The sequence below is a fragment of the Spermophilus citellus genome, assembly GCF_964194105.1.
Source record: "Spermophilus citellus genome assembly, chromosome: 3".
NCBI lineage: Eukaryota > Metazoa > Chordata > Mammalia > Rodentia > Sciuridae > Spermophilus > Spermophilus citellus.
Genome location: NC_138184.1, coordinates 113,467,381 through 113,753,153, shown reverse-complemented (window position 1 = coordinate 113,753,153; position 285,773 = coordinate 113,467,381). Strand labels below are relative to the sequence as shown.

General features: G+C 54.6%; 1 protein-coding gene across 5 annotated transcripts; it reads right to left on the bottom strand.

The window, feature by feature from the left end:
• Positions 1-55,588: 55,588 nt before the first annotated feature.
• Positions 55,589-275,638, bottom strand: MYO18B (myosin XVIIIB). Of its 5 annotated transcripts, none has more exons than XM_081282762.1 (44): positions 275,482-275,638; positions 262,482-262,641; positions 260,249-260,409; positions 255,270-256,457; positions 254,711-254,777; positions 253,883-253,995; positions 252,834-253,010; positions 249,174-249,372; positions 246,995-247,137; positions 246,257-246,357; positions 243,553-243,616; positions 234,236-234,380; positions 214,027-214,200; positions 211,196-211,286; positions 209,041-209,233; positions 206,174-206,254; positions 203,978-204,122; positions 200,681-200,840; positions 197,192-197,375; positions 196,322-196,544; positions 192,963-193,072; positions 181,077-181,142; positions 176,135-176,263; positions 175,121-175,264; positions 173,949-174,038; positions 161,084-161,203; positions 160,248-160,356; positions 157,562-157,686; positions 154,694-154,848; positions 150,418-150,541; positions 149,441-149,641; positions 146,643-146,753; positions 144,584-144,688; positions 134,117-134,269; positions 120,849-120,962; positions 119,435-119,551; positions 116,689-116,772; positions 115,622-115,759; positions 113,079-113,264; positions 82,344-82,474; positions 75,654-75,689; positions 74,100-74,237; positions 57,619-58,863; positions 55,589-55,791 (listed from the first exon to the last, which is right to left on the bottom strand). In XM_081282762.1, exons 2-43 carry the CDS (start codon positions 262,516-262,518, stop codon positions 57,630-57,632), a joined length of 7,566 nt encoding a protein of 2,521 aa, XP_081138888.1. In that variant the 5' UTR covers positions 262,519-262,641; positions 275,482-275,638; the 3' UTR covers positions 55,589-55,791; positions 57,619-57,629. The 5 variants fall into 5 exon arrangements, with proteins under 5 accessions (XP_081138888.1, XP_081138890.1, XP_081138891.1 ...); XM_081282764.1 differs by having other exon boundaries at positions 157,562-157,683; XM_081282765.1 differs by having other exon boundaries at positions 203,984-204,122.
• Between the last annotated feature and the right edge of the window lie 10,135 nt (positions 275,639-285,773).

Here is a 285,773-nt window from a genome sequence, read left to right as displayed (position 1 = left end):
ACCATCACCACCACCATCATCACCATCACCATCATCACCATCATCACCATCACCATCATCACCACCACCATCACCACCATCATCACCATCACCACCATCACCATCATCACCACCATCATCACCATCACCACGATCACCACCACCATCATCACCACCACCACCACCATCACCATCATCACCATCATCACCCACCACCATCACCATTATCACCATCACCATCACCACCACCACCACCACCATCACCATCATCACCATCACCACCACCATCACCATCATCACCATCACCACCACCATCACCATCATCTCCACCATCACCACCACCATCACCATCATCACCCACCACCATCACCATCATCACCATCATCACCACCATCACCACCATCCCCACCATCACCATCACCACCATCACCACCACCATCACCACCATCACCATCATCACCACCATCATCACCATCTCCACCATCACCACCACCATCATCACCATCATCACCACCATCACCATCACCATCACTACCATCATCACCATCATCACCATCATCACCACCATCACCACCACCACCATCACCATCACCATCACCATCACCATCACCACCACCACCACCGTCATCACCATCACCATCACCACCATCACCATCATCATCACCATCACCATCATCACCATCATCACCACCACCACCATCATCACCACCATCACCATCACCACCACCATCCTCACCATCACCATCACCACCATCACCACCATCATCACCATCACCATCATCACCATCACCATCATCACCATCATCACCATCACCATCATCACCATCATCACCATCATCACCACCATCATCACCACCATCACCATCACCACCATCACCACCACCATCATCACCATCATCACCAACATCACCATCATCACCATCATCACCACCATCACCATCACCATCACCACCACCACCACCATCATCACCATCACCACCACCATCACCATCACCACCACCATCATCACCATCACCATCACCACCATCACCATCATCACCACCATCCCCACCATCACCACCATCATCACCATCATCACCACCATCCCCACCATCACCACCATCCCCACCATCACCACCATCCCCACCATCACCATCACCACCATCACCACCACCATCACCATCATCACCATCATCACCACCACCACCACCATCATCACCATCACCATCACCACCATCACCACCATCATCACCATCACCATCATCACCATCACCACCACCATCATCACCATCACCATCATCACCATCATCATCACCATCATCACCATCATCACCATCACCATCATCACCACCACCACCACCATCACCATCATCACCATCACCACCATCATCACCACCACCATCATCACCATCATCACCAACATCACCATCATCACCATCATCACCACCATCACCATCACCACCACCATCATCACCATCACCATCACCACCATCACCACCATCATCACCATCACCACATCATCACCATCATCACCATCACCATCATCACCATCATCACCACCACCACCACCATCACCATCATCACCATCATCACCACCACCATCATCACCATCACCATCACCATCACCACCATCACCATCATCATCACCACCACCATCACCATCATCACCATCACCATCACCATCACCATATAATCACACAGACCATGAAAACATGCCTGTCAACAGGCGTCACCCTGAGGCTGGAATGAACAAGAGACAGTCTCATGTTTTTAGCCACACAGGCGAAGAAACTGACTCAGAGACATGATGTCCCTGCACAAGGTCACAAGCCTGTCTGTGTGCCTATGTCCCCAGGCGTGAAGGGAGACACTGAGCATAAATCCACAGTTCACTCACCCCTGCATCCATCCAGGTTTGAAGCACTTGGAATGCTTGCTGAATCGCCCACAGACGGCCCTTTTCTAAATGAAGGAATGAAGAGTGAGGTGAATAAGTAATTCTGACCTTGAATCCAGTGCTTCTCACATGTGACTTAAGGATTCCTAGGTCCCCAAGATCCTTCCAGTGCGTCCTGGATGTCCTTCCTTCTCTAACTACATGTCTGTGTGAGGCCAGATTTTCTTCATAGGCTTCAGCCAACATGACACACTACAGACTCATGGCAGAGCAGGGAGACCCGGGAATTGGCTGGCCTTAAAGAGACTTGTGAAAATGTCAAGCAGTGTCCCTCAGAGTATTATTTTTTGGAGTATCAGGGATTGAACTCAGGGGCCTTCGGCCACTGAGCCCCATCCCAGCCCTATTTTGTATTTTATTTAGAGTCAGGGTCTCACTGAGTTGCTTAGCGCCTTGCTTTTGCTGAGGCTGGCTTTGAACTCGCGATCCTCCTGCCTCAGCCTCCCGAGCTGCTAGGATGACAGGCGTGGGCCACCACACCTGACCCTCAGAGCATAAATTAGATGGAGCAAAAATCTAGCACTCTTTCCCTCTGACATGTTACTCTGTTCATTGATAATGATTTTATTTTTCTTATTTTCAAATTAACCCATGTTTTTAAATCACATTCCCCTTTCCGTTTCTCACATGGTAAAGTTTACTGACAGAACCTCAGTCCCAGAGGCTCCTTGGGGTCCCCAATCATCTATGACAGCAAACGATGCTGAGCCTGGAGGGGGCAGTGGGACCCGCGCAGTGAGCCGGGGGCTTAAGAAAACACTGGATGCAGAACAAATCAGTGACTCTGCCCTGCTCCTGGGGCACCCCGAGGTCTGCCAAGATGGCTATCAGGACCCTCGCTGGCCCCAGCCCTGTACGTGACTCCTTTACAACAGGGGAAGATGGGTGGACTCAGAGAGGCCAAGGATGTTTGTGCTCAAAGTGCCTCATTGCTCAGACATCTTCAGCCAGATCTGCTCAAACAGTGCCGGTCAGACCGCGGCCGCAGAGAGACCAACCCAACCACAAAATCCGGGAGTCCCCGGGAGAGCCGCGCGTTGGAACCAGAGCCCCTCAAGTTCTGCCAGTGAGTTCCAGTTACAGGCTGCCCAGCGGGACGGGGTGACCGGTACCCTGGTTGCCAGCCCAGCATCACAAGATCTTGTGACTTTAGCTTCTCGGCCTCCCTCTCTGTTCCCCTGCGGCGTGGAGGGCTGGGAACCTACTGTCGTCTGTGGGTCCAGAGCCCAGGGCGGGACCCGGGCCGGCCCTTCTAACAGCTTCTCCCTGCCCCTGTAAAACTGAGCCCACCAAGAAGTGGGCCTGGCCCTCCTCTTCGAGGTGACCCAGCCCCTCCCTTGGGGTGGCTTGTTCCTTAATAAACGTGGATGCCTTTCCCCCAGGGCACACGTCTTGTTGAAACCCTCTGTTGTGAGAACCCAGGGGCCGGGACGCATGGCGGTACCCACATCCAGGGTTGAGAAGAAGGAGGGCTGGGCGGGGGGACCCCGCAGGCACGACGCCCACCCTCGGAGGAGCTCCTGGTGGGGAGCTGGGATCCCTCGGGGCTAAGTCTGCAGGGATGCTGGGCCGGCCTCACGGTGGGGATATTGATCCTGGCAGATAGGGCTTCCGTGACCCCGGCTGGTGGGTGCTGATGGGGAGGGAGGATGGACACCATAGGACCCCAGTCAGGGCCTGGTGCCGTCACTGAGCAGAGGATGTTGGTTAATACACCTCCAACAACCGTGAAGGTAGGAGACGAATCGGGCACTCAGAGAGGTCAAGCCAGCATCCAAGGTCACACAGCCACAAAGTGGCAGAGCTGGGATTTGAACCGAGTTCCGCTGAGGCAGAGTCTAGAGGGGCCTGACCTGGCACTGGGGGGGGGGGGGGAGCTGGGCCCCAGGCGGAGGCCAGATTCCAGAGGAGGTCCCATTTTCTCTCTCTTCACCTCGAGGCAAGTTGCTACTATTTATTTGTAGGAAACCCGAGGAACAAAGTGTGAAGTCATCCTTGTCTCACTTCTTACCTGACTTCTCTGCCCCTGGATGGCCGGGTGACTTCAGAGGTTTCTCCTCCATTGGAGCAGCACCCCCCCACCCCCATCAGCTTTAAAATGACCAGTGACCCAAAGACCTTTCAGTCCACTCCCTGAAAGAGGTCAGTGGTGTGGATAGGTTTCTGCTGGGGGAGGGTGGTGTTTTGATTTCTGTTGAGTGAAGGTCCATGTCACAGATCTGCTGTGGAGTGTGTGAGGAGGGGAGGGCGGGGGAAGAAGGAGGGGGGAACGGCCCCTGGCGTGGAGGGAGGGAGAGAGACGCACCCTGAGCATGGACGGGGAGGGGGAATCCAACACCTTCCACATCCAGGGCCTTTGTCTCCTGGTGTCCCCTGGGGAGGGGGGAGCTGCTGTAGGATGAGGGGTGTGTGTGTGTGTGTGTGCAGATGTGAGATGGAATGACAGGTAGAGGGAGAGGGGGGAGGGGGAAGGAGGGAGAGGGAGGGGAGGGGGAGGAGAGACGGAGGGAGGGGGAGGGGGAGCAAGGAAGACAGAGGGGCGGGCGAGGGTCGGCCACAGAGAGACAGACTCCCGGGACAGAGGAGACAGGGCAGGATGATTCAGTGAGTGCCCAAGCTCCAGTCCCAACTGAGGTGGAGGGTAAGTGGGGGCCTCTGCGTTCCCCTCCTGTCCCCGAGCCCTCTTCCCCTGCTCCTCCAGCCCCCCAGGACAGACAGCCCAGGAGCTGCCATCCTGAGTCGGGGCTCTGGGCTGGGACTCCTGCTTGAGTGTCCTGTGTGTCCCCAGGCTGGGCTCTGGACCGGGACTTTTGCAGCGTCCCCTCTGTCCCCTGCAGCAGGGCTGTGGGGCACAGACCAGAGGAAGGACCAGAAGGCTTGAGTGCAGACCTGGCTCTGCTGGGACTTGCTGTGTGACTGTGGGCCCACTTACCCAACCACTCTGTTCCTCAGCTTCCCACCTGTCAATGAGTGGGATCATACCTGTCCTTCCCGCCTCCCAGGGCAGGGGTGAGGTTGGAATGGGACTACAATTCTGAGCAGGATTTGAAGAGTTAAACAAACCACACAACAAATATGTCTGACATCCCTCTTCGTGAATGTGGGCATCAGGGCCGGCCTCAGCCAGACCCTGGGCGACTCTTCCCCACGCTCTTCTCCTACCCCCGGGGGACTCCGTCAGCCCAGAACAAGGACCTCCGTGCTCGCGGGCAGAAGGAGGAACATCCTCAGGAAATCTGTGCCTTCCTCTATTCCAGAGAACCCCTGACAGCAGCCGTGGAGTCAAGGGGGAGAAGCTGGAATGGGATACAGTGGTGATGGAGGGAAACAGGGCCAGCGTGTCAGCCAGCGAGTCGGGGGGCCAAGGGGATCGGCTTCCCCCTAGGGCAGCCTGGATGATATGACATGAGAGATATAGATATTTTGTACCTGGAGTTGAACCCAGGGGCCCTCAGCCCTGTCCCCAGCCCTATTCTGTGTTTTATTTAGAGACAGGGTCTCACTGAGCTGCTTGGGGCCTCACTTTTGCTGAGGCTGGCTTTGAACTCAGATCCTCCTGCCTCAGCCTCCTGAGCCCCTGGGAGGACAGGTGTGCACCACCACGCCCGGCCAGGACCACCTCCTTTGGAATAGGGGAATGGCTGCGGGCCCCTCTCTCCTTACAGGATGCTCCTCTTGGTGGTCAGACGGTGTGTGTGTACGTGTGTGTGTGTGTGTGTGTGTGCGTGTGTTGGAACCCAGGGCCTCACCCATGCTACAGTAGCGCTCTGCCCCTGAGCTGCAGCCACAGTCCGTAAGAAGGTCTCCTGGGGACCCTTGCCTCCCCGCTGGCCGCTGGCCCCAGAAGCTGGCCCTGGAAGCTCGTCGTGGAAGCAGACACGGCAGTGACTCCGGCCACTGTCCCTCCCCGCAGGCCCTGGGCACCCGCGGGCAGCCGCTCCGGGACGCTCAGTGAGTCCAGACGGAGGGTGGCAGTGCTTTCCTCTGGGCACCTCCTTGCTGCCTGCCTGGAATTTGCCAGAAACAGGAAGTAGTTCCCCCGGGAGCCGAGACTCTTCTAGATGGAATGGCCAAGCTGCGAACTCCAGGGATCCTGGGAGGCAGGCGGCCAGGCAAGGAGTCTTTGCCCAGGCCCCTCCCTTGGTGGCCTTCTGCGTGGCGTGGGACTAAGGACAGACGGGGAGGGGCGGCGCTCGCTGGCTCAGGATGAAGGGCTTGGAGGGGTCCAGGTCAGCCGCAGGAGCGTCCTCGGGGCGGGGGTCTTCCCGTCGTGGTGTCCAAGCAGGACACTGAGACCTCCCAGGAGGAGTGGCACTCTGCTGTGACCCCCTTGTGGCGTCTGCCCGCCCCCCCCCCCCCAGCGTGCTCTGTTCCCGGGGACAGTGGCTTCCCGGGCCTTCGCTCTGACCAGGCTGCAGTCCAGAACTGAGCTCTGCCGCTGGGAACTGAAACAATGACCGCCAGGGCCAGGCCGTCGTCGGGGAACGAGAGGTGGCCAGGTGGGGGGAGCAGTGTGCGGGGGTCGGGGACAAACCTATGTGACATCGTCCTGATTAAAAAGGTCTTTAAAATGAAACAGACGAAATACGTCTGTGGCTGCAGGTGGATCCCAGACCACGTGGGACCTTTGCTCTAGTTCAAGTTCACGTTCTGCAGAGGAAAGCGCCACTGACCCGTGACCACGGCGCGGACAAAGTGGCCGAAGCCACCGTGGTTTAAAAGTCCCACTTCTGTGCCCCAGGCAGGGCTTCCTCTGCTCCAGGGCTGATTGATTCATACTATGGTGTGGATGGTGGGCCAGGCCTTGGGGACACTCTGGGATGAAGGGACGGCAGGAGCCGTGTCCTGTGACCGTGTGTGGGGACAGCGGAGGCAGAGCTGTGGAGAGGAGGGGCCGGGCAGCTCCCTGGGCTCCAGCTGACCACGAACCCCAGGAGCCCCAGGGTGTGTGCAGACGGGGCGCGGGACCGTGGGCGGTGCCTGCCATCAGGTGTGGGGACCTCCGCTGCTCCATGTCACAAAATGGGGACAAGGACGATGAAACGGCGAGGGGTGTCAACTGGGGTCAGGAGAAAACCAGGCGACGTGGAGGCTCCAGGGCAGTGCACAGTGCACACAGTAAGTGCTCAGCAGTGCAGGACCCTCTTGGGAGGCGGCCTGGGGACAGTGGGCAGCACTGGGCGGTGGCCGCTGTCCCCGTGAAGCACAGGTGGAGCAGTTGCTGGGGGCACAGTGGGTCCGACAGAGCCAGGCTCAGGCCTGAGGGTGGTCCCAGCTCTAAAATGGGGACGGTGTGGGTCAGGCACGAGTGTCCCCAAGAGCTCAGGTGTGAGACATGCACCAATCTCTGTGACCAGTTTCCTTCTCTGTCAAATGAGGGTGATTTTGACGGTGCCGTCATGAAGGCAAAGTAGGCTCTGCCTGAGATTGTGGCTCCCCCAGAGCATTATGAATTGAGGGGTGTTTCCTAATCAGGGGCCGTACTAGTTCCTGTCTACCTAGAAAAGGGTGAGGCTCCGTCTGTCTGTCATCACTGGGTCCCCTCTGCTTGGGCCCTGTGTTTAGTGGCTTTAGATCGACAGGAACATAATCGTGAAGCTGGGGGAGGGCTACCTATAAGCGCCATCTCAAAAATATGAAGGGGATCTGCATGCAGACGGGTCGAACAAGTAAGGATGTATTGGGAAAGACAGTGGCATTTGTGAGTAATAAAAGTAGCAAGGACGGTAACAGTGTTACTACAGTCTTGACACTTTACACCAATTGACCCAGGCAACTCTCATGACAATCTGTGATCAACCCGGTTTTACAGATGAGACAACTGAATCAGAGAGCTCAAGCAACTTGTCCAAGGTCACACAGCAGGGAGGATCTGGGCTCCAGCCATCTGATTTAAAGGCCGGGCTGTGTTCTACTGTGTCTTTAAGGCAGGGCTGGGGACGTTGTGGCTACGGACCAAGAACAGCCAATAAACAAACCCAACCACCCACAAGGAGCACTCTTAAGGGATCTTGCAACTCCAGGAAGCCCCTCTGGTCCCAGGGAAGTGGGACTCAGACTCTGGGGCGGCTGCCTCCCTGTGGGGTCCTCGCTTTCCCCCCGGGGAGGGAGGATGGGGGGCTGTCCTCCCTGGCCACTTCCCGTCTGGGGTCCTGGGGGTCTGCTGCCCTCTGCAGAGCAGGACCCTGCAGTGGCCGGGGGTCCAGGGCCTGTGGCTGAACTCGGTTCTGGGAACCCTCCCTCTGGGTGGAGCGAGGGGGGGCTGACCTCCCGCCTGGACAGCTGACCCCAGGGGGAAGTCGTGCAAACCCCCGGTGCCACCCCGGTGGGCCCCAGGGTGCTGGCCCCCACCCCTGGGACACTCGGGGCCTTGGGACGACCCCGCGTCGTCGTGTTTGTGGAAACAGTGAAGAGGTTGTCTGGTGCCATGTCCTCTTAGTCCCCGTTGCTGTGCCAGGTGCCGTGTCTCCGCCGGGGTCCGCGGGGTCTGCGCCTGCCCATCAGCTGTCGGTGTGTGGCACACGCCCCCGCCTGCCAGCCACCTAGAGGTGTGGTCACCGTCCGTCATCGGTCTGTCCTGTCAGCCCGTCACTCACCCGTCCAGCTCTGACCTATCAGACTCTGTCGTCCCCAGAGCCACAGAAGCCCCCAGTGCCCTTCTCCCCGTCCACCCCTCGGTCACCCACCTGGACCGTCTGGTAGCACTTACAAGGACGGGAAGAGAACCTCGTGGGCATCGGGGAAAGTGGGGAGGAGGTGACCCCTGAGGCAGGAGGGGACAGGTGATGTGGCCTCCCACGCCCCAGGGCTTCCGCCACCTGCCCAACCTGGGTGGAGGGAGCAGGAAGGGAGCCCAGGGCTGGGGAGGAGGGGTCAGGGCAGGACGGTCAGCCGAGAAGGACACCGTGGTGCTGAGGGACTGACAATCAGGACCTGTCACTTGGGAATGGAAGGTCCCCACACCCTGAGATCCGTTCAGCCTCGCTCAGAACAGGTTCCGAAGAACCCGCGTCCCCCAGCACACCAGGGAGAGGCCGCCACAGCCCCCCGGCAACGGACACCTGGGGGTCTCCCTCTACTGGGAATGCGCGGCACCTGACGGCCCAGGAAAGTCTCTGACAAGTCCTGCCGCAGAACAGCAGGGAGTGGGCTCAACTCCACCCCCAACTTCTTTCTTTTTTGTGTGTTTTGTATCTTTCAGTTTGTTGGTTTGTTTGGTGCTGGGGATCGCGCCCAGGGCCCCTTAACCACTGAGCCACATCCCCAGCCCTTTATATATATATTTTTTTCAGACAGGATTTCACCAAGTTGCTCAGGGCCTCACTAAGTTGCTGAGCCTGACCTTGAACTTGAGATCCTCCTGCCTCAGCCTCCTGAGCCACTGGGGTGACAGGGTGCCCCTCTGCACCCAGTTCCACAAACTTCCTCAGTAACAGGTGCTTTTAAGGTCGGATCTGGCTGTTCCGTGATCCCACAGGAGGCTTTGTGCGAAAAGCAAAAGCGATTGTTTATTAACCCCTTCACGTGCATGTTAGTTCAATGCCACCAGCGCGTCCCCAGTGCCTGCTGGATTTTCCTGAGATTGAAAGACCCCCACGCAGTCCTTTGCTCCCCCCATCCCTCACTTCTTCTTGGACAGTCTTCACAATGCCCTCAGGGGCCACAACCCGACGTCCCAAAACACCTGGAAGTGCAGGTCTAGAGAGAGGAAATGGCGCCCAGGCCACCCAGGGGGAACGAGAGGAGGTCTGAGGAGCAGCAAGCCCGCCGGAGCCCGCAGCGTGAGGGCCACGTCCTCGGCGGCCACCTCCGGCTGAGCCGGCCCTGGCCCTCCCCCCACAGGACGGAACTCCCCTCCTCTGCATCTTCATCTGTTTTAATTTCTTTCAGTCACTGTGCGATCTGTGAGGCGTGACGTGGGGCTTGGGGTCCCAGGGTGGGCTGTGAGCCAGTCAGGGTGGTCAGCGTCTCCGTCACCTCTACCTGTGACACGTTCAGGACCCGCCCTCTGACTCCTGGAGATACACCATGGTCAACTCTGTTCACCCGACTGTGTGACCAGAGCTTCCTCCTCCCTGCTAACCATGGGCCAACCTCCCCCCATCCTCCACCCCAGCCTCTGTGACCACTGTCCGAATCTCAGCTTCTCTGAGACCACTGTTTTTAGATTCCACATACAGAGATCACGTGAAGTCTGACTTTTTGTGTTTGGGTGATCACACTTAGCATGATATTCTCCAGGTCTATCCATGTTGTCTCACGTGACAGCATTTCTTCCTTTTTTCTGGCTGTATAGTACTCCACTGTATATATGTACCTTTTCTTTCCCCCCACACTGGACACTTGGATTGTCATCTCCTATGGTGACCAGTTGCTACAATAGACATGGGCGTGCACTGACACGCTGATATCAGTCCCTCTGGGTGGTGGGAGGGCTGTATTGGGCAAGAGTTCTGACTTTTGGGGAGGCTGCCCGCTGTTTCCCACGATGGCTGTTCTACTTTACGTTTTCATCTTATGCTTCTGTCAAGGGTCCTAAACTAGAGCCCTCTGGAGGTCTGAGGGGCAATGCAGACGAGCCACAGACCAGACCCAGGACAGCAGGGAGCAGTGGGGACTGAAGCAAAGGGAAGAACGGAGTCCTTCCAGCAGGAGGCAGCCTCCGCTCATCTCCAGCTGATGTGGGTCCCGGGGCACGGCCAGACCTTCTGGCTCCGCACGGAGAACTACCAACGTAGAATCTCGATTCTTCCAGATGATTCTCGGCCACAGAGCAACTTTGATGAGGACCTGAAGGGGTGAACTGATCTCAGAGGGCACCCACAGAAATCACTCCAACAAGTTAACCCTGTGGGCCCCCACCTGTCCTCCCAGGGGCTCAGGAGGCTGAGGCAGGAGGATTGTGAGTTCAAATCCAGCCTCAGCCAAAGTGAGGCCCTAAGCAGCTCAGTGAGACCCTGTCTCTCAATAAAATGCAAAATAGGGCTGGGGTGGGGCTCAGGGGTCGAGGGCCCTGAGTTCAATCTCCGGCACCCCACTGCCCCCGAGTCAAAGAAACCCTCCAATGAACTAGCTCTCTTGGCAGCAGCCTTTGGTACCCGCAGGCTGGTCCCTTACTTACTGATTATTATTCCCCCACCCTGGATCGTAACCCCCTTGAAGGGGGGAGTGTGGTTCACCTGTCCCCCTGTGTCCTGGTGCCCACCCAGGGTTGGGCCGTCAGGACCGTGACAGATACAGACGGAGGGGTGGGTACCACCCCCCTCCTGCCCCAACTGGAAAATAAACATTTAGCCGCTTTTAATTAAAAGAAACAGAATGGAATGTGCATGAGCACCCTCTCTTCCACAGGGGGACGGCGTGTTACAGAGGAGAGTCCCCAGTGGTGTTGGCCACGGACGCTCCCACAAGACTCCAGACGTTTTCTGGGCTTGCGTCTCGGCTGGGGCAGTCCCGCTCCCGGCCCTGCATTGCGACCAGTCCTGGCTGCCGTTTAAAATAGGCCCCGGCCCGTTGGCCGCAGAGACCCACTGCCCTGGCGTCTACACCGTCTGCCGATCTCAGCACGCAGGCCCTGGGGACGTCCTCTCCCACGCGGAGAATGAAATCATGCTGATTGCACACAGCCTTTGGGGGAGAGCCGCGGGTAGCAGCCTGCAGGCAGAACCACGGGCTTTAAAATCAGACAGGTGTAAATTGGATTTACTGCTTTGGCACCATAACTCAAGGTGACCTTGAGCCAGGAACTGGACCTCCCTGAACCTCAGTTTCCTTTTCTGAAAAATGTGGCTTATCACACTCCTCGCCCCTTGTTGTTCCATGACCGCGGTTAAAAGTTACATCTGTGAAAAGCTCATGCAGGTGATGAATACTGATAAAGACAAGCCACCCTCAGCCCTGGGACGGGTTCCAGGACTCCTTTTCAAATGAAATCAAACCTGGAACTCTGACGTGGGACACAGAGGGGAGTGGAGGGGGCCATCCCAACCTGCCCCGCTCCTGGGCAGGATCTCTGGTGTCCAAGAGGCACAGTCCGGGGACCACAGGGCTGTTCCCGCGGGCTCTTTCCAAGATGTGAAGACATAGATCCAGGCGTGGGGTGGCACATCCCTGTCATCCCAGCGCTCAGGAGGCTGAGGCAGGAGGATCTCAGTTCCAAGCCAGCCTCAGCCAAAGTGAGGCCCTAAGCAGCTCAGGGAGACCCTGTGTCTAAATAAAATACAGAATAGGGCTGGTGTGGGGCTCAGGGGTCGAGGGCCCTTGAGTTCAGTCCCTGGTACCAAATGATAGTAATAATAATGATAGAAATGATCGTCATGGTCTTAGCAACTTGTGAGCCTGCGTAGAGATTCAGCTGCCATCAAGAACTTAATAGTCATTTACAGTCACAAAGGAGGCAGTGACGGCCCCTCTCACTGCCCACCCAGGGAGGAGGGGCAGGATGCAGAGGAAGAGGCGGAGGGCAAGGAGGGGGAGAAGGAGAAGCCGCTTCAGGAGATGTAGCCATCTGTCCCAGGTCACGTGGGAAACAGCGGTAGAGGTGGGACTGGCGGGGTCACCGACCTGCCCCCCGCTGTCTGACGGCCACCCTCCGATGGAGTTGGACCAACGTGATTTCTACACAGATGTCCTGGTTCACAACCGGGGGGTCCTCAACGTACACACCAAAGCTCTCGCCCTGGGCTCAGGGCGGACATGGCCAGCGGACCCCCGCGGCTCTGCCAGGACTTGGGGGAGCCCCTTCCTACCTGTACCGTGGCCACTGTCCGCCTCCTGCTGACTGCACTTCCTGCCCTCTGCCAGGGCCAGCAACCTCCTCGCACCTGAATCAGATGCTCAGGAGAGCCCTTGTCCCAGACTGGCCCCGTGGAGACTGACACCCTCCCAGAGCAGGGAGGAAGCCGAGGGCTGAGGGTGAGGGGAGAGAATCATCCACAGCCCCTCTGGGCCCTGGGTCGTCAAGGCACGTGGGGTCGTGGGGTTGGGGCAACGAGGGGGACGATCTAACCACGCTACAGCTCCCTCCCTGCACAGCAGACAGGACATGGAACCATCTTGCGCCCTTTCTCAAAATTCTTGAATCTTTCCCTTCTGACTGAGTCTGAGTTCAAAGTCTCATCAGGTACAAAGACCCCCTGTGACCTGGCCTCTCTGTCCCTTGCTCATTCCGCCCCAGCACGTAGTCTCTGTCTGATCCCTTGAGCCTCCCAGCCAGGGTCCTGCCACAGGGCCCTGGCACTTCCTGCTTCCCGGAAGGTTCTTTCCCTGGGCATTTGCACCAGTTCCCTCTCCCCTCCTTTGGCCTCTTGTCAAATTTCCCCGTATCAGCCAACTTTCCTCAATCATAGGAAGGGTCAGCCCCGTCTCCACACGCACACCTGGCCACAAGAAGCAGGTGGGTAGGCAACACACCAGCTCCCTGCTCCCTGGTGTGAAAATAGGGTGTGTCCTAGATCGACTCCCAGGCGTCCTCCAGAAGTCCCGCTCAGTCCTGGGCCCCTCGCTGGCCCTCCCCACCCCGGGCTCCATCTCCCACTCCTAATGATGCTCTCTGGGACCCCCTACCAGATAAAGGACCTCCCCTGAACCTTGCCCTGGGCCTCCTGTTAGGGGAGAGGGCCTCAGCCGCACTGTTGAGCTGAGGGCGCCAAGGAGCTGCGAGGCCTGCCTCTGTCCACGGGAAGGCGGCCCAGCGGGCACAGCGGGGTGCGCTCGGGGCAGGGGCCTGAGAATGGGCAAGTAGCCAAAGGATGACCGCCTCGTTGCCGAGAATCTTCTAGATGCTGGGAATAGAGCAGAGACCACCAGGGGCAAAGTCCTGCTGGTCAGAGTGAGTGAGTGGGTGGGTGGACGGGTGGGTGGGTGGACAGGTGGGTGCATGGATGGGTGGGTGCATGGGTGGTAGAAGGGATGAGTGGGCGGGTGGATGGGTGAGTGTGTGCGTGCACAGGTGGGGGATGGACGGGTGTGAAGATGGAGAGGTGGGTAGGCGTGTGGGTGAAGGTGAGGATGGAGGGGGTGGGGGTCAAGGTGGGGACAAATGGGACCAGCACAACCTGAGAACACACAGCGCTTTCACGCTCTGCGTCTATCCCAGAGTCTTACAGACTGTCCCCACGTCCTGTGCCTGCTTTTCCCACCCTGTGATCCCAACCTCTGAGCCACCCCCTGCCCAACAAGTCGACGTCATCTCTCACTTGAGGGCCCAGTGCCTCTCCTGCCGGCTGCCCTCCCAGCTCCACTCCATGCCCTCTATGTCCCCTGGCGTGCTCCTACGTGGCCACAGCAGGGGTGACGGCCTCCACCCGCAGGGCTTCAACGTCCCCTCGCCCGCTCTGTCATGGGATCTGGACTGGGCGGGAGTTCCTGGGCTGTCCATCTTGTTTCTTTCTCTTTTCCTTTTCGGTACCAGGGATTGAACCCGGGGGCTTACCCACTGAGCCCCATCCCAGCCCTTTTTACTCAGGACAGGTTCCTGCTGAGTGGCTGGGGGCTCTGTTAAGTTGCAGAGGCTTGGGGCTGGACACCCCTGCCCCTACCCCCCAGCTGCTGGGCCACAGGCGGGTCCTCTGCACCAGGCCACTGCGTCCTTCTTCATGGCACAGGAAGCCAGGTGGGGAGCGGCCAGCCTCTTCCATGGCCTGGTACCTCGTGGCAGTGTGACCTTGGCCAGCGACAGTCCCTCTAGCCCCTCTGTCAGGCAGGAAGGAGGACAGCCCCTCCCTCAGAATCATAAAAGAGCCCAGGGGACCGTGAGGGAAAGGACGTGGGTGTCTCTTTGAACCCCAGCTCCGCCCTCACTCACCGAGGGGCCTTGGGGACACACCTGCACACCTCCGACCCTCGGTGCGCACAGTTACAGAGTGGGGTGACAGTACGTTTGAGGATCAGAGAACCAGGCGAATAAAGTGCTCGGCCCCGAATCTGGTGCAGAGCAGGGGCCTGGCCCACTCCTCCCAGGGGGATGCACTTTGGAGCCCGGAGGCCACGCTGCCCACCGCCCCCGAGCATGCTGGGAGATCCCGGAACATCGGGCTGCTCCTGAGGCCCTGGTGACGCCGTCTCCCTGCAGGGGGTGCGTCCGTGGGGCTGGGCCCTCCTGCTCCTCCCCTGCCCATGTTTTTGTCAACGAGCACTTAAGCCACTTGGATTTTGAGCCAGGAAGCGGCCGGAGAACCCGGGGTGTCTCCACACTTATCCTGGGGCGATCACAAGAGGGCGGCCACCCCCTTATCCTCACCCACAGACGATGTGACACACGCAGCCCGGGGTGACAGGTGGGGAGGTTGCTCAATAGGTCACTTCCCTCCAGAGGGCAGGGTGCGGTGGTGAAGGCCAGCTCTCAGCGGGAGGAGGGGAGGAAGGGTTGTGGCTCCTTTTCAATAATTCATCCCCCTTAATCCTATAAAGATTTCATGGTGACAGACGCCTGCACACACAATGGTGGGGACCCCCCATGCTCTCCAAGCCCCACGCTGATGTGAACATCCGAGGACCCCCCACGAAACAAGACGTGATTAACGACCAATTTAAATGCTCCTAAAAGAAGCCAGTACCCTGAACCTGGATTTAGTCATTTCCGGGCTTTGCTGTTCATTTTTTCCTCATCATTTGCGATAGCAGGATGACAGTCGTGATGACGAGACAGGTAAATAATAGGAGATGACGTGTACCCGGGCTTCCCTGGGTAGCAAGCCTTCCAGCATCTTCTGCTATTATCCTATTCCTCACAATAGCCCTCTGAGTTAGGAAGACTTGGTGTCCCCAGCTGAGGCACAGGGAGCTCAGATAGTTCATTAGGGTCCCTCGGGAGGAGGGGATGCCCACCCACGAACCCACTTTTGGCTCTGGTACTCGCAATGTTTATGTCCTCCTGTCTCTAAAATATTTAATTTTGATTGTTTTTTAAGTTGATACAGATGTACTCATGTGCCGCGGATGGATATGGGATCTCCCTCTAGGGATCCGTAGTAAGCCTTTGAGATTCGTCCACGATAACGTGCGTGCCTCTAATTTAATCACTTTTCACAGCTGCAGACTATTCCCTTATGTCCATTCTGCTCTTGATGGGAGCAGGGGTCGGTTGATGATCTCTGTTGAGATTGGGATCTCACCAAGTTGAATGTGGTCCTCTTGATTTTATAGATGAAGCAACTAAGGCTCAGAGAAGGAAAGTTTTTCCCAGGTCATGGCAGGTAGAGAGAAAAGCGTGAAGCCATCTGACTTCTAAGGTCTGGTTCTGTTATTATCCCATGCGGAGACCTTAACCGATGGACTCAATTTTACACTTGAATCTGTGGTCAGGGTTTTTAGTCTTTCTCCTGGAAAACGAGCTTTAAGTCTTCTTTCTCTTCCTTCTGTGAAGCGGCATCCACCTGTCCGTAGCCACACAGGTGAACAAGCACCCATCAGGTTGGGGAGCCAGGTGTTGTGGATGGGGAGGTGAGGGTGGCAAACTGGACTGGAAATGGCTCTGTGCGCAGGGAGGGGACAGACGTTCCCACCCACAGTTAAGAGGCACCTTAGGTCTTCTGGGGGAGATGGCGTGATGGGACCTAGGAACCCCGGGAGAAGAGGATTCAGGGAGGTTTCCTGGGACAACCCAGAGGGGTCCGACGGCTGACGAGGGGTTGTCCTGTTAGACAGGGGGCCTTGCTGCTGGGGAGACAGCCCAGGCCAAGACGTGGGGCGGGAAATCACTGTGTGTTCAGAGAGCCGGGCAAGACGGGTGGCCGGACTGTCCCCCGAGGGAGAGAAGGAACCTGGGGAGGCCAAGGCCCAAGGCGCGTGGCTGTGGACTCAGGTGTCCATGCGCCTGGGGGAATGGCTTCACGGTTTCCAGGTGTGACGCAGGCGGTGGACACCACGGCTCAGAGCCCCTCTCCTCGTGCCGTCCAGAGGGCGGCCTCCGCGGAGCCACAGAGCCCCTTTGACAGAGCGGAAGTCTGGGAGCCCCATTCGGGGCAGCGCGAGCATCCACAAGGGACTCGGCCTGTGTCGGCCACCCACTGCCACCTCACCAGGACTAGCCAGGTGTGTCCAGCACCCAGTCCACTCACTGTGGGATCCGGGAAAAGGGCTCACGCTTTCCGTGCTGTGGGGTCTCTGTCTATAGGATGGGCACCGCCTTGTCTTCTAATAATTAGCTGATTAATTAATGGTACCAGGGGTTGAGACCACTGAGCCCCAGCCCAGCCCTAGTTTGTACTGCATTAGAGACAGGGCCTCACTGAGTTGCTCAGGGCCTCGCTGTGGCTGAGGCTGGCTGGGAACTCGGGATCCTCCTGCCTCAGCCTCCCCAGCTCCTGGGGTGACAGGCGGGGGCCACCGTGCCCGGCCTATGACAGGTGAATTCACACAAGTGAAGCAGCTGGAACTCTTCCATCCACTTAACCCTTAAAGATACTGAAAGTCCCACTTGGTTATCATCCCCGTCATTGTCACCGTCACCCTCATTGATGCCATCACATTTTCAGGGAACAAGACCACACCTGTAGGCCCACCCCACGGTAGGCATGGGAGACATCTCCATGGAGATGTCTGTGCACCATTCTCCTCCACGGACGGACCAGAGCTCTATGACCTTGACGGCGTGCCCAGTGTCACCAGAAGCAGGGACAGGCGAACAGTCACACTCCGTGTCTTCCACGAACCCTTAGGCTGACTCTCCAGCCAGGACACTGTCGGGGGACCTGCCCAGAACACGGAAGCCCTGTCCCGGTCAGCACCTCGGACAGCGACAGGCACCCTGGAAGCCACTCCCCTCCCAGGTCGGCCCCTCCCCACCGTCCGGCCCCTGGATTCCTTATGCTCTAGGATCCCCCAGAACGCGAGGCGCCTCCTGTTCATCCGCAGGGCTAGTTCCCCCCGGATCCTGTGGCCGGGCGCCCAGGATTGTGGGGACACCTTCCTACAAGACAGCGGGAAACCGGGGCTGCAGGGTGGAAGGTGACCGTCATCATTCAGAGAATGGCCAGTGTTGGGAGTGGTCTGGGGGGAGAGGAAGGGGAGAGGGTGGAGATTACAGACCAAGTTGGCAAACTCACAGGGTAGACTGTCTGGTTAGAACCCCCCAATTCCATTGTGGGGAGATTTGGGGGCCAAAACACGAGAACCAGGAATAATGAATCCTTTAGCATAAACTTAAATAAGCCCTTGTGTTCTGAATCCCTTGGGACAAAGTGGGAGGATCACAGTAAGGACTTCCAGTGAGTTAATGACACCCCCCCCCCCACCCCGCATCTTCTCCCATGGAACTAAGTGCATTCCCAGATGCACAGCAGGAACCGCGGCTCTGTCTGCTCAGCTCTTACCGTCTCCAGTCCCTGGGGCTGATTCTGAACACTGGGAGCCTGTTTGGGTGGTCCGGGTGGTTCTGTGGAGAAAGGACCCGTCCTGAGTGTGACATCGACTCTGTTGCTACCTAGGTGGGTCCTTCCTCCTCCAGGGCACCTGCACCTGTCTGTTAAGGGCAGGCGATGGATACTGCCTCGGGCAGCTTGGTGGACCGTGGGAATCCACGATGCCATCACAGAGGGAAGGAGACCCAGGGTTAAATCCCCAGGTCTAACTCTGGTCCCAGAAAATGGAATAATTAGCTGTCCCCGTGCCATCGGTGAAGTTTGCCTTTGCCCAGACAGAACAGGGTGTCCTCCTCATCAAACAGGCTGCAAGGGGAAGGACCTTTGGCAAGTCTCTCTCTTTCCATTTCTCTCTTTCTCTCTTTCTTTCTTCTTTTTTAAATTTTTGGTACTGGGGATTGAACCCAGGGGCGCTTTTTAATTTTATTTTGAGACGGCTTCCTCATATATTGCTTAGATCCTCATTAAATTGTGAGGCTGGCCTCAAACTTGTGATCCTCCTACCCCAGCCTCCCGAGCCTCTAGGATGAAGGTGTGCCCACGGTGCCTGGCTGGGAAAGTCTCTTGATCCCTGCCTTCCTCAGTTTCCCCATCTGTCAAGGGGCAATGACCACCCTCAGGGTCACTGGGGGCAGTAAGCGAGACCACGAGGGCAAGATATTCAGGGGAGCTCCTGGCGTCTGCTCAGCTCCACAGACCTCAGTGGACGTGTTGGCCTCTGTCCTCTGGCTCTGGTGTCCGGGCCACGAGGGGGTGTCCCCCGGGAGCCTCTTGCCCTTTCTGTGAGCCTTTTCCAAGTATGCCGCCGTCTGACTGTTCCATCCGCCCGAGGACAGACAGTGCTGGGGAGGGGTGTGCGGAGCTCAGCCTGGCTCCCGGGACCCACAGCGGGTGCTCCCAGCGCTCGGCCACCTTCCCCCGGGTAAAGAGGGGCAGAGTCGAGGTCCACGCCCCCTGCCTTCCCAAGCTCCACGCCTCGTCCCCCTGCGGAAGGAGGTCACCCTTTCAAACCCCTGCTCCAGGGAGGAGCGGAACAGCGCAGAGCTCAGTGGATCTGGGGTGGCCCAGCCGAGCTACTGTGCCTCAGATTCACAATTCAAAGCTGGAACGAGAGACGGGTACCCCACTTTTCACTCGGGGACACCTGAAGCCCCAGGGCTGTCCCAGATCCCGCCCTCATCCCCCGCGGGCCCTCTGCCTGGGATGACCCAGTCTTTGGAAGACGCGTCCCCGGTGGGTGCCTGTGGTCCCATAAGGAGACCTCTGCTGCTCCGCTAAAAAGGACTGGGATCTGTTTCCATTCAGGAAGTGGTGGGGTGCTCGCTGGGGAATTAAAAAGGGAAAAGTGGGTTTTCCTGCCCCTCCACATGCCACAGAATCTCACTGAACTGACCCGGGGTCTTTGTTGAGTGGCAAACGGCTTGACATTTCATTTAAGCCACGTAAGGAGGGGCCGTAGGGAAGGAAAGGTACTGCAGGACAGCTCCAAGTCGCTAGGCTTCCGCGGTGTGGGCACAGGGTCCCTTGGCACAGCCTCAGCAGAGAGCAAGGAGACCCCACGACATGGGAGAACCTTGGCTCCAAGGGGCCTGGCCCCAGATTGGCTGTGTGACTTTGGGGAAATACACGGCCCTCTCTGAGTTTTTTCTGCACTAATCTGAAAGCAAGTGGTAGACATTGCCCAGGGTGGGTTGAAGGCACATTCTCCGAGTCCGGTGTTGCTCTGGGTGCTGGAGGTGTAGCTCCCATGTGCCTAGAGCTGATGAGAGAGGACACAGGTAGAGTCAGGTCAGCACGGGGCTTTACCAAGAAGTAAGTGTTGGGGAAGCTACGGGTGCCCGGGGAGACGGGTGGCTGCATCTCTGTGTGCTCGTGCCGAGGAGTTAGAGAAATGATCCCGGTGGAGGGGTCTGTTAGCTTTCCACCACTATAACAACATACCCGAGATGTTAACTTATAAAGACAAAAGGTTCATTGGGGCTCACGGTCTCTGAGGCTCCAGACCATGGTCAATGGGCCCCATTGTTCTGGGTCTGTGCTGGGGCGGCTCATCCTAGGGGACCCCAGGGCAGAGCAAAACCACTCACCTCAGGCAGGAAGCAAAGGCAAAAGAGGAAGAGACTGGGGTCTTACAAACCCCCTCAAGGGCATGACCTTCCTGCCCTGAGGATGTCCTGGTGGACCCTACCTCTCCAATGTTCTGTGACCTCTCCAGAGTGGGCCCCTGGGGACCAAGACCCAGGTCTGTCTGGGCCTTTGGGGAGCAAATATTTGAAACAGCCAAGTCCACGCTGAAATGTCAGGAAGAGGAATCATAAACCCCATTTCTGGAGCACTTGGGTGGTGGTGGGTGGAGGCTGGTCTCATTTAACCCTTGGATCAGTTTTGAGGGAGGTCGGATTACCATCTCAGGGATGTGGAAAGTGAGGTTCAGAGAGGTCGTGTAACTTTCCCAAGGCTGAACAGCTGAGAGGTGGCAGAGCTGGGGCTGAGCCCGGACCCTCAGGCTTTGGAGCCTGTACACTCCCCCCCAGCCCCGCCCCCGGGCCTCTCGTGAGGGCAGCTGATCATGTGACCAGGACAGTGATGGGAAGATGGGGCCACAGCCCTGCCAGGGTCTGCAGGGGACCCACAGGGCAGGGAGTCTGCAGAACCAGCCGGACATCCACCAGCTCGAAAGCAGCGAGTGTGGCAAGGAGGGACAGGCAGGTGGGATCGGATTAGACCAAAGACAAAGGTCAACTCTGAGAAAGGAGACGGAGACTTTGTGCTGAGGCCGAGGCGCCACTGAGAGCGGATGTCAGGCTGGAAACCCTGTGGCTGCCCGCCTGGGAGGGCAGACGCCCTGCCTGGTGCTGGTGGCTGGGGCCCTGCCACAGGACAGTGGCAGAGCAGCATCACTACCCCCGCCGTCCCCGACTCTGTCAATCCCCTCTACATGAGCCACCCGGGAGACGGTTCCATGGCTGTGACATCTCGCCATGCCGCAGACCCATCCATGGGGTAGGCAGGGGTGCTGAGTCCAAAGGCTCTGATAAGTCCTGCAGGAAAGTCGCTTGATTGACATTCAAGGCTTGTGCTCCACTCTGGCTCTCCCCGTCTGCCCTGGCACCTCTGACCACCGGGATCACCTCTCACTCCACACTGGAACCCCCGGTCCACGGCTGCCTTTCTTGCTCCGCGGTCTCTGGTCTGCGTTGGTATTTCCGGGTGGTCCGGAATAATCTATGGGGAGGAGGAAGCTCAGGGTGACTTCCTGCCGTGCCCAACCTGCGGGTCACGGTGATTCCCACGGCCACTCCTTGATCCTGTCCTTTGCGGAGCCCTGAAGGATACAGACCTGAGCAGGTGCCTCCTCTGTCCTGCAGCCTCCGCGAGACCTGGAGCTGTGTCCCCAGCCCGGGAATGAGGCCCTCATGGGAACAGCAGGGGGTGGACATCTCTTCTCCGCTTCTGTCCCTGCTCTGGCCCCAGAGCCTGACCCGAACGATGGCCTCCGCAGAGCCCATGGCACTGCCCGCTGCTGCCTACCCATCAAAGACCCCAGCCAGAGCCAGGAGCCAGAGGAAGAGGGGGTGAGGGTTCAGACCCTGCCGCTGTCCAGGGAGGGTGGGGGGGCAGAGGGTCCTGGGGCGTCTCCTCCGTAGTTGTGACCTCTGAGAATCTTGTGGCCACGCCTGAACCTGCAGCCTCAGGGCCAGGGGCCGTGACAGCTCCCGGGTGGCCAGGCCAGCTGCTGCACCCGGCCTTGCTGGCTCTCTTCGCCCTGCGGGTGGTGACGTCTGCTTGGTCGTGAGCTGTCCCTGAATCAAGGTCCCTGATACTGCCCCGTGGAGCCAGCCACGTGCTCCCAGCTGGGACTGCTGAGGGCGGCCGAATCGGGAAGGGACTAGACCCTCGGAGAGGCCCAGGGTGGTTGTGAGGGCTTCACAGAGGAGGAGGCACTTGAGCTGGGTTTGCAGGCTGAGTAGGAGTTCCAGGGGGACGTCCACTGAGGAGGGGAGCCCTGGAGCCCACGCAGGGTGGTGCCCAGACACAGGGCTGGGAGGACCGAGAAGGGAAGGGGTGTCAGCTGCTTTCTAAATCATCATCCCATCTTGGAGATTCATGGAAGGGGGCTGCAGAGCTTCTGCCGGATTTCATAATAAACTACGAACAAGACCCGGATGCTAAGCGTGTGAACCAGTGTCCATGGGTCAGATCAGACACTAAAAAGGTTCCACTAACCCACAGAGATCTTTAAGAAGAAAACTCAAGCCAAAGCTTAAAAATTGAGGCACTTACATCAATGTTTATAGCGGCTCAATTCCATAAGCTATGGAACCAGCCTAGGTGCCCTTTAACAGATGAGTGGATCAAGAAAATGCGGTACATGTACCCAGTGGAATATTACTGAGCCATAAAGAAGAATGCAGTTATGGCATTTGCCAGTAAATGGATGGAGCTGGAGAGTCATGCTAAGGGAAATAAGCCAGTCCCAGAAAACCAAAGGCTGAATGTTCTCTCTGATATGTGGACGCTGACCCACAACAAGGGAGGTGGGGAGAAGCATGGGAGTCCATTGGATTAGACAAAGGGGAATGGAGGGAAGAGGGGGATGGGAGTGGGAAAGACAGTGGAGTGAACAGGACAGAATTTTCCTGTGCTCACATGTGAACACACGACCAGGGAAACCACATCATGCCCAACCCCAGAATGGGAAGTTAGACTCCATGTAGGTATGATAGAAAACACACCCTACTGTCATGTATATCTAAAAAGAACAAATAAAAAAATAAATCTGTTACAATTATAATTTTTATATGTTTAATAAATGACCACTGGAAAAAATTTTAAACCAGGCAATTTTAGGACAAAAATAAGTGACCTCAAATCTCCATAGTAGATTAAGTGTACCTTTTTATACTTAACATATTTATCATATATTTATCTAAATTATTAATAACATACCAAGCCAAACTTCAACATTTCATGATATTTCATAATAAGTATTTTTCCATATTCAAGTTTTTTTTCCCTAAATATTTTTTCTTGGTAAAATACGGTCACCCTTCAGTATGATGAGAGACGGGTTCTAGGACCTCATGTATACCCATGTCCTTGGATGTTCAAATTCCTTATATCAAGTGGTGCAGGGTTTGCATATAACCTACAGCATCTTCCTGTGTACTCTAAGTCATCTCTAGAACGTTTATAACAGCTAATACAATGTAAATTTTGGGGAGGGGTACTAGGGGTTGATCTCAGGGCCTCGACCGTTGAGCCACATCCCCAGCCCTGTTCTTTTTTTTATTTAGAGACAGGGCCTCACTGAGCTGCTTAGGCCCTCACTAAGTTGCTGAGGCTGGCCTTGAACTAAAGATCCTCCTTCCTTAGCCTCCAGAGCCGCTGGGATGACAGGTTTGTGTCACTGTGCCTGGGGACAATGTAAAATTTTTAATGTAAATTTTTGTGACACTGAATTGTTTAGGAAATAAGGACAAGAAAAAAGGTCTTACACCTTCAATCTAGATGGAATTTTTTTTTGAATATTTTCGATTCTCATTTGGTTGAATCCACAGACACAGACCCTGTGATAAAGAGGCCTTACTCTATTTTTCATATGTATATGTCTCTCTCATCTCCTGTTGGGAAGGAAATGACCATTATAAAATTTTCACTGTTAAAAACTAAATTTTTGTGAGTCAGGTGGTGCACCCCTATAATCCCTGCAACTCAGGAGGCTGAGGTAGGAGGACCGAGAGTTCAAAGCAGACCTTTGCAGATTAGTGAGGCTCTTAGCAACTGAGAGAGACCCTGTTTCTAAATAAAATATAAGAAGAGCCTGGGGATGTGACCCAATAGTTAAACACTCAGGTATTCAATCTCCAGTACCAAAAAAAAAAAAAAAAAAAAAAAAAAACCTCTAAATTTTCAAGGAAAAAAAAATTGAGGCCCTTTACTTCACAACTTTGCCTTCTCAAAAAAAGAATGAAAGAATGCCGTGACATTCGTATTTGGGTCTGGCAGCCATCAGCGGCCGGGAATCTTCCCTGTTCATGGCCGACTGTCTGCGTTAGCCAGAGTCCCCACCACTCCCTGTTGTCTTCCCCCAACCCTTTACCTCCTCTCCACCAGACTCTATAAATAATATCCGCTGAGCTCTATCAGCGTTTGGATTGGCGACCTTGGCAGGAGAGAGTCTGACCCCAGCTATAAATTCTCCTCATCCTTCCCCTCGGCCGGCTCCATCCACAGGGGCCTCTCCCCGGGCAGCCTGTGGGGGCTGCGGCCAGCCCTCTCCTCCTGTCTCTGAGCCCCTTGCGGGAGCCCTGTTTCCAGGGGTGACAGTGGGTTTGACCCTCCTCTTGGGAGCCGTGACGGTGGAGTTTTACAGGACTGTTTTGGAGCAAAGTCACTCTTTGATCTAAGATGTCAGCTGGGAGCCTCCAAACCTGCCCCTGTGCCGCGGAGGATGGGGACAGAGTGGGGGGTCCCGCCAGGTCCGTAGAGTGTAAGGGGGGGCTGGGGGGACCAACACTGGTGGCTCCCTGCCAGGTGCTGGCTCGAATCTTAAATGGTCGCCAATTCCTTTTGTGGATGAAGGGAGCGGTGTCCTGGGCAGGCAGAGGCCACATAGCCGACACCGTCAGCTCTGGACTTGGGGACTCCAGAGCCGCCGGGCACAGGTGCCTTACCGACTGCCACCCATAAAAAGAGGAGTCCAGCAGATACCACTGACTCACCCCAGAGGACAGCCCCAAGTCCTTGGCTCACGGAGGGAAGTGTCCCTGGGCCCAGAGGGTGATGGCGCTGGGGACAGTGTCTGCTCCCTGTGAGGGAGGCTGTCGCGGCATGAGGTGGCATCCAGACACCTGGGGCCTCCTTTGCCCACTGCTCTGTCCACTGGCTGGCTGGTGTCCTTGGCTCCCGTGGCTCTGTGGGCCAAGGACGTGGGGAACTGGACCTCCCCATGGGGGCAGGGAGGCCCAGGCAGGCCCAGGGGCAGGAGCCTGCGAGCTGCGGACCCTGCGTTAAAGCCGTGATTCCAACTCCGGACGCTCAGACGGAAAGCAGTGTCCCCAGATGTCACCTTATCACAGTCTCCACAGAGGAGCAACCTGATCAGTCGGGCACAGCCAGGAGGCTTCAGAGCCCAGTTCCCAACCCCACTAGGGGCGGCCTGGGAGACGGCCCTCTCCACAGGCCACATCCGCAGGTGTGCTGTGTCCACCTTCCCCGCTGACCCCCGGTTCCCGAACTTGAGAAGCACTCACTGAGTTTCGGGGGTGATGAGGGAGTAGCCATGCTGAAGCCCAGGACGCTCCAGTCTCCAGGAGCTGCCCACCCAGGAAGAGAGGAAAACACAGAACAGTCAGCCACACTGTCCCCCTGCACAGGGCACCGCTGGCCCCCCACCTGGCCCTCCCTGGCTCCCTGGTAAAGTCTGGGAGGGGCCGCCCTCCCCCGGGGCTGTTGAGTCTGAAGCTGGACTGGACCGCGTCCTTCAGATGCCTGGCGATTTCTCCCAGGAATTGTCCCCGACACTTAGTCCCCAGCAGAGCCTGCAGGAGGAGCGACGTGGGGCGTGGGCATGGGACCATGCTGTCCTGCCTGGTGGTGACGGGGAACCTGTGAGAAGCTCCATGTCCAAGCACAGCGTGGAGCGTAGCAGCAGACGGGCAGGGGAGGGTCTGGCTGGCATCTGGGCGGGGACTTCCCGTGGGGCAAGCGGGAAGGGTGCGTACCTGGGGAAGATCACCCTGGCTGCAGGGTTCTGGCCCGGCGAAGGGCACGATCTAGAAGGTTCTATTTTCAGACCAAGTTCATATGCCTCACAGTTGTGCCCAGGACTCGTGCCCCTGTTCCAGGGGGGAGAGCCACCCCGAGATGGAGCTGGATCTCCCCCCGGGGACTCCAGGTTCGCCACCAGGAGCGTTGGCCTCAGTGGCCGGTCAGCCAGAGTGTCCCCCGTGCTCCGGGACCTGGGTCTCCAACCCAGCTGACTCAGGAGCCAGGCAAGCAGCCCTCTGGAGCAAATTAGGCCCTGGGGGGAGGCAGGAGGGGGGACCGATAGTGGCCAACTGCTGGCCAAAGAGTGTTGTGATCAGACGTCAGGAGGTGGCCACCTTGAGTCCATGTAAAATTTCCTGATTTTGAAGGACCCAAGTTTGGGCCACCGTTTGGCCACTTCAGACTGCAGGTCAGGAGTCTCCAGGCCTTACATTAAGTCTCCTCCGGGTCCCCCAGCAAGAGTGGCCAGATCCATCAAATAAAATCAAAGATGCCCAGGTAAGATTTGAATTTCAGGTCAACAGTGAAAGATTTTTCTCCGGGAACATGTTTATTCTGAAAATGGTTTTCTTCTTTTTGAAATCTGAAATTCCAATCTAGCTGGGTGGGGGTGAAGGTCAGCAGCCCCGTCCCCAGCCGCCCCCTCTGTCCCCAGCCGACCCGCCCGCCTCGCCTCACCCCAGGGCGAGATTAACTGGCTGGTTTCCCCTCCAGGGTCCTGGGAGGCCCAGGCTCACTCTGTACCTTCATCCATCCCCAGAGACACCCCTGTCACCTATGTCCTACTGCCCTTGATGGATGGGACCACAGAGGCTCCCGGAGGCAGCCAGAAGAACCCCGAGCTGCGTTCCGGGCTCCCAGTGTCCAGAGCACAATGTCAGTGTCATTCCGAAGTGGCTGCGGGCAGGATGGGGCGGAACGTGGGTCTCGTCTGACCTGGGATCCTATGAGAAGACAGGAAGTCCCCTGCCCCTCACAAAGCCAGTGTCTCCAGTTTTCTGGGATGGGTGAGAGATTCCAGGACAGGCCCTTTGGGATCCGGCTTCCCCCGTTTGCAGATGAGAGGATATTGTGTCCTCATACCTGGATGCGTTGTTCAGGAGCATCCAAAGGTCAAGTGCAAGGTCGCCTTCCTCTGCCCACCAGAGGCACGTGACTGCATTTGCAAAGACTCTTTTGTGAGTGGCGGGCGACGGGGGTGTCCTGTTTCTCCCGTTTTGTTCTAAACGTCCTCCAGGGCTGCCTTGGAGTGTCCTGCTGATGAATGGCCCACTGTCAGGTAGAGACGTGGGGATGGGGGATTCCTGGGTCCTGGTTCCCATCCTATGCCGGGCCCTGAGTTTGGACACCCACTGGCCTGTCCTCCCCGTGCCTGGGGGAGACTCCCCTGGCCCCTGTGCTCAGGATAACGCAGACCTGACTCACCTGCCGGTCGGCCGTGGTCTACCCAGTGCTTTCTTCTCCCCAAACCCTTTCAGGTACCCCAACAGGGGCCCCAGACGCTGGCCTCTTTTGGCCGAGTGTAGGATGAGAAAAGGAAGAGTCTGGCCTCGCAGAGGCTGTTTGGAGTCCTGGCCATTCCTCTGGGATGCTGTGTGTCTCTAGACAAGTGGCTGCACCTGTCTGAGACTCGATGTATTCATTTGAGACCCAGGGAAAACCATCCAGGCTCCCCGAGTTTAGGATCACTTCGATTCTGTATGCGACGTCAGCCGAGGGTGGAAGGAGGGTACAGAGTGAGGCTATGGAGAATATCCATTCTAGACTTCCCCATAGACACTGTGTCCATCCACATGCTGTGCCTTGGTGTCGATCATACTGGCTAACCCTCGTCACTTTCCCTGGCCATGAGCATGCTGACCGTCTCCTGTCTTATGTTGGAGGAAACGTGGTCTCACCCGGATGTTTATTGAGCACGTATTATGCTCTGGGGCCTGCACTAGGAGCTGAGAACTCAGCACACAGACTCGCAGTCCTTCCCCGGCTGGAGGAGACGATACTGCAAACCCTTGAGCATCCAGGAAACACTGCGGGCACCACCCCAGGTCCTGCTCAGGTCTGGACGTCCGAGTCCCCTCTCCCCGCTCCAGCAAGTGCCCTTGTGCCGAAGGTCAGAGTCGGCTGCTCAGAAGGGTCAGAGTCGGCTGCTCAGAAGCAGACCCTGAGACAGGATCTGAGGACAGAGGGCGGCCCTGGCGGAGGAGTGAGCAGGCCAGGCAGGGACAGGAGAGAGCCCACCCGGAGGGTTCCTGGCGGTGCCAGGGTCCACTGAGACCTCGAGAGCCTTCTCCTGTCTGGAAACCGGGGACTGGTGCAGGACATGGCCTGTGACTTTCCTCACCTGGGGAACGAGAGCCGGGGTTTTTATCCCCAGGTGTCCCTGGTCACTGGTGGAGGGTGTCCAGGAAGGTGTCCACCCTGCATCACTCTGGTGTGCTGTTCATGTGGGTGGCCAGAGCTCCCCTGCCCTTGGGAGAAGCTCCCAGCCGTGGAGAGGGGTGTGGGCAGTAGTGGGTGGTCACCCGTGGGCATGCACAGGAAGGGTGGTGGGGGCTACAGCGGTGTCCACTGCAGCGACACAGGAACCGGCTCCCTGTGGGGAGCAGGGGCAGGTCCAGGGACGGCCCCCACATAGGCCCTGGGTAGGAGAAGCAACTTGTCCCCATCCCATTTATAATAAGCAATTTGTCCCCAATCCTGCTTATAATAAGCACGAGGCCAGGCTCAGACTCCGCCCGACTGGCTCCAGAAGATTCCGGAGCCCCGCTCTGCTGCAGCGGAGGAGGCCGCAGGCCGAGCCAGCGGCGGGTCGCCCACACGGCTTCCAGAGCAGGACTTAATGACTGTGCCCGGGCTTTCAGAGTCCCAGGTGGGGGCTTAGAACCAGGAAGGGAGAAGGCTGGCCGGCCTCGATTCCCTCTGGGGACACTCGGGGACACATCAAACCCAGCTGCCTTTCATCTTCCTTTGGCTTTTCCCGGTCTTGAGCTGCAGCCTGGTTTGGTTTTTCTTCCAGATGATGATTTACACAGAAGGGGGTGCTCGGCAGCCCAGGAAGTGCTGCCGTGTCTGGGCTCCCTGGCCTGCCTGTCCCCCTGTCTGAAGTGTCCCGGGGAGGGACATCACAGTAGGCAGGTGCACGCTCCCCTGCAGGGGGGGTTTCTTTGTGTGACAGAAAAGCAAAGAAAGACCACCTTCTTGTCTGCCTCTCTCCCCTGGACGCTGCCATCTCGCCTGAGGACCTACACTGGCCCAGGGGACGCTCTGGGACTGGTGGGGGAGACTCCTCCTGGGCTCCATCCCTCTGCGGGACCCCGACTCTTGGCTTCCTGCTGTTGAAGGCTGTATTCTGCCATCTCAGAAGATATCAGAGTGGAAGAGAAGGTTCCAGAAAACACGAATCCTCATGTGTTGGTGGCCCATGGTCACGAAGGTGCGGTGCAGAGGGAGGGGTCTGGGTAGCCCAGGCCTTGCTCCTCCTGGGGCCCAGCACAGTCCATCTCCTGGGGTTTATTTATTCATTTATTTATTTTGTGGGGAGCCGGAAATCCTGGGGCTGAACTCAGGGGCCCTCGACCCCTGAGCCCCATCCCCAGCTCTATTCTGTGTTTTATTTAGAGACAGGGTCTCACTGAGCTGCTTAGGGCCTCACTGTTGCTGAGGTTGGCCTTGAACTAGTGATCCTCCTGCCTCAGCCTCCAGAGCCACTGGGATGACAGGCTTGTGCCACTGTGCCTGGCAATTTCCTGGTTTTCCTAAAGCAGACAGACTTCTGAATTTTCATGACATTTTCTAAATTGTAATATGCTGAGCAGGACAAATAAATACCAAAAAGAAAGAAAGAAAGAAAGAAAGAAAGAAAGAAAGAAAGAAAGAAAGAAAGAAAGAAAGAAAGAAAGAAAGAAAGAAAGAGAAAGATAAAACACTGGATTCAGACCTTGGCCACTGATTTGTAACATCTGATCTGTTCGTATCCCATATTTTTATGGTTAGGGGACGACACCGAGGAGGAGGCAGGAATAGTAACTTGACCTGCTCAAGGTCAAGGCCGGAGCCAGAACTGAACTCCAAGCCCTTGAGTACGTCATGGGGACCCTCAGCCCTTGATCGTGAGCAGGTGCCTCCCACACAGTAGGTGCTCAAATGGTTGTCAACTCCATAATCGGTGACAATATTCATGTTGACCCCCTGCTGTGCCTCCTGTTATGTTAGGTGTTATCTATTTTAGAAATACCTATTGGGACTCTAGATTGCAAATGGCAGAAACTCAACTCAAAATAGTCTAAATAAACAAAAGCACTGTTGGTCATACGCAGGTGCGTGGGCTTTAGGGGCAGCTGTATCCAGTGTCCACACCGACAGCTGGCTCTTTTGGCTGTCCCACACCTGTCTAAGGTGGTGACTCCACTCTTACAGGGAGCAAGATGGCACAGTGGACCGCAGGCAGCGCCAGCTTTGTCCATCAACTTGAAATCCACAGTGGGCAAAGGAACTTCCTGTCCCAAGAGTGACCGTCTAGGGCTGACTCTCCTGGACCCACTAATGTCCACGTTCAGGCTCATGCCACTCCCTGGGGCCAGGTGCACCGAATGCTTCTGAATTTCCCCAAAGGACATGAGGGTGCTGGGCGGGGAAGGGAGACCGTGGGCAGTTAAGCCCCAGTTGCTCATTTAACAGCGGGGTGTTCACAGCTTGTGAGACAGCGGTTGCCCCGGGTCCATGTCGCTCCTGGGCTCCTCCTTCTCTTGAGCCCAGATATGGGAACAGCCTTATGGTGTCCTCAACTCAGAGAACCGTGGCTCTTCTGTGGCAGGGGTTGTCAGAAGTGGTGGCTTTGCTGTCTGAGCTGGGGCTGCTGCCAACGTAGAGGCCCAGGATGTCCCAATGTCTTTCGGTCCTGGGACAGTCCCCACCACAAAGAATTGCACAGTCCCCGATGTCAACCACAGGGGGCTAAGAAATTCTGTCCCAAGGGTTTATAACTAAAGACGCCTTGTGTGCATCCATTCAAAGCAAATTGATATGTGACAGTCACACCTCCCCCTGGGACAGGGGAGAGTAGACAGAAGGATCAGAGCCAGTCGGCCTCTGGAGGGGACGGTCTGTACGCTGGTGGCCACGGTGAGTTCCAGCTAGCAGGAAACAGCTGGCCCTTGGTAAGGTCAGCTCAAGCTCTGCAGAGCATGCTCTGTGGGGTTCCAAAGTGACCCACAGGCAGGGTACTGAGGGCCCCAGAAAGGGAGGCGTCCCGAGGGGCCAGGGCAGGGTCCAGTCTCGGGGCTGGGGTCCAGGGCCCTAGAGGAACTGTGAAGCTCGGGGCAGGAGGAGGGTCCATGGGGCTGATCTCAGAGGTGGAGACCCAGCCCAGAGTGTCTAAGAAGGGCTGGGGCCCAGGGGGAGGTCTGGGGCCCAGGGCCAAGCAGAGGCCCCGTGGAGGACTGGATTGTAGACCTAAAGCAGGCAATACCCAAAGTCAGCTGCAAGGCTGAGACATATCTGAGCTTAATGTGGTCCATCCTGCATGCAGGACAGACCCGCATGCAGAGGCGGGAGGGCTGCAAGAGGAGACCAAGTGATCTCAGGTGTCGGGGGAAAGAGGCTTGAGGTGCTCAGACCCAGGGGTGTTGGTCTTTAAGGATCCAGCCTCGACAGATTTCAAAAATGCATTTGATTAGATAGGTGCGGTGGCGCACGCAGGCAGTCCTGCAGTTTGGGAGGCTGAGGCAGGAGGATCACGAGTTCAAAGCCAGCCTCAGCGACAGCGAGGCCCTGAGCAACTCAGTGAGACCCTGTCTCTAAATAAAACACAGAATAGGGCTGGGGTGGGGCTCAGGGGTCGAGGCCCCCTGGGTTCAATCCCTGGTATCCCCCCCAACAAATGCATTAGATTTTAGAACATTTGAGAAATATACTCCAGGTGTCCAATGTATCGATGTGATGCATGGGTTTGTGCGCATATATTTGTTTATGATTTAAAGGCTCTTTGTGTTTATATCCTCAGTCCAAAAAGGACACAAAGTGGCTCCCAATCCAAGATGTCCCTGGCCCACAGTAGGTGGTCAAGAACTGCTTTGCTGATGGGCTGAAGTACACGGAAGGAGGAGAACGTTCCTTGCTGATGGTAAAGGTGAGATGCTTTCCCTAGGATCAGCAAAGGAAGTCATCTTCCTGTCGACTGACCATCTCAACGGTGTGTCCATTTATTCAGTCTCTGGGTTATTTTCCCAGGAAGTACCTACAACGTGCTCGGTGCTCTGCTCCTACTGAGAATACGGTGGTGAGCAAGACAAGTGTAATTTCTCCTGGAGTTTATGGTTGAGTTGAGAGAGAAAGAGACCAACAAAAAAATTATTTAACTGATGGCTGCTGTCCTTATCAGGATCTATTAGCACACCTGAATGAATGGGTTTACTAAGACTGATAGAATTTTCTCACGTCCAGTGTGGTTTTTTTTTTTTTTCTTTTACACACCTATACACATTTTTTTTTTTTTACTAGAGCAGTATCATGACACATAGTATTTGGGTTCATTTGACAAAATTACACATGTAAGGAATTTGATTTTATTCCCTGTGCCCACTCCTCACTGTCCCTTTCTTCTACTGCCTCCCCTTCTCTCCTCTCCTCTATTGGTCCTCCTTTCACTCATCTATTTACTGATGCTTGGCATTTTCTACACAATCCAGGTGGGATTCTTCTGGGTACATTTATATGCGTCTACAATCTGCTGCTGTTGAATTCACCCCGTATCTCTACCCTCTCCCTTCCCCTTCTCCCTCCCTCCCTCTGTCCCCGTCCTCCACGGCCCTGATCTTATATCTTTATGAATCTAGCCTCCCCCGCCACCTTTTCCCTCTCATGTTTCCCTTGATTCCACAGATGAGAGAAGACATCCGGCTCCTGATTTTCTGCCTTAATTTACTACATATGATGGTTTCCACTTCCATCCAAGTGCCACTATTTTATTCTTTTTTACGGCTGAGTCAAACTCCGTTGAGGACCACGGCCACATTTTCTTGATCCTTTCGTCTCTTGGTGGGTTGACGCCACGATTTGGCAGCTGTGAATGGGGCTGCTGAAGTATGGAAGGGGATCTCCTGGAGGGTGTGTCGATTTTAGTTCTTTCAGGTAAACGCCAAGGAGTGGGGGAGCGGATCACAGGATGATCCCACCCTGGTTTTCTGAGGGATCTCCCTGTGGCTTTCCCGAGTGGCTGCCCTAACTCAGGGTCCCACCAGCAATGTCCAGTGCCCCCCCCCCATCCTCTCCAGCATGTCTCATTGTCTGTGTTCCGGGCCGTTGGCATTCTGAGGGGTGTGAGATGAAATCGCAGCGTGGTTTTGTGATGCTAGAGAGGCTGAACCTATTTTCATAGATTTGTGGGCCATTTGTATTTTCTCTTTTGAGAAACTTCTCTTTAGTTCCTTTGCCCTTTATTGACTGGGATATTGGGGGGGGGGTGGGTTGAGTTACTCCTTTATCCTGAACAGAACCTCTGTCAGGGGGTGGCTGGCAGGGGCCTTCTCCTGTTCTGCAAGCTCTTTACTGTCCTGATCGTACCCTTTGATGTGCAGAAGCTCATTAATCCGAGAGCGTCCCATTTATTGATTCCTGGTTATATTTCCTGAGCTTCAGGATTCTTGTGAGGAACTTGGTGCCTGGGCCAATAGGATGGTGTGTCCACCCTATTTTTTTTTTTTTTTTTTTTGGTGGAGGGGAAGGACTGGGTTTGAACTCAGGGGCCCTCAACCACTGAGCCCCACCCCCAGCCCTATTTTGTGTTTTATTTAGAGACAGGGTCTCACTGAGCTGCTCAGGGCCTCACTGTGGCTGAGGCTGGCTTTGAACTCTCGATCCTCCTGCCTCAGCCTCCCGAGTCACTGGGATGCCAGGCGTGCACCACCGCGCCCAGCTGACCCTGTGTTTTCTTCCAGAAGCTGCAAGGGTTCTGGTCTGATTCCTAAGTCTTTGATCCTTTTTGATCTGGCTTTTGTGCACAGGGAAAGATGAGAATCTGATTTCTTTCTTCTACACATGGATGTCCAGTTTTCCCAGCTCTATTTATTTAAAGGCTGTCTTGTCTCCAACACTCAGTTCTGGCCCCGTTATCAGGTATCAGGTGGCTGTAAGCAGGTGTGTTTGCCCTGGTGTCTCCTGGTCCACCGCTCTGGTCCTCAGGTCTGTCTGGGTGTTTTGCTGTCTCTCTGTGGTATAATCTGAGATCGGGTGTTGGGATGTCTTCAGCATCACTTTTTTCCCTTCAGAATTGCTTTGGCTACTCTTCACCTCTTTTTCTTCCAAATGAACCCAAGGACGGGTTTTTCTAGGACTGTGAAGGATGGCATGGGTGTGCCGTGGGGATCGCATTGAGTCTGCAGACTGCCTTTGGTCCTGTGGCCGTTTTGCTTGTCCACTGTATTTTTGAGGGTCATCTCTGGAGTACCTGCCCTCCCTGCACTTCCTAATCCTCTTTGACTTGTTAAACAGCCGCCCCAAGCTTCCAAATCAAGAAAAAAAACATATTGAGAAAAAAGAGGAGTCTAAACTGCAACATTGTGCCCTTGGTCCCTTACGGCTTGGCCAGGCTGGAGCGCTTCAGGGTCCCCGGGTGGCAACGGGGAAGGCTAACAGTGCAAGGAACGCGGACATTCCAGCAAAATAGCACTAAGGTTGGGGGCCAGCGTCAGGCCTTGGGCTGGGGCCTGGGGGTGCTGGGCAGTGGGAAAGAGAGTTGGGCAGAGACGGGAACCAGCCAACCAGTCCCACCTGATGGACAAAGAGAACTGGCTCTCTTATTCTGTCCCCGACGGTCCCCTTCTGGCTGTGTGACCTTGGACACCTTGGGTCACTTTGTAGGGCTGCCTCGATGATCCCCTCTGCAAAATGGGCCTGGTCCTCTGCACCTGCTCAGGGGCTGGCCTGAGGCTGCACATCGCCGTCATCACCTGCGGGAGCCCCTTCCCAACGTCCACTAGCGCGGAGCCCGGGAGCTGGGATCGGCCCTGTTCTGCTCGGGCCCCGGGCCTCCTCGTCTCTGCACTTGTTCACACCTGCCTTCCTGGGGCCTCCGACCCTCCACAGGAGCAATTTCCAACCACAGCTGCGGCTCCCCTGGAAGGCTGGAGGGTCTCATGCAGGTCGGCAGGGGCTGCCTCCTCACCCGGCTATTCCAGGGCTGAAGCCGTGGCCTTTGGAGTTGGAATAGCACAAGGCAAAGGAGGCAGGAAGTTAGGGGAGACACAGAGTCGTGACCTAAGCCAGTGGGGGGCACGGGCCCAGGTGAGCTCACCCCGGGGGTCCTACCCAGGGGCTCTGAGAAAGACCAGGCTCTGGTGTCCTGGGACCATGGCCCAGACCTGGTGCATTGTGGGTGGAGGTGACACCCGGCTCTGGCCTTCCTCTGCTGTCTGCTCTGTACCCAACCCTCCCCCTCCCTGTAGCCTGCTCTCCTCTGGAGACCCGGGGTGGTGGCTTGACCTTGGGGATTGGGGTCCAATCATTGAGGGCCAGCAGGGGATCCTGGCCCAAGAGGCAGGGCACACACGTGGTGTCAGAGGAGCCTGAGATTTGTCCATCTATTACTCATGCGTTTTGCATCATGAGACAAAAAGGAAACTAAATAGCCAGGCGCGGTGGTGCACGCCTGTCATCCCAGTGACTCGGGAGGCTGAGGCAGGAGGATCGCGAGTTCAAAGCCAGCCTCAGCCATGGGCAAGGTGCTCAGCAACTCAGTGAGACCCTGTCTCTAAATGAAATACTTAAGAAAAAAAAGGCAGGGGTGGGGCTCAGTGGTTAAGCACCCCTGGGTTCAATCCTCAGGACAAAAAACGGAACTCAAATTATCTTTGGCAAAGGTGAAATTGAACAGAAGGTAGTGGGATTCATTAGCTCATATAATTAAGAAGTCGAAGGGATGGGACCAGCTTTTCAGACCTGACAGGATTCGGGGGCTCGGGACATATTGTCAGGGTCCTACCCTCTCCTTCTCTCAGTTCCGCTGTCTCACTTGGCCTTGGGATTCTGCTCCAATCAGGTGTCTCTCTGGATGCCATTGGACCTTCTGGCCAAATGTATCTTCTTTGTCTTTTTGGTACCAGGGATTGAACTTGGGGGCCGTTGACTCCTGAGCCCCATCCCAGCCCTATTCTGTGTTTTATTTAGAGACAGGGTCTCACTGAGATGCTTAGGGCCTCACCCTTGCTGAGGCTGGCTGTGAACTCAGATCCTCCTGCCTCAGCCTCCCAAGCTGCTGGGATGACAGGCGTGGGTCACCTCATCCAGCTAAAAGAGACTTTAAAAATGAATTTAACCTGGTATTTCCTAAAATGTTTTGACCACCTAATCTTTTCATTTTTCAGAATCAACTAGAAAATCTCAGGAAACCCCTTGGGCTAGGGCGGGCCAAGGTCCAAGTGCTGAGAACCCCGAAGACCCAGGATCTGGGGTGAGTGGGGCTGGAGGTCCTGTTCCAGAGGCTGGTGACAGGCAGAGGAGCCCTGGGCACATGACATCCAAGAAGGGGCAAGCCGCCTCAGGGGATGGGCGGAGTGGCCCACCCGGCCGAGAGCTGAGAACCATCCTGTGCCACCACCTTGGGGCCCACCTCACCACGTGCAGGGAGCCATATTGGAAGATGGAGATGGGTCTTCCTTGGTGAAGGTAGAGAAGCACATGGTCCCAGAAGGACTCCTTAGCTAAGGGAGCCCCCTCTCCCAGTGCACGGGAACCGGCCACTCGGGGTTCAAGTCAGCCCTAAGGGCCTGGGGTCAGGGTCAAGCCTGGCCCTGTTGGAATCCAACCAGGAAAACAGAGACAGCTGGAGGTTTTCACCTGGAGACTTGGGCACAGGGAGCTGGTGATACAGGTGACGAAGGGGCTGAGAAGGTGCCCGGACACGGGGCCATGTCACAGAGGGGTACAGCAGGAAGCTCCCACTCCTAGCAAGGTTACCAGAGTTCAGGGGCTGGGGTCCCCCCGCAGAAGCTGGCTGTCCCCAACAGGACCACAGAGATACTGACTGAAGCGTGGAGTTCAAGTGTGTGTGTGTGTGCATGCGTGTGTGTAACTGTTCTTTTCCCTCCTTATGCTCCTGTTGGTGGCCACTGTGCAAGATCTGGGGAGAAGCCGGTTGACCCAGGGACCTCCCATGCACCTGCTGTGGTCAGCCCCTTGTGGGACAGGGCAGGAGAGAGACCAAGCCCAGCACAGAACTCAGCTCCAAATGCAAGATTCAGTGATTCCCAGATGCCCCTTCTGATCGGGGCAGGAGAATTCTTTCCACGTTAAGAGGCCAGGTCGTCGGTATTTCAAGCTGTGGGGACTGTTGGGTCTCTGTCACAACTGCACAGCTCTGCAGCAGGGTGGCCTAATGCAGCCTGACCCCGTGCCAGCCAATGGCTTTGTTTAAGGAAATGACATGTAAACTAGGACGGGGTGGATGTGGCCCGCAGACTGCAGTTCCCAAGCTCTGCAGATACAGAGCACCCTGAGGACCCTGAGGACCCTGGGACATCTGAGACGGACCTCACCCTTGCACTTCACCCTCAGGAGGCAAAGACTGTCTGCTTCTCCCTGCAGGATAGACCTGTGCGGCACAGGTCACGGGCCAATAAAAGAAGCAAAAAATACTTTAATGCTTAAAATGGTTTCTCCCAGACTCTGACCTCCAGCACCCCCTGGGTCATCACAACAGCCTGCTCTATTGCCACCACACGTCTTTAAGATGTGCTGACATGCTGCAACCTCCACCCACACACCTCTCCCGCCTTCTCCAGGACAGCCTGTGATTTCCTCTTCCAAGAGCCCTGGGCACAGGAAGTGAGCCACAGGGGGCTGATTTGGAATTGTGCGCAGTGAGCCGCAGTCAGGGCGGACCCCTCATTGGTTGAACTGTGGAACTGTGGGAAGGATTCTGTCACACGTCCCCTGGGGGTTTGAGATGGAGCTGGGAAGACGGGGGCAGGGTTTTCAAGTTGGAATTGGTCCAAAGTGGTGCAGGCGATGGTTTACCTCAGGGAGATGCTGTCCCGGTCCCCAAACTCAGGACAGAGCCAACACCTGTCAGAGGTCCCCTTCCCTGTCCCAGGGGTTGGTTGGGAATTTTGTACAACCATGAAATGATTGTCTCCTGCTAGAACTTCTCAGGAGAATGCTCCTTCCTTGGAATTCAGATGGCGTCCAGTCTCCCACTGGGACATTTGCAGAGCCCTCTCTCCCCAGCCGGGGAGGGCTGGTCTGGACTCACTTTCACCGCCTCCTTCTCCCATGTCCACTTTTGGTTCTCTCCCCTATTTTCTTGGGCTCTCTTTGCAAATGTTCTTTCAGGAGACAAAGAGTGGCGAAGACATTAGGTGTATTCAAAGCCAGGTTTGAGCCGGACGTGGTGGCACATGCCTGTCATCCCAGTGGCTGGGGAGGCTGAGGCAGGAGGATCGCGAGTTCAAAGCCAGCCTCAGCAACTTGCGCTAGGCAATTCAGCGAGACCCTGTCTCTAAATAAAATACAAAAAAGGGCTGGGGACATGGCTTAGTGGTTGAGTGCCCCTGAGTTCAATCCCTGCCCCCCCCCCAAAAATGAAAGAAATAAAAAAAAATGTCAGCTTTGAGGAGGACAGAGATGTATCAAATTTCCATCTTGGGGGCCTCAGAGGCATGAACAGCTGTTCCAAAAGGAGAGGAGACTCAGGGAGAAAAGGCAGAAAATACACTTATGGAGACTTGGACTGTACAGGTCCTAAACATGTTGCTGTCTCAGTCTCCCTGCACCCTCTGGAGCCAAGGGGCAGCCCCCAGCCTCCAGCCTCCGCACCAGAAAACTCCAGACACGGAAGAGCAGTTATCAGGAAGTTGCTTCTAGTGTTGAAGCATCTCTGTTTGGATCCCAGTGAACACGGCCTTCAGGGTGGGCAGTGGGGCTTGAAATGGGGCTTTACGATGACATCAATTTGCTTGCATGGAAGAATCTGGACAGAATTTGCTGATGGTGTCCACCATTCCCAGGAGTCAGGGAAGGTCCTGGTCCGAGTCCACCTGAGAGAGGAAAACCATCCTAGAGGTTTTGTGAGGACAAATATTATATTATCCTTCTCTTCCAGTTCTAGAACCTTCCCCTCGACCATGGCCACGCATGTGAAGGAGGCAGAGGTGCAGTGAGGTACTGGGTCCAGAGGTGTTGGGTACACGCAGAGCCGCTACTTTCTCCTGCTCTGTCAGTGCCAGCTCTGTCCCCGGAGCCCAGTGTCTACCACTTGTGGCTCAGCTGTCAATCAATCTCAGCTTCCCTCTCACGGAGTTGCATTTCCCTCCTCCACCTCATGCGCTCCCATGGGACCCTCCGGCTGTTGTCCTCGCCTACTGACTGGCCCTCGAGCGACCACCTTCTCCCCCCACATCCAGCCCCCTCCCCGTGGTCCCCAAGCCTGCTCCCAGCCTGGTTTGTCTTGACCTGGTGGACATCAAGGTGTGACCTTTCCTACCTGTCCCAAAAGCACCAGCACTAGAAGCCGGTCCTCCCTAGAGCAGTTGGAGCATCCCTTCTCTGAAATGCTTGGGACCAGAAATAGTTCAGATTCCAGAGCTTTCTGGATTTGGGAACGTTTCTATAGACTTCATAGTTGATTGAACATCCCTAATCTGAAGATCTAAAATTTGAAAAGCTCCCAAATCTAAACCTTTTCAAGTGCCCTGCAGGGGCTCAAAAAGTTTCCAATTCTGGAATCCTTTGGATTTGGGATGCTCATGCTGTATTTCAAAAGAAGTTATTTTGGACTGAAAAAATACCTTTCTGAAAGTGTTTCAATTTTTGAAAGCTGATACTCATGTTCTACTTGCTTTGTATCACCTCGGGGACCTTCAACAGCACTGTGTATGGTGCCAGTAATTAACAGGTCTTTTTTTTTTTTTTTTCTTAATTCTCACTTGCAAAATCAAGTTCACTGGGAGTGCCTGACTGCAGCCGCGTCCAAACTCACAGGAAAGAGTTCCATGATTGATTAGTAATGTCTGCCCTGGAAGTAGGTTAGGAGAGCAAGGGCGGGCTTGCTTCTTACCTTCTTTTCCATCAACTACAACTTGCTGGAGCAGAGGGAGACGCAGAGAGCTCAGAACTCAGCACAGCTAAGATTTAAAATCAGCATTGCTGCTAATTAGCTGGGTTGACACTGAGCAAGTTTCTAGCCCTTTCTGGGCTTCTGTAGTCTTAACGATTAAGGGAAAATGCTTGAAGCCAAACCAAAAACATTTAACCTGGAGTCTCCAACCTTGCAAAAGAAACTGAGAAGACAGGAACGGGCCAGTCCCAAATGCATGTCCATTTTTTCAAAAACAAAGATGAATGAAAGCCTGCAGCATGGAGCGGTGCAGAGCAGCTGTGTGCCCAGATACACCTGCGTTTGGCGCTGGCTGGGCAAAGTTAGAAAGCTCTTCTCTTTCTCGGTGTCCTGAACTGAGAGACAAGGGCAACTCCATGTCCAGGAGGGATTAAGTGAGGTTAGGCTTACAAATCCTGTAGCGAGGCTCAGGAGGCACTCCGTAAATCACCCTTTTATTGATGCTATTATTATTTCGGGTGAGCCAGGCTGCTTATCTTTTCACGGCATCGTGTCAGCGGAGTGATCATTAGTTACACAGATCCATGGTTATCCTGTGGAAAACGCATCCTTTTTCAGATGATCAGAGCCATTTTGTTTCCCGGCTGCGTCCTTTAGAACAGGGGACCCAAGGGAAGGAGGAACATATCAAAGAGCCCTCTGATGTGGGAAAGGCTGTGGTCCCCAGGGAGGGACGTACTCTAAAGCCCTTCTTGTTTCAAATGTCGCCCCCCCCCCTCCCATGCCGGGAAAGCCCCTCCATGGGGCTGGGCACATGGCAGCCCTCCCGGCGGGAGGCGGGGCCCGTCTGAGATTTCCTGTAGGATTCTGTGCCTTGGCCTACAGTCCGTGTCCCCTGCCGGGCCAATTACTGACCTCCAATGTTGTCAGCCAAAGGTAAGCGTGTTCATTACGGGGCCGCGAGCACTCGGGCCCCGTGGTTTGCTATTGATGCTGTTTGAAAGGCCATACTTTCCTGGTCCCTTGTGTGTGAGGTCACCCAGAGCCCTCTCCCCCTCAGATGCCATCTCTCTGCCCTCTCGGGCCCCATCCATCACGCTCTCCTGCTCTGCAGGGGACGGGAGGCAGGGAAGGGGAATCTGAGCAGGGGACCATGTGGCTGGCCACAGAGATGCTGGGTCCCACGGGAGGGAGAGAAGGAACTCAAAGCCAAGCAGGAACTCGTGGATCCCGTGAGCATCCCGGCTGCTCAGCCTGGGCTGGGCCGTGTGGCCACACAGAGCGCGTCCTTTCTCAGGTGATCAGAGCAGCTCAGTTTTCTGGTCCGACGATTCCCAGGGCTCAGTCACTCCAATGAATAAACCTGAAACCAACCTTTAAACCAGCAGGTCACTTTGTTGTGACAAAGTAAGCAGCAGGGTACCTGGGTTCTTGCTTTTTGACCTTGAGCAGGTGATTCGTTGTCCCTTCCTGGCTTCCGGCATTTTCTTCCGCGGTTGAGATTGTGGGGTTGGCCGAGTTTCCATCCCACACCTGTGACCCTCTGATTCCATGAAGCGCAGCGGATTGGGAAGCTGGGGTCTGGGGTCTGTTCCTACCTTGGCCTTATGGACAGTGACCCCAGTCTTAGGGCTTAGAAGCTCAACCATCCAAATCAGGTTTTCTAAGATTCGGGTAGAGCCACAGAGTCCAGGACACAGAACCCCCACAACCTGGAATACCACTTTGACAATTTATTATTATTATCATCATCATTTTTATTATTATGTGATACTTTGGTGTGGGAAGCACACGGAGGCCCTTCTTTCCGTCAGGGCTCGGATTCACACTTCCACGTGCTTTTTCTAAGCAAGCAGAACGGCTCACCTCGGGCGACAGCCGTGCTGAGTCTTCTTGGCAGCCTGTTGGAGGGCAAAGGTCCCTGCCCAAGTGAGCGCCTGCTGTTTGTACCCCCCTGTTTATCCTCCTGGGGTGACTGTCCTGATTTTGTTTCTCTCTCTTAAAAAAAAAAAAAATCACCTGCTCTGAAGCGAAAGGTGCGGATTCCCGCAGGGAGCCTCCTTTCCTTGATGAGGTCAAAGCCATCCTCCCCCACCCTCCCCACCCTCAGGACAGAGGACGGAGCGGATCTAGGTGTGCGGCACACACGTGTGGAAATACCACACCCAGTGCCATCCGTTGTGCATTCGTGTGTTAATAATTATAATAATGAGGAAAAGGGGGGTGGCAAACAGCCCCCCTTGGCCAACACTGCCTCCAGAAGAGCATTTCCCCCAACCCAAAGGGACTGGTCTCCCTTCCCCCAAGACAGAGCTTCCCTGTTTTGCTGGAGCCGCCAGCGTCTGGGCTTACTGATGACCAGGACAGTGTCTCCTTAGCAACTGGCTCTCCTGGGGTCAGACGACAAGCCCCTCTTCCGTGCTCCAGTTTACAGAGGACCCAGCCTGGACGGAACTCGGCTCCCCCAGGGGACAGGACATCAGGAGGCCAGAAAGACAGCGAGGGGTCGTATGCCAGCTCCCCGCCAGGGGGGACGAGGGACCTCCTGCTCCACAGCCGCTGTGTGAGAGGCAGGCTCTGGGGCATGGTGGGCGGAGCATCCTGGGGTCCCCTCCTTGGGTGATCTTCTGTGTCCTTAGAGAGACAGACCTTGGGCTTCGTAGGAGGTTTGCCTCTGAGGAGGCACGGGGTGATAAATGAGACGGGCCTGGTCCCCGGAGGATCCAGGAGTCGCAGGTGCTGCCCAGAGATGTGAGCATCCACAAGCTGCTCCACTGCAGCTCTGAGAAGGGGGGCCAGTCTTCTGTGTTCAGCACTGACGCTCAGTGTGACCCCCTCCCGCAGTGAGGTTCATGATTATAATAATGAAGAAAAAGGGGGGTCACAAACTGCTCCCCTTTCCAACACCGTCTCCAGGATGACATGACAGTTCACAGTTGGAGCCGGGGACACGGGGAGCTAGTTACTGTCATCATCCCCCATCTTTTTTGTTGGAGGTGGGGTACCAGGGGTTGAACTCAGGGACCCTGACCACTGAGCCCCATCCCCAGCACTATTTCGCATTTTATTTGGAGACAGGGTCTCACTGAGTTGCTCAGGGCCTCCTTGTTGCTGAGGCTGGCTTAGAACTCACGATCCTCCTGCCTCAGCCTCCCGAGCCTCCGGGATGACAGGTGCGCCCCATCGTGCCTGGCATCCCATGTTTCACACAGGAGAACAAGGAGACTCTGAGACGAGGTCTCTGGATGGAGCTTCCACAGTGAGTGGCGTTGCCAGGCTGGGTCCCCACTCCAGGTGACGTTGGTGCCAAAACTCTGGACCCACTCTATTAAACTGTCTCGACAAACGGTTGCTTTCCCCCTGAATCCACGGGGAGCACACAGGCCAGGTCTCCCTGCAGTGCTCTCGGCCCACCTGGAGGAGCAGGTGGAGGGCGCAGATTCCCCCAGGTGGCCTGGGAACCCGTAGCACAGCCCCGCTCTACTGCAGACAGGATGCCTCAGCATCACCTCAGCACAGCTCCCTCTAATCCATGGAGGATCCGCCCTCTGCTGCTCCTCCAGCGTGTGTTCATCCAGATAAGTGCAATCACAGGGGTCCCCCGCCTGGGGCTCCGCTCCCTGCCTGGGTGGGTTTCCTGGTGGGAACCCGAGCCAGTGCGCAGGGCTCGGGGGTGGAGCGGTTGAGTTTCCCGAGTCCCCGGGAGGACCTGTGGCCTCCCTGCACGGGGCCAGGATTCTGGAAGAAGAAGGGGCCCGAGGTGCGGCTGTGGACATCTGGTTGAGGTCACATGGTTCATGGCTTTGATTCCAATGGACAGCCCCAGAAAATGGGCCATGAGACCCAAGTGTCTCCTGGCCCAAGGTCGGCCTGCTCCCGCTGATGCTGAGCAGTGAACCCCAAAAAGAGCAGACCCTCGGGATCTTCCCTTGGTCCTAACCCCTCATCCAGTCCCTTCCTAGGTCCTTTCTTATCACCTCTCTGCATGAGTTCACTCACTGTCATCTCTTGGCTAGAGCACTATTTTTCAGTAATGTCCCCTGGTGACCAACTTCCTCCCCACCAGATGCGTCATCCCCTTTGCAGAGACGGTTTCCTTACAAGGGAATTCTACTCAAAACCCCTCAAAGCCCCCTCCCTCCCTTCCTCCCTCCCTTCCTCCCCGCCCCCCTCTACCTTCCTTCCTTTCTTCCTCTCTCTCTCTCTCTCTTCCTGTCTCTTTCTTCTTATTTGGTACCGAGGATTGGACCCAGGGTGCTTACCCACTGAGCCCCATCCCCAGCCCTTTTTATTTTTTATTTAGAGACAGGGTCTCACTAAGTTGCTGAGGGCCTCACTAAATTGCTGAGGCTGGCCTCGAACTCAGGATCCTTCTGACTCAGCCTCCCAAGCCACTGGGATGACAGACCAGGGCCAGTGCACCTGCTTCCTATCTTTATAATAAAACTGAATCCTGTACTCTGATCCTTCATCAGTCCTTCATGAATGGCCTAACTCCTCAGTCTCCTCCTTTTGCACCTGGTGACTTCCTGGTCCCTGCTGCTGCACGAGCCATTTCCATGACCACAACTGCACTCCGACCCCAGAACCCTCAATGCAGTTCCTAAGAGCTACAGCCTCCTCTCCCTCAGGGGGCACACTCCAGCACTCCAGAAGAGTTTCAGGTCACCCTGAAATTTGGGCTCACTCCCAAGAGGCTCAAAAGCATATCATGCAAATTAGGAAGCCCTTGCACTAGCATATATTATGCTAATAAGATGCTAACCAGATCCAAGTGGATGCAGGAGCTTTTGAAAGAGACACTTGGGGGTGTTGATTCCAGCCCTGCTCTGGCCATGAAGCCTCCAACGAAGCACTGAGCTCACCTGAATTGTTTTCCTTGGTAAAGCAGGGAAAGTCATCTTACCTGCCGTCTTTTTTTTTTAATTAGGTAAAACACAGAATCCTGCATCTTTCACACAAATGTATGTAATAGGGAATAGTAAGGATAATATGACCCCATCGGTCCTGGGTACCACCAGACCCAGTTTTGGGGAAGGGTGACCTTCAGTGCAGCGCAGGCTGGGGGCATAAGGTGGTGGGAAAGCCGCCCACATCTTATCCTCCTCAAACACTTTCCTTAGGAGGTGACGTAAGGAACCAGGTGCCACCACTCAGCTGTCTGTCCCCCTGTCCCTGTTAACACTGCCGTAGAACATGTTGTCAATCACGAGTTGGTGACCTTCTCTTCTACTTGGTAACCAGCTTGGCAAACTGAGGTGACGTGTGCATGAAATAAATGATGGACGTCATCTCAAAGCAGCCTCCGCCAAGGTGCACGGAGTCTTCCCCCAATTCCGTCATGACCACTTAACACCCAGCGTCACCAGATGCCCGCGCACCGTTCTCATGGATTGGGCGCCATCTTTCTCATCATTCCGCCACCGACATTTGTAGCATAAGTGGCTGCAGAAGGGAATCCCCCCCAAAATGTCTCCAACCTGGCCCAGGGGGCTGTCTGAACCCTGAGCACCCTCCTAGCCCCCAGCAGCATGTCAAGGTCCCCAGGGAAGCGTCCTTGCCCCGTTATCCCTGGGCTCCTTGGATGCCGGAGTCTGCCTTGGTCCCTGCAGGGTGCAGTTGTGGTCCCACAGGTGGCTCTGCGAGTCCAGTCCAGCTGCGGGCCTCACATCCCGCTCTGTCCGCACTCACTAATCACACCCTGGCTCTGTAAGAGGAACTGTGATTTAATGATGGTCCGTCAATTTCCATGCAGCCGTCGCGGTGGCCTGGTGGGTGGTGTTCCCCTTGTTTATTTGTTTTATAATTTAATTTCCCACCAGAGATAAACAGGGCTATTTTTTGGAGGCCATTATAAGAATTGAGATTGATTCAAATATTGGCTCCAGCTCATTCTTTTTCCAGCACAGCCGTACTTAAAATTTAGCTCTTTAGTTTGGATTTGGACTTGGCAATGCAAAAGAAATCCTGCCATTATTTTGCACTTGCTGTATCCCAGGCACTGTAGCCAGGGTTTGATATGCATTTCCCCCACTGAATGTGGCAGGTACTGTGGTTACAGATGAGGAAACAGAGGTTCAGAGAGGTGAGGTGAATTGCCTGTGGTTGCTTCGAGGTGTGCTCAGGACATCAATTCAGACATCAGAGGGCCGGGCGCGGTGGCACACGCCTGTTATCCCAGCGGCTCTGGAGGCTGAGGCAGGAGGATCCTGAGTTCAAAGCCAGCCTCAGCCACAGCGAGGCCTTAAGCAACTCAGTGAGACCCTGTCTCTAAATAAACACCAAATAGGGCTGGGATGGGGCTCAGTGGTCGAGGGCCCCAAAGTTCAAACCCCGATGCCCCCCCCCCAAAAAAAAAGAAAAAAGAAAACTTGAGACATCAACAATCCCAGACCCCTGGTCATTCGTTTCTCATTCATTCATTTATTTAAGAAATGTGCTCTGCGTCTCCCTGGGCTGGGTGGCGGGGATTCCGCCCTGAGCAGGATGGCCAGGCTTCTGCGTTTACGGAACCTTGAGCGCTCTCTGGCCAAGAGCACATTAAGCTTGCAAAATAACCATCGCCTCTTATTTGCCAAGCACTTTAAAGTTTACAAAAATGCACGCTCGCCCATTACCTCATTGTGACTAGATTTACTGCTCTCCCCGATGCTTAAATAAATGGCCAATGAGACCCGGGACTCCGGAGCGGTCTGTTATTGAAAGTGCGTCCTCTTCCACTCAATCTTTCCCAAACCAGAGGCTGTGTCTACGACACTCGGAGCAATTGCCTCTGAATTAAATGCCTGTCCTTCCCGCCTGCCTTCACTCTTGGCTTTATGCTGCTTTTAAAATGTGTCTCGGGTCTCCAGGTTGGTGACCCCTCTTTTCCACAGTCATCCTGTCTCAGAGGACATGCACGTCTGCACGTGCTGGGGGCCAGGGGGAGGCCACTTGGAGTCCCATAGGGTGCAGTTTGACAGATGGGGAAGCCCCCTGAGCTGTCGATGATCCTTCTCCTGGGAAGTCTTCTCTGCATCTAACTCATCTATCCGTTGTGTGTGTGTGTGTGTGTGTGTGTGTGTGTAACAAGCCAATACACTAACAGTTGATTGTCAGTTACATGTTTACAACCTTGTAGAGCGTGACAGAGCGGAGCGTTGTTTGTTTTGGCTTTGAGCTCAGGGTAATAGGGAGCTACAGCAAGGTAGACCCCAGCTGTGAGGGAGTCTGGCAGTTTTGGGCTGGTTCCATTTCTGCTGGTGGAGAAAGACCCCATAAGTGGCTAACAGGAGCCGGGCTCTGTACGCTCACTGGCTCCCTGAGAGTCTCCCATGGGTCTTTATCTTTTAATGATTTTTCTCTTCATATTTTTTACTGGTGCATTATCATTGTACATCTTGGCGGGAACTGTTGTCACCTATCTGTGCATGTGCACAATGAAACAAGGTCATTTGGCCAGTATCACTCCCCTATTGCCCCCCGCCAGTAACTATGGTGACAAGGATAAAAATGGAAGCCCTACTTACATATCTCAGACGTGGTCTTAGGATCTCGGGGTCCCCACACACTATCTCACTGGTGTGGGGTCGGGAGCTCTTGGGTGGACCTGCGTTTTGCAGGACCTTCCTTGGGCAGCGGTGCCTTGAGCTGCCCCTTCATGCCAGGGAAGGGCCGCCAGTGGGGTGGGTTCTCCTGACCAGCGAGGCGGACGGGAAGCAGGTGGACCTCGCTCTAAGCACCACTGTTGACACAGGCCCCAAGCACAGGAGGCCAGTGGCCAAGGACCTACTTCAGACTCTAGAGGAGAAGGGTAGCAGACGGACGCCAGGCCGGCTCCCACGGGAAGAGCTGTCCAGGCTCCAGGAACAGCAAGGAGAGGAGATCGGCAGAGGGGGGAGTGGCGGCCAGCGTCGCGGGGTCAGGAATGACGGGCGATGTGGGGGGTCAGAGGCCAGGCCGGGGCTGGATGGAGCAGCTGTCCGTGACACAGAGGGGACGCAGAGCCAGAGCGTGTGGCCTCCCTAGACATTCAGCAGAGCAGAAAGGAATGGGTGACATCAGCTTCACTGGTAGGTTCCATGTAGCCCCACAGAGCCACACATCGTCACTGAAAGATGATCACGTCATCAATGGGGCATTGCAGTCTCCAGACGTCCACGTCTCCGTGACCTCATGACCTGCTACGCATCGTGTGCTCACAGGGTCTCCATCTGAGCCGCGCCTCAGCCCCCGTGGCTGGCGGCTGCTGGTGGGGGTGGTCCAGGGCTAGACGTGGAGGCAGGCACTGCCGGTCACACGGTGGTGTCTGCCTCCATGAAGCAGGACGCGCAGTGGTCATGCCCTTCGGTCTCTGTCCGTCTGTCTGTCTGTCCCTCACACGCTAACAATGCACCAAGTAAGTGAATGGACAGAAGCAATGCTGTGCTCTTTCTGAGGCTTGGCCTCCAGCCTTCTGTGGCCTCCACTTCCACCTCTTGGGCTTGTGCCTGCACTCTGCCGCCATGCTGGGAGGAAGTGCAAGCAGAACTACAGAGGACCCCATGGAGAAGATGGCAGATGCCCCGTCCATGGCCCCAGTCAGGTTCCTAGAACAGCCAGCAGCCAGCTCTAACCATGGGTCATGTGTGTGAGATCATTGTGGGCTTTCTTGCTGTCCCCAGCCCATTTTATTCAAAACGGAAAAACTATACAAGCAACCCAGAAAACACGTTTTGCAGTGGTTTGTCCCATAGCCATCATCTGCAAAAGCTGTGGTGAAGATTTTACTGTTACTTGGAGGAGAGGGGACACCATGCAAGAATTCTGAGCACAGCCTTGGCCGGCCTCATCCGCCTGTTTTAACAAGATCACTCTGAATTGTGGACAGAGAACAGACTGTCGGGCCCAGGTGTGCGAATGTGGACTCCGGGTGAGAGACGATGGCCACCTCCAGGCCAGAGATGCTGGTAGGTCCAGCAAGGTGGCCATGGTGGAAGCCCAGGGGGATGGGCCCAGCTGGGACACTTTAGTGGCAGACTCAGCGTCCCTCTGATGGAGTGGCCAAAGTTGGTTCTGATGCAAGGTGATAGATGGAGAGGGACTGAAGACTGGGTGGAAAGGGCGGGGAAGAGCCCCCCAACCCCAGGGCCTTTCTGTCTGTCACAGGGCCCAGTTCACAAAAACTCTGAGATTTAGTGGGAGCTAAAATTGGAAAGTGTCCCTTCTTTCTAGAGGCCATTGTGGATGGCATTTCCTCTGTTTCATTGAGCATGGATCAACCAGGCCAACCTCTGCCCTCATGGCACCACCATACGAGTGTGCAAACATGGGTAAATAGCAAGCATGTTCAGATGCCCTGACAGTATCTGCATGTTAGTGATCATAGGATATCTCAGCCCCCACCCCGTGCCAGCCAGACAGCTGCTAGGGTGTCATAATTGTGCTGATCATTGCAAATTGACACTCAATGAAGTCCAAGAATAGACGTTATTAAATAGTCATGGGTTGCCAGAGTCAGTTACATCTATAAAGAATTAGCACTATTTACGTATGTGTGCATACAGCTGGAGCCAAGCCTCCATCTTTCCCCCAGTGAGCAGAAAGCTGCCTGCCTATTGAGGATGGAGCCATTTCATTGTATCAGTTAGTTACTGCTGCGGTCATGCTGCGTAACAAACACTCACCAAAGCCCAGTGGTATACAATAGTAAATGTGCGGCTGCTGGGGTCACTGGTTGGTGTGCTTGGCTCTGCTCTGCTGGTCTGGCTGGGCTCCCTCTCCTATGCATGACAATCTTGGGGACACAGCCCTGATCTGCTGCTTCAGAGAGAACTTCATGTTCAGCTGTGAGGGCTGCATTGACAGCCTCCAGCTGTCCGAGCCTTTGGGCTCTCCCTGGGCTTTCGACCAAGACTACACACCTGAGCTCAGACCTCGGATCGTGACAGAACAGGGACAGGACCAGGGCCTGGCTGGGGGCGTCTTTGCTCCCGTGTTCCTGCTGGGGCTTGGTCGGCTTGTTCAGAGGTGGCCGTGAGCCGAGGCCCTCTGCCCAACCCTTCCTATGACAGGAGTCCCCTCTGCACTGGGGTCGGGGCCCCCTCACCCAACTCTGCCTCTCCCTTCTTTTCTCTTTCCCAGGGCACCCCTCAGTGAGCACCTCCTGCTCCTGATGCCACCCAGGCATCTGGTTCCCAAGGGACATGGCTGATACTCTGGGAGTGGGTGGCCGGCCACCAGCCAGCCTTGCACGTCCTCGGCTCTGATGATGGGCGTGAGGGCTGGGCTGGCTGAGCTGCCTGTCACTCTCCCAAGCCACCTGGTCAGCTCAGGCACGTCCTCGTAACAGGACAGAGGCACGGGAGCAGGTGGAAAGCCGCCAGACCTCCTGAGACCGGCTCCTTATCAGACGGGGGGGCGGGGGGGGGGGACGTGGGGAAGGAAGCGTCTGCTTTTATAGTGTGAATTCCAAGGTCAGAAGACAAAGCAAGGACATGGGGGCAATGACTTGCTGGGGCCATGACTGTGATTTTCCATTGTCACCGAGCAGACCATCCGCTGAGAGGCACGGTGGCTGCTGGGCCTTGTGTACTGGCTCTCCCCCGAGGTCCTCTCTGCTTGAACTTGCTCAGTCTCATCTTACTTGACCTCAACGGCTCTCTGAAGCCCTGAGCCCTGGGAAATTGTTGTGGTCCACAGTGGCTCCCTCTCCCATGTCCTCTGGATTCCTCTAGACCCAGGACCCAGAGCCTTCAACATGGTAGAGAGGGGGCGGGTCCCCCAGCAGATCTGCCTGGTTCAACCTGGGTGCTGGACAAAGATTCCCGGAGGACAGAGGGGAACCAAGCATTGAAATGTAATAGGAGGCCGGAATGAGGTGGAGCATGGTGCACGCCTGTCATCCAGCGGCTCAGGAGGCTGAGGCAGGAGGATCGTGAGTTCAAAGCCAGCCTCAGCCATGATGAGGCCCAAAGCAACTCGGTGAGACCCTGTCTCTAAATAAAGCACAGAACAGGGCTGGGGACGTGGCTCCGTGGTCAAGTGCCCTGAGTTCAATCCCTGGTACCAAACAAACAAACAGAAAACAAAATCCAAAATGAGAATTCTCCCAGGTGCGAATGGAGATCTGTCTATCTTGTTGGTACTTCTTTGACAAGTCCACAGACATTCATTCATTAAAGTAGACCTTAATTAAAACATTAATCTGTTTTTGTTGATGCTGACAAGCACCCCATTGTCTAAATACTCAAACATAAAAACATTAATCAAAGAAGATGCTCCGTGGTGAGCGCTTGGTCCATGGCTAGGGTACTGCACGCTCGTGGATCTGAACACCAAGACCCACATGGAAAGCCAAAAGGAGAGACAGATCGGAGGTGTCTTGATGACCTTTTGGATAGAAACATGTTCTTCGAGAGGGTTTATAAACGACGAGTCATAAAAGGAACGGGAAAAATAAACTGGATTCACCCAAACTAAAAACATCTGCTTCATCTAAATGCGTCCTTAAGAAAATGATTCTGCAAGCCAGGGGCCGGTGGGAAATGTTGCAAAGCATATATCTGCCCGAGGACCTGCGTCCAGAACATAGAAAGAATTCTTACAACTGGGTCATAAAAGGATCAACCATCCAGTAAAAAGAGACTTGCAGGGACACTTCATGTGAGAACATGCACAACTGGCCGTAGACACCTGGCAAGGGTCTCGAGCTGTGGGTCATTAGAGAAATGCCGACTAAAAGGGCCGTGGGCTGTGTACCCCGCCCGCTGTACCAGCCAGAATCAAAGCACCGCCCCCAGCAACGTGGGCAGGACGGGAGGGGCTGGGACTCTCCCACGTGGGTGGGGAAATAGAAAATGCCGGAATGTCACTGGTCACTGGAAATCAGTTTGGTGACTTCTCCAGAAGTTCAATATCCATCTATCTACCTGGTGTCCCTGCTGTTGGACTCCTGGGTATTTATCCAAGAGAAATGAAAACCAATGTCCATAAAAAGCTCTGAATAGAAATGTTATAATAAACCGCCAATTGGAAAGAGTCCAAATATTTATCTACAGGAAGATGGATAAAAGGCTGGGCTACATTTAGATAATGGGAGACTTTTCAGCATCAATAAAAACAGAATTTTAAAAAAGGGATTCATTCAATAACATAGGTGAGTATCAAAAAGGTTTGCTGAGCTGGGCGTGGTCACACATGCCTGTCATCCCAGTGTCTTGGGAGGCTGAGGCAGGAGGATCATAAGTTTGAGGCTAGCCTCAGTAAGTTAGTGAGGCCCAAGGCAACTCAGGGAGATCCTGTCTCTAAATAAAATATAAAAAGGGCTGGGGATGTGGCTCAGGGGTTAAGTGCCCCTGGGTTCAATCCCTGATGTAAAAGTAAGCTTTGCTGAATAAAAGAAATCTACCCTCAAAGTACAGTTTGCATGATCCTCTTTGTAGAAAAATTTAGAAGAGGCAAAATTCACCGAGGATGGAACAAAGCCGGGCAGTGCTTGCTTGTAAGGGGCAGGGGAGGAGGGTTTTCCTGGGAAGGAACATGAGCCAGAACTCCTAGGATGATCAGAAATGATCTGTCCTGACATGACTTTGTCAAAACAGACTGATTGGCGCATTTGAGATCCGAGGATTTCACTGTCTATAAGATAGACCTTAAAACAAAAAGAGACCTACAGGTCATTCGTATTAATATTGCCACTGTTGGTTTATGTGCCCCAGGCACTGAGGTCTTCTCTTGAAAGTGCCACAGAGGCAGGACTGTGGTCCTTCTTGGCTCCGTGGTGAGCAGCACCATGCCTGGCACATAATAGTTCCTCAATAAACGTTTGTTGAATGAATTCTCAATTGATGAGGTAAAGGGGTATTTGAAGAGGAGCAGGAGTGAAAGAAAGTCCTGGCTTCAAAACAGCCGGGTTGGGAGAGACGCAGCCCTGGTACTTACGGCCTCCGGCATCTCTGCTCTGGTTTGCTGGACAACTGGGGCGTGGTTAACGCTCCTATCTATGTATTTACAAGACAGCCCAGGGGCTGCTCAGGATGAATTCAGCATCTCTGAGAAATCATTTGCTTTTAGGAAAGAAGTTATAAATATTCCCTGCCCGGCTGAACAGAATGGCTCCACTGGGTCCCCCAGAATCAGTCCTTAAAAGCATCACTTCACTTACACAGGAAAGCACGCCGGGGGAGGTGGGGATGGGTCCCGAGAAAGGAAGGGCACTGATGGGCAGGACGGAGGACAGACCACGCCCAGCCCCGGGTGGGCTCAGACCCTCCTTTATCTGTCCTGACGCTGCTTACAGGGGTCACTGTCCATGTTCCCCAGATGAGAACCCAGTCTTGGAGAAGCTGCAGAGAGAGGGGCAGGACGTGCCCCACACAAGGTGGGGGGGGGGTTCCACTACTTTCTGGGCACTGGGGGTTGGACTCAGGGACCCTCGACCACTGAGCCCCACCCCAGCCCTATTTTGTACTTTATTTAGAGACAGGGTCTCCCTGAGCTGCTTAGGGCCTCACTTTTGCAGAGGCTGGCCTTGAACTGGATCCTCCTGCCTCAGCCTCCCAAGGCACTGGGATGCCAGGCGGGGGCACTGTGACTTCCCACGCCCTCTTCAGGGTTCCCGTTTACTCCAATGATGGAATCTTCGCTGCCACAACCCGAATCGAACCTATTTGGAGGTTTTCTGTGTCCATCACTGAAGAATCATGACAGGTCTCCTCCCTGATAAAGATGATTTTTTGTGACATCAACGCTCTATAGATTTTTAACAGGGCGCCCGCGAGGTAGTTTCTGCTTTATTTTCCTCCACAGACATTTTCTGCTGACCGTCTATTTATTCCCATGTTTATTGCCTGTGTCCCCAGCTAGCACATTCCCCACTGAAAAGCAGCAGCGTCCCCTGCCTGTCCCCACCCGATCCCTGTGGGAACAGCACCTGGGAGGCGTTGGGCACATACTGGTTGCGTGGAGACGTCTGGTGGCACCCGAAGAGAAGCTTGCAGAAACGCACGGGTGCCAGGCCCAGGGAGGCCGTGTGCATCTGTTCCCGACACCCGCGATGGCTTTTCCCTGTGGCCCAGCCCCCCAGGCCGCCGTGTCCCTAGGGATTTCTGGTGAACTAATGGACGTCCTCTGCTCCCTCCTGAAGACCAGGCGGCCTAGGAACCTCTTCTCCAAGATGGGGAACCGCCCCATGAAGGCAGTGACCTCTCCAGGCTCCAAGACCCCGGGGGTTCCACCGTGGGAGCCTGGGGCCCTGTGCACGAGCCACCAGTTCTCCATGCTGACCTGAGTGTCAGTGGGCGTGGGCACCAGGGCCTCTGACCATCCACAGATGGCTGCCTCCCATCCCCCCATGGTCCAGCTGTCTCCGGTGAGCTGGGGCCTCCTGTGACTGGCAGGCTGGTGGCGGACAGTCCCCAGGGCACTGGCCTGTGAACCCATGGACAGGGGGACACACCAGCGACGGCGAAACACGTCCACCCCTGTCCCCGTGCACCCCCGTCCCCCCAGGCCCTTCAGGACATGCGCTCCCACTGGCTGTCATGAGGCCCCCACGGAGGGGAGACGGTATAGAAGGACTCGGGAGAGGACGCCACCTGCAGCCCAGGAGAGGGGCCGCCCGAACCTGTGGAGGAGCCGGCCGCCCAACGCCTTGACCTTGAAGGCAACCATCTGTCGTTGAGGCCACTGGCTCTGCCGTCCTCCCACAGTGGGGCTGCGGCTGGCCACGTCAGCAGGGTCCTGGGGTGGAGTGCGTCTGGGCAGGTCGGGGCATCCACGCTGGGGGAATTTGGACAGAGGCGGCGCCGGCTATCCAGACGCAGCAGCATGGCCCTCCCCAGGCCCCTCTGTGGGAAGGGACTCAGCAGTGCGCCTGTCCTCCAGGGCTCTGTAGAACTGCAGCAGACACCCCAGGAAGTGTCAGCGGAGCAGCAGCACACAGAGATGACCAGCCACCCACGGACAGCTTCAGGGTCACCAAGAGGTCGAGGCTTGGACACAGGCACCGAGCCACACGGTGGGACGACGTGCCCCGGCGTGCTTCACGGTCTGCGTGTGCATTATGGGTGTGTGTGCAGGGTGTGCATCTGTGCAGCTGTGGGGACGGCGGGGTGTGGACGTTCTCTGGCTCTGAGGGGTTGATGGCGTGTGCGTGGGCAGGGACGGTGCGTGTCGGTGCCTGGGCTCACGACTGGATCATTTGCCATCGGAGCTCCTTGAGCCCTTGCTCTCTCACAAACAGCCAGCAGAGAGACAGACAAAGGGACGGAGCCAGCCAGCCGGGGAGGGAGAGGGAACCGAGAACAGCCTGGAATTCAGCATGATGATCAGGGAAGACTTCCTGGAGGAGGGGGCACTTAAGCCAACGTGGCCAGGAGGGAGGAGGAGGAAGGCCACTGCAGGGGGACAGGAAGGGGAGACACTGGGGACACTGTGGGCCCGTCCCATTCTTTGGAGTCCTTATGTCCCCAGGTACACCCGAGAGCCCTCCGGAGTCCCAGGTGGCGTGGTCACAGATCAGAGAGGCCCGGATACCAAGGAAGACGGCTTTATTTTGTACAGACCAAGCACACGGGCGCCCCGAGCCCCCAGCGGGAACTGCCTCCTGGGTCCTTCTCCCTCTTGGGGGTGGCTGTGTGGGCGGCTCCGGACCCGGGGCCCCGCGAGGCCTGGCCAGTCTCTGTCTCCAGGCGGCTGTGGAGCTGGGGAGACTTCGAGGACTGCATCTCCAGAAGCTGGGGACAAACGCAGGTCAGAGCTGGTGAGAGGTGACGGGGTGCAGGGGGGGCTTGACGGGGGGCTGGCATTCTGTGTTCCCAGGGGGTCACTCTAGAGCCTGCCCCGGGGTGGGGTGGAGAAGGAGCCGCAGAGGGATCAACTGGAGACTTTTCTAAAGGACCTGCTCTAGACTGGCTCAAGATCAAGATCCACGGGTCTCCAGGAAGGCCCAGGGTCAGGCCTCCATTCCCAGCCAGATGCTAGTGGGGGCGGGGAAACTCCAAGAGGCGGGCACCGTGTGTGGGGGAGGGTCCTCTGGTCCTTGGGGGGCCCTTGGCAGAGATTATGGTGAGAGGCTTTGCCATGTGTTCCCAGCAGGAAGTAATGTCTCGCCACAGGCCTCAAAAGCAACAGAGCCCACCCATCATGGACTGGAATCTGCAAACTGTGAGCCCAAACCAACCTTTTCTCTTTATAAGATGATTACATTAGGTATTTGTTACAGTAACGGAAAGCTGACGAATACAGGACCACATTTCCAAGTGCAAGGTCACCTGGCAATTATGGCATCTGCTGGGTGCCAGGCTCTGTGCTAGGGGTCACCTGTATTCTTGTTAAACCTTCAATGTCACTTGAAGTCATTAGCATTATTATCCCCATGTTCCAGCCGAGGGCATGATGGCACCCCTTGCCCAAGGTCTTGTGACTAGTTGCAGGAAGAACTAAGACTGGGCTCCAGTTTGCTTCCAAAGTCCATCAGCCGTGGGGAGAGGGGCCACACTGTGGAGTTCAGAACTCCAGTGTGGGAATCAAGGGCATTCTTAGGCTGGTGCTCTGCTCCTAGGGTGAGCACCTCTGGAAAAGCACCTTGCTTGGGGGAAGGAAGGGGACTGGAGATCTTACAAAACCATAGAAAACGGCAGAGACAAGATCTTCTTGGGCCATTTCTGCCAAGGACCATTCCCTGGATGGACACGTGCCCTTTACTTGGCCTTTGAAATGGCTTCCTATGTCCCCAGGAGCATGATAATGTAAATGAATCTCAGATCTTCACTTAGTGATTGAGAGCAGAGAGGAGGCCATGTGGAGTCAAATTAATTTGCTCTGACAGAGCCTAAGTGTGTCCCCGCGGAGGGGGCAATGGCTTTTTGATGGGCCGAGGTGTGCAAACAAACGGGCGGGGTGGCAGCTGGTGGGGGTCAGGGCAGCCTGGGGCTGGGGCAGGGTGTTGGAGCCCTGAAGTCCTGTGAATATCCTGAGCTTCGGGGACCGGGGGTGGCGGAGGCTGTGGCTCTAGGCCAGCTCCCAGCTCACGGATGCAGACACCTGGATGGCGCATCTAAGGGGACATATTAGATGCAGGAGAGGAGTCCACCCGGGTGATGGTGCAGCAGTGACCTAACCTCTCTGACCCTCGAATGTCCACCTGCCGCCCCCCCACCTTGGACTTCAGTGGCCCTCTATGTGATGCAGTAGTTGGGCTCTGCCCTTCCGGGGTGGGGACCATTTGTCCCAGGGATGGAGAGGGGGCCCTAGATCCTCCCCACCCCCAGGTGCAAAGAGTTCAATGACCTCAGCTGGGGAGCCTTGAAACTTCGGGCCCCTCCTTCAGGATCCCCCCACAGGACCCCCTGGCCTCCTGCTGCATCTGCATTTATCTTGCAAGGGGACCGTAGGTGGCCCCTGCAGAGGGCGTCTGCTTTGCAACCCGCAAGACATTATTTTGGCTAAAACCACCACAATCCTTGGAGCTTGGGTCAGGGAATTAAAGGCAGAAACACCACTGGCTTTCTGCAAGGCTCACGGCGCCCCCCCGCGGCTCCACGCCCCACCTGCCGCCTTACCTGCAGGGGCCCTACTTCTGGAGGTATTTCTTCATGATGCTCTCCACGTCTTCTTTCCTCTCTGCACCTGGCTCTCTGTTCTCGGGGGACATTTGTTCTCCACCGTCGCCCTCCAGTCGCGGGGCTCTCGGCCGACTCTTGATGCTGTCGGCACTTTTGAAGGACACAATGGAACTGGAGGAAGAAGACGAGTCGGAGAGGTGTGCGGGGTCCTCCTTGGACTCCGGGCTCTTTTTCAAAATGGTTTTGATGCCCGAGACAAAGGGGTGGTCAGCCTTTTCCATCTCAAGGTGGATGCTCGAGTGCTTGGAACCTTTGTGCCCATCTTTGGCTGCTCCGGACAAGAATGGAGGGGTCTCGGGCTTCCGGATGGCAGGGAGGAAGTCATCGAAGTCCACGCTGGGCTTGCGTCTGATGTCCAGGCTGGGGCGCGTCCAGCTGAACGGGTCGCTGTCCACGGGCTCCTCCATCAGGTGGGCAAACTGACGGTTCTGGAAGACCAGCGGCTCCTTCCCGAGGTCCGGGCAGCCCGCGTCATCCACCGAGGACTCCAGACACCTCCTCCGAGGTCGCAGTGTGGGTGACAAGAGCGTGTCCCTGGGCAGGGTTGGGGGGCTCGGTTTTCTCCCCAGGGTGGGTCCCGATTCCAAGAGGGACTCGCACGAACTGAACCGGGTCTTGAGCTTCTCGGGCAGCTGGGTGGTGCCCTCGGCGCCCTCGGAGGAGATGCATTTCAGGCTGGTGGAGCGCAGCAGACCAGCCGATGTCCCCGTGGCCCCCTCTTCTTCCAGGGGTGACCTGGCCCGTGACCTCAGGAACAGCTCTCCCTCGTCGCTGCTGGCCCTGCCCCTCCTGAGCGTGGAGGCGCCGGTGGTCTGGTAAATGGGGAGGGTGGGCCAGTCCTCCAGGCCCAGAGGGGACCCTTGTCCTCTCTGGGCCCTTTTCTTGCGAAGCCCTTCCACGAACTCCGAGAGGGCCGCCGATGGGCTGGGCAGCTTCTCCCGGGGCAGCGGGGACGCATCTGGACTCCGAGAAGCCAGGGGAAAAGGCAGAGCCCCCGACCTCTCCGCGGGCTTTCTGTGGACACCAAACCTGTCCCCATCCTCAAAGTGGCAGGACTTCTGTGGGCGGGCGGAGCGCGGGGACACATCGCCTTCTCTGGAGGTCTTCCTGCCGCCGTCCCAGGCTCTGCCGAGCGCCGACGCTGGCCGGGTCCCCCCAGCATCTCTGGCCTCTTTGTTCGCCCTGGGACAAGAAGAAAAATGCTGTCGGTCGAAATTGTGTGGTTCATACAATTTGTGCAATTGCTGCGAGGGCCGCTAAGCGCAGGCACTGATATTATTTTTTCTTTGGCAAAAGCCGTCTCCACCTCACTCTCAAATGAACCATGTGATTTAATGTGCAAATTCAAGCCATGTCAATGATTTCTTGTTGCTTTCTGAAATGCAATTTCTGACTATAATTAAGCCCAGCTAAGTACATTGGAGTCGATGGGAACTGCGGCGGGGACGGGTGACTTAGATTCATGAGGCATCCTATCTGACACCAAGGGACCCGTCATCCCAGAGCCGACTGCGAAATCAGCAATTCGCTTCTCCAAGAGTGGAGGGGGACAGGCGGGGGGCCAAGCCCAGGACAGTCCCACCAATGAGGCTTCGGAGTATCAGGGACCCCAGTGTGTGTCTCAGGGGCACGTTCCCTGATTATTTCATGGATTATTTCATGGTCCCCCAAAAGGACAGAGTCACATGAAATCATCTTGAAACCGACTCTATATTCAAGGGACAGGCGGGTGCTAATCTGGGACACAGCAACCTCGGCTTTTATGCAGAGGGACAGAGCCCCAGCTGAGTCCAAAACACACTGCCCCCCAAAAGTAGGAGCTGGCGGCAGGGTGGGACTGCAGACTGTTACATGAAGGGCATGGCCGGGCGCGGTGGCACAGGCCTGTCATCCCAGCAGCTCTGGAGGCTGAGGCAGGAGGATGGCGAGTTTTAGGCTAGCCTCAGTAATTTAGAGAGGCCCTAAGCCACTTAGCGGGACCCCGTCTCTAGTCTCTAATTAAAACATAAAAAGGGCTGGGGATGTGGCTCAGGGTGGAGCACCCCTCCGTTCAATCCCTGGGGCAAAAAAAAAAAAAAAAAAGCAACGAAGGGATCCTCTACAGCAGAGACCGGAACCCATCGGCCTTTTCTTTAATAAATAAAATCTGTGTCCTCCTCTAAGAGAAACCACCTCCTCCCTGCCCACTGCCGTCAAGCACAGGGGAACACCAAATGTCGCCTTTGCCGATGCAGAGAAACCCGCGGGCACGGGTCCCTAGAGCAGCCTCTCCAAGGACCAGGCGCGAGGCTCAGAGCTGCGTGGCTCCAACTGTGGCAACAGACAGGGACAGGGCCAGCCCGTGACACACCAAGGGTGGCTTGGATCTCGGCAAGGCTCCGAGGAAGGTGGCCCACGGCTTTGGAATCTGGAGAGGAAGCCAAGCCAAGGCCCCTGGAGGTCATGGCCTGGAGGGGACCCAAGGGCCCAGACATCCCGGGGGTCTTTCCAGGGGAAGGATGTTTTCACTCCCTGAATTCTCATGTTGAGACCCAGTCCCCAAGGTGGTCCTGGTGGCAGGTGGGGCCTCTGGGTGCCACACTAGGTCCCCAAGCGAGGGTCCTGCTCTCATGATGGTCAGCGCCCTGACCGGCCCCAGAGAGCTCCCTGGCCCACTCCGCCTGTGGACACCCGGCACCAAGTGTGCGGGCTCCTCCTCCTTGGATTTCTCAGCCTCTGGGACGGGGGAAATGACTTTCTGCTGTTGATAAGCCAGCCGGCCCATGGACCAAGACAGGCACCAGCCACTGCCTTCCTGGGAGCCAGAGGCCAGACGCCAGCATCCCACAAGCCCCTCTCTTCTGGGGCGGGCGGGGGCTCCCTGAGCCTAGAACCTGTGGGAGGGCACCAGGCCACAGTGGGTCCTGTTGAAGGTGCCACGGGACGGGTGGTGAGCTGGTGTGCTCATGCCGTTCCGGGGGAGGTGGTGGAGGAGGGTCCATCCCACAGCCTGGGCAAAGTGGAGCCCTCCGGCGTGGGTGGAGCAGATGAGCTACCTCCTCTCCTCCTCCGTCCCTTTCCCCTGTGGTCGGGCTCCTTCCTCCTCCTGGCTGGCCGTCTGGTGACCCCCCTTGTGCACTCTGCCTGCTATGTGGGGACAATTCAAGTCCTTCCTGCCTCGGGGCTTTGTGCTGGCTGACCCCTGGCCTGAACAGCCCTTCTGCCACCTTCATGCACCCCACCTTTATGCACCCCACCTTTATGCACCCCACCTTTATGTACCCCGTGGGGCAGGCAGAGTGGTGAGAAGCCCTCAGGCAGCGCCCGTCCCGTCCAAGGGGTGAACAGCTGCGAGGAGCAATTCAGAACCCAGGGGAACAGTTATGGGTCACACCCATCAACACTGAAGGTGGCCACAATCACAGATGCTCCCTGAATCTGCAGCGCCCGCCAGGTCCCTGGGCCCAAGGAAGTCCACAGAGGGACACGCAGGAGGATGGACAGGCAGGCCACCATGCCTGTCCCTCCCATCACTTCCTCCCCCACCAGCTAAAAGCAGAGCCACACAACTTGCCCGAAGCCTATGTCTCTTCTCCTAAGCCCTCCTGTCACTTTCTGTCCCCATCACAGCTGGACACAGGCTGAGAGAGGGCTCCTTCATAATTACCCCGGCTGCGTTTGTCACCGTCAGCACTTCGGAACAACCCCCCCCCCAGCAAGGTGCCATTCACACTCCTCTATTTATTTGGATTCTTTTTCTTTTTTAATAAACAGCTTGGAGCTGCCGGCCTGGCCTGCTGCAGAGCTGACAAAAGACATTTCCTCCTGTCTCCGTCCTGAAAGGAGGTGGGCGTGATGAATGTGAGGTGTCTTGGGTGCTCTTCCCATCTATCACCTGCCACCTGGGGGTGACGGCACCAAGGCTGCCTGTCACAGAGTCTCCAGGGACTCTGCTGTCTGTGTGTCTCAGGTCCCACTGCCACTGTTGGCTGCAGATGCCAGGACAGGGTGTGAGAGAGAGGGGCAAGAGAAGCTGGAGAAGGGGGAGGGGGAGGGGGGGAGAGGGAGGAGGGGGGGAGGGGGAGGGGGAGGGGGAGGGGGAGGGGGAAGGGAGGAGGGGGAGGAGGGGAAGGAGGGGGAAGAGGAGGAGGGGGAGGAGGGGAAGGAGGGGGAGGAGGAGGAGGGGGAGGGGGAGGAGGGGGAGGGGGAGGGGAGGGAGAGGGGGAAGGGAGGAGGGGGAAGGGGAGGGAGGAGGGGGAGAAGGGGAGGGGGAGGGAGAGGGGGAAGGGAGGAGGGGGAGGAGGGGGAGGGGGAGGAGGAGGGAGGAGGGGGAGAAGGGGAGGGAGGAGGGGGAGGGGAGGAGGGGAAGGGGGAGGGGGAGGGAGAGAGGGAAGGGGGGAGGGGGGAGGGAGAGGGGGAGGAGGGGGAGGGGGAAGGGAGGAGGGGGAGGAGGGGGAGGAGGGGGAGGGGGAAGGGAGGAGGGGGAGGAGGGGGAAAGGGAGGAGGGGGAGGGAGAGGGGGAGGGGGAGGAGGGGGAGGAGGGGGAGGAGGGGGAGGGGAAGAGGATGAACAGGAGGAAGAGGGGAGGAGGAGGAGCAGGGGAGGAGGAGGAGGAGGAGGAGGAGGAGATGATGATATGGGAACAGATACTGGAAGAGCCACTCCAGGTGACAGGCAGGGCCAGGAGGACGAGGTTGGCTGCAGAGAAGGCTGGGTCTGAATCCCAGTCCTTCCCTTCCCAGCCGGGTAGCACATAGGCCTCCCCTGGTTGGAGTGGCCCTGGTGGTGACTTATCTTACAGGGCTCTGTGAGGAATTAGGAAAGTGTCCCTGGTGTATTCCACATCCTGAGTGTGGCTGTTCTTGCTCCATCTGCCCCAGGTCCCCAAGCAAAGCAAAGGACACAGCCGTCCAGGTGCTCATGCACTCGGGCCCTTGAGGCTGGTTCTGCATCCGTGGGTTCAACAGACCGGAGTGTTTGAAAAATGCAGCATCTGAACACAGGCCGACTTTTGTATGGTCACCATGTCCTAAAACATGGTGTCTCGACTATTCACACATTTACATCGTGTGAGGTTTCATAAGAGATCTAGAGATGATGTACGGACGATGAGTGTGGCTTATGATAGACACCATGCTGGGTTTTGGGTTTTTTCGGTGGGGGGTACCAGGGGCCCTCGACCACGAAGCCCCATCCACAGGCCTATTTTGCATATAATTTAGAGACAGGATTTCATGAGTTGCTTAGTTCCTCGCTGTTGCTGAGGCTGGCTTTGAACTCGCGATCCTCCTGCCTCAGCCTCTCTAGTCACTGGGATGACAGGTGTGTGCCACCACACCCGGCATATTTTAAAAATCTGAAGACTCGTTTTCCTTTGCTGACTCCTGCCATCAAGGCCAGAGAGTGGAGTCGGAAGTGGCTGCTTCACTTGCAAGCAAGCCAGCTGCTGGGACAGTGTCCCCTGCCTGGACCCCACCCGTCCCTGCCAGGTTACCCTGTGAAGCATCTGCTTGGTTTTTGTCTGCAGTGCTCAACACAAGTCGCCCGGGGGCTGAGGAATGGAAAAGACGCGTCTGCATGTGTTTCTTACAGGTCACTGGTCAAGGTCAGATCACCGCCCACCGTGCACATGAGGATGCTGGAGCTCCCTGGTCAGCAGCCCTTTGCTCCAGGACCCGCTGCTGAGCGGCAGAGCCTGGATTTGGAGCCCGTGAGTCCGCAGGAAGTTCCTCCCTCCCTCCTCTGCTGCAGCCACTCGCCCAGGCGGAAGGCGGAGATGAGCAACCCTGGTTGAACTTACATCAACATTTATGTGTTTTTCAAGATCCACCGAGATGAGCTGAACAACACGGTGAAGTCTAAGCTAAGGCGACGCTGGATTCACAGGCATTAGACATAATCACAGAGCAAAAGAGTGATTCCCAGGTCTGAGCCTGGTCAGAGGCTGGGCCAGCCGCGGCCACAGGAAACCCGATGCAGATTTAATGACACCATGCATCGTCCCCAAAGGTGGGCTGTCACCCCACGTCCTCATCCACACCCTGAAATTATGGAGGAAATAAAAAATGCATTGATGCGCTTTAATCCTGGCAAAGCCCAGGATGGGACAGCAGATGTCCTTTTAAGATGGCCCAAAGATACAGCAACCGTGTCCAAGATGACACGAGGAGCTGACACGTGCCCACACTATGTGCCAGGCAGAGCGGGAAGCCATTGTAAAGCTCTGGGTTGACACCGGTGAATCCAGGTGATGAGCCGACATGAACTGTTCCTTTTGGCTTTGTGGACACCACTGGATTTTATCTTCACCATGGTCCTCTGAAGCAGCCCCTAGGTCCTCTCCCCAAGTACAAATGAGGCTCAGAAAAGATAAATCTTGGTAAACAATGGAAGACAGGATGGAAACCAAGGGGCCCCAACCCACTCCCCCTAACCACCCAGCTACACTGCCCTCTATTATCCCATTTTACAGACGAGGAAGCTGAGGCTTGGACAGGTGCAGGGGTGTGCTGAGGAGCAGCAGGGCTGAGACGCCCACCCAGGTCTAGCTATAATGCTAGGCTGGCTCCATGCGGTGGAGAATATCTACAGTTCACGAAGCTCTCCTACCGATTTCTATGAATCGATAAACCAAGACAGACAACCAAAGGTGGGTAAAGACATATAAGGCAAAGACTTCATCAGACACTTCATCAAAGAGGATGTCCCAATAAAGACATGAGTACGTGGAAGAGTTTACTTATGAGGGAAATGTAAGCTCAAAGCAAAATCTGATATGGCTCATATCAGCTAGAATGACTAATTTTTTCAAATAATGAAAACAGGCTTTGGCAAGGACGTAGAGAGCCAGTGTCAGGAACGGAAATCGCTGGAATTCAGGAAAGCTGAAGTTCAGCAGTGCGCTCCTGTAATCCAGCCAGCCAAGAGGCCAGGGCGGGAGGATCCCAAGTTCAAGGTCAGCCTCGGCAACTTAGCAAGACCCTGTCTCAAAATGAAATTTATAAAAGGGCCGGGAATGTGGTTCAGGGGTGCGGCACTTGCTGGGCATGTAAGACCCTGGGTTCAATCCCCAGCACGGCAAAAATGAAAACAAGAAAACATACTAGAGCTGGAAATGTACCTATGATTTCTGGATACACACTCAGCAGAAATGGGTGTATCTGTGCGATAAGATGTGTGCTCCCTAGTGTTCAGTGTGGCACGGATCATAGGAGTCCTAGGCTGTGGAAGTTGGGTGCGGAGAGATGCCCAGTGCCAACACGTTGTCCAAGGAGCCACCCCGGACAGGTGCGCCCAGGTGGAGCGTGGCGGAGGATACGGGGCTCATTCTTAGGACCCACGTCCCTCCTGGACAGGTTCCCATGCCAAGGAGGCTGTGTCCTGCCGGTGACTCCGGGTCTTGGACAGCAGGTCGTTGGAGTGAAAAACAACTAAACCGCCCACTAATGTCTTAGAAGAACCAAGTCCACAGAAACTCAGGGGACCTGGGCTTCCTGGAAAACGACTAAGATGTCAACGTCAGTTAAGAAACAGTCCAGGGGTTGGTGCCCGGAGGGAAACCCTCTGCCCGTCTTGGGGACTTCTGTTTGTCCTGTGGGGTTTGGAATGAGTGCCGCCATCACCCGGCAGGAAAGATGGCAGTTACGACGAAGACGCAGGATCCCAGCACCATTAATAATCAAGTGAGCGTCTCCTCATTCCACATCCGCACAGGGAACATTACAGATCAGGATCGCCCCACGGAGGTGCCAGTGATATTTCGAGGCAGATGGCTCCCTGTGTGCTGTGGGATACTGAGTGCCATCTCTGGGCTCTAACAGGCCGGATGCAGAAGCACCTCTCTCCCCAGTTGTGACAACCCAAAATGTCTCTAGAGATTGTCAGTCACCTGCAGGGGAACCGCAGTCATGGGCTACAGACACCCACGTGGCAGATCTCACCAACAAAAGCCTCTCCCAGGAAGAGCAGGTCCTGGAAGCTTCCGTTCACAGGTTCAAGGCCAAGCACATCTAGTTGGAGGTGCTGGAAGACTGGTCACCTTTGGAGAAGGAAGAGGCTGGGGCTCGAATGGGCACGAGGAGGTTTTAGGAGCAGCTGCAATGCCCTGGTCTGGATGTGGGGGGTGACCACAGAGCTGTGATCCGTTCTTGAAAATGCCATCCAGATGCACCTTCTTGAATCTATATTTTAGTCATGAGTTTATTTAACAAAACTTTGGGCCAAGCAGAGAAGCATGGATTCCAAGAGAATGTTCTGAACGCTCAGCGATTCATTCCAACGGTTTTATAGGCGTTTGCAGCCACCTTCGGTGATCCTGGGTTATCTGAAAGGCCCCAAGACCTGCAGTCCAAGACCAGAGTCACACACGGGACACAGCCTCCTGGCCACAGAAGCCTGTCCTAGGGATGAGCCCTGTGTCTCTGCCATGCTCCACCCGGGTGCACCTGCCCAGGGATGGGTCGGCTCCTTGGGCGACGTGTTTGCACTGAACATCTCTCTGCTTTCAATTTCAGCACCTTTTCTTCTAATCTTGCTGACACTGATAACCTGAAAACAGCCCTGTGTCCCAGGGAGACACACAACCATAGTTAGGAGAGGTCCGTTCATGAAGTATATTCAAGATGGATTAAGAGGATCCTGAGCTTCAGTTCCAAGAATCCAGAGACCCGTAAATAAATGTACTATTGAAAGAAGATTAGCGGAGGCTGCTTAACCTATTTTGAGAACAAGCTGTTTTCAACGGCTAAGTGCCACCATTCACATTCCCATAATTAATGAGCTAATTACAAAGTGGTCCTATCTAATCATTTAAGCAGCCCTCACATGACCCACGCCTGGCTTCACGCTTGGTCGAGAATAACTGCATTTCCTTGAGAGCAATACAACTTTATCTAAAAAAAAGAAAAAAAGAAAAACAACAACAACTACAACAATACCTGCAATTTGGACCTTTTCACGAATTCAAGTCAGCCTTGCACCAAATTAAAACCAACAGGCCTGGCGGTGATATCTAAATCTTTCTCTCTTAAACCAAGAACCTCAAAGCCAGGCGTAGAGGCTCAACGTGTTTACGGAAAGCAAATTTTCCCCAGCAAAGAAAAAGTTGTTTCACCATCTTTTAGCCCGACGGAGAGCAGTTGTGTGAAATCGGCACCAAAGCAAATGATACATACAACAGTAATTAGCGAAGATTACACAGTAATTAAAATCACGATGATTATGTGAGTGAGAATGATCTATACAATAATCTCCACGCTCCCACTGCAGGATGGGGCAAGTCCAAGAGCAACTCGAGAGCCGGGCTGGGCGGCCAAATCAAATCACAGCCCCGCTAATGATGCGGTGACAGACGGGCCACCGAAATCAAGGCATAAATGAAGTCTCTGACCAAGACCCTCGCTTTTGTTTGGGTTTCCCAAGGCTGCCCAACAGGGACTCGGAACCTGTGCTAGGTCTGTCTCACTGTCCTCATCATCTGGTCCCATAGTTCCTCTTCCCCTTGGGGGAGGGGAGGAGCTACGCTTCCCATTTTTATCCACCTAGTAATATTCTGCTTCAGTCAAGGTGCCCCTCGTCCTCTAGGGAGTCCCTCCTGCCCCCATGTCTGGTGGTCTCCTGGGACTTTCCCCGTCTCCCAGAACAGGTGAGAGCCGTGACTTGAGTCCTGGGGTGAGAGGTGCTTTTGCTCCCTTGGTCCCTTCTGACTGGTTCTGTGAAGGACATGGACTTACTTGGGCTTGGGGTTTGGGGGACTGTTGAGAAGAGAGAGATTTCCTATGCCATCGGACCCAGACTGCACAGGCCTGAGCTTGGGGTCGTTGGCCACCATCTGGCTGCCTCAGAAAGCTCACGGGAAGCCAAGCAGAGAGGCTGGTGAGGCCCCGTCCCCAGGATTGCGTTGAGTTCCTGAATCCCAGGGTCCCCAGGGGAGCAGAGTCTTCCAGATGAGGGACCAGTTGACTCTGGGAACGACAGGGAGGGAGGGCAGGCTGGGGTGACCCAAGATCCCCAGCTCGAGTGGCTTCATGAGTGACAGAGGCCCCCTCCCATCATAATGATGACACAGGTCGGGGGACGAGCTTCTCCAGCAGATCAGAGAGGACAGGAAGTGTCAGCCAGAACCCCAGCAGGCGACCCGTGAGCACCTTCAGCTAAGATAGAGCCGTTTAAAACTCAGGAGAAGCCGAGAGCGAGTGGTCTAGATTTGGGGGTCACTTGCTCACATCTGGGGATGCAAATCAAAGACAGTTGCCCGCCCTCAGGTGGAGAGAGGAGCAGCCAGGTGAGCCAGGGCAGAGTCCAGTGCACCCCCGCTTTTGGGAGGTCGGGCGGGAAGAGCCTGGGAGTAAGTTTGAGGAGCGCCAAAGGACGGACATGTTGAGGTCAAGCAAAAAGTTTTAAGAGTGTTTGACGGCAGCCACGCTGGGAAGAAGTCAGAGAAAGCCAAGGACCAAAGGGAAATTGCATGGAAATGAAGGGAGACCCTCATTGCTATACAAAATTACATATAAGAGGTTGTGAGGGGAATGGGAAAATAAACAAGGAGAGAAATGAATTACAGTAGATGGGGTAGAGAGAGAAGAAGGGAGGGGAGGGGAGGGGGGATAGTAGGGGATAGGAAAGGTAGCAGAATACAACAGACACTAATATGGCATTAGGTAAAATTGTGGATGTGTAACCGATGTGATTCTGCAATCTGCATTTGGGGTAAAAATGGGAGTTCATAACCCACTTCAATCTAATGTATGAAATATGATATGTCAAGAGCTTTGTAATGTTGTGAACAACCAATAAAAAAAATTAAAAAATAAATAAAAATTAAAAAAAAAAGAAAGCCAAGGACCAGAGAACGCCCCCTAGTCGGTGTCTTGGGAACTTCCGATGTCATAGAAAAAGTTTGGATGCGCTCGTGAGGGCGGGCTCTGGGGCGTGGTCAACTGAGGCAGAGAGAGACGGGGACACGGTGACTGTGGACCTCCCTTTGGAGAAGTCTGGATGTGAAGGGAAGAAGAAGCCACTCAGCCAGGCCGTAGAGAGGACGGAGTTTAAGATGGAGAGTTTGAGCGGGGCGCCGTAGCGCACACCATCATCCCAGTGGCTCAGGAGGCTGAAGCAGGAGGATGGTGAGTTCAAAGCCAGCCTCAGCAACAGCGAGGCCCTGAGCAACTCAGTGAGGCCCTGTCTCTAAATAAAACACAAAATAGGGCTGGGGGTGGGGCTCAGTGGTCCAGGGCCCATGAGTTCAATCCCGGTACCCCCGCCCCACCTCAAAACATGGGGAGGACCCTGTGGTATCCATGATGCATCCAGAAAGAACAACTGCAACGGGAGAGACTGAGGCTGCAGGAGACGCAGGTCCCTGGGTGGGCTGGAGTGTTAACTGTCCTATCAGATGCGGCCAGCGGCTGACCAGGGAGCATCCTGCAGAGTCGGGTCAAGCAACGTCTATCAGCGCCCGGGCCCTGACGCCCTGTGGGACCACGGCTGGGGCAGCGGATGGGAGTCTCAGCGAGTCGGGCCCAGTGTCCCCTTGGAGACCTGCGGGGCTGGGAGGGATTAGAGAGCCCGCGGCTTCAGTGGGCTGGAGGACAGGGGCGTGCCAACCCTGGGCAGCCATGGTGCCACCTGCCACCAGGCACACAGAGCCCCCTGAACAAACTTTAGCTGCCACCACCAAGCCCATAAATGCCATCCCTAGGGGCCACAGAGGTAATTGAGTGTCTCCGTCCCCAGAAGTACCTGCATCTCTCAGCAGCAGCTGCGGCGGCCGAGCGGTAAATCACGGGGCTGGGTGTATTTCTCTGGGGCTGACATCTTCTGATGAATAGTGCGGGCTGTGAGCTCAGGCCGTGGCAGGAGACTGCCTTCCACTCTCTTCTGTTTTTAAAGTGACCTTCTTTCTCAGTCAAACTGGAAAGAACCTAGAGGCTCCTCTATGGAGCCCGGCCATACGCCAGGTGATACAGGGACTCACACCTCCCAGTTCTTTGCTCTGCTCCTCCACCGAGTCTCCTAGCAGGGAGGAGGCTGGGCCCATTTGGCAAGCTCTGTGCCAACTGAACACGCGAATGCCCTGTGACCTGGAGAACCACTTGCCCAGGTGCCTGGGGACACGTGTTTCCTGAAGCCTGACAGATTTATAGGAAAGATCTGGAAAGCACCTGAAAGTAAAATATGAAGACCTACAGTTCAGCAAAGCAGGACCAACCTTGAAATCTTTGGCAGGGATTTAAGTTTCTTTTTTTCTTTTGGTTTTGGTACCAGGGATTGAACTCAGGGGCACTTGACCACAGAGCCACGTCCCCAGCCCCGTTTTATGTTTCATTTAGAGACAGGGTCTTCCAGAGTTGCTTAGGGCCTCACTAAGTTGCTGAGGCTGCCTCTGAACTCAAGATCCTCCTGCCTCAGCCTCCCAAGCTGCTGGGATTATGGGCATGCGCCACTGTGGCCGGCTTTTGCAGGGATTTAAAAGAATAAGATGGGCTTTAGTGTACAGGTAAGGAAAGATCTCCAAGATACATTGTGAAGGGAAAGAAACACACCATCAGAATTCAGAAATAGTATACATAAAATAGCATCATATAATTTATGATTTTAAAAGCCAACAGATATGCCCTTTGCTACAAGTGCATATACATGACATAATTACAGAAAGAGAGGTGTGGAAGGGTGCGCTCCAAACAGAAGACGGCTGATCCCTGTGGAAAGGGAGCTAGGATTGGAGAGTTGGACAAGAGGATTTTAGTCTTCTATTTTAATTTCTTTTTTATTCGTAATACTACTGAGTGTGCTGGGGGCAATGATCACCTACCCAGGCATGACTGGAACATAAAATGAATCGTACCTCAACTTCACGTCATGTTATGAATCGGGAAATCATTTTATTTATATGAAGAAAGAAATTGATTCCTTTATCTTGAGATACAGATTTGTAATTATCCTTTCTTTACCTCGTCCAACACTTTTCTTTTAGAAGAAGAGTGGTAACTCTATTAGTTTTCCTGAAATCCAATATTCTTCTCATTATCATACTAATGGTATTTAAGCTATGATATCGTTGAATCCCCCCATCCCTGACCCCAGTAGGGATTTCATTCTAAAGCTCAGACATTTTGAATCTAGCTATAAATATTTCTCTGAAACTGGGCTTGATAGGTTTGGATTCAGAACAAAAAAGAGTTGAAATTCTGTGCAGTGTTGGAATCTTGAAATGAGAGCCCACTAGAAATGTATTTGAAGAACTGGGCATGGTAGCCCACCCCTGTATTCCAGCTATTTGGGAGGCTGAAGCAAGAGGATCCTGGGTTTGAGGCCAGCCTCAGCAACTTAGTGAGAGTCTGTCTCATATTAAAATAAAAAGGGCTGGGGATGTGGCTCAGTGGTAGCAAGTGTGAGGCCCTGGGTTCAATCCCCAGTACTGCAAAAATTAAAAAAATAATACTAATAAAGGAAAAGGAAAGGAAGGAAAAAAATGTGTAGGAAATTAATTTTGATTTTACACATTTTGGGGTCTGGTGAGATCATTCAATCCACGCCTATAACACGCAGTGATCAAATCAGGGCAATCAGCATTTCCATTTTCAACATTTACCTGCACTTTACGCTCTGGAGGGAGGAAGTCCTCACAAGAGGACTTGTGCAACTCACAGAGCTGGAGGGGGAGGCCCTGGCCAGTGACCACTGTCATTTAGGTGAGATCCGCCCTCCGCAGACCTCAGCTCTCCCTCTCTGTGATGAGCACTTTGCTTTTTTCCAACTCAAGAGTGTCTCGAATTCTGGTTTTAATTATAATTCAAAGGAAAGGTTCACAGTGATCAGGGTTTCTCGCCATGGGCCCTGGCACACAGTAGGCCCTGGATCAACCTCTTCTGCTGAATGTTGAATGCTAAATAACATTCCTTAAGCACTTGTAGTAACAGGACAGATTGTCCCCCACACACTCTGCCAGGGGATCAGTCCAACACCTGGATAAACATCAGAGAGCCATGGTAGTGGGGCAAATCCAAATACAGGCTTCAGCAGGGGTTCAGATCCTAACTCTTGCACTTACTCGCTGTGTGACATTGCGCCAACCATCCACCCTCTCTGAGCCACAATGGCTACCGAGCTATGGCTAAATAAGGTTCCTATTTCTGCTCTAGCCTTACTGCTATGATAATCATCCATTCACCAAACCTTTATTGAGCACAGACTGTAAGCCAGCCCTGGGACACTGACATGTCCCCAGGAGAGTCAAGGAGTTCCTTCTTACAAGTGTCCAAGTGTCTCGTTTGCCCCCTGACCCTCCGTGGTTCTAGGTGCGGGCACTTTCTCTCGCTGGGCCTGCCCCAGGACCTGGAGGGAGAACGCAGGGCAAGGGGGAGGAGGCCTGGAGATGGCTGCTGAGGACCCACCTCCCTGAGGGGCGGCAGAGGACTGGCTCAGACCAATGCAGAGTCAGTTGCTGGGGCCTCCCGGAGTCTCACCATCTTCCTAACAGTGACTGATGACATCCACCTCCTGGCGTTGCTCTGAGCATTCAGGAGGTGTTCATGCTTCTAAAGCAGCTAATTAGCTGAGCATGTCTTAGGCACCAGGCTCTGGGTGCAGAACACCATGCACATCCCCACATTTACCCTGACCACAACCCCGACTGATCCATGAGGAGGCACGAACAGAGAGGTTAAGCAATTTGCCCCAAATCACACAGTTGTGGATCTGCAAATAAAAGATTGGACTCCAGATGCTCTGACTTTAGACGGTGCATGGAAACCACCCCACGCCTGCCGTCTCTCATGCAAATAGATGCGTAAGGTGTAAGCCACAGGTTATGGGTCCCTCTCGGGCACCCTACTATAATTTGATTATGAAACTTGCACCTCGCGGGACGGAGCATTGGCCTCCCCAATTCTGCCTCTGCTGCCTCACGCACTGTGGGCAGGGGAGACCGAAGTCGAAGGGAAAGTCCTAATTTTTGCGGAGGACACGATCCTTCCTCCACAGACCTTTGTTTTTAATTAACAGCAAAATCAGATGATCCCCAGATCCCCCCGTGCTTAAAGGGGTGCACTCACATTTTCTACCTCAAATATTTCCGTCTAGGATTAACCCGATGTGGGCCAGGCATCTGCCGTTTGCTGAACATGCCCAAGGGGCAGCGTGAACCCCTGCCCCCTCTTTTGGTCGAGAGAGCCCCTGCTTCAGAGCAAACGAGGCTTGAGTCAGGAAGGGAGGCCTGGGCCCCCGTTGGCCTCTGACTCTTCTTTCTGTCTATCTCTTGGGCCCTGGGTTAGGGGGGCCTGTGCATGTCATCTTAATCATGCATCTGCTTAATCCGTGATTCCTGATTTATGGCCATGAAGCCCTAATTACAAGAGGGTCGCCCTGGAGAGGAAAACCAGGCAGACTCGGAGAAATGGAGCTGGAAGCCCAGGGAGGGTGGACTTAATTCATGGGAGGAAGGGTGCACCCCGGGGCCAGTCTGTCGGGGAGCCCACTCCAGGCAATCCTGTGGGCCCGTGAGCATCTCATTGTGGCCAGGGCCAAGAGGACTGGCATGGGTGGCGTGGAACCGATGTGGTCCTGTCTCCCAATAAAATGAAAGACCATCCAGCTCAACTTTCTCTTTCTTTCTTCCTTCTTTTATATATTTATTTATTTTTAAATTCTCAGTATATTGCCCAGGTTGGTCTCAACTAGACTCAAGAAATCTTCTTGCCTCAGCCTCCTGGGACTGCAGGTGTGCACCACGGCAGCACCTGGCTTTACTTTCTTTTCTCTCTAGCCACTCCCCCTCATAAACAATAACAAAAACAAAACTTTTTTGTTGTTTTTTGTTTGCTTGTTTGGTACTGAGGATTGACTCCAGGGTGCTCAGCCACTGAGCCACATCCCCAGCACTTTTTTATATTTTATTTAGAGACAGAGTCTTGCTGAGTCACTAAGTACCTCGCTAAGTTGCTGAGGCTGGCCTCAAACTTGCAATCCTCCTGCCTCAACCTCCCGAGCCCCTGGGATTGCAGGCGTTGCCACCGTGCCTGGCTAAAATGAAACACTTTAGTAACTGTTTTTTTTTTTTTTTTAACAAAGAAATTTGTAAAACTGTAACTATCTATAAATGGAAAACTATCATGTCTTAAGTAGAAGTCAACTGTAATAATAACTATTAATATCTTAAAGTTCACACTACTATTTACAATAATCAGAAAACCATGCTTTGGAGAGGCTGGCAACAGATCCTCTTCATTCCGACCCTTTGAGTCAGTGGATATGACCTTATTTCATGGTTGAGAGTAAAGGAAGAGGAGACCCAGAGGGTCACACAGTCAGGAAGGGACAGGGGAATGGCTCAGACCGTCAGGACCAAGGCTGTCCTCGCTGAGGCCGGAAGACCTGAAGGACAACCTGGCCAATGGGATTCGGGGCTGTCAGCCAACCAGCGGCACAGGTGGCGCTCTGACCTGGCATGGAGGGTGTAGCTGCTGACGGCGGACTGTCGAGAGGGGCTCCTCGCGGTGTCTGTGGCCAGGGACAGAGTACAGCTCGGCCAGGACTGCAGGCTGCCCTCTGGCTGGGAGCTGATGACGGAGAAGTTGTCTCTACAATCAGAACACAGGACTCTGCGTCACAATGACAACCGTGGAACCCCCAATAACTAGACCTCTGCTCCAAAGCACAAGCCGCGCAGGACCTTGTGCCTCGGCCCCCAGGGCTGGGAGTCAGGGCCGTCCCCAGCATACAGATGGGAGTCGTGGGGTCTGCAGGGGCCAAACTGGGTCTCAGCCAAGGTCGCCCAGCTAGTTGATGACATGGAGGTCTAAGCCCTGCTCCTTTCATTTCCAATGCCCGTGTTCCTGACCTCTGCACTCTTCCTTGGGGAGAAACATGCTCCAAAACAGGGGGGGTATCAAGGATTGAACTCAGGGGCCCTCAACCACTGAGCCCCACCCCAGCCCTATTCTGTGTTTTATTTAGAGACAGGGTCTCACTGAGCTGCTTAGGGCCTCGCTGTGGCTGAGGCTGGCTTTGAACTCATGATCCTCCTGCCTCAGCCTCCCGAGCTGCTGGGATGACAGGTGTGCGCCACTGTACTCGACTTGGCATTAAATTTTATACCAAATAAGATGTCCGTGAAATAGCAAATGTGGCAGGTTTAACTCCTTATCTTAACTGGAATGTGGTTGTGAACTGGGGATTTTACTCTGTGCTCTGTGATTCTGAAAACGGCCCAGGCAGAGGTCTACACAGATACTCAATAATTATGTCCTGGTTGGTGAACCAGGAAATTGCGTGTGTGTGTGTGTGTGTGTGTGTGTGTGTGTGTATGTATGTGTGTGGGCGTGCGTGTTGTCATGGACACTCTGTACCAGTCCCCATAGACTCAACATTGACCCTGCCCTCAAGACTCCAGCCAAGCAGAGTGGAAACACATCTCATTAAGTAACTACAGAATAAAGGAGAAATGACCGTACTGTAGGGAGGGAGAGAGAAGAGAGGCTAAGATTAGCTCAGTAGGGAGCCTTGATTTGCTTCTTGGGGACACAAGGAAGGTCCCAAGTGGTGGTAGTGGAGGTCAGGACCTGTGACTCACAGGTCCTATGACAGTCAGGACCTGTGACTCACAGAAACTGCAGAAAGAAATTTTCAGTGGAAGACATTTTCGATACACATAGGTATGGGGGTCCTTAAAAGTTGAGGCATGGGTGACATGGAAAGGTAGGGTCAAAATGTGCAGGACACAAACATCCACCCAAAAGTCTGTTCTGGGCAATGGGGAGCCACGGAAGGTGCTTGGGGACATGGTGTGAAAAGGCACCGGCTGCTCTCGGTCTATATGAAACTGGAGGTTCAGTCACACATCCCCTGTGTTATAGGCAATGACTATGAAGTCCAGCTCTTGTTGGCTTTGGTGATCCCTTTCCAAGCGGGTGGGGCTGTTTCCCAAGTGAACTGCACACAGACGGCCAGGGGCTCACTTCTGTAAGCTGCTCAGCTCTACTTGGGGTTCAACTTACATTTCTTTCCTGCTACAATCCACCGCTGTCTGCACACTAGAAAGAAGCACAAGAAAGGGCGTGTTATTCTTGTGTTGCCAGGGGCCAGGGAATTGGTTTTTAACAGTAGATGTGCTGGGGGTGGAATCCCACTTCCAAACTTTGATGCTGTGTGATCTTGGGGAAGCCACTTGCCCTCTCTGAGCCTCCTGTTTTCCTTTGTGAAATGTAGCTCATAACAGGGCTCTGCCTCCAGAGTTCTGGAGCAAGTAAGTGAAATAGCCCATATAAAGCTCTCAGTGTGGTTCCTGGCAAACACATAGTGCTAATTAAATGGTAGCAGCCATCCCCTCTACTTTTTAAAAGTACAACCAGCACAGCTGTTATTAATAGCATCGTGACTGCAGCAAGCAGGCCATTTGTTTTAGGTTCTTTGTGAGGCCAGCAAATCAGACAGGGGGCAGGACAGCTTCCCGGGGCATTGTGGGAGGTTCCTGAACCAATTCCCCCCCCCCCCCCCCCGCAGCTCCCGGTGGGGAGACTCCTTCCATTCAGCACATGCGCTTCCCACAGGGTCTCAGCCCAGCCCTGGGGTCTCTGTTGTAGAGACAGGAGCTGGGCACCTTTGTCTCAGGTCACCCCTGATCTGTGGGGCCTATTAAGGTCCTGCCGGGTGTCCTGACCGTTCACACCACTAAGCCCCAAATCCCAGAGGCCACCTCAACCCTGGACTCATGGAGCTGCATCCTCTGCTGGAATTTGGGGGCTTCCCTCCTTGGAGGTCCTGGCCATTTCCTCAGAGGGACGCACGCACTGCTTTTTGGTCCCTGCCCTCAAGACCTGTGACCCGCAGGGGCTTCTATTTACATGCCCTGTCCCCTCCGGACTCCAATGTCCCTTCAGGGTCAAGCATGAGTCTTATTCGTCTTAACAGCCCCTGGGCTCAGCCCAGAGCTCGGGCTGGACCAGGCGCCGTCAGGCAGGGCTCCCGGAGTCCAGCACAAAAGGGCTCAGTGACTACAGCGACGGCCAAATCCACAGGCGTCCTGTCGTGGGCCCTGGGGACCTTCCTCACAACCCTCCTCGGGAGCCTTGTCGTCCCCCAGCTGACCGAGGCGCTCTGGGGCTCAGTCCTGGCCACTGTCCACCCTCCAGGAGCGCAGAGCCCCGGGAGCCTCAGACCCCGCCCTGCGCAGGCTCCTCCCCCGGCGCTGGGGACCGCCCACCCGGCTGAGCGGCCTCCCCGGGTCCCTCCCGGTCCCACCCGGCTCTGCCAAGCGCCTGCGCTGATCCCCGGAACCTCGTCAGTGGGCTCCCCGCCCCCGTGGCCTCCCCTGGGCCTCAACCAGCGGAGGACCTGGCTGGGGCGGAGGGCATCGGAGGAGGAGAGGGGACTGCCAGCGAGCCCCGTCCCTCGTGGCCCCTTCCCTTCCCCCTCCCCGCCCCTCCCCCCTTCCCTTCTCCCTGGGTCCCTCTCCTGCCCCTTCAGCCCTGGTGGCAGTTGCTACTGACTCCTGGTGCTGCCGGGTCCATCCCCAGGCCTCCCAGGCCTCCCTGGCCACCTTACAGCCTTGCTAACGGTCCCCTTAGTAAGTGCTCCTTTGGGATCTGCCGTCTGGTTCCCGGGACTCTACTACAGGGTCTCGTCTTGGTTCTGGTTTCCGTCTTCACAGGCAGATCTGAGCTGGCCGGGCCAGTGTCCCGCATGGTGAACAAGCAGGAGCACACTCAACCCATCACCACGTTGTTCAACTATGGTTAAAAAAGAAAACAAAACGGCCAAGCCGGCCAGGGGCGTGGCCCTCGCCTGAAAACCCACTGGTCGGGAGGCTGAGGCAGGAGGATTGCGAGCTCCAAGCCAGCCTCAGGAACTTAGTGAGGCCCTAAGCAACTTAGAGAGACCCTGTCTCTAAATCACATATGAAAAAGGGCTGGGGATGGGGCTCAGTGGCTAAGCACCCCTGGGTACAATCCCCAGTATCCAAAAATCAATCAATCAGTCAATCAATCATAAAAGGCAAAAATCTCTCAAGTGTCAATCTTATAAAAAAAGAAAAGGTGGGGAACATCCCACACTCATCCCCTCCTACGCTACGCCTTTGGAAATGAGCCCACCATACGGACAAGTTCAAGGAGCTGCCGGGGGAGCAGCCTGTCTACCCACATTTCCCAGGTGCCCGCACCCCTCTTCCTGTGAACTTGCATCACTGACTCGGGGCAGAGGCTCTGGGGCAGAGGCCAAGGGCTGCCAAGTGGTCTGTCTACCCACGCAGAGGAAATGTCGCCCAGAGCCAAGGTGGCGTCCAGCCTGGACCCCAGGTGATCCGCAGGTGAGAAGTCTCCAACCAAACAGGGTCATGTTTAAAATAAGGAGGCTGCACTGAGCACGGCTGGGAGCTACGTGAGCCCCTGGGAACGGTGTCCCCATTCACTGGGTGAGGCAGTAAGTGTGGAAGCCACCTGACACCTTCATGGGGAGGTCTGGAGTAGGGGCCTGGGCGGGAGGGGGGGAGGCTGAAGCCAGGGAGGTTTGCCATCTGCTCCTGAGAAGCATCAAAAGGCGTGGGGCAGAAACAGCCACCGCGCTGACTGGGGACAAGTCATGAGTCACTGGTCCCAGCAGGTACTGGGCTTGTACCACATGGGGCACAGCAGCGTCCCCAGGTGCTGGGACTCACTACTGGGCCTGAGGGGGCAGGGAGAAGAACCAGGGAGGAGAAATTAGCCCGGGTTTCCTCCCTGTTACAATCTTATCCTAGCTGTATCTTAGCCTAGGCTGGAACATTCTGTAAGAGTTTGCTTTGGTGTAAAAAGCCAAGTGGTTTCTTTTTAAAAGAGGGTGTTAAAGCCAGGCATGGGGGCTGGCACGCACCTGTCATCCCAGCGGCTGGGGAGGCTGAGGCAGGAGGATCTGAGTTCAAAGCCAGCCTCAGCCACAGCGAGGCCCTAAGCAGCTCAGTGAGACCCTGTCTCTCAATAAAACACAAAACAGGGCTGGGGACGGGGCTCAGTGGTCGAATGACCCCCAAGTTCAATCCCGGGTAGGGAGTGGGGACCCAGGTCATTGTGGAGATGCCAAGTGGGGAAGCATCCTGGCTGGCACTGAGGGGCAGAAGCTGGGGGCAGCTCTGGATGGTGTATCTACAACCTAGAACCACTCGGACTTCTTTTCGTGGTTGCTGATCTGCGGACTTGGCCTGCGGAAGGAGAGCGTGCTTTGTGAGTGTTGATTCTTTGAAATGTATTGAAACTCCTGCGCAGGCAACTCCCCAGCCCGGTTTTCCCATTCCTGGGATATGATTTGAAATCCATGCTGGGTTTCACTCTCTAACCCACACTGAGGCCTTGAGCCAGGGCCAAGGGCCGCTCAAGGACAGTGGGAAATGCTCCCCGAGAACTAGCCTGGGGCGGGGCTTGGGACTCCTGCCCTGTTTGGTTTCATGTTTCTGACTTTTTCCTTTTCTTTCTTTCTTTTTTTTTTGTACCGGGCATTGGACTCAGGATCATTCCACCACTGAGCCCCACCCCAGCCCTATTCTGTATTTTATTTAGAGACAGGCTCTCACTGAGTTGCTCAGGGCCTCGCTGTTACTGAGGCTGGCTTGGAACTCCTAATCCTCCTGCCTCAGCCTCCTGAGCCGCTTATTCATTCCTGTATCCACAGATGGGCAAGCATCCATGCGCGGGCACGTGCGCACACACATACGGAATGCAGGCCCCACAGAGGCAGATCTGTCCTGAGCTCGTCCCTGTTCCTCAGCAGCTGAGCCACGGCTGCTGAACGTGAGCTTCTGCCTGGGTTTAGGGAAGCTGCCCGATGCCTCTTCATCTGCAGTAATGATGACAAGAAGCCAGTGGAACAACTCGAGTGCCCAGGAGGGTGTCTGGCCTGCACCAGGTGCTTGGCAAGGATTCATCAAATGAATGAATGAACGCGGCTGGGGTCAAGCCTCCCTGGTGCACAAGGTGCCTGCTAAGGAGTTATACTTTTTCACTTCTTATTACTCATCCGTCTTAAAGATGAAGAGACTGAGGGTCAGAGAGATGGAGTTACAGCCTCCCCAGCTCTTCCCCACCTCCAACTGCCGCTGTCCTGCCCGCTGCCCTGGCATTTCCAGGCACAGTGCCTGGTGGGCACAGTCCCTCCACACCTTACGGCCCCTGAGCCCCACGTGAGGTCCCTTCCCACTGGAGGAACTGTGTGGAAGTTACAGACCCAGGAAAGTAAGTCAGAAGCCCCGCAGGGAGGAAGATCGGAGGTCCCAGAGGCAGAAGAGCACGAAAGGCCGACAGGAATCTGAAGCTGAGGCTGCTTCCTGGGTCCCAGAGCTGGAACCCAGAAGAGATGCACCAGAGCGGAGGGTGTGCTGAAGGAGAGGCAGGTCTGGGGTCTCTACAGGACGAGGTGAGGGAGGTCCCCCCAAGGCCTGAGGAGATCGCCTAGAGGCAGACTCTGAAGTGACCCTCACCCTGGGTGAGAAGTCAGCCCTGCTCCCCTTCATGCCCTCTGCCGGGTCCCCACACTGGGCTGCCCCTCTGCCTCTCCCACCGTCCTTCGTCCTTGTCACCTTCAATTGTTACAAAAGCAAACCTCCGCTGTGCATTTGGAAAATGGCTCAAATGTCTTGCACTGGCCAGAGACCCCAGGACACAGAGCCATTCATTCCCCTTATCGTGAATCCAAATGCTCCGGAGTTTCCATTAATGGAACAGCCGCCCGGCACCCAGCAAGTCCCGTGGACAAAGGCTTTGTAATTGCAGGTGTAGGCTCTGTCCGATGCTAATAAAACGGCCCAGGGGGTGGTGGAGGGGGATCCTAAATGGAGTCCTGAGCTGAGAGCCACGGCAATGTCACTAGTTGCAATTTCACCTGCAGCTTGGCGGCTGTGCAAACTAGCAGGGGACAGTGATGTGCTCGGAAGTCCCTTTAGCATTAAGTGAAGACTTGAGGCCACGCTCTGTCTTCAGAACACGAGGCTTCAGATCCACATGGCGTCTGCTACACTGCTGCCCAGCACGGGCATCTTTATTGGGAGAGTTGGAGGTGACAGCTCTCCAAGTAGCCAGGACCAGCCCAGGACTGCAAGACTTTCTAGAATTAGGCACTGAAGCCGGGCACAGTGGCAAATGATCCAGCAGCTCGGGAGGCTGAGGCAGGAGGATCGCAAGTTCAAAACCGGCCTCAGCAACAACGAGGTGCTGAGCAACTCAGTGAGACCCTGTCTCTAAATAAAATACAGAATAGGGCTGGGGTGTGGCTCAGGGGTCAAGGTCCCTTGAGTTCAATCCCGGATACCAGAAATTAATTAATTAATTAATCAAAATAAGGGGTTCAAAGTCTGTAACAAAATCGCTTGATGTGGGCTCTAACACGACCAGGGGTACGTATGTGCGTCCGTCCATCCTGCAAGTTTTAGAAAATGCAAGTAAACCTGGGGGAAATAAAGCAAGTCCCCGTGTTGGAGTGTGTTTTGGGTTGGGTTGGGTTGCGTTTCTTTTTTGGTGACACAGGTCTTCCTGGACAGAGGTGTCTGGTCCCTCCCGTGGCTAACCAGAGCTGGCTGCCGGCGCTCTGGGCCTCCCTTCCCGGGCCCCACCACACTGCGGCAGGAGAGCAGCCCCTGCTCCCCCTGCCAGGAGGAGGCCAAGGAGGCGACGGCAGCCCTGGGTCAGGCTCTGCTACTGGGCCGTGTGCCCTTGGCCTTGAGAGCAGGGTCCTCCCAGGCACAGAAGGTGGCACCCCAACGTCTGAGGTTTGGCCACTCCGGCTGCAGCACAACCAGCCTTGCCGAGGGAAAGACCAGGAAGGACGGTCACTTTGCAGATGAGGGGTGAGACTCAGGCAGCCTGCCTGCGGGCGGCAGGTGGCCTGTGGGTGGCTGGTGGCCGGTGGCTGGCGGGTGGTGGGCGATCTGCAGGCCCCTAGTGCAAAGCTAGGCACAGAAAGCCTTCCCTGCTCCCTGGGCTGCCAGGGGTGGGGTGGGGCCAAGATGGGCAGCCAGATGGGCAGCTGTGGTAAGGACAGCTGAGATGGCTGGGCAGCGCCTGGGAAGACAACGCTGGGCCACCCGCAGAGTGGACGGCCTGGGGCACGGCGGGCTCTTCCACCGAGTGCTGACCCGCGGCCTGCGGCAGGAAGCACGGAATCCTCTGAGGAAGGACAGAGACGCTGACCTTGACCTTGGGTGGCCTCCCAACCCTCGCCCTCTACATCTGCCTCTTGGAGCTGCTTCTGTGGAGCAGCCCCCCTTGTCTGCAGGAGCTCAGCTCACACTGTGTCCCCAGCACTATCCCCCTGACGCTCGTCCACGACGTCCTTCAGCTCCCGCAACCCCACGGGCGGGCACTGGGTGGGATATGGGGCACCTTGAATCCATCGGTCAAAAATGACCGCCTCTTGGTCATTTCCTGTTCATCCTAATGGAATCTGGTCACTGTGCAGATTGGGGTTGGAACTTGATTGGGCGACAGCTTCCCCGGATCACTGTCCACCACGTGCCCTGGCCCAGGGCTCGGCAAGCCGTGCCAGATGGACTCAGGTGACCAGGAGACTCGCGGGGTAGCTCCCGCCTGTCCCCACCCCAGCAGGCCAGCCACACCTCCAGCCTGTGGGTCCCCCTGAAGCCGCGGCCCCAGGCCCACTGCAGACCTGAGGCTCCCCAAGGTGGCGCCACCTGCCGTGTCCAGCACCCACTGTCCTCGGCCCGTTACCTCTCGGCATCACTGTCGCTGGACGCCACCTCCTCCAGGGCCGCCTGCAGGTCGGCGATCCGCCGGATGGACGTCTCCAGGTCTGTCTGCAGGGTCTGCCTCACGGCTGCGAGCTCCTCCACGTACTTCTCCTGGGGACACAGACCACAGCCCACGCTGAGCCACCCACTCCTGAGTCCTCACGGAGCCCCTGCCGGAGCCGAATACCAGGGGCTCTGCCTGCAGAGGAGCCTGTGGGACCCCGAGGACGCTCCACGTCGGATAGAGGGGGGTGGGTATTTGGGGACCTCCAGCACAGCCTAGGGACAAACCTGGTGCAGCAGGTTGGGGAAAGGGCAGCAGGAACAGTTTCCTTGCCACTCTTTCCCCTGGACGCCCCCATCTTTCTGTCCTCAGCAGCAGCAAAAGCCAAGATGGAAAACCCAGCAGGAGACCCATGGGGCTGGCACTTATGGAGGGCCTCTTGTGGCCAGCACGGCGTGTGGTGCTCCTGCCCTCACGCCCCCAACCTGCATGTGGTCATGATTATGGCTCCCATTTCACGGATGGCAACCAAGGCCTGAGGATGTGAAGCCTTAATTTGAGCGTGGTCATCCCTTAGTGCTCATTCTGCTGCTCAGTGCTCCCTGTTGCAGACCTAATCAGATTTTGTTCTGACTCTGGAGAATCTCTGATTGCCGCGGGCAGCCCGCTTCTTCCCACTCCCTTAATGCCGTGACCCTCCGCGCAGGGTGATCTTGCCCTCACTGGGACATTTGCCAATGTCACAACTTGGGTGCCGCTGGCATTGAGTGAATAAAATGCAGGGGGAACCGTGTGGCCCAACTGTCCCCAGCGCTGGGCCTGCCCCTGGGCTAAACCCAGAATCTAGGTTCTGGAAACGAATCCCGACGGGACAAATCAAAAGGGAGGCAAAGCTCTGAGTCCCCGGAGGCAGGGAGCGGTGCTGTGGACGCAGGGAGGGGCTGAGAGGCACCGTGCGCAGCCACTGGCCACGGTGAGGGAAGTCACCGCGGGTCCCTTCGATGCCATGAGGCAGACTTTAACAGGAGCGATGAGGATCGTGGTGGTGGGAGAGGCTTCTGGGAAACCAGGTGAAGCCACAGAACAGAGGACAACACGCGGACCCAGGCTACCAGGCAGCCGCGCACAGGGACAAGGTGCCAGGCTCACTTTGCACTGTGTTAAAGGGACCCGCGCCTGATGATGGGGGGAGGTTTACCGTCAGATCCCAGCTCCCGGGGAACCCACTGGCTGTGTGACTGGGAGCAGCTCGCTGCCCTCTCTGGGCCTGGAATCTATTTTTTTTTTCTGCTTTGACGAGGAACCTGGGGCCAGAGAGGTCACTGGGGCAGGTGAGGAGCAGAGCTGAGATCGGAGCATCACCCTCCTGGCTCTCCGGCCGGCCATCTTTCTGGGGCCTGCTATGTTCCAGAGGAGGCCGGGAGGACGGGACTGCTCCCTGTTACAGGGTCACACTCAGCCCTCCTTGGCAGGTTGGCTGCTCCGTCGTTGTTTTTGTGACCGTCAAGTGACTGTGGGTCTTTTCTAATTCTGAAGAGAGAGGAAGAGGCTGTTGGCAAAGGCTGACAAAGTCCCAGGGCCAGGCCAGGCTGCGGAGAAGAGCAGGGTTCGGCGGGAAGCAGAGGCGGCCTGAGGAGGGGCCGGCCGACTCTTCCCAGCCCTGCTCAGGTGCACCGTGCCCGTGTCAGCATCACGCAGTAGCCTCAAATGTCTGAAATTCAACCCTGAGGGAGCCTCCTGGTAAGTGGACAAGAGGGACAGAGACAAGTGCTCTGTTGCTCAATGCTGTGTGACCTTCAGCAAGTGACTCAACCTCTCTGACCCTCTGTTGTCTCCTTGGTAAAAGGAGGGAGGCAATCATCCCTCCTTCAAAGGGCTCTTGTGGGGAGTAAATGGACTTGGTCCAGTGGGAAGCTCGTGAATGGTGGCGTCACTATCCTTCAGTTATCAGAGGAGGGTGAGGAGACTGGAAGGGGACATATTGTCCTTACGTCATGGAGGAGGTTTGCTAAGGTCACACAGCAGTAATGAGCCTGGAGGGCAGGACTCTGGCTCCAGAGCCCTGCAGAGAGAAGACAGGGGTGACAAGCAAGGGTGGCCAGGGGCATGAATCCACTGGACGGAGCCGAAGGCCGGGAACTGGGAAGCCATCCATAGACCAGGGGGCAGGGACCTGGGACCTGCCACTAGCGCCCACCCTCCACGCAGCCCATCTGCTGGGGCCGCATCAGACTCTGCCAGACGCACAAGGAGCGGCCTGGGAGCCCAGCCGCTGTGTGGCCAGCCACCAGCAGATCCCCCGGCTTCCCTGGACACCCAGTGGAGGCTGCTGAGGGCAGAGACCGAGTCACTAGGGACAGGACGCAGCGGCCTCCCTGGGGCAGACGGAACAAGGCCCCACCAAGACCCCCGAGACCGGGGAGGAGGACACAGGAGAGGGGCCACGTGGGAGCACCCCCTCCGTCTTCACCCCCACACAACGGGCCGTGGACCCCGAGGGCTGGCCACCACTAACATGATGCCCAGGGCCCGCAGCAGAGGCCCACAGACCGACAGGTGCCCAGAGGGACACAAGCCTGCCGTGTGGTGGTATGGACGCCGTCACAGACACGTGGCCCCCGTACAGGCTGGTGTGGGTCACAGATCTGCCGACTGTTCATCAAACATCCGTCCATCCCACGAACGTTTACTGAGCCCCTACTGTGTGCTGGCTCTGGTCTAGGCCCAGCCACTGCACCCTTCTGACTGGCGTGGGGCTTCCTTTGCTGCAGGGACCTAATCCACCCTGACCCTGCAGCGTCTGGTGCAGAGCAGGCACCCAGCTAGGACTGGGGATGGACGGACAGACAGACACTCGCTGATGCGTGACCCGGAACGCACATTCCCTGAGCCCAGGCTGCTCCCTCGGAAGCACAAGGCATCGAGGTGGCAGCGCAGGAAGCGTTCTGTATGATAATTAATGACTGCAATTAAGCCGTCTCCTCTCATGATGTTCAATTAGGTTAATATTTAGAGCCGTTGTTTGTTTGTCTCTCCGCCCTGAGCCTGTCTGTCTCCGAGGCCCGCTGCCGTCTGCAAGCGCAGGACACTCTCCCAGGTCAGTGTTGGTGGCCCTGGTCCCCCATCCCGCCGGGCTCTCCAGGTTCATGTCACCCGGGCCACGTTATTTACCCTACAGATCAATGGATCTCAGAGACGCTCGGCCCCTGGTGGAAATGCACTGTTATTTTTTTTCTGATTCATTAAAGATGAGCAGAGCCTCCTGGTCAGGCCCGGGCAGTGGCCAGGGCTCACAAACTGTGACATTACCAGTGTCTGGCACCCGCCTTAATAAACAGGAAGCATCTACTGATCAGCATCTGTGTGACTGGCCACTGACCATCCCCCTCCTTCACCTGGAGAACCACAGACCTGGATTTGCACCGTCTAAAGTACCAGCCTGCTGAAAGGATTTTACATCCTGCCCAAGAGCCATCGGTCAGGAGAACAAGGGCCGCTCCAGGCTTTTTGACCCAGGGGATTCAATGCGGAGCTTCATTGCCAGCGGATGGAGAAACAGGGCTTGAGGAAGAGCCTTTGTCAAAAGCAGTGGATCCTTTTCACTCGGGCCTGCAGATGCCCCGGGGACCACAGGGAGAGGCTTGGCATCTCTGCCTTCCCCTGGCACCTGGCTGTGATCATCTTACCCTGTGGCCTGCCCAGCTCCCCACGTGGACATGTTAGTCCTTTAGGGAGCTCCCTCCCAGCTCTAGCAACACGGGGTTTATGAGCCCCCAGCTGACCTGGCCTCTCTCGTCCGCCTTCAAGACGAGACAACACTTGCAGGGACCTCAACTCTCAGCTTTTGACAGCATCCCACAGCTGTGCCCAGAGGGCCTCCGCCCTTGTCGTGCACCATCCATGGACACCATCCACATCACTGCCTTCCAGGGCAGGATCTCTCAGATGTAAGCCACCCCTGCTAGGTCCAGCAGAGCAGAGGAGGGATGAGAGGAACCTGAGCAGGAACAGGTAAACCAGGGGCACAGAGCGCGGAGCACCCGCGATCCCGCCAGGCCCCTTCTGGAGGCTGCACGGTGATGTCTCAGTTTGGAGGTGTTCATCACTCTGTTCACTGAGAAGATCCGCGCACCTTCCATGTATTGTTATTTGAAGGAAAAAATCACGAGACTTCCAGAATTTTCATTTTCAAGCACTGAACAATCCCTACCCCGTATTCATTACCAATTCCTGCCTAACAAATTACTTCCACACCCAGAGCTTTGAGATAGCAAATATTTATTCTCTCTGATGGTTTTCTTTTCTTTTCTAGTTTTTGGTACAGGGGGTTGAATTCAGGGGCCCTCAACCACGGAGCCCCATCCCCAGCCCTATTCTGTATTTTATTTAATGGAGTCAGGGTCTCACTGAGTTGCTCAGGGCCTCGCTTTTGCTGAGGCTGGCTTTGAACTCACATCCTCCTGTCTGAGCCTCCCAAGTTGCTGGGATGACAGGCACGCATCCCGTGCCCAGCCTCTCTCGCTGTTAACTAGGTTGGGAATTCGGCAGTATCTTAGTTGGGTGGTTCTGGTTGAATAGAGGCCTCTCAAGGATGTCAGCTTAGGAACGTGGAATGTGTGACCCCCTCCTGGCAAAAGGCGTCATGATCCTGGGTTATCCAGGTGGGCCCTAAATGCAGTCACAAGGGTCTTTACAGGAGGAAGGTGGAGGGCCTATAGTGTTGGAAGCAGAGATTGGAGAAACACAGCCAGGAGCCAAGATAGGCCTGCTGCCTCTGGAACCTAGAAGAGGCAAGGAAAGGATAGTCCCCTGGGACCTCCAGAGGCTTACACCTTGATTCTTAACCCCCAGGACACATTTGAGACTTCTGACCTCTATAACTGTGGAAGAATACATTTCTGTTATTTTAAGATCCTGTGTGATTACTTGTTACAGCAGCAGCAGGAAACTCATTCAGGATCCCTGGTGATGATGTCAGGTTATGGCCTCTGAAAAACTGAGTGAGGCTGGGGGAGTCTCCTTTTTAGAGAGACCATGGTTGTTTTCTGGAGGGCTCAGTTCTGCCTCGGGGGACCTCCATGGGGCTGCTTGAGCATACTTGTGACATGGCCGATAGTTTTCCCCAGAGCCAGGGATCCAAGAGAGAACCCAGCAGAAGTCAGATGTCTGTTCCACAAGCCAACCTCAGAAAGGACATGCCATTCTGCTGACATAATCTACAGGTCACCCAGACCAGCCTGGATGGGACCTGAGAGATCATTGGGAACCACGTCAAACATCCGTTCTTCACATTTAGACCCTCACTATGGACCCCCTCACCCATAAAGGAAAAACCCCATAGTTCCCTGAACGTTTCTCCCTTTCTAGGAACACATTTTTGGTTGCATTATGTTCTCAGATAAGACAGGTTAAAATCCCATCCCTCCTTCATACCTCAGGACAGAACTGCATTTGGTCTTGACAGAGGTAATTAAGTTAAAACAGAGTCACAGAATAGTCCCCAGTCCAATATAACTGTGATCCTTAGAGGAAGGGGGATTTTGACACTGAGGCACAGGTAGAGAGAGGACCAGGTGAGAAACAACGTCCCGTGCTGTATCTACAAGCCGAGGCACACAGAGATTGCTGGCAAAGCACCAGAGGCCAGGTGTCAGCCATGGCCAGAGATGTTTCTTCTCCTGAGCCTTCAAACGGAGCTGATCTGGCTGCCATCTTGATTTTTTGGACTTCCGGCCTCCAGAACTGGAAGACAATACATTTCTGCTATTTTAAGTCATCCAGTTTGTGGCACTTTGTTATAGCACCTGTAGAAAACTAACACAATATCACACGCTCTTTTCTGTATCTTTGAAAATCCATTATTTTACTCTAGTTTTTTCCTAATAGAATCCACAAAGTGGGATTAAACATTAAAAACCTTAAAATCCACCCCAAAGTCAGGTACCTGGGGACAACCACTCTTGATGTATATACTGGAGTATTTCTATCTGGTGTCCATTCCTGCCAATGGTTTTCTACTAAAGGCAGCATGGAGTTACCCCTGCAGACAAGCAGGCACCCTGTACCACCCAACTCCCTGCCTCCTTAGGTTGAGGCAAAAGGAAGAGCTAGGGGCTGCGGGCATCTGCGGGCCATCTCTCCTCTCTCTTCTTAGATTTCAAGCTGATTATTTAAAAATGCCCCCAGCTGCTGCCTGAAGGCCTTCGTAGCTTCCTGGATCGTTAGCAGGGAGGGACTGCAGTTCTTTAAAATCTAGATGGCTTTTATATCCTGCCACTTTGCTGAATTCATTTATTAGTTCTAGTAGTTTCTTTGTAGACCCTTTTGGGTCTTCTAGGTATAGAATCATGTCATCTGCAAATAGTGATAATTTAAGTTCTTCTTTTCCTATTTTTATGCCTTTAATTTCTTTCGTCTGTCTAATTGCTCTGGCCAGTGTTTCGAGGACTATGTTGAACAGAAGTGGTGAGAGAGGGCATCCCTGTCTTGTACCAGATCTTAGAGGGAATGCCTTCTATTTTTCTCCATTCAGAATGATGCTGGCCTGTGGCTTATCATAGATTGCTTTTACAATGTTGAGGTATGATCCTGTTATCCCCAATTTTTCTAGAGTTTTGAACATAAAGGGATGCTGTACTTTGTCGAATGCTTTTTCTGCATCTATTGAGATGATCATATGGTTCTTATTTTTAAGTCTATTGATGTGGTGAATAACATTTATTGATTTCCGTATATTGAACCAGCCTTGCATCCCAGGGATGAATCCTACTTGATCATGGTGTATAATTTTTTTGAATCCGATTCGCCAGAATTTTATTGAGGATTTTTGCATCTAGGTTCATTAGAGATATTGGTCTGTAGTTTTCTTTCTTTGAAGTGTCTCTGTCTGGTTTAGGCATCAGGGTGGTGTTGGCCTCGTAGAATGTATTTGGAAGTTTTCCCTCTTTTTCTATTTCCTGAAATAGCTTGAAAAGTATTGGTGTTAGTTCCTCTTTAAAGGTTTTGTAAAATTCTGCTGTATACCCATCCGGTCCTGGGCTTTTCTTAGTTGGTAGTCTTTTGATGGCTTCTTCTATTTCCTCAATTGATATTGGTCTGTTTAGGTTGTCTATATCTTCCTGACTCAATCTGGGCAGATCATATGACTTAAGAAATTTATCTATGCCTTCACTATCTTCTATTTTATTGGAGTATAAGGATTCAAAATAATTTCTGATTATCTTCTGTATTTCTGAAGTGTCTGTTGTGATATTGCCTTTTTCATCCCGTATGCTAGTAATTTGGGTTCTCTCTCTTCTTCTCTTCGTTAGCATGGCTAAGGGGCTGTCGATTTTATTTATTTTTTCAAAGAACCAACTTTTAGTTTTGTCAATTTTTTCAATTGTTTCTTTTGTTTCGATTTCATTAATTTCAGCTCTGATTTTAATTATTTCTTGCCTTCTACTTCTTTTGCTGTTGTTTTTCTCTTCTTTTTCTAGGATTTTGAGATGAAGTATGAGATCATTTATTTGTTGGTTTTTTCTTTTTTTAAGGAATGAGCTCCAAGCAATGAATTTTCCTCTTAGAACTGCTTTCAATGTGTCCCATAGATTCCGATATGTTGTGTCTGTGTTTTCATTTAACTCTAAGAAGTTTTTAATTTCCTCCTTGATGTCTTCTAAAACCCATTGATCATTCAGTAACCTATTGTTCATTCTCCAAGTGATGCATGATTTTTCCTTCCTTCTTTTATCGTTGATTTTCAGTTTCATTCCATTATGATCAGATAAGATGCATGGTATTATCTCTACTCCTTTATATTGTCTAAGAGTTGCCCTGTGACATAATATATGACCTATTTTTGAGAAGGATCCATGTGCTGCTGAGAAAAATCAACACGCATAAATCAAATGCATTCCTGTATATCAGCGACAAATCCTCTGAAACGGAAATGAGGACAACTACTCCATTCACAATATCCCCCCAAAAAATAAAATACTTGGGAATCAACCTAACAAAAGAGGTGAAAGACTTATACAATGAAAACTACAGAACCCTAAAGAGAGATATAGAAGAAGACCTTAGAAGATGGAAAAATATACCCTGTTCATGGATAGGCAGAACTAACATCATCAAAATGGCGATATTACCAAAAGTTCTCTATAAGTTCAATGCAATGCCAATCAAAATCCCAACAGAATTTCTTGTAGAAATAGATAAAACAATCATGAAATTCATATGGAATAATAAAAGACCCAGAATAGCAAAAACAATGCTAAGCAGGAAGTGTGAATCAGGCGGTATAGCTATACCAGACTTCAAACTATACTACAGAGCAATAGTAACAAAAACAGCATGGTACTGGTACCAAAACAGGCGGGTGGACCAATGGTACAGAATAGAGGACACAGTAACCAATCCACAAAACTACAACTATCTTATATTTGATAAAGGGGCTAAAAGCATGCAATGGAGGAAGGATAGCATCTTCAACAAATGGTGCTGGGAAAACTGGAAATCCATTTGCATCAAAATGAAACTGAATCCCTTTCTCTCGCCATGCACAAAAGTTAACTCAAAATGGATCAAGGAGCTTGATATTAAATCAGAGACACGGCGTCTGATAGAAGAAAAAGTTGGCTATGATCTACATACTGTGGGGTCGGGCTCCAAATTCCTCAAAAGGACACCCATAGCGCAAGAGTTAACAACTAGAATCAACAAATGGGACTTACTCAAACTAAAAAGTTTTTTCTCAGCAAAAGAAACAATAAGAGAGATAAACAGGGAGCCTACATCCTGGGAACAAATCTTTACTCCACACACTTCAGATAGAGCCCTAATATCCAGAGTATACAAAGAACTCAAAAAATTAGATAATAAGATAACAAATAACTCAATCAACAAATGGGCCAAGGACCTGAACAGACACTTCTCAGAGGAGGACATACAATTAATCAATAAGTACATGAAAAAATGCTCACCATCGTTAGCAGTCAGAGAAATGCAAATCAAAACCACCCTAAGATACCATCTCACTCCAGTAAGATTGGCAGCCATTATGAAGTCCAACAACAAGTGCTGGAGAGGATGCGGGGAAAAGGGTACACTTGTTCATTGTTGGTGGGACTGCAAATTGGTGCAGCCAATTTGGAAAGCAGTTTGGAGATTCCTGGGAAAGCTGGGAATGGAACCACCATTTGACTCAGCTATTCCCCTTCTCGGTCTATTCCCTAAAGACCTAATAAGAGCATGCTAGAGGGACACTGCTACATCGATGTTCATAGCAGTACAATTCACGATAGCAAGATTGTGGAACCAACCTAGATGGCCTTCAATTGATGAATGGATAAAAAAAATGTGGCATTTATACACAATGGAGTATTACTCTGCATTAAAAAAGACAAAATCATAGAATTTGGAGGGAAATGGATGGCATTAGAGCAGATTATGCTAAGTGAAGCTAGCCAATCCTTAAAAAACAAATGCCAAATGACTTCTTTGATATAAGGGGAGTAACCAAGGACAGGGTAGGGATGAAGAGCTTGAGAAGAAGATTAACATTAAACAGGGATGATAGGTGGGAGGCAAAGGGAGTGAGAAGGGAAATCGCATGGAAATGGAAGGTGATCCTCAGGGTTTTACAAAATTACATATAAGAGGAAAGGAGGGGTAGGAGAAAAATTAGACAAGTGGAAGAAATGATTTACAGTAGAGGGGGTGGAGAGAGAAAAGGGGAGGGGAGGGGAGGGGAGGGGAGGGGGGATAGTAGAGAATAGGATAGACAGCAGAATACATCAGTCACTAGAATGGCAATATGTAAATCAATGGAAGTGTAACTGGTGTGATACAGCAATCTGTGTACGGGGTAAAAATGGGAGTTCATAACCCACTTGAATCAAACTGTGAAATATGATATATTAAGAACTATGTAATGTTTTGAACGACCAACAATAAAAAAATAATAAAAAAATAAAGATGGACACACAAAAAATAAATAAAATCTGGATGGCAAACATCTTGTCAACAGCCAGTCAGAGCAGTCCTCTCATCCTCCAGGCATTCACACACTCCACGGCATCTAGGCACCTGGGGCCCAAACTGAGGTTCAAGGCAGGCAGCCAAGAACGAGAACTGCCCCCCCACCATGACTGGGGTGCTCAGCCACTGAGCTCCACCCCAGCCCTTTTTATTTTTATTTTGAAACAGGGTCTCATTAAATTGCTGAGGCTGGCCTTGAACTTGCGATCCTCCTGCCTCAGCCTCCTGAGTGGCTGATGGTGAGGAGGACTCTTTGTACTTGATTCCTGGGGTCTCAAGTCTCCCCTGCTGGGTGGGCAGGCAAGGAGGGCACAGCCTCTTGAGGACTGTCACCCGGAAGGGGAATGTGGCTGAGGGTTTTCAGGCCATTAATGGGGGACAGGAGGGGACTTCAAGACACTAGTGAATGACTCTCCTGGGCCTTTGAGTCCCAGGGTTTACAAAGTCAACCCAGCACCTCTATCACTTCCCTTAGGACTCGAAGTATTCCCCGTTCAAAATCCCCTCCCGCCTATGATTTCTGCTTTGAATCTTCAGAAAGGGGAAAGGGGACGCTGCTGCTGGCCTCCAACCTTCCCAGAGGTGACACACCGCAGGCAGAGGCCTCCAGAAACCCCCGCTGTGCCGAGACACCCTGACCGGGGGTGCACTCCAACCCCCTCAGCCCGGCCGCCCACAGTCACCCACCCACTCGCCTGCTGGAACAGAGAAAGAAGGCCTTTCATTTTCCTGCTCAGACACAGAGACGACATGTCTGCGCCACCCAGTTCTCCCGAGCAGGGAGTAATTATATCAATATAATTAAGTCTCAAATGTAAAAGTGATCTGTACTACATACACCAACAGGACTTCCCACACCAGGACCATTGTTCCAGCCGGTAATTACCAGGCCACCTTTGACACGGCTTACTTCAATCTAAATGGAAATTCAGTTTGCATTTCCTCTCGCCACCCCTGTGACGGGACGAACAGGAGCAGGAGACTTGAGACTCCTCCAGGGGACGCTGGGTTTGAATCCAGAGAACGTCGGCATGAGAACCATTTACGACTGGTCCCTTCCCGGGGCCTCGGGGACTCCCCAGCATCAATACGTGGGGCTCGTCTCTGTTCCCTCATGAATTCGGCCTTCCTGACCACCCCTAGAGGCCCTCCACCAGCCTGTTCTCCAATCCCTAGGGCACAAGCACCCAAGGACCAACTTCCCACCTGACCACGACACTCCCCCCGCTCAAAGCATCTGGTGGCTCCTCATTTCCGACAGTCCACACTCCGAATCCTACTTCCAAGGTTCTTCTCTTTCCACTGCCCACGCCCTGTCCCCCACCTACCAGTAAACCCCAGTCTGCCAGCTCCCAGCCTGCCATGGGCTCCGTGTCCTGCAGCTGTTATCCAGAATGCCCTCTCCTGCCTGGCCCTTTGTCTCACTAGTGAACTCCTATCCATCCCACAAGACCCACTCCATAATTGCCCTCTCTGGCTCCTTGCACAGAATTTGGCTCTTTTACTTCTGTGCCCCCAGATGTGTATGAGCCGTGGGGATGAGCGTCTGTCCATTCAGTTGTAATTATTGTCCAATTTCCAGTCCCCTGTACACTGAGGTCCTTATGAAGAGGGCCCTACTCAGCCATATATCTCATGTGCCTTCAGCAATAGCTGGAACTTGACATTTCAGCTTTCAATTCTTCCAGATTCTTCTAAATCCACATGTGTGCAGCGTACACCTGGCCTTCCAAGTGTGGCCTCTGCTCACAGAGAGGCGGGTGCTCGACCCAGCTCCACGGCTTCCCGAGGGACCCCAGGCATGTCTTGCTTCCTGCCTGGCCCTCTGGGTTTTCTCTCCTGTGGGTGGGAGCAGTGACCGTGACCCTGGGCTGGGGAGGGTGGAGTCAGCGTGGAAAGATCTCAAGGCGCCACACAGAACGCAGCAAGTGCGCCCCCAAACCAGCCCTCCTTCCCATTTGGGAGCCCCTGGGTGGCAGCTTCAGAATGGGTGAGTATGGGGGCCTCCTCGGTGGTGACACTTTCTCACTGTCACCCCTCTCCCCGGGGACTCTCCATTCAGGCACCTGGCGCACTCTGTCTCACCCCAGTGACAACACTATTTTAATGTCTCCACACAGTCCCCAAAGTCCTTCTTGTCCCTTCCGCACCCAAAACAAACCCACGTGGTGTCCTGCTCCCTCGCTGTCAGGCCGCAGGTCAGGAGGACACACCCCAGAATTGGTAAGACCAACCCTGCCGTGCGCCAGGCCCCGGCCACCGTGGGCACCACAGCCCCCTGCCCGGGTCTCGTCCCAACCAACCCGTCTGAAGTCGAAAATATCGTAAGCTGGGACCGCCTGGGGGACACCCAACCTAGGAACATCACAGCCAAGCTGCCCAGTGCCACAGCATCCCCTGTGTCCTCTCCGGATCCCGGGGCCCCTGGGAGCTGAGCCTGCGGAGGGGGAGGACGGTGGTGCGAGCGGCGAGCCCGGGAGGCGTCCAGATTCAAAGCCCCAGACGTGGCTTCTGCTGGGTGTGCAGATCCCTCGGGCATTGCACGGGCACGAGAAGGTCCAGTCGTAAGTTGGGGACTGTCCAAGGCCTTGACGCACCCCCGGGGACCTGATGAGGGCCGGGGGACACAGCCGCACACACAGGGGTCTGGAAGCCTCCCCTGGGGGAGACCAGAACCTCCGTCTAGAAGCCAACGCCAGCCGCCCTGAGGCCCGGCACCCCGGAGCTCCTCCTGGGGCCTGTCCCCCGACGTCACAGCAGGTCCACTCCTCGCCTCATGGTGAAGAGCCCATGGCACGAGGCATGTCACAGCCAGGCCCCCCGTGACGTGATCTCGGAGCCACGTTGGCATGGAGGTGCATTGCGTCCCCCCACGTGCCCGGGGTGATGCTGGTGTCTCCTGGCTCCAAGGTCATGGGGAGTGACGGTAGGCCACCCAGGTCTGGCAGGTACACGCCACCAGGTTTGGACAAGGAAGAAATCGCCTGAGGCTGTCCCCCTCAGATGGTACGTTCCTCGTTAAGGGACACATGACAACGTATCACACAGCCTCCTGCCTCTTTTTGTCACAAAGGAGGCGTCACCAGCGTTCGCGACAAGCCAGGCAGCGTTCACGGTGATGGTGGGCCGAGGCAGACCTCCCCTCTGCGGTCTCGGATCCTGACATGTCCCCCAGGAGGAGATCGGGAGGCCTGGACCAGAGATGCTGCTCTATGGCTGAGAATGGGGCGGAGGTGGGCCGCCTCAGGGGACACCGCTGCTAAACAGCAACAGGAACTGCAAAAGTCGCGGCCATCACAATGACCGGGAGTGAGTGTGACTTCTGGAGTGAGAGGGTGTCGCGGAGTTCCCAGCTCCACCGCCACCTCTCCCCATCCTGGGAATCCCACCCGAGATCGAATGCAGAGCGGACGTTTCTGGAAGCGGAGGTTCTTACTGAGTCGTGGACACGTCTTAGTGGGATTGGCTCAAACGCCCACTAATTCCTCTCATTCAAGGACACTTAGTGGCTCCAGAGAGAGGCTTGGGGTATTTTTATTTCCTGGACCCAATGGTATTGAACTGGAGAGTGAGGTTTCTCAACCTTGATGTGATGGTGCCTGGGACCAGATTGCCCTGTGCTGGGGGCGGCAGGGAGACCCGCCCCGGGCAGCTCAGAACGCCAAGAAGCACCTCTGTCACCAGACCCCAGCAGCACCCCTCCCCTGCTAACCCCCCAATGTCTCCAGATGCTCATGGGGCAAAACCACCCCAGGGGAGAGCCAGGCTAAAGGGGGAAGAGTGGATAGGGGACTTTATTTTAGAAACACTACCACTCTGGAGTCAGACAGATGTGAATTCCAATCCTGGACCAACCCTTCCTGCTGTGTGACCACATCTGCAGAATATAAACCTCCCCCTTCCGTGAGGAGGAGGGTCTGCAATAAGGAGAGGGCCAGGTGAGGTGACACACGCCTGTTATCCCAGCGGCTCAGGAGGCTGAGGCAGGAGGATCTCGAGTTCAAAGCCAGCCTCAGCAATGGTGAGGCCCTAAGCAGCTCAGTGAGACCCTGTCTCTAAATAAAATTCAAAACAGGGCTGGGGGTGGGGCTCAGTGGTGGAGCGCCCCTGGGTTCAATCCCCAGTACCCCCCCACACCCAAAAGGAGACAGGACAATAAGGGACTGACTGTGCTCAGTGGGGTCCCTGGACTAGCCTCATCACGTCACCTAGCCATCTGTTAGAAATGCAGACTCTCAGGCCTGGCCCGCAGCTCTGAGACAGAACCTGGATGACACCCAGGTGATCCGTGTGCAGGTGACGGTGGAGAATCACTGCAGCCTCCTGGTTAAGAGCAGAGGCTCTGGAGTCCAAGGACTGAACACGCTCCCTGGTGCCCGTAATCATCCTGGGCCACCTGGCCATGGGCCACCTCTAGGGAGCCTCTATTTCTGACAGACAGAAGACAGTGCCTTGACCCCGAGGTTGAAAGTGCAGATTTAATCAGGGGGTGGCTGGCTGAGCGCTCAGGGCACGTGCAGTCCCTGTGAGCTCTCGCATGGCTCTCACCCCTCCTTCCAGGGGCCTCCTGGTCCAGGACATTAGGAGCCGGGCTCACGCAGTGGGACATAAAGACGTCGAAGCCACCTCCATGCACTTCTGTGATCTTCTTCTTGATGGAGTCTTACATTAGAACAGCCACTTGGCCACTCACGGTCCATTTATCCATTTATTGACTCAGTGGGGAAGAAAAACAACTGCTCGCGGTGAGCGCTCTCCCTCCTTCCCCACATCACAAGGTTATGGCTGGGCGCGTGCCTTTTCGATGAACAGCCTCATCAAATTCGCCTCGCAGCTGGGGCCCGAGGGCGGGCTCACACGGTTTGGTTTATCAATCCCGTCCTCCCCATGCTCAGAAGCACTTCCCAGGCCTGATGGAGGGTCTGGCTCAGGGGCTGACCAGCGCTCTGGATTCCCACGGCCTCTGATTATTTTCCTTTAGCTCTGGGATACGGCTCTTCTACTCCCCCTGTGCCAGGGAAGACTTTATGGGACCCCCTTCCCCCTGATGTACTCTCTGGAGGCCAGGGGCCATCCTGGGAGAGACAGAGTCTGAATCAGCAAAACCGGCCTTCAGCTGATTCCCACGTTTGAATAGGACCCTTTGGAACAGCTGGGGGCAGGTCTTTGCATTTCCCATGCAAACACAAGTGCTTGGTGGGGACCATTTTGGTTTTATGTTTCAACAGGATCTACCATAGTCCATGGGTCAGATCTGGCCTGCCGCCTGCTTTGATAAAGTTTTATTGGAACACAACTACTCATTTATGCATTACCTATGGCTACTTTCAAGCTCTAACAACAGAATTCAGAGGTTGAGAGAGACTCCATGGTCCATGAGACTGGAAATATTGACTATCTTGTGCTTTGTAGAAAAAAATTACTGGTCCAAAATTCTAAAGTTCTAAATTCTGCAGCAATGAGCATTTACCATTCTAAAAAGTATAGATTTCAGCTGGGTGCGGTGACACATGCCTATAATCCCAGTGGCTCAGGAGGCTGAGGCAGGAGGATCGTGAGTTCAAAGTCAGCCTCAAAAGTGAGGTGCTAAGCAACTCAGCAAGACCCTGTCTCTAAATAAGTACAAAATAGGGCTGGGGATGTGGCTCAGTGGTCGGGTACCCCTGGGTTCAGTCCCCAGTACTGCCCTGTCCTGCAATAAAGAAAGTATGAATTTCAACATTCCATACTTCTCTTCGGTTGAGCCACAGGAAATCAACTAAATCCAACTGTACTTGACCTACATAAACATCAGATTCATAGCACTCAGATTAAGAGTTTACTACTTTGTGTGTCTAAGTGATTAAGATTCTCTCATTCCTAATATTTCTTGGTTTGGATATTCTAAGGCCTTATAGGTCTAAATTCTAGGATGGGATCATCCCAACTGCTAAGACTCCATGGTCTGAATCCTGAGCAGCTGTGTGGACAACCAGGAGATGCTGCTGTGGGACGGGAGGGGTAGGCATGGAAGTTAATTAGCACAAGGAAATGAGTTTAGCTCATGAATTATTTTTTTTTAATGCACATTGTTGGTACCCGATGGGAAAATGAAATACAGATAGGAGACAATGTTTCCATCCCTGCCACCCCTAGACTAAGGCACAAGTGGGATGTGACCCAAAGGAGCTGAGGGACCAAATAAGGCTGTGTTGAGCAGGTATTGGCTGCTCCAGAAACAGGCTACCCACTTTAGGTCCCTGATACCATGATATGGGAGCAAAGAAGGAACCAGAAATGAAGGGCATGTGGCGTAGCGAGCTCCGCCCTGGGGAGAAGTCTGGGAGGGAACTGTCAGTAAGACAGAAACAAAGGGGAAGAATGTGGACCAGACTCATGACTGTGCCTGCCAGAGACTATGCCTGCAATCTAATATGGCGGCCACCTGTGGCTGTGGAGCACCTGGTGTGTGGTCAGTGCCGATGAGCGACTGAATTCCAAGTTTTATTTCATTTTATTCTGTTTCAATTTTAAAAAGCCCTGTGAGGACAATGGCTACCACATCAGAAAACACCAGCCTCGGGTATTCACATACGGAATAGAGACCGTGGTGTCTGGCCCGTCTTGTCTGCTCCAACCATGCCCCTAGGGGAGAAGACTGGAAGAACTCCAAGCCAAGAGCCATTCCAAAAGGGATTACCGTTCTACGTTCTAAAGACCCAAAGGAAAGATGTGGCCAGGAAAAACTACCAATTGATACTGACAGTGGTCACGTCCCCACCTCCTTTTTGAGAGGAAGTTTCCAGTGTCACATATGCAAAGGTGTCATGGAGTCACTCCACAGGCAGTGGCTACTCGAACGCTGACTGAGTGTAGGGTCCACCTAGGGACCCTGCAGTGGAAGAGTCCAGAAGAAAGCAACAACTGGCATAATAGGAAATAGAGCCGTTGAGGAGAACCACACAGCAGCACGCAGTCACATTCAGTCATCCAGAGACAGGAGGCACAGCCAAATGGCATAATAAACTCTGTGCTTAAGATCTGGTTGGGAGGAGAGCCTGCCGCACCTTCCTCAGCCCTGGCCTCTTCACCTGTGACACAGTCATGATGAAACACCTGCATCAGGTCATACGAAGCAGCTGAGGGTCTTGTTATAATGATGGTTGTGGCTCAAAGGTGTGGGCAGGGGGTTCTGAGATTCTGCATTTCCAAAACAGGTGGCCAGCCTGTGAATACATTTGGAAAAGCAAAGTCACAAGCCACAGGGGATCTGGGAGAACTCAGTGACTTGAGGCCTAAAATATGCTTAGACCCGGCATAAATGATAGGCTGTTTTATAAACTACAACAACTAAATAAATCCAAGCTACACATAACCCAGTTTAAAGTCAGCCTCCAGGTGGCATCCATTACAGAAGCAAACAAACCACAGATTTACAAATCAGGATCCTATTTGCACTTAGGAAAAACAATAGTCATTTTCCCCTGCTCTGGTTAAATGAATCCGGCTAAAATGCACACTTAATTCTTAGATTGGCTGTGCAGGGCCCTTGGCTTGCAGACACAGGTCTTGAAGTTGGTCCCCAGCATTAAACTACACAGAAACTACTTTCTCTAGCAACCAACAATAACCAGCGGTGGGAAGGAGTGCATATAAAATCTGAATGCGAGCACTTGGGGTTTTGCAACCAGCTCCCCACCTTTGCAATGAAAATACAATAGACGGAACCAGTCAAGACGTGTTGGTGTGAGAAAGTGCTGGCAGGAGCTGACAACCAAGGGCCTTCCTTGAGAAACTCCCAGCTCCTTGACTTTCAAATGAGCTCCCCAAAGATCTGCATCACTGAACTGTAACCATAGCTGGGCAGCAGGAAGCACACAGCCGTCATATCTGCTTTTCTTCCCTGTGGTTTTTGGCAGGGGTGAGGGGGTGGGGACAGGGAGAGTTATCATAAATTGACCATTTAGATGTGCCGGACACGGCTTTCATCTCCTGACTGCCTCACAGCCCATTTTACAGATGAGGTAACCGAGACTCAGAGAGGACAGGCGACTTGTCCAGGACTGCAATTTCTCTGGGTAGAGCAGGACCAGGCAAACTACGGTCTTTGGGCCAAATCCAGTCTGTGTTCTGTTTTTGTCGATAAAGTTCTATTGGAACACGACATGCTCATTCATCCATGGACCGTCAATGGTGGCTTTTGTGCTACAACAGCAGAGTGGAGGAGTTATGACTGATTCTCTCTCCCATCTCACAGTCTAAACCGCCTGCTACCCAGCCCTTTATGGAAAGTACCTGTAACAGAACAGCCCACTGCTACCTGCACCCACCCACACAGGCTCTCTGGAAGAAGGAAAGCCACCTCCTGTTCTTTTGTTTGCAGAGAAGTGACATCGGTTCCTTTTCTCCTCACTCACCCAGCAATTAGCTCACAGAGGCAGGAGCCCCAAGGAGTCCCTGAGTGTTTGTTTGGAAGCCTCTCTCCAGAAGATGCTTTTTGTCTCCAAACCACTGCCAAACTTTAACAAAGCACGCCCACGTCATCTCCCACCGAGCAAACAGGAAACCGGGCTCTGCCCCCCAGCTGGGTGGATGTCAGCTGCGGGCCCCTGCAGACTGCCTCAACTAGGACAGATGTAGCTTGTTTGGGCCTTTTTTTTTTTTTTTCCATTTGAGAACTCTGAAGAGGGAAAACGAGGGTGCCATTGGGGAGATGAATGTATTGGTTCTAATTATCCGAATGGGTAGAAGAGGTGACATGTGGCAGGATGGGCTCCGAGTCACTTACCTGGAACTCAGCCAAGCAAGCCTGGGGAAAGGGCAGGATTCCAGTGGAGATGAAGCTCAGGATGCCCAGCACAAAGAAAGAGGCCCCTGTGAGGCCACAGGGCAGGGGACGTGGCGTTTGGGGATGTAATTCCCAGAATTCTCAATCTGGTCCAGCCTGTTCCGACACTCGGAGTTTGCCTGCCCTTGAAGGGCTCTAGGGTGTTCTCTGGTCGGTCTCACTCTTGAGGTGGTGATGATGATGATGATGATGATGATGGCGGTATTGACAGTGACGATGGTGATAAAGGTGGTCGTGATGGTGGAGTGATGATTTTATGACGGTATTGGTAGTGATGGTGATGAACGGGAGGGGGAGGTAACGATGGTGTGGTGACATTAGTGATGGTGGTGATGGGGGTGGTGATGGGGGTGGTGATGTGATGCTGAGGCTGATGGCAGTGGAGATGGTGACGGTGATGGTGATGGTGTTGGTGGCCCTGGTGGTGGGGTGGTGATGCTTTTCATGATGTGACGGTGATGACTGTCACCCTCTGAGACACAACCCAAGCTCTCAGCACCATGACTGCTAGCTCTGGCCTGGTCCAGGGTCTCAATGGGAAGAAGGTCAGAGGTCGGAGGTCACCTGGTCCATTGCACAGATGGAGGTGAGTCCAGCAGGGATGGGGTGTGCCCACAGTCATGCAGCTGAAGTCCCAGTCAAGGGCAGCTGCTCCTACTAGGTGAGGAGCAGTGAGGGGTGGAGCCCCCTTCCTCCTTTCCCTTTCTCTGGTCCACCTCCTGTGATGGGCTGGTAACTGTCAGACGCTGGCTCTGTGGGACAGGTAGGGGACCATGTGCCATTCTCCACGTGATACGATCTCACATCGGCTGACGTCAATGGGCAACGTGATGTCACTGCACAGAGCCGGCAAGAATCGGGCACACCAGCTCGGAGGAGCTGGGACAAGTTGACCCCGGCACACGGGATTCAGCCTGTTGACATCACAATAGTCCCACTGAGAATGCCACCAGGGGCCACCAGGCTCATTCATGACATGAACCAGTGGATTCCCCTCAGTAGAAGCCATTTTTAATTTTTGATCACTTAAGGACAAAAAGAGTCACAGTGTGGACACATTTGCCTTCTTTCCCATGCACTTCCAATTCAAATCACCCTTGGTGAGGCCATGTCGCTTTCCCATGGGTTGGTCTGTCCTCAGTTCTGAGGTCCCCTTCCGCCTCTTCCTCATTTACGCTCAGCCAAACCACACAGCACCAAGAGGAGAGGAATGACCTTTGAAACCAAAATCACAGTTTGCAAGACCCCGAGTCTACCCTTCCCCTGGACCACCATCTTCTCCAGATGCCGAGCCGTGAGCCTGGACCTCCTTCCCGGGCCTCCCTGATGGGCAACTAAGCGGAGCATCAACGTGTCGGAACAATCTGAATTGGCCGTATTTGAATAATCTAATGTACACCTGCAGAACCCAGTCAATGGCTCCCGCCCTCCTTTCTTTTATTTTAGTAATTAACATTGTGGAGTTAAGTCGATCTAATTTCCAGCCAGTCTGAAGTGACAAAAGTTCAATGCATGCTGTCCCTGGGGACGTGATGAGTATCTGCTCCCGTGTATGCCGTCTTGGGACTTGCCGCATTATTTGTAATTGGTATTAGCAACTTTAAATTCTGATTAATTGCTCAAGTGCCTGTTTCCAATGCAGAAACAAAACCACCAGAGGAGAAGTAATAGACCCAATTACCCTAGGTAGGCTGTGGGTAATAGATTTTTATTATCGGGATAGCTCATCTCGGAGGCAGACGCAGAGACCTGTTTCATTAGACAGCGACACCTCTTGAATTGAGACGAGCAGGTTCACCAGGATGACGATGGGGTGGGGGGATTCAGATTCAGAAACACACTCGGGGCTGGCAGCACTGGGACCATGGGGCCTGGAGGAAGTGGGGTGATGGGAACACCCAGGGGCTTCCCGGCCGGCCCTGGAGCATGCGGGAGGCTGTCAAGGTTGCGGAGCTAGAATACCCTGTGAGCACCAAGTTTACCAATGTGGGGGCCACGTTGGATCACACTGAGATAACGGGCCAGTAATTAGGAGAGCTGTCAGGAGAGTCATAAAATGTGTTATTTACACCCAGCTTGTGGCCCCAAATGCCCTCCATATGGAATGACTTTTTAAATACTTCACTTCCCAGACAATATCATTCATCTCTGTGTGCTCAAGTTCATGGTCGTTAGCAGGAGGGAAACATGCACCGAGAGCATGTTGGGAAACGAACTCTGCAACTCTGGGTGGGGGAGTGTCCTGGGGCCAGTCGTGGGAGGGGGCCGGGTGCCCATCCAGGGTGGGAAGAAGCGTGCGTATGTCTTTAGGTGTAAAAATAAAAAATGAAAATAAAAATTAAAAAACAAAGAAACTTAAACAAATTGAAAGAACAGACAGAATCTGGCTCGGGATTCCCTTCTTATCAAATGTAGCTGGATTCCCAGAAAATAGGAGAAAGAAGACATCACCACCAAAAAGAAACCAGGAGAAAGAAGGAAAAAGGGAAGACAGGAGAGATCATGCTTCAGGGCTATTTATGGAGCAGGCGAGAAGCCTGGCGGGAGTGACTTCCTGGAGTTTTTTCAATCAGACATGATCGTACCCATTTCACAGACAGGGTAAGTGAACCCGCTCCACAGGGCTAAGTTCTGATGAGAAAATCTTGCTTTTAAAAAAGACAATGAGGGGCTGGGGATGTGGCTCAAGTGGTAGTGCGCGCGCCCGGCATGCGTGCGGCACTGGGTTTGATCCTCAGCACCACATTAGAAAAAATAAAAGATATTTAAAAAAAAACACAATGAACAAAAAGACTTGATTCCAGAACCTGAGAGTACTGAACTTTCTCTCCGTCCACTCCACCAGTGGCCTCTGAACGAGGTCATGGGGACCCTGCCCCAGGGAGACTCCAAGCCAGCACTAAGCTGGAGGAGGTCATAGAAGCAGAGAGAGCTTCTCATTATTCAACTTTCAAGAATTTTGCAAGCTTGTTGTTAAACACAGCTATTATCAAAGATTAAATGACAGAAAGTGACCATTGCACAAACCGTATTTTTTAAAAAGCGCTGTACTCATGCTTCCTGATCATTTTACCAGCATTTGACTGTTGCCTATGTTTTTGGAGTTCACCGAGTGAATTTTATCCTTACAGCGGGAACGGTCTATATGGGTGAGCCACTGCGCCTGCCTTCCTGCCTTTGCATCCAGTGACGTCATCTAGGTCAGCCTGAAATCCGCCCTGGTGGGGAGATTTACACCACAGGCATCGGCACACACCGGGAGCCAGGAGTCCTCGTACCCTGGGGAGCTTGTAGCTGGGAATGCACCAGCGCAGCTCTGCCCCCGCTGTTTTCCAGTCCACATTCACCTTTTGAACCCACTGATGGGTTCTATTTTTCTTTCAAAGGAAATCAAGCGCTACAGAGCAGGGCTGAGATCCCTCGGAACTATCCCCTCGTCTGATTCAGATCTCACATTTTTTTCATTTTTCCCCATTTAAAGGTGGAAAATATACCCCAAAGTAACAGCAAATAAATAATTCATGGGCCATATATAATTGATGCCGGGTTTAACAGAAGGAGCGCCGTAAGTGGTTGTCTATTAACTATTTATGAGTTTGCCTGGGCGGCTGACAAGCCACGCTCGGCAAGGAGATCACACCCGTGCTCCCATGTTTTATTTAAACATTATTAAAAGTACACAGCCTGCAGAGAGGCCTTCAATTCCACCCAGAATGAGATCCGCTATGAAGTCGTCCTGGGTCTCAGGAAGGCTGGGCTGGGCTTTGCTAGGAATGCTGCTGTCATTGCTCTGTGTATGTCGGGGTGGAGTCTCCTCCTTCTCCCACTGTGGACTTTCAGCCCCCTCGCTGACTGTCAGGTGACCCTGGATTCATCGCTTCCCCTCCCTGAGCCTCAGTTTAATCATCTGTGAAATGGGCAATACCATAGCTGTGCCTTTACAGTTCCTATGAGGATTACAGGCCAGTGGTTCTTAGCAGGAGGTGATTTTGCCCCATGGGACATTTGCCATTTGGAGACATTTTGGATGTGGATGACTGAGGCAGAAGAGCTATCTGCATCTAGGAGACAGGGATGCTGATAAATATCTCAGTGTGCCCAGAAGAGTGTTCAACAACAGAGAATTATCTGATCCCAAACGTCAATAATGCCAAGGTCAAGAAAATCTAGGTTGCAGAATCAAAAGCGATATCGATTGTATGGTCAGTTTTTTAAAGTACTTGAGTGAGTAAAGATCATATGCCTAAAATGTCTGAGTCAGTGGATTTGAGTAGGTCAGACCTGGCTTCAGATTCTGACTCTGACACTTAGTGGGAATGCAACTGTGGAGATACTGCTTTGCCTTCTGGCTTTTAGTCATCTCATTGGTAAAATAGGGATAATCACCTCCAAGGATGAGAATCATGTAAAATACTTAGCTCCGTGCCTGGCATACAGTAAGTGGCGAACAAATGCCACCACTTGTTATCATCATCACTGTCAGCTCCATGCGCACCGTGTGGGATGTGCGAGTGGAGCGGGTGCCCTTACCATCAAGTCTGGGTGGAAGGAGAAAGTCACGGGGAACGAGTTCATTCAGTCTCCACAGACACGCAACAAGACAGCTGTGTGACGCCGCCCTCTGCTTTATAGGTGGGGAAACCGACGTTCTCCAATACGAAGGCCGCTATCTGAGGTCTCAGGCTCCAAGCTCCATGTTCTTCCTACCATCCCACAGTGGGTTCAGTAGGGTCCCCATAAAATCCATATTCCCTGGGAACCACAGAATGGGACGTTTCTGGAAACAGGAGCCATCAGTTAAGATGAGGCCATACAGGGCTAGGGTGGGACCTGAATCCAATGACTGGAGGCCTCATAAAAAGAGGAGGGACGCTCAGGGACACAGAGTAGGGGAGAAGGACACATCAGGACAGAGGCAGAGACAGGAGAGATGCAGCCACCAGCCAAGCAGCACGTGGAGCCACTAGGAGTTGGGAGAGAAGGGAGGAGTCTCCCTCAGAGCCTTCAGAGGGGGCGTGGCCCTGAGGACACCTTGGTTTCAGACTTCCAGTCCCCCCAACTGGGGTATGACCAACCTCTCTTGTTTTAAGACTTCTGGTTTCGGTGATTTGTTATAGCAGGCCTAGGAGACCAAAACCCACCTTCTCCTAAGACAAGTAAAATTGTAAAATTAGTTCTGTGAAGCAAGGAAGGGGGGGCAGGGCAGAGAGGAGGAAGGTGATTAGTAATTTGCAGGAGGTGAAGAACCCGGGATGAGAAAGAAGGAAGAGAGGAGAGGAAGGGTGGGGTGAAGAATCTGTGTCTATAGCCCTACATTCAGTTTATCTCTGACTTTCTGAAGATGTGAATCTATCCTAGAGCTGCCAGCCCAGCACACAGCAGACATTCACTACACACCTCCCGAGGTCAGCATGAGGTGTCTTAGTTTTCTACTGCTATAAGCAAAATCCCTGAGACTGGGTACTTCACAATGCACAGAAATTTACGTGGTTCCTGTTCTAAGAAGTTGAGATATCTGACTGAGATCACGGGGCCAGCATCCACAGAGGCTGCATCATCCCATGGTGGAAGGCAGAAGGGCAAGAGAGTGAGAGAACGAGAGGGGATATATTCACTTGTATTTTGGCAACCCATTCTGGCAATAACTGACTGACTTTAATGATAATGACACAAATCCATTCTGGAACTAGTCACCTCCCAACACTGTTGTATTGGGGAAGTTTCCAGCACGTCAACTTTGGGGCACACACTCAAGCCATGGCAGGTGACAATGAAGAACATGATTCAAGAACTGCTCCCCCTAAGCTACATTAGCTTCATCATTTAAGGGGCCCAGCATACCTGTAAAATACCCCTTTAAAAATATTTGCATAATCTATGATTATCTCTCCATATGCCATATGACAATGAGTCTGTAACATTATTTCCTTTTGAGAGAACAAAAAGAAAATTCTTCCCCCTGGCAAGATGATTGGACTCCCCACCCCCAAAGCTTGTTATTAAAGGTTTAAAAGCCTAACAAATTTATTTCAGGTAGAGCTGAAACAAAAATGGACTTGAGCTTCTGTTACAGGGTGTATCCTCTAAACACAGGAATTCTGATAAATCTATTTAGTTTGATTATCATCAGAACAAATTTATCACTGTGCTTTCAAAAGAAAGAAAGAAAGAAACTCAAATGATACATGCTCTGCAGTCCTACCCAGGCCTCTCGGTTGGACTTGACCACTTGCTCCTGATATCAGTTGTTTTAGGGACATGTGCACCATGTCCTCCTCTTCAAGGGCACAGCTCCCGTCCAGTCCCCGTCTGCATCTCCCATAAGATCAGGCACAGGCCCAGACACGCAGGAGGATGCAAACCCACGTTCGCGGTCTGACAGGTCCTGTCCTGGAGATGCATTTTTTGAGTTGTTCTCTTCAGAGATAAGTTTTCAAAACGCGGAGGGAACTGTTCAGCAGTCACTGGCTGAGCTTCTGCTCAATGCCTGACCCTGATACGAGGCTGGAGGCCCAGAGGCTAATGAAACCCCATCCCTTCCCCAGGGGCCGTCGGGGAGGACAAGGCGGCAGGAGTGGTAATGAACCGGTGAGGACCCGAGGGTGGGGTGGGCACGGGGGGGGGGCGCAGGGACACCAGGAGGGGCTCACCGACCCCTGATCTGGGCCTGGAGGGTGGAGGCCGGCAGGCAGGGGCTGCAGGGAACACAGGGCGTTGGGTCCCCGTGGTGCCCTCACGCCTGTGCAGAACATGCAGGGCGGTGCAAGGCGGGAACCAACGGGTAGAAAAATCTAGAGACTGAATTTCAGTAGCTCCGTAGGCCACAGGAAGGAGTCTGGGCTTTGTTGTAAAGGCAACAGGGCGCCTGTGGAGATTTCCTAGCAAAGGAGTAACACAGTAAAATGGATTCCTTCTGGAAAGTTCTTCCACGGGGAGGAGCAAGCGTGGAGGAGGAGCAAGAGTGGAGGAGGAGTGGGGAGACTCTAAGAAGTAACCATGGAAGCCCAGATCAGAAGGGAAGCTGCCTAGGTAGACAGGACGCCAGGAGGGGACAGTTGGGGAAGACACGCAGGGTAAAATCAGCTCTCCTGTCTGGGGACTTGTGAGCGGCTCCAGGGAAGGTGGAAACTAGAGAACCAGCAAGATGGGGACCAACAGGTGCAGCCTCCTCCTCGCGGGCTCCGGGCCTCCCACCTGCACCAGCCTCCTCCTCCCCTGGACGCACCCTTGCCCGCCCCGTCCTGGGCCGAGCCAGCTGCCCTGAGCTCCTCACCGCTGGAGACAAACACGGAGGAGCCCGTCTCCTCCCCCAGTGACAAAGAGACTTGAGTGATTTAGAGTCAGAATATTCCTTCCTCTGTCATGGCTCCTGGAGTCGCCAGAAATAGTACATTTACTAAAATTAATGGCAAAACCTCATTTTTCTTTTTTTTTTTTTTTTTCCGGGAAGCCAGGTTCCATCGGTGGGGTAATTGATGCTGATCTGGAGGAGCCGGTGAGCGGGCCGGGGGCATCCATCATCCACAGGACACAACGCACAGCCCTTTAAGCCAACACCAACAGTGACAAATGGCACAGGCTGGGGACAGGCGGAAAGGATGTGGACAGGAGATCCATCAACTTCCTCCTTGGTTCTCACCAGGGCCCAGAGGCCCAGATCCCTTTTTGGTCTCCCACAGCAGAGTCATTTTTCAGCAGGACTGGGTTGAAAGGCCAATGTGGGGGGCACAGTGACAGTTTAGTGATGGACACCCAGGGAGGCTGATCCCAGGTTTGCCACCCTGACCCTGCAGCCCTGGGTGACTTTACACTGCCCTCGGTTCCTTCTCTACCTTCTACAGTTGATGTAAAATGTCAAAGACAGTGTGCGCCAAGGGCCTGGGCAGGAGCAACTCAATGAGTGTTTGTTGACGGAGTGAATAAACGCGTATCTGGGCTGCACAGTTAGGAAATGTCTTCGGCCCTTCCAGGGAGACTTGAATTAAAAAAAAGAAGGAGGAGGAGGCAGAGAAGGTAACCCTTTACCCTAAGAAATGGATCTGAGCAGGGTATGGTGGTGCATGCCTATAATCCCAGCAGCTGAGGAGGCTGAGGCAGGAGGATCGTGAGTTCTAAGCCAGCCTCCGCAACAGTGAGGACCTAAGCAGCTCAGTGAGGCCCTGTCTCTAAATAAAATACGAAATAGGGCTGAGGATGAAGCTCAGTGGTCGAGGGCCCCTGAGTTCAATCCTCAGTACTTCCCTCAAAAAAAAAAAAAAAGAAAAGAAAAGAAAAAGGAATGGATTTGGGTGGTGACAGTGGGCATGGGGGAGAGATTCCGCACCAGCAGGTTTTCCAAGAATTTCCCAAATCACAGTGCACAGCTTCCAGTTCTGCCTGCAAAAGCTGAGTTCCCATTACAGAGAAAGCTCTTATTGGTATGAGGTTCACTAGCAATGGCCTGGATTTGATCTTCCCGTGGAGTTCCATATCACCCCCACACAGGCTGCTCCTTGTGGGGTCCCCAACATCCACCACAGGGCTTGACCCATAGTAAAAATTAGGGCTTCATATGCATGAAGAAAAGAACCAGAACTCTGACTTCCCAGCTGGGTTTTGGTGAGGTTTGTAAGAGTCTATGTGGCACCGAGAAGCTGCTGAGGACGGGGGAAGGTCAGTGGGTGGCGTGGACGTGCACGTGAAGCTGAATGGATGGGGCTGCACTTCCAAGAATCGAGAATGCCAGGCCTCTGGGGGAGGCCTTGGTGACAAGAATGGTCTTCAAATGACATTGGGCATTTAACTTCCACCAAACCTTGTCTGTCCATATTGCACGTGCACGTCTACACTGCAAGCACCTTAGGATTCCCACCCCTGCTCCAATGCCTATCCTAGGCCACGCCCATAATTGGTGCCTAGTAGACATAGGTGGAATGGACTCACTAAGAAGACAAGCAAACAGGACCTTCTTTCCTCCCAGCCATAATTTTCCAGGGCCTAAAGGACATCCTTGAGGCAAATAGGTTGGTGAGTTGGTGACATCCACCGTCAGGAAGAGGCTGCTAGCATAACATTGTCCCTTTGACCCCTGTTCTCCCCGAGCACATCAGGGAAACCACAGCATGTGCTAGTGCCTTTAGGGTACCAACAGGACATGCCTTCCTCTCCTGGAGCAAGTTCAAGGGTGATCTCCCATGAGATATGTCCACCCAGGATCTGTGAAGATGAGTTTATTCCAAAAAGGGCTGTTTTGTAGCTATCATTCCAGTAAGGACCTCCAGACGAGAGCAACCTCAACTTAGGTTGCACCCTAAATCCAATTACAGCTGCCCTTATAAGAACATGGTGGAAGGATATTTGAGACTCATGTACTCAGAGGGGAAGGTCGTGTGAAGGCAGAGAGTGGGGCCGTGCTACCTGGAGCTGAGAGAACCCGGGGAGGGCAAGGTACAGTCCCCTCTGGAGCCTGTGGAGTGAGGGTAGCGCCCGCCAACACGCAGTTTCAGACTGTGGCCTCCAGAACTACGCAAGAATGTACATCTGTCACTTTATGCCAGTTTGTGGTCATCTCTTAGGACACTCAGGGGAACCTAACGTAACCCCTGACCACAGGTGCATAGAAATAGAGAAGCCAGCCTCCATAAGCTTACCCAGAGTCTTACAATCAGAAAACAAAGAAAGAAGCAGTTCTACATGCAAACGCTTTGTGTCTTAAGGTTTGTTTTGCTTCTGTTATGAATCACAGGTGGGGGCTGTGCTGGCTCACCTTGGTTTACTACACTGTGCAGGCGGCTTTATTCACAGTGAAGGTTGCTGTCCACCCCGCAAGGACTATAGTCCATTGTACAGATGATCATGAGCATTTTTTAGTCATAAAGCATTTTTAAGTAAGGCATCTACCTTTTTTTAGATACAATGCTATTATATTTTTTAGGGTGGGTACCAGGGCAGGGATTGAACTCAAGGGTACTTGACCACTGAGCCCCATCCCCAGCCCTATTTTGTATTTTATTTAGAGACAGGGTCTCACTGAGTTGCTTAGCACCTTCCAGTTACTGAGGCTGGCTTTGAACTCAAGATCCTCCTGCCTTAGCCTCCCAAGCCGCTGGGATTACTGGCCTGCACCACCACACCTGGCTGCATATTAATCTACTATGATGTAGTATAAACATAACCTAGATGCACTGAGAAACCAAAAAGCTCATGTGCCTTCATTGCAATATTGAATTTATTGCAATGATCTGGAACCAAGCAGCAACATCTGTGAGAGGTACATCTGCAGAATCTCAGTATTTTAGGGGTTTTGAAGATCTGAATATGTTCCCAGACATGGGGACAGGGAGGAGAGGAAGAAAATAGGGATGAGGAGGACAGCGAAAGGGATGGGGGAAGGGAGGGGAGAAAGAGAAAAAGACCGCCAGGGACAGGGAAAGAGAACCACTGTTTGATCTGCCTTGCCCGCGTGCCTGGCTAGTTAAAGAAGACATCAGAAGAGAAAGGCTGGCTGTTCTCTCCTCCCAGCCACAGCTTGCAGGAGGGGGACTGGCTGCATTGGAAGCAGGACTGTTAATGAGGAAGTTACCCTGTCAATTGGAGGAAAGAGCCTTTCTGTCTCCCAGGGCCAGGGCAGTGGAGGACCTGCCAGTCATGGGCCTGCACTGTGTCTGGGAACTCAGTCTCTGTCCAGCACCTTGTCTGCCCCACCCCCAAGCCAACAAAAGCCAGGCAGCTGGCTTGTGAAGGGTAAGCTGAAGGGGACAACTGGCTATGGGGGACAGTGACCCAGGAAACACATTTGCTGTAGAAGGACTAGTTCCTGCCACAACGATGGCACTTAGAGACCTCTGGGACCAACACTGAGGAGGTCATAGGTGGTACTGGCGAAGGCTCTGGGGTGCTAGGCAAAGGGATGCCAGATACTCCTTCCCCACCTCCCCTGCCCATCACAAGAAGCATAAATAAGGTGGCTTAGAGATGTCTGTCCTCAAAGGGAAAAGACAGAGCAGACACTCAGATGGTCTCCGATTCCTGTTCTTAAAACAAAACACACTGAGTGACACAGAAACCATCCCACAGGCAGAGAACAAATCTTAAAATGTTCTTTGGATCACACTGGGGTCAAAGCACGACCTAGTGGGTAAAATCATACACTACAGAGTTGGGCTGACTTGGATTCAAATCTATGTTCACGTGTGACCTTGGGCAAGTTAACGCGCCACTCTGAGCTTCCATTTGACAAGTTGATGTCCCTGTGCCTCAGTTTACTCATCTTCGTATCGTAAAACATAATGGCACCTACGTTAACAGTTCTGATAGGATTCAGACAAGGAACGGTTCACCCAGCATGCAGCAAATGATTAATACTTGGTGACTTTTATCATTATTCTTATATCTGTCGTTACTGTTAATAGCTCAGAAATAACTTCACAGATGAGGCCTGAGACTGTTATCTCACCTCTTTGAAGCCTCAGTTTCCTCATTTGTAAAATGGGGGTAGAAATTCTGACCCCACAGGGTTGTTGGAGGAGTACAAGACACAAAGGACACTAAGACACAGCAAAAGACCGACATTGAAAACGCGGGTTCCCTCCCCTTTGCTTGAGGCCACCCTGTCCCAGAAAGCTTGGGTCCGAGTGCGCCTGCGCTTCAGGGCCCTCCAGCAGCACAAATGCCATTGGTCCGCTTTGGCCACGCCCCCATGGTTTGTAGCCAATGGCAGCGCCTTTCCCAGCCCATCCCCTCCTGTTTCTCCAAGTGGGCTCCAAAGGTCCCGGAGGCAAGCCCTTAGGTCTCCAGGAGGAAGGCCTTCCCTGTCCCAGCAAAGGAGGGCTCTCGGGAGCCCAAACCCTCAGTCATCGAAGGGCCAGTGTGGCGACATGACTCACCAGCTCCATGCACCTCCTGCTGGCCTCCGCCTCCCGCTGCACCAGCTCCTCCATGTCTGCCTTCAGCTCCTCCAGGCGCCGCTGGTAGTACTGGCTGCTCTCCCGCTGCTTGGACTCCGAGGCCTGGGCCTGCGACAGGTCCTCGCCCATCTTGATCAGGCTGTCCCGAAGTCTGATCACCAGGACCTGAGAGGGAGGGGCAGAGAGCACACCCCTGCTTGGAGCCAGAGGTGCGGGTCTTAGAGCAAGATGAGTCTGAGTGTTTGCCTAGAGTCATCAGGAGAATCCTGATTTCTGAATCAAAAATGAGGAATTTCCTTTGAAAACAGAAAATGGTAACTGCTATTCTGAGAGGCAGTGAAACACTGATGCCCTTGATGCTCTGAGTTTGAATCCCTCTGCTACCTCTTCCTGGCTGTGTGACCTTGGGCAGATTACTGAACCTTTCTGAGGGATAATGATGATTTTCCCCCTGTGTTGCTGGGATCCAGCTCATAAAGTGAAGAAGGCTTAGCCAATTCCTGGCACAGAGGGTGTGCTGGACAAGGGTTGGAAAGGTTGAGAAGGGTCGATGTTTATGGCAGCCCTCCTTCATCCTAAGTTCTGGGAGGTGGACTGGTGCTTTGAAGAGAGAACTATCCTGGGGGGTCCAAATCCCTTCTGAATTGTGGGTTTTGGATTCTAGATTTATAAAACAAGTGCCTTTGATCCGGTTGTCTTTGATGAGCCTCAGCCCTAATATGGATATTTTTACATTTCTGGGGACAAAACTCTAAGATGACAAAATAAAACAATGGAGAAAAAAGTGCTTTGGGCTACAGAAAACAAATCCAAAAGCTGTTCTGCAGAATTCATTAGGCGGCCAACAAGCCTGGAACCAATCGATCCTGATGGGCAAACACACCCTGTTGACATAAGCAGGGCCCCGCATGAATATTTCAAGCCCCTGCTGAGAGCTCTGAGCCCCTTCTCCAGAGCCACAGATGGGGGAAAACAGGCTTCAGAGCAGACGCTGAATAACAGCCTGAAGGGGAGCTTCGCCCTCCAGCTCCTCTTCATCTTTCAAAGGGAGTTTAGCAGCAATTTCAGAGAGCAGCAAGGGGTGTACGGAGGAACAGTGGTTCTCAAAATGTGTCCCCAGGGTCCGCCCTGTCTCTCTGCAGCAGGGACCTGGGGTTCTGCTCGATTCAAATAACGATGGCGGTGGTCAGGGATGAGCTTGGACACCACTGGACCAGGGTGTTGGTTTTTTGGCTCTTACTTGACTGTATTTGAATTTTAAAACAGATAACAGTGCAACATGGTGCAGGTCATCATGTAACACACAGCCCATCGAAGTTTCATGATGATCCGCAGAGACAATTGCGCCTTGAGGGATCCCTTGAGCCATTTGGAGAACCACTGAGGGTCAAGGCCAAGAAAAATGTCTCTCTGTCTCCACCCTCGGCAGCCTTATTAGAGCCTGGATTCCCCTAGGGGAGTTGGGAAAATGTTTCAGGATGAGGAGTGCAGCTGGGCTCTGTGAGGATGATGCTCTGTCCTACCCCAGGGAGCCGGCCCAGGGTGGGGTGAAGGTCAGCTGTCAATCTACACCCTCCCGGACTCTCTGGTCACTTGCCCTTTCTGGCCTGTTCTTCCTCTTTGGACGAGGCCTATTCTGACTGCCCCCCAGGGCAGCATCAAGCAGACTGGCTGAAGTGAGAGTATGTCCACAATGGTGATGTCCTCTGTAAGTGTCCCATGTCCTTGGCCTACAGAGCCATTCATTTCCCCACCCATTTCCATCTCTCTCTTCCTGTGTCTCTTTATCTTCATCTCCATCACTGGTCCATCTACCCATCCCCGCTTCTAATTTTTCTTCCCCTCCCTTTTACTCTAGAAGGCAAACACACACCTGAGCTCTCGGCTCAAGGTCAACGTGAAGGTCATCAGTGAACCCCATCCCAGACCATCACATTTTTGCCTGCATTTCAAGGTCCAGCATCAATGCCGTCTCCTCCTGGAAGTCTCCCTGATTCTCTAGCTTTTCTTTTTAGAAAAAATCCCTGTTCTCTCAACCTCACAGCCTCCTCCCCGGAATACAGGTCACCCTGGGCATCTCCTGCAGAGCTCTAGGCTCCCCACGTCCATCCCCTGGGCACCCAACACAGGAGCGAGCACTCCTTGGGTGCAAGATGAGTTTCTGTTCAGGGGGAGTGTTGGGCAGGTAAGTGGATGAGGGCATGGGAAGAACCGAATCAGTGAATAGAAAGGTGGGCAGCAGAGGAGTTGGGGTCTGAATAAAAGAGAAGAGTGAGCAGAGGAAATAAAAATGGCGGGAGGTGGATGACAGACCGTGATGATGGGTGGAGATGGGTGGGTGGATGGCCAGGTGGGTGGTGGGAATGTACAGAGAAGAAAAGGGAGGGGAGGGGAGAGGAGGTGGATCTGTCATGTCTGTCCAGCCCAGGCTCCTGAGCAGCTAGCCGGGCGGGTGGGGGTGGCTGGGCTCCCTCCAAGCCCCAGAGGCTCAGGCCCAAGCCCTGCTGACATGTCACCAGTACCTCAAGTCTCTTAATCTGCACTTTCTGAAACTCCGTCTTGTTCTCCAGGTCACAGATGGCTGCCTCCTGCCTGCTGACGATCGCGCGGTCCACGGTGGACTGCTCCAGGTACTGGACGCGCATCTCCGCCACCTGCAGCTGAGGCACAGAGGGGTCCACTGGTCACCTGTTGGCCCCAAGTCCCAGGACACAGGTACGCGCAGGTCCCAGCCCCAGGGCCCACCTCCTTCTTTACTCAAGTGCCACACGGGGAATGACTACGAGTTAGAACCCCTGGGTCCCGATCAGAGGGCCCCTGTTGACACCCCTGGGTGTCAGGTGCTGGGAGGAGATGCTTTCTGTGACTTCAGAACCCAAACAAGACTTTTGTTCAGTCTTTCTTATGCTTCCTCCCCTGGCATAATAAGGGAGTGAAACTAGTCCACAAGCAACAAGATTCAGCCCTGGCCCCGCCATTTTCCAGCTGGGTGAACCATCTAGTGCCCTTCTTTGAACCTCAGTCTCTTCATCTTCACTGTGGGGACTGAGCATTCATTCAGTGAGTACCAGCCGGTGGCTAGTGCAGCTACAATTTTTGTTGTGCTTGTTGCTACTCAGAGCCCAGGGACATTTGCTTGAAACCTGGTCACCCTGACGGTCATTCTAAGCAGGCACATGCAATGGTTCTGGAAGGACTTTGAAAATCTCGTGGAGAGAGCAACCCACCAGGTAACGACAGAGAGCAGGGGACTCTGGAGGGACCACGAAGGGCCATGGCCCTGTCTTGCACTGACCAACCCCTTCCCCGTGGAGCCGTTTCTCAACAGGACAGAATCCTGTATGAAAATCTGGTGAATGCGCCTCATTGTGTGCGGCATCTTGGGAAAAGGGATATGAGTGTGTGCATGTGTCTGTCTGTCTGTCTCCTGGATTGTTCTCAAGTCACTGGCCCACAACTGGAGGGAGTGAGGAAACGAATCAGTCCATGAATCAGTGAGTGGCCGGCCCAGGGGTGGAGCCCGGGGCCTGTGGAGCCCGGGCCCGGGGACCCTGCCCTCCTGCCCAACGTGGCGGCTCCCGTCACACACTTGTTCCTGAAGCTTGTGCTTCTCCTTCTTGGCTTCCTCCAGCTCCTGCTGTAGCTCTTGGATCTGACCAATGTCCGCAGCCGACTGGTGAGACACAAATAAAATGTGGCCGTGAGGCCCTGGGGCTTCCTGGGCACCCAGCCCCGAGAATCCCTTCTCCCATCCACAGAGGCGCCATCGTCACTGCCCCACAGTCACCTCTCACATCCTCCCACACCCTTCATCTCAGGGTCTCCCGAGTCCTCCAGTTGGCTCAGCCTGAGTTTTGGTCCACTGTCCGGAACGTTATGATTCACCCCAGGGAGCCCAGACGGGAATGAGCTGGCCCTGGCCTGAGGAGCAGATCCCCAGGGACAGGGCCGGGTAATGGAAGCTGGACCTGGACATGGCCTTGGCAAGCCAGGGCCCCTCTGCACCTCAGTCTCCTCATCCGTGAGATGGGGTGATCGCGTCTCTTTGGGCCCTCAGAGGTTAAAGGAGGTGGTGGAGAATAAAGACCCTTTAAAAGGACAGCCGGTGACTGAGCTGTGTACCTCCAAGGAGAAGGATTCCTGAGGCCAAGACAGCTCTTCACTGCCGCGAAAATAATGTAGGTTTATTATCTAAATAATCTGTAATGGGAATATGCAGGAGCTGCTATTTAAATTGAACAAATAAACTTCCATTTTAGACAAAAGTGAGTGATTCATCGACACAGAGGATGTTGTGGTTGTTAAACTCTTGGTGACAGCACTCAGAATTTTTTTTCTTTCTTTCTTTCTCTCTTTCTTCTTTGGTACCAGGGATTGAACTCAGGGGCCCTCGACCACTGAGCCCCATCCCCAGCCCTATTCTGTATTTTATTTAGAGACAGGGTCTCACTGAGCTGCTTAGGGCCTCACTGTGGCTGAGGCTGGCTTTGAACTTGTGATCCTCCTGCCTCAGCCTCCTGAGCCCCTGAGATGACAGGTGTGCACACTGAGTATTTTTGTTATTCCTGCTTAGCAGAGAGCTTCTTAGACAAAACCTGGGTGGTGCTCTCCCCGGGTCTCCTCTGGAGGGACATGGGAGCAGGATGCCCACTGCTGTGGGAGGAGCTGTTCCTCAGTTGCGCAGATCAGAATCTGCAGGGGATTCCTCCCCACACCCCTCCACCCCAAGCTCCTGTGTTGCTCTCTGCTGCCGCTGTGTCTCCTGAGTGGCTCCCGAGTCCAGTGCTCCTGGCCACCCACTTGCCTGGTACAAGCCACAGTGGCCTCTCCCCTGAACAGCAGCTTTCACTCATTCAGTGGCTATTTACTTAACCTATTCCCTGCCAGGCACTGTTCTGAGCTCAGCTGGATACAGGGCTGGACAAGGCAGAGCACAGCCCTGTCCCCGTGGAGCTGACAGTTGCGGTGACACCCTATCAGGTTCTCTCCAACTGCATTTGCCCCTAAAATGTTTGCCAATGATCTTCATCACCCCCCAAATAAAGCCCAAACATCACACCTCTGAGACCCTCACTGGCCCTCCCCTCCTGGCCTGCGGAGCTTACCTGGGCCACGTTCCAGAACTCGCGGGCCACCTGACATCTCCTCAAATGCTCACCACAGGCCCTTTGCATGCGTTATTCACTCTGCCTAGAACATTGCCCACACCCCACTGTCCCATCCCAATCTCATCATCCAAGTGCCACCTCCTCAGGGTGACCCCCTGAGCCCCACTTAGGTCAGGATTCATAGAACCATGTTTACTTCCTTTCTAGATTCTCTGCTTGGTTTAAAAGTCTCCCCTTGGCTCTGGGTGATTATATGGTACAGTCTGTCCAGCCCACGAAACTGGGAACGACACATGGTGTGCCTCATGGTGCCTGACCCAGAACCAGTCCTCAGTGAATATTAGATAGGCAGGTGGACGGACAGACAGAGAGACAGACAATAGCTGATAGTTAGACAGGTAGGTGAACGGGTAAGTGGGAGGAAGAATGGATGGATGGAGGGAAGGGTGGATGGATGGAGGGATGAGGGATGGAGGGATGATCAGGGAGGTGGATGGATGGGTGACTGGGTGGGCAGATGGAGGGACAGGTGGGTAGGTGGATGACAGAATGGGTGTGTTATGTGAGGTGTCCCTCCAAAGTTCACGTGAGCCAATGCCAGAAGGTCAGAGGAGACATGATTGGGCGTGGAGTCTTGACCCAGGGAACCAGTCCCCTGATGGGATAGCCGAGTGGTAACTGGAGGAGGTGGGAGGCTGGAGGGGGTGGCGTTGGGGGTGTGACTCTTGGGTATGAATTTGGAATCTGGAGGGTGGAGTCTGTCTGCCTCCTGGTCCCCACGTGAGCTGCTCTCCTCGGCCACCCTCTCCCTCCACGATGCCCTGCCTCACCTCGAGCCCGAGGAGTGGAACCTGCTGTCCCTGGACTGAGACCTCTGAACCACGAGCCCTCAATAAACCTTCCTCCTCTACACTGTTCTGGTCGGGACTTTTAGTCACAGCAGTGACTACAACAGGGTGGACGGGAAAATGGACAGATGGGTGGATACTGGGTGGCCAGGTGCATGACGGATGGGTGGACAGAGGGGTGGGGGAGTGGGCAGATGTGACCAAGCGGAACTCCTCCTGGTTGAGGTCCTCCAGGGGTGCGCGCACTGCACAGAGGGGACGTCCCCCTCCCGCAGGGCACACGGCACTTACAGATCCTCTCTGTCCTGCAGGATCCTAGGACCAGGAAGTGGCCCCCCAGCACGTGTCCCGCCCCGCCCTGCCCCCGGAGCCCTGGCACCTGAGCGATCAGGTCCTTGTGCTTCTGTACAAGCGCGTTCAGGTCATCCTGGTCCTCGTCGATGCGCTTCAGGAGGCCCGCCTTCTCCAACTGCAGCCGGTTCAGCTGCTCGTCCACCTGAGGGCCAGGCCGGGCGGTGAGGGGGCAGAGCTGGAGGGCAGAGGGTGCCTGCCCGTGGTGCGCACGAGGGTCACTCCCTTGACAGTGGGTGCCAATGCTTGGTGCTGCCACTCTGTGGGTGTGTGTGGGTGTGTGTGGGTGTGTGTAGAGGGGTGCACACACATTGGGCATTCAGGTGACTGTGTGTCGTCTACATGGTAAATAGACTGAGGCCTGTGACAGCCCCTCCCCCAGAGTCTACACAGGCACATTTCCATGCGATTGCTGTGTGTGTAAGTGCCACCTGTGATCTCCCTCAGGACCGGGACTTGGTTCTGTTCACAGGTGCATCTCCAGCACTAAGCACCAGGCCTCATGTACATAGTAGGTGCTCAATAAATGCCTATTAGGTAGATGGACAGGTATGATTGTGTATTTTACCCGTGGGGGCATTGATTTGAGATGTGTGTCTAGTGACTATGTGTATGTGTGTGTGGGTGTAAGCGCATCCCTGTGTGTACGTACATGTGTTTGTGGGCAAGTTCTTCTTAATTTAGTGCAAAAAAATATATATAGGGTGAAAGAGCCAACAGGACCAAGAGATAAGCTTCTGCCTATAAATCCCCAGCTCTGCACAAACATGAGGCTTTTTACTCCCCGAATATAAATTTAAATGAACCCAACACCCCCTGTGCAGACAGGGATGTGGAAAAGCACACCCATCCCAGCAGACTAGACCCACAGTGTGTGCTCACTTCTCCCCATTCAGTGGTGAGCACACAGTAGGTGCACAATAAAGGGCTCTCTTCACAGTAGTAAAAAGATGTCCTGGTCTCTACTTTATTGGGGAACACATGAAATAGCACACCATAAGGACCGAGTCCTCTCATGGTGGCAAGTACACAGTGGGACTGCAGCAAATGCCTGAGAACCACCCACAGTGCTGAGCACCCCATGGGCTCATGATAAAAGCTCGCACTCAGGGTGCTGAGCGAACCACAGGCTCATATTGGATGCACCGTCACAGTATGAGCACACAGTAGGCCCACGTGTCTCCCTGCACACCTTCGCAGGTGGAGCGCACAGTTGACCCCCTAGATACCCTTAGCCATAATGAATCTCTGCGCACAGTAGGATGCCTGCAGTCAAAGTGCCGAGCACCTTGTAGGTCTACACTAAGTGCCCCTGCCCCTCTTACAGAGCTGAGCACCCAGTAGGTCTACAATGAATGCCCATCCCTCCCAGGTGCCACCCAATAGGTCCACTCTAGGTGCCCCTGCCCCTCCTATGCTCTCAGGCTGCAGGGGGACAGTACCAGGCTCTTGCTCCGGGTCATGTTCTCCAGCTCGCTGTGCATGTTCTCCAGGTCCGTTGTCAACGCCTTCTGGGTCTTCAGGGCGTCCTCGCACTTGGCCTCACTCTGCTCCAGCTGCACCAGGCGGGGGGAGGGGGAGAGGAGCCGTCAAAGGTCCTGCCCCAGCCCCGCAGCCCAGCCCCTGGGCAGCCCCCCCCCCCCCCCCCCCCCCCCCCCCGGACGTTCACCCTCCCGTCTCCATGCCGAGAAAGGAGCTGTGTGACCCCTGCAGTGACGGGGGCTGGGACTCAGTCCCACCCAGCAGGGGTCTGCCACACACACAGGCATGCGACCAGCAGGGCCAGGCATGCGACCAGCAGGCCCCTGCCCTCCCGTGGGGACACAGGCAGGGATGGGCAGTGGCCACCCCCTGGGGACCACAGGCAGCGGGCATGGGGTACTGGGAATGAAGGTACTGGGGTACTGGGAGGTGTCCTGGAGGAGGTGCCCTGGCAGTCAGCGGGAACCTGCCCAGGACAGTTTCTTCACCAGGTTCAGGATTAAAAGGGGGTCTGTAAAGTTCGTTTTGGGGTGGGAGGTACTGAGGATTGAACTCAGGGCCCTCCACCACTGAGCCCCATCCCCAGCCCTGTTTTGCATTTTATTTAGAGACAGGGTCTCACTGAGCTGCTTAGGGCCTCACTGTTGCTGAGGCTGGCCTTGAATTCATGATCCTCCTGCCTCAGCCTCCTGAGCCACTGGGATGACAGGTGTGCACCACTGCACCTGGCTGTGAATTTCTTTTTAAAAGCAAAATGTTCTGCACGAGAGCTCTCTGCCAGGTTCACAGCCCACACTAGATTCCCCAAGGCTCAGAGCCATCGGCTAAATGGACATTCCTTCTCGCCCTTTTCTTCCTCATCCCTGTGCCCAACGGCAAAGCAGGGTCTTCAAGACAGGTACGAGTCAGGTGTGTTCCCGTGGAGAAACCCATATCTGCACACAAACACTACGTCCACTCTGCAACTGACTCCTTGACTCCTGAACTCCAGATTCTCAGAACAGAAAACAATCTTAGAGAACTACCTAAGGAAAACACTTGGGGCTCAGAGAGGGCCATAGCTTGGCCCAAAGCCACACAGCTCTAAGGAACAGAGACAAGACAAATGTTTCCCAGAGCAGCACACTTAACACACCAGGCCACCGTCTCCAAGGGGATTAATGGTGTTAAGGTGGCGATAAGAAGGCAAGACCATATGGAGAGTCCTGGTGAGGTGGCATGCTTATCTCCAGTCCCTGCGGCCACTGGGTGGGGGCCCCTGTTAACTACCCAAGGGAACGTCACAACAGAGGCTGTGCAAAGACACCTGGCTGAGCCAGAGGGGCCTTCCCTGAGAGGAGCCCCCCCCCCAGGAATACGTTCACCTCCTTCCAATCAAAGGGACCTTCCTGACTGTTCAGCAGTGACCAGATGTCAAGGGGACTGAGTGCTACAGGCCTCACTCGCCTGCTCTCCACCCTCGGGTGGTCTGTGAGGGCCACCCTGCAAACACTCTGTTTCCAGGTGAGGGGCGGCTGGAGCGGTGGGGCTGGGCGGGGTCTGGACCCGGATCCCCCCCGAGCCCCTGCCCAGCTCCTGCAGCTCTCAGAGGTGGCACCTTGAGGTCCAGCCCTGTCCGTGATCAGGAGCCACAGCCCACAAAGCCACTGCCCCTTGAAGGCTGTGACCACAGCACATTCTGCTCCGAGCAGACCTGGGGCTCATTTCCCACAGTGATGGGGATCGAGACGGAGAACGATGTCTTCTAGGAAGGTAACTGGCATCGCTAGAGCGTAAGAGACAAAGGAAATGTCTTCCCCAGGAGACGCCTGGACAGGCCTGGGAGGCGGGAAGGAAGGCTCCGCTGCAGGCAGGAGGGGCAAAGCGAGCCTCTCCTGGAGTTGGGGGCCACAGTCAGGAAGAGCCTTAAAGCCATGACCTAAAGGACACAGAGACACAGAAAGAACCGTTCCTTCATGGGGGCGACTGCAGGTGCAAAGGCCCTGAGGCAGATCCAGGAACAGATATAGCCTTGAGAAAACAGAGAGATTGCCAGTGGGACTGGACAGCTGTACAGAGAGTGCAGAGGAGGGTGCAATGAAGATGCACACAGGGGTCACAATGGGGAGGCGTGTGAACCGAACCAGAAAGCTTACATGTGACTTTAGGGAAGTTGTCGATGGTGTCTAAGGAGGTAGGCGGCACTGCCTCTCTGTGCTGGCTGAGAGCTTTGGTGGGAGGAGAACCGGGCACCCTGGTGTGGCTGCTGCTGCGGTCCTCCAGCAGGGGATGGTGGGGCTGCTCCAACCGGGTGGAGAGGGTGGGAGGGAGAAGAAATGGCAGAATCTGCATTGGAATGGGGGGGTCCAGGCGCGGCAGGTGGGCCGTCGGGGATGAGGTCACACAGCTAACAGAGTTCCATCTGCACGATCCCAGAGTCCCCAGAGCCCGGGGCACTCAGGCCCTGTTCCACCCCCGCCTCCCAGGTGGTCTGTACGCTTCCTTCCTCTGGCCCTTGCTCCACTGTCCCCAGGGAGGATGGACGGACGGCCCAGCAGGCCCCGCGGCAGGGACAGCCGCTCAGGGGGGTCTGTGGGTCCCGTGGGAGCTGCTCAGGCTGTCCCCGGGTCTGGACCAGGGCAGGGGCTGCAGAAGGAGTGGCTCGGGGTTTGAATAGCCGGGTGGCACCCACACGTCACTCTGTGGAATCCTGCAGCTTTTCTGGAACCTTCCAGACATGCACAAGTACATTGCAGAGGAGAGAGAAAGAAGGCCACCACAGACAGGCAATGATGGGGCCCCGTTCTGTCCTACGTGCCACTAAAGCTTGGGCTCTGGAGCCCGACCTGCCAGGTCCCAGCACATCATATGAGCTCAGGAGGCTGAGGCAGGAGGATCGCGGGTTCACAGCAGCCTCAACAACAGTGAGGCCCTAAGCCACTCAGTGAGACCCTGTCTCTAAGTAAGACACAGAACAGGGCTGGGGATGGGGCTCCGTGGTGAGTGCCCCTGAGTTCAATCCCTGTACCCCCCCAAAAGAAGACCCTGGTGACAGCTATTGCCATTACTGTTACTGAGTCCCCAGAGAAGGGAGGGGACTCAGTAACATTTTAGAGATGAAGAAATGCAGCCGCCAAGGTCACAGCTGGGACAGTGACCACCTTGAGGTGGTCCTAAGCTCCTGCCCACCTGGGATGAGTGGAGGGGGTGGCTGACCCTGAGATAGCTGCATCAGGGGGTCTGGACTTCATGCCATCCACGTGGGCAGCGCCACAGCTTCCCCAGCGGGGCCTCCCGGGCTCTGCTCAGGCCACCTTCACGCTACTCTCAGGGCTCCCATCTGTCACACCCTCAGGAGCAGGAAGAAGCCCAGCTGCTTGGCTCCTGTCACCAGGACAGCGGGGCCAGAGCAGCCCTGGGCGAGACTCCGCTCCTGCGGCTGTGGGATGTGGTTTACGGAGCCGGGTAGCGAGCTGGTCAGGAGGGCCACCATCAGTCCGGCGACTGCGACGCTGGCTGGACATTGAAGCCCAGTCCTGGGGGGCCCCTGCGGGAGCCGTCGGGTAGCCGAGGAACAGAGGCAGCCGTGGCCAAGGGGCTCGGGGAAGAGCCACCATCCCCCTCCCTCAGTCCCTGGCAGCCAGCCTGGCATGTGGACAAGGTGACAGCTGGCCCAGTCCCTGTCAGCTCCAAGTCCCCAGCACAACCTGCCCGCCAGGCCGCCCGGCTTCACTGGAAAGTCATGACGCGGTGCAGAGGCTCAGGTGAGGGGAAGACCCCAGACTGGCACGTCCCCCACCTGGTGGTGGGCAGGACCCAGGGGACCTCAGAGCACAGCTGGAGTGACTGCCCTGCGGGGCCACAGCTTTGTCCTTCTCTTCCCAATTTTGTGTTTGTGAAGTTGGCAGGACGCGGCCCAGCACGTGGCTGGGAAGCACAAAATCAGCTGGGACGTCCCTCTTGCTGATCGGGTCCTTGTAGGGCCACGAATGGAACCAGCGAGTCCCTCCCAGGTCTTCTCTGATTCCCGAAGGCAGCCGTGGGGACCAGGTTGGGTGCTGTCCTCCTGAAAGTGGGCATAGTGCCCATTCCCTACACCGCGGCTATTGGGACATTCTTCCCGATCTCTCGCAGCCACCGAGCCTTGCTCAGCGAGGGCAGGAGACACTCGGTGAGGCCCGGACTCCTGGGAAGAGGCCAAGGTCCTGGGAGCCGGGAGTCCAAGGGCAAGAAGAGACAAACATCATCTGGCACCAGAAGAAGGGAGAAGAGGAGGTCGCACTGCATTTTTCAACATGGCCTCCTCCTCTACCATGAGGGGGACTCTGGATAGCAAAGACTTTGGATATCTTTTCATGAAGATTAGGAAGAACCCAGAGATCATGCAGAATCTGGTTCCAGCCCTAGCCCTCTACTGATGAGCCTATCTAAGTCAGTTTCTCGGCCTCTCTGACCTTAGGTTTTTTCCCATCCACAAAATGGGTGAGAAAACGGTTTACAATCATTGAGCAGAACTGCCGAGGACAGGTGTACCAGTTGTGCACTGCACACGTTAGGGGAGGCCAAGCACACAGATGGTGAGGAAGAGCTCTAACTTTGCACCAGGCACTAATCTGGACCCAAATAACCGGCAGAACTGGGATATGACCCCAGGCAACCTGGCCACCAGGCTCCCCTCTGAACCTTTACTCTCCCTCTGAAAGTGTAGGGCCACACTGGTGCCCTTCAGGGGAGCTCTGCAACCCAGCCCCCCTTCTTTTAACAGCAGCACCCCACCTTCCTGGTGAGGAATGTCCCTCCCCCAGACACCCACGTGTTTCTGTCCTGCTGACCCCAGGCCACGCCCAGAGAAGGGCATGTGAGCTGGCCCAGCCAATCAGAGTGCCCCTAGTGGTGGGATCTGGGGTAGCATCATGGCCAACACTGTGGGGTTTGCTGGGAAGCAAAGCCTTCTCTTTCTAAAGCAGGAGGGAAGGCTGGGGAGTCCCTGGGTGCCCTAGCCACCAAGAAAAAAAAGCCTACCTCCGAACACAAGCTGGCATTGAGGGACTGAGCCAAGAGGTGGCCGGAGACACATTTTTGACGACATGATTGGAACAGCTGGATCCGGCCAAGCCTGAAGGCAACGCAGCCTCTGAGCTTTTCAGATATTTCTGCTGATACCTTCCCCTTTTCTACTCAAGCCGGTCTGAACGAGGTTGCTAGAACCCAGGATCCAGGCAGAGGAAGGTGAGCCCCACCCTGGAGGGAATGTCTGCACTCTGTCTGACGCGAGGGCTCAAATCCTCTGGTGACAGTGTCTGTTGATGCTGCTCTGCCAAAACGTCAGATCAAAGTAGTTCCATCTGAAACTTGGTGATAGAGAAGCCATCGTTTGTGGCTTACCTATTCTGTGAACAGATCCCTACTCATGGCGGGGTAAATGGTCCCCGTTCCCAAATTTCTACATGGTGGGAAGAAGGACAGAGATTTCAACCCTCACTGTGTCAGACTCTGTGTTTGGGGATTTTTATTTGTTTTTTGTGTTTTGGTCCCCCAGGGTGCTGTACCCCTGAGATAAAACCCCAGCCCTTTTTATTCTTATTTTTGAGACAGGGCCTCACTGAGTTGCTGAGCCTGGCCTCAAACTTGTGGTCCTCCAGCCTCAGCCTCCCCCATCTCCCGAGTTACAGGCATGGACTGCTGCAGCCACTGGACTTCTTGATACTCATATTTGCTGTGGCCCCCAACAGCCCTGCAGGGAAGAAATCAGCCTCATCTTTTTATAAACAACAAAACAGTAATCGAGAAGGTCGTGATTTGACCAAGTCCTGATTCGAGAAAGTGAGACTCCAAACCCCTGCGGTTCCCAGGTCGTCCCTCAGCCCGGTGACACAGGCCTCTGTGCCCCTGCTGGTCCCAGTCACCGTCTCCCCACACCCGCCTCCTTTCCATTCAGCACCGGCATTGAAATTCTCGTCACACCGACGCCAACCACAAACTGATGAATAGCATCTTTCTCCCCCACGAGGCCATCTGCCCACCGTGAAGACCTGGGTGAAATGTGCCCGGGGCTGGCTGGCCGCAGGGGAGGAGGCCAGACTCCAGGAGAGAGGTGAGGAGGGCCCTTCCATCCAGGTCTCTGGTCTCTTTGAACAGCTCAGGGGATTTAAAAATACCACATGGCAAATGTCACCAGGGAAAGCATCCCGCAGAGAGAGGGTCCTAGACCTTACGCGGTGGCCCTCGAGAGTCAACAGTCGGTACTCAGGTTCTCCCTCTGGTGGCATCACCCAGGGCTTAAGTGACAGGCAGCCCTGACCATATGGAACAACAGCGGACCTTTCATGAAACGCTCTTCTTCACGCTTCATCCACCCCAGCCTTGAAAGTGTCAATATTTGTGGGGCGGACAAGGCCCAGTAACCACCGCGCTTTGAACCGATTACGACGGGTCTTTATCCGCGGCGGCAGGGGGTCATGTTAATATGGAATCGATCCACTCCAACATCATCTTTCAAAATAAAACACAAAGTCTCTTCCAACAAAACCTGGAGCAGGGCCACCTGTTCTGAGGAGGCTGGCTGGGGGGGACGCGGTCCCCAGGTGCCCAGTCACACAAAAGACATCACCAGGGGCATCATTCAGAGCTTATTAATTACTTCCCATGCCTCATGGAAGCTTGGGTGACAGGCGGTGACAAATGTCCCCATTAGGGAGCCAGGGATGGATCCTGGGTGATCCGTCTTCTGGGCACTGAGTGGGCGGTGGCCTCAGACTGTGGGCTGATCTCAGCCAGGAATTCACAGCCCGGAAGACGCACAGGCCTGAAGGAGCCCCCAAGTGGAGGGTCCCCCGGGGCCCCAGGGCTTCTGGGAGGGGTGCAGGGCCAGGGATGGCAGTGGGCCACCTGGAGGCACTGGGTTCATCTCCCACAGTGTGGCCACCCTGGGTTCAAGTCCCAGCCCCACTTCTGTGAGAAGTCTGTCCACATGTGCTTGTCCAGGCCCTGCCTCTGGAGTGGTGACTGTGGGAGACGCTAAGGAGCAACCTGGGGTGCGGCAGGAGAGTGCAGATTCCCTAGCCAGCCCTGGGGGTCGGAGGTGGTCCCAAGACCAGATGCCCACACTGGACTTCAGAGGGTAAATCCTCAGAGACCTGAGCCAGGGGGATGCAGCTTGGAGAGGGGAAGCCACTGTCAGCCAGTGACGGGGGCCAGAAGGGTAGGGGCTGAGCCGCACATCTTGGAAGGCTCAAGTTAAAACACCTGGACTTTTGGGGGAAGTCAATGGAGAGTCATTTATGTTTCTTTTTTTCTTTTTTGGGGGGAAGAGGCATACTGAGCCACATCCCCAAATCCCCAGTCCTTTTTAATTTTGATCCAGGGGCTCAGGAAGTTCCCAAGGACCTCCCCAAGTTGCTGAGGCTGGCCTCTAACATGGGATCCTCCTGCCTCAGTCTCCCAAACCTCTGGGATCATAGGTGTGCCCCAGGTTACTTCTGTTTCTTGAACACAAAGAGCCAAGTTTGTATTTAGATTTTAAAATTCTTGGTCTGGGAAGGTAACTGAATGGTGGAGCGCTTGTCTAGCATGCGGGAGGCTCTGGGTTCAATTCCTGGTGGGTGCCAAAGCAAACAAAGAAATCTATTCTGTCTCCAAAGATCCCATGGAAGAGAGATGGCTCAGACAGGATCCCAGGCCAGCAGGACTTAAGAGAAATCCAAGTGAGAGAGAGACACACACAGGTGGCCTCTAATGAGGACAGGAGAACCATAGCGGGTGGATTTCAGAGCACTTTAGGGGCTGCGGTGACTGAGGTCTGGCAGCCACCACTCTGCTCTCAGCAGGAAGGGGCACACACAGTCCCCAGCAAGAACACTGAGTCAATAATGCAGGAGCAGTGAGACCTTTCTCCACTTAACAAAAAGCAAATAACACGTTCCTCTTGGGGAAGAGATAAAGGTCAATGTCTTGAATCAATGGGAACAAAACAACAGGAAAATACCCAAGCCACCAGCCACGCCCTGTCTTCCCCTTTCCGTTGGAGCCAGGTGCCGGCACCTGCTGCTCACAGATGTTATTTATGCGCAGCGATTATCTCAATTATATATCTGGGTTGCTGGGATTGTTTCTGTCTCCAGATTAGTTTGTTTCCAGTGGCAACGTTCCGTGGGAATTGATTAATAATTGGCTCGGAGAGAACAGGTGCTGTTGGAGCCCCCCACACGCACCTTGCCTACGGATTGCAGGAGGCCACATCAAATTGTGGGCCCAGAAATCCACGTCTTGCAACAGCCTACACAGGAAGCAGCCCAGGCAGGCAGTGAAGGCTGATCCCATGTAAAGTGCTGTCTTGGAATTTTCCATTTACCTCAGGCTTTCAAATCCATGGCCTCCTGTCCTCGACAGCAATCCACTCAGCTGGGAGTATCATGCTCCCTTATTAGGTAAGGAATTGGCTCTTCAAATCGCCAAGGTCACAGATTTCATAAAAGCAGAGGCAGGCTCTGAACCCAGGAGGTGGGCCACTGTGCTCCAAGCCTTCTGGGGTCCTCTGAGCTCCACCAGGAGGCTCTGAGGCTTCATAGGAATATGTTGGAGGTTTCCAATGGAGGAACATGGGGTGGAAAGAGCTGAGGGATTCTCTTAGGGTACTAGGTGTGGGGATGGCAGCTCAGGGGCACCTGTCCATAAGGAGAGAAGATGCTGTACCAGAAACTTCTTGTGACACTGATAGAGCCTGATCTTCTGCATGTTCAGGCTCTGGTGCTGGCTGGAGTCTGGAATCCTGCCATTTGGGTTTCTTTGTGTTGTTGTTGTCTTATGTTTTTGTTGTTATTGTTTTGTGTTTTAAAGTTGGTCCAGTCATTTCCTCCTCTGATCAATACTTTCCTATGGCTTCCTAATATTTTGGAGATGAAGTTCAAGTTCCTTAGCCAGCTCACTAAGCCATCCATGAACTGGCTGCAACTTCTGACACCAGCAGTCCCCACGCCTCCTGAGCACCTCCTGCCTGAGCAATGCTGTGCCGGATGGAATGGGCTTCCCTGCTACCCTCTGCACCAAGGCCCCTTCTGGACTGTGCACCTTCCCTAACAGCAGTGCGTCCGTCCGTAGGGACAGCCCGAGTTACTAGCTCCTCTCCAAAGCAAAGTTAAGAACTTCCTTTTAGTTAAACCCAATGTTCCTCCGATAGAGCTCCACCCCTGACTTGTTCCAGGCTGAGTTTGCCTCTGGCTGGCATCACCTCTCTTCCTCTGCAGCCTGGGCCCACTCCATCCAGGGCAAAGAGCACGTCTGGAGGGGTGTGGAGCTCCCTCCCCCAGGGCTGAGCGATAAGCCACCCCTGGTTCTGCACCACCCAGGCTTCTGCCGCCCCTGCCGCGTTCCCCACCAGGCCCGCCAGCATCCAGGACACTGAGCAGCAAATGCAGTTCTCCTGTCTCAAAATTCGCTGAATTTTAACCTGAGTACAACTCAGATCTGTCACACAGACATAACCTTGCTAATAAGTTTCTCATCTGCAAAATGGACCTATTGCTGCCAGACTCAAAGGGCATTTGTGGATACAGGAAGCTACGGGGCCCAAATGCTCATCCTAAGAATAGCACCAGAGTCTCCCTATACGGTTGTTTGAGAATGTAGATCCTGGGTCCCAACCTGGACTTCATGCAAAAAAAAGGGGATCTAGGTTATTGGGGATCTAGGTAATTGGATCCAGAAATTGGTGGTTTTCAAATTAGTGCTTTAGTTCTCTGATGTGTGGCCAAGAGTGAGAGCCCCTGAGACACCAAGGTAAAAGCCCAGAACTCAGTAGGAACTCAATAAATGTTAATAGGACCCAGGGCAGGCAGACCAAATTGCAAGGATAAGAGCTGCTGACATTCAGGGCCTGCAGACACATCTGGCTGTGTGTCCTTGGGTAAAGTCCTCAGCCTCTCTGAGCCTGCCCCCCTTGAGAGTAAAAAGGGTCAAATAGAGGAGTGTCCACCTCACAGGGCTATGGCCAGGACTATCTGAAATAACACGCTTAAGGTTGCCAGCCAAACTTGACCTGGGAATTCCATCAATCTGAATGAGTCCTGAGTGTCTCCTTTTTTGCCATGTCACCAAAGTCCCCTGGACCAGGCGACCATTTCCTCTGGCCTGGGAGGGAGCACTAGCCTCTTAAGAGTACCACTTTCCCCCCTTAAACCTATTCTGGACCCAGAAGAGAGAGCCCCTAAAACATGGATGGGATTCCGTCATACTCTGCTCCATCAATCCGGGGTTAAAAGCCAAACCCTTCCAGGCCCTGCCTGTTCTTCCTCCCCAGGTGGTGGGCTGACCCCACCCCCAGAGGTAAAGGAGACCCCCGCCCTTCCGTACCCCAGGACCTTGAGCATTTCCTGTCTCACCCAGTAATGGTGCAGGATTGGCCCATGTATTCCCACCCGTGCTGGAGGGTCTGTGGTCAGACGTCCATTCATGAAGCTGGACACCACAGCTGCCTCGGGACCCACCTGACCCGTACCCAGCTATCAGGTGACCCCCAGCGGGCGCCATTCGACACCCCGTGGATGGATATGAGCATTTCTCGGCCCCGTCCCTTCCCCCACAGTCTGCGCTCCTGCCCTGGCGGGGCAGCCTCAGGCACAGGACAATCGCCGGCGTCAGGGCAGAGAAGCAGCGTCGCCCAATGTCATCGCCACTTTATTTGATTAGCTCTGACTCTGGCCTTGGGGACACGTGTGCTGGGAGCCAAAGGGACTGTGGGATGACCTCTGGTCCACGCGATCCCATCCTTCAGACGATCTCCATGACAACGGTGACGGCGAGCCAGAGCTGTGGGCTTCCTTTGATGGGAGCGGATGCGGGGGGATGGCAAGAAGAACTTTCAGAAGAATGAAGCCCTTTGATTGGGCTCCAGGCGCCTTCGTGAAATCCACTATTTCCCAAGAACACACATTTCAGCCCCGCAGAGGGAGGGTCCTCATGAATACGTTTAAAAGGGGGGGAAAAAGGAAAAGAAACAGAACCGCCCTGTTCCCCTGAGAGAGCGCCACCTGTGGGGGAGGGGACGCGGGTTGCCATGGCGACGGGAGCACTTTGATGGCAGGTCCACTGGGCACAGGGCCCTCTCCCCCAGGGGCTGCAGGGACCCCGCTGTGGCATCTCTGCCTCCCTGGGGGGCTCCCTTGGTGGTCGAGTACGGAAGATGGCGAGAGGCAGGGCCACCCCAGGTCCTGCTCCTCATGTCACGGGCTGGGTCTGACCCCAGCTCTGCCCCCTCCTGCCGTTACCCTGCCCACAGCAACTGCCACCTCGGGGCAAATGTTCCCGACTGTAAAATGGACACGATCCGAACTCCCCTTTCCCGGGGGGTCTCATGACAGTTAACTTAGGGGCCACGGCTGGCCCAGGTGACAGAAATGGCTAGATGCCCCGTGTGCCAGGGGCTGGGGCTGGCTCAGGACACGGGACGTTCAGCTCTGAAGCCAGGAAAGTCCTGGACCAGCCAGGACAGTGGGTCACCAGGACAGAAGCACTGGAGGAGGGGACAGCTAAGACGCAGACTCTCGGGATGGAAGGACCCGGAATGTTCCAGAGCAGCTCGTTTCCCGGGTCTTTCCCCAGATGCACACAAGCCATCGCAGCCTGAGGAAGCAGAGCGCAAGGCCAGACCGCAGACCCCGGGCAGTGCTGCCCCACGCTGCCCAGGGCAGGAAGACCGAGGCAAGGCCAGGACGCGGTCCCAGAGCAGAACGGTCAGGGGTGACCACTAAATGCCGTGCCGCGGCCTGGCCTGGGTCCCGGGGCAGGAAAAGGGTGTTAATGGAGAAACTGGTGAGATCTGAGTGGAGCCCGAATAGGGATTTTTTAAAGCTCCAGTTCAGTGACTAAGCTCTGCCAATGGTCCACTCTACAGAGAAACAGAGACGGGGGCAGAAGGAACAGGAGAAGCTCTGGGACCTCGGTTTCCACCCCTGGTGCTCGACTCTGCTGCTCCTGATGCTGTCTGCTGCCATCAGGGGACCCGCTGACTGTCATGAGCTTGTTTTCCAGAAAGAGGAGAGAGGAGCGTTAGGCCTGGAGTTAGGAGGTGTGGGTTCCAGACATGCTCTGCCTCTGACTGGCTGCGTGACCTTGGGCCTCTCTGACCCTCAGTTTCCTCATCTACAAAACAAGGAGAACAGCCAACAGATCACAAGAGAAGCCCATTTTTGATGTGCAAAGGACTGGGCAGGTACCATCAGAGATGACGAACAAAGTTCCTGCCCCTCAGGAAGCTTACAGTTTTGTTGGGGAGTCGGTGCAGAGTTCTCAGGGATATTGTGTGACTATGAAGAAGGTCTTGGCCATGAGGACAGATAAGGCCAGATGACAGAATCCAGAGGAGGAGGAGGAGGAGGAGGAGGAGGAGGAGGAGGAGGAGAGGAAGGAGGTGAACCTACCGGGGCTCGACCAGATGGCTTATCCAAGGGCGACTCGGGGCTCCTGGGATGTCACCAAGAGACAAACACATTTCCAGCAGGGCTCAGAGCCTTGCTGGTTTGAAGCTCCCCCTGGGGACTGGTGGCAAGCCCTGAGTCCCTGAGACACCATTAGACTCTGAGACCTCCTCAAAGCTCACACCCCCTTGCAGGATCTGCTCACCTCTAGCACCAGCCACCCGCCTTGGGCCACACTCATCATGGCTGCCGAGGTCACCAACTCCTGCCCTGGCCTCACCTCCCATCCACCCTCAGGTCTAATGCAACAGCTCTGAGGCAGCCAGGAACAGAGGAGCCTGGAGATCTGGGTTCAAATCCTGGCCCTGCCACTCTCTAGCTATGTAACTGTGGGCGAGTCATCTCACCTCTTGGTCACCCGTCACCTCACTTGACGATCCTCACCACACTTAGCTGTCCTGAGAATTCCACTAGACAAGGAAAGAGGACCTAGTACCCGGGTGGCCCCAGGTGATGGCAGCCAGTGGTCCCACAGATAACGTGATCGACGTCACCGAGTTGGTTTTCATTCATGAACACACACGCAGACACCCACCCACACTCACACACACACGGCCATAATCTCAGTGCAGGCACAGAAGGGAACAGGACCCCTCAGTTCCTCATAAGCCACCCCCCACACACCGACCACTGCCACGCGACTTCCCCAGCCCGTGACGTCCCCACATCCCTGCAGGTCTGTGGAGGCTGGAAGTTGGTGCCCTGACCCCGCTCCTGCCACCCTCCCCTGGTAGCAGCAGCGTCCCCTGCCTCACTCTGGAGGGGACCGTGACGCCCACCTGGCTGTGCACCTTCTCCAGCTCCTCCTTGCTGACAGAGGTCTTGCTGTCCTCCATGGTGGCCAGAAGAAGCTGGACGTCTGACAGAAGGGCATGAGTCCTCTTCAGGTCCCTCCGAAGACGCTTCTCCACATCAAAATCCCGGTGGCCAATCTGGAACCCAGGGAGAGGGCAGTGAGCGTGGCTGGAGACGTGGCCAGGGTGGAGCCGAGCACCCGGCCCTCCTTCCCACCGTGGATCCCGGGCGGTTCCCACGGCTCCTTCAGCCTCCATTTCCTCATCTGCCAAACAGCCTGTGGGCTCCCAAGTCCTTGGGGCCATCGTTGTCACCAAGCCCTCCATATGACCTCACCTCAGCTCCCGAGAGACTCCCCTGCCGGGCGAGGCCCTCCGCTGCTGGCCAGGCTCTGCTGACCGCAGTCAGGACAGCCCTGAGCAGGGACAGAGGAGCCAGGCACGAGGGAGGACTAACGTCATGGCCCTGGGTGCCGCCCGACGAGTGACGGCCATTCGTGGGACTGCGCCCGTGGGGTGGCGTGCTCCTCTGTGTGCCTGTCACACTGCAGGCTGGGCCTGGGGGGTACTTCGCTTCTCCCCAGGGGTGTCACCCTCAGCAGAGAAGAGCTGCCTTCTTTTTGAGGATCAAAGCGCAGCTTTTCTATGTCCCTTTTCCTGTCCAAGGACAGGCAGGGCCATCACCTCCTGCAGAAGGAACTGCACAGAGGGGAGCACATCCCTTCCCCCAGAATTCTAACAGGCAGGGTCAGCGGCCACACCCCGGAGGGAGCTCCAGGAGGTGACCTGACATGTCTGACATCTAACCCGGGGGGCAAGTGGCAGGGGAGGCACCCTGACATTCCACGACTCAGTCTCCTCCGAGGGCCCTGAGAGAAGAACTGGCCCCTTACTAGGCTCCACAGGGGACTACAGCAAAGGACAGGAGGCATCCCTCAGAGGGGAGGCTTAAAGAAAACGGGTGCAGGTGCCTCCTACCGGGAATGGGTGTCTACACACCAGGAATCTGTGCCTCTGTGCCAAATGCTGACCATCTGCCAGGACTCACAGAATGCCCCAGAATGTTCTAGAAAGAACGTGGGATTGAGAATAAGGAGGCCCGGGCTTTGAACCCCTGCTCTCCGTGTTCTGAAGGCAGGAACCTCAGCCACAGAGTCACACAATCTCTCTGAATCTGAGCTTCCTTATCTATAAGGAGAGAGGTTAAAATACAAATCCCTGTCCTCCGTGTCGAGATAAGACGAGGATCATGTGTGATAATGGATGGCAAAGCACTCTTCCCCGCCAGGCACCTTACAAACAGCGGATTAGGAGACCCACCCGGTGACCCAGCAAGTGCTCCTCTCCTGTGCACTTGACATGGCTATTTCTCTACCATCTGTTTTGAATTCTTTGAAAAATGAGTTGGTTCTTAGAATGTAAGCTCCTTTTCCTTGGATGCTTGCTCTGGTGAATTTAAAATGCTGGCCCAGGAAATCTATCCATCATCCGTCTACCTACCTACCTACCTCCCCCGTGAGCTGAGCTGAGGGCTGGGCATGCACCGGGCTCTCTGTCACACGGTGTTATCCTGTGACAACAGTCACTTATAAAAATCAACATTATTATTATTATTGCCTTTATTAAAAGAGTGACAGCTTACGTTCATAGAGAGCTTTCTACGTGTCAGGCCCTATTCAAAGCACTTGGTGGGTATTCAACCTTCAGCCATGACGATGGACCTCGGGGCAGTGGTCTCGTGACTCCCACTGAACAGAGGGCGAACTGAGGGTCACAGAAGTCACCTGCCCAAGATCACAGTTAGTATGAGGCAGTGTTGAGATACAAACCCGGTTTTTGCAAAGAGGTCATTTTAGCAAGAGGAACCAGGAGAGAGCCCTGTTTTGCTCTTTGATTTATATAACAAAGTGGCTTGGAGGCACGGAGGCCCCAGGGAGCAGAGGCTGCGATGGAGCCTGGAGGTGGGCACCGGCTCCTCCCAACCAGGGTGGGTGTGGCAAGGGGGCTGCAGGCAGAAGCCCCTGAATGAGCAAGATGGAGGTGAGACTCTACGTGGTATATGCATGTCTTGATGGGTGGCATGGCACCATGGGGGCACGTCACAAAGCAGAAGGAATCACTCTGAAGTGTGCACCATCATGGGGGAAACAAGGCAGAGCTGGCAAAGCTGGTAAAGATGGGGTGCGTGAGCTGCCAAGGCCAAGCTGCTCCTAAGTGGCTGTGCAGGGATTCGAACCCAGGCCTTCCAGCATCAGTCTCTAACCACTGCACCACAGTGTCTGCCATGCTCCAAGCCTGGATTCACTCCCTCTGGAGTCCTGATTTTATGTGGGACTGCGCCCGTGGGGTGGAGTGATTGCATTCATGCAGGAGGTCCCGCACCCTCCCTGTTTTTGTATCTGCTTTTACTCCAGGCACACCCTATGGTGCCTTTGGTTCTTCTGTGGAACGAGTGGCCATCAGCAATGACCCAAGGCTGGCACTGACCCTGTGGTAGGGACAGCTCAGATTCTATAGCCTGCACTGTCAGAAAGCCCTTGAAAATGCCGGCACCATCTCCCACAGAGAGACGAAATTCACAACAAAACCTCAGAGCCAGCCACCCTCTCCTTCCTAATGAGTCGCACTACAGGAGAGGAGGGGACAGCGGAAACCCATTAGGTTAATGGGAGATAAATGCCACTCGGAGAGTTTCCATTCTGCAGCACACAGATTCAAATTTGGATAAAGATGTGAATAATTAACCAATAAATCTAAATGATGTTTAGTGTTGTTGTGGGAAGCTACAGGCAAACCTCAATCGTTACCCTGTTTATCATAAAGGAAGATGTTCAGGGCGGTTGTTAAATGTCTGTTGTCAAAAGAACTCTCCAAGCACGGCTCAAATAGGATTTGGAAAGACTGTCAGGGATAATCCAGCCACTTTGAGGATGGGGAAGTGGGGGATGGGAGAAAGGAATATGTGTGTTGCAGAAGGGTGCCCAGCAACTGAGCAACTGAGGGCGCTGCCCGTAGACCGTGGGGGAAAGTGGTCCACAAAAGGTGGATCTAGTTAATTCAGCCCTATCAGCTTTGAGCACAGCATGGTGTTCAATTTTTACAATTATATACTGCCAAATAATACAGACCTCATTTCAAATCTACCTGGGGTATTGATGACCTGTACAATCCCAGGCAAGTTGCTTTGTCTTTCTGAACCTCGTTTTCATTTATCTGAAGGAAATAATAATATCTATCCCATAGCATTGTTGTGAAAATGAATACTAGAGAGAATTATGACTGAGTTCTTATGGGTAGCCACTAAAACAACAGAAATGTAGTTCACAGCTTCTGAACCAGCAATAAAACAACAGGAAACAGAAAACATTATCAATCAATCTAAACGTGGGAAAGACACTGAGGAAGAGCAATGAATAGGAATGAAAACCCAACAAGTACAAAACAAAAAAACAAGAGAATACAAATAATTCCAAATAGATCAGTCATTACAACAAACGTAAATGAATTAAATTCTCCTATGAAAATTAGAGACTAAAATATAAATTAAAATTATCCAGCTGTTTAAAGGAAACACACACACACACCACACACACTTGAAGACATTGAAAATAAAGAAACAAAAAATTATATTTCAGCACACCAACTGAAAGAAATAAAGAAAAATGAAATAAAGCAAAATCATTCGTAGTGAAAGACCCCAGCCCCATAACCTAAGGCCTGATTATGAAAAGTAGAAAGTATGCAGTAAACAGGTGAGCTCACCACATGACTTGTTAGAAAGGGCACCCTGACCACATCACAGGACATGCTTGAGCAGACTGGGATCATAAGCGGGAACAGGGAGGAAACACAATGTAAACCTGTAAGATTGATGAGTTTTTCGGGAACCTATAGTGAAAAACAAGTTTACCATAGTGAAAAACAAGTTTACCCTTTAAGTGACGTGTATGCTGGATTCAAAAACATCTGTTATTGTACTAGGTGGAAAACAACTCCTTTTTCCCTATAAAAGATCTGTACCCCAAAGCCCGGTGTGCCAGTTCACCAAAGCTTCGGCTGAGGTTTTGCTGTGCACCCGCAGGCGCCTGTGTATTAATAAACTTGCCTCTTGCTTTTGCAGCCAGTGTGACGCTAGTTCTTTTGGACGGGGGATTTGAGGGTCCGGGGGTCTTTCAGTAGCAAAAAGAGAGCGACATTATACAATAATCAAAAAGTCACCCAAGGAAATAAAGCAATATGAAACTTGAATTACCTAAATATACAGCCACAAAATATATGAAGATAAGTTATAATACAATCATTAGTAAAACTTAGAAAAGAAAATCATATAGCAATGTAACATGACTGTTTTACACAGAGATAAACCCCCACGAATACACTCATCAGATCCTTGACAAAGGTGCAAAAACTATGCATTGTAAAAAAGATAGCCCTTTTCACAAATGATCTGGGAAAACTGGTCATCCATATGCAGAATAATGAGACTAGAGTCTTATCTCTCCCTCTACACAAAAGTCAACTCAAAATTGATCAAAGATCTCAGAATTAGACCAGAAAATCTGCAACTCCTAGAAAAAAATGTAGGGTCAACACTTGAGCAACAGACCAAAACTTCCTCATCAGGAGTTTAAAGCTCTGGAAATAATGCTAAAAGTTAATAAATGGGATGACATCAACTCAAAAAGCTTCTGCACAGCAAAAAAAAAAAAAAAAAAAAAAAAAAAAAGAAAGAAAGAAAGAAAGAAAGAAAAAGAAAAAAATAAAGAAAAAAAGAATAAAAAGGAAGGTAAAAAAAAACCATACAGAATGGGACAAAATCTTTTCTAGCTATTCTTCTGACAGAGGGTTAAAATCAAGAATATATAAATAACTCAAAAAACAACAGATAGCCCAATTAATACATGGGCAAGTAAACTAAGCAGACATTTCCCCAAAGAAGAAATACAAAGGGGCAACAAAGGCATGGAGACACGTTCAACGTCATTACCTATTATGGGAATGCAAATCAAAACGACATCATATTCGATCTCACCCCAGTTAGGATCCCAGCCATCAGGAAGATCAGCAATAAGAAACATGGGAGAAGATGTGTATATATACTGTATAATCCCACTCTCGGTGGGACTATATATTAATACAGTCACTATGGAAATCGGGACAGAGGCTCCTCGCAATGCAGTTCTACTCAGCCGTGAAGAATGACATTGTCATTGCCAGTTAAATGATGGAACTTGAGAACATTACATTGCATGAATCAGCCAAACTCAGAAAGTCAAGGGTCACGGGTCTCCTGTCATATGTGGGAGCTAATGAGGAAAAAGGAAGGAAAGGTGGGGGGCGTCTCATGAAAACCAAAGCAGATCAGTAGAGAAGAGGAAGAGGACTGGGGAGGGGGGAAGAGGAGGGAAGGAGGAAACAGTGAAGGATGACAGTGGCCGTGTCACACTGTCACATCGTGTGCTTATACAGATACGTAACAATGGATCCCACCATTAGGCAATTGTAATGCACCAATAAAAGTATGGAAAAAATAGAACTGTATTAGCAGACAATGAAGAAATGTTTACAGGAGACATGTTTTAAAAAAATATGGTCATATATTTCTAAACTTTTTATTTATGCTTTAATATTTGAATGTTATATCAAAATTTCAAAATCAACCGGTCCATTTGCCAGGTATGGGACCCTTTGTCTCCTGAATACCTATAAATTCTCTTCCATTTGATAATCTGTGAGTCTTGAGCAGGAACCAGGATAACTAGGAGGTCTCATCAATTTCAAAGAAAAAACACTGGGTGTTGTACCATGTTATCTTCCCAAACGGCACTGCATTAAAAATTAACAGTAAAAAGTTAAAATTAACTGCAAATAATCCTGAATGTTAATAAACTTGAAACTTAATTCATAAATAATTTGCAGGTTAAATGAGGAAAACACAAGAAACAGGAAAAAACCCTAAGGGTGGCAGTAACGCATCCTATCAAGGTAAACATCTTAAATAAACTAAAACATGTTTAAAAATTTAAAATCTGTGTGATTCTCAAAATAATTAATGGAGTAAAATATTGAAATTGTTAAAATTTTCAACACTGAAGCTGAAAATAGAACAAAAGACTAAACTAATGGTAAGAAGGCAAAGGAAAGATAAAGGCAGGAATTAATGAATATAAAATAAGGTAATGATAGAAAAGCTGGTCCTTTGACAAAACTAATAGACACACATATCTAGCAAGTTGGGTCAACACAACAAAACTTCACAAGTTAACATTACTATGATTTTAGATGGAAATTATATGATAACCTAATTTTCTTAAAATCATAAAAAATTGCTATGAAAACAATCTTTATTTAACCTATGTCAAAAGTCAGATGAAAGAATAAATGTCTAGAAAAAGTTAGCTACCAAAATTCACTCACTAAGGGAGAAAAAACTCTGTATTTCTGTTCAGTTATGCTTAGGGAAATTTGAAGCAGTAATCACATATTTATTCTGCTCCCTGAAAACAACCGGATCCAAGTGGGTTACAGGGAAATTACTTCAAATTGTCAAGAACTACATGTTAAAACTTTATAAAATTATTTTGAAAATAGTTATGAACTCATTTTATGAGGTTAGTTCAATGCCGGACAAAGGCAGTCTAAGAAAAGAAAACTGTGAGTTAATCTTACTTGCAATCCTGGAAAAAATTGTTAGCCATGCAATAGAGCATTGTATTGAAAAACCTATGAGTAAGTAAAATTTATCTTGAAAACACACCAGGTTACATTGTAATACCTAAAATATAATATGCTATGTTAGTAGATGAAAGAAGCTGGCCATAGAATGAATCACAGGTGCAAATTAAAAGTATATGAGAATATTCAATAAACTTATTTTTAATTATTAGAAAACTAGAAATGCTGGACAAAGAAGACTGATCAAAAACACACTGCAAACAGGTCCATCAGAACTTCGGAAGTATTCTGATTAAGGCCAGGAGTGAGGAAGTGATGCCAAGCACCTCCACCACTCAGTTTTACAATACCACAGGCACACGCCAATGCAATAAGACAAGAAAAGAGAAAAAATGCATATCATTTGTCTCTGAAATTGTTGAGATCTTTCTGTAACACCAATTTATGGTCAAGAGGCAAAATCATCATCATTTTCAAATGGTAAGATTGTTGTTGAAGAAAATCCCAAAGAATCTACTGATGAAATATGTGAAATGAGTTTAACATGTTTCTTGGATTCCAGATCACTATGATCAACATAATTATTAGTTTTCCCTTGTGCCACCAGCATTAAATCAAAGTTAGAATACAGAAAAAAATGCTGGTCACAGCAACTATGGAAACTACCCTTTCCTGGAAATAAATCTAACATGAAAGCTTAAGATGTGGAAGGAGAAAAATAACAAAATATTAATGATTGGCATCAGTAAATAGAGAAAGATGGCATGAGCATTAATATAATGGAGAATGGCTTAACAACAAAAATAATGTCCATGTTCCCAGCTAACATAAATCAATAAAAATTACAGTGGGTTTTGTTATGGAATGAAATTAAATTATTAAATTCTTTTTTTTTTTTTTTTTTTTGCATAGCTGGGGAAGAAACCTAGGGCATGGCGTATACTAGTTGTGTATGTCATCATGAGCCACGTTGCCAGAACATAAACTCTTAAGAAGAGTAAAAGAGCAAGGACACAGGCAACTTAAAGGCAAGCAAGGTAAGCTGTTCTAGAAGTTCTCCAAACCCAGCCACATGGTGCAGGCTGAGGGTGTCACTTAGTGGCAGACCAGTGGCTCAGCATGCACGAGGTCCGGGGCCGGGTCCCCAGCACAAAGACAAACCAGAAACAAAAATGCACCACGTGGTGCAGGAAAAGGAATAGACCAATGAGCCAGTGAACTTGAACAGGGAGCCCAAGAAACACCCACCCACACATGAAAAGTGTAAAACCAAAGACACCGGCCTCACCCTACACAATAAAGTCCAGATGGCTCAGAGACTGAATGATTTCAAGAACAAAATTTTAGATGGTGTAAAAAATATTTAAAAAAAATATGGATTGCCAATGCAAAAAATATTTTTTAAAAATATTAATTCATATGTCTGTATTAAAAACACTTTTTATTATGTGAAGGATGTAAGGGGGAAATGATTCTCCACAGAACAGGAGATGTTCACCAAATATAATTCCCAAAGTGAGTTAACACGTTGCATAAAGATCATGAATGAATAACAGAAAAAAAATCAAAACAAGACAAAGCCCATGGAGAGGCAGTTCCTATCAGAGAAAGCCACAATAATTGTGTGCAGATTCTAGAGGTGACAAGAGACACGCGGTACACTCGATACCCGACGCCTGGGGGAAATCTGGAAAGCCTGACTCGGCCACGTGTTGGGGGGTGTGGAGAAAGCAAAGCCTCAGACACCATTTGGGTGACAGTTATGAATTCCAAAATTGTGCATTTCTAGCAGCCAGCGATTGCTCTCCTAGTCACACAGCCTGGATACATCTCCACCTAGGGGCTCAGGAAGGCAGACACGAATGCACACTGTGGCTGTAGGTCTCATGGTGAAAACCAAACATCTGTCAGTATAAGAACAGGAATTTTTTTTTTTAAAGGAGGACTGGGTCACCGTTGAATGGATAAGAGCTATGTGCGCCACGCAGACTGATCTGGAAACCAGGATGGAGGTGGGGAAATGACAGTATGGAACCATATCCCTATACAGGGTCAGAGCTCAGATAGACAGACTCAAGAACTAGGGAGAGGGGATGGAATTAGAAAGGGACACCAAGAGAGTGTCTGTCTCTTTCTCTCTCTCTCTCTCTCTCTCTCTCTCTCTCTCTCTCGCAGTGCTGGGGTGGAACCCTGGGCCCCACATAAGCTAGGCGGGCACTCTACCCCCAGCAACACGCCCAGCCCCCAAACCTCTCTTTCTGGGCCAGCAAGATTGGCAACATTGTGTCTTCTGGTGGACAGAACCCAGTGTCCTGCTAGAATCAGGTCCTGGGCTGCCCCATGCCCTGTGACTCCAGGGGCTCTGGGCTCAGTGATCCCAGCTGCCCTGCTGGACAACTGGACACCCCGAAGAAGGATGATCTACCACTGCCTGTCAATCCCCTGGGCCGGTCACCTGACTCCTGCCACCATGGCGCCCTGTTCCAGAGTCTACTAATTGAATTGGTTTGGTTTTTAAAATGCAAAGTGAGCATTTGTTTTGTTCAAGGCCTGGCTGCTCTGGGTGACCATCTGAGGGACACATCAGGCCTTTGGTGAACAAAGTCAGTGAGCTTGGGGAAGGAAGGGTGCTGAACGCTGCTTATGCACAGACAGCACGCACGCGGAGTACCCGTATTAAGATACACTCGTGGGATGCTTTAGAAGAAGTCACTCGAGCTCTGCCGTGCTGAGGCTCCACCGGGCACAGTGAGCGGGGAAGGCGCACTCCTGGGGGCAGAGGAGGGAGCCCTCCGCGTCCTGAGGCCGGAAGCCCCCCAGCGACGTTGGGTGCAGCAGTGGTTCCTTATGGTGGCAGAGGTAGATGCTCATTCTCAGGACACTCAGCACTGCCTGCCGACATTTCCTATTGTCACAACTGAGGAGTGTGCTACTGGCATCTCCAGGGAGGCTGCTCGACTTCCTACAATGCACAGGTCACCCCACCACAGAAAAGGAGCCCACTCCATCCATCGTCCACAGCATGCAGCTGAGCACCCCAGCGCCCAGCGAAGGCAGCAGCCCCGCACAGTTTGCTTTTCCAGAAGCTCAGAGTGGGGAACTGGTTCACCCAAGGCCACGGAGACAGAAAGCCCAGCTGGGGCTTAAAGCGACACTGGCCTGACTCTGGGTCTGGCTGCTTCTAGCAAAAGGCTCAGCTTAGCCAGGCCTGGGGGTGCGCACCTGTGACCCCAGCTACTTTGGAGGTTGAGGCTGGAGGATCAAAAGTTCAAGGCCAGCCTCAGTAGCTCAGCAAGACCCTGTGTCTCAAAATAAAACTCAGCTGGGATGTGGCTCCATGGTGGAGCCCTTGCCTAGCGAGTGCAAGGCCTTGGGTTCAACCTCTAGTGCCCCCTCCCTCCTCACACAGGACACACACACAGACCCTGTCTCATGTGGCCAGCCATGAGCGCAGCGGCCACTCAGATTCTCCCGGTTTCCACACAAGCCCTCTACAGTCTTGTCCAACAGCTGCTGAAGGCAACGCGACCCCCCGGTGGCTGCTGGTTGACCCGCTCTGCGATTCCCCCAAGTTCTCCCACGGAACCTGCTGTTGAGCCCTGCAGTCACCCCTGGAGACCGGAGGGGATGTGCAGGAGGGAATGGGTGGACAAGAGGGCCCGGGGAGGCCACCTAGAAGGCCCCACCCCGGCCCCTCCTGAAGCCCGGGAGCTGTCTGCCCTCCACCTGGCTCCCTCCCCAGCCCTCCTGATAGAGCGCCTGCACCGCCACCCTCACCTGGTCACACAGGGTCCCAATCAAGCCTTCCAGGTCCTGCTTCTCGTGGAGCACCAGCTGCTTCTCCTCGTGTTCCTGCTCCAGCTGCATCTCCAGCTGGTGGAGCTGCGGGCACAAGGGCAGACCAGGCAGAGGTGAGCGAGCCCCACGAGGACCATCCCCCAGCGCCAGGCCCCTCGGGAGGAGGGAGGCCCAGGGGCCCCATCTGTCAGGGCGGTCAGGAGACTAAATGCTTGGGAGCCGGTTGACGATGGGGAGCCCCCGCTACTGACTGTGAAGTTCCAACTGAACGCAGGTCTCCCTCCTGTGGCCTCGCCCCTGCCTGGGTATTCTCAGGTCTCGGCACTCTGGTGCTGCAGCCTCCACATACAGTGAGAGCCAACATTTTTATTAAATATACCATGGAGCAGCTTGCCACCGAAGCCTCCTGTCCACGGCGCTCTGCTCCAACGAGACATTCAACTAATAGCAACTCATTTAATTTATACTTGGCTCTGATTTCTCAGCTATTAGCAGCCCAACACAGGCACTGATCACAGAGTGAATATCTCCCCGTAGCTGTAGGCTGCAAAGCCCCCACTGGCCTCTCTCACATGTATTATTTCATTCCTTTCCTGGCCCTATTTCACAGATGGGCGAACTAAGTCCCAGGGAGAAGCCAAAGTGCATATTCTGAAGTCGGAATTAGCGACCCCAGATCTTTGTGCCACCCCAGACAGCCACAGCAGTGCCAGGGTTGCTCACAGTTGATTTCCTGCCACAGTGAGGGATAGTCTGCACAGAGCTGCCAGGAGGCTGTGAAGCCCATGTCAGGGGCTGTCATAAAGAGAAAATCCCCTTTCTCTGTGTCCAAGGAAGAGCATCGGGAGGGTCCGGGTTGCATCCTAGCTCATCTGAGACTGGGTTCAGGGCACACAGCGTACTCTGAGGCACTCTTGGAACAAACCAGAAATCTGCACATCCTCCACCTGACGTAATGTGAGCAAGACTAAGGGCATCTGTCTCAGGAGGAAGGACAGGGCGGAGTGATGGCCATTTCTGCAGAGAGCAGGCTCATTCCAACACTTCCTTTTAAGAGTAAGAAACAGAAGCAACTGCACTCCGATCAGAAGACTAGAAAAGCTAAAGCTCATCTTGAAACAATATATAAAATAATAAATCTATACAATACATTATTCTATAGAATAATAAAATCCGTAAAACATGTCCACCTGGTATTCACAGGTGTGATGGGGGATGGGGTAGGGGAGAGGGGGACTGTGGGAGCCAGTTCAGGCCACCTCCCTTGAGGGGTTTAGCTTCCATCTGCATCTCAATACACCCTTAAGGATGCTTGTCCCAGCCTTAGTTCTAATAGCAGAAAACCAGGAACAACTGAAGTGTCCAATGATAGGGGATTCATTAAATAAAATAGAGCACATGGTTTAAGAGGCAGCATCCACTACTGAGTGAAGATAGTGGACTCCAAAAGACCTTGACCCCATGTAGTAAAGATAATATCTGTGCAAATCCGTACATGCACATGCAGTGTGAGGGGAGAGACGAAAAGGTGTTTACAATAGCCATCCTGGTGGTTTCTAGGGGCAACATGTCGAGGGCTTGTGCTTCCTTACGCACTGGCTGCCATGTCTACGGAGAGTGGATAAAATGTAAGAAATGATCTGAGGGCTGGGGTGCAGCTCAGCACAAGGCCCTGGGTTGTCCCAGCACCAGAGGGGGAAAAATCAAGAAAGGATCTGAGCAGCAAGGGAACTAGGCGGAGGGAGCATCTGAGGGATTCAGAGCTCCTTCCCCAAGAGTCTCCAGGCCTGATGGGCTCCCGACAAAGACCTTGGGCTGATGCTGCTGGAAGGTCCAGAGGCTTCTGGAAGTTCCAGCTCATACTGAAGGTAGGGGCTCCGGTCCTGCACCCTTGAAAGCACTTAGGGATCCCAGGTCTAGGTGGCTGCAGGAAGGGCCTGTCCCCAGCCCCAGGCCTGGCCTCCTCCTTGACTGCAGGGGTGAGGCGGCCTGCGGGGACCGGCCAGGACCTGGGCACAGCTGAGGGGCGGTCACATACCCGCTTCTGGCAGGACTGACGGATGTCCTCCAGCTCCTCCTCTTGGTCCTCCCGGTCCTTCTGATGCATCTGCTTCATCCTCTCTATTTCCAGTTCAAACCGCTGGCGGAGCTGGGGACAGCAAGCAAGGATGGGCGTGAGGGTGGCCCAGGGCCACTCCCTCAGCATCCCCTATTTTATTTGAGGGTGGGGGGGGTACTGGAGATTGAACTCGGGGGCCCTCGACCACTGAGCCCCATCCCAGCCCTATTCCGCATTTTGTTTAGAGACAGGGTCTCACTGAGCTGCTTAGGACCTCGCTGTGGCTGAGGCTGGCTTTGAACTCACCATCCTCCCGCCTCAGCCTCCTGAGCTGCTGGGCTGACAGACCTGCACCACTGTACCCAGCCACATTTTTTCATTCTTACTGCACAGAGGAGAATCACATTCTCTCCCTCAGCACCCTGGAAATGGTAGATAAACAGCCCAAAGGCTTCCTCCCTTTCTATGGTTACAACAGACACACCCGGAACCCATCACATGCTCCACCGGGGTTAGATGCAGCCTTAACACTCTTAACACTCTTGAGATGAACCCAAGCTCAGGCCTGCTCCAGAATTTCACAACTGCTGCCTTTAGCATGGAAATTAGGTTGAGAAAATACAATCTCAGCTTCTCAAAATGTTGAGAATGTTCCTCGCTACGTAGGACTGTGGCGAAGAGTAAAAAGGACCAGAGCCCCATCGTCGACCCCGGCATCAAGCAGGCTCACTGTTAACTGTCGAGCTCCTTCCTTCCCGCCTTTAAAATGACCAAGGTTATGGGAAGATAATCCAAAATGAGGAGCCTAAGCAAGTTAATAGAATATTTCCCTTTCATTTTTCCTCGCCCCTTGGACACTTCTGACATCTGCAGTACCATTTATGTCAGGCTTATATGAGTTAATATAAAATTCCCTGGAAAAAAGTGCCGTCTGGTAATCAATAAATATCTACAAGAGGTCTCCAAGGACACGGGCCGGGCCGTGAGAAGCTGAAGACGGATGAGGGCGTAGTCAGCCTCCCCCGGTGGCCCAGGGCAGGAAGCTAGGGGGCATTAACTTCCACTCTCCTGAGTCCTGGCAGGGCTTTCCTGCTCCCAGAGCTGAAGGGAGACCTGCTGGTGTCACCAAGAGCCAATGCGATTTCCAGAAGTGCTTGTCTTACTGCCTCTGTAAGGATCCTGCTCATTTGGAGAACACCAGGTTGCTACAGGATGCTTCATTTAAGGGACATCCTTCATGTCCCCTAAATACCTCCCCAGACATTCCACATTCTGCAGGGATGGTCACAGGTTCAGAGCTGGGTTGGAGGCAGCTCGGGCCTTGGGATTACAGCGCCTTCTTCTGTAAGGTCATATAGACACCGAGCTGCCTCAAAGTCTCCATCTGGATGTGGTATCATTAGGACTTGTTAAATGTCACATGATTTTCTGGCCACCGGGCCTTTGCACAGGCTCTGCCCTGCACAGAACTCTCATATTCAACCAATTCAGACTCATCCCTCAGCTTTCGGCTGCAAGAAATGTCACTTCCTCCAGGGTGTCTTCTTGACCTCTCCCCCAACCCTTCTGCCAAGACTAGATCTGTAAGTTCCACGTTCCTGTGACACCCAGCAGGACTGTAAAGTTTGGGAAAGCAGAGACCCTTTCTGACTCTGCATCCTCAGATCTACACGGTGCCTGAGAAAGAAGAAGAACTCCCTGCATCTGGCTGACTGAACATGAGCTCTGCTTTCTTCACTCTCCTTAATGAGCGTTCAAGACTCTCCAGACCCCAAACGCCTACTCAGGAGGCTCCATCCTGCGGGATGCAACGAGAGTGGGCGAGAAGCAAGGGCTGGTGCCACGGCTTCCACTGAGGTGCTTAGAGTTCAACTGCTTTACACGTTTATGTCACTCAGTCCCATTTTCTTGCATAAGAGGCTACCAGCCTTTTTAAACATAGGTAAAATCCTACATGACAAATTCCTTTAGTGCTGAGCCTCAGAAGCCACTTCTTGAAAATCTGACTTTTTGGTTTTGTTTTGATTCTGGTTTTTGTCTTGGGCATAAGGAAAAAAAGCATAGGCCTCACATTTCCTTTTTCCCTCTGGCCACTAGGAATTTTAGAGCAAAAACTGGGACGTATGTAAGAACATATGTTTCTCCTATCACATATTGGCTCGCTGTCCCCACCCTCTTTTTAGTGTCTATTTTAGTTGGTACTTTTCTGGCCCAGACTGTTTTACTTAGAATCTTATTGTTGTTTTGCATCTGTCTTAGAAGCTGCCTCCTATGCTCCTTGGAATGAGGTAGACGTTCACACAAGCAAGCAAATAAAATGTATTCATCGGCTTCCTTGAGATTCTGTGCTACAGCAGCGGACATCCTGACTGGTTCCTTATCTCTTGGTGAGTTTCTATTTTTCCAAGATGGGCATGCCAATCTCCCTGGAGGCTGTGCCCACAGTCAGTAGCCAAGGCTCTCTGGGGTCAGAAGACTCCACTTCCGAATCCCACCCTGCCACATCCTCTGTATCTCTGGACCTCAGCTCCCACCTCTGTAGAATGGAGACAGAACTCACATCCCCACATGGAGGTTCTAGACGACCTTGACCTTGCAGGATGGCAGAGGAGGTCTAGACCATGAAAGCTCTGAACTTCAGGCTTATGAGTTAAGATGTTTTCTGGGGTAATAGGGAGCCATGGAAGAATGAGGAGCAGCAGAGGAGATGCCCTCCGAGCGCACTGCACATTTCAGCCAGCAGGGGACGGGATGTTGCCCCCACAGGGCTCTCCCACCTGCTCCAGCTGCTTGATGGTATTTTCCTGCTGATTCTGGATCTTCTCTTGCTCCAGCTTGCTGGATTCCAGCTTCCAGAGCCGCTCCTTCAAGCCGGCGACGCCATCTTTCCCCACGGAGGATGACTCCAGCAGCTCCTGTTTCTGAGTCTGCAGCGTCTCCACCTCCTGCCTCAGCTTCATAGTTTCCTGCTCCTTTTGCTGGGAGACAAAGGGGACAGCGTCCTGAGTCACCCAGTTGGGCCCTCCTCCCCTGGGGAGGCCTCTGTGACCTGCTGGCTGGGGCGTCCCACTGGCCCTCCCTGGAGGCCTCGGCCCCTCACGGAGCCCCTGTGGGACACCAGCAAGGGCTGCTCTTTGGGACAGCTCAGGTGGCATGGAGGGAGGGAGGGAGGGAGGCAGAACTGGGGGAGGGCAGCCACGGCCCCTAGAGTTAGATCTTAAAAGAAGCGCCTGCCCCGTTTGAAAGGGAAGTGCAGACCTGGAACTAAACCCGCGCTCTGTGCCCACTGGGGCTGGGAGGATTTGGCTCGGCCACCAGGGAGCTGGACTCCAGGCTCAAGGGCATGAGGTCCTGGGGGCAACAGGGAGCCACCGAAGGACACAGCAGCGCCTGGAGAGGCACCCAAGTCATATGTTAATAAAATCCCTCTGCCTGAGTGTCTGCACGGGACAGGCCTGGCTCCTGGACCAGGTGATAGATAGCTCACTTTCTGCTGGGCCCGCTGTCCCTCCCAGGCAGACCCCTGGACTCTGTGCAGGTAACCGGAGCAAGACCATGACCTCACACTCTGGAGGTCTGATTGTCAATGGGCCAACCACGGTTTGTTTTATGAGACATGCTGGGAACCTGATTCCAGCGCCGGGCAGACCCAGGCATCTGCACGGGCTCTCTTCCATCAGCAGCAGGTGTGTGGTGGGGTTTCAGGAGATCCAGCCACCAGGAGCCCGGCCAGTTCCATGTCCCCAGTGCCTACCTTGACTTGCTGCTGGAGCTGCCCCAGCTCCCACCGCACGCTGTTGTTCTCCTGCGACACTTTCTCACGCATACTCTTTTCAAACACCGACTCCCCCAGGGCCTGAGCCAGCTGCATGTCAAACCTGCCCAAGACAGAACACGGGTCACTGCATGGGGTGGGGAAACTAAAGCAGGGTTAAGTGGGGCTGGAGAGGAGGAGGCGGAGCCGGGGGTTGGGCAGGGCCTGAAGGGAGGAGGTGGAGCCAGGGAGGGTTAGGCAGGGCTGGGGAAAGAGGAGGAGGAGCCGGGAAGGGTTGGGCGTGGCCTGAGAGGAGGAGGTGGAGCCGGGGAAGGTTGGGAGGGGCCTGAGGGGAGGAGGAGAAGCCAGGGAGGGTTGGGCAGGGCTGGGGAAAGAGGAGGAGGAGCCGGGAAGGGTTGGGCGTGGCCTGAGAGGAGGAGGTGGAGCCGGGGAAGGTTGGGAGGGGCCTGAGGGGAGGAGGAGGAGCCAGGGAGGGTTGGGCAGGGCTGGGGAAAGAGGAGGAGGAGCCGGGAAGGGTTGGGCGTGGCCTGAGAGGAGGAGGTGGAGCCGGGGAAGGTTGGGAGGGGCCTGAGGGGGAGGAGGAGGAGCCAGGGAGGGTTGGGCAGGGCTGGGGAAAGAGGAGGAGGAGCCGGGAAGGGTTGGGCGTGGCCTGAGGGGAGGAGGTGGAGTCGGGGAGGGTGAGGCCTGGCCTGAGGGGAGGAGGAGGAGCCAGGGAAGGCTGGGCGGGGCTGGAGAGGAGAAGGTGGAGCTGGGGAGGGTTGGGTGTGGCCTGAAGGGAGGTGGTGGAGCCAGGGAGGGTTGGGCAGGGCTGGGGAAAGAGGAGGAGGAGCCAGGGAAGGCTGGGCGGGACTGGAGAGGAGAAGGTGGAGCTGGGGAGGATTGGCTCAGGGTTCCAGCGGACGGACGGTTGTGAGTGTGGCCGGAAGCTGAGACGCTACAGAGGAATTTCTTAGCACCTACACAGTGTTTGTGGAAAACACCGAATACTTATTAAAAACCTGATAAAAGTCCATAGACAAAATAAAATTAGAGTAGACACTGATGTAGAATAGAAATTAATATGTATAGTAAATGATGATGTATACATGGAGAGAGAGCGCACACATCTGATCCGCCAAAGCACATCAAGAAAAAAGACCCATTAATTCTACCGGGTTTGGCACCTAAAATTCACTGACCCAGGAACAAACATATGTACACACACTCATACACAATGTCCTGTCTCCATGCCAACAGGGAGAGCCTCACTCATGCCATCTGGCTGATGCACTTGTTAGCCAAATTAAAGTCTGCTAATTTTTGACGAGATGCTGGACATCTTGTCCTCGTTCCTCCAGCAAAACACACAAAGATGAGACAGTGCTCCCCAGAGCCACTGGGGCACATCTGCCCTTCCAGGAGGGGGAACCACTGGGTAAGAAGAACTTCCTGGACTTTCCATCATCCCCTCCTGGTCTCAGCCCGTCCCCTGTCACAGATGAGGACACCAGCAGAAGACCCTTTGCCAGGCCTCAGTGCATCACCAATAGAAAGTCCCAATGCTCCAGAGAACTTGGTGTGGCTCCTGGGATTTGGGCCTTGGTGACAAGATGGTGCCCCTGATATCAGACTATCCCATGTCCCAGGACATCAGCTGTCCTTCAAAATCTCAGACTCCTGAGAAAGCCAATCACATCACATCAGGAAGCCCTCCTGTCGGACCACCTCAGGAACTTTCTGATGGGCTATTGGTGACATCATTCCAGAAGTGCTATTTGCTGCCCCTGAATGGAAACAGGGTGACAACAGGATAGGAAGGCTCCATGAGTGCCATTCACCAGGCTCTGCATGGGGGCCCCCAGAGTCCTTACAACATGCAGGAAGATGTATGTTAGGATACCCATTCACAGAGGAGGAGTCTGAGGTTCAGAGAGTGATTTGGTCTTGAATCCCAAAGTAGTGGAAGTGAGCTGAAGGCAGCTCCCCGGTGTCTTACAACCCCCCATCTACCTGTCCATGCCCTTGGACAGGTGAAGGAAGCCAGAGGGAGCCAGTGACTGATGTTCCAGAGGAGTCCATGAGTGAACAGGCCACTTGATGCCAACAAAAGTCTCCTCTAGACCCCAGCTTCTAGAACCCACTGAGAACCCCCACCCTGAGGCCAGACAGACTTGCACACCCCCTTCACCCCACCAGGGGCAGGCCTGAGGTCCAGGTGGGGCAGTCAGCAAGCCTAGCAACAGGCTTCTCTAAGAGTCCCATCAGCCTTGGCGGAGCTTTGTGACCCCAAGTAACCATGGCAGCCGGAACCCAACTCTTCTGTGGGACCATTCCAGGGCCCTCTGAACTTGGAAGGCAGAGTGGGGATGAGACTCAAGGAGCCTGTCTCAGCACAGCGTCCCGGGCCAGCAAGCCGGGCAGGCAGCTGCGTCTACAGTGTGCTGGTGCCTGACATCTGGGTCCCCCCTCCCAACCGTCATGCTGCCTGGATCTCCACGGTCAGCCCCAGACTTCTGCTGCCCACTGGCTCCCACTGAAGTGCCACTCCACCTGGAAATGCCAGGCCTGAGGAGTGGGCATCCGAAGACCCTCCAGTCCACCAGGGGGAGCAGAGCTGGGGGCACCGAGAAAGGCGCCTTTGGACTGCTGGTGGGTGCCTCAGGGCAGGTCTGGAAGTCCCTGGAGTGAGGGCTACTGCCACGGGGTGAAGGAAAGTCCCAGAGAGATGGAATTTTTCTGGCTGTACCAATCCAAAGACCAGCCCCCTCCCTGTCAGAGAGCGGGGACCCTCAGAAGAGGAGCAAGGCCAGAGCAGAGTCCCAGCTGGGAGGATGCTGGGGACGGTGGAGGCGCACCTCTCATTTTAGGGCTGGGGTCTCTCAGGACCTTCTTCAGTGGCCTGTGATGTCCAGGGATTCCTCTGAAATGTGGTTAGTCCTTCACTGGCCCCGAGACCTGTCACTTGGCAAGGCCACCCAGCAAGTGGCCCAGGGGGACTTGTGCCATTTTCTGCAGTGCCAGGGAGACTTAGCCAGAGTGCCGAGAGGGAGTTGGGAGCGGGAGCAGAGAGGGGTGAGAATAAACCTCTCTTATTTGGGGAGCACGCTAACCGTGTTCAAGGGTCATTATTTTTTCCAGATGCAGAAGCTAGCTCTGGAAGGTTCAAGGATAAATGAAAAAAAATTACTTAATGCAAATGGATTTTGAAATCTCTAACACTCTCGTGGAAATACAATTCTGCTTGCTGTGTCTTGGAAAAGACGCACCCCCGGCAAAACCGCTCCTGGTCCACATAGGAACATTTTTCTGTTTTATCCTGAATATCCTAAAAGAGAGGCTGCATTATACCCATTTGCAGTCTATGAAGTGTCTGCTAGAGATTCCCAGGCTCTAAAGCCTCAGAGAGCTGAGGACTTGGACAGAGCCCAGCTGTGCAGGGGAGGGACCTCCAGATGGGGAGGATTTGCATGAGGAAGCTCAGGCCACCGACCCCTCCTCTCCAGGCCTGGAGGGGACTGCATCCAGGCACCCCAGGAGCCTGGCCTGTCTGCAAAACCTTGTGCACTTGGTTCACAGGAAAGCCGACATGGGAACCGGTGTGCACACATTAAGAACTTGACATTTTGTTGATGTTCAAGTTCCAGTCCCTGCCAGATTGCTCCCAGGATCTGAGCCTCTAAGCCCTAAATGAGAAAGGAAGGAACTCTTTTTTTCTTTTTTCTTTATCCTTTTGTCAACACTGAGGATAGAAACCCAAATTCAGTCCATTTGGAGGTACCAACCACATCATGGAGTTCTCGCCACAAGGGGGCGCCTCATCCCCAACCTACAAGTATGGAGTTGGAGGTGGGGAAGGGTTGAATGACCAGGTCAGGGTCACAGGGCTAGCCACGGCAACCGCTGGGGCTTGAACCAGATGGTTTTAGGCAGCACCTGGGCTCCTGACCACCTTCCTAAACTGACTCGATCTCCTCCCACAGACCTTTCGTTTGACAAACGAAGAGATTGAGGCTCAGAGCAGCCAAGAAAATTCCCCAAGGTCATATGGCCTTAGGGTCACTAGGCTGGGTAAGAGAAGAGAATCTTTTTGTCTGTTTGTTTGCTGGATTTTTTGGGTAGTACCTACAGGAATAATGGGTGAGGAGGAGGGGAAGGAAAATTGGGGCCAAACCAAGGCCTTAACCTGTCCTTCAGAAGAGAACCCAGAGGTCCCAGAGGACCCCAGCACCCATGCGGCCCACCCCATGGTCCAGGGGACAGCTGGGACACAACTCACTTCTTCTGCTTCTTCTCCAGCTCGTGGTTTCGGCTCTGCTGGTTCTCCAGCAGGACGCGGGTGTCCTCCAGGTCCCAGGTCAGGTGGTGGCACTTCCTCTTCAGTTGGTGGGCTGTCTTCCTGACCTCCTCGTAAGCGCTCTGCAGCTCGGTGAGCTGTGGGGGGACAGAGGAAGCACGTGCCCTCTGGGCGCTGAACATTCCCGGGAGACATGGCTTCCGAGTGAGCATAACACTGGGGAAACATTTCTGTGTCCACTAGTCTATCTTGTCCACTTTCTGGGTCACCTTCCGGAAGCTTCTCCTGTGGATCTCAGTTTTCTCAGGGGAAAAATAGGGTTGTTTTCATTTTTCCTCAATAAACCTCCCGCCAAAACACCCACAGAATTTCTACCCTGCCTCCACCTGATGTCCCTTGAGTACCCTGTCCCCGTCACCTGGCATCATTGGGAGACATTTGTCAGAATCAGCCATGATGCTGCCAAAACTTGCCCGGGAAGCCCGAGAGGGAGGTCAGAGAGTGGAAACAGTGGATGGCACTGTGGACGGGCTGCGTCACGCAGAGTGTGCCTGGCTTTTGACAAACGGGATCCCAGCCACACGCCTTCCCCTGGGACACACCGTCGACTGTCCTAGTTGGGGCTGGGGGAGGCTGCAGCCCAGCACACACGCTTTGAAGAAATGGCCTCATTAAAGGATTGCTTTAAATAAGCAAAACTCTGAGTTAATGAAGCCTGTAATTCTAAATTCAGTATTTGGAGGCAAATGGGATGTTTTCTTATATTCTGTGGCTCAGAAAAGGTTGCGGCTTTATTACTTTTTAATGTAGCATGAATATTGCCCCTTTCCATAGGGAAACTGACCGGCTTCATAATTTGTTATTAAAGAGCCGGACTCTTCCCCGCACTGGCCCTCGTGTGGCTGCAGTTAAGCTCTCTCTTGAGGATTACGGTGCTGTGTCCATCTTGGAAATGACCATCACCACTGCCAGGGACCACACTGAGCCTCACTTCTGTGGTTGGTGGCATCCTGTGACCTCACCCACCCGCCTCTGCCGGGTGATGGGTGGTACCTTCCTCTCACATTGGGGACAGAGCAGTAAGACAGGCCCCTAATATAATCTCCACCCCCTTGGCCCGTCCATCCAGCGGTGGAGACTGGGAAATGCAGATTTAGGGAAATAATGGAGGGACTTCCCGTCTCCACCAGGAAAGACTTTCAAAGAGAGGCCTTTACGTGGAGATCTGTAAGAACAGGGGGCGAGAGGCGTGGCGGGGTGTGCTGGTGTGGACGAGAGCCAACTCTGCACGTGTCTTCCAGATTCCCACCCAGTGACGTCACAGTGGCCATTTGACAGTGGCGATGGTGGAAGGGTTTACACGCTACACAAGATGGGAGACAGGCACAGGCATCCAGCTGTCCCTGTGCACACCCGGAAAGGCTAGATAGCACCATGTTGTAGAGGAGCGAGACTCCATTACATCTGTGGTGTCTATTGGGTGTTCAAGAGGGAAATTTCTGGATATTGGAAATACAGAAGGCACAAAGTCAGAATGATGATGGGAGATAATGATATTATGGCAGCAGGAATGTTCTCCAAGGACTGGGAGTTCTGCTTGTCCAGAAATAGAGGGAAGGCCGTGGACCATGGGGAGGGAAGGATTCAACATGGAGACCCTGGCACAGTAGGACCTGCAAAGAGCTGTGCCTCATGGGGAAGGCACGAGAAAAGTTCTACAGAACCACTGGCCTGGCATGTGGTACCAAGGCTCACTTCTGCTCTGGCTCTGGGTGGGGAAGAAAGTACTTCCATCAGAAATCAAAACTGTGGGCTCAGTGACACACAGGAGGATCAGGAGGCTGAGGCAGGAGGATCACGAGTTCAAAGGCAGCCTCAGCAAAGCGAGGCCCTAGGCAACTCAGTGAGACCCTGTCTCTAAGTAAAACACAGAATAGGGCTGGGGATGGGGCTCAGTGGTTGAGGGCCCTGAGTTCAATCCCTGGTACCCCCCCCAAAAAAAATAAAACCAAAACAAAACAAAATACTGTCGGTGTAGGCCTCATGTGGGTTACAGATGGACACTTTTTCATATCACACAAAAATCTGAGACCGACAACCCAGTGTCATCTCAGGGGTCACTGCAGAAGAACACACAACAGTGTTTCTTGTAGTGGGAAACTCCCACCCCCGCTACCAAAGACTCCAGTAAAATCAATAAAAAGTTTAAGAAAAAAATCTCCTCTGAAGATCAACTCATAATAAAAACATCTAAATTCACACAGACATCACATGAGAGAAGATTTTTAAAATCCACAGCGCGGAGCACCTGGGACTGTTGGGGGCAGCAGAGGGAGGCGCTGGAGATGAGCTCACCATCAAAATTCACAAAACAAGGGGAAAGAAAACCCGCCCAGAGAGTCGCACAGCAGGATGCTCCTGAAGGCTGTGGCAGGGGAGGCCAGAGGCTGGAGGAAGGGAACTGGTTAGCAGGGGTTGCTCTAGTCTAGATGGGACACAGAGGTGACATCAGCACGGGCAACGGGAGTAGTTAATGTGACTGCTTTAGAAGTATATCGCGAGGATCTTAGAGGGAAACCTCGGGCCCAGAAGGTAAGGTGGCTTTCACGAGGGCCAGCGGAGGCGGAAACAGGACCTGGATCATCCTGAGTGGGCGTGTGTGCTCAGACCAGGACCCACAGGGAGAGAGACTGGTTTCCAAGTCCCACAGTGACCAGAATTTGTAACAGCTGCCCAGGTGGAAAGCCATGAAACGGCTGGTGGTTCCTCTCCTCCTCTGTCCCCAACCATGGGTCACTCACCAGCCCACTCCCTGACACCTGTGGTCCAGACGATCTGCTCCCCTCTTACCTTCTGTTCCAGCTCTTTCCTGGATGTCAGCTGCGAGTCCAGCCTCTCCTCACACTGCTGGAGACGCTTTCTGAGAAACTCATTCTCCATCTGAGCACAGTCGAAGCGCATCTGCCACTCATCTGCTGTTTAACAGAGTCAGGGAGGCCGGGATAGGAGGCCAGGTGAGGATGAGGCCAGGGTGGCCTCTCTTCCACTTTCTTGGCTCTTTGGATGCAATTTCACAGTATCCATGGAGACCCGGGACCTCAATCTTGGGCTTCAGGTTAGGAAGCTATGCTGGCTAGCCAAGTTTATGGACTACTTCCTCTAGACAGCCTGCTCTGACCGCCTCCAGCTGTCTAAAGTACTTAATGACCCATTGTTCTAAGATCCACTGCCTTATACTGTTCGGTTGCCTTTGTAAGGTGGACTCATATTTTCTTTTTCCAAAGAAATTCCATAATCCTTTAGGTTGGAGAAGCTGTGAGTCCTTGGCATACATGATAGATGGATGGATAAGTGAATAGATAGATTGATAAATGGATGGGCAAGTGGATAGATAAATAGATACATAAGTGTGTAATAATGGAAAGATAAATAGCAGGACAGGTGAACAGGTGTGTGGATGGATAAATGGGCAGTAGGATCGAGGTCTTTGAAGAGGTAACCCCACTACAGATCTCTACATCACTAAGTTAAAGGAGAAGGACGTGATATTAAGGAATTAACACTGATTCAATTTCCCACCGAGATACATGATATCATGGTGGGAAAGGAATCCTGTCACCTGCCACGACAAATTCTGAGGGTAACAAGCATTTGACATTTCCGCAGCGCCCCTGCCCCGGGGCTCCCTCTACGAGGTGCTCAGGGACGGGCCGGGAGGCAATGCTCCATCCTTCAAGAATCACCCCCTCCTGTGGCTCCCCTGCCCAGGGTGTCTGGTTCAGTCCCTCCTTATCAAGTCCCTCTTTCCCTGGGTTTACCTGATCTCTACATTTATACTGCAAATTTCTCGAAAGTCAGTCCCAACCAAAATCCTCCTGCAACCCCGCAGTGTGCAGCTCAGTTCTAGGTGCACAGCATCAAAGACTTCTCTTTCACCGTGCAGCCACGCATAAAGAAGGAGTCTGGCTTTTATAATTAAGACTCCAGCTGGATCCGCAGAGGCGGGTGAGGGGCTGCGGCGGCGGTGGCATGATTAAAGAGTTTGATGGCTTCTTTCAACGTTCCTCCCTTTTAGAAATACTCTCTAATGAGTATGTATGACTTTCATAATGAAACACAAAATATTTGTGGGTTGATTTCCGGGAATGGGCATCCAGGGCTGAGAGCCTGGTTAGTGGGGGACTGCTGTGTCCTGGAGCTCAGCGCGTCTCCCCAACGCGGGACTCCCTGGTCTTTCCAGAGGAAACCAACCGGGAACCTCACTGAGACCTCGGTCAGATGCAGCTGGTGCCGAGAGTCCCCGGGAACCCTGCCTTGTGGGCCTCCCACACCACAGACTCCTCTGTGCTGACCTCCCTGGGAAGTGCCTGCCCAGGTGGGTCCAGGAAGCGTGCGGGGCAGGAGCATGGGAGAAACCCAGCCCGTCTCCCTCGGTGGACCCCTGACTTCTGTTCCTGGGAGTGTCCCTGACATTTCAAGGGCATAAATTCTCTGGGGACACTGAAGGCAGGATCCTGGCATTTTCGAGATGCTGACACAGTGGTTCTCCTCCTCACCTGACTCCATCAGGCTGGGGAGAACTAGGAGGCAGGGGCAAGCTGACAAGCACGTCACCATGCCACCAACCATGAGATGTCCCCAGGTGCCTGGGTCAAAAGGGCCTGCCCAGGAAACCCTGGCACGACTGAACACATCTATCACTGGAGAAGGGAGAGTCCCCTCACCTCGTGGCAGCCAGCTTTGCCATCTCTGATAGGGGGCGGGGTGCTTCTGTGGAATTGGTTGGTATGAAGAAAGGCAGTGAACCCACGATTTCTGGTAACAATGTCGATAAAGCAGCAAACACCCGTTCAGCCTCCGCACCTCACAGGGGGGGAGGCACGATTGGTACTGATCATGACTCTCGCCATTTGAAGATGGGGAAACTGAGGCACAGCGATTTTGTTTTCAGCTGAAAGCCACACACCCGCTAAGATGGAACCCAGATCAAAATCCAGGAATCCAACTACAGAGGTTTCACCTTTTTCAAAATTCGTACTTCAAATATCCCTGGGAATATAAGAGGGTCTTGTTCATCGAGCCACCATCTTTTATTCTTTGCATCATCCAGCGCCTGTCACACGGATATTTATTATTTTGATTGAGCACATAATAAATGCTCAATAAAAACAGTATTTTAATGGAAGCCCCTCTTAACCAGCCTCCTTGCAGGATGGATCATCATTCTCCTCCAGGATGATGGGGAGAACCTGTTAAATAAACCTGTTTTCCTTGTAAAGAATCCTGCCTCAGATTTCACTATAGTAACAGAAAAGGACTAAAGAATGATCCCAACCCAAAGTGGGAAATATAATTTTGCATTACACGGTGCCTGTCACTGTTGTGTGGGACTCTGAGAGGCTGTGCCTGCCTAAGTCCCAGCCCCTGATGTAGTGTGCAGTACATGGCAGGTGCTTAGCATGCACCAATGAACCAGTTTAGTCAGAAGACAGCCATGTCTTCCAGCACCCACCCCCCGGGGTCCCGGGTGGCTCACCTCCCGCCGCGTGGCTCCTCTCCAAGTCATTCAGCTGAATTTTCTGCTGGGCTTCCTCCAACTGCTTCTCTACTTCTCCCAACTTCTTCTGGACTTGCTCGTACTTGCTCTGGAAGAAAGAGACCAAGGCGAGCCATGATTTGGAGATGGCTGGAGTTTGTCCACCTGAGCTCATGTGTAGGGGGACAGGTCCTCCTGGTGGCATGTGAAGAGGCAGGGCCTGGTGGGGGTCCTCAGTTCATGGAGAACTTGTCCCCTTGGAATGGATTTAGTTTTGGTGGGACCGCAAGTTTGTTCTTGCGAGAGGGTTGTTGTAAGGAGCAAGGCTGGACCTCCACCCCTGGCTCAGCTTTCTGTTTAGCACTGGGCCCTCTCGCTGCCTTCCGCATGAGCTCTGGCCATGATGCCATCTGCTGGTGGACCCTCATCAGAGTCCAAACCAATAGTGATGCCCAAACTTGGACTTTCAGCCTCTAAATCTGTTCAATAAAACTATTTTCTCTATAAAGATTCCTGCCTCAGGTATTTGGTTATAGTAACAGAAAAGGACTAATACAGGTCCAAACTAAAGGTGGACAGAAGCCAAAGTCAGTCACCTCATCCATGGCACCTCTGAGACCAGGAATGCCCACCTGCTGCACCATCCTTACCCTTGTGCCTCCACAGCCAAGGACTTTCCAAGGCCGTGCCTTAGGAAGACCCACTGTCCCCAAGATCCTTGAGCCTGGAGTCGTTCCACCCACCTGTGCACCTTGCTTAGGCTTATGATCCCAGGGCTGAGCACTGGGAGGCAGGCAGCCATGCCCTGTCACCCTGCTCAGCACCCTAACACTTACCTTGAGCTCCTGGGCCTCCCGGAAGGCCTGCAGCCTCTCTGCCCGCTCGCTCTCCAGCGCCTGGCAGGCCGCGTCCCCTTTGAAGCGCTCGTCTGCCAGCTCTGTGGTCAAGTCAGCAATCTGGGGACAGGTGGGGAGGCAGGGCAGGGTCACTCACTGGAACCACTGATCTGTCTCGCCCCAGACACCCTCCACGGCACCCCCCTTGGCCCAATCACGGGCTGTCAGGGAGAAGCCAGGTAGTGCAGTTGTTGAGAGGACAGACGTCAGGACACCACTGGCTTTGATGTGCCATGATTCTTGGTCCAATACTCACTACCTGAGCGTGACTTTAAGGCAAGCAGAATGCTTAAATGATTCTCAGTCTTCTTGGTTTTAAAAAGGAGGGCAGTAACATACAAGATGGCTTTGGGATTCAGTGAAATGATCCATGGGAAACTTATCCCGGTGCCTGGCACATAATAAATGCTCAATCCAAAGAGCATTTTAATGGAAGCTCTTCTTATCCAGGCTCCTTGCAGGACTGATCGTATGCTCCCCAGGGATGATGGGGAAAACCTGTTAGGTAAATGAACCTATTTTCTTTGTAAAGAATCCTGCCTCTGTTATTTCATTCTAGTAACAGAAAAGGACTAATCCATGGTCCAGACCAAAGGTGAATAGAAGCTAAAGTTGGTCACCTCATCCATGGCACCTCCAAGACAGGTTTCAGAAGCTGAAAGTCCACACATAGATGGACAGATTGCCCCGGCCTGTGGATGCTCTCAGCCTGGAGGCCTCTGTGGGTCCCTGGGGGCCACTTGCCCCTGCCAGGTGATACCCATGCGCACTTAGTACCAACTGGGTGCATTTCCAACCTGCTTTTGTAAGTTGCAGTTTTACTATAACACCTATCAATTAGCACAGGAACCTGGAGAATATGGCTACGCAAGACTTTCCATGACAGTTAGGTTGAATGTTTTGGAAGGAATTAATAAAAAGCCATCAAATCCATGTAGTTGCAAAAACTAGACGTGTAAAATAAATTTTTCTATTCACATGACTTGGAAGAAGTCTAAACTGAGCCAGGTACAATGGCACATATCTGTAGTAATCCCAGTGACTTGGAAGGCTGAGGCAGGAGGATCACAAGTTCAAGGCCAGTCTTCGAAACTCAGTGAGACCTTAAGCAATTAAAGAGACCCTGCCTCAAAATAAAAAATAAAGAGGGCTGGTGATGCCATTCAGTGGTTAAGTGCCCCTGGGTTCAAGTCTTAGTATCAAAAAATAAGAAAAAAAAATGTCAAGACTGAGAATCGTGTGGTTGGATATTAAGGGTATGGATTAACGAGGAAAAAGAGCAGAACTTGAGTCAGAAGTTCATATGCAAAGGAGGCGCTCCCACCAGGTAACCCAGGGCGTGAAACTGCGTGTGTCTGAAGTTTAAAAACAATCTTAAATGAATTCCCAGTTATACTGACTCGATTTTTGCTTTTATTTTCATTCTTATTTTCCAATAAACTGACCGACTATAAATGCCCAATGGGTCGGGGCTTCTGTGGTATTCCTGTTCTGAAATGCAGCCTTCAAGTTTCAAGTTTATGCCCCTGAAAGCACATTGGTGGAGAGTTAAGGCCAAGGAGCTCAGCAGTGGCGCTGCAGGGGAGGGGAGGTTGAGAAGCCCGGGGGCAGCTGCTCATGTCCAGGGGCAGCTCGTGGACCTAGAAAGCAGATGTGGGTACTCTTACCACCAAAGGAAGAGAAACGTCACCATAGGAGATGACGGGTCTATTAACTGGCTTGACGTTAGGAATCAACTTGCCTGTACGTCAGTATAAATCCACCAACACAGCCCGTCACAACTCAAATAATACAGTCCACAAAAACCACAGTCGAGAGGCAGAGAGCGAACAGATATATGGAAGAGGCAGGGTACAGGGTTCAAGTCCAGGAGCTATGATCACTGTGGTGTGTGAGCTTGGACAGTCTCCCCTCTGGGGCTTGGGTCACCTGAACCGCAAAATGCACTGAGTTAGGTGAGGTCTCCTGTCCCCTGACACGCTGAAGCTGCACCTAGGGTGGCCGTGCAATGTCCCAGCTCCCCCCTCCCATCAGCCCCGGTGTCATGCCTGGTACTCAGGGGCGACTGGGGCTGTTTTCAGACAGAAGCCAAATGGTCCCCCATCATGGAACAAGTCTGCCTTCTGAGCTGGTCCCTGTCGATACTGTCATCTGCCAGGCAGGCTCAAAATCAGTCTTCTGCCCCAAAAGAAGGAAGATGTAAACCAGGCACAGTGGTGCATGTCCGTAATCCCAACGGCTCGGGAGGCTGAGGCGGGAGGATGGACAGTTCAAAGCCAGCCTCAGCCAAAGGGAGGCCCTAAGCAACTCAGTGAGACCTTGTCTCTAAATAAGACACAAAATAGGGCTGGGATGGGGCTCGGTGGCTGAGTGCCCCTGAGTTCAATCCCCAGTACAAAAAAAAAAAAAAAAAGGAAGGTGCACATCTGAATATTCTGCCTGAAAAAATCCCCAAGATGAAGATCAAGGACCCAAGGCTGCCAAATGGGCTGTTTGAAGTGATCCAGCGCTTGCTTGTTTTTGCACAGAACAAAGCGCTCCCAGACTGTCCATGGGCATGTCTTTTTTCTTACAGGGATGGGCTCACAGGGGACTCCAACTTATTTGTGATGTTTCTGGGTTGTCAATTTTTTTAGCCACTTTTGTAATCAGCAAACAAAACACACTATTTTTCAAAAAGAGGAAAAAATAGTTGTGCCACCAAATCGGGGGCTGCTCTATTCACCCCGTGACCTCCATCCCCCCTCATCCCCTCACCCCCCACCTGGTTCAGCACCTCAGCAACTGCTCAGTCAAAATGCAGATTTCAATAGAAACAGAGAAAAGGGGAGGCTCGGGGGAAGAATTGCAAACTCATATAACATGAGGTGAGATCTGAACCCAGGCCTCTCAGATCCAAGTAAGGACCACCAGGCAGCTCAGGAAGGAGGGGTTCTGCAGGGTGTGCCTGGGAGATGGAGCACCCTTTGACCTTTCTTACACTGTCTTTTAAATGCACTAGTGTGAGCTGACGCACACCTGTCATCCCAGTGACTTGGGAGGCTGAGGCAGGAGGATGGCAAGTTCAAAGCCAGCCTCAGCACCTTTCAAAACTGAGGTCCTGAGCAACTCAGTGAGACCCTATCTCAAAAAAACAAAACAAAACACTCTGGGTGTGTGGCTCTGTGGTAAAGCACCCCTGGGTTCAATGCCTGGTAGCCAGAAATTAAATAAATAAAATGCACTGGGGAAGTCCTTGGGTTGCAATTACGTGAGGTGTTTGTGAAATGCAAATTCCAGGACCCTCAGATTCCCCCCAGTCGGCCTCTGGGGCAGAGTCCGGGACCTGCATTTCACCCTGCTCCAGGGCGATCTTGTGCACAACTAGTTCAGGAGTCACAGCCACCCAACCAGGGCTCACACTGGGCTCTGAGTGTTAGATGTGCTGATGGCCGGGGGAAAGCACCTAGTCGGGGGCGGGGGGAGCCCACCTAGCCATGGCCGCCCCATCAGGCCAGTGCAACCCAGGAAGGCCCCGGATCACACACACCCCTGACCTCCACCACCTCGTCCCTGAATCAGCCTCCTCTCCAACACAGGGATCGTCCTCTTCCCACCTAAGCTAATTAGTGTGAAATTTGATTTGTGCTAATTGGCCTGAGCAAGGGAAACACATGATTCGTTTAATGCATTAATTCTGAGTTTCACAGAACCCAGAGTCTGGAGCCCCGAGGACAATTAGTCCTTTTGAATTGAGGAAGTGACAGAACAGCTCTCAGAGAGAAAGGTGGTCCCTGAGGTGCCCAGGTCCCCACTGATCCCTCCTCCTCCACACGCTGTGGGGCCAGGGGCTTTGTCCATGGAGGTGAGGGTGGGCACCGTGCCCAGGATTGTTAGGGGAATGCAGAATGAGAACAAGTGAACGAGGGGCGAGGCTGGTTTCAAATCCAGAGGTGTCCTTGCTCATTCCTCAAAGACCAACTCACTGGATGTCATTGTGCAAATATCCCTTGATCCAGAGCTTGGCCAAAGCAGAACAATGTTCTTCCTGCTTAGGGACCATGAATTCTAAGGGCCTGTGAGCGAGAGAGGGACAGGAAGGAAGGAATTTGCTGTCCATTTCGTACAGAATCGAAGGCATCCTGCACGGGGGGTCTCTTTTGCAACCTGGAATGGCCGCAGTGAGTGGGATTTGTTGGAGGTTAAATGCTGACACAAATGTCGTCCTGACGCTGTCACCGCTGCTGGTCACTCATGGATCTGGCCGACATTCTGCGGCCATCTACTGTGTGCCGGGGATCTCGTGGTTGAGCTGGGGAGACAGGTGAGTCAGCCACAGGGGTACCACATCTTGACTTGACTCTGTCCTCAACTCTTATATTCAAGAATTCCTGAACCCACACTGCAGCCTGGGAGGGGGGTGGGGACACGGTGACAGAGAGAGGGCTAACATGTACTGGACTGTAGATGGATAGGAGGAGTAGCTCCTAATGTTCCGTAGGACAATCAGGTAACTATGATTGACAGCCATTAACTCTATACTTCAAAATAGGTCATGGAGAGGAGTGTGGACATGCCTCCCACAGAGAAATGACAGACGTTGGAGGTGATGGCCGTGCTGAGGGCTTGGATCTGATCATCACACACTGCATACCTGTACTGACAGGTCACACCGTCCCCATCCATATGCACAGTTATTAGGACTCAAATGCAGGTTTTGGAAATTTAAAAGAGAATTCTCAGACCTACACACCACCTCACCTGCAGACAGCGGTAAGCAGTGGCCTTTCATTCTTGGCTTGTACTTCTCTGCAGGCACAGAAAGCTGCTCTTGATGACCCCGCATATGACCAAGAGCTTGTGTTCGGCACTTTGCAAAGGCTACTTCCTTTTCATACCACCGGTACCTTCCCAGGAGGGGCTGCCTGACTTCCAGCCCTGCCTCATGACCACCCTCTGCCCTCAGAGCCTCATCCACTGTCTGACTCTGTCTCCCCCCCCCCCGGATCTGGGCACTGCAGGCCAGGAACGGTGACCCTCCCAGAACACACCAGGAATCAGTGGCCCCAAGAGGTCTGGGTAAAAAGGCAGAGGGCACCCACCGAGGGCCTTGTAAGATGGACTCAATCCACTCTTGCTGGGCTGCGCGGCACTGGGGGCCGGGACACCCCCACCTCCACCCCTACCACCCTGATCAGCAAGAAGACAGGGGGATGCACAGCCAAGGGGCCGCTGCAGCCCCGGCAGGCAGGCTCCTGTGCTTTAGTGGTGACCTCGGGGTTCCCCCAAGATGCACAGGGCACCAGGAAAGGCTGCCACTCTCTGTGCAGCTGGCCTCTGGGGAGGGATCCCAGAGGGACCCACCGCCCATCACCAAGTAGCCCCGAGGGATGGTCACTGCAAGAGGAGTCAAAGTCTCGAAGCAGATGGACAGTGCTCACCGGGCGCCAAGCGCAGGTTAGTGACACTAACACTAACCCTAGTTCATCGGTGCCGAGAGGTACTGCTGCTGTGAGTTCAGATGAGGAAACTGAGGCAGGAAGGACATCGTTTACCCAAGGACACCTTCTTCACCACGCCCCAAGCCAGCCACCTCCGAGGGGCTCGCAGACGGGGGTGAAGCAAATCGACACAGGTGTGAGAGAGTCGAGGAGTCAAGGGCCCCCGGCCTCTGGTCCCACTCCCATCAGCAGGAAGGGGCCGTCTTTGCAAGGAGGCTGGGACGGGGACATCCTCCAAGCAGGCCATGTGGTGGGGACACATTGCTGACCAGGCTTAGGGTGCTGCCAGGGAGGAGGGTCCTTCAGGAGCTCTAGAGGGGGGCTTTGAGGGTCCACCAGGTGCTTCACCAGGAAGAAGAAACCAGTGCTTGGATCTGTCACCTGCGTGCCCCACCTTGGCAATGTCCTTTGGTCCTGCACTCTCCCACAAGGGCAGTCCTAACCTCTAGCATAGTTTTTTTGGAGGTAGGATTTAACCCAGGGGTGCTTAACCACTGAGCCACATCCCTGGCCCTTTTTATTTGTTTATTTTGAAACAGGGCCTCGCTCAGTTGCTGAGGTTGACTTTGAACTCACGATCCTCCTGCCTCAGCCTCCGGAGCCACTCGGATCATAGGGTGCATGACCACGCCCAGCTCTCGCTTGATTCTTATATCCCAATGGCCACCCCATCACCATTCCCCACCCCGACACTCCAACCAGCCCCACTGTGCGCCTCCCCTCTCACTGGGCCCTCTACCTGGAATGCCCCGACACCTTGTCACCGGGCTAGCTCCTGCTCTTCCTTCAACACACCTCCCTGAGAAGCCCTCCCAGACCCCATCCCAGTGTGCATAGGTGCTCCTCTCCCATCACAGCTGGTTCAGAGCCAGCCAGACCTGGGTTCGAATCCTAGCTCTGCTGTGTGACATTGGATCAATCACTTTCCCTCTCTGGGCTCCACTTTCCTCATCCATGACAAAAGGACACATACAAGGGAAAACTAGATAATGCAGATAAGGAGCTCATGGGAGCAGCTGGCAGAGGAATCCCTCTTTTAGTGTTGCTTTTGTAATTAAATTCGGCCCGACTCCATGGGTTCCTTGAATTTGTGGTGAATGCTCCTGTGCCAGACATGGAAGGCAGTATGAAGGTCTGAGGTGTGTCCTTCTCTTTGAGGGCCGCAGCCCGCCTGGGAAGGGCAACCCTTGAACATGCTTATCTGAATAACGGCAGAGATGCGGCCTGCCACACCAAGGAGGTACAGTGACTACTTTAAATGCACGTCCTCACCATGGCCTTCTGACGAGCGAATAATTATCACCTTTTGCAGTTTACTGACAATGAGACTAAGTCCCAGAGATCTGAAGGATTTGTCCTCAACGCCACAGAAATGGGGCACTAAACCAGACATCAGAGCCCCAAGCCCCCCACTCCGCTCCTCCATTCCAGGTGTCAAAATCAGATTTCTTGTTCTCCTTCCTCCCTTGGGCAGGCCACGAGGCCTTCATCTGGGCTGGGTGGTGACCAGGGAAGAGACTGTGGCCCCAGGGTTTGCCTGGGGACGAGGCACACAGGCCAAAAGCAAGAGCGGCGTCCTCCTAGCTAACCCCACTGTGGTCATCCACGTGGTGGCCACGGTGCTTTGCAGCCAGCTCTCCACCCAGGGACACACGCCCAGCAGGAAAGGCCGTCAGTGGGACACCAGGCCATCTTATTCTGCCAGGAATTAGAGTCCCCACACCCGGCCCCAGCAGGACAGAGGCGACCAGTCAGGGGCCAGAGTCAGGTACGGGAGACCTGGGTGTGGGCTGCTGCTTGAGTCAGCTTGGGGGCTGCTGGGGCCAAAATCCCCGGCAAGAACCATGAGAGGGAGGACAAGTGTGTTTGGGTGTCACTGTTTCGGAGCACTCAGGCCACTGGGCCCAAGGTGAGGCAGAACATCGGGGGGAGAGTGTGGCGAGGACAGTGGCTCAGGACAGGGCCACCGGGAAGCAGAGAGAGAGGGCTCCCCTCGCCAGGGACAAACTATAAACCCCAAGGGACACCCTCCGGGGACCCACCTCCTGCAGCCACACCCTCCAGACCCTCTCCCCAGGCCACGCCCTGCCCCCCTGCCTCTTCCGGCCACGCCCCCGGGGACCTGCCTCCCTGGCCACGCCCCGTTGATCCCTAGGGGGATGAATTCAGGCTGAGGTGGAGGCTCTCACAACCCATTCACTGCACCCAGAACTGTCCGGCACCATCTTGTGCACACGGACTGCTACCAGCGGGCTGTATCCCCTGTTGATGACCCAGCAAGTCACTTCCTTTCCCCTCCTAGGGACGAGCCTCCGTTCACACTCCTAACCACATGGGCGGTTCAGGAGGTGGGCTTTCCGACCTCAATCTCCGGGTGCATCGCATCCTGGAAGATGCTCTCCACGTCCCTTAGCAAAAGCACAACCTGCCCAGCTGATGAGACCAGAAGCCTGCCGTGCACAAACCTCGGTCTTCAGCCCTCCGTAAGGTCTTGGGGACCACCCAGAACATGCGGGAGGGAGGAGGAGATGTGCCCACTCCGGGTGCCTCCCCGCGTGCTCTGGAGCCCTCGCTGGAACTTCCTCAGGAGGGTGGGCGCTGCTTTCTTCTGAAGATAAATCCCCCATCTCCACCCAGGCGGGGTGGCATGCTTGGGGAATATTTATAGCCCCGGCTCCCCGACGCCTCCTCTGCTTCTTCGCAAATGAAGCGCTTACATCATTTTGCAATAATGTTGTCTTTTTAATAAGCCTAGTCAAACGCGCTTCCACGGAGGAGACAACACGTGTCAGCAAGGTCTCTCTGTGGGCTTCCCCCTGCTGAGCAGGCGGGGCGTCTTCCTGATGCAGGCCCTGAAGGGGGGTCTGGGCCCCAGCTGTCAGCAGGGGCTCCCTTCTAGGAATCTAGGAGCACCGGAAGGGGGTAGCTTCTCCTGGGCTCTACCTGGTGCTTCTCAACGTGTGGCCACACACCAGCAGCTTCCCCTCACCTGAGAACATGCCAGAAATAGATTCTCAAGTCCCAACCCCATTTACAGAGTCAGAGGGGCTAAGGGTGGGGTCTAGAAACCTCTGCTACATCCTACAGAAGATTCTTAGGTTCAGTCACCGAGCTGCTCTGAAGGACCAGGACCCCTTTCCCTGCATTCGGATCCCCCAGGACTTGTTCAAGCAGCAATGAAGGATCCTCCCGTCCTCCTCTGGGGTCTTCTAGAACAAACCATCCAGAGACGAGACTGCAGAGGCCACAGGGTTCATGTCCCCTGGGGTGGATACCTGCTCTTCAAGGTGTAGGAGCAACCCACAGAAACCAGCAGTAACTTTCTTAGGGAGATGGCTGTGGCTCTCAGCAGGGAGAGGCAGGGAGATGAGAACCGTTTCTTCCAATAAAGCCCTACCCGGCCCCAATATATCACATTTCTGCAAATCTCATTGATATTGATTCTAAGATCTGTCAGACGCACTGATGGCAAAGATACAACCCGATTTCAGAAATGTAACATGATGGGAAAACAGTGTGCACTTGAGAATTGGTAAAATCAAGAGTGAGACACTCTGGCAATTAATCCTGTTTGGGGGAGTCCTGGAGACCTCTGACCTCAATATCAGTCCTGAAGAAACTCAAGGGTTTAGAAAACACAACTTAATACTACAGTAGCCCAACAGGAGGGCCACAGAGTGGAAGGAAATGTCTACAGCACACACCACATAACAATAGAACTTATATACAGAATATATAAAGAGTTGCTGCAAAACAATAAGAAAAAAAATAGAGAGTGGGCAAAAGACTTAGAAGGCCACTTTGCCAGAGGATAACCAAAGAGCTCAAAGCATGCAGAAAAGCTCACATTAAAATGGCAGTGTGGTACAACTGCTCACCTATGAAAATTGCTAAATGAAACAACAGAGAACACCAAGTGCTGACAAGAATGTGGAGCAACTGGAACTCTTACTCATTGCTTTAGCAAACTCTTAGGCAGCATCTATTAAAACTGAACCTACAAATGCCTTACCCCCAGCAATTCCATTTCTAGGTATCTTCCTAACAGAAGTGTACCACACATGCACCAAAACACATGTGCAACAATGGTTATAGTAGGTGTATTTATAAAAGTTCAATATTTAAAATGAATAACTAAATAAGCAACTGTAAAAAAAAATCTGGAAACAACCAAATGTCTACTTGGAGTAGAATGTAGAATGGATAAACAGTGGTGTGTTCACACAATTGGAAACTTATACAGCAATGAGAATGACTGGCCCAGAACAACCCACAAATTTGTGGGTGAATGTCACAAACACAAGGTCAAATGAACAGAGCAGACACAAGCCAGTGCACACATTTTTGTGCAGATAAGAGTGAGAATAAACTGGAGAAATTTACTGTTATCTTAATCCGTAGGTGGTTTTGTATTTTCCAATCTAGTCAGAACATGTCTATGGAACATCTAGTTTGCCTCTTGGCTCTTGCTGCTAGGAAGCTCAGTGTTAGACTGCCAGCCCACATTTAGTGGATCCTTCCAACCATTCTGTGTCTATTATCTGCCGGGGGCGGGGTGCTCCATTGGATGGACAAGAGGCATCCTGGCCTTTGGGTCTCCCCATGTAGCTGGAACACAAACATGGGGAAGCAATGGTCTGAATGGAAACCAGGTAGTGGTCCAGAGCAGGGCCATAATCCGCCATGAGAATCCCGCTAAGGCTTCCCCAGGGCCAGCTCACGCAGAGGTCACGGTGTGAGCGGGAAATGGAGGCAGATGGCAGGTTCTAAGGTCTCTTTCCCTGGCTTTGTATATTCTTCAACTCCTATTACCCTTGGGTATTTTTTGGCTTTGAAAGTTCACCTGACTTTTTAAAGCCCCACACATCTTTTTGCAACCATCTGTGGCACCAAGGTGCAGAGAACTGGGCAGAGCCGTCTGCAGTCACCAACACACAACTGCTCAGTGCAGGTCTCAGGCCCAGGGCTTCCTCCGCTCCTTCTCCAAGTGTCCCCACATCTGTCCCTCTGGATGCTAAGAAGGCTCTTCTCCTCCCTTCGGATCTCCCCAGCAGCCAAGGCGTGGCAAACCCCCATCGGATCCGGCAGCTCTGATTACCACATGGAATGTCAGCTGGGTGGGAAGGGATTTCTACAGGGAAGTCACCGAGATTCACAGCCAAGCCTCCCGCTCCGATTTCTCACGTCCCCACTCTACAGGTTGCCACTACCAGCCGTTCAGGCGCTGCTCTCTAGAGATGCCCTGGAGATCACAAGGAACGTGCCACCTCCTCATGACAGTGTTGTCGCCTGGGAGAGGGACACAGGCCCAGGATGCAGCATCTCAGCCCAGCTTCTCCTGACCCTCGGCATGGATGTGGCCTTTCCTTCCAGGAGCAACTGTGTGGCTGGACATGGTTGATGGGGGGGGGGGGTTGCGGGGAACTCCAGAATCCCCCGTGGGGAGTGTGGACATGATCCCCCAGGGAGGACGAGGGGCCAGACAGAGAAAGTCCCTCCCAAACTTCATGCCACATCTCCAGATCCACCACATGCTGTCCACAAGGGAGTTCTGTTGGCCTTACCATAAACCATTTCCAGGGGCCACTGTCCCTCATCCAAACAGTAACTCATGGGGGGGTCGGAGACTCTAGTTTGAACTAAGCTACAAATCCTATCCCGGGATGCCCCAGGACCTCGACTCGCCATTTCCATTCTGTCTGCACACCTGAGCATAAATGGCACGTGGAATCGTGCAGCTCTGTAATGGAATATCCCCTTCCAGGACGCCTTCCTGTTATACAAGCCTGTCATTCGCCCTCCCATTATGGTCACCTCCCTTGCTTCAACTCCATAGCAATTCAGGATCTGATGGTAACTGACTTGTGTTCTGTCTCCGTCTGTTAACCTGGAGCTTGTGAGGACGGAGACTTAACCTTGTCCCTAGCTGCATCCTAGGTGTCCCATCAAGCTGGGCATAGTGGCACATGCCTGTCATACCAGCAGCTCTGGAGGCCGAGGCAGGAGGATCGCAAGTTCAAAGCCAGCCTCAGCAACTTAGCAAGGCCCTAAGCAACTCAGCGAGACCCTGTCTCTAAATAAAATACTACAAGAGCTGGGGATGTGGTTCAGGGGTTGAGCACCCCGGGCTTAAACCCCAGTACTGGAAAAAAAAAAAAAGAAAGAAAAAGATCCACCTAGTAACTATTTAGCTTTTGCAGGCCACATGGCTTCCAGGTGCAGCCACTCAGCCCGATCCTGGTTGCAGGAAGGTGGCCTTATCCTACACATCAATGAACGGGCTCCAATAAAACCATCTGCAAAGAGCAGGAGATGAACTGGCTTGGAGCGGGGGCCGTATCCTGCACTCTCTCCACGCACTCTCCCCTTGGGGGGCTCAGTTTCTAAGGTAAGTAACTGTGTCCCTGCAGCCCCCTATGAACAGGCTCCCACCTGGGCACTCACACTCCTTTGACCTGCACATGCTCCTGCTGCGAACTCCCTGGTGTTTCTCAGACACATGGGTGACATTCCCTAGCACGTATCCTTAGAGTGGGCGGGGCGTCGGCCACGACAGCCTCAGCTCCCGCAGACGATGCCAGGTTGGTAAAGAGCAGCGAGACAGGGTGCCACTCCCCTGGGAAGTGCAGAGTCCCCGCTGCTGTGCACCCTGGGCGACATTTGTCGACATGGGATGTCTTGGTCTTGCCAGTCTGAAGTGTGACCTGGGACCTAGTGCGTGTTCGTCTGCATTTCCTGCTTGCTAGTTAGGTTGAGCATCTTGAGTTTATTGGCCACTTTATCGGCCCCGTGACGTCTGGAACACACCAACTTTTGAAATGAGAGCCTCCCCCCAACCATCAGGAGATGCTTATTCATATTTTTGACCCATTTTTTTTCTGTTGGAAACTTAGTGTTCCAAATGATTTGAGGAAGTTCTTTCCTATTGTGGGTTCTCTTTGACAGGTTTATGAGCTGCCAATTTGGACCCCAAATACATATCGTGTCTTCCCTGTAGGCTTTGATCAATGGCAGTTTGTGACTTTAATGTAGTCAGAGTGCCATTTTCCCCTGCGACTTGTGCTTTTGTGTCATTTTAAGAAATTCTTCCTTTGGAGCAGAGGATGTGGGTGTGAATCTCAGTGTCACATGAGTTCTACCTGATTTCCTGGGGCCTCAGTTTCCTCCTCTGCAAAATGGGCATAACAATGGCCGGTGCCTCCCGTGCCATTCCCAAGGTGTATGCAGCAAGTCTGAGAGCATGAGGCAGACAGCCACTCGTCCCCTCCGCTGACCTGGCACCCATGGAGCCCCGTACAGGGACCTGTGAGGAGGGAGGGAGGTACCTGGCTCTCCAGACGGTCTGTGTTCTGCCGGAGCTCAGTCCTGGACTTTATTGACTTTTCCAGCTTCTGTCTCAGCATTGTGAGCTCCTCCTGCAAAACAGACACCTTGCCAGAAACCGGTCCAGGCCAGAGACTCACACCTGACTCGTGTTCACAGGAGTCCAAGGGCCCAAGGTCTCAGTTAGTCCAGGGGGATGGGACCCAGCGATCTCCTGCACAGAATGGTGCTCTAGGAAACAACAAGGTTTCCCATGCTTCAAAACTGCTAAAAGAGTAGGTTTTGTTTTCCCCACTTCCAGATGTCCACATCTGTGCTCGTGTGAGTCTGGCCCAGAGCATCCCAGTCTGGGGACCATGTGCCAATCCCCAGGAGGGGACCATGGCTCAGCCTGAGATGGGACACGCGGGCTGAGGACATGTGCTCAGCCGTTCGCCTCCCAGTGCCTCCGCCCCAGCCGGGGATGCCGCCATTGGGAGCAGCTCACGGGCTCCCTGCGGTCGAGGAGACACGAACTACCCCCACACAGGGAACCGGGCAGCCTTAAAGAGGGAAGAGGACAAGGAAGGACTCAGAATATATTTTTAAGTGTCCAATGCAAGGTGCCGAGGAGCATGTAGGCTGAGCGTCCTTCTCTGAAACCCGTGGGGCCAGAGAGCCTGGGGTCTCAGAGGTTCTCAGATCTGGGCATCCTCGCGGGGATTTTACCAGGTGAGGTTTTTGGAGTGGGGATGCTCAACGGTCCCTTTTACTTAAGAAAGAAGGAACCTCGTCCACACGGATTTGCTAATGTTTGCATAGAGAAACGACAGGGGACATAAACCAGAAGCCATTTGGAGCCGTGGCTGGTGACACAGGGGAAGGGACAGGGAGGAGGGTGTTTTCTGTAAAGTAGGAAAATAAAGAACCCAACGGCGTGGCCACCGGGTGTCTCTGGGAGGACAGTGGGCGTCCCTGGGTCCCAGCAAGCAGTGAGGCGTTAGTCAGCATCCCCCGCCAGAGGAGCAGGGTGCAGCTGGAGGGTGGCCTGGTCCATGGAGGCACCAGAAGGGGACATCAGGGGCAGCTGGGTGGAGTGTCCCCAGGCAAGAGTGTTCAGGGTTGAGCCCCCGGGTTTAGGTGCCAGTCGGGGGCAGGAGGAAGCAGCTGCCCTTCGGCTGCCACGTGGACTCACCTCTTTGGCTCGGAGCTGCTCAGTCCCAATGGTGGCACTCAGTAGTGGCCGGAGGGCACCAAACAGCTGCCACCACGGCCAGTCCTTGACGGCCAGGAACGCGGCTACGTTCTTCTGGATGCACTGGGCAGCCAGGCGGCGAATCTGCACGGGGTGGAGAGGACAGGACGTGAGGAGGTCCCTCCCTGCACAGCTGAGAGGAGAGGAGGAGGAGGAGAGTGGCCCTGGCAACGGAGGCTGTGGGCCCAAGCCGAATCTCGTTTCCAAATCATCCCAAGGCACCCGAGAGTGGAAGTGCTGTGGGCCAGCAGGGGTGTCCACAGTATCTCAGTTGCTGATGTTTTCACCCCTTCCTGCCTTTGCCATGTGCGTACAGTTGAATCCACAAGTTCATAGAAACTGGAGGTGTGTGTCATGGGACTCTGCATTCTGGTAGTAGCATTCATAATAACGACGCCAAGGTCACAGCTGCTACAATTTATTGAGCAGTTACTACGTGCCGCCCTCCATACTAAGTGCCTTAATAAGTGTGTCCCTTTCCCAGTTACTAAGAGTCAGAGGTGGGATTTGAACACAGGCCTTGTTTGTCCTCAGAGTACAGCCGGTTGTCTTCTCTCCATTGTGCAGGTGGTAAGGGGAAATCCAGGCTCCAGAGAGCTCTGGAGACGGTGACCCAGGATGGCTCAGGACTGTGGCATCCTCAACCCTGGGTCCCCACGACCTCTGGCTGGTACCTGCCTCTCCTGTCTGCTCACCCTGGACAGTGATTTGCTCCAGACAGGGGACAGTTGAAATCGCGGACAGGCTCAGGAGGGCCCGGACGAGCTCATGAACACCTAATCAAGGCTATCACTTAGAACATGTCCCAGGGACAATCACAGCGTCCTGCAGAACATCCCTGGCAAAGCGCTGTCGCACTGCTTGGTGGCCCTTGGACCAGCAGCAGGGAGGCGGGTGCCCTTCCTGCCCACCCCAGACCTGGGGGTCAGCCTTGCAAGGAGCACTGCAAGGTACCTTCAGCTTCTTGAACTCCTGGCGCGACAGGAAGCCCTTGCAGGCCGCCTGGAAGAGGATGATGCTCTGGGACGCCAGCTTCTCCCGCTGCCTCTCCAGCCTGGAGACCACCCCTGCCTTGAGGAAGACCTGGCAGAGAGAAAGGCTGCGGTGACTCCCGGACTCAGTCCCGGTGACTGGGCTGAGAGGTGCTTGGAACTCAGACCCCAGCTCTCCTACTTCCTGCCCCGATATTTGCTGGTAGCATCCTTTAATAAGGGCCTGAAGTATCAACCATTTTGTCTCCCCATGGCTCCACTTTCCCCTCTACTAGGCCCTGGATCCTCAGTGTGGCCCAGGCCCCAGCAGCCTGGGCAGGGCTTACAAGCTTGTGAGAAGTGCAGAATCCCTGCTGGGTGCGGTGGCACACGCCAGTCATCCCAGTGACTCAGGAGGCTGATGCAGGAGGATCCCAAGGTCAAAGCCACTCTTAACCAAAGCGAGGTGCTAAGCAGCTCAGTGAGACCCTGTCTCTAAATAAAATACAAAATAGGGCTGGGACGTGGCTCAGTGGTCGAGTGCCCCCGAGTTGAATCCCAGCTATTCCCCCCATCCCCCCCAAAATAGAAGTGCCGAATCTCTGACCCTGCTAATCTGAATCTGCACCCTAACCCAGGGGTTACATGCATCTTAGTTTGGGAACCACTGTGGGACAGATGTGCTTAATCTTCTCTGTGCACCAGGCTCACCCAGGGCCTCACCAGGTAAGGATCAATCAGTGGATCTGGAGTCATCCTGGGGATATGCCTTTCTATAGGTGCCACTGGCTGGTGACCTGAGAGAAGCCATGCCCTAGAAGGACTTCAACCCAGCCTTGCGGAGGGGCAGAGATGTGGGGAAGTGAGGGCCGTCCTCCTTGCCCAGGAGAGGTGGTGGCTCAGGCTTCCAGTGGAAACAGCTCAGCGCCTGCCCACCGGCCCCTCATCCATGATGGATGGTGGCCTCCACAGCACCTGGATCAATGGCTTCTCGGCTCCCCCCAGAGCTGCCCTCTCATGGGCAGCAGGGAGCAGCCCAGAAACCCAGGCTCCCTGTCGGCCAGAGATGCAGGCCGAGAGGGCTGGGGGTGGGGCTGAAGGATTCTTCTGAGAAAACCTGAAACTCTGGGGACAGACCTACTCAAGACAGCCCGGCAGGGGAGTCGGGGCACCCAGTTCCTCAGCTCCCCACAGGCAAAAGAAAGATGCTGTCGACCTGGGGTGTGGGTCAGCAGCAGGGGACAAGTGCCTCTTCAGATGAGCTATGCTGTTTATCCCTAAGAACAGTCGAGTATGTTCCTTGGTCAGATGAGGCGTGAGATCCTCAAAGTACCATTTCTCGGGAGGCTCTGGAAAGCCCTGTCTTGACTGGTGACTTCATCAATTAATGCCTGACATTCATCCAGCAGAATGGGGGAGGGGACTTCACACGCATGATCCCCTGCACCTTAGCTACTGGGATTCTGAAATGTCACAGAGGGAAACCAAGGCTCAGGGCATTCACCCACGATCCTCCACTAGTGAGGGGAAATGCCAGGATTTATATCCTTCCCTTACTCCAGATCAGGCCACCGTTGTCACTGAATGTGACTGAATCCTGCATGGCTTCTGCATTTACAAAGCCCCTTAGCCCTCCCAACAGCCCCAGGAGGAAGGGGCCATGTAACAGACTCGAGTTCACCCAGGAGGTGAGCAAACGAGCTAAAACTCGAACCCGGGACCTCAGGTGCATCCCTCACACCCACTCCTCATGTCGACCTCGCGCTTCATTTCCAGACATCTGCAATGTGAAGTTCAACTGCAGTTCGATTCCACAGGGAACCGAGAGCCTCAATCAATTCTCCATTACCCCAGACCTATTCCCAGTAAAGGTCTCGCTCTGCCCAGCTCACTGAAAGACACTTCTCAACAGAGAGATGAAAATCGGCCCACGCCACCGGCGAGAACCCACTGTGGCAACTGTTGGTTTGCTTTGTGGAAAAGATGCCTGCTGTCAGCCAGGGCCACGGGACGGTGAGTCTCATTGAAATAAAGACCTGAGTGACTCATTGCCCGTCAGACTGCCTTAATAATGACCATATGATTTCACAAGCGGGTGAGTCCCACAAGCTGCTATTTAAAAAAAATCAATGATGGAAATGATGACAACATCAGCTTGTGTCTCTCCATAGGTGACAGGGGCCGTGGGGACCACTGTTGATTAAGTATGATGCTTTCATTACAAAGATAATTGGAAACGACCACACACAGAATGGGAATAGGTCATCGTCGCGGCAGAATCTTATCGTATTATTTCTTTGGGGTTTGCTGCCTTTTAGAGGTCAACTGAGATTGGAATCACGCCAATTCCAATCTCAGAAGACACCACGGCCCAGGCACAGCCCTGGAGAAGGCTGAGAGGTCACAAAGAAGACTCTGAATTATCCACATTTCACGAGTCCAGCTGCTGATGAGGCCCGAGCAGAGCCCAACACCCTGACACCCCAGTCTGTAAGGAACCCGTGGGGGTGGCAGCTGCAATGACTGTTTTTTTTCTCTGAAAATGCTGAAAGTCGAGATTTTCAGAAAAATCTTGATATGGCGATTGCCCCCATTTCTGGTTCACAGAGGAATGAGCTCCTCTCTCCTTAGTCCTTATAGAGATGAGAGGAGTTTAATTCTTTAAGCGTTAGAATGTTGCCCTGTGTAATCCTCGCCTCATTCTGTAATTAATGACAGCTGACTTGTTAAGTGACCACCTACTGGTTCCCCCACTTGGGATGCAGAAAGTTGTGGCCCCATTTTACAGGTGAGGTCCTTGGGGGCTCAGAGAGGTTTAGTCACTCACTCAAGATTCACAGTTAGGAAGTGGTGGAGCCTGGGTATGGGCCGGGTCTGGCCCCAAAAGTTTCTCTTTTCCATTGGGCTTCAGGGACTTCCCAGCTACGAAGGACAAGCCCACAAAGTATAAAATATTGCACCTGCTCTAAGGGCTCAGTCTATTGTCCAGATACATTGACCTTGAATTGCTCTTGGCAGTTTCTTAGTGAATACCAATAGGATTGTTCAATAGTAGTAACATTTTATTATGGGGATATTTAGGTTTATAGACTTCTGGCTTCTGCCACTGCAAAAAAAAAAAAAAAGAAAGAAAGTGTGTAATGACTTTTATTTCCCTCCACGCTCTGTGGGAGCTTCTGGGATTGTGGGAACTGATTTCTGTATTCATGAAATAGCTGACTAATTATCCAGTCCAGTGGTTCTCAGGCTGGAGCATGCCTTAGGATCACCTAGGGGGCTTGGTGCTGCAGACTGCCGGGGCCCACTGCAGTCTCCGAATCACTAGGTCTGGGATGGAGGCTGAGGGGTTGCATTTTGACCACCTTCTCAGGTGGTGCTGATGTTGCCGGTCCTTGGACCACACTTTGAGAACTGCTGGTCTGCAAGGATGAAGGTCATGGGACTGAATCACTACCCCTTGACTCAGGAGCATAGCAAAGGGGTGGAATCTCTTCATCAATAAACTACAGGACCCTGGCCATTTGCACGGGCATTTGAAAAGGTCCTGGAATTTGGACTGAGCAGGCTCTGCTCCCTATTTGTCCTTGGAAACCTGATTATTTCCAAAAGATAGAGGCTACTTGTGTGTAAAACAGGCATGAGCTGTTGTCACCCGAGAGACTGGGAGGGACCAAGACCAGAGCGTGAAGTTTCCTGGTAGACCACCCGGCTTAGGGACCGGAGAGATTATTCTATTGGAAATAGTTGCAAAGACCCAGATGCTGCGACTCCCAGCAGGAGACCTCAGGCTGGGACCAAAGTGGACCAACAGCTTAGACCATAGTGGACAAGTAGCTTGGACCATGCCCCTCAGCAGGCCCCAGGGCCAGTAGGGAGATCCCTGTGTGTTTAGGACAAGCTGAGGAGCAGCCAGCAGTGTGAGTGACAGGGAGCTCTCCAAGGAAAGCGTCACTTTCAGGGATGATGCTGGGGCAGGCTACGAGGTCAGAGATGGCCCAGGGTGGGCTTGGGCCAGGAGGGCCCTTCCCCAGCAGCTCCCCTAGCACCCAGGGCTGGGATCTACCAAAACAGCTCAGAGGAGGCTGTTAATCCGTCGGTAGGTAACTAGCCGGGGAGATGGATGCAGTCAACTTCCCTTACATCTGTGCCCCCTCCAGCCTGTATTTCTAAAAGTGATCCCTTCCCCTGCCGCCACCTGGTCCTCGAGTTTGAAATCTGTGCGTCTCTCTTCCCAAACGATAGTCCTGGGAACAGTGGTTCCAGAAGCCAGGAAACAGAATATTCCACAAGAGCAGAAGGCTGAGGCAGTTTCCACGGTCAGAGAGTTTGGAAACCCGTAAAAGGACGTTTCCCGCCTTGAAAATGTGCGGTTCGCTGCGTGCTGGGGAGGTATCACGTGCTTCTCAGAATACTGGCGCACCCTGGGTAAGCTTTTGGTTTGCATCTGTTTGGGCAAAGCTCCCTCAACTTGAAACCCACAGGCTCCTCCTCGAGCCCCTGCTCACTGCCTCACTGAGCTAGGACAGCAGTTGGGCCACAGATGGTGGCAAAGTACAAGTTAGAAGGTTCTGAGTGACAAGAGCGCTTCTTTGCAGATTTTATAGCAGTTTTTTTGGGTTTTTTTCCCTGAGACTCAGAAGGTCATGTGAGGGCCAGAATGCTAACTCTTCCAGACCGCTGAGGTCCCTGGACTTGTGACCTCTAACAAATGACATTTCCCAATGCTGTTTCTGCCCTCATTGTGATATTGTTTCTTCATGGCCCTGGGAGAGGGGCAGGGCAGAAAATGACTTGCCCATTTTTAGTTTGGGAAAAAAGGGAGACCCAGAGAGATCATGCGGTCAGGGGTCACGGAGGTCAGACGGCCGTGGGGGGTCTCATCCGAGGGGATGGGCGGGAGGCCATCAGAAAGATGCTTTACTTACTTGGCTATGTCCCAGGGCCACTGCTGTCTTCTCCAGATCCAAGGTCATCAGGAGCTGCTCCACAGCCTGGGGAGAAGAGAAGAGAAGTCAGGGAAGAGGGAGGAGGCAGAGGACCCTGCTGGGAGGTGAGACTCCGGTGGCAGACACCCCTGGGGGGAGGGGAGCCCATGGTCTATGGGTTTTGGTCTTCAGAGCCCCGGGCTACATAGGCGAGAGCAGAAAAGCAACATGTACTGAGCACCTACTGTATACCAGCCACTCCACTGAAACCTTCAAAGACACCCAATTTGCTTCATCCTCATGACAACCTTGGGTGGGCTGCCCTACGACCATGCCCAGTTTACAGAAGAGAAAAACAAGGGCACCAGATGAAATGAAGAGTGTGGATAATAGCACAGCAGCTCTCAAGAAATTCAACCTAGGATTTCCCTGTGGTCTAGCTATCCCACTTCCATACATATACCCAAGAGAATGAAAAACAGAGCCCCAAAGAGGTACCTTTACTCCAATGTTCATAGCAGTATTATTCACAAGAGCCATAAGGTAAAAACCACCCAAGTGTCCATGAGAGACAAATGAATAAACAAGACACTCATAAACAAGATACGGTATATCCATGTAATGGAATATTATCCAGTCATTAAAAAAGAAAGAAATTCTGACACACGCTACCCCAGGGATGAGCTTTGAGGCCATTATGCACAGTTAAAGAAGCCAGTCACAAAGGGACAAATATTGTATGGTTCCACTTATACAAGGTCCTGACTTTAGGCATATTCATAGAGACAGGAAGTAGACTGGTGGTTGCCAGGGGCTGGGGGAAGGGAGAATGAGTTAGCATTGAAAGGGTCAGAGTTTCGGTTTTTGCATGAGGGAGCTATGGACCCAGATGGTAGTGCTTTTAGCATTATGCTATAAATTTACTTCATGTCACCAGACACATGACAGACGTCACACTATGTTATAAATGCTACCCTATGGCGTTTTATTGTGTGCACACATAAGACCCTAGATGAACCATTTTCTTAAGACCCTAGATGAACCATTTCTCTAGGACGACAAGGTGACCCAGGGCAGAGCCGGGTTCCAGTAAGGTCTGTCTGGCTCATCGCCACATCTCTGCTTGGAATGGCTCCCTGGGTTTCAGATGGCTCCAGAGGATCTGAGGGCACCAGGAAACCCACCCCCTGTGTCACCAAGTCCCCCCCAACAGCCTCCCCAGCTCTCCGTGCATCCTTCACTGAGCACCTCAGCTACTGCCTCACTCACCGTGACCTTGCCCGCCCGACCTGGATCATGGCAAGGAGAATCTGTGCCTGATTCACCTCGCATTCTCTCCTCTGCACTCTAGTGCCGTTCTGTAAAAACAGTAGGCACTCAATTCACAGGATGAACAAGTAAGAGGGATCAGGAGGGAAGGAGAGGTAGTGCCATGTGGAAGAATTCAATCGAAGACGTTTCTGGAGGCAGCACAGAACCGGCCACCAGCGATTTCATGGAACTGCCCTCCTTTCAGAGGGTCCTGCAGGTTTGAAACCAGCCCACCGGAGATCTGCTCCCTTCCACCGATGCAGGTCATGCCCGCCTCCTTGGTGGCTGGATTCCCCCCACTCCACCCTCGCGCCACCCTGCAATGGTCTGCCGTTCATGGAAAATCACAGTCTATTTTCAGAATAAAAGGTCAAAAAAAAAAAAATAGTGATTGTAACACTCAGGAGGGGAAAGGGTGGGCGAGGCTGGGGCCGCGGAGTAGATGAGCTTCGACTCCGTGGGTGAGCACGGCTCGGAAAGGCCCCTAAGGTAGACAGACCCCCAAGTTGCTTATTGAGATTCCCAGATCACAATGAGGGCGGCAGCCTCGTCTCCACCCTGAAAGAACACTGCATGATGCTCCTCCAAAACTCAATGGTTTCACTTACTACATTTGAGCCAAAAAAAAAAAAAGATTTCCAGGGAGCCAGAGAGAGCAGAAATGCATGACGTCCTTTCTCTCTGCACAAGGAAAAAGTACAATGAAATAGACTGAGAATAAAATGGGTGGGTAAGCGAGGGAGATCCGTGAGGGTGAGGTGTCCCTAGTCTGTCTTGGCAGGGAAGTCCAGAGTCGATGTGTAGAGGAAGAGATCAGGAGTCGGGCCTACCAGGACTCAGGGCTTGGTTCGATCGTTCATAAACTGACCTCAGACACACACTTTTCTGGGAGGCTCAAACTTCTTTCAGGAAAGTGGGGAAAATAATGGCCACTGTCTGAGAAGATTCTGAGTCCGTGCTGTGGGAAGAGTCACATAGTGTCTGACGTACAGTAAGCTCTCAATGAAAGCTAGGAGTCACTCCAACCCAGAGCCTCATGCTTGGGCCAAATCCTGGTAGGGTTTCTGCAGAACATGGAAGTCTTTCACCTGTTGGATCAAAACACCACCAAAGAACATGTTCAGCCACCACAATGACCAGGACATCTTGTCCACCTCCTTGTTTTCCTAGAGTCCTTTAGATGTGTTGGGCACCCCTGTCATCCCAGTGGCAATGGAGGCTGAGGCAGGAGGATCGCAAGTTCAAAGCAGCCTCACAATTTAGTGAGGCCTTAAGCAGCTCAGTGAGATCCTGTCTCTAAATAAAATATAATAAAATATTAAAAAGGGCTGGGGCAGGGCTGGGGTTGAGGCTCAGCATGCGTGAGGCACTGGGTTCCATCCTTAGCACCACATTTAAAAAAATAAACAAAATAAAGGTACTGTGTCCATCTACAACTAAAAATATTTTTAAAGGGATGGGGCTAGGGATGTGGCTCAATGGTTAAGTACCCCTGGGTTCAATCCCTGGTGCCAAAAAATAAATAAAAATAAAAAATTCCTTTGGATGTCTGTGCAGCTGAGAACAAGAATGTGCAGCCCTTTGACTGTGTTTTAAAGATAAGAAGGCACAGGCATAATGGAGGTGGGGAGCAGGTGAATGCAGCCGTTCATGGTACAGGTACCCCATTCCTCACCTGCATGCTGATCACGCACCTCTACCTGGGCCACAGGCACTGGGAGGATCAACTGAGAACATATAAGAAGGACTCTGTACATGACTTTGCAGTTAATTGCTCTTGTTGGCCTCGTTAATACGACAATTAGATAAACCTGATGAAGTTGCTCTGTTTAGGCCAAATATCAATTGTTTATTCAGCCTGACACAAGGCCATCACTGTCCAACAGCCAGACAGCAGAAAAAGACATGGCAAGGACCCCGGTGACGAACAGAGGTGACTTTCTTCCTGCCTCTTGATGGAACCAGCACTTTCTTCCTGTTTTTGTTTTATTGTTTTAACTATTTTATTTTATTTTACTGGTCCTGGGGATTGAACTCAGGGGCCCTCGACCACTGAGCCCCGTCCCCAGCCCTATTCTGTACTTTATTTAGAGACAGGGTCTCACTGAGCTGCTTAGGGCCTCACTGTGGCTGAGGCTGGCTTTGAACTCGTAATCCTCCTGCCTCAGCCTCCCCAGCCCCTGCGATGGCAGTTTTGTGCCACTGTGCTTGGCCAGAAACAGCACTTTCATGGATCAGAATTGCCCACAGAATTGAGGAGTCTCCTCTTGGTGTGTAGTGCTACTTTCATGAGAAAAACACTGGCCGTTTTGCTCTACGAAAGCACAGTTTTCAGTCTGTTTCTAAGTCTGAGGACGGCTTCAAAAGCTTGCATTTAATAATTTAGTCTGTTTCCAGACCTCTGCAATAGACAGCCTTTCATCCCCATTTCACAGGGAGAGAAACTGAGGCACAGTACCATGGAATGACTTGGCAAAGGTCAAGACACAGGAAGTGATGGCAAGGGACCCAAACCAAGGACCCCCACACACACTGCTGTCCTTGTCTGGTCCCGCCATTCACCAGCTGGGTGACCCTTCCAGTCACTCCCCTGCTCTGGTCCTAAGTGCCCTTCCTGGAACGCGGGGGTAACGCATCTGTCCTACGAGAGCCCAGTGGGGACTTAATGAGGTCTTGAGAGCAGCGGGTGGGAGGGAGACTTCCAGCGACTCGCCTGCCCTCCTCCCCCCAAAGGTCAAGTTCAATACTCTGGAAATGGAGCAAAGAGATCTCACAGATTGAGGAGCATTGGTTCAAGAAACGCCACTGGACTCCAGGTGGGCACAGGGCACGTCGGTGGCCATCGTGGTGGGCGCTGGCCCACTCTGCCGTCCCTCTGCCCCCCAGCTCTGTCTCTGAAGTGGCCCTGACACAGGACACCAACTGGAAAGCAGCAGCCTTCGTGCCAGAAGGGGCCCTGGAGGGTTCAGAGCCCGGAAAACCCCACTCGGGGCCAAGTTAGAAACTGTCATTATCTCAGCAGAAAATAAGTGGGTCGGCCCAAGTCATGACAGCCTGGAGTGGCCGCAGAGCACGGGCCAGCCAGGAGTCAGCTGGGAGACACGGGAAGGGGCGGCCGCAGTGGGCTGGACACACCCAGGCATTTGTGGCTCAAGGATCAAGAAGAACAAGAGAGACCAGGGGAAAGGCCCCAGCTACCTGGGTCTCTCCTCTTTGGGCAGGAGGACAGGAGCACAGGCAGAGGCAAGGGCACAGCAGGACGTGGAGAGCTAGAACACAGTTGTCAACTGCCAGGACATTCCCCAGCCCACACAGAGAGCCATCGAAGAATGACAGACTGCACAGACATAAGACGTCTCATAGGGAAAACTGTTGGCTATTGAGATATGCTGACACAGGGCGACGGCGGGGAAGCCCAGCTTTAAATTACAAAATACACACACACACACACACACACACACACACACAAACTGGCAAGAGATGTCAGTGGTCCCACACCAAGGGAAGGCAGACTCCTTAAGTCTATACAAGAAAAATTACTCAATATTTAAGAATACATGAATCTACAATTACTATAGCGTGTCACCTAAAATGTCCATTTTCGCCTGATACAGTGGCACATGACTGTCGTCCCAGCAGCTCGGGAGGCTGAGGCAGGAGGATCCTGAGTGCAAAGCCAGCCTCAGCCACAGCGGGGCACTAAGTAACTCAGTGAGACCCTGTCTGTCAATAAAACACAAAATAGGGCTGGGGATGGGCTCAGTGGTCCAGTGCCCCTGGGTTCAATCCCCAGTACCTCCAAACCATCCCCCCCAAAAATGATGTCTATTCTCAACAAAAATTTTAAAACATGCAAAAATTTAAAAATCACCTAGAAATGAGGATGATCTCTACTTGGGGGACAGGGAGGCAGCCAGTAGAAACTATCTGAGTGGACTCAGAATTTGGACTCAACAGAAAAGGCTTCCAACCTGCTATTAAAAATATGTTCAAAGAACTAAAATGTTTAATGAATTTAAGGACAGCACAGACTGGGGGACTAGCTCAGAGCACCTGCTGGGCACATGTAAGGTCCTGGGTTCAGTCCCAGGCTCCCCCTCCAAAAAAAAAAAAAAAAAAATCACGACTCACCAGATATAAAATATCCATAAAGAGATAGAAGTTGCTAAAAAAAAAAAAAGTGGAAACTCTTCATTTAGAAAGTACAATAACTGAAATCGTAAATTCACCAGAGGGGCTCATCTCATCTGAGAGAGCAGATGAGACAGTGAATTTGGAGACAGAGCAATGGAAATCATCCAATCTGAAGAACAGAAAGACACAGGAACAAAGAGAGCCAGGCAGGTAGGCAGCACTGAGCACACCACACACGGGGAGCCCCGGAAGGAGGGAGCGAGGAACAGAGGCAGAGGAGACAGGAGACTTCATACCACTGGACCTGATCTCCGCTCCCCAGCACAGTCTACACCTTCCAGAATGGGCTGCGAATTCAGAATAGGATCAGCAGGAAGAGAGCTACCCCGAGGGACGTCAGAGTGCGGAAAGCCACACCTAAAGGGATGATCTGCAACTTGTGGAGCAGAAGGAAATGTCCCCAGGTGAAGGCTGGCTCAGAACGCAGTGGGACTGCTCACTGAAACACCAGAAAGAAAACACAAGTCTGCCCATCAAGAATTCCACACCCGGCGAAAACCAGCCTTCACAAACGAAGGTAAAATGAAGACCTTTCCCTGCAAACAAAGGCGCCAGAGAACCTCTTGGTATCAGACTTGAACGGCTTCCTCACTTGTATTAAAAGATGGAAGAAATGGTAGAGATCACTCAAATCCTCAAAGAAATAAAGAGCAGCAGAAAATATAGAAATATAGGAAATATGAAATATTACATGAAGATATTCTCCTCTTCTCCCCCATTAAATAATTTAGAAGATCTAAGGTGAAATAAAAGGCAACCACACTGCCGTATGGTTGGGTTCGTGAGCTGTGATATATATCACAAGAATACCACCAACGCGGCAGGAGAAAGGGTGCTATGCTAGAACGAAGATTTCAGACCTCCCCAGAATTAAGTTAGCGTTAATCTGAATTTATCACACTCACGTATTGCATACTGTCATCCCTAGAACAACCACAAGAAGATAAGGAAAGGGTCCATTGGAACAATACCTAGTTCATTCAAAATGAGGAAGGGAGCCAGATATGGTGGCCCTTGCCTGTCATTCCAGTGGCTTGGGACGCTAAGGCGGGAGGATCACGAGTTCAAAGCCAGCCTCAGAAATTTAGTGAGGTCCTCAGAAACTCAGGCATGTGATGTGAAAGCTGATAGAATTAAAGGATAGATAGGGGATTCAAAATTTGGTCAAGCATGGTGGTCTACATCTGTAATCCCGGTGACTCAGGAGGCCAAGGCAGGAGGATCATGAGTTCGAAGCCAGTCTCAGTAATTTAGCGAGGCCCTAAAAACTCAGCAAGACCCTGTCTCTAAATGAATTATTTTAAAAAGGGGGCTGGGGATGTGGCTCAATGGTTAAGAGTCCCCGGATTCAATATCTGGTATTGTACCAGATTAATTAATTAATTGATTAATTAATAACTGGAGGCTTGAATACTTGACACTCAGGAATTGGTAGGAAAATTAGCAGGATCACATCCTAGAATTTTGCAGAGCTTTCTCTCTGCTGTTCAGGAGGTACGCACTCACCAAGTACATGGGCTGACATCTTATATCTGGCTGTATATTCCAGGCACACAGTGAGAGATGCCAGAAAAAATGAGAAATGTGGCCCAGACCCTGCCTCCCAATCCACCTCCCAACCCAGCCTCCTGACATGGCCTCTCAAACCGGCCTCCTCTGTGAGCTCGGGATTTGGTGGATCCAAGTCCACAGAATGGGCTGCTCCATTCATTGCCTGCCTCCATGAAATCCATGCCACAGCCCAATGGTGGCCTTCCATTGAGCACCTACTATGTGCTGGCCACTTTGCTGTGGCAATTCCATTGACCTATGTTCAGGCATAATAAATACCAAGTGTCAATGACATGCATTCATGGAAAGAGATACAGAAAAAGACACAATTTGAACCCAAGTGCGTCTCACCTAAACCATATTGTAACTAATGAACCTCCCACACATGGCAGAATCATTCCCTAAGGGTGGGGAATATTTCATATGTTTGGACTAAATAGAAGAAGCAGAAGACACACACACACACACACACACACACACACACACACACACACATACACACACACAGTTAAGTTAGTCCCCATTGACTAGAAACATCTAAAATCTTTAGCACTGAAGACTCAAACCAAAGGGCACCGCAAGCAGAGGCAGAAACGGCTGCCCAATGACCCCTCCCAAGTCTGTGCAGGCGCTGAGTCGCCATTCAGCACCTGAGGGCAGACAGCTCCCTCCCCAGCCTGGGACTCATGGAGGACTCTGCCTGGCACAGGGGCTCTTGAGATGAACTCACAGGACACAGGGTTTGAGAAAGGGAATGTGGGAGCATTTGAGAAGATGAATTGAAAGTCCTCACCTATATTTCTCAGACCAAGTGCCCAGAGAGAAAGAATTTGTTGGCTAAAAATCAATCAACGCTACAGATACCCTGCAGGGAAAGGGAGCCCCAGGGTTTGCTTGCATGATCAGAGATTTCAATTCCTGCTTTGGCAGCAGAGAGAGAAGAGACAGAATCTGGAGCATGGCCCAGAGGAGCTGAAAGAGGTCCTTAAAACTGGCACGTGTGAGACGGCACCATGGGAGTGGGGGGTCAGTGTTGGTGAAGGTACAAGCTGGACCACCTGGGAGGGAGGAGTGGGAGTCAGGGGGAGAGGAGAGGGAGGGTCTAGGTGTCTAGAAGAGTGTTCCTAGATGTCTAGGTGTCTATGTCCTAGGTGTCTAGAAGAGTCAAGGGTTGAGTCAAGGGTGCCAGGCAGGGTGGCGCACGCCTGTCATCCCAGCAGCTCAGGAAGCTGAGGCAGGAGGATCATGAGTTTGAGGCCAGCCTCAGCAAAAACGAGATGCTAAGCAACTCAGTGAGACCCTGTCTCTAAATAAAATACAAAATAGGGCTGGGGACGGGGCTCAGTGGTCAAGGGTCCCGATTTTAATCCCCAGTACTGACCCCCCCTCAAAAAAAAAAAGAGCCAATGGTGTCCTGAACAGCTGGAGGTCAGCATGCAGACCCTGCTCCCTGGAGAGGACCATGGGACGGGCAAAGTGGACTTCACTTCCATTTTAACATTGCTTAAGCAAGCCCAAGTAGTAAGGATAACGGCTTCAGCGAGCTGTCAATCAAAGCTCACACTCTCCCAGGGAGAAGGGTTTGCTACCAATGGCCTCCTTGGCCCCTCCCTGGGCACCTGGCAACCTTCATGCCCCAGCTGCACTAACCATCTATACCCTCCATGACTCTGTCTTTGCACTTGTGACACCTGAGGTGGGAATGTCCCCAAGTCTTTCTCTTACTCGATGCCTCCAAATCACCCCACAAGGCTCAATGGAAGCATCAGCTGTCCTGAGGCACCATCCCCAGGACTCCTTTCATCTCCATTGGAAGCATCAAAAGCTTTTTCAGTGGATCGCTGGGGCTGTCCCAAGCCCGCCCTCCGTATGGAAAGAGCTTCTCCTCAGGGCTGTGTTCCAATTACCCCTGGATCTTTAGCACGGGGCTGGGCGAAAAGCAGGAACTTGGTTAAAGTTAGATGAAATCAACAGTAACTACTTTACATCAGTGTTGATGGTCAGCCCGTGCCATCCAGAACTGTGTCCAAACCTCTGCCTGCCCTCAAAGGGCAGGACGTGTGGCTTGGCATCTTTTATCACTAGGGAAATGTGCATCAAAACCACAATGAGATGCTGCCTCGTGTCTATTAGGATGACTAATATGAAAAATGAAAGAAAGAAGGGGGAGAGAGACAGAGGCAAAGACGAAGAGAAAATGGGATCCTTGTGTGGTATCGGTGGGAATGCAAAATGGTACAGCCACTGTGGAAAACTGGAATTTCCTCAAGTACTTAAAAATAGAATTAGCATCTGATGCAGAAATCCTGCTTCTGGGGACATACCTGAAAAAACTGCAAGTAGGATCTAAAAGAGGTCTTTGTCACATCCAAATTCACAGCCTCATTATTCACGATCGCTAACCCAAGGAAACGACCAGTGTGGCTACTGACAGACAAATGGGCGGTTAAACGAGGTGTACACACATGGTGAGATATTATTCAGTCCTAAAAAAGGAAGGAAGACCTGATCCATCCTTCAGGGATGAGCCTTGAGGACATTAAACTAAGTAAAATAAAGCAGTCACAAAGGGTCCATATTGTACAATTCCACGAGGTACCTGGAGTAGTCCATCCACAGAGATGGAAAGTAAGATGGAAGGCACCAGGGGCTGGGAGAGGAAGGAGTGGAAAGTTCCACAGGTTCAGGGCTTCAGTTTCGCAGGATGAAGTTGTTCTGGAGATGGACGGTGGTGACGGTCACCCACCAGTAGGAACACTCACAATTCCACCACTCTAATTCTGGTCAGTTCACGCTGTGTGGTTTTGACCACAGTGGTAATTAACAGCTGTTAGTATTTCTGGTCCCTGGTGAAAGGACTCTGGGAGCCGACGTTAACATCCCAGCTCACTCACCACCCTGCTGGCTGCCCCAGCCTCAGCTGTCTCTGCTGTGACATGGGACCATTCCCTGAGTGGAGAGGTTTACTCTTCCAAGGCCTGGCTCAGGTGGGGGACTGTGCCCTTTCGCACCGTGTGACACTTGGCGATGAAGCTTGGTGAGGGCTTGGTGGCCCCCACCCTGGCCCTGAAAGAGGCTGTGGTGTTGATGGCAGTGATCTATGCTGATCCCTTCCTATGGCCAGGCCCTGTGTGGAGCTCATCACCTCTACCACAGCCTGCCAGGTAGGCGTCATTGTCCTTGTCATTCCTGCGTGACACTTGGCGATGGAGCTCGTGCATTTGGGGTAAGAGGCTTGGGCCACTCCTCGGGAACACAGAATCCCCAGTGGGCGCCCACGCAACAAAACCCTCTGGGAAATGGTGGTGACATGAGAAGATGCCACGTGCCAGGCCCAGGGGGACGTCCCCCTTGTCCACCCTGATGGGAAGCTCCTCTGCTGCCGCCCCGTGCCCACCGCCAGCCTTGACCTCTTCTTGTGGTCAGACGTGTCCACCCGAGGTCAGCTGCTCTGCACCGGGGGCTGCTGGTTTGCCCACCGACCGAGCTCGTTTGGACACAAGGGACGGCGGGTCACATCACCCGACAAATGAGGGCTTATCCCCCTTTTCATAAGTTGATGGTGTCTCCTTTTTTGCTACCAAAATTCTCTGCTGCAGAAATGAAATCTGGGAGCAAATATTTATATATATAAAGTGAACCCCCCAGCCATGCTCATTCCGCCTGGAACTTTCCACTCTCCGAGGACTCTGGTGACTACGGAGTGGCTCCGGCTTGGCTGTGACTGGAACCTGCCGAGTTGTCTAGAATAGAAACGCTCCCATATGCTGCACCACGGCCCACGGACACTCCCCGCGCCCGCCCCTGCCCCGTTTTCCACGGCCCTGGAGACCAGGACCTTTCACTGGCCCCCTTCGGGACCCTCTGCCTGGTGACAAAGTTTTGAGGGGCAGGACCAAGGACAAAGAGCCCCGAGAGATCACTGATAGTGGGTGGCTGGTGGCACTAAGCCAACTGGCATTTCCTGGCTTCCAAAATGAGAAGGGACAGTCCTGCCCCCAAAGGCTGAGTCTGCTGAGGCCTCTCCCAGTGAGCGGGACCCTGAACCACACCCCAGCCCCTAGCAGAGGGCGCCGTCCTGCCTGCTGGAGGCCACCTGTCCCCACTGCAGACTCGAGCCAAGACCTCTACCAGCAGTGGCCCTGGGGCACTCTGGCCTTACAGCTCCTGTTCGAGGATGGCCGGGCTATCTCAGACCCACGTGGGCACACTCGCGGGGAGGTGACAATTCCACATGGCTTTGAATGAAGTGTGTGGCTTGGTAGCCCCCACCCTGGCCCTGGAAGAAGCTGGTGGTGTAGATGGCAGTGATTTATGCTGACCCCTTACTACAGGTCAGGCCCTGTGTGGAGCTCGTCACCTGCACCACAGCCTGCCAGGCAGGTGTCATTGTCATTCCTGCGTTACAGACGAGGAAGCGGGGGCAGGAAGATGGACCCTGGAGGTGGACCGCAGGGAGATGGTGCAAAACACTTCCTGAGCCTTCTGGACCCGAAAACCTCTTTCTGTGGGCCATCTTGGGGTGCAGGGTGGGAGTGCCCCTTAGAAATGATGGCTTTTCATGTCACTGGGACCCATTCAGCTGGACAGCCTGGCACGCCAGTTCTCCCGCGCTTCCTAACGCAAGGTCTCAGGGATGTCCTAGGGTGGGGACAGGCTCCAGTGACACTGTTGGGACAGGAGTTTGAGCCAAACCCCAGGCCACCCACCGCACGGCCCCAGAGGCCACTCTCAGTTCCCACCTGCTCCAGGTGCGCCCAGGGCAGTTCCGGGGAACAGGGGCGCCTCCGACCCCAGCCAAGGCCCCCCGGGCCCCGCAGCTGGACCCACCTTCCTCTCGTCCATTCCCTCCGAGGTCGACAGGAGCTTCTTCAGCAGCGCAGGGTCCAGCGCCTGGAACCGCCGGCGGAACTGAGCAAGCCCCATGTGGTCGGCGTAACCTGGGGCAGAGGGGGACACAGGCAGGAGAGGTCACAGAACACCAATGACAAGGCCCAGCACCCTGGGCCCAGCCCGGCTGCTTTGTCCTGTGGGGACTCACAGGCGGGGTCCTCAGCAGCTCGTTTAAAGGACTTTTCCAGAACACAAACCCCTATTAAATGCTGAACTCTGTGCCTCTTCGAGGGTCCTGGTCCTTGTCAGCACCAGTCCAAAGGGCCGGGGGCTCCTGTGGGGAGGGGCCCTGCGCCTGGTTTTCCCAAACCCCGTTGACCACGGAAAGTTCTTGGACCCCTCCTTTTTTCCCACTCCAGGGACTATGCAGGGGACATGGCACCGAGCAGCAGCCAGCGGCTCTTTAAGTCTGTCACACAGGCTGGACACCGGGGAGGGAACCGGGAGAGAACGTGGCCTAGAGTCAGGCTTCGGAGGAGCCGCGGGCTTCCCAGGGCTGGAGTGGACGCAGGTTCCCCGCAGCAGGAAGTGACACCAACACCCAGCGTGGGCAGAGTGGCCAAGCCCCACGCTCACGGCCGCCACCACATTGCCCGAGGGCTGCCACATGTCACACACCGGGTGACTACCTCCCGTGTCACCGACACTTAGATCTCTATCATTTCCCCCATTTGATCAGTGGGGAGACGAGGCCCAGAGAAAGTCACCCAGATCCTCAAAATAGTAACCTGGGCGTGACAGCAATTCAGGGAGAGGATCCAGGGATAAGCAGGGCAGGGCCTCCTATCTGAGGTCTCCAGGGTTAGACTTTCCTCCCTGAGTACAAGGGACACTATGGAGCCTCGGTGCTTCAGAAAGATCCGGAAAGCGTTTGCATTGGAGAGGTCTGGATAAGACAAAGGCACAGGCCAGGAGGGACAGCACCCACGGCCAATCCAGGAGGCCTTCTTGGGGAGGAGGAGGGGCCTTGGGGGGCTTTGAAGGACACGGAAGACATGAAGAAGGAACTGGGGGTTATAGCCTGCATTTTTCTTTTTTTAAGTTTTCTTTCTTCTTCTTCTCCCTTTTTTTTAACCACTGAACCACATCCCCAGCCCTTTTTATTTTTTATTTTGAGACAGAGCCTCGCAAAGTTGCTGAGGCTGGCCTCGAACTTGCAATCCTCCTGCCCCAGCCTCCCCAGCCACTGGGATTACAGGTGTGCACCACTGCACCCAGCTGCATTTTTCTTTTAGGTCAGACTTAGCTGGACTCCTGTCTCATGTCTGCCCTCATTAGCCTCAAGACTGGGAAAAAGGATGCCACCTCTGGGAGATGCCATTTCTGAACTTGATGTATGAGAACAGCTTGACCCGGCTTCATGGTCACTGTGGGGACGGAGCGTGCTGGGGACAGCTGGTGGCTAACATGTGTCACTGCTCCCCCATATCCGGCCCCTCTCAGTTTTTCCCCTCACCAGTAACCAGCTCTTGTGGTAAGTCTCTTGAGAGAGGAACTAGAAGTTTGTCTACAGATTTTGCCTGGGGTCACATGGCTGCCGAGAGGTGGCAGCAGAAGCAGCCCAGGCCAAGGCCACGTGATGCTAGAGCCTGAGCTGGACTCACCAGGCTGGACCTTAGGGGATGTTTAATGAGCACTTACTACACAGTCACCCCTTGGTATCTGCAGTGAGATTGGTGTAGGGACCCTCCGTGGATACCAAACTCCATGCAGCTCGAGCCCTGATGTCAAATGCTGTCATATTTGTCCCTCCTCCCATCTATTTTAAATCATCTCTAGATGACATAATCCCCAACAAATGTCAATGCTGTCAAAATAACTGTTAGACTCTGTTGTTCAGGGGATAATGACAAGAAAAAAAATCCATACGTGTTCAGTACAGGTGCAGTCTTTTCCCAGATACTTCCCACCTGAGGCTGTCGAATCCCTGGAGAGGGGAAACCCACAGACACAGAGGGCCAAGTACACTCCAGGCACCGTGCCCAGGCTCTGCGGGAACCAGTTCATCTAATGTGTGTAACAAGTCCCACGCACACAGGAAGTGCTCAGGAAGTAGCATGTATGTGCCTCATCACATGTAGAGACAGCTGTGGCCACGTCACGCTGGCCCGGTCCACAGTTAGACGTATCTAATGCACGCATCTCTGCAGCTATGCAGATGTCACTTGTGTGGGTTTGAAAGAGGTAAAGAAGGGAGGGAGGGAGGGAGGGGGAAGCAGACATTGTTAAGCCCTAGCATGAGCCACCTGCCCTTCACTTGGTTGGAAAGCTCACCCCGTCTGGGTTGGGCTGTGCTGATGGAGGGGACAGATCCACGGTGACAGCAGGAGCAAGGCCTAGGGAAGGGACACTGGCCCAGGTGCACACGCACAGAGTCTAATGGTCCTAGGACGACCCAGGGCACTTGCAGAGGCCGGTGCTTCCTGCCAGTCGTGGGCAGAAAGCTGTGGGCCGGGCGGCCGGCTGTGACCTTCTGGTTTGTGCCCTGTGACATCATCTGCCTCCCTCCGCCTCCAGCTACACAGTGGGAGGGAAAGGGGAGGGAGAGGCTTCCAGCTGCTCCCAGCTCCCCTGCCCAGGCTTCCCTGAAGGATGCGGGGGTGGGGATGTGGTGGCGGACTCCCAGCCGCTGTTAGTGACCACAGTGCGGGTCAACAAACGGGGCCCACCTGAGACCCCTGCCGGCCCCAGGAACCCACCCTCTGCAGTGGAAATGGCCACACCCAGCCCATGTCCACCTGTCATGGGGAAGCTGGGGGAACCCACATGGAGGCTGGGGACCGAGTGGCCCAGGAGAAGAGGAAAGTCAGAGACCAAGCTCAGCTCACAGGATCAGCCAGTGTGGAACCGCGGCTCGTGCTTGCAAAATGGCCAACTGAGGACTCTGTCCCTTTGACTGAACCCCTGCCTCGCCCGGGGCCCCCATCCTCTCCCCAGCAGGACCAGGGAAAGCCGACTGCCAGCCTCCTCCCGTGGCCCATCCACTGTGAACCCCACTCCTGAAGCACCCGCCCTTTCACCCCCACCTGCTCATTTTCTCCCTGATGCTCCCTGTCCCCGCCTCCAAGACCCTGAGCCGCTCTGGATGTTGGAGACCCCATCAGGAGGCCCCTGGTCTCCCCGGGGAGAACACCCAGCTCTCTCCTGCAGGCACCCCTGTGCGACCTACGCCTCGTCCCCTCCCAGATGTCCCCTGTGGTTGTGCGGATCTCTCCCACCAAATCTACTCAGCCTGGAAGTGCACTCGCTGTCCCCGACAGGGGAGCCACAGGGACCAGGGACGAGGCTCCGCTCACCTGTTCTGTGCAGACGCAGGGCCTCCAGGATGTGTGATCCCGCCAGCTGCACCCTCAGTGCCGGGATGTCCAGGGACAGGGGCTGGTCTGCACCGGGTTGGTCCCCATCGGGCTGCGGTGGTGTGGGAGAGCCCTGCCCGCCCCTGCTCTCCACCGTCGGGGTCGGCGTCAGGCAGTGGATGAAGTGCAGCCGGGACCGCTTCACCAGGTTGACCAGAGCGTCCTAGGACAAGCCCACAGGAGGGGTCAGGGACACCTGGTCTCGGGAAAGGTGGACAGGAGGTCCTGACATGTCCCCAGCATATAGTCAGCAGCCTGGGCATCTTTGGGGGCCCCGTGTCCTATACCACCATCCCAACTGGTACTTAGGAGACAGAAGAGGACTTCATAGCAGCCACCATTGAGATCCGTGGGGGAAACGGAGGCAGAGAGGGCCAGCGAGTGGCCCCAGGGATCACAGCAGCAGAAGAGCTGGACTGGCTCAGCCACACTGCTGCCCAGTCAAATCTTCTGGTGGGTTAATGGGTTGACACGGTGGCCCAGGTAAATGTGGTCACCCAGAGCTGGCGTCCCCACAGCCTCCTGGCAGGAAGGGCAGGTGGAGCTGGCTTGATGGGTCACCTTCCGGGGGGGAATTCGAGGATCCGGACACTCTCCCAGGCCTCCCTCTGTGCCAAGCCGCGAGGCCGTGATCTGGCCCCTCCCAGGTCAGTGGCCGTGGCCAGGTCTCTTTGTGGTAGAGCCTCCCTTTCCTCCCTGCAGGGCACAGGGTGCTGCTGCCCCCCAGGCTTGGTGGGGAGGTGGGGGATGCTGTCAGCAGATGCCATCTCCCACAGAAGGTGGGGACCCGGGTCCCTGGAGGCCACTCACCATCTGCAGCTTGATGTGGGAGCACGGGGCTCTCCTCCGCATGGCGCCCAGGCTGCTGGCGAACGTCCTCCTCACCACGCGGCTCCGCAGCGACGCCTGCTCCGAGGTGCCCTCCAGGCCCGCCACTGCCCGGCACACGGGGGGCAGCTTGGCCCGCGCCTGGAACAGGCTCTGCAGCTCCTCCCTGGTGGGCAGAAGGACGACACAGCGGGCTTCAGGGGGCTCTCAGGGAAGCCTGTCCCAGGTGGGGACAAAAGGAAGGGCTCGCCTTGCACCTGCACGGTCCCTTCACTACCGAGCCTTTGCCTCCCTGCCACCAGCAAACGTGCCCTCCTCCCTCCCTGTGAGCAGTCCTCCTGCAGGTCCTCTGCCACCTGTACACCTCAGCAAGCCACCAAGCCACCTCTGTCCTAGAGGGCACGCCATCTCCGTCATCCCCAGAACAGGTCTAGTACACAGCAGGTGCTTACTATATGCTTTACGCATGAATGAGGGTACACTGCTGAGCGGGCAGTTTCTGGAGCTGCTAGAGAAGGTCAGTGGCGGGCCCAGCCTCGCGCCTGAGAGGCAGCTGACCCTTCCCCTGCAACCCCGCCGCGACGCCTCCCGAGAGCCATGGCCGTGACGCTGCCTTTAAGTGTCGCTCTGGTCATCCTGAACTGACCTGCCCTCTGGTTTGGGCATTAAAGGACAAACAGAGCTAGATAGACCCTGCTGTCCCTTAGGAGGGGACTGGCAGCCAGAGGAGGGCTGGTGCCCCCCCCTCCTCCGATGGAAGCATTCAGCACCCCCCAGTGCTCCCCAAAAGTCCGGCTCCCACTCTCAGCCCTGAAGACCCGCGTCCACTCAGATCGTGCTAACCGTTTAGGGCCTGAGTGTTGCCCAGGACACCAAAGGTGACAGGCACAGGGGAAATGCTGGCAGACGCACAAAGATGCCCACACTCGGAGGAAAGTCTGACCAGGACGTGGAGGGGGGGCCCCAGGGCCAGCAGCCTGCAGGGGAGAGGTGGGCTCAGGCGCGAGGGCCACTGCTGGCTGAGGGACAGGAGCCCTGACCTCGGCGCGTGGATTCCTCTGTCTACAGGACTGAAATGAACCTCTGGGTTTTGTCACGTGGCCTTGGCCACGTCACCTGTTTCCAGGGGACCTCAACTCCCCAGCTATCGAAGACTTTTATCAAACCAGTGGTCTTGAAACTTGAGTATGTGTAAGGGCCTTCCAGAAAGCTCTCCAGCTACACAGCAGCTGGGGACCTCCCCTGGAGACTGCAGGGGGCTGGAATCTGAATGTTGAACAGTGGTCCCGGGGGTCCAGGGCACGTGGCGGCAGTCACACTCTGAAACACAAAGCCCCTCTGCCCTCTGTTGTGGGCCAGGCTACTGGGCAATGACCAAACCATTTTACCCCGAGGCTCCACATCACGTAAGAAACGCTTCTCCAGGGAAAGCCGGCTCCGTACCCATCAACAGGGACCTGGCAGCACACCATGGCAATTCTTATGCAATGTAAAAGTGTTCTCTTTGGTTTCCATTTTTCTTGGGTGATGTACCTTGTCAGAGACTGACTGCCCAGACGTTAGTAACCATGTTTAGCGTGTACTCAACTAGGGTCATTTTGACCCCCTTCCCTTCTGCTTGCTTGTTGCTATGCCAACCTGGAAAGTCCCCTGGGAAATACCAACGTCCCCATTGCACTGTCTCGCTGACTGCCCAGTCTAGCTTCTGCTCCTGCCTGCTTGCAGCTACATCAACCCAGATGTGGTTTTTGCCTTTAAATATCCTAAAATGCGGACTGGGGCTGTGGTAGAGTGCTTGCCTCGCATGCATGAGGCACTGGGTTCGCTCCTTGGCACCATATAAAAAATAAACAAATAAAATAAAGGTATTGTGTCCATCTACAACTAAAAAATTTTTTAAAAATTTTTAAAAAGTTCTAAAATGCTCAGGCTCAGGGCTGTTCCTGGCAGAGACAGTCATGGGTCCCGTGGGGAGCAGTGGCCGGCCAGCTAAATAAAGACTCTTCACTTTGGACAGAACTGGGACGTGGTGTGTTTTGTGAGTGGCCTGCCCCACAACCACCCCCCCACATCACCAGTGCACAGAAGGGTCACCAGGACGTGTTCAAGGCCCTCTAAGAGGCTCCCTCTCAATGTGCGCGTTCTGTCACCCTCGTGCAAGGGCCGAGACATCCACGTGCCCTTCCTCCTTCCCATGCCCCCGGTGCCACGGGGAAGGTCATCTGTCCATCAAGTCTGCCCTCCCCAGCTCAGTGCTCACTCCGATGGAGCCGCAGGATTGTAGCGCAGGAAGGAGAGGCAGAGCCCACCGAGACGGGCGGAGGAGCCACCTCTCCCCGAGCCATCCGCTCAGCCACAGCCTGACCTCACCATCAGGATGGCTACCCTCGGTCCCATCTCCCAGCTGACAAAGCCACCCCATCATGCAGCTCGAAAGACAGAAGCAGAACATTCTGCCTCAGCTGCCAAGTCTCCTAACCGGGTGGGTCCAGCGCAATTTTATGGCAGAGGAAACCAAACCAGCCCAGAGAAGAGAAAGGAGGGGTGACAAGGGGCAGGAAGAGACTTGACCAGGTCCCCTGGCTCTCTGTCCAGTCCTCAGTGGACCTGCTGACCTTACTGTTGCCCCATCCCCTGCCTTGGTCTGTCTTCAAGACCTGGGCGCCTATGAGCCCTGCTGGACCTGGAGTTTCCGATTCCCTCTGACCATGACATCTTAAGGAGTCCTCTAAGGACCGCTGAGACCTCGTTTGGCCCTTTATCCTAGCAATGTGATCAAGTGCAGTTCATCTCACCACTTGGGGCTCAGTGAGCTCATCTGTAAAATGGGCTAAGGATACGGTGCATTCGATAAGGATTAACGAGGGGTTTACTAAGTACAGGTGCCGATGCCAGGTGCCCAGAGGGCAGTCAGGGCAGGTTCCCTTCTTCTGCTGTGTCCACCCGAGGCCCCAGCCCTTCCTTCCTTCCTCGTCTAAAGCTCTGCCCCTGCAGGACTGCGACACTGAACTTGGGAGGTGTTCAGGGCACACACACAGAACAAGCACTTTCCATTAACTCCAAAATGACAGCAGGATCATCCGGGCGCTGTGCCAGCCGGTCTGGGGTGAGCAGCCAGGGGACAAGAGAGCTCTTCTTTATTTTAATGCTACAAAACGTGTCATTTTGGTTTTATGACCCCCGAGTTCTAGGATGTCCATAAAAGCTGTTCCAGTCACATCATCGCCCAGACACTTAACAAAAGGCAAAGAGCCAAACTAAGAAGTCACAGCCTGTTAGCTTCTGCTCCACATCCCCAGGAGGCCTCTGCTTTCCTCTGCTGGAGTCGCTCTGGCCCTGGGGACACAGCCCACCGCTCCACTCTGGGAGATTGGCCCTCGCTCGCGGGGCTGGTGTGGCTTTGCTGTCCCACTGGGGAAGGATTCCCAGCACCCCCAATGCCCCCGCCCGTCCCCCGCCCGGGTGGCTCACCTCTTTGAGTGCTGAAGGACCTGGGGGGCGTCCAGGGCCGAGAGGTTGGGCTTGGCCTTGTGGAGCCAGCCCGTGAGGTCGTAGCGCACGGGGTCCTGCCCCAGCTGGTGGGCGATCTCGCACTGAAGGGGCTGCTCACAGGTCCTCAGGGCGGAGGTCCCTGCAGACAGACATGGCGGCCTGAATGTTGGGGTCCCGTGGGGACACGTTGCAATCAGCTGGCGTCCCCAAGAACACCCTTTTTCCCTGTTAGCAGGCTTCCAGAGAGCTGAGGCTGAGGGTTCAGGGCAGCTTGCCTCTTCTGCATTGGGGAATTGATGCACCTTATTTGCGATGGGTATTTTTCTCCTCTGCTTTTTTAGTTATTTTCTTTTAATTTAATTTTATTTTTTGGTACTGAGGATTGAACTCAGGTGCACCTGACCACTGAGCCCCATCCCCAGCTGTATTCTGTATTTTATTTAGAGACAGGGTCTCACTGAGTTGCTTAGCACGTCCCTTTTGCTGAGGCTGGCTTTGAACTTGCTATCCCCCTGCCTCAGCCTCCCGAGCCGCTGGGATGACAGGCGTGGGCCACCGTGCCCAGCTCTCTCTGCCTTCTTAAACCCGGGATCCTATGTCCACTCAAACATCATGACACACACGATCTTCAAAAGTTTTGCCACGTGTACCCCCTGTCACCTAGGCTGTGAGTGACTGAATGCTTTCTCTAAGTCAACTCCCATCTTTATAAGTGTCTACATTTTATAAAGACACGTTCTGTGGCAGGTTTGATGTGCAGGTTAGATTGATTTTCTAATATCCATGGAAATAAAGAGTCATTGTGTATTTTTAAAATATCTGAGTGTCACCTAAGATGGTCTTGAATGTCATCGACTGAATAAACGAGCATCGGCCTCGACACAGGCACACAGTGGGTGGCCAGAGACAGGGTCAGAGGCACCAATGGGCCTGGCCTTGGAGAAAAACTGAGGCCCTGGCGATTATTACTGCATGAGAGGGGCCAAGCCACAGATGATTCTGAACCTGTCTCCCTGGGCACATCCAACGTGGAGACGGGACAACTCCACAACTGTGGGGGGCGGGGCGGTCTGCCTGGCCCTGGGGGAAGCCACCTATGGGTGCAGGGAACTACCCGCCTCTGGCTGGGCCTCGGACACAGGTGAGGCGCAGCAAGGCCCGTGACCTTGGGCCCACACTAGGGCTCTACAGAGAGAAGCTGGCTCCACCCCTTTGCCCTCCTGCCCCGGCTGGCAGGGGACAGACGCTCCACAGAGCCCAGACCCTGCCGAGAGGGGAGTCAGTCCCTGTCACAGCCACAGCAAGTGGCAGGACCTCTTCAGGGACAGTTCAAAACCACGGTGTGACCTTCCTGGGCCCCCAGGCACTATGCCCCCGATGTGGCAGAAGCGACTGAGCCCGTCTTTGGCAGAGCCGGGCACTCTGGGAGCAGTCTGGGTTTGGGCCCCCGAGCGACCTTGAGGTTGGAACTGTCAGCTGCTGCGGCGGCGGCTACCTAGAAAATGTCCTCCTTAGACGGGCACAGGACTCTGCCATGAATGTCCCACACAGAGGCCTCAACCAGTCACCACAGGCTGGTCATCTTAAGCCGGTCACCATGGGACAGTCACTGCAGGCTGGTCATGATAAGATGGTCACAGGGGATGGGAACTTCTCTTGGCACCAGGTCAGGGGCTCGCAGGGCTTTTCCCAGCTGTTGGACATTGGCTCAGCCTGCGCCTCATGTGACCTGACACCTGCATTCACCACAGCACGTCCCTCCCTCCTGTGACATCCAGTGTGTCACATTCCCCTGGCTCCTCTCCTGCCTCCCCACCTCGCTCCCTCAGTGCCGCTGCCCCTGGGCTGGTGCTGGCCTGGACCTCTTGACGCTGGGATGTCCTGAGGCTCGTCCTTGGGCACCTTCTCTGCTGACCCTGGTCCTCCAGCCCCGCCCAGCAGAGTTCGGGGGTCACACCCCCTGCCCGCCACAGGACCAGCCCCGGGGAGGAGGGGATCTCCCAGCAAGGAACGCGCCTTCCACATCAGCAGGTGCCGCAAGCGGAGGAGCCCACATCCCAGGGGCCACCGCCGGCTGGGACCGGGAAGGCCTCTGAATGTGTTTGCCCTGGTGCATCCGGGTCCCAAGAGCGTCCACCAGACACGCCTGGCTTTGAATGTGCCTCCCGACCTCCTCTTCTGGGTGACCGTGGACCAGCCTCTCCTCTCTAGAGACCTGCTCCCTCGTCTTGGAGACAAGACTCTCTGTCCCCAAAGGCAGGCGGATGACACCAGATGGCACAACCGAGCCCTCAGTGCACCACCTCCAGGGAGGACCGCAGTACCCCTCGGACCCCTTGAGTGATGGGAGGGTGGTCGTCTTCACTGCCAACATTCCTGTCCCCACCCCTGCCTGTGCTACCCCTGTGGTGTGGCTCCCTGGCACGTCACCACTCAGTCACGATGGCGGAGATTCTGGGGAGAGAGGCGCTGGGGGCTCCCCCTGTTTTATCAGCATATCCACTAACGCCGGGAGCTTTGCTCAGAATCACATGGAGGAAGCAGGAACAGCTGAACTTGAACTTGGGACTGACAGCTGTCCAGTCCCCGGGTCCCACCTGGTGCCTCCATCGCCCTCTCGCTTCCCTCCCATCCAACCCACCACCAGACGCTGTGGGCTTTACCTGCTGATGCTCCCAGTTCCACCCACCCCCAGGTTGGCGGCCTTCCCCTGCAGCCTGCCTGGACCTTCGGACGTGACCCTTCCACACCTCCCCCAGCCCAGAAACCCTGGGGCCTCTCATTGCTCTAGGGTCAAAACCAAGGTCTGTGCATGGTCCACAGGAGCCTCTGCAGCCCGAGCCCAGGTGACCCAGGTGACATCTCCATCCTTCCCTGCATTGTGTCCCAGGGGTTGAACCCAGGGTGCTTAACCCCTGAGCCACCTCCCCGGCTCTTTTTATATATCACTTAGAGACAGGGCCGCACTGAGTTGCTTAGGGACTCGCTTTTGCTGAGGCTGGCTTTGAACTCACGATCCTCCTGCCTCAGCCTCTGAGCCCCTGGGATGACAGGCCACGTCAGACTGGTTCACTGCCGTGTGTAACGGTGCCCAGCACAGGGCGGCTGCTGATGAGCTTGTCACATGCACCAGTGAACGAGCGCCAGGGGCACAACAGCTCATCCTGGCACATGTGTCTACACTTCCGCACGGCAGTGCCCCACCCTGCCGGGGCTTCTCTTGCTAACGGATTCCAACGCCCGTGCTGCACCCTGCCTGCCCCGCCAGCTCCTTACCCTCACCTCCAGCTCCCTTCTCAAAGGCCACCCGCAGACGCTCGAGCACCACGCTGTCACTGGAACCCTCGACCCGGACCTCCTCATCCAGGACCCAGAGAAGGCCCCTGGCATCCTCGGCTCCTCCTCCAGCTGGTAAGTGGACCTGATGGGAGACCCAGGGGACACTGAGGGACAGCCTGTTTTGTTCTGTGCTCCCACGGGTCCCCAAACTTTCAGTGTTGGAGCCACAAAACGGTAACACCTCTCCACTGCAAGGAGTCGGAATCTGCCTTTCTCTCCTGTGCACCCTTGGGCAACTTTCTGTACCTCTCTGGGCCTCATTTTCTCCTATGAAAAATGGAGACCAGAAATATCCTCCTCAGAGAGCTGCAGTGAGGCACTACCAGGGTGAGTGTTCTGTAAACAGCGTCTTTCCAAACGGAGGAAGCAGCTAGACTATTTGTACACAGCCAAGCAGGAAAGGATCGATCCCACCCACGCCACTTCCTCTTTGTATTTTTCCAAACTAAAGTTTGGGGAATAAATTAAACACACACACACACACACACACACACACACACGCTCTCAAAGAACATCTCCGAGGAGAAGGTGAACTTGATTCAAAAGCGCAGACACAGAACTTGGCTCCAGCTTCAGCCACAGGCCACTCTGCCATTTTGCTGAGGGGGAACAGAGGTCCAGGGGGTTTCATGGGCTTAGCCGAGGCCCACAGGAGAGGCTATGACCAAAAACGGTGTGGGCTGTGGACAGTGGCCAGCCACCCCGAGGGCCCAGGACCCAGGGGCTTCCCAGGATGCAAAGCTGTCAGGGCTAAGGCTGGGGAGTACGGTGCACACAGGCCCAGCAGGACGGGGCGCCACCTGGCTGGGAAACCCTGGCCCACAGCCCTCAGAGCCACACCCCAGGACCACACGGGGAGTCCCAGGCACGGCTACAGCTGGACCCCGGGGATCCCGGGCCTTCACCTTGGCCCCTTCCTCTTCTTTTGGCGGGGAGGATGGTACCTGGATGGAGCCCAGGGTACTTAGCCACTGAGCCCCGTCCCCGGCCCTTTCTGTATTTTATTTAGAGACAGGGTCTCGCTGATTTGCTCAGGGCCTCGCTAGGTTTCCGAGGCTGGTTTTGAATTTGGGATCCTCCTGACACGGCCTCCAGAGCTGCTGGGGTGACAGGTGTGTGCTACCAGCCTTTGGCCACCTTCTTTGGGGTTGAAATGGACAGCTGGCCCATCCTCAGAAGGCAGCCACTCTAAGTCACAGCCCAGTGGCCCCAGGGGACACACTGCCCTTCCCATCCCGCACTGTTGAGCTGTCTCCTGGGCCCCTCTAAGGAGAGGGCGAGGTGAGGTAGCTGGGTGGGGAGGGGAACTGAGCAGCGCAGCATGGTGGCCACGGCCTGGGCATACGAGGGAAGGGCCTGGAGGTGAGAGGCTCAGCCCGCTGTGGCCCACAGGACAGCTTGGAAACCACCCTGGACCTAGGGGACAAGGCATGGGGAAAAGGGCAGCCTGCAGTGTCCCTGGCAGGAGAGGGGCCACAGGCAGGACGTCCCCAACACGTCCCCCGTGCCTGGTGCTTCCAGTGCCATAGCTCAGTGACACGCAGAAGGAACCATTCTCATTCTGGAGATGAGAAAACAGAGGCTCAGAGAGGTGCATGGTGTGCCCAAGGTCACCAAGGTCAGGACCAAGGCAGGAGGGTTCCTGAGCCTGAGCCGGGTCCCATCCCAAGGTAAAGGAGAAAGATGTCAATCAAAGGGTCTGAGCCCAGGACCGGGCGGGCCAACACAGATCAGGGAGCACAGCGGGTTTGGATGGGAGGAGGCAGGTGGAGCACCCCGTGTGTCCTAAGGGTGCTCCACCCACTCTTCATTCCCCAGGGCCTAGTCTCTGCCGGGCCAGCTCCTCTGTCTGAACAGAGAGCTGAGGGACTCCGAGCTCCCCCTCTGAGCCCCTCCAGGCCAGGGTCAGACACACAGCTGAGCAGGGTCCCCGGCCGCAGCACCTTTCCATCTCTGTCATCTGGATCACACCCGGGCCATCAGCACAGACGCTGGGGCGGCTCCCGGGCCTCAGTGTCCCAGCACCCCGGGAGGGGGGGGGTGCCAGGTGCAGGTGGTGTGGAGAACCAGCAGCCTGAAGGCTCCAACCTGCTGGTCACCTCTGACCGCCTTGGTGGCGGGGTCCCTTGTTACCTGGGAGGGCTTCTGATCCACAACGGCCACCGTTGTCGCTGGGGAAGACTCCGGGAGGTCGAACTTCACAGGAACACCTTCCTACAGGCCACAGGAGGCAGAAGTTGGGGCAGAAAGTTCTCAGAAAAGGAAGTGAGGACGTTGCTTCAGCTTCTTATATAAACAATTATTTTAAAAAATTGTATTGTTGGGTGCAGTGGTGCATGATCCAGCGGCTCAGGACGCTGAGGCAGGAGGATCAAGAGTTCAAAGCAGCCTCAACCACAGTGAGGCCCTAAGCAGCTCAGTGAGACCCTGTCTCTAAATAAAATGCAGAATAGGGCTGGGGACAGGGCTCAGTGGTCGAGGGCCCCCGAGTTCAATCCCTCGTACCAAAACAAAATAAAACAAACAAACAAAAAAACCCAAAAGCAGTAACTAGATACTCAGACAGGGCTGGGCACAAATGTCCAACACAGTATTGTTTGTATCCTCACCTCGAAATCACCCAGGTGTCAAAAGGAATGTTAATAAAGAAACAGACGTGACCACTGAAATGCACATTTACTAAAAATCTGTAAATGGGATGAGGAAATAGAATGCAAGTGGACAGCAAGATCACACGCCCAGAAGGGTCAGAAATTTGCAGAGAAAACTGTATAAAAAATTTAGACTCCGATGAGTCTCAATGACAGCCCACGGTAAAGGGTCACCTCTGGGTGGAGAAGCTAAAGGAAATCGTATTTCTTGTTTCTTTATGGATCTATGCATTTCCTAGGGTTCTTTAAAATAAGGCACATGCACGATTTTGATAATGAGAAATAAGTGAAGCAGTGTGGGAAAAATCTCATTGTTACCACATATGGAAAGCCTAACATGGACCGGCACTCTCCACGTTGCTTCAATAGATATTCCAAACAGCCACTGAAGGGGTGCGGCAACAGTGGTTTGCCTTTTGTGTTTTGATTTCTGTGTCCCTGCCTGGTTCAAGGTCTCTGCAGACTGATGTGCAGCTTTCTTCTCAAGAGGAATCAGCGCTCTTCCTTAGACTCCGTGTGACCCACCAAATACAGCCGTCGTGACCTGGAGTCAGCTCCAAGCTGGTCTCAGGGGGCCCCGTGCCCATTGGCTCACAGGCGGGGACCTCTCTCCAACACCATGACCTCGCTGGGCAGGCCTGCTGGAGGTGAGGCCCTCAGGGAGCAGGGACAGGTCTCAGTTCATGGCCAACAGTCCCCCAGACATACAAGAGGGCTCAGTGAAGACCGTCCAGGGGGGCACCCACCAACTATATCTGATCACAGCTCACAGCCACCCAAGCTGGGAGCAATGGCACCCGCCTGTCATCCCAGCGGCTTAGGAGGCTGAGACAGGAGGATCGTGAGTTCAGAGTCAGCCTCAGCACTCAGCAAGACCCTAAGCTACTCAAGGAGACCCTGTCTCTAAATAAAAATATTAAAAAGGGCTGAGTATGGGGCTCAGGGGTTAAGCACCACTGGATTCTTAACCATATGTTCCTGGCACCAAAACAAAGAATAATAATAACCCAGTCAAGAGCAGAAGAGCCACCCAACTCAGAGACCTCTGGGTCTCCAAAGGCTGCTGTCATCAGCGGCAGTTCTTATGCCTCTTATTGTGGCAAAGGGTCACGGCAGAGGAGTGTTATCATCTCACTTTTCCATGTGAAGGAATTAAGGACCAGAAAGGGTGAGCGACTTTTCTAAGGCCACACAGCCAATAAGTGACAGAATTACCACCGGACCCCATTAATACCCTTCATCGAGACTTCTCCAAACTCCTGCTTGCTTTCCTGTGGCCCCGCGGGGCTCCAGCCTCAGACAGGGCCATCCTTCCCAAGGCTATAGTCCCGTGAGGGCATTGGACGGGTGTTTCTAATATCCTGCCGTGAGCCACATATCGGAGACAAACTGGTCACCCTCAGAGAAGGAAGGAGTAGAGATCGCCATCGGGGGTCCTGCCATGTTCCCATTGTCCCCTGGGGGAGGGGCCCAGGAAAATGTGCATCTGGAAGAATTCACGGCTGGACGCTGTGTCCTTCTGTGCTTTTCTGTGTTGAAGGCGCCCCCTCCAAAATACGGGTGTTGAAACGCAGTGGCCAATGTGACACGGTGACAGTACCACAGGTGGGCCTCTATGAGGGGATGAGGCCAGGAGGGCTCCTTTGGGGCCTAAACCTTATAAAAGGGGTATCCCCTGCATCTGGCTCTCTGCCCTCTACCTCCCGCCATGTGGGGACAGGGTCCTTCCTTACAGACTTCACGGCCACCGGGAGGCCGAGGGCAGCCCTAGCCAGAGAGTTAGACTCGCCTGCCCTGGACCTTGGACTTCCAGGCCCCGGGAAGGCGAGGAGATGATCGCAGGCCCCTTGTTCAGAGCCAGTATCAGGGACTCGGGTAAATGTCTTCACTCCTTTTTCTTCACGGTGGAAGGACTTGAGGGACTCGGCAACACCTGTGCCACGGGTGATCTGGGTCCTCCCGTGCCATTCAGCCAAGTCCCCCAGGAGGGGAGCTGCTGGCCTACGGGCACGGGCACCGCCCACTGGGCTGGGAATTGTCACCTAGTGGCGCAGAGTGGCGCATAGGGCCTGTGGGGGGTGCGCCAGGGCCAGCACGTGAGGACTGGGGGGAGTGGCTGGGGCGGGGGTGGGGGGAGAACTTTGGGAACGAGGCCGGCGAAGCCCACGTTCCTGGTGTGCCGGGGCTGGAGGGTGGAGGCTCCGGGTGGAGACCAGGCTGTGGAGGACAGGGAGCAGCGGAGGCCCCGAGGCCAGGCCGGGAGGAAGGGCTGCGGCACTGGCCGGCCCCACAGACAGACAGGGCTGCAGGCGCTGCAGGGGCCGCCCCCCCTCCCCTGCCGAGCCCCACCTCTCGGAGTCGCTCCAGCGTGGACTCGAAGGTGCGCTGGTGGAAGAGCAGCTGCAGACGCTCCTGGGCGTAATTATGACACAGCTCCTCAAAGGTGGCCGCCCGGTCCTTGCCCTGATGCCGGGGGTTCTGAAAGCCCGGGGAGTCCACCACCATAATGGATGCCATGGAGAGGTGGTGGGAGGAGAAGGATCTGGAGAGTGGAGAGAGAGGCCCTGAGACTACAAAGATTCTGAGAAGCTGCTGGTCCAAGCTTCCTGCCGCCCCATCGCAGAGACTGAGAAACTGAGGCTGCAGCAGCAGGCTCGGCAGGTTTGGAGATCCAGCAGACCTGGTTTCAAAACCAAGCTCACCACTTCTAGGCTGTGTGACCTTGGGGAGTGGCTTAACCTCTCTGAGCATGGGTTTCTTCAACCATTAAAGAGTGGTGGGAGGAGGGAGGTTGATCACAAGGATGAAAGGAGAGAGTAGAAAGCATATCCCATATCGCAAGTTCAAGGCCAGCCTCAGCAACTCCGCGAGACCTTAAGCAACTTAGCAAGACCTGTTTCTAAATAAAAAATAAAACGGGCTGGAAGGTGGCTCAGTGGTCAGGCTCCTGTGGGTTCAGTCCCTGGTGCCAAAATTAAAAAAAAAAACAAAAACAAAAAAAAAAAACCCTGGTGATGCACAGGGACAATGAGTTTCCAGGGACTGTGACTTACTTCTCCACCAGCCCGGGGTGCAGAACCGACTAGCTGGAGGCCACCCAGAAAGCAGGCAACAACATCAAGACCAGAGCGTCCCTCTTTCCCCAGGGGCACACCGAAACAGAAGAACTCACCCCTTGAGGGCATTAGTGAGGGTTCTTTCAAGCTGTCCCCTTGGACCTCCTGGTGTGTCTGCCAGGGCGGACAGAGCGGGGTTTGCTCACATCAAAATGCAGGAGGAAGAGACCGGAGCCATCACGTGGGTGTCCACCCTCGCTCTGCAAGGATGGGCTGTGTGTCCTGGGACAGGTGCCCAACCTCTCTGAGCCTCAGCCGCTCCTCTGTGACAGGGTTCATGAGGAGAGGGCTGCAGGGAGGACTGTGATCACCTGTCCACGGTTGGGAGCTGGCCTTTGCAGGGTGCCGAGCTCGGCGGGGGCCATTTGCTATCATCACCATTAGTAGGATGGGCTTGGGGGACCCTGAGCCTCAGCTCTCCCTTCTCCCTGCTGAGGTTTTCCACCTGCAAGGCGGGGCCCGTGAGAGCAGCCACCATGGACGTGGGTGGAGATGAGGATGGTCCTCCCAGGCGCGGGCAGGCTCAGGACACCCACCTCACAGATGTGAGCTCCAGAACCAGGCCAAGCCGCGCCCTGGCTGGCTGGGGCCTTTCCCTGCCCGCGGTCACCTCCCCTCCCATCCTCTCTCTAAGCACCTCCAGCCACTCGAGTCTGGGGTCCAGATGGCAGTGACTGCCTCAGCGGCTGGGGAAGTTGGTACCGTGGCTGTGACAACCTGGAGGTCCCCGTAACTCTGTTGCCACATGCAACCTCGTCCCTGCACCAGGATTCCTGAGGCTCTCTGGGCTTCCTCCCCTGGCCTGCTCTCCCTCAGCCCTGCTGGACAGGCCCAGGGATCCCAGGACAGGCTGGGGCACTGTCCACGTCCACTGCCGCCAACATGCTTTTTGTTTTCTTTTGTGGTGGGGGGATTCCAGGGATTGAACTTGAGGCCCTTGACCACTGAGCCCCGTCCCCAGCCCTGTTCTGTGTTTTATTTAGAGACAGGGTCTCACTGAGTTGCTTAGGGCCTCGCTGTGGCTGAGGCTGGCTTTGAACTCTCGATCCTCCTGCCTCAGCCTCCCGAGCCCCTGGGATGACAGGTGTGCGCCACCGCCCCCAGCCAATGTGCTTTTCTGATTGGAATTTTTACAGCCAACAACTAAAATTCCTTGTTGGTTTCCCTGAATCCTCTGATGCCCCTGGGGAATAGACCTATTTTACAGATGTGAAAAGGGAAGTCAGAGAGGGAAGGGGACTGGCCAAAGTCACACAGCCTGCAGGGGGCCTCGGTGGAATGCGAACCCAGCACTGCCGACCCTAGCAACCCTCCGGCCAGCTCAGAAATGCCCCTCGGCGAACCTGCCTCCTGCAGGAGCTCCCGGTGCCCCAGCAAAGGCCACGTACCTGTTGATGAGCGAGACGACGGCCGCAAAGAGCTCCTGGTACAGGCCGCCGGCCATGCCCTCCACGCACTCCACGCCCGTCATCTTGAGCCCTGGAGTCAGAAAGAGGACGGGGTGGCAGGCCACTGTCACCACCTTTCAGGGCCGAGGACATTGCCACAGGACAGCAGGGGTCGCTTGACTTGGAAAATACCCCTCCCCAGCGCCACTGTGGAAATAGCGCCAGCTCCTGGGACAAGGTCCAGGTGATTTATGAGCACTCCAGGGTCTCGCGCCGCCTGCCCTCCGGCTCTCCAAGCTGCCCCAGGTGACCCCAGTGCTCCACGTGGACGGCACTGCTGGGGGTGGGACCCAGAACCACCCCAGGGCCACCTGTGACAGGTGGGGTCCCAGCCCTGGTGGCTGTGGGAGGGGGTGGGGTCCCAGCCCTGGTGCCAGCGGGGGAAGGCGGGGTCTTCGGGGGCGGGGTCTTCGGGGGCGGGGCCTTCGGGGGCGGGGCCTTCGGGGGCGGGGCCTTTGGGACGGGGCCTTCGGGGGCGGGGCCTTCGGGGCGGGGCCTTTGGGACGGGGCCTCTGAGGGCGCGGCCTACTGGGAGGCTCCAGGTCACTAGGCCATGCGCTTGGGGGCCTCACTTTTATTTCATTTTGTTTTGTTTACTGCTGCACTTTGGTTACTCTACCACTGAGCCACATCCCCAGTCCTTCCTGATTTTTATCTTCAGACAGGACCTCCCTAAGTTGCCCAGACTGGCCTCAAATTTATGATCCTTCTGTCTCAACCTCCCAAGTTGCTGAGATGGAGGCATGGGCTGCCACACCCTACTAAGGGACATACCCTTGAACGGGATAGTGGACCTGCTGCCCCATCACAGGCCCAAACGCAATGAGACCAAAGGACCACAAATCAAGCCCTTCAGAACTGTAAGCCAAAATAAACCTTTCCTCTTTTTACTTCCATTAGCTCAGGTATTTTGCTATAGTAACAGAAAACTGACTAACCCAGTCACCTCCTCAAGGAAGCCTTCCTTGACTGCCACCAGCTCTGTCCTGCTTTTACTACACAAACTATGGCATAGTCTTTACTCGTGTGGTGATTTTAAACCTGTGTCTCTCCTATGAGAGGACCCCCTCGTGCCCCAGCAAAGGTAGCGCCCTGAAGTCAGGGACTGTCTCTTGAGTTTTTTTGGCCTTTAAATCCTCCGTACCTTGCATGTAGTAGAAACGTGATGAATGTCTGCTATTTTCTGGAGGGAAATTGGGCAATTTTTATTTCAGTAACTGTCACCTGTTATATACTGGGGGACTTAGTCATTTCACTCCTGGGCTTTTTTCTCCTAATGATACATTCTGAGAAACAAAGATATCTTGGTGCCCGGGTCTTTCCCCCTGCTGCTGAGAATCACTTTCTGGAGATACCTTGAGCGCCCGCAGAGAGCCACGGTCTGTGAGGCCCGCAGTGGGCTCAGGCACAGCCCGGCTTGGGGCTAGGTGTGGAGGAACATGGATGGAGAGGGGGAAGACTCCTCCTGTGACCCTCAGGAGGAAGGGAGGGCTCGATGGCCCTTCAACCCACACACCTGGGCGCGCACAGTTAAAACAGCCGCCTGGGTCAGAGTGGGGAAGAGGGCAGAGCTGGGCGTGGGGACGACATGCCCTAACCCTGGAGTACGCGCACCCACCGCAGAATTCAAGCCATGGCTTCCACATCTGCATTTGTGGGTGCCGGGGGGCCGCTCTGCTTGTCCAGCAGCCCCCAGCGCTGCCCACCCTCCTCCCCTCCACCTCTCCCTGGGCGGTTGCTAGGCAACCCACAGCCTCCCAGCATCTCTCCAAAGCCGCAGCCCCCCCTCCCCCCACCTGCTCCGCGTCCACCCTGAAGACGGCCTGAGAGGTCGGCTCAGGCTGGCCAAGCAGCGTGTGTGCGTGTGTGTGTGTGTGTGTGTGTGTGTGTGTGTTTTGCACATCCAGGTGCCTTTATGGGCTGTGCATCTGTGCAAGGATCCAGGGGACTGCCACTGTCCTGAGGAGAGCTGCCCCTAGAGGGTCCTCAGGGGCCCCTGGACTGAGAGCCCCAAGGCCGCCTTCGTTCCCCGTCTGCAGGAGGGCGTCTGGTGGGCAGAGCTGCAGACCCCGGGCTCCACAGCCTCAGCCCTGCAGCTGCAGAGCGCTGGCCTCCGCTTCTCCCCGCACCAGGGAAAAGCACCGTCCCGCCTGGCCATCGCGGAAGGCGTCCTCGGTCCCTCCCTTTCCTCTAGGGTTCCTGCTGTCACCCCAGCTAGTAAACTGGCCTCAGCCTCTGCGCTGTGTCCCCTCTCCACCACGTGTCCCCTCTCGCCCCGTGACTGTCACCAGCTCCCTTGTCCCACACACCCCCAACCTTCCCCGGGCTGAGCTTTGTACAGAGGGAGTCGGCACACCGGCCCTGCCCGCCGCTCGGAGCTGCTGGTGGCTGAGAGTAAAACCCCAGTTCCCAGGCCCTCTCCTCTACCCCAGGCCCAGCAGTGCCAGCCTGGCCTCTGTTCCACAGAGAAAGGCCACTTCCCCCTTCACAGCGAGGGCTCAACTCCTGTGACATCCAGAGGAATGCATGGCCCCTTGGCGCTGCCCCCAGTGTCCCCGCCCCAGCCCGGGCCACTCCCAGGACATGGCAGCCTCATGGTCGCTGGGCAGAGCTAGGCACTGCCCGGGTGGGAGCCTGCCACTCCTGCTCCTGGCACAGGGACACAGAGGGGGACTTCGATATTTCTTGATGAGCCAATGAAAGAAGGCTGTGCATGCCCAGTGGTGGGCCAGAGGACACCCTGAACACCCACAGAGGTGACAGCATGGTACCTGGGCTGGCCTCCTCCTCCTCGAGTCCCCGTGGCCTGGGCCTGGACGTCACTTGCTCGATGATCTGCCGCAGGTGGTGCTTGAAGGTGGCTGTGTTCAGCTCCTCGAACTCACAGCCCAGGGCCGCGGCTGCGTGGTTCGCCCACTCGAAACGCATGAACTGCTTCCGGCCCACTGCACGGGGACAAGGGGGACACCATGGCCTGAGTCCAGGCACGAGGAAGCTGGACACCTCAGAGCCCACAGAGAGCCTTGCCACCTCTCCACCTCCAGGAACCCACTGGGAGGACCCCAAACAAGGGCCCCACCTGGCCCCCCAGGGTGTAGTCTCCAGATCAGGGTCAGCTTTCCCCAAAGGCAGGCCTGGCCTATTTCCTCCCCATTGCCCGGTTCACTTCCTCAAGGCTCGGGAGGCTGAGGCAAGAGGACCGTGAGTTCAGAGCCAGCCTCAGCAATTTAAGACCCTAAGCAACTCGGTGAGACCCTGTCTCTTAAACACAGAACAGGGCTGGGGATGTGGCTCAGTGGTCGGGGGTCCCTGGATGTGGTCCCCAGTACACCTCCCCAAAAAAACAAATCAAGGGGAGGCACTGTGAGTATGGAATTGGGTTGTGGTAGGTAAACAATGATGTGTCCCCTTCCCCACACACTCATCATCCACCCATTCACCCAGCCTCAGCCCCCTGCCACCCTCCACCCAGCCATACATCCAGCCACCCGTCTCTCCAGTGCTTATTTATTGAGCTCCTACTATGTGACAGACCTATGTTGACCACAGGGAGATCAATGACAGACACAATAGATAGGGACGTCCTCACAGAGCACACAGTCCGTAGAAGGAGTGGACAAGGAGCAGGGAGACAAATAGATAAACAAGACAGACACTCGGACAGGATGACCTCAGATGATAAAATTATCACACACACCCCCTGCAAGGAGAAACTAAATGGGTGGTGAGAGAAAGAGAGACCGAGGGAGTCATTATCCATTTGGGATGGCCACAGGGAGACATATGGAACTGGGCTGTGAATGGTAAGAAGGAGCCGGCCACATACAGAACCAGGGAAGTGCTTTATAGGTAGTGCGGGTGGTACAAAGGCCCTGGGGTAGAAATGAGCATGGTGTGTTGGGGAGACACCAGGAAAGCCAGGGTGTCTAGAGCCCATCAGGGGAGGGGGAAATTAGATGGAGCTGAAGAAGCGGTGGCGAGCCATGCTATGGGGTAATAAGGCCATCCAGAATCGGCAACAGAGACAATGTGAATAATGTCCACTGTTGAATGTTAAGTGAAAAGCAGAGTAGAGAACTACCTGAGGATGATGGCAAAGTTAATCACTCCAAACCGCTGCTATCAATCATCCTAAGCTGCTGCCACAATAATAAAAAAGTAAATGTGGCCACATATTAAATCATAACTGGCTAAGGAGATTCAGGGTTTCCAGGTTTGTTAGACAGGCTGTGGACTAATTTTGTAATCAAAATAAAATTAAATGATTTACTAAAATCAATATCAGTGCCATCCTTTAAAAATGCTCTCCCAGCTCCTATCTGCTCCCAAATGTGTCTCCTTCCTTAAAATAAGAATAACAGCTGCCCATAGAGGGTCCCTGTCCAACCCAGGGGCTCACAGAGGACCTGTTCTTCAGAAAGACGTCCTGAAGAGACAGCCTTGGGGACTGGGGATCTAGAAGGAAGGTTTCATCAAAGACTTCAGCACCACCCGTCACTGAAGGTGTCACAGGTAACACTGAGTCCCGGGGTCTTCCAGCACACCAATTACTCAGCACTGGTCACCACAAAAGGGTCATTTTTATGATCCTTATTTTAGAGTTAAGCTTCACTTGATAGAAGATGACACTCACACTCAGAGGGAAAATGTGGCAAATCAAGAAGTCCTGCCACTTCAAAATGATGAAGAAGATGATGATGGTGATGGTGGTGGTGCTGATGGTGATGGTGATGGTGGTGATGGTGGTGGTGATGGTGGTGGTGCTGATGGTGATGGTGATGGTGATGGTGATGGTGATGGAGATGGTGGTGGTGCTGATGGTGGTGGTGATGGTGGTGGTGATGGTGATGGTGGTGGTGATGGTGATGGTGGTGGTGATGGTGGTGGTGATGGTGGTGATGGTGGTGATGGTGATGATGATGGTGATGATGGTGATGGTGGTGATGGTGGTGGTGATGGTGGTGATGGTGGTGATGGTGATGGTGGTGGTGATGATGATGGTGATGGTGGTGGTGATGGTGGTGGTGATGATGATGGTGATGGTGGTGGTGATGATGGTGGTGATAGTGTTGGTGATGGTGGTGGTGATGGTGGTGGTGATGATGATGGTGATGGTGATGATGTGGTGATGGTGGTGATGATGGTGGTAGTGACAGTGATTGTGATGGTGGTGATGGTGATGATGTGGTGATGATGGTGATGATAGTGGTGGTGCTGATGGTGGTGGTGATGGTGGTGGTGATGGTGGTGGTGATGGTGGTGGTGATGATGATGGTGATGGTGATGATGTGGTGATGGTGGTGATGATGGTGGTAGTGACAGTGATTGTGATGGTGGTGATGGTGATGATGTGGTGATGATGGTGATGATAGTGGTGGTGCTGATGGTGGTGGTGATGGTGGTGGTGATGGTGGTGATGGTGATGATGGTGATGGTGATGGTGATGATGGTGGTGGTGATGATGGTGATGGTGGTGGTGATGATGGTGATGGTGATGATGGTGATGGTGGTGATGGTAATGGTGATGATAGTGATGGTGCTGATGGTGGTGGTGATGGTGGTGGTGATGGTGGTGATGGTGATGATGGTGATGATGGTGATGGTGATGGTGGTGATGGTGATGGTGGTGGTGATGATGGTGATGGTGGTGATGGTGATGGTGGTGGTGATGATGGTGGTGATAGTGTTAGTGATGGTGGTGGTATTGGTGGTGGTTATGGTGGTGGTGATGGTGGTGGTGATGATGGTGATTGTGATGGTAGTGATGGTGATGATGGTGATGTGGTGATGGTGGTGGTGATGGTGATGATGATGATGGTGATGGTGATTATGATGGTGATGGTGGTGATGATGGTGGTAGTGACAGTGATTGTGATGGTGGTGATGGTGATGATGGTGATGATAGTAGTGGTGATGATAGTGGTGGTGGTGGTGATGGGATCTCGGACAGTCACAGCCCCAATGACCTTGTTGTTGACATTTAGGGCATGGGTTATGTGGAGTGCATGGTGCGGGGCATGCCTTGGCCCAATGTCCCTCCTTGCCACACTTGAAGCAGGCACCCGGGGGGTTTTCAGTGATGGGCGACAACCCGAGGAAGCACCCTGCAGCACCTGGGCGAGCATTTGAAATTTATCGTGTTCGGCCCTGTGCTTGCGGTGCTCGATTTCCTCATCCCGGTTGTGAAAACCCTTAAAGGCTACTGCCAAGATTTCAGTCTCGGGGGTGGCAGGGCCTTGTTCGAGCTTTTTTAGTTTGGCCCGGATGTCGGGGTAGCTCTGAGAGAGGAAATATGTCATAAGGGCATGACGGCCATCTGGGGTTTCGGGATCTAGGTTAGTATACTGCTGAAGGGCTTTCGTAAGCCGATCCAGAAATTCTGATGGGTCTCCTCTGGTTTTGAAGAATCTCCTGTAATTTTTGGAAATTGACAGCCTTTTTGAGCCCAGCCATAATACATGTGGAGAATCGGTCCCTACTCTGTATGCCAGCTTGTGTATTATAATCCCAGTCAGGGGTTTGATCTGGGACAGCAAGTGACCCCGGAGGGTGATTGGGATTAACTGGTGAGTTTCATCCACATGGGCTCTGGCAAGTTCCCAGACTCTGGTATGTTCCTCAGGAAGGAGAGTATTAGCCAATAACATGTATATATCATGGTGAGTGAGGCTATGAGCCTGGAGGACCCATTGAAACTCTCTTATGTAAGTGGTGGGATCTGTGGTGAATGAGCCCAACCTTCGCTCGAGTGGCGTGAGGTCATTCATAGAGATGGGACATGTACGCGGATAATGCCCTCAGGTCCAGCAACCTCTCTTAAGGGGGTCATGGTTTGTGGGACTAGGGAGTGGGACCTAGTTTGGGGGGGACTAAAGTGTCAGGGGGAGCAGGGGGAGCCAACAGGGGAGGTCGGTAGGGAGGGGGCTCATCTGCCAGATCAAAAGGAGGGTCAGTAGGGTCATTGAGGTAAGAGCATAGGTCAGGGAGAACGAAGAAGAGAAAAAGCCTCAACATAGAGGATCTCCTTCCACTTTTTCGAGCACTCACAGAAGTTAAACAGAACTCTGAGAATTGCGGGATCTAGGGATCCTCCTGGTGGCCACTGACTTTGTCTAATTCTGATTGGCCTTATCAAAGGCCAATCTTGTGTGCAGAATTTCATGAGAACCTTGGGATTTCTATCAGGAGTGAGGGATAGCCAATCCAGTTTAGCCAGGAGACATTTTATGGGGGAGTCTGTACGGGGGGAAGAAGAGGCCCCCATAATGGTCCCTAAGAAGGAAATGGGAAGGTGGGAAGGGTCCGGACCGGAACAGAATTGGATGAGCCTCCTCACAGGCGTCCCCACAAGGAGAGCTCAACCAATAGGACTCAGGAGAGTCGGGGCCAGGAGGACGGTCGAGTTGTCACCCAAGAGTCCAGCCGGCAGGCCCAGAATGGCCAGAAATCACAAACCACCTGGCACCAAGCTTTTCAGTTTATTTAGGCCAGGAGAGGGACAAGGGTAGTTAAAGAGAGGGGGCAGAGAGGGGGGGTACCTGTTCTTCCACCCCTCAGGACCTCCCACTCATGAACCAGGCTCCAGAGAGTCCACAGTGACCGTGAAGGTCGTGTGGGGTGCGTTCTCTCCTCCAGATTGGGAGTCAGAGATTTGTCGGACAATCACAGTCAAAGCCCCTGTGTAGCCCGTCTAAAGTTGGATACCCAATAGGGGAAGTCACCTACTGAAGAGCCAGTGTTGTGAGCAGCACTCGAAAGAGTGGACCAGGACGGCAAGCCTTGAGATGGGGCCCTCGAGCAGCGAGGCATTCCCCCTCCCGGGTTGCGGCACCAATGAAAGAACCATCAAGGCTTGCCGTCGGAGAAAATGCCCGTTTATTGAGGCAGCTCTGCATATTTATAGAGCCAGGGGTGGTCTGACAGTTGGCATGGGGTGCTTTTTGATTGGTGGGAAAGGATCAGGTGAGTCATCAGGGCTAGTGTGATTGGTGGGTAAGGATCATGAGAGCCAGCAGGGCTCACCATTGGACAGCTCTTCTTGGGGGATGGGGAAGTTAGTCTTTGGAGCCAGGGCGACTCCCAACAGTGTTGATGGTGATGATGGTGGTGATGGTGGTGATGTTGGTGGTGGTGATGATGGTGGTGGTGATGGTGATGGTGATGGTGGTGGTGGTGATGGTGGTGGTGATGGTGGTGGTGGTGATGGTGATGGTGGTGGTGGTGGTGGTGATGGTGGTGATGGTGATGGTGATGGTGGTGGTGGTGGTGGTGATGGTGGTGATGGTGGTGATGGTGATGGTGATGGTGATGGTGATGGTGATGATGGTGTAGGTGGTGGTGGTGGTGATGGTGATGATGGTGTAGGTGGTGGTGTTGGTGATGGGGGCAAGAAGGACCTATGTTCCTATGTCTCCTATTTAACATGGCCTTTCCACTTAGCTCCCGTTTGGAGCTGCAGAGCACGTGCTAGAGTGTTCTGAGCAGCACATGGGAAAGCTGGACATGTATCAGCCACAATTAGTTATTATTACTATTAGATCTTTTTTCATTTTTTTCCAATTTTTAAATCTGCTCTCATTAGTCACTCTGACAGTAGGATGCATTTTGACACATCGTAACTATTAAATCTTCCCAAGAGTCCTAGAGTGTGAAAACTGACTCAGAGATGTCACCAGAATAGCAGAAAGCCACTAACCTCCTTTAACCAAACCAGTCCTTCGAATGCCATCTTGAAGCGGGGTTCCCTAACCTGATGACCCAACAGACATTTTTTTAAAATAGGGACTCACTTATCTCCTTCACTTAAATGAATACATTGTAAAATGAAATGTTACTGTGATACCTTAAATGAGAATCCATTATCACCTGTCGCAAGAGAATGTAGAAATAAATACAACGCAAGCACCAAAATGTCATTAGATTCTAATTACATCTGTCACCTGCGCCTGCCGTCCTTCCGTTCTCTCTGTCAGGGAGATTAGCAGGTAACGCCAGAGGCCTCCCAGGTCATTACCACCGAACAAGATGATCTTGTCCCCAGCTGGGGACTGAAAGCAAAGTGAATAGGAAGGAACTTTCTAGGTGGGTATTCCTGTCCCCTCACCCTCCACCGCTGCTCTCTAAAATAGGGTCCCCAACGTCCCACAGCAGTGGCCTTCCTGGACACAGTCATGACGGATATCCACAGTTGCTGTTTCTGAAAAGAAGACCAGCAAGGGAGAGGGCTCTCTGACCCCTGCAGACAGAAGGGGGACACTCCCAGGTGTGTCCGAGATGTGCCCTGCCAGCACAGCCCAGCAGGGGGAGAGGGTCTCAGGAGAAGGTGGGGCTCCACTGGACTGGAATTTTCATTGGGCTCAGGGCAGGAAGAGAGGGTTGGGACAGGCCCACTGAGGATGGTGGGGGGGCTGGCTAAGGTCCAGGAGTGGCCAGGAGACCCTGCTGATTGACAGGAGTTGTGTCAGCGCCTGATTGGTGGTTCTTTCTCAAACATGTGTCGCTTAATCACCTCAAACCCACCGAACAGTCCTGGCTGCCTCCCCAGATCCTGGATCAACCTGACATCAGGAAGGCTCAACAAACCTCTGTAGAGTGAGCAATGAAATGAAGGGATCTGTGGATGAATGGGTGGCTGTCACCAAGGATGGCCCAGGTCACTTCCCTTCCAGGCTCCTCCAAGATTTGGAAAAGACAGGCACGGTGGCACACACCTGTCATCCCAGCAACTCCGGAGGCTAAGGCAGGAGGATCGTGGGTTAAAGCCAGCGTCAACAACAGTGAGGCCCTAAGCAACTCAGGGAGACCCTGTCTCTAAATAAAATACCCAGAGGGTCTGGGGGTGGGGCTCAGGGGTCAACCTCTCAAGAGCAGGACCAGGTCAATGACCCCTGGGTAGGAACGGGGATGTAGAGCTGGACAGGGTGGCCACCCAGAAGGGGGCCAGAGATTAAAACGTGTGCCACAGTGGTCATCCTCCAGAATGTTCCCAGTGTCTGGAGGGGACAATGAATGGTCCCTGCATCACCTCCACTGGTCACTGGCATGGGTGGCAGGGTCTCAACGCCGCAGGACTTCTCAGAGCCTTGAAAACATATCCTGTGATGTCCGGGGAGGGGAAGCTCTGGCCTAGCTGAACCTGAGCTGAGAGAGCCCCACCTACCAGGCAACGCAGGGTAATCGCCTGAGAGTCACCTGCCCACAGCCATTTGTCACCAAGAGCCCGAGTGGGATTTGAACAGAGAGAACAAAGGAGAAAGTTGTGCAAGTGGGAGAAGGAAATGGGGGAACACAGGAAGGGGTGGAGCTGTGGTTCTGATGTCAAATCCACCTAAAAATCAGGCTTTTCCCCTTTACGATCAACGCAGAGACAGAGAGAGGGGGAGACAGAGGGAGAGACAGACAGAGGGAGGGACGGAGAGACACTGGCTGTTTTAGCTGCGCACTGGGAGTTCAATCGCTATCAATTACCGTGGCCTCCTGCATTTATTAATAACCAAGTTACTTCTCCTCCCAACAATAGCTGGGCGGCCCTGAATCACTCAACATTGTGTGACTTATTTATAATGTTGGTGCATCTGGTTCCCATTTGCTCACACAGAGATTTCCAATTCCCAGGCCTGTGAAGACGGAGACCACCTGCAGGGAAGAGATAAGCCGCAGAGGCAGTGGCTGTCTCAAGCAAAGGCAGCACTCAGGAGCTGACTGCTTAGTTTAAACCCTACTTTCTCTGCTGAAAGCCATGTGATGTTGGGGAAGTGGGATCCACCTGGAGCCTCAGTCTCTTCTTCTGCAAAATCAGAATAACAATGGACAGAATCTGCCCCCAAGGAGTGCATTTGGAGACTCCTGGAGGTTATGTGTGCAGAATGCTAATGTGGTCCCACTAGGAGGCTTCCAGGTTCCACTGATCAAAGGTTCAGAAAATGTTCTGGGGACTCTGAGCTAGTGTCCTGGGAAAAGAAGATTCCAGGGCAGGGGCAGGAGTGGGGCAACTGGAGACTTCGAAGTCCTGCAAGGAAGGACCCAGCCCGGCTCCCACCTGCAGGACTTCTCAGAACCCTGACCTACCCAGGTGCCCTGGATGGCTACAGGAAGGGAGTGGGGTGGGAGTGTCTCCCAGACTGATTTGGTCAAGAAGCCAGGGGGCACGGCTCAACTGGAGGTCCCCACAGAATTTCCGTCTGGCTGTGGTCCCTCAAACAGGAAGTGTCACCTCTCTGAACCTCAGTCTCTTTATCTGTAAAATGGGGCAGCTCCTCTCCCATGGGGTCACTCTGGGGATGGAACAAGACAAGGACGTGAAGCTGCCTGGGAGAGTCCCCAAGCCTATGACAAGCTGAGGAGCAGATGGGTTCAGAGGACCCCGGTGGGCAGGTGTCACATGGGTGACTACAGGATCCAAGGCACCAGGTGGGACAGGCAGCAGGTCAGGAGTGTGGCATGCTGAGGGCGCACGGCCAGCAAGGCGGGGGGCAGGACTCACCCAGCCCGGCCAGGCCCCGTCCCAGCTCTCTTCACTGAGGCACCTGGGTGGGGGCCATCGGCTCTCAGAGGTTCCTCTGAGGTGGAACCCATGGCGCAGGGAAAGCGGGGTGTCACCAGCCACCACTGAGCTAAGCAGGTGGCCTCTCCATGGTGACCCACGGCCCGAGGGCCCCAGAGCTGACTCACTTATCCGAGACACCCGTGAGTGAGGAGCCAGGCTGCGGATTTCAAAGACAGAAGCCCTGGGCCCAGATGGGCCTCCGTCCCTCCCCGAGACCTTAGCCAGCTTCCTCGACTTCTCCAGGTCTCGATCTGCTCATCCGAGCAAGGGGACTAGCTGCCACGCAGGGTTACGGGGGTCACGTGGAAGGGTGTGTGCACAACGCGCCCATCACGCCCCGCAGAGAATGAGTTCTTGGTAAACGTCAGCAGTTGGGATTCCCTGGTCAGCATGGTGATTACTAGCACCATTGCACCTGGTCCCTGAGCTGTCCTCATTCCTCCAGTGACAGGCTAATGGAGACTCTGATGACCTAGATGGCAAGGGAACCCTGAAGAGCACCAATTCACCCCATGAGGCAGGTTCTTCTCTGAACCTCAGTCTCTTCTTCTATAGCGGGGTAACTGTCCCTACGCCACAGCAACTTTGAAATGGCCAAAGCAAAGCACCTGGCACACGGGAGGTACAGAATGGAAGCCACCTCCCACTGGTATTTATGGAAAACAGAGACCAAAGAAGGCAAGGGATTCAGGGGGCACCTAGCAAGGGAGTGGCCCGGCTGCTCTGAGCCCCAAGACCCCCAACTGTCCCCCCACCACCCTCCAAGGCACTGAGCTGCTTGTGAGCTCTGCCTTTCCAGCCTCGGCCACTTAGGGGAGTTCATTTTGTAAAAAAAAACTATAATTGTTTACATCCCAGAGCAGCCGTTCCCACCTAATGAATGAATCCAATATGCTCCGAAAATCAGAATAAATCCTCTCGGTGGCCCAGAATAGGCACAGCTGTGCCAGCTGTCAGGCAGAGAGCCAAGCCGCCAGCTGAGGCTGGGCACAGGAGGCGTGGCCTGCCGCCAAGGCACTGGAGCGGGATGGGGACCTGAGGGGACAGCCCTTAGGGTGCTGGGTCCAAGGACAGATCAAGGAGATCCCAGGACGCCAGGCCACAGGCTCGAATGCTCTCAGTGGAGCCCTTGTCAGGCCCAGCACCAGCGCAGGCCCCTAGGTTGGTACCCTCCAGGTGGCCACCTGCAGACGCGGCTTTACGTGAGAAAGGAGCCCCTGCCCCGCTGTGCGGGCTCTGTCCCCGCAGCCCCGCTGACTCCACCTGCTGCCCAGAGAACCTTCCCTGATTTCTTCTGTCTTCCAGATTCACCTTGAGGAGGGGGGGACCCCTTGGGGACCCACTTGGTAGAGAGGGACAGGGGAGCAGTCAAAGCAAGAAGAGGAGATCTGGCTCAGGAATCGGGAGACCAAGACTCTAGTTACCCCCACCTCCATAGCTTTGCTGTGTGGCCCCAATTAATCCTCTCCCCCTCTCTGGGCCCAGTTCCTGCCCTGTACACAGGGGCTCCTTCCAGCACTTGGAGCCTCCTCTGCATCAGAAGTACTTTAAGAGGGAGTGACTCTTGCCTGGTGGGACCTGGAAGGTCACCATGGGGACAGAGCTCCAGACAAGCCCAAGCTTTGGGAGACTCTACTTGCCCCTCAGGGCCCCCGATGCAGGGAAGCCCCCCAGTCTGGGCACCAGCCCTCCTACTCCTCCTGCCTCTCAAACTCCAATGTTCTTCAATGCAGCCCTTGAAGAAATGGTCAAGGCTGGGCCCATCAGAGGGTCACCACGGGGACGGACACCAACCCAAATCAGCGCTCTGGAAGGAAACACGAGGAGGTGCAGCCACTCTGGGCTCTGGACACCTGGTTACAAGGCGCAGCTCCCCTTACTAAGGGGAAGCAGGAACTGGGGTGCAGGGTGGGAAGGAAGGGAGACGCCCTCCAGAATCAGGTTCCTTCCCCAGCACCGCAAAAATAAAATGAAAAAATCAAGAAAATATAAAACAGCCCGTGAGAGCCGAGGAACTGGGCTGAGGTTCTGTAGTGGTGGATTCCAAAGCCACAGGACCAAGAAGGACGCCTCATGCAAACCGAGGGCTTCTGATAATCACAACGTATCAGTATCAGTTCGTCTGCTGTAACAAATGTCTCCACAATGACAAGAGGGGCGGGTCAGGGAGGGGGATAGGGGAGCTGTACTTTCTGGTCAACTTTTCCGACAAACTAAAACCACTCCAAATTTTAAAGTCTATTACTTTTTTTAAAGCCTGAAGGAAGAGCGGACCCCAGACTGTTAACAGCGGGATGAGGAGTGCAAGAAGAAGCTTCCTTGTTCTTACTCTATACTCGTTGGCACTGTTTCCATTTTGGTGAGACACTGGGGATTGCACCCAGGAACACTCTATCCTCGAGTCACATCCCCAGCTCCCCCGACTTTTTTTTTTTTCTTTCCAAGACAGGGTTTCACTGCATTGCCCAGGCTGGCCTCAAACATGCAATCCTCCTGCCTTGGCCTCCCCAGTCTCTGGGATTACGGGTGTGACCATGTCTGGCTACTGTTTCTATTTTTTTTTTTTTTAATAAAGACAACATCAAAGCCTGAGTCACACAGTTGCTTGAGAACAACAGAAACAGTAAAATAAGCCACAAAGCCTTTGGACGCCCGGGTCATTGTTCTATGGAAAGAGCATCATTATAGCAATCATCACCAGCCTTCTGCGCTCAGGGTCTTGCCCACTGCAGAGTGTGGCCACTTCCTGTCCCTTGATGGATGGCCCTTGCTGCTGGTGGTGGGGGTCCAGTATTATCATCAGTATTATCGTATGTCCCTCCTTCCTGGGCACCTGGGGCCACAGCCACATCTACCTGGGGGACTGACATCTTTCTCGTGGCAGGTGGGGGGACTCGCCAGCCAAGTGGCAGCCTTCCTCTGTCACCCACCACAAACCACCCCCAGCTTATAAATGGGCCTGACTGTGTCACATCTTAGGCAGCAGGTGGATGACAAGCAGGCCACAGATGTAGTGAGGAAAAGTCGATGAAGCCCCCATTTGAGCCTCAGAGAAGAAAGAGATGTGGCCCCACGACCATCAAGACAAAGATGAGCCGGGCACGGTGGCGCACGCCTGTCACCTCAGCGGCTGGGGAGGCTGAGGCAGGAGGATCGCAAGTTCAAAGCCAGGCTCAGCAACTCAGGGAGACCCTGTCGCTAATGAAACACAGGGGCTGGGATGTGGCTCCATGGTGAAGCACCCCAGGGTTCAATACCCTGTACCAAAAAGAAGCCCCCTGGTGACCTGACAGCCACACACCATCACAACGTATCAGTATCAGTTCATCTGCTGTAACAAATGTCTCACACACACGACAATTACAAGAGGGGTGGGCAGGGAGGGGGATATGGGGGAGCCAGTCAGGATTCTGGGAACCGCTGTCATTTTTGCCAAGTAACAACGGATGGTGGGCAAAGGGACAGTCTGGTTTCTGGGGAGAGGACACATCATTCTTCCAGAGCTGCAAGAACAGCAAAGCTTTAAGCATTCCAACTTCAGGAGGCCACACTCCCGTGGGAGGTAGACGTAGTTATGATCCATGTCACAGATGAGAACGCTGAGTCTCAGAGGTCAGAGGTCAGGGAAGTTGCCATGATTGTGCAGGGGAACCAGGGGCCAGCCTGGTCCCCTCTACACCTGCAGCCTCAACTCTGAGCTCCCCCAATTCGGCTGAGTGGGACAGCCTTCCAAACGGAGGACTGTGTGCAGACTGGAAGACTGGACAGAGATCGGATGGAACTAGGAAGTGCTCTTAGGAAAGAGAATAAAGACCCAAGCACCCAGAGTGCTCCCCAGGGACGGGCCAGGCAGACAGCCCCGTGGAGGAGACACACAGGAACTCTGGAGTCAGACTGGCACTGCGCTCTGACCTGCTCCACCACAGATTGCTGTTGGGCCTTGACGATGTTACCTACCCTCTCTGAGCCTCAGCATCCCAAACCACAAAATGATAGCTCGTTCCCTGTCGGGTTTGCTGCTGTGGGCATCAAAAGAGCCCATCCTTGTGAATTGGTCCCTGGCCTTGGACTGAGGTAGAGAAGAGAGATTCTGGGAGGATTTTGTCACTGGTGTGGAAGAGCTTCCCAACAGCAGCTCTTCCTTACATACCTGCCAGGCCTGGGCCCCCGCCTCCCACCCACCTGCACCTTTGACCTTGAACTCACTCTTCCCTTTGATCCTCTGTTCTAGGCAAGGAAACTGAGCCTCCAGAGTCGAAGTCCCCTGCACAGGGCGAGTGGCCAAATACGGCCACACTCATACTTCCCACCCTCCTGCCCTCAAACCAGGCTCCTCCATCCAGGGCAGAGCCCGGCTCCCTCCACCGGAAGCTTCTCCTCCAGGGAACAAGGCAGGTGTGACACAGCAGGGAACCTGGCCTTCGGGTCCGCAGCCCCTGGGGGCCCTGAGACTGTGCAGAGAGGGGACCCAGGTGCCAGCTGGTTCCTTCCTTGGCCACCCTATGATGGTATCCCTCACCGGAAGCCCTCACTGAGCCCTCCAGTACAGAGACCCAGAAGCCTCGGGGAACAGTCACCAAGGACCGTTTGGGGCTGGTCCGTGGCACAGCACGGTTGCTGGAGAGCCCCGAGGCTGGCTTGAGCCCAGATCTGTGTCACTTGGGACTGTGCTCTAACCACTGCCCCGCACAGCCTTCAGCCATCGGATCCTCTGCGAGGCTCCAGGAGCTGGACCACACCGAGCATCAGAATCAGGTTCTGGTTCCGAAGCCCATGTTCCTGGCTCCGATCCCGCGGGCGGCCCCGCAGGGAAGTGGCCCAGGCACCGGCCACCCGGCCACGCCCGCCCCCGGGCTGCTCTAATGCCCATGGCCATGGCCAATGGCCGAGCCGGGAGGTGGCAAAGCGCTCTGCAAACAAGGGACAGGCGCTGCTTGGGAGGACCTGGGAGCGCGGCTGAGGGACACTCATTACCCAGTTGTAGACTGGCGGAGGACGGTGGCGGTTGTCATCCTTGGGACATGAAGCCTGAGGTCCAGAGAGGGGACAAAGCCACTCACCCAGGGGACATCTCGCTGCCAGGAGTTGGGCAGTCTGGCCTCTCTGTTGCGTCCCAGGTCCCGGCTTCCCCCTCCCATGCACAGCCTCCATCTAGCCAATCGTCTTGCTGGCTGCTTTGGCCAAAGGGGAGACGCGAGCTTGGGTGAGCCGCCACCTGCTGGCTTCAGAGGGATGCCCAGCCACCGGCCTTGGGAGCTGCAGGCCAACCTTGGGTCCATCCCCCTGCGGCTGGGGAGGACCCTCCGAGCCCCCTCCCGCAGCCTGTGCCAGCAACAGGGAGTGAGCCTCCAGCGGCACCCCAGGGTCACCCTAGTGAGTGGCCACACCTGAGGGTGCTCATAATTGGCCAAACTTTCACCTGATCCATTGACAGATGGGTGGGGCTGCCAGAGGAAGTGGGCAAGTCGTGGGGGACAGCCCTCCACCGGGGGCTGCAGGAAGGCAGGGTCAGAACTGGGTGGACCAGGGCACTGGAGGGAGGAGGGGCAGTCCCGAGGTTGGGCTCAGAGCCCGGGGCCACCCGGGTCCATTCCCATCTCTTGATTTAGCTGTGTGTCCTGAACCTCTCTGTATAGATAGAGCTGAACCTCTCTGGTGGGCCTAACCTCTTCCTCTGACAAATGATCATCGTACTAGTTCCTGCTCCTTCCCCATTGCTCCAAGATCGTCCTGTCTGTAAGCACTCAGCACAGGAAAACACTGCAGTCTGGAATGGACCAGCTGTGTGACTCCAGGTAAGTGGCATGCCTCCTCTGAGCCCGTTTCCTTATTTACACAACAGAGATGGATGAAAATGGACATGTGTGAAGGGCCCTATCCTGCACCAACCCTCGTGCCCACATTTTCCTCACTGACCCACTGAATTCTCACAAGAAGCCCACACAGTGGCTACCATCACTAGTCCCATCTCACAGAAGAGGAGACTGAGGCTCAGAGACAGCAGCACAGCATTCGCACCCAGCGCCTGCCTCTTGACTCTTGTTCACGGAGCCATTTTGCTCACTGAACTATTGCCTGGGTCCAGTCAGAGCGTAACGCAGGCCACGTGCTTCAGAGCCCATCAAACCCTGCCCCAACCTTGGTGGTGGCTGTTTTTGCTTTACCAGCTCCAAACCCTGAGTCTGGTCTTGGAAGGCCCCAAATCACTCCACAGGGACTGATACGGCTTCTAACGAGTAGGATCAGGGCTTTTGAAAGAAGCTAAGGAAGTCAGGCTCACTGGGAGGAGAGGATTATTTATATATATATATATATATATATATAGCAAACCTTGATTAATGGAAATGATTCTTAATATATTTCAAAATGATCTGTTATGACACAAAGCAAAGACATTTATATATGACTGTGAAATTCTTAATAGCTGATTTCAGAACACCCTATTATGAAATCTTCCAAAGCACTCGAGAGAGTGAGTAAATCACCGGGCAGGGTTTCCATGGGCCTGCAGCCGAGCAGAAGCTCTTCTTAAAATAATTTAGAAGGTGGGAGGGTGGGGGCGGGGCTGGGAGAAATTATGGCCATAATCATGTGTTAATAAAATATTTATAAATGTGACTTCCTCCTTCATCATCACAGGCATTTATATGTCTGGGGCAGGTCCAGGCAGAGGGGCCGATGGCCCTGTCCTGCGGGGAGAAAGCAATGAGACAAAGGTCCCTCGCCTCTCTGGGGACAGAACACTAGTCCAGGTGACTCCCTGGGCCTCTGTTTTGCAGGGGACTCCCTGGGCCTCTGTTTTGTCCCAGGGAGGCAGAGAGGGCTCAAGTGCAGGTGGGAGAATTGGGAGGCCATCTGGAGGACGGGCCTTTCCCAGGCCTTGGGGAACAAGTTCTAGAAGGGAGCAGTTCTGCTCCATGTGGATGACAAAGACCTGTGTCCCCTAGGAGGTCACCTACCCCAGGCTCAGCAACACCCATCCTTGTGCCACCTCAACTGAGTAGTCATAGGCATGGGTGGCCTCCCTGTGACCCTGATCCCTGTAGGTTGCCACCCCCTTGGTGTCCCGGGACTCCCAGTGCAGATGCCCCTCTGCTGGCTGCAGGTGCATTCTCTGCTCACAGAGGGGGCTCCGTGGTGTCCCCCTGAATCACGATCAGCAGGAGGAGGTGGACAAATGTCCAGGCGACCCTGCCCCTTGGACACAGCCCCAGGGCACAGGGGTGAGCGGCTCCCCAGCGCAGCCCTTCCCTGGCCCCTCCGGGGTCCACCCTCTTCCGGGGCGGCGGGGATCCTCTTCCAATCAGCCCCACCCTTCTCTGCTGGGCCTCTAGGTCCACTTCCCCTTCATCCTGGTTCCCACTCCGTGGACCCTGCTCTAACCCAGGGGAAGAGCTGGGTGCACGCAGGGCAGCGAGCCGCTCTGGGCCTCAGTGCTCCCATCTGGACAGTGGGCCTGCGTCTTTCCACGGGTCCCCAAGCCCTGATGTCCCGCCCCAGCGCGGAGCACTCCTGTGCCGGTCCAGAGCCACGCCATCAGGCCCTCAAGAGCCCAGGCCAAGGGCGGTGGGTGGAGCTGTCCGTCAAGGAGCCCGTCCTATCAGGACCCAGGAGACGATCACGTGACACAGACTGAACCAATCACACGCCCGTTCCGGTATCTTCCCAGTCCCAGTATGAACCTCAGACTCAGCGCCACAAACCTGTCTGTGCTTCCCCACGTGGAAGTGAAGATCCCCTAAGCGGAGAGCGATTGAGGGGACCTTCTGGCCTGACGCGTTCACAGGCTCATGATAAGGAGGAGATGGGAAAAGGGAGGGAGGTTCTCAGGTGGCCCCTCTCTCCTCACTGTGCAGCAGCAACAGCTCAGAGGCTAAAGCCTGGGGGTCTAGGGTTCGAATCCCAGCTCTTCCACTCCCTTGCTGTGCAGCCTCAGGCAAATTGTCCAACCTTTCTGTGCTCACTTTTCTTCCCTAAGAAATGAGATAACACCACCACCCGACTCTCAGCTTGTGAGGATTTCTAGAGTAAACACATACAAGAGGCTAGAACGGCACCAGCATAAGACTGCTACTGAAGGAATGTTATGACTACTACTTAGGTAACACCTGACCCTTCTCTGAGGTCCTTTCTGGATTATAAAATGCTATAACGATGTGAAAAGGAGAATCACTACAGGCAGATAGACCTAGAACGGTCTCCAGATACCACTGGTTCTGGTAGTTCCTGAACCTGAGGGCCAAGGGTCTAGGTGGTGCACGCTTTAGGTCCCATCCCACCCTACCCGGCAGGCTGTCCCAGGATCTGCCCTTGCAGTGACTTCAGTGGTGGCCCCCAAAGTCAGGTCCTGAGCCCAAGTGCTTGTGGCTCTGACTTGATTGGGAAAGAGGGTCCTACGGATCTCAAGGTGGCACTGTCAGTGGCCCCAAGCCAGTGGCTAGTGTCCTCAGAAGAGACAGAGGAGGATGCCAGCACAGGGGCAAAGAAAAGGGAAGCCTCCGGGGGGGGCCAAACACTGCCCAGAGTCCCCAGGAGTGGGGGGGAGGGGGGCCTCCCCTAGAGAGTCGCTGCCCCAGAACTGTGCAAGAATGGACCCCTGTTGGTTCAAGCCACTGGGGCTGTGCTCATTCATCACTGCGGCCACTGGAAGCTGCATGCCTGAAATCCACCAGGCAACCCTCACTTGGGGTGCAGGCTGTGGACCCCTGATTAAGAACTTCTGCCAGGCGCGGTGGCTCACGCCTGTCATCCCAGGGGCTTGGGAGGCTGAGGCAGGAGGATCATGAGCTCAAAACCAGCCTCAGCAATGGCAAGGCGCTAAGCAACTCAGTGAGACCCCGTCTCAAAATAAAATTTTTAAAAAACAGGGCTAAGGATGTGGCTCAGTGGCGGAGTGCCCCTGGGTTCAGTCCCCAGGAGCCCCTCCAAAAAAGAACTTCTGATGCGGTTACTGTGGTTTCAATAGGCCCACAAATCGTTCCGTGTTGCAATAGCATTGGGAGGTTAATGACTTAAAGGATTACAGAGGGAGAGGTTTTGCTATAAAGGTGAGCTCTCTCCAGCACATTTCCTCTTCCTCTCTCTCCACAGGTTGCCCTCCACCATGTTATGATGCAGTGAGGAGGCCTTCACCAGTTGCTAGTTCCCAGCCTCCAGAACTAGAAGTTAAATAAACTTCTGTTCTTCATAAATCACCTGGTCTTGGGTATTTTGTTATAGCAACAGAAAATAAACTAAGATGGACACAACTCCAGCATTTCACAGAGAAGAAAACTGAAACCAGAGATGCAGCTAGTTTGCCAAAGGTCACCCAGCAAATTGAGGTTTCAGTTGAATCTCTCTTAAAAAGAAACGATATTTTATAATTGTACCCAATTATGGAGTACAGTTTGATGTTTCTGTACATATATACATTGTATGTTGACTAAATCAAGGTTGTTAGGCAGACGTGACCATCATTAATGTAAGAGCTGGATTTCTAACATCTTCTCCTTGCTTTGGCTGGATCCCAGGAGAGGGGAGGAACTTCCCAGGGCAAAACCAAGCAGTTAGGAAGGTAGGAGGCACATGGACCTACAGGTGCTGTGGTCCCCGCGGGCTGGTGTGGACTAGCGCTCAGCCGGCTTTTTCTGTAAAGGGCCAACTAATAATTCCATTCTGCTTTGTAGAAAATCTGCATCTCTGCTCATCAGCTCTGCCGTCACAGAGAGAGAGCCACCACAGACAGGTGACTGAAGGGATGTATCGGGCTCCGAGAAAACTTTAATTAAGGACTCTGTGACTTGAATACCGTATAATTTTCATATTATGAAATTTAGAACATATTATTGAAGTAAGATGACATATTATTCACACACACACACACACACACATCTATGCACATATTTTTTTGTACAACTGAAATGTACCAACTATTCCTAGTTTGCACCCCAGCAAGTGACAGGCTGATTTGGCCCACGAGCCGCAGCTGGTGACCCCTGGTGTAGAAGGAGGCAGATGCAGAGGCCGGTTCTGACTGTGACCTGAGCTTTGCAGGCAGAGGGACACACCCCAGGTTGGAGATGGGACAAGATTCCTACGCTGTGGTGCACCTGGCCCAGGTTGGCCTCGGTGCCGGGGACATTGAGCTAGAGACGTCACGGCCCTCATCAAACCAGTAGTGCCACCAAACAGTCAGGGCACCGAGAAGCCCAGGGCTGTTTCTGGAGGGCGTCAGATGTCTGCTTCTTTGACATTTGCCTGGCCACGTCCCTGCTCAGCCGGGGTCCTTGTGGAACCCCCGCCCTGCTTGTCCCTGACTCAGCATTAGTTCTAGAAATTTCCAAGATCAGTGGACTAATAGGTGTGGATCCGTGGATGGAAAGAAGGGGGCCCGAGGCCCACAGATGTGTGGGCACCTTCTTGAGGAATCCACCCCCCCCCCCGGAATAGCCCAGAGGTCAGCCGAGCCCCCGACAGGCCCCTCTTCATGCGGGTGTTCATTCAACAGTCCCACCTCTACGTTGGGGTCCAAAGGAAGCCACTCCCTACTGGAAAGAGTGAGGCAGGGACACCGGGAGATCCAAGGCACCCCAGGCTCCGTGAGGAGGGACCGCATGGCTTCTGACCCCCTCTGTCTCCCCAGAACCCTGCACAGCGCCAGCGAAACACAACAAGAGACTGGATGGCGAGGCGAGCGGCCCACACCACCCAGGGCCATCTGCTTGGTTTGGCAGGTGAGGGGGCTGCGGGGGCTTCTCAGCCAGCACCTGGGTCGAGGTCCCAGAAAGCAGCCCGGAGCTCGTGACCAAAGAGCGAGAGAACCAGCAAGAGGCTACTGCAGCAGTCCAGGCCAAACTCCTAAAGAAGGCGAACACCTCGTCGAAGGGATCTAGAGGGCACAGCACATGGCCAGACAGGAGTGGGAGGGGCAAGAGGGGACGCTGGACCCACTAGAGAGACCAGGGGGGAGTAGCCACATCAGCAGACGATTCAGAGCAGACAGAGATGGCCTGGTGGGTTCAGCAGGGAGAGAGGGGCCTGCATCGCCCAGCCCCGGACTTGGCTGTATTCCACGGCTGTGCCCCGTCCCTGATGGCTGCAAACAGCTCCAAGGTTTAAATCAACCCCACAGAAGAAATCAGTCATGCAACCCCTGGGTCGCGCGGACTCCATTCCAAGTGCCCTACAGCCACAGAGGGCAGGCGGCTACCATAGCCGATGGCATAGACAGACGTCTCCAGCGGGCAGAGGGCTCTTTGGGACACCCTGTTCCAGAAGGTTCCTTTGAAAATCCCAGCCTGTTTCCTTCTTGCTCTGAGGATCCACAGGCAGCCCCAGACACGTGGAAGGTGACAGATCGACCCTGTCCCCACCTCCCCTAGGGAAGGGCCTGGTTGGACACCTGCCCAAGGGGACGGCCAGGTGCCCAGGTGAGCGCCGCAGGAAGGACCTACCTTTGCAGGTCCCGGCCACGCCGAGGTGGTAGATTGCTGCCAGCACCCGCCAAATGGCCCGCTGCTCGCTCTCTGAGATGCCCAGCGTCTCCATGGCGCCCCGGAGCTGGGCAAAGGCCGCCCCTGCCTTCTGCTTGTCTTCAGGCTGAAGGCAAAGAGAGAGGGGGAGGGGTCGTGAGCACAAACAGGAAGGGCCAACTCACAGCCCAAGCCAAGGTCAGTCCCGGGACTGTGCGGTCAGTAAGTCATCACGATGAAGCCAAGGAGAGCTGACACCCAACCCAGGCTGCTGGGACAGCCAGAGAAGCACGTTCCTCTCTGGCTTTGGGAGGCAGGCTGGCTTCTGTCCGCCTTGTGCTGAGCTCGGGTCTGGGGTGCGGAGATGGGCAAAGCCCTGGCCTGGCCTTGGAGGCCATCTCAGACAGGCACAGGGAGAGTCACAGGGACAGGCACAGGGACCCACATAAGCAAAGGAAGGAGATTTTGGGAGACCACAGGGACCCAACTGAACGTGGACACAGAGTGGTTATTTTTGGAGGTGGGTCAGAGAGAAGGGGAGAGGACCCAGCCTGGGGAGTCACCAGCAGGCTGCCGGAAGGCCTCAGGCACAATATCAAAGAGCAGGTGCTTTCAGGTCCAGCCACCATGGGCAAGGGCTAGACGAGCCCCCACCCACAGCCCAGGCCCAGGGCAGACATCACTGATCCATCACCGTCCCTGGGGGCCCTGATCGCTTCCTGGACATCACCCCTTCCAACCATCAGCTACCGCAGCCACTGCACCAAAGCCGGAGTGCCATCCCCAGCTCAGCACGGGGGCTGCCAGAAGACGTGTGAGCAGGACACAAGAGACAAGGGCACCATCAGATGTCTGGGGGGTGCAGGGGTTTGGTTCTGTTGTGTTTTGTTTTCTGATTTATGATCCCAATTATGTCTGATTGAATATTAGAATCTGTCTGAAACTCTCGTGCCCGCACCATCTGGCCACGGAGACTCAGCCCAGGAGCCTGCTGGGTGGAGAACAGACGCCGCCGGGAAGAGGAACCTTTTGTCAAGAAGCCACCAGCAGATAATGAGGAACTGATCGGCACCAGGTCCCCTCAGAGACCGCGGTGATGGATGGTTGGCCGCTCAGGCTGACAGGTCTTTGAATCTCGTAGTGTCCCCTGCCCAGAGAGGGGACGACACTTGCCCCATCTTCCACAGAAAATTAACATCAGATCTGAGACAAGAAGCCGGCTTTCCTGACTCCAACCCAAGCCACTAGTCCCTTCCCTTGAAGCCACTTGGTCTAACTGGGAACCTGCAAAGGATCACGGGGCAATGGGGACGACGTCAAAGCGTGCGGTGACATTGAGAGATTCGCTGTGGAAACGTTTCAATGAATAGCAGAGGCATGTTCCGCCGATCTGTCATATGTCTGGGCCGCCACAGGACCACAGAAGCCCTAGCAACCAGGAGCGCAGCCTAGCAACCGCAGCTGCTCCGCGGGAGCATGGGGAGGGAAGGAAGGACCTCACCCGGCTCCCGGTTATTTATGAGATTTCAAAGTAGCCGAGAAAGGACACAGGGAAGACAGCGACAACACATTTATTATGCTCCCTCCCACGGCCAGCCCTGAGCTTTTGACTTTAAATTACACAGGGACTCCATCATCCTCCGCGGAGCTCGCTCGGGGGAAGAGAACAGGAGGGAAACTTCCACTGAACCCCGTGGGCTTCGCTCTCTCCCACCCCCAGGTCCCTCTGAAACAGAAAACGGAGCTCAACAAACACATCTGTTTCTGATCCCAAATGATCAGGACCAGGAGGATGGCTAGAGTTCTTAAACTTCTACAGAGCCGATTGCTCTGTAGAATTTTTTCTACATAATGCCCTGACCAAAGCCCCTCCTTGGATCAAAATCACGAAAATAGACATAAGCCAAGAGAGGATAAGGAGTTGACTCACAGTCAAATGTTTATCAGGAGAAGAAGAGATAAGCCAAGGCAGTACCCTAGGCACAGACATCAGCCATGGAGAACTACGCAGCAATGAAAAAGAACAAGCCATACAGGCAAACACAGACCCAGTGTGAACCCCACAGACCCAGTGTTGTGCCAAAGAAGTCAGACCCAGAAGGTCACTGTCTTTGTCTCTCTTTTTTTCACCTATAAGGAAATAGGTGAGACTGGGGAATTTACAAAGAATGGAAATTTATTCGACTCTCAGCTCTGGAAATCCAAGAGCATGGTGCTGCATCTGGTGAGGGCCTTCTTGCTACATCACAACATGGTGGAGGGAGTTCCATGGCGGGATAAAACAAGTGTGCTAGCTCAGGTCTCTTGGTCTCTTCTTAAAAAGCCACTAATGTCATCATGGGGGCCCCTGCTGTCATGGCCTCATTCAATTCTAATTACCTCCTAAATTACCTAATTACCTCAACTACCATCCATCATAGGAATTTGGGGGTTAAGTCTCCAACACACAGACCTTGGGGTGACACATTCAAACCAAAGCAACCACATCCTGCATGCTTCTATTTATGTGAAGTTCAAGAATGGGCAGACTGTCAGGTACACGCCTGTCATCCCAGCGGCTCGGGAGGCTGAGGCAGGAGGATCACAATTCAAGGCCAGCCTCTGCAATGGTGAAGCCCTAAGCAACTCAGTGAGACCCTGTCTCTAAATAAAATCCAAAATAGGGCTGGGGCTGGGGCTCAGTGGTCGAGTAACCTTCCCCACAAAAAAAGAATGGGCAAACTGAGGTAAGATAGAAGACAGGTGTGGGGTGGGGGTGCCTGGGAGGGGGCTCTAAGGAGCCTTCGGATGAGTGAGGGGTGTTCAAAGTCCTGTTCAGCAGGGTGGTTGCTGGTGTGTTTAAGGATATAAACATCATTGAGCCGTTTACTTAATATTAGCATAGTTTATGTGTTTAATTCAACTTTTTAAAAGTCAGTGCAAGGAAAAAAGTCAAGTCACAAGAAACTCAGGATTTGTCTGATGCGATTGAAGCCCTCAAGAATGCAAGTAATTTAGAGGGGAGATAAAATCCAAATGCCCTCTGTTTTAGATTGGGCCAGGTCTGCAGACCCAGGGGCTCCTGCAAGGCAGGCACGGGGCTGGGTCACACACACAACGGACACACTCTCCATTCTGCCCTCCCAGAGAGTCGCTGTGCCCATGTCTCTCATCCTTGCTTGGAGACTCGGTTTCTGCTTCTTTAAAATGGACATGACATTCAACCTTCCTCTTAGGGCTACGACCAGGACCAAATGGGTCAGAAAGCACCTAGCACAGGGGGTGGCATCCAGTGGTACTCAATAAATAGTGGTCTATACTCAGCCCTGTCTCCCTGCCTCCACGCTTCTGTGTGACGCCTTTCCCCACTGCCACCCAAGTTCACGCCGGCACCACCTGCCCTCCAGGGACTCCCCATCCACGGAGGGACACAGATGTACCAGCAGATGGGACATAGTGTGTGCCCAGGACTGGAAGACGGCATGGGGTGAAGGCAGGCTTCTGGGAAGGAGTGGTACCTGAAGCCAGTCACGAAGGGAAAAGGGCATGAGGGAGGTGGGTGGGTGCTGGGAAGCAGGAGGGTGTCCCTCACAAGGTCAGGGGGCTGCAGAGAAAGGTGGGCTTGGGTGCTGAGAACTCCGTGGGCCCACTGTGGGTGGTACAGGCTGCTCTGGCAGGGCCACGGGCAGTGGACGCCACTGTTTGCAGCAGGGAGATGCTCTCTGATGAAGTCCCTGGCTGAGGTGACCAGGACCTGGTCATGAGCAAGGCGGGATCCTTGGGCACACCTGAGTCTGAGCAATTCATGAATATGCCTCTCCTCCAGGCCGGGTGGACTCCCCTATACCTCTACACCTTACCAGCCAGGGTACCCCGGCCCTCCGCCTCCTGGTCCCGACCCTCTCCACCTAGCCCCACCCTCTGACGCCATGCTCTGCCTGCTGGCCCAGCCCCTCTGGCTCCTGGCCCCACCCCCTACCTCCTGGCCCCACCCTCTGCCTGCTTGCCCAGCCCCACTGGCTCTTGGCCCCACCCCTTACCTCCTGGCCCCACCCTCTGACACCACGCCTCTGCCTGCTGGCCCAGCCCCTTTGTCTCCTAACCACATCCCTATCTCCTGGCCCCACCCCTGACTCCTGGCCCCACCCCTCTGCCTCCTGGCCCCACCCCTCTGCCTGGTTCCACCCCTCTGCTTTCTGGATCCACCCCTTTGACTCCTAGCCCTTCTGCCCTGACTCCTGGCCCCATCCCCTACCTCCTAGCCCCACCCTGCTGCCTCCTGGCTCCACCCTTCTGCCTCTTAGACCCACCCATCTGCCACCTGGCCCCACCCCCTCTTTCTCCTTGCCACACCCCTCTGCATTCTGGGTCCACCCCTCTGATTCCTAGCCTTGCTGCTCTGACTCCTGGCTCCACCCCTACCTCCTGGCTCCACCCCTCTGCCTCCCTGCCCACTCTTCTACCTCCCAGCCCCACCCCTTTGCCTCTTGGCCCCACCCCTGCCACCTGGCCCCACCCCCTACCTCCTGGCCCCACCCCTCTGCCTCCCTGCCCACTCTTCTACCTCCCAGCCCCACCCCTTTGCCTCTTGGCCCCACCCCTGCCACCTGGCCCCACCCCCTGCCTCCTGACCCCACCCTTCTGCCTCCTAGCCCCACCCTTCTGCCCTCTGTCTCCTGGGCTTGGGAGCCAGCTCTGAGAGGAAATGCTGACCACTGACTCAACTCATTTGAAGAGAAGCATCACATGGGGCCTGCACAGATTCGTTAGCCTCAGGGAGCTGTGGCAGAGGGTAGGACAGGTACCAATCCAGAGACAGGAGCACGGAGCAGGGTCCCTCTCTCAACGTCCCATCAACCCACTCCTTCAGTCCACACGGGAGTTCAGTGAGTGGATATGAGAAAGGGTGTTCGTTGAGCACCTACTGTGTTCCACTAGGGAGGCAGGCGTGGGTCTCTCCCACGGACACAGGAGGAAACAGAGGCCCAGAGGTGAAAGCACCTTCCCAAGGCGGCCCAGAGGGCAGAGGGCGGAGTCAATGTAAGTCAGACACCGGGAGCTCCTGATTCTTGGAGCCGCCCACAGGGTTCAATGTCGTCCACTCTTAAAGGTGGAAACACGGAGGCTGGGAAAGATGAAGTGACCCGAGGACACACAGTAGGTCGGACCCCAGAGAGCATGGTCTTCAGTCAGGACTAGGGACTGGGATGACAGAATGGGAAGAGCAAGAGGGCCAGGATGGGGGTCAGGCCCCCCTGAGTCCCAGTCCTGCCTCTGCCACGAAAAGCTGTGTGCCCTTAGCAAGTCAATGCGCCTCTCTGAGCCCTGCTGCTCCTCCTGAAAGAGGGATCTGACCTGATCTCAATCATTCCTTGCCTCAGAGAGCCCTGGGGAGGATCAGGCTAGAGAAGGCCCCAGCAGAGCCTCTGGCACGAGCAACGGACGTCCTGTCCTTGGGTCTGGAAAACTGCCCTCCACAGCTGACGGCTGAAGAAAACAAGAAGAAAGCTGTGTGCTTGAAGACCGCTTGTGCCTAGCGGACCGCAAAGGGGGTTCGTTTAAAAGCTGAAATGTGGCCCCCAGCGCCGGTGCAGGCCGAGGACCAGGGGACAGAGCTGGCCGTCAGTGAGCAGAGGGGGCCCCCAAGAGCCGGCCCGCACCATACTGGGGGGCTCAGCACCTCGACTCCTCGCCCCACCTGTGCTCCCAGCCACGACCACAGCTCCCAGGCCCCAGGCCGTGGGTCCCCAGGAGGTCCCTGGATACAGGAAGAAGACAGGTGGAATTCAAGTTCCCTGCCAAGCACCGCGGCAGAGGAGTGGCACATTGCTCGGAGGTGATGAGTCAAGTCTGCCTGTTCCTTTATTCACTCAATGAACATTTACTTTGCCCTCGCTGTCTACCTGGTTGAGGGTGAGGCCTGGAGCACTGGGCAGTGATGGGATGCGCAAGACACCCGCTGTCTGGGCACTTAGGGCCAGGGGATCCAGCCAACAGTGTGACCCAGGAAGAGTGTCACCAGGGAGATGACAGGCGGACAGTAACACGGGGCATCTCCTTAGAGGACCAGAACAGACAAAAGGTTTCAGTGGCTGCACGTGGACACAGGAAGGGAAAGCCCAGGAGTCGGCTCCGCCATGACGCCTGACCACCAAAACACTGTTTGTGAAAGCTCCCGTGACATCGGGCATGTCACGAACTATGTCAAATATTCACAAGAAAAACACTAGAAGACAGCCTAGAAACGCCACAGCCAGTTTTTCCCAGGTGACGCCTAAGTTTCTGGATTTCCCTCTGGTTTGCGTGAGAGTGTCTTTGGGGACCCTTGGCCCTGATGGTCCTACAGGGTGTGTGTCATCAACTAACTCTTGGAAGCAGATATTTCATTAAAATACAAAGTGGGGAGAACAGAGATAGAGCCAGTAAGAGAGAAAACATGGCCCACGCCACCAACCGACATGCTGGAAAATGGTGTGCCCAGGAGGAGGGAATGGTCCCCGGAGGCCCTGCCCTGCCACGGCTCCAGTGCCACCCACGAGGGTCTGAATGACCTTTTTTTTTTTAGTTGGTTCCAGGGATCGAACCCAGGGGCGCTTAACCACTGAGCCACACCCCAGCCCTCTTTATTTTTTATTTTGAAACAGGGTCTCATTAAGTTGCTTAAGTCCTCGCTAAGCGGCTGAGGCTGGCCTCTAACTTTTGATCCTCCTGCCTCAGCCTCCCAAATCTCTGGGATTACAGGCACACGCCACCATACCCAAAATACTGAATGATCTTAAGGGTGCCCTTGGTTCAGGGCCAGGCACCGTCCCAGGGCTGTGGGCTGTATCTCCTTTAATCTGGGTTCAAGGGGGGCTCTTATAAGCCCCACCTTACGAATGAGGAAGTTGAGGCCCAGGGAGGTAAGTCTCCTGGTGAAGGCCACCCTGATCAAGTGCTGGTCCCAGATGTGAGCCCGGCTGTCCCTACGCTCCACGGTCGTCCGTGAATCGTCAGGGGATGATGGAATCCCGGCTACAGTTGAAACACAAGAGAATCCATCCCAGTTGGTGGGGAGGGGAGTGGTCAGAAGGACAAAGGAGGACAATGAATGCAAGGTGTCGGCTAAACTTCAACGGGTGTTTTCTTAGCATGAAGAAGGTCTCCCTACAATATCTGCTAACCTGATCACCTTGGAGACTCAGGCCTAGTAAGTCCTCTTCTTGGGGGGCATTTGCTGACCCTCAGATTCCCTTAAAGAGACAGTCCCTGAACGGCCGACTCCAGTAACCAGCTGAAGCTTGTCTGAAAGCCCCACAGAGCTTCAGAGTTGGTTCTTGTTCCAGAGAACAGAGGGAGCCTTCTCTCGATACCTGCTGGGCAGCCGGAGAGGACAGGGAAACACCCAGCACTTCCCACAATTCAACTGGTCTAAAAAACACCCCATAGAAACACACAAGAGGGGGAAGAGAACAGGAAAGTACTTCCAACACGCCTGGACTCCCTCCCGTCAGGACGGTTCCTTTCAGCAGCCTCTGAACAGACAGGTCGGATAGGAGGGCTCCCGGGGCCTGGCCTGGACCCTTTTTCTCCCCGGAAACCACAGGAAAACCACCAGCCCGTGTGGATGGAGCGAGAGGCTGGGCCAGAACTCGTTAGCTAGATGCGAAGCCCCTGCAACGGCTGAGCTTCTCCAGTTCTGCCTTCAGGGTCAGAGTCTGGGTTCCTGGTGGCCCTCAGTCATGCGGGCAGAGGACAGGAGAGAATGAGCCCTGGGCTTCAGAGCTGGAGCCATGGCCTCAGCCACTGCAGGAGACTCTCCCTGTGGTTCTCAAAGTGTGATCCCCGGACCAGCAGCCCTTGGGCCCTTGTGAGGTGAGTGGAGGTTCCCAGGCCTGCCCAGAGCTGAACTGGATGCCTGAGGACCAACCCATCAATGTCCCTGTGTGTGTGTGGTGTGCGCCTGCTGCGGCTTTATTAAGGGGAATTTGATACAAGATAAAAGTTCATCTTTAAAACGTTCAGTCTGCTAAACGTGGACACTACAGTCCCTGCCTTTTTTGCGTGGAGAACACAGTCTGCCGTCCCCCGTAGATGGCGGCCACTGCAGATGGTCCCCTTCCCTACATTCTGTGTCTTTGTCTCCCTACACATACACACCAGCGATAAAGTTCAATTTGTACATTAGGCGCAATAAGCAGAAGTTCTTACTTTTGATGGAGTTGATTGCTCTCTTAGGAACGGTGACTTTGGCATTACATGAATTTGGTCTTTGTTCAACCTAAGGTTATGGATATTTTTCTCCTGTTTTCTTCTAGAAATCTTATGGTTTTAAGTTTTAAATTTAGGTTCATGGTCCATTTTTGGTCAATTTATACATAGAGTTTGAAATGAATTTTTTTTCTTTTTTGCAATGGGGATATCCAATTACGCCAGGACAGCTTATTTGCAGACACGTCCAATTGGAAGGGACTTTGGAGAAGAAACCATCTATTCCACTTCACCTGGTGAACTCCTACTCATCCTTAAAAACCCAACTCAAATGTCCCCTTGGTTAAGAAGTCTTTTTGAGTGAGGCTGAGTAGCTCCTTCGACCTCCTCCGGTGTCAGCAGCATCTCATGCTCCCTCTCACATACCCTTATCTCAGGTGATCTCACGTGATTGCCCTAAGTTCCACACCTGTCTCTCCTGCTACAGTGAAAATTCATTTAGCATCTTCTCGGCACTTCTACCGAGTGGTGGAGGTGTGTAGAGGGAGGCGGGACTGAGAATATAGTTGTTAAGATGCAAACCAAGGAGTAAAATGGACAACATGGGGGACATTGGATTTTCTTAGGCAATCAAGTATCCCTCCCTCAAGGCCCCCTCGCAGAGTGCCTTCATCAGGAAACGCCTGGGGGGCGCCTACCCTCCTTGGGCACCATCAGTACTGGCAGAGTCCCCCAGGGACTGGGGCAGGTCATGCCCGGTGCTAAGCACTCCTGTGGGTTCTTTCCCTTCCTCCTCGCAGCAACCCATTAGGCAGACTAGTCCCATCATTAATTTACAGAAGATGATACAGATGTTCAGAGAGGTTGCATTCCACGCCCAAGGCCATATATCTGGTGTTGGAACCAGGGGTAAGTGCAGCCCACACGGTCCCGGGCCCTCTGCTCTCACCCTGCATACACTACCTCCTCCGCATGTCCAAGTCCCCAGTCAGCCCAGACTCCTGGAAGGCCTCCCCCACACGACAGCCGGATGGAGACCGCAGTGCCAAAGGAGACGTGTGGCTCAGGGACCACTCCACACCCCCTTCCAGGCCACGGACTCACCCTCCCCCCAAAAAACGACCCCTTACCTTGGACCACACGCCCATGCCAAAGGTGCTGCTTTCTGCCGTCTGGTGCAGGTTCAGCTCGGTCCTGGAAGCAGAGAGGGCAGATCTGGGGGCGTGGCCATACGCGGGGGCGTGGCCATGCGGGGGGGGGTCATATGTGGAGGGCGTGGCCATACGCGGGGGCGTGGCCATGTGTGGAGGGCGTGGCCATGCGGGGGGGCGTGGCCCGACGTGGAGGGCAAGGTCCCGCAGGTAGGGACCCCCAGGGGCTCCTGCAGGCCTTGGTCCCACCAGGTTGCCCAGGGCCTCCCCTGGCCCCGAGGATTCCTCACTGCCTGCCCGTCCTTGGCCCTCCTAAGAGCCAGGGAACCGGGCAGAGAGGGCCATGGAGCGGTTCTGGGGGTCAGCAGGGCGGCCTCCCCCCACAGGACGGTGCCAGCCCTCAGGCACAGCCGGCTCAGACTGGTTCACGGCCCCCTCCCTGTGCTCCTGCCTCCCACCCGACAGACAGGCCTTTCTCTTCCAGCCTCACTTTTCCTCATCTGTATGATGGGCGCGGTGCCCTTGACTCCGGATTAAAGGACACATCTCCAGGCCCTGCTCCACGGATCCCTCACACCCCCCCCCATTCCATGGAAACTCAATTTGACCCATCATTAAGGATCCACCTCAACGGTTTCAGCTCCTCTGCTGGGCACGGGGAGGCAGAAGGAGTAAGCAGACCCCGACCCCAACATCCCAGTCGATTCTGCGAGAAGGGGAGCCCTGTACCCCTCGGCATGGCAGGTGAGGAACCAGAGCACATCACGGACCCAGAAAGGAATGGAGTGAAAGTGAGGAGCGGGCACCAGGCAGCGCTCTTCTAAAGGAGACGTGGAGAAGGGTTTTGAAGGATGGGGGAGTCTCCCACAGGTGAGGTCTGTGGAAGGGGGAGCGGCTCTGCGTCCTTTGGAAGTTCCACGTGGAGGCCAGCCACCCTGGGAGCAGAGAGGGAGACCCCCTCAGGGGGCTCACTTGCTCCAGTTTTCTCCACTCTTATGGGGTCCCTGGGGCTCCTCTGGGGCAGCCCCGTCCTCAGAGGTGGCTGTGACCTGTTTCTCAAGGATGTCAAACTCACCAGGAGCAGTGGTGGCCCCCGCCTGTCATCCCAGCAGCTCAGGAGGCCAAGGCAGGAGGATGGCGAGTTCAAAACCAGCCTCAGCAACTGAGTGAGGCCCTGAGCCACTCAGTGTTTTTTAAAAGGCTGGGGATGGGGCTCAGTGGTTGAGCGTCCCTGGGTTCAATCCACAGGGGAAAAAAAGGTCCCAAACTCCTCTAAGTCAAACCCACCAACACCCAGAGACCCCGGGACTGGGCCGGGGTGGTGTGGAGGACAGCCACCTGCAGCAGACATGGCCCAGCCGGCTTCTGCACTCCCTGGGTGCCCCCAGCCGTCCCCGACTCCAGCCCTGCCCTGGTACGTCCTTCCTAGGCACCACACACCGCTGCCCGCACACATGATATTGTTTAATTACCCACACCATAGTAAGTGCCCATTCTACAGAAGAAGAAACCGAGGTTCAGGAAGGCCCACCTGGGGCAAAGCCAGGAGCAAACACCCATCCTCTGACTCCAAAGCCAGCCCTTTCCAGCACATACCTGGTCAGGGCGGGAAGGGTTGCAGGCCAGTAAAAATCCTCCCCAAATCCCAGCAAGCACAAAGCTCTCACTGTGTTCACTCTTTGGCCCTCACAATAGCATCCTGAGGTAGCCATAGTCACACTCATTTTACAGATGAGGAAAGGAGGGTTCAGAGAGGTGCATCACTAGTCAAAGGTCACACAGCCAGCAAGTGGGGGAGCCAAGATACAAATCCACGAAGCCTGGCCCAGAGCCTATGGTCTTAGCCACGATGCTGTGTTGCCCTCTGCCTAGTTCTTCTGTGGGTCCTTTAGGCTTTCCAGAAGTTTCCTTACTGCTCAGGTACCCTGTTCTGGAATCCCTGAGTTCTTTCTCTCATCTGCCCACTCTCTGCAGGGCACGGTTTCCCCTCCGGCCTCAGCTAGAGGCTCAGGACAGATTGAGCTTGTCCTTCCAAGGGAGGACGGAGAGGGGCACAGGGCTCTTCTGCTAATGTACCTGGGGAAAGACCCCGGGGGTTCCACTAGAACCTTCCTGATCTGTCTGCCAGATGAGAAACCGAGGCCCAGAGAGAGAGAGAGAGAGAGAGAGAGAGAGAGCCTGAGGAAGCCCTAGAGAGCCAGGAGGGAGAGGGGACCCCTGGGCCCCCTCCTCCAGGAAGCCCTCCAGAGGAGGCCAGGCCGACTCCTGCTCCCTGCCCTGCAGCTCGCCCTCTGTTCCAAGGCGCCCCACCTGGGCACCTGGCCATGTGCACTCAAGGCAGCCACAAAGGTCATGACTTCTGGAAGACATGGGGTCTCTTCCCCCACGCTCAGGCCCTGTACCCACTTGTCACCGTCCCAGCTGACAGCCCTGTCCCTCCAGCTCCGAATGGGAATCAAGTAAGGTCTCTTCAAGACATCGTCTCCACTTTACAGAGGAAGAAACTGAGGTTCCGAGTGGATGGGCTGTGAGCAAGGTTCCCAGCCCACGAGCACCGCATCCCTCAGGGACTGAAGTCAGGGGCCCTTCTTCACACCTGGGTCCGTGGCCTCTCAGCTCCAGGCAGAAGCTAGACTGGGCTCTGGGGACAGCGGTCCCTTGTCCCACCCATCCTGGCACTCACCTGAGATCCAGGTCCAGCCCAGCCAGCATCTGGGAGAAGACCTTGAAGTTGCCCTCCCCGTCCGGCTGCCGAGCCACTCGGCTCTTCTCCAAAAGCATCGTCTGTGGGGCAAAAGTGGGCCCTGTCACTGTGGGGCCCGTCTGCCCACTGCCACCCACCCACCCCTGAGGCCACATCTCCTGGTCCAAGTGTCGCGGGTTCAGAGTCCTCCGGGAAGGGCACCCCGCACACAGCGGCTACAGTGAGCCTCAGGGGAGTCCCCAGCAGGGCCACCTCGGACACCGTCCCAGGGACAGGAGCCTCTACAGCCCCGAGGCCATGGTGCTCATGGTGGGGGCCCGGCCGGGACAGCGACGTCCCTTCTATCAGGCACCCAGGAGACTCCCTGCCCCGGCTGTGATCCCATTTTCTATTCAAACAGCATGTCTGAGGGGGGCCGGTGATTTTGGAGATGGGGACAAACAGGCCATGTGTTGTCACCCATGGGTGGCCCAGCGCAGCTGCGCGTCTGTGTAGCTTCAGCTTCTGGTTTTAAGCCCCAGCTAAAAAGCGCCTGGCCACCCACTTGGTCCTGGAGATTTCCCCCTGTGATGGTCCCCAGAGCAGATGGCCAGGGAACACTTGGGGCACCCAGCAAGAGGGGCGCAGTTGAACGTGGCCACTGAGGTCCCAGCTGGAGGGTAGAGTCATTAGAGTGCAGCTGGAGACACAGCAGCCTCGGTGCACCCCGAGGCTCACCTGGAGCTGAGCGGCTGTGATGCGGCCCATGGCGTTGAAGTCCAGTGACATCACCATGCTAAATCGGGTGGCGCTGCGGCTGTGGCTGGTGGACACAGAGCCAAAGGCCCTGAGGACCATAAAGGCCGCTCGGATCTTCTCCACTGTGGGGTGCAGGGCAGGCTGTCAATCACGCCTCCCCCAGGACTGCCCTCCCCTTGCTGGCCTCCCCCGTTCAGCTCTAGACCACGCCCTCCCGCTGAGCGCGGCCTGCAAGGCCCCAGGCAGGAGCAAGGCGCAGGGCAAGGCCCAGTCCACCAGGGGGAGCCAACTGCCAGGACAACTCCCCAATGGCGGCTGGCCCAGGGCCTCCTGGAACTAGGACCAGGGCAAAACATTCCCCCACCTGAATGCAGAACCGAAGGCCCAGCAGCAGGCCTGAAAGTCCTGCCATCTCTCCACAGCTGTCCGCTGAGTACCCGTGATGCATCCCTCACTCCTCTAGGCACCTAGATACAGCCCATCCTGACTCCCACCTTCAAACACACACACACTCCCAGCAGAGCTGCACCATGGGAGGACAGGGACTGTGCCTCTGCCACATCCCCTGATCCTAACAGGGGCCTGGTGCAGAGAAGAGACCCAGGGCAGCACTGGAATATCCCTGGGGAGGGAGCAGGGCACAGTGGCCAAGAGAGCTCAGCTGTGGGCTCTGCCTTGGCTGGTCACCTGACTGAGGGAAGTAAGGAGCCCTCTGCCCCGAGCCTCGGGTGGCCTGCTGGCAACCTGAGGGTAGTGACATACCCACCTCATGTGGTTGTCATGAGGACAGGACGATTTAACAATGCAAAGCACTTAAAAGTTCCTGAAGGGGTGATGTTGTTATTATATTAGAGAAAAGCAGTTTATTATTAGTATCACACATGATATAACATGCTTAGTTGAGGAGGACAGAAACCACCCTCAATGGGGGTGGAAACTGGTTCTGAAAGTGGCAAAAAAAAAAAAATCTCTTTTTTTGGTGCTGGGGATTGAACTCAGGGGCCCTCGACCACGGAGCCCCGTCCCCAGCCCGGTTTTGTATTTTATTCAGAGACAGGGTCTCACTGAGCTGCTTAGGGCCTCGCTATGGCTGAGGCTGGCTTTGAACTCGTGATCCTCCTGCCTCAGCCTCCCCAGCTGCTGGGATGACAGGCGTGGACCACCGTGCCCGGCTCCCAGGAAAAAAAAAAATTGCTCTTTTTATTACAGAGCACAGATAGACGCTCCCACACGTGGGTACACGGTTCCCCTGTGGTACTAAATGTCCACTGTAGGGTAGACGACAGAGGGGAAGTGTCTTAAGCTCCTGGGGGACAACAAGGAAAGCCTGAGATTCTGGCCCGGAGGTTAGAATCAGGAGCCAGGCTGCCTGGTTTTGCATTCGGCTCCAGGACAGATGGGCTGTGTGGCTTTGGGCAAAATACTTGACTTCTCTGACTCTCAAGGCCTTCACCTATAAAATTCAAACAGTCACATCTACCATCTGGCCCACCACAGGCCTGTTGTAAATTATAAATAAGTTCGTATTCATGGAATAAGGCCTGGCACACACGTCCCTGGCAAACATGCACTCTGATTGTCATTAAATTGTAATCATCATTATTACTAATTGGCACTCTTTCTTTAAGGCTCAGCTCAAATCTCACTGCCTCCAGGACCTTCCTGGTGCCCCTCCTGTGTGCTTCAGGGGCCTGACCAGTTCTGCCAGCCCTTTTGCTGGACATTTGCCTGTGTCCATAGGCACAGGTGCATTTCCCCTCAGGTCTCAGCTCTGCCTTCCTGTCTCCACTCAGGGGGCACTCTGTGCGGTTCAGCAGGTTGTACACTGCACAATAGCACGGCATCTGAGGCCCACACCGTTCACATTATGTTATCACAGATTCTTAGACCTATTAGGATGGCTTCCCAGCAGATGGCAGTCCAGTGTCTGGTTCTAACAATGCCCACTGTTGAAGGCCGTTCTGCCAATGGCCATTGATATCTTGAGGAACAGATATCTTTATCTAAGCCACACAACGGTGTCCAACAGTCCGGAGGGGGCCCTCAGGAGCAAGCACATCTAGTCGGATGGCTATGAGGAGGGAAGCCCCGCACACTCCTGCTCCCACCCTCCCCTTCCTGTCTCCACCTCCGCCATGTCGCCTGGAGCCCGCCGTACCTGACACCCTGCCGTCCACACTGCCTGCCATCGCCACCAGGTGCTCCAGGACCTGCTCGCAGCAGGTGGTCTTCCCCGCGCCACTCCGGCCCAGGGCCAGGATGCTGTGATCCCTCCGCTGGCTCAGCAGCTCCCAGTAGGCCCGCTGGGCCAGGGAGCAGACGTGGGCAGGCAAGCCGTCCCGGCGGCCCCTGGGCACCTGCAGAGATGACAGGTGTCAGCCTTTCCCTCAGCCCCTGCCCGGGGCACTGTGGGACAGCACCCACCCCGGCGAGGGTCCCTCCGTGTCCCTGGCAGGAGCCCCGAGGAGCCCGCAGCCTGGGTTTCCTCCCAGCTCAACCTGAGAGTCGAGCAGCACCTCTGGGCGCCTGCCCAGCCCTTCTCATCTGTAAAGTGGGCTCATAATGGGGACGGTCCTCGGCGCCACTTCCTGTCCCTCTCCAACCTTGACAAGGGGTCTGGGCACCTGGCTGAGAAGGGCCCAGCCGGTGAGTCCAGTCCTTCCAGTGGCTCTCTGTGAGACCCTGGGCCACCCAGACCCACAAGGGTCTGCGTCTCCCCTTCAGCTATCAGAGGTTTCACCCGGAGTCGCCTGAGCCCCACGCATCGTCACCCTCGTGGCTCGGAGCACACCTAGGAGGTGCCTGCCATGAGATCCCCAAAGCAAATGGTCCAATCGATTAGTAATGTCTGCCATGGATCAAATAGTATGATCGATTAGTGATGTCTGCCATGGCAAGGGAACTGTCAGTTGGGGAAGGATGCTGGTGCTATCCCCCATGGCAGACCTAGGAGAAACCCCAAACCCCATCCCTACACCATCCATCCCTTCCGCCCTCGGGAAGGAGACCCACAGGGCGCCTGCTGTATGGGAGGCCCTGTCCTGGGTGCCGGGGACACAGCACCACATTAAACCCTGACGCCCGCGAGAGCAGACTTCACATGATTTATTAGAAGGGCTAAAAGATTTTTTTTTTTAATAGTCACTGTCAAGTGCCAGTGCATCTGCAGAGCAAGGAGTCTCAGGCTGCACAGGAGGGGCGGGGACAGGACAGGACAGCATCACCCTGGAGCAGGGTGGCAGTTTCCTCCTCGGTGACCCAGCCCCACGACACCCGTCCAGATGTTATTCAAGCAAAATGAAAACACCCACAGAAGTCACATCGCTGGTCACAGTGACCACCTGGACAAAGCCACAAGACCTGGGAACAGCCCAGATGTCCTTCAACCAGTGAGCCAAGGCGAGCAGCCACCAAGCTGTGCCCTGCAGGTCCCCGGTGAGGGCACGGGGCCAGCTGGTCACGCCACAAACAGACAAGGAGACCCGCAGAGAGCACAAGGACTCGATGGCGGGTGCGTGGAGGAGACCCGGGGCGGGACCTGCCAACGTTAGAGCTATCCTAGGACGTGATGGGCCAGCCCGGCTGGGACTTTTTGGAAAACGTGAAAGTCTTGGAGGCAAATGAAATCCACAGCTGCCGGGGTGGGACTCTGGGTGGGCTGCACCCCAGAGGGGCCCCCAGGTCTTTTGGAGTGACAGGGACCATCCTGGGGGTGGCTGCAGAGGCCTCCAAGGCTGTGTCCGAAGCCCCCTGACTGCAGGCCGAGGCGGGGGACCCTCTGAGAGCTACATGAACCTGACCTTGGTAACCAGCCCTCCTGCCCCATGGAGCTGCAGCTGCTGGAGGAGAAGAGGAAGAGACAGAGCCATCCCACGGGCACAGCCTGCGCAGGGTCACCAGGGACGCAGGGGAGGTGGGGACACGGAGCCCTGGCCCCGGAGGCCAGGAGACATGGAGGACAATGTCCAAGACCCCAGACACCAAGTTGTGACCACAGCAAGCCCCCGCCCCATGCCTTGGTGGGACCAGGGGACAAACCCCAGGACGGACACGACCCACCCTGCTGGACATAGCCTGGGGCACAGGCAGGCAGAAGGTCACAAGGTCCGAGCCCTCGGGCCAGCCTTGCTCTGGAGTTCCAGGGACAAGCCAGCCCACTCGTGGGATGCTGGGACTCTGGTCTGGGGGGAGGGGTTTCCGCAGATTCGACCTCGGTGGCACCCAGGGCGTGTCTATGCACGGGGACCCCGCCACACAGGCACAGGCATCGAAGGGGTGGAGGCCCGCGCACAGAGCCGTGCCCAACGGTGCCCTGGTCCCATGCGTGCTGACGCCCACAGGGACTCTGTTCCCCAGCTGCCAGCTCCTGGGGACCACGACTCCCGCGGCTGTCCCCCAGAGTCACCCAGCCCATCTTGGAGTGGCCCCAGGCAGCCCCAGCATCACCGCAGGTCTGTGCTGCCACCTGGTGGCCATTTGGAGAAACAGAGCTGGACCTGGCCCAGGAGAGTGGGGGGCTGTGGTTTGGCTGCAGAGGCCGGGAGACTTAAGGGAAGGATGTGGGAAGCCCCGGGAAGGAGTCTGGGGGACCATGACGCCCAAATGCCACCATCAGGGGATACCCCAGGGCCTGTACTCTTAGGCACTTTTGTGCAAGCTCTGATGCCCCAAATCCAGGACAGCTATGTGGACCTAGCCCGCTGTTCAGACTATAAAACTGTCCCCTCCCAGGGTGGCCAAAGAGCCGAAGGAGTTGCTCAAGGATTCAGAGAGCTCAGAGACCTGGGATGCATTAACAGAGGCACAAGCATTCACAGCAGGGAGGGGACAGGCACCTGCCAAGCTTAGCCCACTCGGCTCCTGAGGCCCTCCCAGGCCCCTGCCCATGGACACCCACACCCAGAGAGGCCTGGGAGTCATTGGAGGGCACAGGTGAGTCACCCTAGAGAAGAAGATATTGGGAAGGGTGCAGGGCCACTATCTCCTCTGTGTGGACCTGGCCTCAAGCAGGGATCAGGAGTGGGTTTGTCACACGGGGATCCAGAGGGCAAGGTGTGGCTTTTCACCCCAGTTGACAGATGAAGAAACTGAAGCCAGAGAAGCATCGTGCTCTTTCCCAGGGGACCGTGCCTACCCCAAGGTCTCAGAACAGCGCAAGGAGGGAGCCTCGGCCTTCTGTCCCCTTCTCTCCACTTTGTCCCTTTCCACGTCTCCACCACAGCCCAGGGGACCCCTTCACCTCTGTCCCCCTGTCCCACTAAGAATCTCCAGGACCCACAGCAGCTCAGGTGGGAACGAGTGAGGGGGATGCCACGGTGGTTCCAGGTCCCCCCACAAGGTGGCGCACAGAGCTCTCCTGTGCCTTTGGTTCCATTGGCCAGATCCCCGCCTGATGGATAAAGGTGGCCTGAGGCTGCTCTTTCTGTATCTCGGCCCAGTGCGGTGGCACCGAGGGGTGAGCCGGCGGCCTGGGTCTTATCCAGGCCCCTCTGCAGGTTCAACCTGAGGGTCAGCAGCCTGCTCCCCTCTGACCACCAGCTTCTCATCCGTCAAACGGGCTGGGAACACCTGCCTTCCGGGGGCAGGTGGGGATTGACAGGCCAGGCCCGAGTCTGGCCAGCTTGACATCATCTCTAGTGGCCCTGAGGCTCCCCCAGTGACTCACCTCTCTTCGCCAGGAGCAGGGGACCATGCCCCAGTACTGTCTTTGGCAGGAATGAAGGGTCTCCTGGGGTCCTGGTCCTGCTCTCCTCTCAGCCGCAGAGGGTCCTCCCCTCCTCCCTCACCTCGTCCTCTGCCCCTCCCCGTCCCCGCTCACCTTGGCTGCAGGGGGTGCCCAGGGACCCTGGGGCTGAAGGACGATAAGATCAGGCCCAGAGCAGGTGTGTGGCAGCTGGGCCCGGAAGCGGTGCAGAAGCGTGTTCAGGACGCTGGACTCGTTGACGCTGACGAGAGAGGCCAGGTCCTCGGCCTGGTCCAGCTCGGGGGGGTTAGCCTGCAAGCCGGCACAAGGGCTGGTCTCCTGGGCCTCCACAGCAGCACCAACACACACGCGTGCATGCACACACACACACACACACACACACACACACACACAGTGGGCCTGTCCTTGGAAGCCACATGCCAAGGCCTGACCAGAACTCAGGACATGAGGATGATGGAGAGACAGTGGCACAACAGGGCCACCCCTTCTACAGGACACATAGAGTCGTACAAGAGGGGCAGCCCCCCTCCCCGGTCTGTCCTTCCCACACTCTGCTCTGGGAGAGCAGACGCTCCCAGAGACCCTGCAAAGCCCAGAGTACATTCGGTGTCCAGAGCGTCTACTGCTCTTTCCTCCTTTTCTAGATCTTACTGGACACCTCTGGGTGTCTCTGTGGCGCCCAGGGAAGGAGATCCATGGCCAAACACCTCCTTTACCTGATAGGCCATGGTTCCTTGATCCCTTGCAGATACACCCACATCCCTAGAAGAAATATTGATGCCCAATATAGATAGGCCAAGGAACCTAGGCTACAGTTCAAATTTAACTGAGCTCCCTGGCAGCCAGAGTGCAAAAGGAAAGAGGCTCTGCAGCATGGCTTGCCACGTCCATAAAATGAAAAGCAACCTGTTTCTTGGGTCAGTCAGAACTCTCAGTGCCAAGGCCTGACAGAGGTGCTTCTTGAAGTTTTCTCATAAAGGGGACACCAGGGGACAGAGTCACTCACCCCATGCACTCTAGTCCCAGCAGCAGACCAGTGCGTTCCGTAGGGGCCATCCTACAGCTTTCTCAGGGACTCAAGCCAAAGTGGCATCTACAAGGACATCTGCTGCAGGGACGGGGGTGAGGGTGCAGAGCAGGCCAGGAGGGGACAGGAGACTCACCCTGTGCACATGCTCCTCATCCACCTCCGTGACGGTTTGGTCAGCGTCGAGGCAAAGTCGTACCCTTCCCGCGGGCAGGTCGGCTGTTCCCTCATCTGGCTTGAGCACCGTGGCTGGTGGAGAGCCCAGAGGGAGGACAGGAGGGACACGAAGGAGAGGACATGAGGGGGAGGGAGGGGAGGAGAGCATGCGTGAGCCAGGCCAGCTACAGCGTGGCTCAGGCCAGGCCAGGAAGGGCGACCTGCTCTCCCCTTGGGTCTGTCCGCATGGAGGGCACTGAACTGTGACCCCAAGCCCTCTAAAGACAGGGGCTGAGGCTGACTTGCAGTAGTGCCAGGAACAGAGCAGGCACCCCGAGGGTTGGGTGAACTGGACATCTCACCCCTAGACCTGGGATGGCAGAGACTGGCACTTCCCCTTGGGGTTCCCTGGCAGACATTGCTAATCAATCACTGTCCCTGGCCTGCCCTGACGGCAACTCGGAACCACTTCTTAGTAGAGCGCGATCATGGGCCACAGCTCATCTCTGCCAGCTGCTCCTAGACCCTCAGTTCCTGTGGGACACCGTAGGAACCAGCCCGATTTGTGGCATTAAACCCATTAATTAATTATCAAGGCTCCGATGTCTTTGATAACAGCACTCAGCAGGCCAGCTCCCCAGGGTGAGGTGACCATCGGCTATTCCCACTGCCTCAAAGGCCATGTGTGCCCTTGCCAGTCTCTGCTGCACCCTAAGGATAACCAGGGCCTCCACAATGACAACCACCAGCAGCGAAGGGCACAAGAAGAGAGGACTAGAGCACCCCCCGCAACAACACCCCTCATTACCAAGAGTAAATCCGTCCTTCTGAACCAGCCAGACTTTCTCTGCCTGGTACCATCTGTCCTCAGGAGCCTGGGAGCAAAAGATCGCACGGGTTAAATCAGCAAAGTGACAGCAGTCCTGCCTCCCAAGCCTAGACACCCGTCAGGGACAGTTGCCCACAGTGTGGTCTGAGACCATGAAGGGAATCAGAATCACCATGCAGACTCTGGGGCCCTGGCCTTGGCCTTTTGAACAATGGGAACCCCCAAGATGCCGGAGATATGCATCTCAGCCAAGATGCTATTTTGGGCACCTCAACTGTCAGACCTGCTGGGTGACAGGTGAGTAAACCGAGCCCCGCCTGCGATGGAGGGAGATTTGCAGATTGAGAACCTTCTCTCCCAGAGCAGAATTCCAACCCAGGGAACCCCAAGACCCTTGCCAGCCAAGAAGTGCCACCCTTCCTCTGGGTGCCCCAGGACTCCCACCCTCCCCGGTTCCCTGTGCTGTCCCCTGTCCACCTCCGCACTCCCCCAGGGCAGCTTCTTCCCGCCGCCTCCCACCCGGGGTGCGCCCCAGCACCTGGTCTGAGTCTCCGCTCTGGCCTCCTCTGCTGTCCTCCTGCAGGGCTGTCCCCTCCTCAGGCTGCGTCTGCCTGACCCCCGGGGTCTCCGCAGGCCCTGGGCTTCCGTCCAGCTGCCGCAGCCCAGGCCGGTCCTCGTCCTGGGCTCCTGTGGCGCAGGGCTCATGCGCTCTGCCTTGCGGCGCGTCCTCCTTTCCGGCTGCCGCCAGCAACGGCCCCTCTGCAGCCACCTCCTCTGGGGCTCCGCCTGCCCCCCGGGCCTCCTCGGGCCTGGCGCAGGGCTCACCTGTCCGCCCAGGTGCGCCTGCCGCCTCCGGCTCCCCGGGAGCGCCCCCTGGCGGCCGCAGGCTGCCCTGCGCTGTGCCTCCTTCCGGCTCCTCGCTGCCCGCCCTGAGGCCACCTCCTTTGTCCTTCTTGCTCTGGGGACCACCCCACTTACTCTTTCTGCCCAGGGAACCGCCCCATTTTCTCACTTGGACTCGAGGCCCAGAGGGCTTCCCTTCAGTCTCCACGTCCTTGGGCAGACCCCCCTTCTCGTTCTTGCTTGGGGGATCCCCTCCCTCCTTCTCCACCGCCTCTGGCTGCCCCCCATCACCTGCCCCTTGGGTTTGGGGCCTGGTCCTCTGCTCCTCTTTGCCCTGGGGCTCACCCCCTTTTAGCCCTTTGGTCTGGGGTCCCCTGCCCCCCTTCTTGCCTTCTGATCCTTGGCCTGGGTCCCCAAGACCCCCAGTCCGGGTCTTCTCAGGCTTGGAAGTCAAGTCCTCAGTGGGGACCTGGGACCCAGAGGGACTCCCTGGGGTCTCCCCTGGCTTTTCGCCCCCGGGGTCTGTGACTGCGGGTGGTGTCTTGCAAGCGGGGGGATCACGGGGCTGGGTCCTCTGCTCTGGCTGGGCTGCTCCCGGGTCCAGCCTGGCCACCATCAGCAGCACATCGCCCCCCAGCACACCCCTCCTGAAGGGCAGGCTCTTCTTGGCTGGGGTCGCCGTGGGGCCCGGCTCCTGGGGCTTCTCGCCATTGATGCTGGTCATCAGTGCAGGGGCAGTGCCGCCGGCCCCCTGGCTCTCCTTGCCCGGAATGCTTGTGCCCTGGGGAGGGGCAGACTGGCTGTCCTGGGGAATCTGTTGGCTTCCAGATTTTGTGCCCCTGTTGGTCTTGCTGTTTGGTGGACTGGTGGGAACTTCTGGGGTCTAGGAAGAGACCACCACCATGCTTAGCTGCTCACTGACCCTCCTCTGGGTGCTTCCCGACTCCCACCCTTCCCAAAGTTTGTCTGTCCTTTACACCTTCATCCACCCACTCATCCCCCCTGAGCTTCTCATGCACCTCCAAGGCCCAGGGGGCACCATGACGGGCAGTGAGGCTTGGCCCACAGCCTCAAGGACAAGAGACAGAGTGGGAGGAGAGAGGATCCCAACAGAACCAAGTTCAACCCCAGGCTCTGCCTCTCCCTAGCTGTGAAGCCTTGGGTAAATGGCTTCCCTTCTCTGAACTTGTTGACTTTTCAACAAACCAAGGATCTTAAAGGCCTGCTTTGCAGGGCAGGTGGGACAATTTGTGATAACACACAAAAACTGAGCCAAGCGCATAGTATGTCTTCAGTGACTATAGCAGGCACCTCTGCGGCTATTGTTATTGGTATTGTTATTTATGCCTTGGTGCTTCCTGCTGGGCCAGAAGGGGATCAGGGAAAGGACTCGGGTCCTGTCATTAAGGATCTGTTCTCATTCCTGGCTCCAATATTCTCCTGCTGGGTGACCACAGATGGCACCATGGGTTCTCACTGAGCCCTGCCTCTGCACACGGAGACCTGGGGGCTGCTCCACCCTTGTGTCTATACCACAGTCTTGCAGATGCCTGAGCCTGGGCACGGGGGCTCTCACCCTCCCCTGGCATGCACACGTGCTGGGATCATGTTGACCCCACCTCAGAGCCTCCCCTGTGTCTCCTTTCCCAGGCCCAGTCTCTCTCATGGGCCACTGCCCAGCCTCTGATCTGAGCTCTCTTCTATTGGCCACCAATCATTTTAAACCTGATCAAAAGATTTTGACAGCTGCCCACAGCCTACAGGAGAATCATCCAAACCGTGATCAGACATCCAGATCCTCGGTGAGATGCCCCCAACTGTCCCTGTCCAAGCTTTGGCTGCTCTGGGCACCTCTAACCAACCCAGTGGCTTCCCTGCCTCCACATGGGCCCATGCTGCACTCAGGCCCCGAAGCTCTGCTCCTCTCCACCGCGGCCCCAGCCTTCAGCTTTTATACCCAGCTCAAATGTCACCCCTTGGGAAATCCATTGCCTGAAGCCCTCAACTCGAAGTTGTCTCACACATCCACAAAGTCCCAGAGCCTGTCACAGTAGTGCCCACGTTCTGCACCCCATTTTAGTTTATCCACGTGTCTTTCCTGTTTTCGGGGTCCATGCTGCCAAAGCACAGACTCCATCTTTGTGTGGTGATAATAACAGGATTAGGAGCAGCACATGCAGCCCTTTCATAACAGGCCCTCCATCGCCATGACCCAATGTCCTACTGGACCCCCATAAGGACCCACTGACAGGTTCTGCACTTTGCCCCATTATACAGACAAAGATGCAGACATGAAGATATCCAGTGGCCCCAGATACAGAGTGGGATTGCAAACCCAGGTCTCTGGACTCCAACTCCACACACCACATTACCTTCCTTGTTTTGTTCTAAGGCTCTTTGGAATCTCCTTGGGAGCTTTAGGAAATGCACATGATTTGTCCCCAAGCCCACAAACCCCAAGGTGGCCTGTCAGGGTTTTGGCTCCCGGGATGATCCCAATGTGTAACCAGAGCCAAGGGCCATATCTCTGGTACGGAGTGGCTCCGCCTGACCTTCCGGGGCCAGCAGGACATCAGCTCCGAATGGGGGCTGGCTGCTCTTGGCAGGCCGCACCACTGTCTGCACTGTTTTTGAAAAGTGAATCACTGCCTTATTTTTAACCAGCTGCTACGGGTGACCATAGACAGCGACATGGAGACGTGCCAAACGGGAGAGCCAGCCCTGGCTGTGCCCCCTGCACACACACACATGTGAATTCTCCTCCTTAGGATTTTATAGTCACGAAAGCTCCGAGTCCCCTGCACCCCACTTAGCATTTGAAGGAAACAGCACCTCTGTGGTCACTGGCCAGGGGGAAAGTCCCAACACATCTATTTTATAGACGAGGAAACCGAGGCCAAAGGATGGGAGGACTTTGGCCTGGACTTTATGACATGAAGGGGCAGGAGCCTGAACCCAGGTCTCCGTGACATGCCACCGAGGTCTGTCATTGTTCCAGGGATTCCTGGCCTATCTTTGCCCCTCACTGGTGGGTGACTGGGGGGGATCGGGTCACTTCTTCAAGCCTTGTTTTCCCTTCCTGCAAAGTGGGGATGGGTTCCAATGACCGACTCCCTGCAGGACTGTGTGAGGAGCAGAGGGACAGCTGGGCCAGGTCAGGGGGAGCGGATGCAGATCATTTACTGGTCGGGACAAAAAAAAAATCGAACTGGCCAGAGCCAGCCAGGGCTTGCAGCCTCGCTGGGACCTGTTCTCAAGGCCCCTGCTTGGACATCTTGGCCTGTGGTGCCACCACCTGTCCTGGCCTGAGGCTGCCCATCTCCTGTCTTGGCTCTCAGTCTCCACCAGCTCAGCAGGGGCAACTAATCCCCTGTCTCAGCTCAGTTCTGTTCCTTTACTTGCTCCCAGGGACGCCACCAGGAATGTCACCAGGGCCTGTGGACTTTCAGGGCCCCACACTGGCCACCCCCTTCACCAGGCCAGCCTTTCCCCAGATGGCTCCTGAGAGCAGAGAACACAGACTCATGCCCTCAGTCTTCACCTCTGATGAATGGGTCTGATCCCATCCACCCCACTGCTGTGTGGGGTCCCTGCTGCACCCGTGAGCAGCCAAGTGAGCATCATTTCGTGACAAACAGCACACAGTGACTCTTATCATGATCTTGCAACTGCCCTGCCTTAAGTCAGGCAGGGGTGGGGACAGAGCCTCTCCTCCCTGCTGTGCTCCCGCACAAAGTCTTGACGGGGGCGTCTCCACAGCTGCTGCTGTTCAGGATGTCTCTGACACAGCAAAGCCACGGTGATGGACAGGCCTGGTCAGCCAAACAGGCTGGAGCAGAGTGGGAGGCGGAGCCCCGATGGCCCGGGACTGCCTGACCTGATCACCGCAGCATTCGCCTTGGCCTCAAGGGGGCGCTGGAGAGACGCCCTGCCCCCAACGCGGCCTTTGAGCTACATGGGGTTCCACGGTGGCTTCACCCCAGCACCTGCTCAGAACCACCAAAGGACTGAGCGGACGGCAGCCGATAACAACCGACGCCCGCCAGGGCAGGGTCCTGAGTCCTAACGTGGCCACGCACTGACCCCTTAATTATTCGGTGGTGGCTATTTCAAGGAACTTGGGGGAGCATGGCAGCCACAGGACACTGCGGGCCTTGGGGTTATGCGCACTTGCTACCATATTTTAACACCCACACAGCCAGACCTGCGAGCACCGACCGAATTCTCTTTTCTGCTGACACTAAACCCACTGTGCATCTTAGTCCGTGTCTAGTTCCTCCTATTTGCAAAAGTCAGAATAAAATAATCCCCCTCATCATAGATCAACAGACCACTCATTCGTTCCTTCATTCATTCAACAACCATTTGTTGAGTAATCGCTAGGAGACAGGTTCAAGATAAGTCACGAGATCCAGCCATGGCCGTGGTTTCCATAATAAAGCAGACATAGGGAACAGTGGAAATCAGAGGAAGGAGGGCGATAGAACGTCCAGATGCACCAACTGGGATGGGTTGAGAAGGTTGCAGAGGAGCTCGACCCACCAAGTTCAAGAAAAGACGTCCCTCAAAGTGGGGGCGGCCGGAGCAAAGGCAGACTGGCCAGCGAGCGACTCAGTCGATGACCAGAGGGTGGGTGTGTAGGAACGGCCTCTGTGCCCTGGCAAGGCCACTTACCTCTCGTTCTGGGGAGGCCAGCGCCGCCTGCTTCCTGCGCCTGGCTTCCTTGGACTCTTTCTCCGTCTCGCGGACCAGTTGCCTGATGAAGCCCCCCGGGATGACGGAGAAGAGGGGAGGGGGCGAGGACGGCGGAGGACTCTTGTCCTCTTCCCGGATCTGTGTTGCAGAAGCAGGGAAGGAAGACCCAGTGAGCCCACCGGCAGGCTGAGGTCGCCAGGGCGCCTGGGCCGGGAGGAGGAGAAGAGCAAGAGCGAGGGGACGGGCAAAGTAGGTGGCACTCCGCGGGAGCTGGGGGACCTGGGACAGAGCATGACGGGGACACGGAGCAGCAGAACCAGTCGGTGGGTCTCCTCCTGACTCTGGGCCACAGACGTCAGGTTCCCTTCCGTGGCTGGGCACAGACCCTTCCCTGGGAGGACCACGCAGAAAGGAGCTTCTAGGGATTTCCAAGGGGATGGGTCCCCAGGATCCACCCGCGCTCTCCTGCCCACCGCTTGGAGTTAATATAGTACTTGCTCACTTAGTAATCACTCCCTGTGTGCTGGGAACAGGGCAGCGTGGGGAGGCCCAGCTGCCTTGGTGTACACAGTCAGCCCCTGTGTCCTTGGATCCTGCATCCCATCCCTAGACGGGACCAACCGTGGGTGGAAAGTGTTCAAGGAAAACCATGGCGTCAACCCCTGCAGGCTAGGACTCACCAATGACTTAACAGCTATTGGGGGAGTGGGGTACCAGGGAGTGAACTCAGGCGCATAATCACTGAGTACATTCCCAGCCCCTTTTTATTTTTAATTTTGAGATAGTCTTACTGAGTTGTTTAGGGCTTTTCTAAATTGCTGAAGCTGGCCTTGAACTTGAGATCCTCCTGCCTCAGCCTCCCCAACCGGTAGGATAACAGGCATGCGCAGCTGCACCCAGCAATATAACAACGTTTGCATTAACTATGCAGGACGTTATCTGCAAATATGACACCGTTTTATATAACGGACCGGATTATCTGCAGACTTTGATGACTGCAAGGGTCCTGTACCTAGTTCCTGTGGACTCTCAGGAGCCCCTGTGCAGGACCCAACCCCGTGGCTGCAGCCCTCTGCACTGACCTCTCTGTCTGCTTGGTGGTCCTTAAACCAGGACCCAGGCAGCCAGGGACTCCCCAGCACTGGATCCTAAAATGGGTCACCTGGACACCAGCAATTTTGGCCTAGAAATGGAGCCAGACCAGAGCCGGCTGGACGTGCTTGTAGCTGAGATTCCCTACTGGCCACAGTGACCTTGGGGGCTGAGACCTGGAACTCGCTGTGGCCAGCTGGGGTGTGTCTTTACCCTCTTCACTGTCACCCCCACAAGAAAGAAAAAAATCAGCAGCGCTTTCTAGGGAAGAGCCACAGGTGGCTTAAAATAAACTCATTATCAAGGTCCTCTGTGCCCGCCTGGTGACGCGGGCTCTGCAGCCCAGCTGATAAGGGGATCCAAAGGGGTAGGAGACAAAGAGGCAAAGCAGAGCCTGGGGACACGGTGGTGGTGACCCCAGAGCAAGGGCAGACAAGCTGGGGTCCCACCCACCCCACTCTTCTCTGTCCCTCCGGATGCAACCAGGACCCACTCGATGCGCCGAGGTGAACCCAATCCTAGCGTCCACTTCTGCTGTCCCCCACTCGCTCCTAGAACTACGCCCAGGTCAGACTGTGGGGCAGGGCACAGCCAGCAGGCAGCCAGAGGAGGCCTCCGCCCCACCTGCCGTCTGCCCCCAGTGGTCAGATCCCAAGCGCAGGAGGGCCCTTCCTGAGACCTGGGGAAGCAGCTACAGGGAAGAAAGAACTAACTAGAAGGGAGTCGTGTCCTGTTTTCCATGGTGACGAGGCGGGGGCCATGGTCTGTCTCTGCCCCCGACACCCCGCTCCTCCACTCCCCTCCCCCAGGGCTCATCAGGACACAAGGGAGTGAGGTGGACAGCTGGTCACCCTGGCTGCCCAGCCTCCCCCAAGGAACAGGGTGGACAGGCAGCCGTGGGAGGAGCCAAGGGCAGGGCCCAATGCCCCGCTGGGTCAGGAAGGCCTTGGCTAAGCAAGCTGGCTGGCGGTGATGGGAAGCAGGATGACATGTCACAGGCAGAACTGGATGTGACCCCCCACCCGAGGAGGGAAGGGCTGGCTTGGGCCACTCAGATTTGTCCTCCAGGACTAGAGTTGGCCCCTGAAGCCCCAGTCCCAGCCCCAGGCACCACTTTCCTTCTGCTCCCACAAGGCGAGGCGTGATGAGATGGCCATGCTGAGGCAGCCCTGCTGGGGTGGTGAGGCGATGAGCTGGTGAGCCGAGATGGCGCTCCCGCCAGACAGCACGGAATGAGGCTCTAGGGACACACGTAGCACATGAGATGGGTGGACACAGGCCTGGCACAGAGACACAGCGGGAGAGAAGAGAGAGATGGTTAGACCTGGGCACAGTCCCATCCCACTGCCACCAACCAATGCCATAAATCATGACCAGATGGGGATGGGACAAGCAGGGACAGCTACTGCCCTTCACTCCTGCCAGGAGTATTGTCAGCAAGGAGGCCACTGGCCATGGAGGGCACAGCACCCCGCACCCGCTTCCTCTCGGCTCCAGACTTGAACTTTACACAGTCAGGAAAAACACACAATTATCCACAGGAATCTCAGCAGCTTTTGAGAGAAGACCTGCAGGACTGAGTCCCCTCCGAATGATTTCAATGACAATTTTACTGATAAAACTTCAGGAACCGGGCTCCAGGGGACTTTCCAGGTGCTGGAAGTCTGAGTGATGATTTCTGAATCTCCACACGGAAAGCTCACGCCAGCTGCCGCGAAGACTGGCCCCTGAGGCTGAGGACTGGGCTCAGTGGTAGAGCCCTTGCCTAACCTGAGTGAGGCCCTGGGTCTGGTCCCAGCCACACATACACACACATACACAACACACACACCACACACACACCACACACCACACACACCACACACACACCACACACACCACACACATCACACACCACACACACCACACATACCACACCACACACACCACACCACACACACCACACACACCACACACCACACACACACCACACACCACACACACCACACACCACACACCACACACACCACACCACACACCACATACCACACACACACCACACACACCACACACACCACACACACCACACACACCACACACCACACCACACACACCACACACACACACCACACTATACACGCACACCACACACACACACCACACACACCACACCACACACCACACACCACACACACACAAACACACACCACACACACACCACACACACCACACACACCACACACCACACCACACACACCACACACACACACCACACTATACACGCACACCACACACACACCACACATACACCATACACACACCACACACACCACACACACCACACCACACACCACATACCACACCACACCACACACCACACACACCACACACACACCACACACACCACACACACACACACCACACACACCACACCACACACACGACACACACACACACCATACACACCAGACACACACCACACACACCACACACACACACCACACTATACACACACACCACACACACACCACACATACACCACACACACACCACACACACCACACACACCACACCACACACCACATACCACACCACACCACACACCACACACACCACACACACACCACACACACCACACACACACCACACCACACACATGACACACACACACACCACACACACCACACACACACCACACACACACCACACCACACACACGACACACACACACACCATACACACCAGACACACACCACACACACCACACACACACCACACACACATCACACCACACACACGACACACACACACACCACACACCACACACACCACACACACCACACACACACCACACCACACACACCACACATACACCACACACACCACACATACACCACACACACCACACATACACCATACACACACCACACACACCACACCATACACACACACCACACACACACCACACACACCACACATACACCACACCATACACACACACCACACACATCACACACACCACACACACTCCTCACAGACTGCACATCTTCCTCTATGTAAATTATCTCAATTTCCAAAGACAATAAAACACCAGGAGGGCCCCGCCCCTTCCACAGGCCCACTGTCCCTCAAGGGAGCGGCTGACTCCTGGCACCATGGACGGGGGTTTCTCTTTTGAAGGGGTGTCTGGTTGTGTACTTTGATCACACAATTAGGGCAGGATCCATAGCTCCCAGCTGGCCCCTGGCTTTGGGAAAGGATTTAATCATCCAATTGAGACCCTTAAAAATATTAATTGTTTTGGTCCCCAAAAGCTCTAGTCTCTAAAGAACTTGAGGAAGTCATCTGAAACCAGGAATGTTCATCACTGTGATGTCTACGTCATTGAGAAAGATAACAGTGTGGGCAGCCAGAGGGTGTCAAATACCATCAAGGACATCCCCCATTTTTTTTTTTTTTTGTACTGGGGATTGATTGAACCAGGGGCGTTTAACCACTGAGCCACGTCCCAGCCCTGTTTTGTGTTTTATTTAGAGACAGGGTCTCACGGAGTTGCTCAGCACCTCACCATTGCTGAGGCTGGCTTTGACCTCGCGATCGCGATCCTCCTGCCTCAGCCTCCCCAGCTGCTGGGATGACAGGTGTGCACCACCACACCCAGCAGGTGTTCTTTTTGACGTGTGTTTTTCAATTTTATTAATTGCTTCATTCTAATTATACATAACATGGGATTTAAAGCAGCTTTATTAGACTTACTTTATCTGCCATATTCACAATGTACAATTCAATGATTTTTTTCCCCTTTATTTCGATGGAGGTGGGGTGGAGGGTGAACCCTGGGCCCTGCACTTGCTCTACCACTGAGCCACGTCCCCGGGGAATTTAGATGATCTGTAATAAATCTACGGTTCTGCGGCTCACACCACCACCCAGCTCTAGAACATTCTCAGCACGCCATGAACAACGCTCATGCCCACTTACAGTCACTAGCTGTTTACACCGCGTCCCGGGGACCCTCCATCTCCTTCTGTCCTGTATTTGCGCTCAGTGGAAGGACACAGCACTGGCTCCCCCATATCTGGCTTTGCAGTTCCCAACTCCCGTGCCTTATCCTGCCCTCAGGGCTCCCTTCCTCTCTGCTGGGAGGCGGCTCCATTCATGCGAAGACCACCAGTTGCTGGGTACTTATTTGGGCTGTTTTCACTTTGGGGTGTCTTAAATAACGTCGTGACCAACAGTTCCACACGTGTGTTTTCATTTCTCTTGGAGATTCCTAGGAGTGGAATTCCATGGATTCCATGGTGAATTTGTGTTTGATTTTTTCCAAGAAGTTGTCGAGCTCTTTTCCAAAGTGGTATCCGGTTTCCTACTGACCTCCCCGTGTGTGGGGGAAGCTTTGTGGTGTCACAGTGAGGGGTGCTCACCTTAGCTTGTACAGTGAAGAAGGCAGATGCCCTGGTTGGGTAGGGTTTAAGTGTGTCCCCCAAGGGTTCCTGTGTTTGAGTCCTGACTGTATTGAGAGAGGGGACCTTTAAGAGGCGGAGCTTGGAGGGAGGTGGTTGGGTCATGGGAGGCGTGCCCAGAGGGTTGATTGCAAGCCTGGCCTCTCCCCTTTCTCTGGCTTCCCTCCCCCATGTGATACCATTCACCAGGTGGTCCACAGCAGAGTCAAGCTAGTGCCAGCATCATGCCCTTGAGCATCCCAAACTTTGAGTAAATAAGCCTCTTTCCTTCCCACATTAACCAGCCTCAGATTTTTTAAATTATAGTAATGAAAAATGGACTGCAATATCAGAGTATAACATTATGTACATGAAAACTGTCCAAAATGGCAGGACACAGTGGCTCACGCCTGTCATCCCAGCTGCTTGGGAGGCTGAGGCAGGAGGATCTCAAGTTTAAAGCCAGCCTCAGCAACTTACAGAGGCCCTAAGCAACGGAGCAGGACCCTTTCTCAAAATTTTTGTTTGTTTGGTTGTTTGTTTTTTAAAGGGGGCTGGGGGTGTGGCTCAGTGGAAAAGCCCCCCTAGTTTCAGTCCCTGGTACCCAAAAAACAAAAAACCGTCCACAATGGGCAAATAACCAAGCCCTCCACATAGAAGATCAACCGGAAGAAGTGCCCCACGGTCTTCGTGGCGGTGCCTTGAGTCCCCCTGGACCCCTCGCTGCTCTTGCTGGAAGATGCCCTGCCGTCCCCAGCTGTCACGGCCACACTGACCCATCTCTCCCAGGCCTGACTGACAGCTCAGGGGCTGCAGCAGGTGGGGGCGGAGCCCGGGGCCCCGCCCAGCTCCCAGCGGCTCTCTCTGGCCCTGAGGTCAGCGGTGCCCTTTGGTAGCTCGACGTCGCTCACGGGAGCAGTTGACACCCCTGAAGTTGGCACCTCTCACAAAACGGGGCTTTGACCCGAGGAGCGGCTGCCCACCGGCCGCCAGCCCCCGTCCCTGGCAGAGTCCAGCCGGCCTCCGCCGCGGCCTCGCGGGGACATCTCAGCTGTGACCAGGGCCATGCCCGAGGGCGAGACCCGGACACGTCGGACGCAGACAGCTCAGGGGACACAGCCGAGCCCCCAGCACGAAGATGCAGGATGAGGCCGCAGGGTGGGAGGAGGAGGCAAAAGGCGTGTCCCCCCCTGTCCCTCCGGGGACACTGGAGAAGCCCCCAGTGACTCACAGGCCACCGCCGGCGGAGCCAGGTTATGAATAGGCCTGACGTGTGGGTGACGTGGCTGTGCTGGCTCCGTCCCCTCCCCTGCTGCCAGACCCACTGGCCGCCAAGAGTCACCCCCAGTGGAGGCTCCAGGGGGAGTCCTGCCCTGATGGAGGCTGCAGCCGCCCCTGCACGGGTCACTAAGCCGGTTACCACAGGGCACCGGGCTCCCTGGGCCGCCCCCGGCTCCGCGCCAGCCCCACTGACCCGGGGCCCAGAGCCAGCGCGCACAGACTTCGCCCAGCTGTAATTTAAGCAAGTGGCCTTATCACCATGGGCCCTTCCAGCCTGCAGCCCCCGCCGGCCTCACCAGCTGCCATCTCAAGGCCAGGAGGAGGCCGGGGACGTGGAATTCTCACTGAAGGTCTCAGCCTCCCGTGGGGGTGAGGGAGGCTGGCACTGCCCCGAGGCTAGAGATGGCTGGAGACCATTCTCCATGTGTCCATGCCGATCTGAACCTCTGGGCGGCCCTCCAGGCAGACTTGCTGCCCCCAACTCCAGCCCCACAAGGCCACTGTCTGCACCTGTCCCATAAATAAGTACCCAAGTCTTTGTGGTGACCCATAGGGCCCCTTAAGACCACCTGTTCTGCCTGGCAGGGTGGCAAACACCTGTCATCCCAGCTGCTCAGGAGGCTGAGGTAGGAGGATGGTGAGTTCAAAGCCAGCCTCAACAAATGTGAGGAGATAAGCAACTCAGTGAGACCCTGACTCTAATAAAATACAAAATAGGGCTGGGGGTGTGGCTCAGTGGTGGAGTACCCCTGAGCTCAATCCCCAGTACAGCCCCTCCCAAAGGCAAAAGAAACCCCCTTGTCCAAACAACCATCCTCTTCCATCCTCCAGGATGGAACCCTCTGAGTACACCCTTCCAGGTAGATTTGCACCTCAGGGCCTTTGCATATGATGTTCCTTCTGCCTTAAATGCTTTTCGTTCTGCACATCTCATAAACCTATAACCCTCCATTTAAATTGGAGCATAGCCTCCCATCCCACTCCTCTCCCCTTCAGAGTCAGAATTTCTGTCTTCACTTTTTTTACTTGACAAAATACTTGTTAAATGGATGAGTGAGTGGATGAATGAATGACTAGGGCCATGCTGGGAGGGGTTTCTGACATCCCGCAGTGCTGTGTTCACACAGGGGACACACGATCATGGCCCTGGTTTACCTCCTGGGAGACCCTGGGAAGTCTCGGAGCCTTGGTTTGTTCAGCTGTGAAATGGGGACACACACATTTGAAGCAGGAGTCCCTGGTAACTTCTCTCCATCATCTTTTCATTTCCACTTATGATGAATGTGACCCAGAGACTCCAGCCCAGGCCCCAGCACCCGGGGACTCTCTGACACTTAGGGAGAACCAAGATACCTCCTGACCCCTAACCCGCCCCAGAACCCTGAAGTTCCCACTGAACCTAGAATCTAACTATATGCAGCTCTCTTGGCCATCTATCCTCACCACGGTGCCACAAGGTTGGCATTATTCCCACACAGCACACAGCAGCTCAGAGAGGCTAAGGCCCTTGCCTGGGTCACCCAGCAAGAAGGTTGAGGAGAGAGCTGCCTCTAGATGCATCTGACTCCCTGGGTGGAGGCCAAGTCCCTGTCACAGCTCCACATCAGCCATGTAAGAGACCACCAAGCTGGTGGGGCCAGCTGAGGGCTCACAGGAGCCCTCTATCCAGTGGCAAGAAGTGGGACGCCGAGAGGTGGCTCAAGGGGGTAACGCATCGAGGGGGCACTTACTTTGCACCTGTTTGGTTTTTGATGGCCGCACTGGTACTGCAGGTGGGTTGACTGGGGATCAGTGAGGTCAACTCACTCAAGGCCACAAGGAGGAGGGGAGAGGACCCAGATGCCTCAATTCCTGTTCCTTGGCCACCACTCTGAGGTCCTTGCCCCCCACCACGTGAAAGGGAGGAGGTAAGGAAAGAAGAGCCAGGGATCACAGTGGCCCCCAGGCATTCTGTGTGCTGGGAACAGGAGGGGATGATGTCGCAAGTTACCCCATCCCAGGACACACAGGTAGAGGGAGGGGACATAGCCAGGAGAAGGTGGGCTACTTCTGGGACACAGATGGTCTGACTTCAGAGGCTGCGCCTAGGCCACCGCAGCAGGCTGGTCTCCCGGCTCACCTTCCACTTGTCCCTGCACGCAGTAGCCCACACCACCCTCCTCCACCGTCTGCCCAGGTCCCTGCACTCCACTCCATCAGACACTTAGGGGAGGTCACTGTGCATCCTCTGTCCTTTCCATCTCAGCTTGGAATCCCATCCTGCCCACAGAGGCCTCGGGCACAGGGGGAGATGCTCCACCCAGATGAGGGGGCTGCCTGAGCCCTGCTGTCTCTGGAGGTCCCACGGGATTTAGCCAGGCACGCCGAGCAGAGAGGATGCCAGGGGCTTGCAGGCGCCCCCTTGAGCCCCTGGCTCTTCACTTTGCGGGATGCATCATCCTCCCGTCCTGCCCTGCGCCTGCAGGGTTGGCCCACGTGGGTCCTCCCTGCACCATCCTGGCGGTCCCCTGACTGGTTCAACTAATGGAACCCTGCATCACAGGGGACCACAGGGACGTAGCCCAGCTCTCCCCTGGGGGACGGCCAAGGGTGGACAGCCCCCTCTACCAAAGGCCACTCCGGACAGCCCTCCCCACTCCCCCGTCCCTCCCAGCAGCTCCTCCTAGTACGACCCCAGGGTGCTGCCCTGTCCCTTAAGGGAGGCTCGGCAATTTTTTTGTGCAAAGAGCCAGATGGTGGCCCTCTGGAGCACCTAGGGCTGGGAGCCCGTGGGCCACAAGTGCTCTGTCGGCCCTTGTAGCTCAAGAGCAGCTCTGCACGGTGTGGGAATGAGCAGGCTTGTGAATGGGCGCAACCTGATTTTTACACCAGGGGAGAGTGGCATAGGCCGGCGGGCTGTCCCTTGCTGGCCCTGGCCTCAATGGCTACATCACAGCCTGCTTCCACGTGGATACCATTAGACGCCCTCCTGTGCGCTCCTCCGATGGCCCACTGGAGCGATCCCTCTGCACCCTGCAGGAGCCCCGCGCCCAGGAGGAGGAGGCCAGGAGAGGCACCACCTCCACCCGCTCCCTCCCAGTCTGAGCCAAGCTGTGCTCCTCCATCCCCCACCGCAAGGCCCCCTGAGGTCTCTCCATGAGGTCCCTCTCTTCCTTCCCACCACCGCCAGCCTCCGGGCGCCCAAGGGATTCTGCTGTTCTCTTACCCAACACGCGTCCCTGAGAAGCTCCTATGACACAGGCTCCCAACGCACTGAAAGTGCTATTTTCTGGGAGGACCCAGCTGGACACAGCCAGGGGCAAGGAGACCTCAACTCCCACATCAGCACTGGTAGATGCGCAGTGGCACCTGCAGGGTACTTTGGGACCCACTCTAAGCCCTTGTCCCACCCCATGGCAGTAGAGAGCTGGGGCTGATTATCAGTGTCTGCCCTGGGCGGGCCTGGGGGGGAGGCGCAAGGCCTGTTTGCCACACTCCGGTCACGTGGACAAAGTGACTCCACCCAGCTCACTCAGGCCTGGCCTGATGGCCAAAGAGCCAGACCATGACGAAAAGGGTCTGTGAGCACTTCACCAGGTGGCCTGAGGGCTGGCGCTCCTCAGGCCTGGGGCCATTACGACTTCATTAGAGTGTCCTTTGGCAGCAGGTTGATTAGGTCCCAGGTTGATTAAACTTCCAAATGCTTTGTACACCTGTGGCAAAGCCGATAGGTCCCAATCCTAAATTGTAGAGTAGATGTTTCTTAAGAAAATTACACAGAAAACAGCCTCCCCCAGCACGTTGGCTCTCGCCTCTCCTTATCTGTAGTTGCTGCTGACCTCGGATGGCCTCATGCTCCTTGCTGGACCGTACTGATGGCCACTAGGGCTTCCCATGCACATCAGCTTGACTGACTGGTAGTTGGGGCTGTCTGCAGTGTCAGGATCCTAAGCTATGTCTGGATCCAGCAGGGAAGTGTGCTGTGATACACTAGTGATGTCTGCCCTGGGCGTGGCAATGGTCAGGGGGCACCTGTGCAGAGTATCTGCTATTTCCAGGCTGGTGTTTCTCCCGCCACAAGGAAGTGAGAAGCTGGTCGGACTTTGGCTGGAAGGCTGCCCTGGCTGCTTTTAGGATTTGGGTTTCCAAGGAAGATCTGATGTTTTCATTTATACTGACATGGTAGCCACTAGCCCATGACAGACTAGTTAAGTTTATATTAATTTAAATTAGATTTGAGAATCAGCTTCTCTGCTGTATGAGCCACATTTCAAGTTTCCAATAGCCAAGTAGGATGAGTGGATACCGTGTTAGCACAGGCACAGAGGTTTCTAGAAAGTGCTATTGGGCAGAACTGGACTGGACCAGTGGTTTTCACCAAGTGGATTGTGCCAGTGGACATCTGGCAGGCCCCAGAGACATTCCTGGTTGTCCCAAGTGGACAGAAGTGTTTGGCCCCTCATGGGTCAAGACCCAGGATGCCCCTGAACACCCTGTACACGTACACTGCCCCAGAGAATGCATCCAGCCCCAAATCCCTCTGGTGCCAAGGTGCTCTAGAGTGGTCTTGTCCAGGGCAGAGGAGCATTATGGGAAAGGGGACAACATCATCTTTGCTGTGAGTGACAAATGAGTCTGACATAGAGAGACGTGAGAAAAAGCCAGTCACTGTGAACAGAAAAGAGGAAAAGCAAGCCGTAGCCCCCTCTGATCCTCTTTCCTGCCCCGTACAGCAGGGCAGGACCCCCTTCTCCGTGACCAGTGCAGAGCGTGACCGGCTCTGCTCTCCTCCTCCAGAGCGACACTGCTCCACCCGTTACCCTCGCCTGCGCCACTCGCCACTCGTAAGCGGATGGAAAGTTCCGTCCCAGCAGACACCTCTGAGTCCCACTTTCATTTCTTTCCACACAAACTCACGTCCTGATCTGTAAAATGGGACTAAGGATCCGCAGCGGAGCAGGTGTGTCTGTCTCAGCAGCTCGCCGGGCTGGCTGTCCGCCATGGCGAGGAACCTCAGCCCCATCAGCACCCCAGGAGCAGCTGAGAGCGCTCGGGCGTCATGGGTGGGGATAAATTCCCGAGAGTGAGACCTGCCCTGATGTCCAAGGACTGTGCTTGTGTCCTATGATTCATTTTTATTGCATCTATTCAAACAAGAACTGAGATCAAATCTTTCCTTTCAAGTCTCGGAGCTTGGAAAAGCTTTGGGGGATGGAGATTGGGTCATTAGCTCTACCTTGGGGAGCCCCAGGCTGCTCCCTGAATGCCAGTCTCCAAGGCAGGGACTGGTCTAAGCAGTTACTACAAAGCTGTGTGTCCTTGAGCAAGTTGCCTTCCCTCTGTGTGTTTTGAATGAACCATGGGTAAATAGAGGGGGTTAAATTGGGCAGCACTCAGGAAGCCCTGGGCTTGTCTAAAACCTTCCACCATCTTTCAAAGCACTCGATGCCACTATTTCTAAACATGAGACACGTCATCACCCCCGCAGCTAGCCATCTGCTTAAGGTGGGCCGTGTCCTGTTCCCCTCCACTGAGGGCCAGGCTCCCCAGCACCCAGAGGGCTGTCTTGTAATGGCCGCGCAGAGACAGCCAGAGGCCTGGCTTGCAGCAGCTGGGGGCAGGGAGAGGGGGGTCTCTCTGGCTTGGAGACCTCAGTTCTCGCCGTAGACGATGCGGGAAAGTGCCAGTGGCCTAATCAGACCCTTGAAGGACCCCACCCTGGTAACGTGTCCCCCACTCGTGACAAACTTGATGAGCCACGTGCCACATACCAGGCAGTGAGCGGCCTCACACCAGGGGAAGGCCGCCCGTTTGGGTGGCAACAGAACCACCCGCTGGGCAAACAGGCCCGCTCCCCACGATCAGTCAGTGGGGGGGAGGAGCCAGGATCCCGGGGTGTGGGCCCCCCAGGTGCGTCCAGTGTGGGAGTGGACGGCCCACGCGGGTTCGCACTTCCCTGGCAGGGGCTGGGAGGGAAACCAAGCTCTGAAGAGGCCAGGGATGTGCCCAAGGTCACGGTCAGCGAAGCCCAAGCCCTGCTACTCAAGGTGACCAGACCTGTGTGGGAGTGGACTTCACATCTGGTAATTAGTGACACAGGGTCCCTCCAAAGCAGGGGACCAGGAGACCCCACTCCTCCCCTTCCTTGTCCTCATCTTCCAGGAGTGTCCCCTTCCCCTGCCCCTCCCCCCGCCCCCTCCCCCCGCCCCCTCCCCTCCCCCTCCTCTCCCCCCTCTTCTCCCCCCTCCTCTCCCCCTTCCGCTCCCCCTCTTCTCCCTCCTCCTCCCCCTCCTCCTCTCCCTCCCCTCCCCCTCCCATCCCCTCTCCTCTCCCTCCTCCTCTCCCCCTCCTCTCCCCCTCCTCTCATTCCTCCTCTCCCTCGTCCTCCTCTCCCTCCCCATCCCCCCTCCTCTCCCTCTTCCTCTTCTCCTTCCTCCTCTATCTCCTCGTCTCCCTCCCCCCTCCTCCTCTCCCTTGTCCTCATTTCCCTCCTCCTCTCCCTCCTCCTCTTCTCCTTCCCCCTCTCCCTTCTAGTCTCCCTCCCCCTCCCCCTCCCCTCCCCCTCCCCCTCCCCTCCCCCTCCTTCTCTCCCTTGTCCTCCTCTCCCTCATCCCCTCCCCCTCCTGTCCCTCCTCCCCTCCCCCTCATCTCCCTCCTCCTCTCCCCCTCCTGGCCCTCCTCCTCTCCCTCCTCCTCTTCTCCTTCCCCCTCTCCCTTCTAGTCTCCCTCCCCCTCCCCCTCCCCTCCCCCTCCCCCTCCCCTCCCCCTCCTTCTCTCCCTTGTCCTCCTCTCCCTCATCCCCTCCCCCTCCTGTCCCTCCTCCCCTCCCCCTCATCTCCCTCCTCCTCTCCCCCTCCTGGCCCTCCTCCTCTCCCTCCTCCTCTTCTCCTTCCCCCTCTCCCTTCTAGTCTCCCTCCCCCTCCCCCTCCCCTCCCCTTCCCCCTCCTTCAATCCTTTGTCCTCCTCTCCTTCCTCCCCTCCCCCTCCTCTCCTTCCTCCTCTCCTTCCTCCTCTCCCCTCCTCTCCCTCCTCCTCTCCCTCCTCCTCTTCTCCTTCCTCCTCTCCCTACTAGTCACCCTCCCCCTCTCCCTCCCCCTCTTCTCTCCCTCGACCTCCTTTCCCTCCTCCTCTTCTCCTCCTCTCCCTTCTCCTCTCTGTTGTCCTCCTCTCCCTCTTCCTCTCCCTCCCCTCCCCCTCCTCTCCCTCCCCTCCCCCTCCGCTCCCTCCCCTCCCCCTCCTCTCCCTCCTCCTCTCCCTCCTCCTCTCCCTCGTCCTCCTCCCCCTCCCTCTCCCCTCCTCCCCCTCCTCTCTTTCTCTCTCCCTCTCTCCCCCGGCCTCTGCTCCTTCTTGGGATTCCCCCACACTAAAGCCACACAGCCCTCACCTGCTCCCCCAACACTCAGGGCTCATCACCTGGGACAGGAGAACACCCTTCCCGTTAGCACCCCCAGGAACCGCCATCCCTGTTGGGCACAGAGGCCCGAGGGGACACTCAGCTTTGTAAACTGGGGCACTGAGCAGGTCAGGCCTCTTCTTGGATGGCCACAAACTGAAAGTAACCCCCTAGCTTTCCAGATGCAGCAGGGTGGGAGCCCAGGCCCTGCACCTGTGGATCACAGCCAGGCTGGGCAGCCTGGAGCCCAGGGAGGGCCAAGTGGTCTGTCCCCTCAGCCTTCTCCATGGGGCAGTGGTACGAAGGCAGCAGCCTGAGGCCTGCAGCTGAGAACCTTCAGACTCTTGAGAGGCAGCTTTACCCTGAAGCACAGCCCCCCCACCCCACACCCGTGCCACCACCCAGGCCACTGAGACCTGCAGATCTTCTTCTTTCAGAGAAGAGCCTGGAAATGGGTGGGCCACATCAGACAGCCCCTCTCAGGGAAGCACAAGTGACCTTAAAACCTCTGGCTATGAACCACCAGCCCCTCCCCCACCACGTGCACATCTGAAATTTGAAATTAAAAACCATTAAAATTAAAATTAAAACGGACACTCAGCAGGGTTGGAAGCATGAAGGGCCAGAGCGCGGCTCTCTGACCACACATGGACAATCGGTGGAGCCTGAGTCACCAGCAGCTGAGGCGGACAGAGATGCTGACCTCAGCTGGCCGGGGTTCCGCAGCAGAGGCTGCCCACTGGGGACACTGAGCACATTCTTTAAAAGGATTTTGAAATAACCAGGTTTCCACGATCCACTTAAAGAGTGTCCCCTCGGCCCAGCGCTGGCTGTACAGTTCTTCCATTGAATAGTCCTGTCTTGGAAGTGAGCGACAGAGGTCACCAACCAAGGAACAAAGACCTCAGGATCCCGACAGCAGAAAGGCCCCAAATAGAGCAAAAGGACCAGGCCTCCCATGGCGGCCCCCAGGCACATTCCAGAAACTTAAAAGGCCTCCCCCCTCTCTCTCAAGGTCCCCAGCACCAAACCCAGCCCCTCAGTACCTTGTAGCCACCACGGGATGGGACGCAGGCACCGCTCCGCACGAGGTCTCCCCAGGTAGCCGCGAGGGCCCAGGCACAGGGAAGCAGGGCAGGAGAAGGGTCAGGAGCAGCCCGCTGGCTCCTCACACGCCCTCCCCGGGCGCCTCGGCTCCCCCTCCCTCCCCGGGAGCCAATGTGATCAGCAGCTGCGTCCACAAGTCATTTCTAAAATTAGCCCATGAGCTCCAGGTCTGGCCAGGGGTGGCCGTTGACCAGGCCTCGGAGAGCATGGACATATATGGTGGCATGGAGCAGGGAGGGGACAGCTCGGGACGCAAGCACATTCGCAGCCGTCATGTGTGTCCCAGGACGGGCCACACCCACCTGCTCCTGCCCCTGCCCTTGGGGAGAACCAGAGGCTGCAGAAGGGGCGAGGGAGGAAGCAGCTCCACATTCCCACCAGAGGCTGGAAGGAAGTTTCTGGAAGGAATGCTGGCACCCCCTGGTATGCAGCCAAAGCAGGAAAACATGTCTGTGGGTAGGGAGAGCTCCCCAGGTGGCAGGCCTATTCCAGACAACGGCCCCCAGGTTATAGGTGGGGAAACTGAGGCACGAAGGCTGTGCTGACCCTGGACACTAGGTGCTATGAAACGTGCTTTGCCCTGGGGCTGGAGGAGAAGCTCAGGGGTAGAGCCAGAGCTCAGCAGAAGCCTGGTTCTGTGCTCAAGCCCCAGCACTTAAAACCAGAAGGGCTTCACCCACTGCCTGGAGGGGGAGAGGCAGGGATTCTTCCTTTATATTTTTGGGGAGTGGGGGTTGGGTACGGGATTGCACTCGCCCACTGAGCCCCATCCCCAGCCCTATTCTGTGTTTTATTTAGAGACAGGGTCTCACTGAGTTGCTTAGGGCCTCGCTGTGGCTGAGGCTGGCTTGGAACTCGCCATCCTCCTGCCTCAGCCTCCCGAGCCCCTGGGATGACAGGCATGGCCACTATGCCCGGCAGGGGATGTCAATAGATAAAGCAATGGAGCAATAATTTCCCAGGTGTGCGCTCTCCAGAGTTGGAAGTTCAATGAAACCCTAGGAGAAGTGTCTGGAAATGGCCCTCCATGCAGTGCCCAGGGGATGGCAGAAGGGTCCTGGGCCCCAGGGTACAGTGACATGGGGCATGTTAGGCTGCTCCAGGGACATTGGAGACAACAAGTCCCTGGCATTTTCTCCAGACATTTTTGCCACCCACGCCATGCAACATCGTCCCCTGGGGCTTCTCTGTCCTTGCTTCTTTCATGGCTGTTGGTCTGAGCTGGGGGAGCTGACGTTCAGAGACAATTCTGGGGCCCAGGGGTGGGTCCCCATGAGCCGTGACCTCGGGTGGGTTCTGCTCACCCGGAGGGAACCGTCCGTTCTGAGAGAGTCCCGTGGCGTGTCTCCTGGTACCAGAAGTGGGTGGGGTTTTGTCCCCCAGCACAGCCAGGCATGATGTACGTGAGCCACTCTGTGGTTTAGGGTGGCCCTTGCATGCAATATGTCACCCAGTGTTGTAGGGACAGATGAGGCAAGGCACCGAAGACAGCAGGAAACAGTTTTATTTGGCTGCAGCCAGGTTCAGAGGGCACAGCTTTTGCTGTAATCAACCAATCCCCTGAACCCCGAGTTCAGGGAGTTTTAGAGTTTTATACCCAGCATGTAAGGGGAGGGGCTCAGAAATTCACAGTCTGCAGAAGTTCACATGAAAGCAGCTTTTTATTTCACTGTTCTGGGCAAGTTAACTCTTCAAGGACAACACCTGAGAAGGGGAGAGCTTCTTCCCCCCTTTCTTTCCTCCCCTTGCCAGCTGTACCATGGAGCCCAATTGGTCACTTATCTTAAAAATGTAGACATCTCTGTGAAGCCCAGCTCAAGGCCAGAGGCCTGGTTTGCTCATTTCTACAAATTACTATACTGGATTCGTTTGAAGAACTAATAAGGGGGTGTCCAGCACCTGGAGTGCTGGTATCTTCCCGGCCAGTGGCCAAGTAAAACAGGGCGACACGAAAATAGGAAGTTCATCTACATTGAACTCTTTCTCAGAGACTCTTGCTGAGAGTCCTAAAGTCAGCCATGGTGAAGATTTCTGGAGAGGCCCAGGTAAGGCTTTCTGTGGAGAAAGGGGTGACACTTCTCCAGCTAAGCATTTCCCTCCCAGTCTCCAGGGAGGAGCAGAGGAAGGGAAAGTGGGGGCTTCTCACCAGGGCCTCAGGAGAACTGGCCACTAGGGCCCATCTGTCCCATCAGCAGGGGGTCACCAAGAGAGTGGCTCACGGTGCTATTTGGGGCCTCTGGACAGTGCACGTGGCCATACGTCCCTCTGGGCAAACACCTGGGCAGTCGCCCACCTGCTGTGGGGCTTTCCCTGCAGACTCGACCTTTTCAGCGGTGAGTTCAAGGTCCCCAGAATGGCCAAAGGACTGTGGCATTTCACTGGGACAACTGACCTTGGTCTCCTGGTCATCCTCATGTTTTCTGATGGGACACACAGAGGGACTCTCGGTGGCCCGTGTCTGCTCCTTGGGGTGCTACCTTCTGTTAGTCATTTCCATGCTCCTGCAAGCCCCGCCCCTCTCGCCACTCCCTAGGATGCGGCCCCCATCTGCCTGTCATCTTGGAGTCCCGTCATTCCCGCTGTGGTCAGAGAGCTGGGCGTGGGTAAGCGTGTGCGCATGCGCTTGTCATCAGGGTGTCGGCCTATGCACAGTCGCCAGAACCCCCCAGGTGACCACTGCCTGCACCCGGGTCGGTGTGCCACTCCTGCGGCCATACAGGGTGCTGCGTGCCTGAGTCTGTCTCCTAAGGTGGCTGGTACACAGTAAGTGCTCAATAAATGCTTATGGGATGAAACCAAATGCATGGAAGCCAGGCTGGAGCAGGTGTCTGAGAACCTGACCCACATCAGGCTTTTTCTAGATGTCTGTCTGTCTACCAGTCTGTCTACCTGTCCCTCCCCTGCCATTTGGCAGTCCCTTGGTTCCCTCCCAGCGCTAAGTAGATGCTCATGGAATTTGGGGTGAATAAAAGCCCATGACCCGGAGGGTGGAGGTGGAGGCATCTCCACAGAAGCCCCCAGAAGGCCCGTCCTCTACCCAGGAGGCCTGCAGGCCTGCACAGAGCTGGGGCTTGGGGAAAGGGTCGGGTTTTGACCCAGTCCTGGCCACTTTTTTGCTGTGTGCACTTGGGGAAGTGGATTTGCCTGGCTGGGCCTCCCAGTTCCCTCTAAAACGGGATCCTTACCCCTCGAACTATTTGAGTCCACACAACCCCGGGGTAGATGCTCCGTGGGTGTTTGTTGAATGACTGAATGACCCTAGGGTAGGTCTGTAAAAGCCTCCCTCATCACTGGCACTTTCTGCAAGGGAGAGCCGCCACTGAGCTCTTAGCAGTGCTGGGCCCTCTGGCCCAAGAGCCCTGAAGGGTGTGAGGTGACAGGGCCCTCCCGTGTGCCCAGGACTCTGAGCTCTTTGGGCCTGGCTTTCCCATCTACCACGGCACTTCCCGTGTCTCAGCCTCCTTGGCGCGGGCTTTCCATGCCTGCTGGGGTTGGCCTGAGGCGCGTGGCATCTCCTGGTGTCCTTGCTGGGGTAAAACCCCGTGGCTCGAGAGACTACCCCAAGTTCAGCCCTCCCTTATCCAACCTGCGACCCTCTCCAGCCGACCAGCCCTCGGCCTGCGCTCTCTCAGGCTGCAGGTCCCTGCTGCGCCACCTGGCGTCTCGGTGGCCGTCTCGGTCCCATCCTCCTTGATCAGGCCCAGCTGCCTGCTATGCTGTGTGTCACTTCACCTGAGCTACGGGCCTGGGCACTGGGCAGGCGTGGGCTGGGGCAGATCCCGAGGGGCCAAGTAGCCACTGCGTCTGCCTCGGAGGCGGGGCTGCTCTCCACTGGAAGGAGAGGCCACGGCCATGGCCACGGCCACGGCCACGGCCATGGAAGGTTCTCAGGACTCTGGAGAGCCACGGTGCTCCGAGATCTCAGCGCTGATGTGCCACCTCCTGTGACAAGGTCTCCATCTCTCCCACTGCAAACTGGCCCTGGCTGGGGGTCCCTTGGTCCCTGTGGCTCATCTCACCTGACCATGAGGTCCTGCTCCGGCCCTTGGAGCTCTTTGTCCCCTACTGGGCCTTCACCCGCTCCAGGAGGTCCTCTGGCCTTCACAGAGGGTTCGGCCGGACACCGTCCCCCTCTGCTTCTGAGTGTTTCCTGAAGCGCCGAGAGAGCTGGGCCAAGCGACTCTGGATCCCCCTGCCCCAGATTTATAATCCCCCCATTTTTCTCAAATGCTCACCCGACCCTCCGGCCACTGCATTCCCTCCCGCTCCACCCCGTCCGGAACGTGTGGACACCCCCGTGACCAGCAGCGGTTCATGTCCCTCCCCCACCACATTTCCCCACGGTGACCGTGCCAGCCTGGCCAGGAGGAGCCAGCCCCAGGCTGCATCTTCTCTGACCGCTCCTGGTGGCATAGCTGCAGGTCGGGTTCCAGGAGAGGTGACTCTGAGGTGGGACTCAGTGAACAGCGTCACCGAGTGGGGTGCCCTGGGGACCCACATCTAGTGACGAATGGGAAGGTTCAGGATTGGGCAAACGGTGATGGCGGCCCTGGGGACAAGCCAGGGACCACCTGGACCCACCCCACCACGACCTCTGGACAAGGTTGTTCCAGATGTGACAACAGGGCCTGGCCTTTGGACCCTGCATCACCCGCCACTGCAGGAGGGGCCCCTGGGGAGGGCGTGGCACTGTGAGGAGGCTCTCTGTGCAGAGGCACCCTGGAGGGGACACCTGTGCTATCTGACGACAGCGCCACCCGTGACTGCGCCAAGTCCTTCCAAGAAAGAGGATCCAGACAGCCATGAGGGACTCCCCGCCAAGGTCACCTGGGAGGATTCTGGCAAGGTGGGTGACTCGCATGTGTCCCCGGTCTGCTCTATCACGCTGCCCTAAGGCGGAGGATGGCCCCTGCAGACTGTGGCTTGGTGGCCACATCTAGTGTCCGATGGCCCTGCCAAGGCTATGGGCAAAGTCACTCTCAAGCTGAACAGGAAGCTTGTGGGGATGGCACTTCCTGTCCCCGACCCCACCGTGGGTCTGGTGGGCCATCCAGATGCGCCAACGTCAAGACGGCGGTAAAGCAGGTGTGAGAGTGGCCCGGGCCACGGAACACCCTGTCTTCTGGGGCTGGGGCTGGGGCTCCTGGGACCTCCCACAGTGACAAGAGCACTTCCTGGTGTGACCAGGCTCTTGGCCACAGCAGCCACACAGTAGGTCTCTCCCAGGACTTAGAGCCCTGGTCACCAAACCCAGCACCGGCCTTCACACCCTGAGGAGTCACTGACCCGACTCTGTCCCCAGCACACTGGTCACTTCTGCCATCTAAACCAGAGGCTCCGCGTGGAGACCCAGGGCTCCCTCACAGCAGGAGCCTAAAGGGAGAAGGAGGAGTGCGCCCAGGGGTGTCCCACGGGGTCCCACGGGGTGCAGTGACTGGCAGCTGGGGGCCTGCAGGCCTGAGGTGACCCAGTGGAAGGATCTGAAGAGTGGTGCTCCAGCCTCAGGTCCCCTGCTGTCCTCTGGTTCCCTGAGGTGCCTCTGGCTTCTGAACCCAGCCCCAAGTCGGGCACCAAGGGAGCCAGGGAGCCAGGCCGGGGCCCAGGCCCCGGGGATGGACCTGTTGCAAGCCTAACCCACGTCCACTGCGGACAAGCTAAAGGAGACGACCCCCGGTCACAGACCCTGGGCAGCCACTGCTGCCAATGACCTCACCCTCCAGAAATGCTTTTCAACCCAGAGACACATTTTTCCAAAATGGGATCCTGTGGCCGTGGGCACGTTCCCCTTAGTGACATATTGTGAACATCCTTCCACACCCGTATTCTGGGCCCAGGATTATGTGAAGTGTCTTAAAATAACCTGCTAAAAACATGCTCAAAATAGTACATTTGACTTCTTGCATAGTGAAAATAAAGATGTCCAACGTGTCACCCAGACACACGGGGACACACACATGGAGTCATGTGGGGGTGACGAGAGACACAAGACGGTGCCTTCCCAGCTCCTTCCGTCCCCCTGAAGGAACTCATCCTTTTCTTTGAGGTGTGTCCACCCAGTGGCCCTCAAGGACCTCTGGCCAGTCCGCCTCAGTGGACTTCCCGTGAATGTCATCTCACCATACCTACATTTCCGTGACTTGCTCTGCTGTCCATTTTGCTGTCTGTGACTGACCTGCATCTGTCCATCCTTCGGCGGATGGGCCTGTCCTTGGCTCTCAGTCTTTGTTGGAATGTTCTCGTGCCCCGTCCTGGAGTGCTCTGTCAGAGCTTCTCTAGCAGAATACACACGACCCGGCGTGGAATTCACAGGCCACCGGGCATGCGCGTGTGCAAGTTTTCTAGAAAAATATCTACATGCATTCTAAGGACAATGGCCACGTGCGCAGCTTCGAGCACAGAGGACCTTGTTTTCAGCAGCACTTGAACGTTATCAGAATATTTATTCAAAATTTTGTCTTTCTGAAATTGAAACTAGTACCTTGCAGTTCCCTGGTTAACAACGTCATTTGTCTTTCTGTGTTTCTAGGGGACCTACGTTTCCTATGTGCCTTTGGTCTACTTTCTGTCTTCTTATTGATTTGATATTGGTTGATCTGTCTTCTTATTGATTTCTAGGAGTTCCTTACATGTTATATCTACTACTCCTTTGGTCATTCATATTGCAAACATCTTCCCCCAAGTTCATGGTTTCCCTTTCAGTTTTGTTTTGTTTTATTTTTATTATTTTGGGGGGATACTGGGGATTGAACTCAGGGGCACTCAACCACTGAGCCTTGTCCCCAGCCCTATTTTGGATTTTATTTAGAGACAGGGTCTCCCTGAGTTGCTTAGGGCCTCACTGTGGCTGAGGCTGGCTTTGAACTCGCGATCCTCCTGCCTCAGCCTCCCGAGCCCCTGGGATGACAGGCGTGGGCCACTGTGTCTGGCTTGTTTTGTTTGGTGCTGGGGCTTGAATCCAGGACCTCAAACCTACCAGGCAAGCATTCTTCCACAGAGCTACACCCCATCCCTGTGTATTTTCTACTAAACTAAAGTTAAATGTTTTTACTCTCCTTCCTTCCCTTTTTGGGAACTGAGCATTTGCCTAATTTTCCATTTCTCTAGTATCTTTTTTTTTCTTTACTTCGAGTAGTTTGGAAGTTATATTTTTGTTCTTTCAGTGGTTGCCCTAGAATTTTCAACATGCAATTTTAGCTTCAAGTCTAAAATGGATCCACATTTTCCTTGGTTGACATTTTGAAAAGAGATACAAGGCAGCCTTACCAAGACGCATCTGGAAACGTGTCCTTGTGTTCAGGTTATCACACTGTAACTCACGTCCCTCCTGGGGCTCCCTGCCCTGTTGATCTTGGGTGGAGAGGCCAAGAGCTAAGCCTTTTGTTTTGGCCTCTGTGTTGAACCTCTAAGGAGGCAGTTAGGGGCTGGGTGTGAGTCCAGGGGTCGAGTGCTGAGCTTGTGCAAGGTCCTGGATCCCAACCCCAGCACCAGAAGGAAAGGAGAGGAGAGAGTAGGAAGGAGCCATCATCAGGTCCCGCCTTGACCTCCCCTCTGGGCTTGGCCCGGAGTGAGCTCAAGACACTAGGAGTGTGACAGGGGGTTCCCACAGAGACGGTGGAGGGACTTCAAGAATTAGACCTGGGGGCAAAAAAAGGGTGACCAACTGCACTGCTTCTCCCCCAAGAAGAGAGACCATGGGACAGCAGCGTCCTCAGAGATCGCCATCTGCATCAGAAACCAGAGGGTGAGGCTGTTTGAACCAGCAGCCATCAGGGCCAGGCGTGGCTCAGGTTGACTGGTATCAACCTAAACCTTGAGGCCATTTCAGTCATGTGGACTTGAAACCTGTTCCCTCCTCAGTGACTGCACCCTGATGGGCAAGGTTCAGGGCAGCACCCCCATTCCTTCTTGCCTAGAATTATCCTTCAAGATCATCTAAGTCAGCTCTCTTCACCCAGGGATCAGAAGACTGAGGACCACAGAGGTTGACCAAAGGGACCCTGCGGGGACTTGGTGCTCAGTGCTATTTCCCTCCCTCTGCATAACAAGGAGGTGGCTGGATTTCCGCAGCCCTCAAGCCCTTGACTGCAGACTTGTCAGGACAAGGGCTTCGAGATGGCAGCTACTATTGCCCACGAGGCTGGCCTCTCCCCACAGCTGGGTCTCCTCAGCTCTTCTGCTAAAGAGTTTTCAAATCACGAGCTCAAATATGCTCCAGGGAAACTCGACAGCTACGTGAGCCAACTGGGACTTTCTCCTTCCCAGTCTAGCAAGAGACAGGGACATTTCCTATCCGGCTCAAGGAGAGGAAGTCCCCAGCCCACCCCTCACCTGGGGACCACAGGCAAGCAGTGTTGTCCTGGTGGCTGTGGCTTGGGGACCACCCCTCTGAGCTTCTGACTTAACATGATAGGCACCGTGGGGTCTCTCAGCACGTCTCTGGGGAGCGGGGACAGGGTGTGAGGAGCAGCTGTGTCTTCCAGGAGGAAATCTGAGGTCGCCCTGGCAGCGGCTGGAAGAGGGCATAGCCCCTCACAGACTGGAGACCAGGGAGACCTCCCGAGATTCCTCCAGGGCTTCCCCAACCCTGTCCTTGTGGTGCCGGTGACAGGGGCTCAGGCCATTTGTGGGAAACTGGCTGTGCCCTGAAAATCCACACAATCAGCACAAAGGTGGGGGCTGCCCCTTCTTTTTTTTGATAAAACAAAATCCTTGGTGTGAACTCCCCCCAGTCGGCGCTCCTGACAGTGAGTTGCCTGACGTCTGACAGCTGGGGGAAGCACTGGGGTCTTTGGGGGGAGACAGCACATTGGAGCCGACCTCTGCAGACAGGGCCTTTGGCTGAGATTCCCGTGAGCCACCTGCCAACACGGAAAAGCCACCTGGCTGCTCCAGAATAACTGAAAGACGGCGACCCTGACCATGCAGGTGGGGGGCGTCCGCGCCCAGCACAGGTGACTATGGACCTGGAGCAGCGTCTCACTGGGAGGGGGTGATAAGCCTCTACTGTCAAAATAAGATGAAAAGAGATTTGAGAACCATGGTCTAGGTGCCGTGCCTAGACTCACAGTGCCGATCCGGTTCCCGGCTCCACTTGGTGTAGACAAGGGCAATAGAAAACAGACCCATTTCTCCACGGGCAAGAGCACAGACAACCTGTCACTAGGTTGATGGCCACAGGGTCACAAACACAGGCAGAGGGAAGCGTCCAAGGACAAGGAGGAACCCTTTCTCATGGGGACAGTGCTTCACTCTGTTTCACATAGATCCTGTTTCTTTTTTCTTTTGGTACTGGGGATTGAACCCAGGGTGCTGAACCACTGAGCCACATCCCCAGCCTTTTTTCCACATTTTATTTAGAGACAATGTCTTGTCGAATTGCTTAGGTCCTTGCTTAATTGCTGAGGCTGGCCTTGAACTCATGATCCTCCTGCCTCAGCCTCCTGAGCCACTGGGATGACAAGCGTGTGTCACCATGTCCGGCTCCTGCAAACTTTTAATCCTACAAGGGGACATTTGCTCTTACGATCCTGTTTTCCACCTTGTTCTGAACAATGAGGAGGGAATCAGTCCCATTCAGATCTGCCTCCCCTAAAAACAGTTCTTAAAACACAACTTGCTGTGCATCTAGAAGAGCAAAGAACTGTCCATGGAAGTTGGCCTCCCAGGTGCAGAACCTGATGCCCAGGCAAGGTCAGGGCTGAGTGGGGGGGGGGCAGCCTGGGGGAAGAAGGCCAAGGTCACACCTCAACTCCTGCAGGATCACCCTGGGGAAGGAGGGTGGACCCCAGCTCACCAGGGCCCTCAACAATGCCTGTTCCTGCTGTAGTTCTTGATGGTAGGACCAGTCAGTCCAGAAGAGCACGCAGACGCCTTCTGAAGAGATGCCCACCCAGGGTGCTATTTGCATGAGTTTGATTTTTATTAAAACAGAAAAGACCACCATTTCTTTAAATAGCAAACTATACAGATAAAAAGGGAAGAAGTGATACGGAATGTTTTTGACGAACACAAACTAGTAGATTCAATAAATAACATAAAATTCTCTCGTGCTACAATAGAACTCTCGTTTCATATATATTTGGAGTTCAGTGAACTGTTAACCCAGTAGAAGCTGAACCGATTATAATTAGCTAAAACAGAAAAATACAATATAACAATACAACTAAAAATGCCCCGTGTTTAGCTATAAACCACATAATAGACACATCATAGAATATAGTCAGTGAAGAGA

Coding starts and splice junctions, on each gene's coding strand:
- MYO18B (XM_081282762.1), bottom strand. CDS start 262,518: ATGGCCATCTCATCACGCCTCGCCTTGTGGGAGCAGA. Junction 249,373..252,833: donor GGGCACCCCCTGCAGCCAAG/GTGAGCGGGGAC, acceptor TCATCTCTGCAG/GTGCCCAGGGGCCGCCGGGA. Junction 82,475..113,078: donor GCAGGAGGTGCATGGAGCTG/GTGAGTCATGTC, acceptor CTGTGTCCCCAG/GAGAAGTACGTGGAGGAGCT.